At 47.1% G+C, this 231,212-nt stretch overlaps 16 protein-coding genes and 1 non-coding gene across 34 annotated transcripts; 7 read left to right on the top strand and 10 right to left on the bottom strand.

The window, feature by feature from the left end:
- Positions 1-14,066: 14,066 nt before the first annotated feature.
- On the top strand, positions 14,067-44,910 carry LOC125719010 (dolichyl-diphosphooligosaccharide--protein glycosyltransferase subunit STT3B-like). The gene is given in 19 exon segments (XM_048993407.1): positions 14,067-14,395; positions 14,398-14,474; positions 14,476-14,552; positions 30,330-30,438; positions 32,797-33,084; positions 36,799-36,864; positions 38,004-38,103; positions 38,643-38,741; positions 38,964-39,110; positions 39,468-39,516; positions 39,743-39,897; positions 40,263-40,474; positions 40,716-40,903; positions 41,179-41,350; positions 41,439-41,612; positions 41,782-41,895; positions 42,513-42,725; positions 42,932-42,968; positions 43,155-44,910. Coding segments are annotated over 19 exon segments (2,415 nt in total). The 5' UTR covers positions 14,067-14,325; the 3' UTR covers positions 43,223-44,910.
- LOC125719011 (oxysterol-binding protein-related protein 10-like) lies at positions 44,556-68,442 on the bottom strand. 6 transcript variants are annotated; one of them, XM_048993409.1, is made up of 10 exons: positions 67,860-68,442; positions 63,942-64,117; positions 61,921-62,000; positions 59,736-59,804; positions 58,865-59,044; positions 53,350-56,539; positions 48,871-48,975; positions 46,823-46,948; positions 45,258-45,668; positions 44,556-45,160 (listed from the first exon to the last, which is right to left on the bottom strand). In XM_048993409.1, the coding sequence occupies exons 1-6, from the start codon at positions 68,096-68,098 to the stop codon at positions 56,156-56,158; spliced, it is 1,128 nt and encodes a 375-aa protein (XP_048849366.1). In that variant the 5' UTR covers positions 68,099-68,442; the 3' UTR covers positions 44,556-45,160; positions 45,258-45,668; positions 46,823-46,948; positions 48,871-48,975; positions 53,350-56,155. The 6 variants fall into 6 exon arrangements, with proteins under 6 accessions (XP_048849366.1, XP_048849369.1, XP_048849371.1 ...); XM_048993412.1 differs by having other exon boundaries at positions 44,556-45,668; positions 53,350-53,452; positions 55,245-56,539; XM_048993414.1 differs by having other exon boundaries at positions 44,556-45,668; positions 53,350-53,452; positions 56,317-56,539.
- Positions 68,443-80,930: 12,488 nt separating this feature from the next.
- LOC125718711 (palmitoyltransferase ZDHHC3-like) lies at positions 80,931-93,090 on the bottom strand. The gene is made up of 7 exons (XM_048992697.1): positions 92,716-93,090; positions 90,026-90,354; positions 86,942-87,066; positions 86,196-86,292; positions 85,399-85,480; positions 85,125-85,255; positions 80,931-83,340 (listed from the first exon to the last, which is right to left on the bottom strand). The coding sequence occupies exons 2-7, from the start codon at positions 90,326-90,328 to the stop codon at positions 83,182-83,184; spliced, it is 897 nt and encodes a 298-aa protein (XP_048848654.1). The 5' UTR covers positions 90,329-90,354; positions 92,716-93,090; the 3' UTR covers positions 80,931-83,181.
- Positions 93,091-93,844: 754 nt separating this feature from the next.
- LOC125718714 (tetranectin-like) lies at positions 93,845-100,758 on the top strand. Of its 2 annotated transcripts, XM_048992700.1 has the most exons (4): positions 93,845-93,901; positions 97,780-97,927; positions 98,367-98,465; positions 100,099-100,758. In XM_048992700.1, exons 2-4 carry the CDS (start codon positions 97,831-97,833, stop codon positions 100,497-100,499), a joined length of 597 nt encoding a protein of 198 aa, XP_048848657.1. In that variant the 5' UTR covers positions 93,845-93,901; positions 97,780-97,830; the 3' UTR covers positions 100,500-100,758. The 2 variants fall into 2 exon arrangements, with proteins under 2 accessions (XP_048848657.1, XP_048848656.1); XM_048992699.1 differs by lacking the exon at positions 93,845-93,901 and having other exon boundaries at positions 97,719-97,927.
- A 212-nt stretch (positions 100,759-100,970) lies between these two features.
- Positions 100,971-113,883, bottom strand: LOC125719311 (CUB domain-containing protein 1-like). The gene is given in 10 exon segments (XM_048993969.1): positions 100,971-102,849; positions 102,942-103,029; positions 103,773-104,114; positions 106,596-106,952; positions 108,371-108,571; positions 109,228-109,269; positions 109,272-109,580; positions 109,949-110,305; positions 110,485-110,682; positions 113,633-113,883. Coding segments are annotated over 10 exon segments (2,388 nt in total). The 5' UTR covers positions 113,712-113,883; the 3' UTR covers positions 100,971-102,434.
- A 981-nt stretch (positions 113,884-114,864) lies between these two features.
- LOC125718713 (transmembrane protein 158-like) lies at positions 114,865-116,266 on the bottom strand. The gene has a single exon (XM_048992698.1). The coding sequence runs from the start codon at positions 116,119-116,121 to the stop codon at positions 115,342-115,344; it is 780 nt and encodes a 259-aa protein (XP_048848655.1). The 5' UTR covers positions 116,122-116,266; the 3' UTR covers positions 114,865-115,341.
- Positions 116,267-127,273: 11,007 nt separating this feature from the next.
- trnar-acg (transfer RNA arginine (anticodon ACG)) lies at positions 127,274-127,346 on the bottom strand. The gene has a single exon. It is a non-coding gene; the product is annotated as a tRNA-Arg (tRNA).
- A 1,520-nt stretch (positions 127,347-128,866) lies between these two features.
- LOC125719027 (phosphatidylinositol-3-phosphatase SAC1-B-like) lies at positions 128,867-139,631 on the top strand. The gene is made up of 20 exons (XM_048993436.1): positions 128,867-129,013; positions 131,455-131,552; positions 132,448-132,522; positions 132,958-133,085; positions 133,925-134,074; positions 134,502-134,561; positions 134,738-134,771; positions 135,469-135,570; positions 135,682-135,767; positions 135,858-135,944; positions 136,025-136,093; positions 136,244-136,323; positions 136,532-136,630; positions 136,954-137,092; positions 137,270-137,339; positions 137,435-137,507; positions 137,769-137,862; positions 138,092-138,184; positions 138,405-138,462; positions 138,852-139,631. Exons 1-20 carry the CDS (start codon positions 128,985-128,987, stop codon positions 138,986-138,988), a joined length of 1,761 nt encoding a protein of 586 aa, XP_048849393.1. The 5' UTR covers positions 128,867-128,984; the 3' UTR covers positions 138,989-139,631.
- A 2,280-nt stretch (positions 139,632-141,911) lies between these two features.
- On the top strand, positions 141,912-144,295 carry LOC125719025 (small nuclear ribonucleoprotein Sm D1-like). Its single transcript, XM_048993435.1, has 4 exons — positions 141,912-142,157; positions 142,724-142,800; positions 143,017-143,208; positions 144,069-144,295. The coding sequence occupies exons 1-4, from the start codon at positions 142,144-142,146 to the stop codon at positions 144,143-144,145; spliced, it is 360 nt and encodes a 119-aa protein (XP_048849392.1). The 5' UTR covers positions 141,912-142,143; the 3' UTR covers positions 144,146-144,295.
- A 130-nt stretch (positions 144,296-144,425) lies between these two features.
- On the bottom strand, positions 144,426-150,820 carry LOC125719107 (sodium- and chloride-dependent transporter XTRP3-like). Its single transcript, XM_048993609.1, has 11 exons — positions 150,697-150,820; positions 149,006-149,146; positions 148,247-148,338; positions 147,456-147,683; positions 147,079-147,189; positions 146,621-146,862; positions 146,300-146,462; positions 145,886-146,090; positions 145,623-145,782; positions 145,192-145,357; positions 144,426-145,032 (listed from the first exon to the last, which is right to left on the bottom strand). Exons 1-11 carry the CDS (start codon positions 150,818-150,820, stop codon positions 144,760-144,762), a joined length of 1,905 nt encoding a protein of 634 aa, XP_048849566.1. The 3' UTR covers positions 144,426-144,759.
- Positions 150,821-151,347: 527 nt separating this feature from the next.
- LOC125719033 (gamma-glutamylcyclotransferase-like) lies at positions 151,348-154,610 on the top strand. Of its 4 annotated transcripts, XM_048993449.1 has the most exons (6): positions 151,454-151,557; positions 151,788-151,857; positions 152,079-152,141; positions 152,272-152,417; positions 153,113-153,245; positions 153,457-154,610. In XM_048993449.1, the coding sequence occupies exons 1-6, from the start codon at positions 151,508-151,510 to the stop codon at positions 153,580-153,582; spliced, it is 588 nt and encodes a 195-aa protein (XP_048849406.1). In that variant the 5' UTR covers positions 151,454-151,507; the 3' UTR covers positions 153,583-154,610. The 4 variants fall into 4 exon arrangements, with proteins under 4 accessions (XP_048849409.1, XP_048849406.1, XP_048849407.1 ...); XM_048993452.1 differs by lacking the exon at positions 153,457-154,610 and having other exon boundaries at positions 151,348-151,557; positions 153,117-153,251; XM_048993450.1 differs by lacking the exon at positions 152,079-152,141 and having other exon boundaries at positions 151,463-151,557.
- Positions 154,611-154,612: 2 nt separating this feature from the next.
- Positions 154,613-166,754, bottom strand: LOC125719034 (E3 ubiquitin-protein ligase ZNRF2-like). Its single transcript, XM_048993453.1, has 5 exons — positions 164,041-166,754; positions 158,548-158,643; positions 157,459-157,564; positions 156,401-156,488; positions 154,613-156,283 (listed from the first exon to the last, which is right to left on the bottom strand). Exons 1-4 carry the CDS (start codon positions 164,402-164,404, stop codon positions 156,431-156,433), a joined length of 624 nt encoding a protein of 207 aa, XP_048849410.1. The 5' UTR covers positions 164,405-166,754; the 3' UTR covers positions 154,613-156,283; positions 156,401-156,430.
- A 122-nt stretch (positions 166,755-166,876) lies between these two features.
- On the bottom strand, positions 166,877-176,416 carry mturn (maturin, neural progenitor differentiation regulator homolog (Xenopus)). The gene is made up of 3 exons (XM_048993454.1): positions 175,998-176,416; positions 170,947-171,069; positions 166,877-170,159 (listed from the first exon to the last, which is right to left on the bottom strand). The coding sequence occupies exons 1-3, from the start codon at positions 176,166-176,168 to the stop codon at positions 170,052-170,054; spliced, it is 402 nt and encodes a 133-aa protein (XP_048849411.1). The 5' UTR covers positions 176,169-176,416; the 3' UTR covers positions 166,877-170,051.
- A 6,501-nt stretch (positions 176,417-182,917) lies between these two features.
- LOC125719047 (SH3 domain-binding protein 5-like) lies at positions 182,918-198,551 on the top strand. Of its 3 annotated transcripts, XM_048993482.1 has the most exons (10): positions 182,918-183,498; positions 184,135-184,197; positions 187,667-187,795; positions 191,628-191,792; positions 192,061-192,191; positions 192,314-192,356; positions 192,722-192,950; positions 194,458-194,724; positions 195,124-195,157; positions 195,658-198,551. In XM_048993482.1, the coding sequence occupies exons 1-10, from the start codon at positions 183,418-183,420 to the stop codon at positions 195,761-195,763; spliced, it is 1,248 nt and encodes a 415-aa protein (XP_048849439.1). In that variant the 5' UTR covers positions 182,918-183,417; the 3' UTR covers positions 195,764-198,551. The 3 variants fall into 3 exon arrangements, with proteins under 3 accessions (XP_048849439.1, XP_048849438.1, XP_048849440.1); XM_048993481.1 differs by lacking the exon at positions 195,124-195,157 and having other exon boundaries at positions 182,928-183,498; XM_048993483.1 differs by lacking the exons at positions 182,918-183,498; positions 184,135-184,197; positions 195,124-195,157 and adding an exon at positions 190,641-190,721 and having other exon boundaries at positions 191,277-191,792.
- A 136-nt stretch (positions 198,552-198,687) lies between these two features.
- On the bottom strand, positions 198,688-203,293 carry aste1b (asteroid homolog 1b). Of its 4 annotated transcripts, none has more exons than XM_048993477.1 (5): positions 203,202-203,293; positions 201,384-202,769; positions 200,624-200,837; positions 200,222-200,393; positions 198,688-199,441 (listed from the first exon to the last, which is right to left on the bottom strand). In XM_048993477.1, the coding sequence occupies exons 2-5, from the start codon at positions 202,752-202,754 to the stop codon at positions 199,180-199,182; spliced, it is 2,019 nt and encodes a 672-aa protein (XP_048849434.1). In that variant the 5' UTR covers positions 202,755-202,769; positions 203,202-203,293; the 3' UTR covers positions 198,688-199,179. The 4 variants fall into 4 exon arrangements, 3 of the variants coding, with proteins under 3 accessions (XP_048849434.1, XP_048849436.1, XP_048849435.1); XM_048993479.1 differs by having other exon boundaries at positions 203,206-203,290; XM_048993478.1 differs by having other exon boundaries at positions 203,189-203,289.
- Positions 203,294-205,104: 1,811 nt separating this feature from the next.
- LOC125719085 (KAT8 regulatory NSL complex subunit 1) lies at positions 205,105-213,402 on the bottom strand. Of its 2 annotated transcripts, none has more exons than XM_048993549.1 (12): positions 211,138-213,402; positions 210,146-210,287; positions 209,948-210,045; positions 209,052-209,193; positions 208,599-208,752; positions 207,956-208,144; positions 207,759-207,871; positions 207,148-207,275; positions 206,746-206,863; positions 206,278-206,381; positions 206,047-206,194; positions 205,105-205,963 (listed from the first exon to the last, which is right to left on the bottom strand). In XM_048993549.1, exons 1-12 carry the CDS (start codon positions 212,664-212,666, stop codon positions 205,694-205,696), a joined length of 3,135 nt encoding a protein of 1,044 aa, XP_048849506.1. In that variant the 5' UTR covers positions 212,667-213,402; the 3' UTR covers positions 205,105-205,693. The 2 variants fall into 2 exon arrangements, with proteins under 2 accessions (XP_048849506.1, XP_048849505.1); XM_048993548.1 differs by having other exon boundaries at positions 205,105-205,966; positions 211,138-213,401.
- A 123-nt stretch (positions 213,403-213,525) lies between these two features.
- LOC125719084 (SWI/SNF complex subunit SMARCC1-like) lies at positions 213,526-226,148 on the top strand. Of its 3 annotated transcripts, none has more exons than XM_048993547.1 (28): positions 213,526-213,802; positions 215,033-215,152; positions 215,392-215,477; positions 215,587-215,668; positions 216,155-216,247; positions 216,772-216,841; positions 217,100-217,169; positions 217,670-217,745; positions 217,987-218,112; positions 218,483-218,577; positions 218,702-218,832; positions 219,025-219,084; positions 219,207-219,244; positions 219,358-219,479; positions 219,745-219,816; positions 219,897-220,010; positions 220,088-220,241; positions 220,328-220,438; positions 220,683-220,742; positions 220,885-221,143; positions 221,272-221,433; positions 222,312-222,376; positions 223,112-223,244; positions 223,387-223,538; positions 223,759-223,893; positions 224,456-224,663; positions 224,752-224,868; positions 224,955-226,148. In XM_048993547.1, the coding sequence occupies exons 1-28, from the start codon at positions 213,623-213,625 to the stop codon at positions 225,047-225,049; spliced, it is 3,186 nt and encodes a 1,061-aa protein (XP_048849504.1). In that variant the 5' UTR covers positions 213,526-213,622; the 3' UTR covers positions 225,050-226,148. The 3 variants fall into 3 exon arrangements, with proteins under 3 accessions (XP_048849504.1, XP_048849503.1, XP_048849502.1); XM_048993546.1 differs by having other exon boundaries at positions 218,459-218,577; positions 222,312-222,367; XM_048993545.1 differs by having other exon boundaries at positions 218,459-218,577.
- Positions 226,149-231,212: the final 5,064 nt, after the last annotated feature.

Here is a 231,212-nt window from a genome sequence, read left to right as displayed (position 1 = left end):
GTGACCTTGCGCATGCACACGCCCAGCAGAGTACGGCCCTTCCTCACTGCCTCCTTTCTCTTCTCTCTGTCTGTTCATCCCTCAAACCATTTATAATGAGAGATCAGCATGGGAGCAGAACTGCACCACAGATCATCCAGTCATGCTCGTATAATCCAGTCAGGGATGCAGGTATCCCAGTAGTCAGGAATTCAGAGGTCTGACCATGCGCCCTTCGATAAGGCACTTAAACTGAACCACTGCAATAATGTATCCAGCTGTATGAATGAGCTACGGTTGTAAGGTGCTGTAGATTAAAGCACTGCATAAATTGACTAAAGGTTGCTACAAAGGCTTCACATTTGCATCCCTTACAATGTTAAGAAATAAATTACAACTCCTTATTCAGACGTACCAGGAAACATAATCAATCACAGATCAACTGATTTATGGCTGTGAGAAGCTGCTGTGTTTATGAATAGACAGTTATTGAATGTAACTAATGCCTTTTTCTGGGTGGTATTTATTTAAAGTGATCCGGTTTGTGATTCAGGAGGCATTTTGGGGATGGTGTGGGGGCTGGAATATTGAATCTGACACAAGGTTTCTTTTTGGTTTTCTTTCAGTTTGTGGCTAATTCACGGATTCAGTCTGAAATGAAAAAAAAACACACATAACTTAATAAAAATCTATAAAAAATTATTGTCATGCCCAAACCCCACTAGAAATTTGATTGGGTCAGTGTGAAAAAATAGCCAGTGTACCAACCACTACTAATCTTATTGTATAATTATTTATTTTAAAGGTTGAATGGATGGATGCTTTTTATTTTTCCAAAGCTGTGTGCACCATGCCCCTGCTGATAATGTTACGCAGCCTGTTATTATATCATGTTATTTTATGTACCATGAGGAGGCGTGGCCTTGGGACGCGTGGAGGAGGGGCTGGGGTTTGACACAACCCCTCCTCCCATCTCACGCGGAGCTGAATTGTGCCCAGCTTTCACTATAACAACAGGAGATCAGCTGTCACCCAGTAGGATGTGTGTGCATTTGTGTGCGTGTGCGTAGCCACGCATGCCGTCACAGTCAAAGCGAATTCCTTCCGTGACACATCCAGGGTCAGATGCTAACCGAAGGTAATAGGATTAGTTTAATCGCGTAAAACAAAAGCTGGCAGAATGGTATTTATTCAGGCGTTAGTCACTCGGACTGACCTTGATGCTGCTGCAGTGTAATTGAGCCAGGGGCGTGTCCATCAAATCGGCAGCCGTAAGAAATGAACAAACACTGGAATCCGTATAGATGTCCAGCCAGTGTCATAAGTACAGCGTGCAATCTGTCAACAGATCGTAGGCTCAGTCAGCCATATTAAGGTTTAAAGGAGAGATGTATATATATATATATATATATATATATATATATATATACAGATGTATAACAGATGTTGCTGAGGTATTTCGCATCCCTGTTCTTACAGACGAGCATCGTTTTCACAGCAGAGGCTTAAACCGACGTTTCTTCTCGTCTCACACCAAAGACTCACGTCTAAAACACCCTCCTGCCTCTCGCAGTTAATCTTATTGATTTACTGCTTTAAAAGTTTTGCAGTACATTTTTGCTCCCCATCCCCCGCCGAGGAAAAATGCGCATTACAGATATTTTTTATTCACTCCACGGGCTGTGACTCAGGTGTAGCACTAATACGTCACGGAGCGTCTCCAGCAGGGCGGCGCCCAATCAGACCATAACAGGATCACGTGTCGAGCATCTCCTGCCAGACAGCAGCATCCATCAGAAGTTGTGGGATCTCAGATCCGTGTTTGTACTCCTGAGTGCCTTCGGAGCGCGATGCTTCCAGGCAGCGCTGAGGCTCGCTGGCTGAGTAGCAGGACAGCCAGACGGCACAAGGAGCTTCCTGGAGGCAGAGAGTCGTGATGCTGCAGAGGCTGAGAGGCTGAGAGCCAAGCAGCACGGATCTGGCCGACAGGAACAGGTGCGCAGTCCTGCATGGGCTTTGCTCAGCTCGTCCCACACCTGCCAGAACTTCTGACTAACCGAGACCAGCCCTGAAAATAAACAAACACTTGAACAGAAGCCCGTGATTGGCTTAAAAATTGGGGGCAGAATTTGTTCTGATTGGCTTATGTTTCATCATCACCTAGAGCAACACGAGTGACCTTGAAGTGTGTATGGCTATTGGTAACCTAGGTGATCCGAAGGCCTTAGCGACCTGGGCTGACATCCCACAGAGCGGCTCAAGGTGACACCCCCATTGGGCAGAGCGGCAGACCAGCTGTGGGGAGTCCCGTAGGGTCAATGTGCACGGGGGTGGCACCTACCCATGCGTATAAGTAGAGCTCGGTTTTATTTAACGCCATTGCTACCCTGTGGTGAGTCTGCACCTGTTTGAGGCAAAATAAGGGGAAGCTTCAAAAGCCAAAATAATTAGCCAGACCAGCGTGGTCAAGCAATGGGACGAAACGAGAGGACCAGAGATAGCAGGCCGCCCAACAGCCCCTCATATTCCAGAACAGACATTTACCCCCCTGCTCTGTGAGGCCTCTGGGGTCTCAAAGGGTCAGTGATGTGGCCAGGAGGAATCTGAGCAGTCATTAAAAATCATTGCCCACCCCCCCATTCAGCAAACCACCCATGTATCTGCACACCACTATCAGGAGCTTCACAGGAAGATCTGTTCGACCCCCAACCCGGCTACACGCAGCATATGACTGCCCCCCAAGGCCAGCCGAGTCCATCCCCATCCAGCCAGATTCGCGCCTCTGGCCCGTCTCTGTTTCCTGGGAATGTTCCGGCTCGTCTGCGCGGCGGCGTCCCAAGTACAGAGGAGCCGCCGGACCACAGCTGCACTTCAAACGGCACCTGCAGGGGAGCCTTTCTCCTCACGGGGGCGCAGTTATGACTTCAAAGAGATCCTGGGTGAGCGAGCGCCCTGCTACCTGACCAACAAACAGCGCGGCCCCACACTGCGTTTGGAGCAGCTCGGATTAGAGGCAGGGCGGCCAGCGGCAGAATGCAGCCCGTCGTGAGCCAGACAGCTGCAGCACAGATGGCAGCCTCCAGCGTAAGTGTGAGAAAGTGTGTGTGGGTCTGGGTGTGTCTCACGTTCTTCTAAAAGCTGCACTGATCCCCAAACAAGTGCAGTTCCTACCTTCCCCTTGGGGGGGCACAAACTGTCAGCATGTCTCGGTATTTTCAGTTCTGGCGGGTTCGGGATGCTGACCTCATTTGCCTCGGTTGAGGCGTGAATCTCGATAGCGGAAGCAGCTGGGAGTCGGCTCGAGGCTGTCAACTTGCCACCGGGTCTGTCCGCGCCTGTGCACTTCCTGTTCCCCTCTTGGCTCGAGGCCTGAACCACATGCTCGATTTGGCTTGGTGATTAACCTGTAAACAAGCCTCCGGCCTGTTTAAGTCACAGCAGAAGAATGGAGGGCGGGCACAGTTTGAAATGTTAAAGCCCAACACAATCACAGAGGCCACACAAATAGGACACACTGGGCTCTGCTTTTATCGTCAGCCTTGTAGATAAACACACATAGATGCGAGTAGCCGGCTGCAAACTTCCATGGGCTTATATGTTTATGATCACTGCAGCAACCATAACCGCAACCAAAATAATAATAACATTGTTATTGTTGCGAAAACGTCCTGAAGTACTCAGCTTCGCTTCATGATTGAATTGCTGTGTCACTCCGCAGTTATTAAACGGCAGGTTGAGTGTGAGAAAAGTAGCTGCATGTTTAACTTAGAGGTGAACCTCAAAGGAACAATCTCCTCATTCCGATCATTTGACAGTAGGACAGCGTATAAAGCAGGAGAGGCGAGGGCTCGTCAAAGGCCAAAGGGCATCGCTGCTAAGCACAGACAGCTCGAGGGGAGGAGGTATGGAACAATGTGCTTCCATGGAGTCCTTTAGTACATGAAAACCTTTGTTTCCATGAGTATGAAATCACCTCGCCCACACATCAAGTCCTCTCACACTTCTTCTCTTTTCCACAAGCCAAAGTCAGCAAGCCTTGCCGTTCCTCAAAAAAAAACATCACCTGACCTCTGACCTTTGCGTGGACAGTCTCAACCACCCTTAACCAAGATCTGAATTCCTGTAATCCACCCAAGACCATGTCCTGACAGCTGTGAACTGCTTTAAGACCATCAGTATATCCAAGTAATTGTTACATTTTATTTGGTCGTTATACCCTCCCCAGGATTTAGTTTTGCAGCCCAGACTAAAGACTGATCAGTTGTCAGTTACCTTAATATATCCAATCATCTGCAGAATCCAGGTGCTGGATCATCTACAAACGGTTCTGCTCATCTGGGTCTAATGATGAAGAGCTTGCAGGCCCGGCGTCATCCATTCCAGATGGGCCCTGTAACAGGTCCATGACTAACTGCCCCAGAATTCCTGTGGACATATCTGGGCCACATTTTAAACCAGCAACTATGCTTTGAGTAACACACTACACACACATTTAAGGTACACACACATTTAAGGTACACACACATTTAAGGGAAACACGCATTTAAGGTACACACACATTTAACGTACACACACATTTAAGGTACACACACATTTAAGGGAAACACGCATTTAACGTACACACACATTTAAGGGAAACACGCATTTAAGGGAAACACGCATTTAACGTACACACACATTTAAGGTACACATACATTTAAGGGAAACACGCATTTAAGGTACACACACATTTAAGGGAAACACGTATTTAAGGTACACACACATTTAAGGTACACACACATTTAAGGTACACACACATTTCTCTGCTTCAGATATCCACTGGTTTAAGTTACTGATGGAACTTCCTGCAAGAGTTGTACACTAAGCAGAATGTTCTGCTAAAAAATATTTCATGATACCTACACACTTATATACAACACCCACTATCAGAGAATAATTTATGTGACTCACCCTTTTTAAACTTCAGCCTTATCTCGTCTGGCTGAGGTCCTGAATTGTTACTGAAAATCGAATGGATTCAGCACCTCGTAATCTATGCATAAATAATATTGCTAATTTGCATGTGTCATTGTTTAGTGGTTTTAAGTCCTAAAGCAGTCATGGCTGAACCCAAAACGGCAGCCTGGTGGATATTCTGTGGAGATGCAGCGAGCCAAATGTAAATCTGCGCAAACTCGTCCCTCTCCATTTAATATTTAAGTTCTTCATGTCGCTTTTTAAGATCACAGAAAATGGCTTTCTGTCACTACCATAGATTTGCTCTTGTGAAGTAATGAACTGCATACAGTTATTTTGTATGAGCAACATCCACCCATTTTCTATACATATTTGTCCAATTCAGGGTCGCTGGCGGTCATGAGCCTATTCTAGAGGCTATAGGTCCAAGGCAGAGAACAACGCAGGATGGGGCGCCAACCCATCGCAGGGCACACTCACACACCATCCACGCACACATGCACACCTATGGGCAATTTGATAACACCAGTTCTCCTTAGCATGTTTTGGACAGTGGGAGGGAACCCCGCGATGACACGGGGAGGACATGCGAACTCCACGCGTATGGAACTTGTCCCAGTGGTGGCAGGCAGCAGCACCACCCTGAGCAGCAAATATATTAAAACACATAAGAAACCTTTATGCAATAAAAATGATCAATTAAAACCAATCTTACTAAATCGTTTTAGAGAGAGTAGTTTGCAGAGGACATTTTTTAAAATCGTTTGCGCGTGTTGTGAACGGTTGAGATGTCGTCTGCTGCCACCTGCTGGTGACGTCCTCCTCCTGCAGGCCACTGAACTGAAGTCGGGGCTTCAGTCCATGCTGACATGCTCGGTTATTTAGTCTTGTTATTCAGCCGCGAAACGGATTATGGAATTTATCTATTTACTTGTATTTACTACGTCAGATTTCACGTGTTTGTCATGTGTGCCGATCTTTGTGATTTCATATTGATTTTAGGTATATGTCCGCAGAAGTTGTGCGGATTGGCGAACCGCCGAAAGGAGCTGATACAGTACGTAGAGGCACCCAGCCCCAGAAGAATAGTCACCACCAAGCCGCTTTTCGACAAGCCTTTTCAGCCCTTGCCTGTGCCTGCCTCTTACATACACATGAGGGCGCTCTTGGCACATCTGTCAGACAAGTGGTTTCCCGAACAAAAAAAGTCAGTGTTATTTTTTATCTTTTTAACTTGATGATACACACGTCTTCTGAAAGGGGGGATGTTGGAAAGAGAAATGTGGAGATTGTCTGAAAAGGTATCACATAGTGCAGTCTGTAACTCTGAGGCAATTCCATCAATTTTCAGAAATGATAAATTTAATGAGCCAATCAACAAGACAGTCCAAGCCAGTTACTTGACTGATTGGTTGATTAATTAAAATATATTAAGAATTCCACTGATCGTCCCATTTTTCATCCCCCAGATGTTTTCATCTTGACTCTAGTGGACCCTCGTAATCCCCCTCACAAGCTGCCCAACGCTCTCTTCAAACCGTCCATAAGGGGCATGCAGGTGTTGTACTTGTGTCCTCACGTCGCCCTGCTTCTCCGTGGCTGTTAGCCCAGTCCCACCGATCGACCTTCTTGGAGATGGAGGAAATTGCGGCCGTCACTGCTGTGTCTGCGGCCCTGGGGGCCCGGCCATCACGGCCACATGCTCCTGGACACGATAGCCACAAATGAGCCTCGTCAAACCAGGGGGTTGCTATGGAGATCTGCCCATTTTAGGCTCATGAAGGTTAGCCTTCGCCATTTTTAAGCAGAATATGTCTAGTTTGGGAAAAAAAGACCAAATATTTTGTTAAACAGTTACAGTGTCAGCCATTAAGAGTAAGACTGTTCTAAGTTTTATATCACTATAAAACTGTCCTGTTTTCCCCAAAATGAGTATATATAGTGAGAGCAAAGGCCCACAGTGCATTGGGACTGGAGAATGGATGAGGGAAATAAACATCTGTATCTGCTATAGAGACACAGGACCGCAGAGCTGAAAATATTGATAAGATGAAGACCAAAATGTGCACGGAACCGGAACTGAAATCCACAGACTCACCATCTGCTGGGAGATGGAACTAGTCCCCTCTCAGTCTCCCTGGTGGGGGGCAAAGTCCCCCCGAAACTCAGCTCTCTGTCACCAAACACCAGGACTCATGACCAATGCCGCAGCCCAACCCAGCGCCACACGCATGGCCTCCGTCTCGGTCTCCGGGGTGCCTGAGGCTGCACTCCTGCAAACGCGGTGCAGTGACTAGCCTGGTCCACCTGTCCTTTCCCTCCCACGCCACTCAGCCCTGCGGGGGCAGTTTTGTCACTGGTGGCCACCATCAAGGACCCGACCTGAGTGGGCAGATCTTTAGCGCCGGTGGAGGCGGATTTCAGGGGAGACTAAACCAAAGGCCTGAGCGGCGGCAGCCAATTGGCGGGGGCATAGGCTCGCGCTGGGGGCCGGACCACCGACAAGGCCTCGTGTTCTTTCTGTCAGGCACAAAAGCTGCATCAGATTTGGCTAGAAACTGCATAGCAGTGCAAGGACACATGAGCAGAACCAGAACCAGCCTGAGAGCTTGAATCAAATTAAGGAGGAACTGTATGGCAGGATACCATCTGGCTCCGCTTATGGAGACACCGACGTTTTAAGGCAAATCTTACCAACGAAGTCCCACCCAACGCAAATCCATGGCCCCTCGAAAGCAAGACCAGCCTTCGGAAATGGGGCTAAAATGTGTGCTGGTATTACAACAGGAGAGGAATCACCTCCTTTCTCTTTGGAAGACAGGACTGTTTTCATTTGGGTGGGTGGGGGGGGGGGGGGGGGGGGGTCGGTATTTGATGACTTGATCATATTTGATGTAACACACATCTGACTTGGAAACCTAACAATGTTATGACAACTATCCCTACAGAACCGGTACTGCTGGCCCAGATGTTGGCCCCCAAGTCTTTTAGTTTTTCAGTCCCAAACCATTTAAGAGTTACCTCACCTAGTAACAATAAAAGGGATAAAATATAAAGCCTGTCTTCATCCATATAATAATACTCCATAATAAGCAGCTGAAACGTTTGTCTTTTCCCGAAACAATTTTTTGATGGATACCCTTTTAAAATGTATTCTTTCAATTTATCCTTGTATATCCCCGGTAAGGCCGATTCAATCATTTTTCACGAAACCGTTTTCTGCACAGTTGATGGGATCGTGCATTCAGATGGGACCGACGGGTAATCTGAATGCTCGGTGCAGAGTTGGCCCAAGGCTTCCAAAGTTTCTAATGTGTTCATCGGCAATTCCGGCTTTTCTGGGGACCGGAGGATACTTTTGAGGCTGCAGGGGCATCGGCGTTGTTCTCAGGCGACGGCAGTACAATGGGGATAAAAAGAGAAAATGATCTTAGCGTCTCTGCAGCGATTCCTCTCAGCGTGGTGGGAGTGCAGCCCTGCCACGGGAATACTGCAGCGTCGCAGTCATCAGCGGAGACCGGCGCAGTGTAACCTCACCGGCGGAAAGGGGGCAGTGCAATGGAGAGCCTCTGGAGAGAAGGAGCATTCACTGCCTTTTTCGTTTTTCAGCTCCGATCGTGTTTTTCTCCTGTTTTCCAATTCTTCCCTTTTGACGTCAGCCTCCGAGGACCCGCTCTCACCGCCTCACACCACACTCACACCAGACTGCTCTCATTTATCCCGGATTTATTTAAACGCCAACGGCGTTTTTAATGTGGACACCACCAAACTGACACAGTAGGGTCATATTTAGTTTCCCGGAATGACTTGTTTCCATTTTACTCATTAAACCCAGAAGCTCAAGAAAGAGCCAATTAAGCTAAACAGACGTGAAAAGCATGCATGTTAAATTAGAGCTCATTAATGATTAGTGATAGAATAGGCAGATAAGTGAACATTTTCGTTTTCATTTTACAGTTTGAGAAAGGCTCGTTTTTTTAGATTATAACGAAAGGGGGGCATGTGAATCCACGGGTTTCCAGGAATGCTTTGACAGAAAAAGATTGTTTTCAGAGGTTAGATGCAGAGACAGACAGAGCTGAAAACCGCAGGCTCCCGTGGTCACACCCGCCTGCGTTCAAACCCCCAACAAGATACCAGCAAGAGCGTAACTGGAACATCGCAGTTAACAGAAGCCGGGGCTCGCTGTGTTAAAGATCGCCGCCGCGCAGATCGTCTCGCGGAACTGGGCCACTGGCATCTGCACAAGATTATGGTGCCTGCAGAGAAGCACCAGTTTGTCGACACCGTCGTCAGCCGCCCCTGGACCTCTCGCTCTCCACGCGCTTCTCCTGTGGGGGGGTCCCCGGAGATGGACCTGCAGCAGGATTGGGGCGGAGCCCCGCTGAGCAGACCAGTTATCACTCCGGTCGGAAGAAGCATACAGAGATTATAATTAGACTTTGCGTGCAGAATGGGAGGGTGTCTTAAAAGGAAAATTGAAGTACCACCATAACACAGTGAGTCACCGTTTTGAGCGAGAACAACTCTGGTCAGGAGTGTAGCTAGAAATTCGGAGCCTCCTGGCAAAATGCCATCTTGCCCCCCCCTCGCAAAGGATTTCTACTTCTGATGAAATAGTGGAAGCCACCCCTATGATAAAATTTGCTGGCCTTGGGGAGGGCTGTACCCCACAATATATTTTTCCGTTTATTGTATAACCTTCCATGACTGTTTAACTAATAATTTCCTGATTAGAAAGCCCCCAACAGTGTTACCCCCCCTCCAGATTTACTAGGGTGCCTATGCCCTTTTTCATCCCTGGGTCTGGTTTTGATAATAGACAGCAAGTAGGAAACAGGTTAGGCAGCTGGACCCAGCCCACTAGACTCATCCAGTAGGTTGCTGGGTCACGAGCCAATGGCCGATACAGTGCTCTTGTTTACCCTGACTTCTTGGGCAGGTAGACCTGGCTGTGTTAATGGGTGGGATATATCCATGTGGTGCTTTCTGATGACACCATCTGCTAAGCAATACAAATTTGTGGGTAAAGATTTGAAAAATCCTTTCCAGGTTTTAAAAATCACTCCCCTTTCGCCATCAATGCCAGCCGCGGTGTTTTCACCCGAGTTCTCATAGGACGGCACAATAGCCTGTGGATCTCCGTAGACCCAAGGTGTGTAAAGCAAGAGGCCAGACTGGCGATGGTAAATATGAAGGGCTTGGAGTTATACTTTACGGGGACAGGCATGACTGCGCATGTTTTAGCTGTGCTTCTCAATCAACAAGGGTGCATTCGCTAAGCAGGTAGAGTGGGTCTGCATATCTCTAAAGAGCCACCTCCAAACCGAGCGTGTGCGTTCTGCAGGACTGGCCCGACCACAAAATCATGAGACCCCGCAGGGGATTCTGCCTTCAGTCCTCCATCCTACTTCTGAGCATGTCACAGGAGTCCTGCCAGTAACAGGGAGTCCTCCCAGTCCTTCCATCTCCTGGTCCTGGTCCATAACCTCCAAATCTTTTCAAGTCCTGCCTTTTGAATCAATCATAATCATTCCAAAGGAACAAATTTGTGATATTATGCAAGAAAGGGTAGTTATAAGATCCTAGGGCTAATCTGTTGTACCTTTGTACCGTAGTACTAAGACTTGTGCTGTATTGGTCTCTCCCCTCTGTTACTCGTCCTCAGAGAGTTGTATGAGCTGTGGTGCCCCCCCCAGTTATTTGTTTGTCACATTCTTACATTCCCTCATACATACAGTCATGTTCGTAATTATGATACATATTGCGGGGGTCCACCCCAGAATTTGGATGTGCTCACAATGTTCCACCCAGTATATATTATAATTACAGCCTTGGTCCCCCCCCCCCCCCCCCAAAGGTGACTCCAGGACTACGACCTTGCATGCAGATAAAACAAAATAAGCGTCGTGCCATATGAAATTCTCTATTTTGTTTTACATTTTGTTTTGAATAACATCATCTCTCCTAATCGAGTGAATCGAACTGTTCATGCCAAATTAAACTGAAGGCGTGGGACTCGCTATCATTTCCCACTGCAGTTTCTGCCATTTTCGTATTGGACAATTAAGTAAAGCCTTTTTTAATCGATGCCAATTTCAAAATTAGTACTTTTTAAATAAACAATTGAATAAATTTTACCAGCTTCTATAATTTATTATTATATTTAAAAGTCTAATTTAATGGGTAACCTAAGTAAAAATCGATTGATAGAAATAATGTGCATTTCAATTATTTAGGAACCAAATACAGATGAGACTGCAGAATAAAATGTATCCAAATGTGTCTGGTCTTTTAAGGTTTTAAGGTAAGAATGCAGTTACATTTATACTGACCACCTTCTGGATGATCGGCCCTAACATCACCATAACTGACTTGAGGCCAGGCTCGTTGCTAGACATAAAGCTCTATGGGGCCCAGCCCACCCCCCATTACCCATATCGTTTCTGAAAGCTGAAAGTGAGATTTTACTGAGGCACAGCACATAAATACTGCAGCATGGGTCCCAGTAAAGGTGGTCAAGCGACGCCCGTGGTTGGAGCATTTCATACATCATCATAAATACTGATATGGGACCAGAGGCGGGAGGGTATCATACTGAAGGTACGAAAGACGATGACAACCAAGCTGTTTCTTCTGTCTGGTAGCATCATCTGAAATCATGGTAAGTTCCAGCGCCTTCTGCAGCCCAGACGACGCGGTTGGGAGGACGCTGAGCATTGATCGCTTACATTCACCTTTCCTAATCTTTGAATTTCCCTAACCTCGTTTCCAGCGACATACTGTTATGAACTGCAGGGACAGAGGGAGCGAAAGCAAATGAATTTTCAGAACGAGGGGATTTATTAGACTAATACTAATAAAAGCAGAAAACAAGCAGGATTGTGAGGAATCCAAACATGGAGGTAATAGGGAATAGTAAGGAGGGGCTCACACAGCACAACATGACAATGACAGATCTAGGGAGCATTGCCCTGGGAAGCACTTAAATACTAAACTAACAGGGTGCAAACAGGAGGCAGCTGGGAGTGATTAACCAGAGAGCAGGAAGGAGAGGTAAGATGGACATGCAAACAGGGGGATGAGGCTGACATGAAGGGCATGGCATGACACATACAGTGTTCTTTTATATAGAAAGTATAAATTTAACTGTATAATTTGACACTGCAAGCCAGTGGAGAAGCAGGACGTTGCTGTATCATAAACAGGCGGAGCCAGGAGTTGGTGGAACTTTAATTCATCTCCTGTTTCGTTGCCCATCTGGGTCTATGGTTGAGCAACTGAAGAGGGGTTTTTGAACCATAAAGCAAACCCTGTAGGAATAGCTGGTAAAAAAAACTCACATAGTGGGGTAAAATAATAATAATTAGAAAAGCCGAGAAACAGTGATGCTCTGGTGAGAGAAAAGTGTAACGTAAATGGACTGACATAGCAGCTTTTAGACCATGTTTCATTTAACACGTCTCTGGCATGTTTACTAGCTTTAATTGGATAAGTGACGCCTAAAGCACGTTTTTATCGCTCTGGCCACTAACCTCGTGCTGATCACTTGCGTGTGACAGCTTGAATCGTGTAACGCAAATGGAAATCAACTAAAAGCTCACAGAGAAAACGTTCAGCTCTCTCCCAATCCACCCACCCGGCACACATCTGCCTTCCTTCCCAATCCATCTCTCTTCTCCTTGGTCTTTCCCCTCCTCGGTTCGGCTGCTCTCACCAGCTTCCTATGAATAAATTGCTCCTTTATGACGAGTCCCTTTATTTCCACTTCCATATTACACTGATTTCACCTCCATTTCCTCTGGAGTGTGAAAAAAGAAAAAGAAAACGTAATGCTTGATTAAAGTGGTGTTTTCCATCAGCAGAAGGGAGCGGAATTGATGGCATTTTTCCCTATGGCGATGAAAGACTACAGTCGCGTGAAGCACCTTTCCATTAAAGTTAACCGGGCACCAAAGCCACGGGAGGTGAACTGTGCCAGTAGATAGAAACATTAACTAAGATTTTTTTCGAAGGTTTAGCCTCGTCTGTCTTCAACTTCAACATCAACACAGCTGTTATTCCTTGCCCTTTCAGAGAAAACAGTAAAAAGGTCATTTGTGTGATTTTCTGAGAGAAGTGTTACTATTCTGCAAACTTATACACGCCTCCTGTATGCGTTTAATGCCAGTGCAATCTCTCAGCACAGAGCTGGTCAGTATACCCCCCCCCCCCCCCCCCCACGCGAGCGTAGTGCTCACGTTTCTCCTTCCGCGGTGAAAACGCCTTAATGAATAAAGACAGTGGTCACATACAAAGACAATAGTTAAATTCAATACAAGTCATATTATCACCAGAAAATTGTGCTGTATACATGTATGTACGCAGGGTAGTATTTCATTTCACTATAAAAGTATTTATATTTACAACAGGATAAAATCCACATCAGTAGCTCAGAGAAATCTCACTGTACATAATGCATTTTCTCATGAGTGACCCAGAACCGGCTCTTGCACAGGCATTGGATTTCATTGATATTTGATATTGTGGTGTATATGTACAGTAATAATCCATATGGTTGTGCTTATATCTTTTGACGACGCTACATTTATGGTCCACACTCATACTGCCAGTTCATATAGGATGTAACTAGTTAATGAAGACGGGTGTACGGTTTAACACGGTAAACGCTGCCATCTGTATCACGGATGGCTAAGCGGTGAGTGAACAGGCCTTTAAATGGATCTCACCAAGTCTGCATGATTTCCCACTGCGACCTCATTTCTGGGGGAAAAAAACTGTAACGTTTTCAAGATTTGGAGAAAAAAAGATTTGTTCTTGGAAATATAAATCATTATTGCATCTCTCCTGAGCTTTTTATTTCTTTCACAAAATTCTCACTTGAATGTTTCACAAAAACAATCCTGTTTCAGTACCAGTAGATGAGGCGAAACCTTCTTATTCATTTGCTACAGACGTGTGAGAGCACGCTTTCTCCATTTGCGCTTTCTCCTGATTGGAAAATCGGGGCTGTCCATCAGCGCTCCTCTCAGCAAGCGGTTGGTCACCGTCGGGCCGGCGCTCGCCCGCCTCGCCGCCCTACCTGTCGCGGCCCGGATAGGTTGGCAGGTCTTCTGTTGCCCCGCCCACAGCCGCTCTTTTCCTTCCTCCTCCGGAGAGTCGGTCACATCGCACTGGGCGCCGGGGGGTCCGTGTCCGAACCGGCTCTAATGTCCCTTCACGGAAGCTCTTGCTAGTAAATACTGTTAAGGTTATAAAGAGCAGATACGAGTTTTAAAACAGGAGGGCGGTCTCGAGGCAGTCAGCGGGTCCGGGAGAGTGTGACCCCCGGCGCGCGGAGGGGAGGCTTTCTCTTTGCGAAGCCTCGCGCACCGCAGCTCGCGCAGGAACATGGCGGAGCAGCGCGCGGCCGCCGACGGCAAGCACAAAGCCCTCGCCGGCAACGGCGGCGCGGCGTGCGGGCCGCGGGGGGCCTGTCCGGAGGGCTGACGCAGCCGGCGGGCTGGCAGTCCCTTCTGTCGTTCACCGTGCTGTTCCTCGGCCTGGCTGGCCGGCTTCAGCTCTCGGCTCTTCGCCGTCATCCGCTTTGAGAGCATCATCCACGAGTTCGACCCGTGGTGAGTAGGCGCTCCGGGGGGCTGTTGACCCCTCAGTTAATCCTCCCCCAAGCTCATCACCATGCTGCTCGCTGCGAAATCGTTTAAGCTTCTTCCCCAGCCCAGTTAATACCACATTTAGCAACTTCTAAATTAATTTTATTGCATGTGGCTCTAAATACGTGGCGGTCGATGCGCATTGAGTTAATGTGTAACCGCTTATCTGGTTTTCTCTGGTAACAGTCGGGATAAGTTGCCTTGGTGTGCGATCGTGGCAGAGCGTGAACTGTGCACGTTGGTTCCGGCGGAGGGTAATCACGGGCCGGGAGAGATCAACAGCTAAATGGGTGCTTGTTTAAGCACGGACAGCGGTCCCTTTGGACGGGCTGGGACTGGCCGGCTTTCGGGTCAGCCCCTCGCCGCGATTTCCGGCCATGTGCTCTTTCTGTCGTCCGTGCCGCAGCTGTCAGCCACCTCCCTGAAACACGCACCTGTCCTGTAAAACGGACAGAGTGCCATCCCTCCGCTGGCCCGGGCGCCACAGTACTCTGGCATTCCGGTACCGTGAATGGACACCGATCTGGGACGCTGGGATACTGCATATGAAATTTCCTTTTTCAGGACTTTTCCTGCAAAACGAGTGTTTCCCCCCCCTCCTATAAATGCATTAACAGTCTTCTGAATATTTCGACGTATTACAGTACTGCCGTTGCATTATTTGCGTCCTTATCCCCCCTCCCCCCTTATTTTACCAGGAAATCTTGTTCATCCAAACTAGTTTCCTGGCACCGTGTTGCTGAGTAACTGTTAAAAGTAAATGAATTTCCGTGTTTGACCTTGCCAGCGTTTTCCTGCCATTACTCAGCTTAAACTGCAGATTAATGCTGGCCGAAGTCACCGCCTCTATGTGCCTCCAGATTATTAAAACCATAAAAAGGGGAAACGTCAGCCATGCAATTTCCCATTTCTACTGTTAAATGTCCAACAGGTGACACAGACAGTTGCATGATATTCATTTTTAAAGTGTGCCCATGCATGCTGACAGGGCTGGTATTTCAATGAGGAGGGTGTTGACTGTTTAATACAAACGAGCTCTTTAGTTTTTATACATTTCCTGTGTCACTCGCTGTGAGCCTTTTGTAACATTTTCCTACTTTAGATTCTGAGTGTCGAAAAATGAAGTCTCTCCTCCTGCAGTGTAATCAAGTTATTTTTCTTGGGTCTAATAATGAGGCGGTTTGTACTGATTGATGGTTAGGTGTTAAGTTTTATGGTGCAGGAAATAGTCGGATCTCAGGATCCTCGTTTGGGTCGCACGGTTGTAATGTGTTTTTTATTACTTTTCCTCGTGGCCGTGTGAATCCTTCCTCCACAGCCCTGCAGACCTCGTTGTACCGCGGTCCTCGCTGCTCCCCTAGATTTACCTCCCTGCCAGCGTGTGGGCCATATTACAGCTAAATTTACAGCTGGTATATGTTTATGAGCACCGGTGATATATATAATGGGGGCAGGCTCTCAGACGTGTGCTGTTTACCCTTCTCACAGCACATTTGCATATTGGAGAATTGCATGATACATTAAGGTTTAATGTACATATAAAGAAATAGATCAGAAGGTTGACGATGCATCGCTAAAGGTATTTAATAACATTGTCGTGATGCCTCCATCCTGATATTTTTGTAATGCCGCACACGTGGGGTCGTATGGGGGGGGGTGGTCTCCTTGGGCCTGCATCTGTCAGTGACCCCTGTGGTTCACTTTGGAGGTGTGGAAATAAGCTTTCCTATCAAAAGGATAATTTAGTCAGGGTTAGGTTATTCCAGCTTTTATCTTCAGCGTCAGACAGACACACATGTGGGTGGAAGGGCGTTCCTGTTCTGCCGAGGGGTGGGGGGGATGTCCTCTGAGGATTACAGGAGCCTTTAGTCTAAAATCCCTATTCCCCTTCCCCTTAAGGGATTTTCCTCGAGGCGGTGTACCGGTCAGGCTGGTTCCTTGAGGGTATGTGCTGTAGTCGGTCACTGTTGGTCCGAGCCTGAAATTTGCACTCAATTTTTCCCTCTTCAATTACTTTGTGAGTGGATCCCCCCTCCCCCCCAGAGTGTGCTCAGTCCAGATCGGCAAACCAGATCTAGCCACTCGCGCATGGTTTATCGTCTTGTGAGATTCCCACATGTCGCAGGATTTGAAGAGAAAAAAGGCATAGTTTTAGAAGGTTCTACGTTTTGGCATGTGGAGTAGCATGGTGAAGACAGGAGGAGCCCATGACCCTGCAGGTGCCAGGTCACTCGGGGCTTCCTGCGGCGACGTGAAAGTGAATTTTTGCCGTGATCATCGCTGAGATCTGAAGGCGCACTGCATTTTTGCGTTTGGGCAGCAGACAGGGGGAGGGGCTGTGCTGTGCCCCCCAGGAGGGAATGCTCAGGAGGGGTAACGTGCATCTCCTACTCGAGTCTGCGCCTGGTCTGGAGGGCTGCAGTACCTACAGATGTTTGTGGGCTTGGTGTTCTTGACCAGAGAGATCTGCGTTAGACTGACGGAAAGTCAGCCCGCTTTAGGTAAAATGGCAGCATCTTTTACGATGGTGACCCTCAATCTCTGCTGTTGCCCCCCCATCCTTTGGCTACTGGAGGCCCCCATGTTCCCATCTGCGGCAGTGGTGACCTTTGCTCGCCATGATCCTCATCTGACCTTGATAGTCCCTGTTTCCATTCTGTATTTCTGTTCTTCTTTGAGCTGTGGCTGTGCTTTCTATGGCGTGACATCTAAATGATCAATGTGTGGAATGTCTGCTACACTCCTGCCCCCCCCCCCACCATAAAATATCTTAGGCTCCTGTACTTCCTTAAACACCTTGAACATGTTCCCTGTCTAGTGAAAGTAGGGAGGAGGCAGCTTGCTGTATTTGTGCTGAATAGGCAGCTAGTCACAGGCGATTGTTTTTCCCGATTAATCACATCTGCCACTCTGAGAACTTGTTGTGAGTTTCTTTCTTCTTCATCTTCTGAATGTCTCTGTGACAAACCCAACTCACCAGGCCTCTCTGTCCCTGCTTCTGCTCTCCCTCCCCCCCCAGAATGGCAGGAGTGGCAGCACAGGAACCTGTGGTGTTGGTGGTGGGGGGGGGGGGGATCACTGCTGGGGCTCCGTCAACCCTAGGGGGAGTGGCTAACAAATATTTTGGTTGATATGAGTTTTATAGGACCATGTAAGATTTCCTTCCATTCACCTCAGCAGTAAGCTGGTCTGCAGTGACAGCCTGGCTATTTTCTCACTGCAAGCTTTGTTCCTGCCTTGTCTTAAGTCGCTCTGTTCCAGTGTCTGGCGTGATGGCTATCACACTGTCAAGCGGTGCCCTGCACTTGCTGTCTTCCTCTCACACGCTCACTACTGTCTTTGCGGCCGGTGCATGAACGTTGATGCGTCAGTCCCGTCTCCCCCCACTTTTTTCTTTCCTACTTTGGATTTGTCGTCTTTTTTTTTGATTGTGTGGTTTAATGAAAGATATGAGAACTATGACGAATTTCCTGCTGTGGCCTGACGTCCCTGTTCTGGAGATGCCAGCACTGTTAAACACAGAGACTGAAGCGCTGTGTGTCTCATTCCCTGGCTCTTGGGATTTCTGCTTGTTGAGCTTCCATCTGAGCTGGTCAGCGATCTCGCGGGGAGCGGGTGTGTGCTGTGGGATTGCCAGTGTATATGTGGCAGATGGTTTTTGTGTGTGTGTGTGTGTTCGGTAAGTTGGAGAGGCTGTGTGGTGTTTTTGTGTTCATTGTGCCCATGAAATTCGAAATGAGCCCTCGCTCTTTCCCGCGAGCTGCTAGCGAGAGATAAATGGCTCTGGCTGCAACGAGACAAACGGGTTGCGCCACCCACGGCTTCCGTATCGCCCTCCGTGTGGCCTGGAAATCACTGCCTCACACGGCGATCCTGGGAGAGGGGTCCGAGTGAGTCAGCAGGTTCCTCCAGCCCCAGGAAGAGGATGATGGGAGTCAGGACCCAATCCTCTCCACTCCCACAAGTCATTTGGAGTGGTGCTGAAAATGTCCCTGCTTTGAGATGGGTTTTCAGACCAGGATGACTCAGCAGGACTCTATGCTGCCCCGTGCTGTGGGGGGCATCAGCAGGCCTCCTGTAACCACTAAGAAATGCCACTCCTCCAGCTCTTTGCTATGTGAATGATAAAAGTTTGGTTTTTAACATGTTCCCTGGGGCGTGTTCCACAAAGCAGGATTTCCTGGTTAGCTGGGTTTAACTTGTCTAGAAGTCATGATTGTCCAATAGAAATGCTCTTTAGGTAAACTTTTATTGGACAATCATGAGTTCTAGCTAAGTTAAACCCTGCTAACTGAGAAATCCTGCTTTGTGGAAAAACAAGCCTTTTCCAAGACTGTGAGCATTATTAGTATGAAGTTCTGCATGCTGCCTGTAGCAGGTGCTGTTGTATTTGCCCTCCTATCCAGTGGATGCTCTTGCAGTGCCTGGTTTAGGTGCAGTGGTTAGCTGCAGGTTAGGAGAGCTGAGATAATGGCCCCTAAATCATACATCAGAGCTGTCAGGTGAGCGGTATGTTAGGACTGGTGCCCAGCTGGGAAGACCTCACTCTAGTGGTGGAGAAAATCTTGGGTGTTTCTGCCAGACTGAGCTGTCGAGTCTTGAATGAGCAGTGGCTCTGCATACAGGTTCTCTTGTCCGTCCTTGGTACTTCTGATGTTCAGAATATTTTACACGCCTTTCTCTCTCAAGTGTTTGCCTGTCTTGCATCCATCCTCCATTGATTCATGGTCTTAATGGTTTCCAGCTTGTTTTTTTAAATCTTTAGTAGAGAGGATGGATTCAATAATCTCGAAAGAAGTCTTTAAGAATGAGTGTTTGCTCTGCCGTGATTTGTTTCAGTGCATCTCGCGTTGTAAATTAAAAAAAACAAATCATCTGTGGGTTTTCCTCTCCTCAGTGGGCTGACTTGGCCTCCCTTTTTCACACTCTGGGAACCATTGGGATTGAATAAGCTGCATTGCTTTTCCTGGGGCCTCTGCCTGGTTTGTTGCCGACGTGCATGTTGCCAGATGAACAGTTTGTCTCCTCGCTGCTAATCGATGTCTGACTGCCTCCCCCCTTCCCTGTCACTCATATCGCATCCTCTTCTTGCGCTCAGCTGTGTTTGAAATATCACTTTTTTTTAGGTTGTGCGGAAAGGCTGTGGTGAAACAGCCTCCTACAGACGGGAGGTGATGGACGTCTTGCCAAATTGAGGCTGATTGCCTGGCCACCATCCATATTTACTCCAAGCGCCCTCTACGGTTTTCTAGCTGCATTGCGATTTCTTGGACTGACAACCCAACTGTCCCCAAAATCATTTCCGTGTCATAGCAACAACACATGTTGCCTGGCTTGTAATAACTACTCCAGTGCTTACTCCTTCATGCTTAATTTAAGAAGATGGTCACCGTCTCTCAAATGTGCCCTAACCTTTATAATGGGTTATGCTTAGACTCATCAGATGACCTGGCTCTGTCATCTAACTGGGCTTAGTTATTTAGCCATGCAGGCGACTGGAGATTTAAGTGAGGCTGTTTGGATTGGGTAACCTTGTTTTGGTGTTGTGCAGCAGCCCCCATGCTTAAACTGGAACAGACATCTTTGCGTAAGCTCTGCTTAACTAGCAGAGGGTTCAGCACCCCCTGGCATCGCCTGTGGGGGGCCGAGGTTTCAGCTTCATTCAGAGTTTTTGTTTTGTTTTAGTTCCGTGTTTTTTTTTTTTTTTATTTATTTTTTTTTATATTGCTAATTTCCCCCCCCCCCCCCCCCATAAATGGATCTGGCTGGTGCGCTTTGTGGATTTGGTGCAGGCCTCAACTTTGTGGCAGCTGAGAAACATTGTGGGTTTACACCTTCTTGCAGCCCCGCTGCCGGCAGCGTCCGTCTGCGGCAGAGGGGATTGTGGGAGTGTGGTTAGGCCGGGCTTCTTTGTGTGGGTCTGTGTGGCTCCTTTGTGATATAAAATGATTCCTTGTTTGCCATTTTGCGCAAATATGGGTCCATTTTAATGTGTCTGCTTTTAAATATACCAACTTGCCACCTTTGAAACACACACATACCTGTAATCGTTGTGGGGACCGCTCATTAATTTCTACGGGAAAAATGCTAACACGCCCTGACAACCTTAACCCCTACCCAGCCCTAACTATAACCGTAAGTAACCAAACAGAGTACAGGAAACTGGTATCCATAAGGTCGAAAAAACGGTTATTCATCCTGTTTTGTTGATATTTGGTCCTCACAAAGTATCAGGACCACACACACACACACACACACACACACACAAATACAGGTGAAAGCTTGGGGTCCAAACGAGGGGCTGGCCATTTATGTTGTTCAAGGGGCAAACTGGGATGTGACTCTTCTGACCAGGTTTAAACTGCCAACCTTCTGATCACAGGCAGGAGCCCAGCCCCCTAAGCCACCCATCAACCCCTCATGCCCAGTGGCTGCTGCAGTGAGGCAGCCAGAGTGGCTGCGTGCTGGTATGGGGATCCCTGTCTGCTCCAGTTTGAAACACTCCGGCTGATTTTTGCACTCATGGGGTCTGCTTTCTGCGGGTTTACCAGTATACACAGTTTAGGGTAATCTAAATTCTCCACATGGTCCATCATATATTTCTCTGTCGCCTGTATATTGTTAATTTTGAATTTGTTGCTATTCATTAAAGGAGTGGATGGTGTGATTGTGACTGTACGTCTGCTGACCTGTCGTGGTCCTGAGTACCTGGCTCTGGGTCTCTGTTACCGGGAGACATGTTTCTTGTTAAATTTTAAGGCCGACTGCATTATGAGTCCTGCTTCAGGTTTTATGATGGTACTGATGTTCGCAGTAATCGCTGCGGTGATTAGCCTGTCAGGCCATGCTGCATGCGCCCAATACACAGTGTGTAAGTCTGTGCGTCTGCTCTCTATACCGCCTCCTTAATCAAACTTTACAGCTTGGCTGTTTTCAAAGCCTGCTGGTCTAAACTGCGAGCGTCGGCCTGCACGTTATTGGTCTGGCTGGATATTAATGAGTGAAATGGGGTTTTATTCTCCTACAGCGTGGCATCTGTCTTTAATGTATCTTGTTTTAAGGACGTTTGGTTTATAGTTTGTCACTACTTACTGGTAGCCTTTAAATTTTTGGTCTTGTGCTCCTTTTGGGTAGAATTATCTGGCCAAGGTAGTGACAACCCTCAGATTCCTTGTGTGTGTGTGTGTGTGGTGTGTGTGTGTGTGTGTGTGTGTGTGTGTGTGTGTGTGTGTGTGTGTGTGTGTGTGTGTGTGTGTGTGTGTGTGTGAGAGAAAGTGTCCCCGTCAGTCAGCCCTGATGGAAGGTAATGGAAGAGTGTGTCAGTTTCCATCCCCGATTTTTATGTTTGAATGTTTGCTGGCCATTTGCCATATTACCAGCCTAATAAAAGGCCATTTCTGATGCCGCAGTAATGTGGAGGTGTGGTTCTCATTCTCAGCAGAGGGAGGGAGTGGGTGAGGGAGGCGCGCCGCTCAGCGGGTAGTGCTTTCGCCTGACACCTCCAGAGTTGTTTCCTGCCTCCTGAATGTCAGGTGGACATGCATGTTCTGCTGTCTGATGTAGGGTGAGCCCCTGAATTGTGCCGTTTGCTGGCTGGGTTAGACTCCAGCCCCATAACCCTGCTATGGATGGATGGATTAGTGGATGAGTGGACAGTTAAAGCTGACTGCTGACCAGCTTGTGTTCAGCCCCCGGTTTGGATCCCCCTACCCTGGCACTGGGCTTCAGGAGACGTTAAAGATCACGTAGATGTAAGCGCTTGGACAGTGCTGTTGTCGTCAGGCTCTCTCACGTGGCCATGAAGCGTAGTTATATTCCTGACGACACTGTCCTGACTGACAGCCTATGTGACTGAAAACAACTTTTATTTAAAATTTTTGTGTGTGAAGATTTTTGGGGGCAGTGTTCCATCAAGCAGCACTACACTACCTATTGCGCAAGTCTGTATATGTATACTTGCACATGTTTTTTTTTTTTTTTTTCTTTGAAAAATGTTTGAAAAAAAAAATACTGTACTGACCATCCTGGCCTCTCGCACATCTCCCAGCCTCATTCTCACACCTAAGTCAGTGTGATTATCCTTTTTTGACATACAAGCTTGCTGTCGGAACAGAGCCCAGTCGTAAGTTACGGACACTCTGTCCTGTCGCTAAGGGCTGGTGACACCAGCATAGGTAGCACTGTGCTTTGCTCAGCTTGGTGACCAAAGCGCCACTGCTTAGCGTTCCGTTGCTCGCTTAATATAAGCATGAATTGCAAGTTCACCCTGCAGTGAGACCCAAAAGATTTGCTAAAGAAATGACCGCAGAAAGATACAGATCTCTCGTGCGTGTGATCCATTGGGGGAGGGGGGAACGCGCTGTGCCATTTGGCTGCTGGGCAGCCACTTGCTCCATGCCTGATTGGGTCGCCCGTGTGCCACTTGGAGTTCATTTTTCAGCAGTGAAATCCGAGTTTGTTTATTTTTATAATGCAGGAAGCAGTGGTAGCATGAAGTGGCCAGCTGTCCCTAACATTAATCTTACTGCGTGTGACTGTCAGTCGCTCGATCGATCGATCAGCCTGCCAGCCCCAATCACTGAATACAGCCGATCTCGGCCGTGATTAATTTGGGTACCTGTGGGACTGATTGTGCGCCGGTATCGTCGGCTCGTTAATCATCTTTATCCCTCTTTAATTTTCAGCCAGTTTATTCTACTTGGTTGGCGGAGTTAAGCTAGTAAACCCAGATTTACATAAATCTAAACGCAGCAAACTGTAGGTCAAATAAATGCGTATTAGCTCTATAGGTGGATAATATTTCATTATTTTAATAGCTCATAATAAGCACTTGAGAGATTTGTCACTAGCAGCCAGTCTGGCTGCTTCTATCTTTTTCTTTTCCCTGCCTCCCTTTTATCTGTTATTGTAGGAAAATCTTGCACTAAAAGGATCATCTTTGCTTTATGTGATTTTATTATTTGCACAACATTTGAATTCCTCTGTCTGCTGTGGTATTTTCACATTTGTGCTTATAGATTTAAAGCTGTAACTGCTTCACAGGTTGGTCTCTTTTTGCATCCCACAGCATGTCGCTGTGACCTTGGGCTTTGACAAAGGTTCACGAAACAAAACGCAAGCGCTCTTGTTGACCCAGTGACAGTAATGTGGGCACAGCCATGATGTTCAGACTCCCTCCGATATCCTACTGTGAAATCCCCATTGTTTTTGGTGTGAGTTTGGTTTTTTCATTGAAATTCCAGTACTGAGTCTGCTTGTGAGCTCAGGTCACCAGGAATTGGGGTTGAGCTGGTGCTGGACAGCAGAGATTATCTGTTGGAGGCCAAATGCAGCAGAGCCCCTTTTTACAGATCAAACGTGGATCAGGGCTGAAAGTCACTTGTACGTTGCTTTATACGAATCAGCTCAAGACGCCCTGAATTCACCCAAGGTGCTACACTGGGTGTGTGCCTTTGTCACTCCTGAGTCTGCTCAGCTCACCCTTTTGCACCCAGGCAGGCTTTTCGGCATCAGCTGGGCTTTGTCGCTTGAGGTGCCTGTCCGCCCCGAGGGTGGGAAATCCTCGGCATGCAGATGAAAACTCTTTTCCCCCAGTCCCCCCCGCTGGACTGTTCGCGATATTAACGAGAAAACGATCAGCGATTTGTCCTCTTTCATTAAAATACAAAGTGCTGTGCAAGCATCTCTGACTACGCGTGAGGGAAGATGAAGCAAGTGAAATGCCGACAAGGTGGCGGTTTTTATGTCATTTAAAAAATGGCTCCTTTGTCCGTACCGGTTCATAGTCTTGGCAGTGAAACTGCTTGCTTTTGCTAACATATTCATTGTCACATCCTTCCAGGTTTAAGATGAACATGCCGGATTAACAAACTGCGATTGTGAAAGGGAGCCACAGTCCACTTAATGCACCCAGACTGCTCTGCCATGGACACTTCGCTCTGCAGCTGTCAGGCCTGGTTGATTGTCACAAAACTTCCCAAATACCATCGATTTTATATGATTTTTTTTAGCATCTTCTGGGTTTAGCAGCTTGTCTCACACCAGAACGAGGTTTTTTTAATAGACAATGTCAGAATGAGACTTAAAAAAAGATTCACAAATTTTTTTTTTTGAATCTTCTCTCTTTATAGAGTTTCGCTTTGATAAACCGCAGTGCTTTTGTATTCTGGAAATCGATTGCGAAAGGAAGCTATTTGGCTTCATTATCTTCCCTGTCGCAACAATTCTGTTTCACAGGCCTGAGAGATGCTCCATGAGCCTTTTTATCCACGAACGTGGAGTGCAGCGTAAATCTGCATGGGCTTGGTCCGGTATCCGGATTGCAGTTTGTCTTGGTAGAGAGGAGAGCAGTTCTTAGGTTTGTTTGTCTGATCAGTGCCCAGAAAATGCCCGTCCGGGTTGGCTGCTTACAGCCAAATGCTTTAAGAGGTTCCTTGGTGTGTTCGGTATATCGACTGTCATTTTTTAGTAACACTTTACGTTACCTGCACCTTCATAATGCCATTATTGTTTGGTCATACTAATTATATATATATTTTTTTATTCACTTACTTGTTTTTACTTTTGCGCCATTCATACAGCACTTTTAGAATAGGCAATAGCTCCGTTTTAATGTGCATCTATACTTTTATAGTCTTCTGGGTTTTTTATTCTTATGTTTATACCACTGTGGTGTGAAGCTACTGGAAATTAGAATTTCCCTCTGGGATTATTAAAGTTATCTATCTCTATCTATTAATATGTTATAAAGGCATTATGAAGGGGCAGCTCATGCAAAGCACTGCCGATTTGTCTTTCCAAGCTGATGTGCAGTTACGCTGTTTTTTTTGAGGGGGGGGGGGGCTGGGTCAGGCTAAGGTTCTTGCCTTTTATTTAAGCTGTAGCCTGCTGTGTCAGCATGGTAATGGGTCTTCGACAGATTTAAGTGTAAGAAGATATCAGTGGGCTAGTGTTGTCTGATAGACCAGTATTGCTATGGTACTGCAACGCTAAAAACTGAAAATGATGCGACTCTATCATGTTGCAGGCGGATTTTGCTATTTGATGAGAGTGCGCTCGTACATCTGTTGCGCAAACCGGAGAAACAAACTTAAAGGTTACATCTTGTGGCGGACATGTGGAATCCCCGCCTTGAGGAGAGACGGCCGCGCTCATTCCGCCTGTCTTTTCTGCGGGGCGATTTGCTTAGGCGGCAAATGGAAACCACTGTTGCCTGCTGCCTGCCTCTAGCTGTTGAAGTTGTGGCGTTGTTTTGGGGAATGGAACCGGAGCGACGTAGCTGCAGACCCAACAGGCCCAGTCTGCAAATGCTGTAACAAGGAGGCAACTCGTCAAACCTGGTGATGCATCACCCTGCTTTGTGTTAGGAGCATAAGAGTCATGGCATATACACACGATAATGACATAATTCAGCTGTTACCCACGTTTTGTTTGAAGTCATGTTTAGCCACCGAGTTCATTCATTCCATTTCTAAACGGCCTTTTGCTAAATGACAAACACGGCAACCGCAAATGTAAATCCAACGTGAGGTTTTGTAACGGCTGAGGCTAAATTGATATCAATTTCTGCATTGAATGGTGTTTAACTGATCTATGCATATCTCACCGATAACATTAGAATGAGATTATAGACTGTTGGTGTTGGATTAAATCATAAGTAGGCCTGTTTATTTCAAAGCAATATGAAATTTATACGGGATCAATTTAGTATTAATACTGAGGTACCTAAGCTGGTATCAATACTGAAGTCAAAATTTTGTTATTGATCCAACTCTACCCTGGGCTGGGGGTGGGGGGCTGATTGCACTTCAGATTGATCTTCTCGTTGTTCTTGACCTGTCCCTTGTCTCTCATCCTGTTCCCCAATCTTGTTCAGTGGTGATAAGTCTCCTCCCTGAAGAAAGCATAGGGGATGCTGCAGTTCTCCTGGGCCAAGAGAACCATTTCCATTGGTCCCCCGTTTGGTTTGGGTGTCTAATTGGACATCTGAGCCACTGCTGAAGTGGCAACAAACTCCACAACAGCCAAGTTTCGTCTGACCTTTTTAGAAGGTCCTGTCAATCCATGTAGTTCCCCTTAGTCGCTCACATCACTTATTAAACCGTCGTTTGAAGCCTGTACCCAGCAGCACTTGAGGGCTTATTGATGGTTTCTTTCACTAAACAGCGTTTCCTTCAAGCTCCTTGATTGCACCCCCTTCCCCCCACAAGCTGTCATACTCTGTCATTTTAGCTTCTGCCAATTGATCTCTAGCTTCCCCTAGCATCCTTTTTAGAGCCCGCTGTTCCTTTGAGAAAAGGCACGTAAGCAGTGTGGAAAAACTGCTAAAACTAAAACTGTCAGCTCAGGGACTAAATCTACACAAAATAAGAGGTTTGGGGGTGGGGTGCAGTGGCTCAGTGCCAAGTGCAGTGTCCAAAAAGCATTAAAATGTAATACACCGGGAATTAGTTATACGCAATAGTGAAATGGTTTCAGTTTTGCTGCCCTTTTCTCATAAATAGAGATGAATGAACTGGGCTGAAAATGTGAAGGATAATGATGAATGAAGCGCGTAAATGTGAGAGGGGCTCCAGACGCAAGTGACAGCTGTTATTTAAGGTACAACGGCAGGCACCTTTTGGAAATTCGAGCAAGTAACTTTTCAGTCATAAATTCATGTGTTCTTCAGCTGCAGCTCTCCGGGAATGTTAGCGACTGCCCTCCTCTTGAACCTGCTCTGTCTGTTGCACCGTGTGACTTAGGGTTTGAGTAAATCTGTCTGTCCAGATAGTACCTAGATTTATTTTGTATCTGGGCAAGGATTTAAGGCCCAGTGATGCTCAGGGGACATGACCGGGTCAGTACCAGTGCGGCAGTAATAGGACGGTGCTCGAGCCTGGAAGCTCAGAGGCTCGGTAAGACAGGGCTTTGAAGAGGCCCGTCTCTGAACCCTTTTAGCACCCCCCCCCCCCCCCCCCCCCCCCGATTGCTCTCTGTGATACTCACAGGAGACATACTCGACAGGAAGATCGTACCAGTTACCACTGGCGAAATGTCAAAACCCACGGAGATGGCGGACTGAGATTGTGCTTCTCCTTGATGCCCCCCCTCTCCTCCACAAGGTTATGAATCCTGGAGCCAATGTCCAGGATTTGAGCAAGACAAATTGAATAACAAATTGACACCCAAACTGTGTTAGAAGTAATGCGTTTAGCAGAATATAAATGTAAAACATGCATTACTCATTCAAATTAAGTGCCCGGTAAATATATTTATGTAATTATATTTATAGTTTAAATGACTACCCCCCCCGCCCGCCCATTTGCAGCTCTATATGGTGATTTTGAGAGTGGGCACCTGGCTGATCATGTCAATATTTTCAGCTGCTCTGACATAGAGTTGACCTTTACTATTAAATCTGACAGGCAGGGGGCGCTGCCTCAGGGCCATAGGAGGGGCTGACAGACAGCCTTTCTCCATCCTCCTCACTGTCTCAGGTAACATCCTCAGTCTGTGTTGATAGAGAGGGGGAGGGCCCGGTGCTGCTGGTGTGGTAGGACCCCCGCGTATCGACAGGCTCCCATCAGGACCCCGTCAGGTTGGCCTGGCATGTGCTCTGGCTTCATCGATCGCCAGCCTGCACCTCCTGCCAAATCACTCTCTTTGAGCACCTTAAGCTCCATTCGCACCCAAGGCTCAGTTTGCGCCGTGTGATGCTCCCCCCTCGGCCATTCTGACACCACTGGATGCAGCCCTCCAAAGGCTCGGCGCCTCTAAATGCGGGGGCCCCGGGCCAGGCTGGGATGATGTTCAAAATACGGTCTCATTATCCCCCATCCTGCAGACTAGCCTGCATGGGCTGTGCAGATTGATCACATAATGGGTGAATTCCCTCTCATTTGTTCTTCTGCAGAGGCTTCAGTGCTCAGCAGGGCATCTTCAGCCAAACGTGTGTGAAGTAACTGTCTCGCACAAACAACTCGGCAAAAGGGAAATGCTAGATGCTGCTGGACCAGAGTATAGAAAGAACTGGGCCAGTTAGCGTCACTGGTGTTGCTGTGCAGTGCCCTTTTGCCAGCCAGGCAAAACTATTTCCGTTAAATAATAAAACTGCATCGATCTCTTTGAGAGACGCGTCCAAACGAGCAAGCTTGGGATCACAGTGAACGGTGGCCACCTACAGGGCCCATGGAGCTGGGGGTTAAGGGCTTTGCTCAAGGGCCTACAAACGTGTAACTTCTGCCAAAGCCGGACTTGAACAGGCCACCTTCCTATCACAGGCACGGAGGTTTAGCCTGCTGAGCCACATGCCGCATTAAAGTGAAGGTGGGGGAGTGTACTAACATTATGTGATTCTTTTAAATCCATGCGCATTTGGAACTCATTGCCGTCGATTGTATTAGAGACCCATCAGTTAACATATTGGTGCCAACTGTTTATTAAAATGACCTTGGCTTTGATCTAGTTTGTCAGTCTTGACTGAAATTTGGCAGCTGAATATTTTAAACTTTAGTCAATATTCATAGCTAGCAGCAGCATAGCTAAAGACCATAAATGCTGAAATAGTGGAGACGATCGCATTGGACCATCAGCTTTTTCCATACTGGAGGAGAAGGGATTTCACCGGCTCATTTACCGCTTAAATCCTCACTACAGTTTCCCAAGTTGACGCTACTTCGCCAACGTCTCCCTGCCTACATTATGTGATGTGGTTGCTGTGTGCGTTCTAAAGACCTTAAGAAGCACCCAATATCAGTTCCACTATGGATTTGTGGAGCTTGGAGGTTAGCCCATAATCTATATCGGTAATATTAGATAGTAGTGTATCAGTTATCAGTATTGATCAAAATTTCCACATCAGTGTCCTGCTACATGGTATGAGAGACCACTTCCCTTTTCCCTGGAGGCAGAGTCACGGTGGTTTTGTAGCTGTTCAGAGATGGCCAGCACAGCAAAAAATGGCCCAGGGTGGAAATGGCAGATAGGGCTGAGTAAGTGGCTGCTCGAAGAGTGATTTGGAGTGCTTCTCCAGAGGCAGTGAGGTCGAATGAGCCACAAAGGTGAAAAGGTCCGCAAGCTGCTTCTGCGGTGGGAGACGACCACAGGAGAGCAATGCTGGCCTGTACCATCCTAATGAATGACCCTGAAAGGGCTGGGTCTGTGCCAGCTAGAGGTACTCAGAGAGGTGTCCTTTTCTGACAGGCCCGGCGTGTATCCTCTTCGGTTTTTGACTGCAAAAGGCAGGGTGAGGTGGTTGCCGTAGTTTCGAATGTGTGTTTTAGTGATTCGTTCAAAAGCAGCAGTTTTAAGACTGTTAACTCATTCAGCCAATCACTGGTCTCCCAATGGAATGGAGAAATTCTGGTTGGATGAGTGATTTGATGTATTCGATCCCTTCCTCAAGTGGTCAGTGTGCATTCTTTCCAGTAAGTGTTTTGGTTCTGATGGCCACCCATGAATGATGTCGTCTGGCAGCCCAGTCCGGTGTGCTTTGAACGTGAGCCATTCGGTCGGTTCTGATTCGCTTGTTGGACCATTGGCAAGCCAGATAGTCGGTAGTTCGTATTCAGGAGGCGTAGTGCTTTGAAGTTTAAATGGCACGCGAATGGAAAATCCCAAAGTAATTATCATCAAATTTGCAAGGCACATTTTCTATGTTTACCCAGCGGCCGGCCGCCCAGGGCCTGAACGTGTGGCTCGTCTGCCTGTTTGGTTTTGCTCTGTTGTGATCCCTTTCTTGTTTGTCTTCCCCTCCCCCAGGTTCAACTACCGGTCAACACACCACCTCACAACCAATGGCTTCTACGAGTTCCTCAACTGGTTTGATGAGCGGGCGTGGTACCCCTTGGGCAGGATCGTTGGAGGAACGGTAAGCCAGGGCCCACTCCCCCCACTCAAGGAATCTGTCCCCTCTCAGCCTCTGGTTGTTAAGCTCCATGGAGTGGAGGTTCTTGGTTTGAGGCAATAATTTTCCCAATATGTCCTTCATTTTAATCATGCAAGTTGTATTAAATCGGCTCAGAAAATGGAGCAGCAGTATCATCGTTATCAGTAATTATCCGCTTATCTGCCGGTGAGAGGGTGACCCTGTTTGGGTAGCTGGCAATCCCGTAGCATGGTGGGAGAGTTGGGGGGGCCTCACCATTCCGCTACTTCCTTACAATAACTCCCTTTCCCTGTCACCACCCCCGCCACCCAGCCTCGCTCTCCCTGCTGAAGGTCGGTCAGTGTGCCCCAGCTCTCTGTGAGCTCGGCGCCTGCCGCAGAGCTGTGATGCCCGTCGTTTGCCATGCCAGTCTATAAGGCAGCCCAGCCTCGCCCAGAAGCGGGCTTGTTCCCACATAGGCACAGTTCAGTGGAGATGGAGTCTGATGTCTCTCCCTGGCGTCTTTTGAGACTTTGCTGCTATTGATCTTCTTTTTTTTTCCCCTGTATTGTCGTGATAAATGAATTTCCCATCATGAGAGCTCATTGCTCTGTGCAGAGAGCCCAGTTTGTCAGCCAGTCTGGGGTATTGGCGGGAATGAGCGCTAACAGGATGAGACCGTAACCCCCTGTGTGTGGGGGGAGGGGGCTCGTGCTTATGGTAGCCGGGCACTGGGGGTGGACAGCGCTAGAAACACGATCGATGCCAGGGCCCCCCAGCAGGAGTGTGTGTTTTTTTTGGGTCAATTTATGCTGGCAGTCCGTACTGCTAATTTTTATATCAGGTGTCTTGTTCGATAATCAGCTGCCGTCTCCTCGTACAAACAGTGCCAGGCACGGTGCTCCTACCTCACCCGTCAGTGCGCCGAAAGGCCGAGCAACGCGATTGGTCCGCTTCTCCATCTCTGCTGCTCCCATAGTCCTGGAAACGCCGCCAGAGGAACATAATGACACCAGGAAAGGTGCCCATTAGGAGCTTTAATGTGGCTCTGAGGACTATTCCTGAGGAATGAAGCACATCCCTGTCTATTAGATTTCCAAAAAGCTGGCTGTAAATCTTTGCTGGGATGTGGTAAAATGTCACCTTTGGGTTCTGCCCATCACCCGAGCCGGGTAAGCAGTTCCTAAAGCCAGCTTTTGAGGTCTCATCCTCTTTGATATCGTGGAGGGGGATCATGAGGCTCTTGAGTCGTGCTTCCACCCCCAGGACACTAGGAGTGCTTCCGACGGCAGTCTTCCGAGGGCCCGGCGGTGTCGCTGTCTGTCTGCCAATCCCTCCCGGCTGGCTGCCTCACCCCACGTTGAGAAGTGACGCACAGACCAGGCCTCTTCGTCTGACCCGTGGCCAGCAGACTGCTCCCGCCCCCCCCCCCCCCCAGAAATCCATTGCCTTCAGAAAAGGCTGCACCGTGCCACCCCTCTAATTCCCTCAGCAGCTCTCTGCAAGGAAAGGGTGGGGGGACTTCACCCGGTGCCTGCTGCGGGCAATTAAAATAGTAATTATTTAGTAATGATACCGGCGTGTGGCATTATTAGGAACACAGCCCCCAGGCTGCAATCGGGGGAGGGGGGGGGTGAGGATGTGCATGGGGTTGGGGGGGGCTAAAGTGCTTAGTGAGGCAGACCATCCATCTCTTCTGGGACGGAAGTAATTACTAGTTTGGGACCCAGGACTCAGGCAGGGTTAGCACTACTCTGCCGCAAAGATGACCAAGATGGAGGTCATCGTCCTCCTCCAGTGCTTAATGTGCTAAATGAGCAGTGAAATCCGCCATCTCCCTTAAGAGAACATCACCTGCTTACCCTATTGATTACATTACACCCTACTGAGCATTGGGGAGAAATGGTCTTTGTGTGTATACCTTGTTCTGTGATGCGCTGCACGTTGCGATGGCTGCATTACTGAGAGGTTGTTGTCAGAGCTTCAGTCGCTCAGAACAGCCGTAAAATGGATCTCATTACATCTTAACAACCAAAAAATGTGCTGGATTCGGAGGGCTGCCGCCATTCGGCATGAGCCGATGGCGGTTAGGTGCCTGAGATTTTGTTTGAATGTGGAAATGTTGACGAGTTTGTCTTGACATACAAATAAGCTCCTAATGTCTGTGTGCTTTAGTCACTCTAGAGCTGCACTTAGGGGGAATAATCGATTTAGTGTGCACCTTCTACTACACTGCTCTATTGGGCATCTCTGGGTTTTCCATCTGTTTTCTCTTCTTGGTTAATAACTTTGTCTCCCCTCCCTTCGGGTGTTATACCTCTCAGATGATTGGTTAATGACCTTGTCCTCCCCTCCCTCCAGGTGTACCCAGGTCTGATGGTCACTGCCGGCCTCATCCACTATGTGCTGAACCTGCTCCATGTGACTGTGCACATCCGCGACGTGTGCGTGTTCTTGGCACCCGTGTTCAGCGGCCTGACGGCCATCTCCACCTTCCTGCTGACGCGGGAGCTGTGGAACCAGGGGGCGGGGCTACTGGCCGCCTGCTTCATCGCCATAGTGCCCGGCTACATCTCCCGCTCGGTGGCTGGGTCCTTCGACAACGAGGGCATCGCCATCTTTGCGCTGCAGTTCACATACTACCTCTGGGTGAGTCTCTCAGCGCCTGGGGCCCTTGCTGGCATCCAGTCCTCTGGGTGTATATATACAATATCAGTCAAACGTTTGGACACACCTACCCATAGAAGGGTCTATTTCTACTATTCTCTACATTTTCGAATAATTATAAAGACATCAATACTATACAGTAACGTATGGAATTATGCACTGAACAAAACAGTTTTATTTTTTTTATTTTGGAGGGGAGCAGCTCTTTCGATTAGGACTCAGAAGACTGCTGGTTCAAATCCCTGGGTCGGTACAGTGATCCCACCATTGGGCCCTTGACCAAGGCCCTTAACCCCAATAGCTCCAGTGACTGGCTGACCCTACTGTCTCCTCTACGCCAGTTTCATGAGGTGGCCTCCTGGGATGCATTTCCAGCTGTCCTGCAGGAGGTCCCACATATGTGCTGAGCTCTCATTGGCTGCATTTCCTTCACTCTCCAGTCAGACTCCTCCAAAATCATCTCTACTGGGTTTAGGTCTCTCTAAACGTTTGACTGGTACTTTGTGCCTCTTACAGCCTGGTCTGTTGCGTATCTGCCAGCCTAGCAGGTGAAATATACAGATGGGTTTTATTATCGAGACAGAGAAACGGCTCTTTACAGCCATCTCTGCTGTGGTAACCAAAAAATGAGAATTGGCAAAAATGGGGGGAATCAGAAAATGATTCTTTAAAAGCTTTCAGAGGAGGTGTGAATGCAGTGGGAAGTAGGACATGGGCGTTTTGTGAACCTTTCAGCTCCTCCGTGGTCCAGGAGGATAGACCGTCCTGTTTATGCTGAGCCCATCACTGTGACTGATGTAACGACGGTCAGTTTTCTAATGAGGCCATTGAACGATTTGCTTTTTTCCCTGTTCAGATTTACTGTAGTGTCTGTCTGGGATTTTTAGCATTTTTAACAATGCTGTTGCACAGCAGATCTGTAATGTGGAATATTAAATAGGCCGACCAGTAGCAGTTTTTATGAATGGTAGGGAGTTACCCGAGGCCACAGTTACCATCAGGAAAGAGCGCTGATAGCTTTTCGCCATTTTTACTTGGGGGGATTTATTTAAAATTGGCAAAATAAAAACAAACGGAGGGTGTAAAGGCAGTGCTTGTATGCCGCATGGAGCGCCATTATCCTTGGGAATGCTGGGCTTGCTGATGATGCGTCAAGATGCAGCATCAAGTCGTCGTAACATAGATCTGAATGTCGCGTGACGTTATCTGATGTTTCCATATATCAAATTTAAGGACCATGTCAGATGTTCTGCTGTCGAAGTGCATGGAATATGAGGCCTTCTAGTGTCCATTTTGTGGCCCATAATGATCCCCCTTGAATTTACTGGTGTTTCTTACAGTGGTAATTGAAATACTTGCAGATATTTGTATGCTTGTTTAAATAAGGCAGGGTACCTTTGTTTTCGGTCTGGCCCTCAGTTACTCAGATGTCATCTTTTGCCAGAATAGAGGCCCTGGTGAATTGGCGGCCCTTCAGGGTACCACTGAGCTCGTCTGCATGCAGAAATTATCGCAGGGGGTGGGGAGACTTTCTCCTGCTAGTTCATTTGGCAAACCTTGATGCAGGGTCTTCTCTTCCTTGTCAGAAAAGATGGCGGAATTGGTTACGAGCATTTTCTCCAAAAGACCATCACCGGGGCTGCCTTCATACCAGGGAAATTTGTTTTCCCTTAATTTTCAGCTGTAAATAAGAAGCAGTGTTGTTCTTCACCCCAAAGTAAGACTTCACTGATTTCCCAAGAGGAAAGTAGGACTTTGATCTTCTGCTTGTCATGTTCATAATTTTTATCTTCTTAGTATTTTTCCATGCAGAGCGACTCACTTTGCACCCTTTCGCACAGCTGGGTGTTTCTATGGAAACCCACCTGGGTTGTGTACCTGGCAGTGAGACCTTGAGGGGTCGATCCTTATTCTCCTTGCTTCCTGGCTCCCCCATCCCTGCCTGTGGGTCTGCGTGGGGGGGGGGGGGGCCTTGTCAGGAGCTGCTGGCATAGCCTTCAGACGCATTCTGACATCTCTGCAGAGGACATCAACACGATTTGGTGTCTTCCAAGATATCGGTGCACGTTTTGGTGCCCTGTCCTCCGATCCTCCCACGGAGCTCCCATTCGGCTCTGTGATGTCGCATTTACCTTCAAAGATGTCCCCTCTCCCTCCCTCCCCTGACATTCAGACAGAGGGGTGTAGTGCTGCTGTCTCGGGTCCTCTAACACCACTGGGTGTTGATTAGCCCCCGTTATCTGCCTAGTTTACAGTGCTTAGCCACGACGTCGGTGCCCAGCGCTCTCGTAAAGGTCCTCTTTATCTACTAATAGCCCCATCGGCTGCAGAGTTCTCCCCCTCTTGTCAGCACCTCTAATCTATAATTGAATCCCCTCCCCCCCTTCCTCTGAGACACCTGCCCTTTGTGCCAGGGCCACCTGCAGGGTGCCGTTTCGGCTTGTTTTGCCCTGCAGGGACCAGTGGCCGCAATTCAGTTAGTCTGTGCCCGGAAACGTCCAGCATGACCCTGGCATGACCTCTGACACCCACTGGACAGCAGTCACTGGGTCTCCAGTCTTGTTAGCCCTTGTTGGGGAAGTGCCCTGCTTATCCCCCCTCCCCAGGGGAGAACATCCAGAAACAAGTTGCAGTGGCTGGTCATGTGACCCAGTGGATGTCCCTCTGTGTTAATAGCATCCCATGAGAAACTGTTCAAAATAATTAACATTAAATAAATACAGGAACAAGACAAAAATGGGCACCATTTAGTATAAGTCTTAATGAGTAAAGATCACTTCAGAGACTTTGGCAAAAGGAGTAGTTCTTCTTGTTCGCTCAGTTCCTCAGCAGAACAGAATGAAGCTTCCACCATGTAACCAAGTTGATCTGAGGGATTTAAATACCACCCGTTAAATGAATGTCATGTTTTTTTAAAATCTGGAGTCCTATGAAAAATGCACTTCAAAATGCACTTTGTGCTTCAGTCGCCTTCTGGGCCGTAAACAGTCCGACTTCGGCAGCAAATGCCAGGGCGTGTTTTGGTGTCGTTGCTGCTGGGCTGCAGACCGATGCAGCAACGTGTGGCTCTTATCTGGGGGGGGGGCAGACAGGCAGATGCCCACTCATGCTGTTCAGCCACTTACCCATGAGGCTGAGCTGCAGGGCCTGTCCGTCCGCATCGGGAAGGGTGCAGTATGAACAGAGCTCCAGACTTTATGGCCAATTTTAAGTGGTGGTGCTTCCCCCCCCCACACACCTCCTCGAGATTTTGCTCTAATTAGAGAAGGATTTAAGCAGACTACGGCTAGACCCACTAATGGCATTCAGTTACGGCCTGCTAATTTGGCTCTTCTGTAGAGTGACACGTGGCTGTGAATTATTATTACTTTAGTGTGTGTGTGTGTGTGTGTGTGTGTGTGTGTGTGTGTAAATTAGGTTTATATTACATTGTGGGGACCTGTTGTTTTAACGTTGTGGGGGCCATTTTTCAGGTCCCCATGAAGATCTATGACAAAAAAAAAAAAACTAAAAATGTCAAGTCTCCTGTTTTTGTTTGGTTCCTCAGGGTTAGGGCTGGGAAGGGTTTAAGGTCGTCATGTTGGGATCGGAGTTTTCCCATTAGAAATGAATGGAGAGTCCCCACAAAGATATAATTGGTGATCTGTGTGTACGCGGGTATCTGTTAACCCTGCCCCCTGTCTCTCCCACCCTCAGGTGAAATCTGTGAAAACAGGCTCTGTCTTCTGGACAATTGGCTGCTGCCTGTCTTACTTCTACATGGTGAGTGTTGGCCGGGCCCTGGGGAGAGACGCTCTGTGCTGACAGAGGTCATCGTGGACGAGGGGCCCGGGTTCGTGAAGGGAGCCGGGGAACAAATGCGAGCGCCTCACGCCCCTTCTGGGCTCATCTTTTTGCTGCCCATTAGTTAGATGTCAAAGAAATAAAACAAAATACAGCCCCGTCCGTCGTGCAGACTCTGGCATCCAGGCGATAGTCCCGCTAATGACCTGAAAGGGTTTCGTGCCAGGAAGGTTTGATTAGGGAGTCCTATGATGGGATGAAGGGATAAACCAATCGGATTAATTACAGTGGCCTCAATCCTCAATCCCCCCCCAGAAGGTTTTGGGTGGCAGCATATCGCCTCATGTTTTCTGATTTTTTTATTTTTATTTTTTCCTTGCTTCTCAGCCATTACAGAAAGGCTGGCTGGTGTCGTTTGAACTGGGAGGGGGGTCCTGGCTAGTATACCTCACCTGGAGACCCCCTGCCAGGCCTGTGAAAGCAACTCCCCCCTTTTGCACTTCCTGTGTCCTTCAGTTTTCCTGCCCACCCCCCCCCCCCCCCCCCACCTGCCTGAAGAACACCCCCTGAGGTTTCTCTCGTCATGGATTTACAAGACCTCAGTGGTTGGTGGGCTGATTATGGCGCAGGATCTGACCCAGTGTGGGCCATGCTGCTGTGGGGGGGTGGTCTCTGCACTGTGATTTTCGGGACGGCTGTGAAACCACGTCGGCTATAGCTGGTTTCGCCAGGTCTCCCGTCAGCCCGTGGGCAGGCGCACACACTCCTCCCACCCCCCTTACTCTGCCTTGAAAAGCTGCTTCATTTATCTCGTCCGAGGAAACCAGAGGAAATCCGCGACTTTAATAGAGTTTTTCCATGCTTGAACTACAACCAATTAGCTGGTGGTGCCGTGGAGATCCAAACAGCAGCAGGAGAGTGACTGCATGAATCACACAGCACGGCGCTCTCTTATGTGTCCTTCCTGTCTCTCTGCCGCTTTGAGTCTGTAAACAGCTGTCGCCTTTCATTACAGCCTGTGACTGTTGACGTGTGGGTGTGTCTGCGCGGGTTCGCACCCCATGCGCGGCTGTACATGCACCGACGCATCGCTGACTTGGCCATTCGCCATCTTGCAGGTGTCTGCCTGGGGAGGCTATGTGTTCATCATCAACCTCATCCCCCTCCACGTCTTCGTGCTGCTGCTCATGCAGAGGTACAGCAGGAGAGTCTACATCGGTGAGTACTCCACCAATCAGGGCGGTTGCTGGCCTCATCTCCACCAATCAGGGCAGTGGTCAGCCTTGGTTCCGCCAATCTGAGTATCTCAGGCTGGATGGTTGGGTTATCAGGTCTTAAAACTAGACAGTGATACGATCAGTAGTCTCCTTTTTCTTTTGGTTCATGACCAGCAAGCTTTTATTGGACATGAGTCGTTACAAAAACGTGATGCTGTCTGTAGAAACAGGATCTATGCATCCAGCCTGTCAGATGCTTGAATGGTCGTGTGGGTCCAGCCCTGCTAGGTGTGTTGCCCAGTTCTTATCATTTTCCGGGCCTGGTGAAGTGTCAGATGGTACCGACGGGGTGTGGGTGTGTCAGGTGTGCTTGGTTGTGTTTTTGCGGGGGAGTTCGGAGCCGGTGTGTGTGCCTGCCATCAGTATGATGGGAGGCCCCATTGCAGCTTGAGCCGTCGTGCTCTTTAAGGAGCCCGAAATGCTCCTGTCCCCGGTGATCCGCTGTGTGCCCATGCTAAGTGCGCCATTCTCTGCCTTCAGCATATAGCACCTTCTACGTCGTGGGCCTCATCCTCTCCATGCAGATCCCGTTCGTGGGCTTCCAGCCAATCAGGACCAGCGAGCATATGGCAGCGGCAGGTACTCCTCCTGGCGCCCCTCCCCCCCCTTTCCGGTCTGCCCCCCCCCCCCCTTTCCTCAGTAGCTCCTCAGTCTGGTCTGAGCCTTCCGTGTATGTGGGGGCTGAGCTTCACTGCTTCTGGGTGCTGTGAGAGCTGCATTCTAGTTTTTCCCGTCCCTGCATAGTCTCTCCCGTCTGAGTACCCTGCTAAATTCCTCCCCCCCCCTCCTTTCCCGACGCAGGCGTGTTTGCGCTTCTCCAAGTATACGCCTTCCTGCAGTACCTGAAAGACCGGCTCACCAAGCAGGAGTTCCAGACGCTCTTCTTCCTCGGGGTGTCACTGGCGGCTGGGGTGGTCTTCCTCACCGTCATATACCTGACCTACACGGGTGAGACGTGTGTGTGTGTGTGTGTGTGTGTGTGTGTGTGTGTGTGTGTGTGTGTGTGTGTTCAGTGTTCTCCCAGCCATTTTCCGTTTACCTTAAACCATTATTATATTCTCACAGGCATGCATATATCGCAGTAACCCTTTTTAAGCAGTGTTCCACATGGCTCTGCAAGGCCTTTTCATTCATATTTACTAAACAATTTTGTGACATAGAAGTGAAGAAAGCTAGCACTCAGAGCATCGCGGGAGCAGTTGGGCTTAAGTACTTCTTGATTCTCTACTGGCCACAGGATTCGAACCCACGGCCCTGTGTTAGCTTAGCAGTGAGCATGAACCTGTGTGCTCTCTTTGCGCTTAGGGTACATCGCACCGTGGAGTGGACGTTTCTACTCTCTCTGGGACACCGGGTGAGCTGTTTCTAATTCGCCAGTTTGCCTGTCAGTCATGAGTGCATGTAGAGGCTGCTTGGCCAGCACTGTTATTTAAAGGAAATTAGTGACGTGAAATAATCTACTGGTAAAGTTTGCTAAATAAAAGGTTATCAATGCAAAAAAGTCCACCTCAAAATATATCGCTTGACGGGGTCAGGCCACAGCTGACCAGAAGGGACGCTGTCATTCTTCCTATGCCCAGGTACGCCAAGATCCACATTCCCATCATCGCGTCTGTGTCCGAGCACCAGCCCACCACCTGGGTATCCTTCTTCTTCGATCTACACATCCTAGTGTGCACCTTCCCAGCAGGGCTGTGGTTCTGCATCAAGAACATCAACGACGAGCGCGTCTTCGGTGAGGGCCGGGAGGTGGTGCCAAGTCGGCGAGTGGCTGTGAGAGTGTCAGGCTGGGTTAGGGTTAGGCATTTATAATACAAACAAAGCTCGTTTTAAAGAACTGCGGGCATGTTGAAATGAAGTCGCATGGAAAACAGGAAAATTAATAATTCAGAAAGGACCAGTATTAAGCACAGATGTCTGCTTTTTCAGCATTTGTATTCATTCAGTGTAACAAGCAAATGGAATTTATATTGCTCTTATTAATACAGATGAATAGTTTATGCTGTTTAGTTACTGGGTGTTATATGTTAACCGTGAAAGAAGCAGTGACTGCAGAGTGTAACGCTGTGGTCATCTTCCCTCTCCTCTCCTGCCCCCTAGTGGCCCTGTACGCCATCAGCGCCGTCTACTTCGCGGGCGTCATGGTGCGGCTCATGCTGACGCTGACCCCGGTGGTGTGCATGCTGTCGGCCATCGCCTTCTCCAGCGTCTTCGAGCACTACCTGGGGGACGACCAGAAGCGGGAGAGCCCGCCTGCCGAGGACAGCAGCGACGAGGACGACAAGAGAAGCTCGGGCAACCTGTACGACAAGGTCAGGGTGGCCCCCGCCGAGCCTTCCTTCTGTGCGCGGGTCGATCTGCACGTTTCCAGAAACCGTCTAGGAAATTTGCGGCTTCCGAGGCCAACGCAAGATGGCGCTTGACGAGCCCAGCCTTGCAAGTCATGAACCTCAGTTGTAGGAAGGGGAATGATGTCGGTCTCGGGTCTAAGGTGACATGTTAAGGACACGTGGAGAGTGTCAAGGAGGAAGTGACTCGCATCGCCCCCTACAGGCAGGAAAGGTGCGTAAGCACGTGTCGGAACAGGAGAAGACGGAGGGTGGCCTGGGCCCCAACGTCAAGAGCATCGTGACCATGCTGATGCTGATGCTGCTCATGATGTTTGCCGTGCACTGCACCTGGGTCACCAGCAACGCCTACTCCAGCCCCAGTGTGGTGCTGGCCTCCTACAACCACGACGGGTACGGCGGGCGTGCAGCCCTGACCTCGCGACAGAGCCTTGCACATGCACCCTTCTTCAGGGCCTCAGTGGCTGCTGTCCTCCTTGATGGCCTTTGTGATCACATGACTCAACGTACATCATAGGTTTTTTTTTTTTTTTTTTTTTTGTCAAATTGCCATGACGTCCCCCTTTTGCCTCGCCTTGAGGGACCAGTCATGCTGAATCAGGCACATTCCACATTTATAACTCTAGAACCTTAGACTCCATAGATTTTAATATGACTTGTCTCTGCAGATCGCGGAACATTCTAGACGACTTCCGAGAGGCGTACTACTGGCTGCGGCAGAACACGGACGAGCGAGCGCGGGTCATGTCCTGGTGGGATTATGGGTACCAGATCGCCGGCATGGCGAACCGCACCACGCTAGTGGACAATAACACGTGGAACAACAGCCACATCGCGCTGGTGAGCGGTGCATCACAGGGGCATTGTGGGAAATGGCTTCTGGGCATTCTGGTAGCTTCAGGTGAGTCACCTTGCGCCCATCTCCCAGGTGGGTAAGGCCATGTCCTCCAACGAGACCGCGGCCTACCAGATCATGCAGAGCCTGGACGTGGATTACGTGCTCATCATCTTTGGGGGCGTGATTGGCTACTCCGGGGACGACATCAACAAGTTCCTGTGGATGGTCAGGATCGCCGAGGGGGAACACCCCAAGGACATTCGGGTGAGAGGGACTTCCTGTCCTCTACTGCCATGTCCCGTTTTCTGACTCGTGTCCTCCAGCACTGTCCGTGACCTTCTCGGCCAACTCTCAAAGTAGCTCCATTGTGTGAGGAACAAACCTTCTCCGTGTGCATGGCAGAGTCGTCAGATTCTTCTTCATTCTCCCCCAGGAGAGTGACTACTTCACCCCCCAGGGAGAGTTCCGGGTAGACAAGGCTGGCTCTCCCACGCTGCTCAACTGCCTTATGTACAAGATGTCCTACTACCGCTTTGGAGAGATGCAGGTGAGAAACATCGGCCGCCATCAGTAGAGTCCCTCCAGGGCTTTCTGAGGTTCTCTCTTAACCCACACACACTGGATAACTGGGTATTCAGCCGCCTGTTTTATGGGGATTAATGACACCGATAAAAACCACCCAGCTGAGCCTGGCAGAACTACAGTAGATCATTGATAATCCAGCGATCGATCAGAGGTCCCAGTTTTATTTGCCGATTTCCCCAGCCAGTACGGCGACGTTAAAAGAGAGACTAAACGTCTGTAAACCGCCACAAAAAAAATTGCACAGCTGGGGCAGAAGGAACAGCACTGAGTGTCTGCCTGCCAGTGCAGGCGAGACCTGAAGACGCTTCGCTGTATGAACATCTGCTTGGTCCTATTAAGATTTGTACTGAGAAACGTTTTCCTGTAAGCAATTTTTGTATTAGTCTAATGCACATTCAGAATAGATCCAGCATTTTATATGCAAAAATAATAGGTTATTCTCCAGTCTTTGAGAATCCACTGCCTCTCATCCCAGTTCAAGCTGCTATATTTATATTGGTTTGACACATGAGACTGTCTCTCCCCACGACTAGTTCATACCACCCCACAGACCGGCAGCTCCCCCTTTTCTCCCCGCAGCTGGACTTCCGGACTCCGCCTGGCTTTGACCGGACCCGCAACGCGGAGATCGGAAACAAGGACATCCACTTCCAGCACCTGGAGGAAGCCTTCACCTCGGAGCACTGGCTCGTCCGCATCTACAAGGTGAAGAAGCCAGAGAACCGGGAGCCGCTGGGCCGGCAGCCCCGTGTCACCAACATCGTGCCCAGGCAGAAGTACACCTCAAAGAAGGTGAGAAGGGAGGCGCCCTCTAATGCCAAAATACCCAAAACGGGTTTTTGCGTGTAGATACTGCAGCGTATAAATCTTGCAGGACGGCAGCCTGCTTATTTAGTGATTCATAAACGCAAGAGCCGGTTGTGAACAAGCGGAGATGCGTGCCAGTTTAAAAAGTTCACTATGATTTAACGATTGTGCGGTTTGTGTGGTGAATGCAGATCAGCCAGCCAGCGTGGTCTCCTGTCACGCCCGACGGTGAGCTCCGTGCATCTGTGTGCCAGCGTGGGCTGGGTGGGACTGATTTAATTACCGGGCGTGGTTAATACTGAAGGCTGTGATCGCGGTAACGGAAGGCTGCAGGGTCCAGTCCCGAGGGCAGCCTTTAAGCAATGTCGAGCAGTGATGGGGGGGAGAGAAACTGACTTGTGCTTTTGTGCACAGAATGCGAAGAGGAAGCGTGGTCATGTCAGGAACAAGCTGGTTCTGAAGAAAGGCAAGAAGCTGAGTAAAAAGGCCGTGTAGTGGGCAGGACAGTGGGGGTGGAAAAGCCACCAACCAAGAAGAACAAGGGGCATGGTCTGGAACCTCTGGAAGTGTGTGTCTGCCTTTTTTTGGGCTGGAGTCCTGTGATCTGAGCATCTCAGTGACGCAGGGTCATGAGGTCATATGCCTCCCGGCCTCTAGGGGGCTCTGCTGGTTTTACTGAGGGGACTTTTTGTCTTGCTCTTTACTTTTTGTTTTGTTTTTTTTTTTTGTATTTTTTTTTGTACTTGAATGTGGTGGCGAGGCAGGGTACTGCTCAATGGGGAGGAAAGCTTGTTTTGTGGGACATTCTGATATCTCAAATTAAAAAAACTAACAAACAAACATGGTGGATCTGGGAGCAACTGCACCAAAGAGCCCTCTTGATTTTTATTTTATTTTTATTTTTTATGCTCCTTGGCACATGTACATGTGATTCCTTTTTAAAAGAAATTGATTGGTTCCTGATGCAGGTGCAGCTGTCTCTATGGAGACCTCCATATGAATACAGTTGTCTTGTACTAAGCTTTTTTTGTTTTTGATATCTTTGTCTTTATAGGCAAAATTCAGAAGGATAATTCCAATTGTATAAATGTATGTAAAGAATGTCCAAGAGGGTTATATAATATATACTGAATTTTTGTGGTAATTAAGTTTTTGTTTTAATACCCAGACATTTTTGTTACCTGACAGTGACTTTTATATTGCAGCACATTGTGGAAAGAACATGCAGATGCAATAATCTCTGTTGGGAGGAATTTAAAACTGTTTGAAGAATGTAATTCTCCCCCCCCCCCCCCCCCCCATAATTTAAATGAGATCCTGCTGCTACTCTGAAAGGCAATGCTATTTAATGTGTTCGGTCGACAAGTGCCCCCTGCTGGAGGGTACCATAACTCCTAAGTCCTTTTATGTTAGAGGTTCGCAAGCCGGCCTGCCTTCCGCCGCCGTTCAGTCCATCAGCGTCTCCGCCGTCGTTCATTCTCTTCGTTCGTTCTGCACAATTTGTGCAGATGTCTGTCACACTGATAAACGCCCTGCGCCGGGATGGGTGTGTTTCGGTGTGGCCCTGAAAGCTGTAGCTAGGTGCTCACTAGTGGCCCCTGGCTGCAAACTGGCTGTTGTACCCTTGGAGACAGACGTCATGGCAATATCAGATGCTTTTAGGTCTATTATCAGCCATTGGCCTTTGTCAACTTCGTTATTCAGTCATTTGCCCATTTGCTAATATCACGTTTTTTTTTTATTTTATTTTTTTTAAAGATTGCTCAGTCTTGGCCACACCAGAGCCACCCCCCCCACACACACACACACACACACAAAAAACATACACTTAAAGTAACATATCAAACTAAATTCGTGCAAATATCCCAGCGCCGGAGCTCTTGGGCCCGTAAGGAATCTGTGTGCATTGAGGAGCTGTGGCTGAGCAGACTGGCTGCGAAATACCTTCATATCCATCTTCATACTCCACTGACTCCTGGTTCACAGCGGAGGCTGAAGTATCTCGCCACCTTTTTTAACTATGAATGGTTGTGTGTTTGAGACCCCCACCCCCCCCACCCCCGATCCATGTTTACATTTTTATTTTTTTGCTTTGGGGTTTAGATGACCTGGTTCGGTCCTGTTCAAAATGTGTGCAAAACAATAAATGCTTCAGGTTTGTGTAAAAACACCTATTTCGTCTTCAGCTGTATTTCTGTGGCGATATCGGCGTAGTTTAAGGGTGGGGGGGGGTTGCTAATGAAATGGGTGGATCATATGATCTGTGATGTTTACGTACAGCCGCTAGCTCCTGAACGACGGACGCGGAGTCTGAGGAGGAACGCTGGGCCATGGCTCCTCTGAGTAAGGTGCTGTTTCTCGGTGTGGACCTAAGTGTCCATCAGCCTTGAGAACTCATTCAATAGTAAACTGCATCCATACTGTCCGGGCAAAAAAAAAAGAAATGAAATTAAAACGTTCCGGTTATTTTTCAGCTAGTGAGATTGCGGTGTTATATCTGTCATGAAAGTGGCTTACCAGCCCATAATAGCTCCCATTGTTTAAAAAAAAAATTCAAAAAAAAACCTTGAGTGAGCCGGATCAGCGGGGGGAAGCAGTCACACTACATCTATTCCACTCCTTTAAATGGTCTGCTCTGGGCACTGTATCCCTGACGGCAGAAGAAATTAATCACATTCTATTTTCATAAAACCCAACCACTGGAATGATTTAAGAGAAAACAAGCCATTAAAATGAAGACAAGTTAATTATCCAATTTATATTTAACGATGCCAATATCCCAAGTCATAAAAATAATGACTGACAGAAGTATTTTAAATTCATTCCCTCAGTCCTTTTCTTCTGTGACTGTCCGTCCAAGCCAGGGTCACAGTGAGCCGAGTCTGTCCAAGGAAGCGCAGGGGACGGACCCTGGACGAGATTCTGCACCTTCACAGGGTTTGCAGACAAACAAAACAATCAAGATCTTTTGAAATCCTTCTGCTGCAGGGTTTCAGGCCAAGCTGGGTGGTGTGAGAGGTTAAAGATCAGTGTTGATATATTTTTTTTTATATTATTATTTATAGCCAAATAAGGATAGAAGGTAATACAGCTAGGGCACCTGAAAGGGGCTCTGTGGGTTCAGCTGCTGCGGCTGTGATTGGAAGGTTGTTGGGTCTAACCCCATAGTCTGCAGAATTTCACCGTTGGGACGGTTATTACATTTTTACAAGAGAGATTGTTTTGCAGCAGAATTCATGAGCAGGAGGGGAGAAAAAAAAACAGCCGCTTGATTTTCGCAGCATTTCTTGGGGTCCTCGAGATTCACTTATCCTTATGTATTGGGGGCAGGGGGGTGAAGGAGTAGGCAGGGGAGGAGAGAATAAAAACGAGAGCGGAGGCTTGATTTTATACGGCTTCATCTGTATGACCTGAAACCACATACAGAGTCCCGAAGCAGCGTGGCCTGATTCCTCATCGCGCCTCATGCACTAGCCCTGCCTCTCCCATCCCCATGGGGTCCCTAGATGCCTCCTGGGGGGGCACTAGTCTTCCCATTCACCTGGATGCGTCTTCCTCGGGGGGGTTGTGGTAACCCAGCACCCACCAGGTAGCAGGAACAAGAAAACACACTTGTACACCCACCCCGCTGATGCGAAAACACAAACCATCCAATCGTGTCGCATTACAAAAGCAGCCAGTTATACTGAAAACATTCAAATTAAGCACCTGCCCAAAGATACAACAGCATACCCCTTTGGGTCCTTATGTCAGAAGTGTTTTGTTTCCACATTCAGTTCCTGCGCAACCTGCTGTCAGTTTTTGTTTCTGGAGTTGCAGACTTCATTCTAAAATTGTGAAACCAGGTGGTTGTGTACGGGATGTCAATGACCTATAGAAAAGCAGCACAGAAGGTTGTGGGTTTGAATCCCATGGCCGGCTTGCTGTTAGGGCCCTTAATCAGGCCCTGTCCTCACTGGTATGTTGAGTCGGACAAAGTGTCAGCAAAATGTGTGAAACTCCGAACAGAGATGTCGCTTATGGTGTCGTTCACATTTCTTCATCGGGTAGGCTGTTCAGGAGTGAGGATGTGTTAAACATACCTGGGCATGCAGGATACATCCAGGTATCACTAGTGCTCTGGGGCATAATCCAAGTCACCCATCCCGAGCACATGTGTCCTTTCACACACAGGGGGAACTCGTCCGTCCACCCATCCTCCATAAACTCTGCTCCAATATGAGGTCACAGCGATATCGGTCATAAAATGTAAAAAGGAAAAAAAAGATCAGGATACAGAAACTACAATCAACATATGCAAGTGCATCCAAATCGGTTTAATTTAAATCCAGAAAGAGTTGGAAACTAAAACTGATATTAAATAGGCTTCAAATACGGAAATGCAGGTTTGAGGCTCTGAACTGATCCGCCTCTGGCAATTAGACCTCATCTGTGAGGCAAATTAAAGTCGGACATCTAATCTCCGCCGTGGAACTGGATTGGCAGGCCGGCTAATTAAAAGCTTTTTATCCCTTAATGCTCCGCTTTTATCCGGAAAATGGCGGCTTCTTTGTTGCTTTGGGGAACAGCATGTGGAAAAGGCCTTAACAATGGCTGCTCTGAGAGGAAACCTAGAATGCTCTTGTTGTTAACAGCTGTCAAAGGCTAGAAGACGGGCTGCTTTTGTGGTGCGACTCAGACGCATGGAGGATTAGATTTATGCATGACCTTAGATGGGAGATATATGCGGATATATTCATGGGAAGGGAACTTGCCGGGCGGGGAGATATAATCACCAGGAGCAGACTGGTACTAAACTCCTAAAGCCAGCGTCCCATTTAAACCAGTTTGGAGGAGTAACGGGTTTCTGGGACATGATGGTTTGGGGAAAATGACACGTCTCACAGCCCATTGTCAATAAGCGAGTATTGCCATGTAAAGCAGGGTACCCAAGGAGTGGGATGTTAGTTCATGACCCAAAGCTGCAGAAGAGCATGGGAAGACAATGGAGAATCCAGCAGAAAGACATCCTGCAGGTCTCGCAGTTTTAGAACTTGATGTTTTGGTCAGTCCTAGGGCTGAAACGATTACTCGAATAATTTGATTTATAAAAATCTTCAAGGCAAATCCTCTGACTTGATTATTTGCTTTATGCTCCACTGAACTATTTCGCACCGACTGCAGCCGTCTGACTGCAGAGAGAATATTAACTGGAGCACCGAGAGGGAAAGTGAAAAGGGGGAGGGCATGAGGCATGAGGCAGGAGGAAGAGACGAGTGGCAGAAAAAAGCAGGAACTATCAAAAGTTTAGGGGCATTTCAACTTCAGATTAAAAGAAAATATTGTACAACGCAAACATCAAAAAACAACTCGCATTAGACCAGTTTAAGTCGAAATGCTCCCCAAACTTGGCAGTTTTGATAGACTGCAATATTTAAAAATATATTTTGACAATGTGATTTTTTTGCACATTCTGGGCTGTGGTGGGTTTCTGCAGTGTGGACAGGGTACATGTGCAATAAACTCCAGATTTTTCTCAGTAATATTGTATGAGCACTGACCTGATCACAGCCAGCCTTCAATATTCAATGAGACTAAATAAATGTTACACAATTTTATCTCTTCAGTAAACCACAGTCTCTTGTATCACTTTTTCTGCCAGGTCACACTTTCCATATGAAAGTGTTTGTTAAGCAGGTGTGGCTGTGGCACAAATGCCGTCTTAAGAAGAAGATGGTATATAGACACGCGACACGGCAGCTAACGCACTGAACAGGACTGCATTTCACTTATTCCACTGGTCAAATGTGTACATTTATGCAATACAATTTTGGTTTTTGTGACAAAACAATTTTTTTCTGTCGAAAGACCAGAATTGCATGTTATTTTATTTATTCCCACACTTAAAATATCGTATTCACGTAATCGATCAATTGTAAAAAAAAAATAATAATGAGAGTACTTGATTATAAAAACAACCAATCGTTGCAACCCTAGTGAATTTGCTGTGTGTTCTGCTTTCATTGCAGTAAAATGCTGTGAGAGTTGGGGTCACCTCATAAGGTTAAATTAAAGTGGTATCTTTCTGTGACAGGCAACAATAGTGTCATGGTCTTCAACACAAAACACTGAAGATGATCGGGCGTCTTACCTAGAATCTGATTGGTTGTCTTGCTCTGTTGCCACCAATCACTTTGGTCTCTTCACTGCCCTTGTTCCTTTCCCAGCATCATGCCAGGGGGCTTCAGTAATCCCCCTACAATAATAATAATAATGATACATCTTATTTATATAGCGCTTTTACATGAACTCAAAGACGCTTACAGAGGAAATACACACAAAAAAAACATGAAGCACGGGGGTGGGGGAGTCACATACCACTTCAGGGACAAGACTAAGGTAGGAAGATCTCTGAAGGAGCTTTCTAGTCTAGTATCAGCGGACCAAAGCCATCAGTACTGGTAAGGTAGTGCATCAGACAACCCTCTGCACTGCTGGACAACATCTGGATCCGCAAAGAAGATGGCAGACAACTCCAGCAGGGGGCGCCTCTCCAAGATAAACACGATCAACACCACCACAAGTGACACCAAAACATCGTCCAGCCTGACCATATCTGATCATTCGAATTCAAGCCTGAGCTTCACCAAGATCAACCACGGCAGGGTGACTGGGAAACGAAAGAATCATGTTCACAATCACGATGACAAATATGTGACAAGTCTGCAGGGTCACCGAGCCTTGAGCATCATTGCGGCCTGCAAGCCTGTCAGCCATTAGCTGCTACATCCTTGTCTGTCTCATTAGCCCTGCCTGGTAACTGAAAGGGGTGCAGATTAGAAACCACAGAGGATTTAAACATTAATGCGCATCGTAATGACGTTCAGAGATGGGTCATTAGGCTGAACTGGATTACCTCGCAGAACAAACTGGATTGTAAGGCAGCCCTAATGGAATTTGTAGGACCTGTGAGCTGAATTAGAGGTTCATCTGAATTCGAGATAAAGCATAATGTAGTAGTACATCCATCCACCGTGCTCCATATGGCATTACAGCGAGCTTGCAGCCAATCCCAGGTAGCGCAGTTCATGAGTCAAGGGACACTGCAAGGCACACAATGCTACACTATGGTGCAGGGATAGGCCAACTCTACCCACAGAGGTTCAGAGAGATAACCAATCAGATTGTAGAGGAGGTAGGGCCAACCAATCAAGTGTCTTGGTCCCACCTCCTCCAGGTCCTTGTCTTGTGCAAGTAAAACATCCATGAGCCCAACCCAGGAGCTGTGACTAGGAGATACCATGCCACCCTACGGTAATACGGAGTATGTAGGAAAATCAGCACAGATGCCATTAAATATGACACTGTGTTCAGCTTCACCTGGTCAAAGTCTTTCACCACTTCTGGTAATAATCAACTGGGTCAATAATACTCCCAACAATAAACTATTCTAAATTAAATATGAATTTGTGGAAAAAGCCGGCATCAACGCTCAATCAGGGAATCCACGGTGTTTCTGCGAGTTGCTGCAGGAGATGAGCCTCAACTCTGAGGTCACGCCCTCGCTCCCCACAAGGGGGCAGCCACCTTCCCCTGTGCCCAGCTGGCCCAGTGTTGCCCAAGCTGAGCAGTGCAGTGGAGACAGGAAACATGAAGAGTCCCCGTATGACATCCATCCTGTGGCTGATCTAGACCTCTACGTGCGTCTAGAAGATTCCGGAGCTTTAGTGTGTGCTGTGTTAGCACTTAGCATAGCTAACACGCTACCTTCCCCCTCGCCATTGAAGGGCTCGCGGACAGCCCATCCGCTGAATCTCCCAGGGGACCGCAGCTCATCAGTTCCGCCGGGAACAAAGGCAGGAGAGCGGCTCGTGCAGTCGGTGGAGCCGCGGCCAGGTCGCACTGTCCCCGTTACTGGGGGCCCATGAAGACATCCTGTGAGCAGTGGGGAGGCGGCCACACGTCTGCTACTATGACAGAAGAGAACGAGGAAGTGGGATTGACAAATAAACAGGGGTATGGGGGGTCTCCTTGGGGACAATGCCAACGGGAATGTCAGCTTGACAGGAGGTCCGTCTACTGCCCTCTCGGCTGCGATTGCCGCTGCGACGATGTTTCACGATGTTTTACTTTTTACTAAGCCCTGACCAGCGTATCGGGCCTTATAGCCTTTGTCAGCTGACTGACAGCCAATCACAACCACTTTTAATAACTCCTCATCCAATCAGGGCTGCCTGGAGCGTATGGTGGGAAAGACCAAAAAAAATGCCATGCGTGTCTGTGTGTGGTCGTCTCATAGGACCAACCTGATGGCAGCAGCTGGCTTTAAATCAGACAGCAGAAAACCAGAGAAAGGCACAGACACAGCTTTAAAACACACAGGCACAGCCCCCAGAGGGCAGAGGCTCAACTCGAACCCGAAAGCCTGCAGGCCGGGGCGACTGCATCACCTGGCAATCCGCCATGACTCCCAGAGCCAAGATCACAGCCAGCCCACAGAAGCCTTTCAGTTTCCTAGCCTGAAAATTAACTGTCACGATACTTCTAAATGTGTCCATCTCTTTTTTCAATCTTAGTTAGTAATGCTGACTTACCACGCCAGCAACTAGTGCCATATTTATGGTGAGAGCATATGGATAGCAAAACAGACTGAACCATCAAAAAGGTAAAAACCTAAGTAATTATATAATGCTGCAGACTTTCTGCAGACAGAAGTAATCGAAATAAGATGCCTGAGACTAGATTTTTATAAAATCTAAAAAAGCATCTGGCTTGACTTCACTGAAATGCTCTATTAGAGTCAGTAAAATGGTAAATCTGCAGAAGAGAGTTATATGAAGGACAAATGCAACAAAATGTGCTCAGCGTTTAATGGAGTTTGACCTGCAGGACAGAGGTGGATCTTCAACAGTATGTAAAAATATGTGGGTCAACCTGATTTGCCCAATATGATAAACTGGTCCCAACAGTTTTAAAAAACATATTTTTTACAGTCACATCTACATAAAATCTTCTCAAAACACTTCTAGTTATGGTGATGCTCTCCAGCCATGCAGAGAGTGAAAATCCACCCAAAACAAACGACCCGATCGGCCTGTTACCCATGTAGGAAACAGTCGACGCGTGGGAGTTCGGTTCCAGCCAGTCAGAAAGTCAAGCAAACACTCGGAGACACCGGAAAGGTCAAGGCAGCTACCGCAGCGATGAACACGTCACACTGACCACAGGCCGGGGAAACAGCTTTAAGTGGCAGTAAGAATGTGGAAGTCATTCATCCTGCAAGAAGAGCTTTTAAATCAGACTTAAAACACCTCTGTGACATGTGACAAGGATACCAAGGCCACTGCATTGTAAATACCAAGATGAGCTTCGGAAACTTCATATATTTTAGTAAAGTTATCCATGGCTAATATCTAACTTTTGCTTAGCTTAATGGACATTAATAACAAAGACTCAGCTGTACATACATCAAGGACTAACATTGACATAGTTCCTGTTTCAAATATTTCACTTACCACCATTGTGTCATGTGCTTCATGCCACGGTAGCATTTTCTGTTTATAGTAGCAAAATCTGACAAGGCAACAACCATGCCCCATCTTTTTTTTCTTTCTAATCAGTACATTGTGTAAATGTTATGGTCGCAGACAGCTGCAGTTATATCTGAAAAACATTTTTATATCCAGCTACTTGGATTACACTAGCTAGTAATATTATCACGCTACATGACGCAACCCAATCCGAATTTGTGTTGCACCATAACAGAAGGTCAAATGGCTTCACAGACGTTCATTCGGACAGCAAAAGATACCAAAACTGAAATATACCGACACTGAAAATAACAAAACTGTGTGGGGAGTTTGATATGGGGGGGGTATTTTGAAACGGCAACCTCAAGAAATGTTAAGAATAATAAATTACACGCCAGCGCTAATTATTCGATGCTAAAAAATTATGATTAAAATAATGATAAAAATGTGTAAGATAGACAGGCAGTGTGTGGCTGGGTTGGGGGGAGGGGGCAAGACAAATTGTGGTCTTGGGGGGGGCCCTGTAAAAAAAAATAAAAAAGTCTGAAAACCTCACTACCTTAAGAGTTAGAACCAGGTTAGGATTCTTATTTGGGTTAGGGTTAGGTTTAGACTTAAAGCTTGGGCTAGGATTGCTAGAGCTTGGGCTAGAACTGGGATTTCAGTATGTGCTAGGGTTCGGTGTGCCTCTGCTAATAGGTTACCCATAGGGTTGCTAGTTAGGTTTAAACTCGGGTTAGGTTTCCAAAAAGGGTAAACCCTAGCTCTAACTATAACCTCCACCCTAACCCTAATTTTAACCCAAATAACCTCCCAAACCCTTAGACGGATCCCAGCTGTGGAATGTTTGCAGACTTAATTCTTGCCTCCTCTCTGACAGCTGTCACTAAGGCTGTTTCATTAGCTTTACGTCTCTCTGGACAATGACGTCTGCTGCTTGTAAAGGGTGACAACGGAGCGTAAATTAAAATCGGTGCCCTTGGGAGTCTGGCTGGTAAATCACACAGGAAGGGCCGCCACGGGACGGGCCACAGAGCTTTGCTTTTATGGAGTCAAATTTAAAGGCTGACAGTGTTTCAAAACAGAAACACAGATCTCACCTTTCTACGCTGCATCAAGCTCCTCCTCCAGGGGGCAGCAGAAAGCTCAGTGGAAGTCAGGGGTGTCAATCAGGCGCTCTTCATCCAATACAATGTACACCACCTGCAGGCCGAGTACAGGGCAGCAGGTCAAATTTGATCTTCATTCAGTTGGGAGGGTTTTCCTGGAGGATGACGACCTTGACGTGCCAGACATCAAACTCGATTGCCATGTTCAGCCAGCAGGGATGGGAGCCAAAGCAGGAAGACTTCCTGAGTAGCACAAACCCCCCATGTGGCTGACATCCAGCTGCACCACGTCCCAGCAAAGCACTAAACGCTCTTGGAGAGGTCATGTGATCGAGCAACCATTCCCCAGCCTAAGGCGTCGAGGTGAAAACAGGAAGCAGTGCTAGTGAAGATGAGTTTTCATTCAGTTATTTATTCCCCCCCCCCCCCCTCCAGTGCACGGCAGATCAAAACAAGGCAACTTAAGGGAATTTCACAGACATTCATTCTTCTGAACTTTTAATACTGCAGACACTTTCAGTGCTGATAGGGGCATGAAATCTGATCAGACATAACACAGGTCTAATACTGGCAGAAGCTAATGACACCAAAGGCGTGTTTGTGAACTAGCTTCCCTTCACAGTGCAAGATGTCGTTCTAAAGACAAGCAAGACCAAACTCTGAAGTCATAACAGCAGCCTAAAAAAACAGCATTTACCTCCTCCTGACTAAAACCCAGGTGAAGCAGGCCTGATGTCCGGCAGAACTGCCGAACTCGGGAGTTAAAGTTACTTAAAGCTAATTCCGCCCCTACAACCAGTGCTGCGTGTTTCCTGTCTACCTTTGCCCCTGGGTCAGAGGTCGGGTGCCAGGTCACATGGGAAGGGCCCACAGAATACACTGTGTATCAACACATACACACAGAAATAAGCATCACTTTCGCCACCAAAAAATTAACAGGTGGATAAATGAATCTCACGTTTCTCCTCACAAACAAGCTGTATTTTCTATCCATCTTGACCACATGCACATGGGTTCATGCTCAGGTCCACTTTCACAGTCAATACAGAACACGAATATTTTTTTTGGGGGGGAGGGAGGGGGGCAGGGTAGCAGTCATTGGATGTCTATGCCTGGTTCTCAGTCGGCCTCCTGGGAGTTTTCCACATGCAGACTGTGGAGCTCAGACAGCAGGACGAGGGGATGCATGAAGACGGCAGGCAAGGGGACGGATGAGAGCACAGGCTGATTTACCCGAGCTAAAACTGAAGTGGCGTTTTGAGGGCGGAGTCCCGGAGCATGAACCTGACTGAAAAGGCTACCGTTTCTGAGCATTCCCTGCAAGCTTCTATGCCAAACAATACAGTCATTTTGCACATTTATCACACTCAAAGAAAATGCTTCAAATTTAATCTAGACTGGCTTCTCTCTGCCTTATCTGTGGAGAAAAACTACCATTTGCACTTGTGCCAAGTAAATATCGGCCAAGGCAACAGCGCAGTGAGTATTACTATCCCGACCCGGTCTATTCCCGTCACGCTACACGTCTTATATCCGCAATCAGGAAATGATGTGAAACAATTTGACTGCTTAAGATTTTGCGCTAGACCACCGCAAATAAGAACGTCAGCGTAATGATACTGTTGCTGTTTCAACAAGGCTAAATGAACACGTAATTTAACAGGACGGCCTGGACAGTAATATGAATAAGATAATGACATGCTAATAAGACAACGCAAACATGCACTCTATTATGCCGCACTTTTTATCTCTTCTCATTGGCTGTGTCAACATACCCTCCCACTCAAATTACCCAATCATATTCAGGAAAGCCCTCAGAGTGCAGTCAATTCCCACTATGCATTTATTCCAAAGGGCAAGATACATGTGATCGGGGCACCTGTTACCTGGTAGGAGATTTTGAAATCTTGAACCAAAACCAAACTCTTCACACTTGAGGACTTCTTGAAGAGCAGGCAAGCCCCAGCGGGCCGGCTGATGAGTCTGACATGTCCGTTTTGAAGGCAGAATGAAATTATGGGATGAGAAATCTGATTGGTGACTTTCACCAGTTCTTGCTGGGGCAGAACTGGGGGGGGGGACATGGATCTTTGCATAACGTTACTAGCAGGAGATGGGAAGCCACCAGAGAAGAAGTCTTTCATCCCATCAGAAATATCATCTGGAAAGAAAGTGCAGCCTTCTTCTGCGTTCATGGATTGGTCGCATCTATGGGAGAGATGCCCTGAGATACAGCAACCAATCAGCCACCTTGATCAGACAAGACAGGCAGGAGTCCATCGTGCACCTGGTTGTCCTTACTATGCCCCTAGAACCCAAGGCAAGTGGAATAACAGAAAAAGGCCTTATCCAACTGGGAAACAGGGCATGTTCCTTGAATTCCTGCAGTACAGTCCTCCAACCACAGGGTGGGGCTATAGCGGTCACGACATGCAGAACTCATGTTACATTTTTTGCTTTCAGGGGCTCTTTATTGGTTCCACTTTGGCACAGGAAGAGTGAACATGGCAGAAAGGTCAGGCCTTAGGCATCGTCTCGTCTTTTCAGTGAACACAGTCCATCTGCACATACAAGGAAATACTCACGCTGGACACCAGTTTGTTTGCATGCACTGAACAGAGCTGCACACATTACTCTTTGCTTGTAAACATTATTGAGCTGTAAAACATATCAGTCATCCCCCCCCCCACAAAAGAGGCACAGAATTTTGATCTCTTCAAAATGCAAGGCACTGAGAAAATAAAACGCAGAAGGACGACAGCAGGGACTGTAAAAATAATAGCACTGGCATTGGCTTTCAGCAGCATTTATTGCATAAACTCAGTTGCATAGGTCCAGACAGACAGGGACACGACTCACAGTTTATCTCCAGGTGCCCGTCGCTGGGGTCAGAGCTTGCGAGGCTCGTCGCCTCGAAGCTCAAGGGGCCGGACAACAGGGCATCCGAGACCGACTCACCGAAGGGTGGGGCCTGGCCCGGGGAGGGTGGGCCAAGCGGGGCGGCCTGCGCAGCCCTCTGCTGCAGAATGCTCAGACACTCGCCCAGGCAGTCCAGCGTGGCAGTAGAGGTGGCTTTCAGGAGCAGCAGGTCCTGGTCCAGGCAGGATACTGGCCCGCAGGTCGGCAGCGACTCTATGGAGTGCACCAGACTCTTCTGCTTCCCCTCAGCCTGGTTCATGACCTGGAAGGACAAAACCAGACAGTCACATGACCACAGAGTAATCAACAGATGTGGATGTATTTATTATTACTATAATACTGTTTCATAGTATGTATTAGTACATAAACACACACCAAACAATTGTAATCATTTGTTACTTATAATTAAATGCTAATCTAATTAAATTCTCACTCAAAGCAGCTGACATGAAAACATACAGTGTGACTATTTCCACAGTAACTTAAATGATGTTTGTTTTGCAGTGGCAAACGCACCATTGATATCGTTTGATAACGGAGTATTTCCAACTAATTCTCTATGCTAATGCATCTGCTGCCAGCTTAAATAAAAATGGCTGCAACAGACTAGCTATTTAATCTAAAAACAAATTTAAAATTTTCATATTCCTTTCAAGTGAAGAAAAATGAAATATGCGACAGCAATCCAGAATGAAATTAGAGACGCATCATCAAAGAACTATTAATCTTTTCTTATGCCTTCATAAGGAAGTTTGTGATGCAACTACATATGTAACGAGCAGATCAGGGTCACACCAACAAATGGGAATTAGCCTCTTATACCAGGCTGGAGTCTGGGATTCCCAGTTGGGTCTGGGGTCTTGGATTCCCAGGCGGGTCTGGGGTCTGGGATTCCCAGCAGGATCTGGGGTCTGGGATCCCCAGCCGGGTCAGTCAGTCACACATTCACAGGCCTGGCCTCTCCACCCTGGCTAACAAACATGCCTGTTCATTAATGACCCTGCAGCATTTTTCAGGGCCATGGTACCATCAGCCAATCAGGGCTGAGACATTGGATGTTAATGAATATTAATTTTATTAATTTAATTAAATTCATTAATTTAATATTAATTTAATTAATTAAGTTTGACAGTGGAAATTCCAAAAATAAAAAAAGCAGAACTAAGCTGTCTTAATATTCATTGACTGCTTTGTATTTTAAAATACTTGCTAGTGCTAATTTAGCATTTAAGGTGACTGACAGGAAGGGACAGCAAAACCACAGATCTTTCATGGCCCGGCTACCTAGACATCGCTGATACACGCAGCAGATTTTCAGCATGCGGAGCAGCTCTACACATCAGCAGCACACATAGATCTACACATGCGCATTTAGTTAGCATACAGTTCTCCACTGACTTAAGTAACCCATTGCACAAACGCTTACAGTTTGGATGGACCATCTCATACCATTCAAGACACCTTATAACCAAAAACAGACTAATAATATGTATTATAGAACAGTGGTTCTCAACCTTTTTTTGCACCCTGACCTAATTTTCACCATGCCGGCTCAGTCACGACCCTCTATCAAGTATAGGTTTAAATTGCACTCTGCAATTTACAGCAATCAATGATTATCGCACAAATCTGATTGGATGCGCCAGTGAATTTTAATTTACGTATCTGTGGCTCGGCTACTTGGATTGGTTGAGTGTTCACTAATTTTGTTCTAACCATTTGCAGACTCAAGACCCGTTTATATAGGTTAATTCTAGGATTGGGACTGGGAAATCTGATCGTGGATCAGCATAGGAGTTTGCTGGGTTTAAAAATGCCTACTTTTCCAACTCTGCCTCGCAACCCTTTCAGATTTGGGTCGCGACCCATGTGTTGAGCACGTAACCTTTTTATGTCAACACTACTGTAATCTCTGTATTTTTTGCGTCCTAATTTACATAAGTGGGTTTTCTGTAAGCCAAGAGTCACACATGTGCCCTGTTGAGACTCTCCTGGCCACGCCTCCATGCCCGCCCAGGACCAGCCACACCTCTGTGCCCGCCCACCTCCTGGCCCAGCCCGCCCAGGACCGGCCACACCTCTGTGCCCGCCCACCTCCTGGCCCAGCCTGCCCAGGACCGGCCACACCTCTGTGCCCGCCCACCTCCTGGCTCACCCCGCCCAGGACCGGCCACACCTCTGTGCCCGCCCACCTCCTGGCTCAGCCTGCCCAGGACCAGCCACGCCTCTGTGCCTCGCCTACCTCCTGGCTCAGCCTGCCCAGGACCGGCCACACCTCTGTGCCCGCCCACCTCCTGGCTCAGCCTGCCCAGGACCAGCCACGCCTCTGTGCCTCGCCTACCTCCTGGCTCAGCCTGCCCAGGACCGGCCACACTTCTGTGCCCGCCCACCTCCTGGCTCACCCCGCCCAGGACCGGCCACACCTCTGTGCCCGCCCACCTCCTGGCCCAGCCCACCCAGGACCAGCCACACCTCTGTGCCCGCCCACCTCCTGGCCCAGCCCACCCAGGACCAGCCATGCCTCTGTGCCCGCCCACCTCCTGGCCCAGCCCACCCAGAACCAGCCACACCTCTGTGCCTCGCCTACCTCCTGGACCTCCTGCAGCCTTCGGGGGTACCGGTTCCTGAAGTCGGGCGACTTGTTGTGGATGATGGTGACGATACCTCTTGACACCGCTGAGGCGGACGGCGGCCTCAAGATCCCGGGTGGGGGGGAGCCAGCCGTGAGAAGCGTGAGGCTGCCGGGCCAACCTGAGGAAGACGAGCCCTGGGGAGGGACAGCAGCCATATCTCATTTGGCATCGTCACGCCCCCCGCCCCACGAATCCATCGAGCTGCAGTGAATACTAATGCTCCACAAACCCGAAAGCTGGACTTGGCACTTAACCATCTCTCCTATTTGACTCTCCCTGCCGGCCCCTGGAGGATGGGCTCCCCCTTTGAGTCTGGTCCCTCCCAAGGTTTCTTCCTTCTTGGCAGTTTTTCCTTGCCACTGTCGCCTTTGACTTACTCACTGGGGGCTTTGGGTGCGGATGCTGTAAAGCGCTTTGAGACGATGTAATATTGTGATAACGCGCTATACAAAAATAAATTTGTCGTTGTTGTTGACTTCAAACACCGTTTTAAACACTGGTTACAGTCCAATGAACCCTAATTCCCCAGAGCAAACGAGGGTCCTCAGCCTAAATGCATCTTTATAGCTTTTAATAAAGATATGTTTATATGTTATAAGTTTTACGAAACCAGACACTTGAACAGACACCTATGTGGCTCTTGGTGACGGCAGACGGGAGACCTCAAAACCCATAGTAGGCGGAATGACTACACACCGTCAATCACTGTCTGTTCAAATAACACAGCCAATGAGAAGTGGGTTCCGACAATAGCCCCGCCCATCACCCGGAAGCTTCATCCTTTCCATCACTGGTGCTCAGGAGTACAAGATAAATGCCAGTCACCTGTCCATCCTGGCTGATGCGTGCTCCTTCTACATATGAGTGTCCGTCAGGATGCCTCCATTTTCCCACCTGTGACCAGAAACAGGTGCAGCTTATGGTTCGAGTGGGACCAGGTTAGACATTAATATACAGAGCAAAGCCAGTGACGACCGTGACAGTGATTCAGGTGTGTGATCGTCACGTCACCACCCTGCGAAGGAGCTGGTCACTCCCTCATCAAGGGAAGATGATTATAAGAAAACCCAGGGGTCACGGCATTCTACTGAAAAAATCGGGGCAGTGGGGGGGGCAAAACGCAAGAAACCTCTTCAAAGAAATGTGCACTTAACCTGAAACGAACAACCAGGGCAGACATAAATCACCCACTCAATCACACCCGTATCAGATACAATAAAAACGCATGATGTAATTAATATGAATCTAATACTACTGCAGAACCTATAATTGAAAAATGAATTATAAGCATCTGTGTAGCATCTGTTTAGAGAAGAAAAAAAAATCCTGCAGAATCAATACGAACAAATCCAGTTAAGAGCCGCTAGTAACGACAGTCACATGACCCTGTGCAGGGAAATTGATTGGAAGGTGGATGTATGGATGTTAGCAATGATATCCTGAAAAGGGGGTGGGTTCATTGCCATGTGGGGTGAATGTCACACCAAGCTGCGTTACGTAGCGAAAGACCAGCTGACACATGGCATCCAAACATGGCATAAGACGTTTTAACCTCAAATGTACAAAAAGACCATTTTTAGAGTTGTCTTATTGTGGACAGTACCCCAGTTTTGATGCATTACCAGATGCCCCCCCCCTAAGGTAGTTGGTACGTTCCATGGACTACCATAAGCATGAAGGCCCCTATATTTCATTAGAACTTCTGGTCTCCAGAGACACAGTGCCTGTTTTATTACTCGTTCAATATTTGTGTTATTTTCATATCCCCGACGGTTTTCATTACTCACCATGTGAACGTCACGGGTCGGAGGCCGACCAGAACCATTCGACACAGGAATCGGGTACAAAATGGCTGGGTTATTAAGGAAGGTTGTTTTTTATTTTCCTTTTTAGGGGGAAGAGAGGATCAGGGAAGAGTGGGGCTCAACACACCATGACAAATATGGTGCTGTTTCAGCAGGGAGGCAGTAAGTACGGTTCTCTAAAAGCGCTCTGCTGTTAAGGGTGGCTTCGGCTCGGGGGGGGGAGAAAGACATTTAGCAAATACAGAACCGTGCAAAAGTACAGCCAGAGAAGATGGTGTTTAAATGATCTTCATGTTGGCATAAAACTAATAAAAATATTATGTCTGTCAGAGTGCATCAGGCATTTCGAAACTACTCCTAAAATCACCATAGTATTTGCATCAACTGTCCAATGCAACAACGCATTTCTTGACTCAACCCCAACCTCGCTTGGCTATTCAACACCCCATTAAGCTATTTAAAATTCTTGTTTAGCTTTTAATGTGTTGCTGTCAATTTGCATATGTTCCAATGTTAAATTGTGTGTTTTTTTCTTAGCAAATATTCACTTATTACCCAGATAAACAGCCTTAAACATTATCTTTGACTTGCACAGTACTGTACATGCTATATGCCAGAAATATTTAGAACGAGAACGAAATTATCACAATCACCTCTCACTCCTGAGAGAGACATTAAAAATTTGACGTTTACTCTATTAGAATGCCTTATGATGTTTAGCTGCGCGTTACCGATTCCAATACATTGTTCCTCATTAAAATATATCACAAAACGCCTGAGTAATTGCTGTTTGAGGTCAAAGCGGTCACGTGTTCGCAGGAATATAATGAGATCTGATGCAGGGAACTCTAAGATGCAATTAACGACCGGCAGCTGACGTGAAAAACTCCATCTGGCTCTTTCAGCAAGCAATCGAGCTGCAGTCTGGGGGAAGCAGATCGTGGCAAAGCAGGGGGCACGGAATGTTCTAGCGAAGGCCGTAAAGAAACCCGTAAGGACCTAAAAGGACCGACCCAAAAGTGTTCCGAGAGCCAGCTTACAAACAGGTGTGGAATTTCCACTGAAGAACCACCCCCCACAATACCCACATAAAGGTCAAGTCTTTGAGTCTACAGAAGGTTTCAGTACCAACAATCACCTGGTTGGGCTCACTCTGGTTTGAATGGATTTATCCTCAGAGAACACCACCCCCCCCCCCCACATACCTCAGTGCTTCCATTAGAGTGCCACCTGGTGGAGGCCAGGAGATGGTTCATCCAGAAATGCTGCTCTCTGGCATTGGCCGCTGTAGACACCAAAGGACACGTCAGTAAGGAGGGGGAGTCAAGGGATGCCTGTCAAACACACACACACATACACACACACTCACACACACACACACACACACACATACACACACACTCACACTTGGGAGGAGCACATCAGCAATCACAGGCCTTCCATCTGGAGCAACACTTTCTGTGAAAGAACTTCACCTTTCAGAAGATTCTGCAGCTCCATCTACTCACAGGATTCTGAACCTAGAATCTTCTCTCCTGAATGTAGCAAAACTTCATCAATTATTGTAGCCCCCCGAGGCAGAACGAGTACACGCTCATAGCCGATTTGGTCACGATTATTACCACTGACGGTTCATTAATTGCAGTAAATTATGAGCAGTAATTAAACGGGAGTCGACTGGAACTGTTGCATGCAAAATATCGCTGTGGTGCAGGAGAACAAGGTCATCTTGAGTCATCGCGATTTTGCCTTCACAGAAATCACTGCGAGGTTCAGCTCAAGAGTTCAGATGAGATGGAAACCTGTCATGGGAGTTTCATTTACAGGGCAGAAGGAACAATGGTTGGTTCAGACTGATACCCAATCAGATTGTAAAGGAGGCGGGACCAAAACAGCTGATTGGTTACTCCCACCTTGTTTAAGTAAATCTCCCAACAGCTCTATCTGAGGGCAGATTGGCCTAGGAGGGCCCTCTTTACAAACAGCACCTCCAAGGTTAAAAGTCATTCACTCACCTGACAAGGATGTTTTTCCCCAATTTCACAATTCAGAAAACCTGATAAAGCGCAAATTTAATCATCCGTAATGAATTTTATTTTCTCCTTAGAGTTCCCTAGGCCAAAGACATCCATTCCCATCCCTCACCCTGATTGTGATCGGCCTGTCCGTGCCCTTGGCTTTATATCTGATTTAAGAACCTCTTTGGATGTTGTTAGGGGTGCATTCATCGCTATCCCAGCCTCTATCAGATCACAGGAGACTCCGCACATATCGGCTTTGCCCAGTACGACAGTCTGTTGCTGGAAGAAGACCAAGAATCTAATCCACCTAAATGCTCAAGATGCATCAAGTCTAACAGCTTATAGTGGGGCTGATGGCCATGAAATCGTAAGCAGCATTAAGCGCTATCATATAGCAGTGTCCAGCCATTGGTCAGATACTGATCAGGTGACCGACACATGACGACTAGACAATGAAATCAACCAGTTAGTGCTCAGGGATGTAAAACTTTCAATAGCCTTTTCCTTTAATGAATGACGCAGCGTTCAAAACGAAATGCTAACTGGAAAAACTTTGCAGAACAACACACAAGTCGGGAAAAGTCAACTCAATCTTTTAACAAAGATGCGGTTTCCATGACAGCCGCTTTCAGGCTCACAGTGTAGTCATCTCCCGCAGCACTCTAGCGCATTAACACTGTGCATACACTAGCCACATCCAGAGAGCCGCCCCCTCCCCCCCTCCCACGCCCCCATTCACTGGAAACAGCCCACAGGCTCAAAATCCAATTAACCAACCAGTGGCCCTGCTAACCCACAGCAAATCAAAGTTTGAAAATGTCAGATGTGGTTCAGAGGGTCAAGACGACAAGACCCCTTAGCTGCACAGTCCGCTACAGCTAAACACACAATCGCCGCCACTTAAACGATCATCAGAAATCGATCACGTGCCCAGAATCTCCAATGCCAGCCCCAAGCCTAAAGTCGCTGCTTTTCGGCTCAGAAAATGGGCTATGGAGAGTTACGGCATCTCTGAGAAACCCCTTTAGCTCCTGATCCCCCATCTGTGTTACAGAACGCCCAGAAGGAGATAAAGCCGACTTCGCACCCCTTACGGGCTTCCATGTTTTAGCAGCACTAAGGAGATTCTTATCCAAACCCATTTGCAGGGTGGGTGAGACAGAGGTCATGCCAGAGAAGCCGAGGCCTGGCGATGGGACGGGTACCTCGGAGCTTGTAGAGCTGGCCGGCAGCAGACAGCACACTGAAGGTGTAGGGACCTTCATCGCTGGGACGCACCATGGCCCCGGGCAGGGGGAGCGAACCCCGCGGCTTCTGGCCCTCCCCAGGTTCACTGATGAAGTAGCGAAGTTGCCCACAGTCTGTGTCCAGCACAAAGTACCTGGCGCAGTTTGGGGGATGGAGGAGACCTCAGTCAAACTCAGACTCACACCTAACTTACACATTTATACAGACTTTTTTTTCTATTGAGGCCAAGTACCTTTGTGAGGATTTGATAGCTAACACCCTTTTGGTATTTAAACCTGTAAAATTCTGGTTGCCAACACCGATGACGACAAATGACCACAGATGCAGTGAAACGTTTAATGCAGTTTGTAAGATGAAGGCTTACAAACCTCAATACATTCATCTACCACCAGTGTTTTTCCAGTGGTTCCATGTTTTTGCTTCCCTCCAAGCTCCTTGCCAGACAGCCCACATTCTTGCACCCTCCCCGCTGGGAGTGGACTGTCCGCGAGGACCGGACTGGGAAACATTAATCATAACCAATTAATCGCAACCAATCCAACACAGGCACACAGCAAAAGACCAATCTGGACATGGCACCAGTAAGGAGTCACGCTGGTGTGAATGGCAGCTTCACGCTGAGCAGTGGGATGAATGTGGAATGAAAAGTCGACCTCTGTACACAGAGTCGGGTTTGCTTATTGGACTCGCAGTCTCAGGAGGCGTACGGCCGCAGTGCTACCCGTTAAACAAAAGATTTGTTTCCTGCACAGTCACATGACATAAATCAACACTGTCAGTAAAGGAACAAATAAATTTGCGATTGGATTCCAATGAGCACGTCAGAAATACTATATCAGCGGTCCCCAGACAGCCGACGCCAAAGAATCACAGCCTGGAGCTCATTGTTAATTTTACAACTAGCGCTTTGACACAAATATGTGACACCATTTCAGGGAAACACATTCCAGAAAAATCCACTGATGTTGATGAAAAATAGCTGTAGGACTAAAAAGTAACAACGGGAATACATTTTAAAAAAAGATGAGGGGGGGGGAGATAAGACAGCTTGGCATGTTATGCTTTCAAAGGAGTCCAGACAAGGCCCTCAGTTCGCTGAAGACGTCCGTTCTGTACTGCTGATGTGAGAACCTCTCGATATCTCTGGTGGTTACAGTGAAGAATTACCAGGTAGGGTTTCGGGTTAAAACTCGCTAATGTTTACGCTACTGTTGTGCTTCCATCCCATCCAACTAAGCCTCTCTGACAGCATAAACACGAAGCGAAGCCCCCAGTTCCACACAAACGATTCCGCTGACAGGAAGCGTTTTGGGTTTGGAAACCGAGACGCAATCGCAGGCAATTATCCATCGAGAGCGCGACACTTTCTTAGCCAGCCGCCCTTATCACTGTTTTTCGCACATCTCACTTTCAGGGGAAACAGCTGGTTACTATGCAACTTATCGGAAACATTTCAAGAATAAACTTACACGCAGCCACTGAGCGTTTAGCTTGGGTCTTTACGCAGCTTCTACAGTCTTTCCAAACAGCAGACGATGGCCTCATTCTCTACATCCTTCTTCTCTTCCTCATGAAAGAACAATCCATTTTGACGCCATAAAAACTCCATAAAGACGGATCCCGCTGGCGGAATATCAAGCTCCGCTCAGCGAAACTCTCCATCGCTCAGGCCAATGAACTGCCACGTGCTGCCCTCATACATTTATGGCAGTGGTGTCTTTTAGATAATACTGCCCCTTTGCCAGGATGGTGTACACAGCAGGGTGCAGCCACAATACACACGTGTAAGATGAGTGCATGCTGTTGTGCATGTAGGTACACAGGCCACGCTATTAACCCAAGCTAAGGTTTTACCAATTTCGCCGCTGGACATTTTACCAGAGCAATTAAAGTTCTGCACATTACTAATAGGACATAAGCCAAGCGACGTCCAGGTTACAGGATCTCATTAACCACTACTCCCCCTGCTGGCCCGCCCTCCAGAATAAATTTGCTAGATGATGAAGGGTGATTTAGTAGACATGATTATCTGAATGATCCATACAGAATATGCATGTGGTATTTTTGGACGCTGGTTTTCGCCAGACCGGGTACCGTGTGCCAGGTGTCGTGTTCTAACGGTCCACGGGCTCCATCTCCGGCCCTCTACTTGACATATAACCAACATGTGATCATCTGTAATATGCACAAGTTTAACTCCAAGCCCGGTGGCTGAAGAAAGCTACTACACCCCCCCCCCCACACACACACACACACACACAACATAATTAAAAACTAAAGGGAATAAAAAAAATATGAAGTAATGAATCAAGCAGCTTCATTTGAGGCGAGACACTTAAGAGTTGACAGGGTGCTGGGATTAGGGCTGCAAACTGGGACACTGTCAGTCGAATCCCAGCAAGTCACAGCACTCAGTTGAGTCTTCTGGGGACACACACTTGTCCCATAACTAGAAGGCAAAGGCTGGGTTACGCCGCAAAGGGCAGGATCAGGCTCAGACAGCTAGAAGAGACGTTCTAGACACCAGAGACATTACGGGGCCTGAAAGGATCTCCCTGAGACCTGAGATGAAGGCCAGGTTATGGCAGGTCACCAGCTGGCTGGGACAGCTGTCCACCTCCAGGGCCAGGCTGCAGCTTTAGGGTACGTGCCAGCATGTTTACTACTGTGAAATGCTTACATAAGGCAGAATGTTAATTTTTAAAAAGGAACGGGAATTAAAGCACTAAAGCTTCAAGCGGGGGGGGGGGCGGGGGGGGGGGGGGGTGGCAGGGAGGTAGGACGGCCTGTCCAGTTCCACCAGGAAATGAGGATGAGGACGGGAAGGTACTAAAGCAGAGAATACTGGACAGTGGACTGGCAAGAAGATTGAGGAGGAGAGGTGAGCTTTGAGGTTTAACCAAGGCCAGGACTGGCCGGGGTACGATTGGTCAGAACACACACTGCCTGGATCTGATCAATCGATTCACATCCACATCTTCTGCAGACTTCGCATCCCATCCTGACAGCATCCTCCTGTAACGACAGATCCTCCAACGCCATGGCGACGTAGCTAGCTGGGTCATCACAATAACAACGCCACTTCACCTGCAGCCCTCGATTGGTTTCAGATAGAAAAATTATATAATCCTCAGTTGGTCTTTCAATCCATATTTTATAACGCTGAATAGACTATGCAGGAAGGGTTTAGTAGGCCTGTGCAACAATGTTAATGTTCGATAATGTGTGATCAACAAACTTTGTTGTTTTTAAGTTATAGAAAAAGCTCTTAATTTGTTTGTTATGAATGCACGGATTACGGGTTTACAAGCAACAAATCGAATGCATACATCCAGTACACTAATCTGTATCATAAACAAGATTCAGATTAAATAAGGGTTTGCGGTAAGCCCAAGAAATGCCCGCTTCTCCGAAACTGCATTTCGCATTTAGAACCACAGACCTCAGATCAGTGATCATACCGTGAAAAGAGCGCCTGTCTAATTGATTTATTTCTCCATTACCCGGTACTAAACAGAAAGTTGCGTCATGAAAACCTCCCAAAACCCCCGACATCACCGCCTCACAATACTTCCTGATACTCGCCCAATGTACTGCAGTTTAATCGGGGCGGGGGTGGGGGACACATATTTTTATTAAAATCGCATGTTTGTGATTTGATTTAAAACGAATGTTTTTCATTTTCAAATGTATGATCGTATTTGATCGTGTTCCGTTTCGGAAATTGCGCAATAATATTTATATCGGCTAGAATATAGTCTAATATTAATGTAACAATAATAAACGTGCTTTCCCAGCAAAAGCTGAAAGGATCCATAGTAATATTCACTTTCACTAAAAGCCCGGAGCAGAGAGCCGCTTTCGCTGTCCTTTACCTGTGTTGCCAGCCCTGGACCAAATTGGTGTATTTGCGAAGCAGCCCTTCCACACGCCGCGGGTCAGCCTGCTGCCCAGGAGAACCGCTCCCCGGCGCCCCTCTGACATCCGCGCCACGGCTGGCCGGGACGCCGCCTGGAGCCGACGCCGGGCTGCGGGACTCGCCTGTCACGTAGTTTCTCGCCGCCTTCCCGCGATCCGCTTTGGAAAATGTTTTATCAATCCCGTTCTTCTCCATGCCTCCCCCGACGGGACCCAGAGGGCACTTTTATTCATTCAAATCATCAGTACGAAATGCGCATTTTATCCTCTACTTAAATAAAGAACTTAATGCATATTTTGTCGCTCAGTGTTCGGACCCCCCGTTTCCTCCATATTCCTCTCCCATCCGGAGTGTGTTTTCATTTAAAGGCACCGTGCACCGGGGAGTGTTAGTCCCCCGGTCCGGTCACTCCCCCCTCCGGCATGTGCGGCGTCCCGCAGTTTGCGCACCGGCTGTCCCGTCGCTGATGCGCCCATTTAGCTTGGGAGGGAAAAAATCCATTTGAAATTCAGTAATCGTAATTATAGGTTGCTTTGAAAGTGCTGCTCTCCTGGATCTAATTAAGAGACGGCAGCCTGTTATAACGGTACAATTTCGAAATAAAAATGTTATTCACTGTTGTTTTGATCAAGTACTGAGATTTTTAATTGATGGCAAATCATGTAATGGCGGACACGCCTAATAATTAACTCACATTAAGTAATAAGAGATGGGTTTTAAAGGCTATGTCCCAGACCCCGACTCAGGAGTGAACCGGGATTAAAAACCAGCCCTGGACCTTTGCCCAGACAGGCCGATCCCGGGGGGTGGGGTCCCCCACAATAAATTTTGCTGAGCAGGGGGTGTTATTCATGATGAGTTTCACTATTCCACAAACCCAAAAGCCCACAGGGAGAATGCCCAGTATGCCAGATGGCTAGTCGAAGCCTGTCCGGCGAGAGACGGACTCGGCTCCGCGCAGTGGGACCATGCCGATCCTTCTTTAGTGATCGTACGGTTATGTTTGGTTTTGTGCACAAACAGCAGTGTTGCTGTTTGCTTTGCCTGCGCGTGTGTAGCATGGTTTTTATTGAGCGAAAAGTATCAAAGCAAAACGAGCTGCAAAGTTTTGAGACACAACCTCCATAAGACCCCAAAGCACAAGCCCCACAAATCCCAGCGTGTCAGAAGATGTGCGGAGCTCTGCAGTTATGTAATTGTTCTCAGGGGAATTATGCAATAAGATTTCCCCTCTTTTTGGGTATGGAGCCCGGCTCAGCTCGGATCCTCGACTCAGCAATATTGGTTCCTCGGGAATGTAAACTTATTTCGAAAAATTCTTTGATAAGTGCATTCCACCTGCAAAGCTAACAATGCTCCGAAGTTTGTATAACCGGAGCTCTATCGACAGATTGCGGTAAATGTAAACTATATGCTTCTATAAATGGGCTGCGTAAGGCTGTTTCCAGGCTGGGGTGCAAGCAGCGATGTGAAATGGGGGGGGGTGGGAGGCATTGATAGGGAGAGGAGTGGGGAGGAGGAGGTTTGTGCATTCTGGAGTGAAAGAAGGGGGGTTGCATTCTGGGGCTGAATCTCATATATTTGGTTATGAGGAACAAATGTAATAAGACAAGTTGAACTTCACTGATCCCAGGGAAAAATTCTGGAATGAACGCCTCCCAGTTCAACTGTAAGGGGTATTATGGCAAAGTGAAAGTAGGAACAACTGAAACTCATCCATGAAGTGTCAGACCATTAATCCCAGCATAGAAACTGCTCTAGGAGCTTCATGGAATGGGCTTCCATGGCCGAGCAGCTGCATGCAAGACTCACATCATCAAGTGCAAAGCCAAGCGCTGGATGGAGTGGTGTAAAGCACGCTGCCACTGGACTCTGGAACAGTGGAAACGTTCTATGGAATGATGAATTGCGCTTCTATGTCTAGCAGTCTGATGGATGAGTTTGGCAGATGCCATGGACAACATTACATACCTGATTGCATTGTGCCAACTGTAACGTTTGGTGGAGGAATAATGGTATTGGGTTGTCTTTAAGGGGTTGGGGTACACCCCTTAGTTCCAGTGAAAGCAACACTTAGTGCTTCAGCATACCAAGACATTTTGGACAATTCAATGCTTACAACTTTGTGGTAACAGCTTGGGAAAGGTCCTTTGCTGTTCCAGATGACTGTGCCCAAATGAACAGAACAAGGTCCATAAAGAAATGGTTGGGTGAGTTTGGTGTGGAAGAGCTTGACTGGCCTACACAGAGCCCTGACCTCAACCCCATCAAACACCTTTGGAATGAACTAGAACAGAGATTGTGAGCCAGGCCTTCATGTCCAACATCAGTGCCTGACCTCATAAATGTTCTTCTGGATGAATTGGCAAAAATTCCCACAGACACATTCCAGAACCTTCTGGAAAGCCTCCTCAGAAGAGTGGCAGCTGTTATAGCTGCAAAAGAGGGACCAGCTCCATAATGATGCCTATGGATTTAGAATTAAATATCATAAAAGTTCCTGTAGGTGTAATGGCCAGGTGCCCTGGTACTTTTGTCCATATGGTGAACCTGCATGATATCTGCATCCACTGATATTTTGACCAGGGACCATCAGTAAAAATTGACACAAAACCCGAAAGTGTTTCGGTGCTGTTGATGAGATGTGGGTCGAGGAGGAGGAGGATGAAGGCCGACTGTAGTCTTAACTCTTTGGCAAAGCCACAAAAACTCAGGGGCTGGGAAGGAGACCAGGACCCCTCGTCCCTGATGCCGCACACCTGATCCTCGTCAATCTCTTTGGAGTCTTAAACTGCTACCCCTGCAGTCTCAAAGGAGAAAGAGGCAGTGGGAAAAGAATACAAAGCATATCTTTAAGTGGTTTTGCTGAGAATTCAGTTTGTATCCTGGGCAAGCAGAGTACCTCTAAAATCCATATAAAATAAAAACATAATTTCTGAACATCACGAACATTTGCTTCTGCCATTTCCCTTGATACGATTGATCCTGCCTATTGAGCATCCTCTACTCCAGAGACTATATTATCCGACGTCAATATCTATTTTCTCCGATAATTAAGCAGATTTGAAGTTCTTGTGTTTATTGAAAACATGGTTGATATACGGAAAACATCTGCAAACGATTATTTTAAATAAGATCAGTTTAAAAAAAAAAAAACAGTTACCAAGCATGAAGTGAAGGGGTGGGTGCATCTTGTGAGCACTGACCATCAAAAAAACACAAAAAAAACATCACAGCCACAGCGACAGGATCTGAGGGCTAATCAACGCAGGCACAAACTGAATATTTTCAAATGTATCGCGTGGATTTTTCACATCTTGCTACCAATCGTCCCAGTCATGTTTCTGTCAAATGGAGATTAAATATTCAATTCCTCAGACGCGTATCTGATGCGGACACAGCTGTGCCCATCGCTGCTGTATTTCCTCAGTAACTGCTCTGACACTGCCATCTGCAAAACGTGCATTGGGTGTAATTTATACTGGTCTGCTCCTGGGTGACTGGTAAATCATGTACTCGGAGAAGGGGGGGATCCTCCCGAGTGCACCCCTGCTGTCTGTGAACATTTACAGCAGTTTATTATTAATAATAATACATCAGATTTACGCTGCACTTTTCAAAGCCCAAATAGACACATAGCAGACACAAAAATAAATAACTACAACAAGTACACAGTGATAAGTTATAGAAGATGGATGAAAGAAGATGAGCAGGTAGGGAACCAGGGATCAAAGTCAAGAAAACAGAGCGAAGGGAACTTGAAGCTTGGGAGGATAAGGAGGTTCTAAGGCGAGATCTGAAGACCGGGTGAGAGACGGAGAGAGTTACAGATATCACAGGGAAAGGAATTCCTGAGACGAGGAGGGGCCCTAGAGAAGACTGGATCACAGAAGCTGTGGAGTTTGGAAGGAGGGACAGTGAGGAGCCCAGAAGAGGAACATCTTAGAGCATGTGGGGGTCGATAAGGCAGGAGAAGATCAGACAGATGGGGGGTGGGGGGGGAGCAAAATTATTAAGGGTCTGATTGGTGAGAAGAAGAATTTTGAAAGGGATGTGAAATTTCAGGGGGAGCTAGTGCAGGTTGTGGAGAGTAGGGGGGCAGATGGGTCCAGGTGTTGGTGAGGAGGGGAGCTGCAGAATTCTGGACCATCTGAAGCCTGTGTAGGGATTTGGAGTTGGTGTTTAGTTAAGGATGAAAGTAGAAGATTACCCCCTCCGGCACCACCAAAAAACAGCAGGCTCCAGGAGAACCATAATCGGATGGCACTTCAGAATTACAGTGGCTGCAACACGTAGGGGGGGTTTCCAGCCTGAGGTAGCTGCAGCTGTTTAACCACACGTTAAAAAAAAATTAAAAACTAATTAGTACCAAGATGGTTCAAGTTGTGAGATTTCTGGGTCCTCCAGCAGACAGTTAAGGGGTTAGAGGCGGGTGAAAACAGGCAACGTCAGGGTGCAAAGGGCCTGTGGTAAAAGGTCACCTTCGAGCAAGGGAGCAGGTCCGGCTTGAGACCAGAAACAGAGAGGCTCACTAGTGCCCAGAAAAAGTCGAGGGGGAGGGGGGCACGTGAGACATGGAGGGGTGGCCATCGATCACCAAAGCATAGAGCGTTCAGCAGCAGTGAGCCTACTGGTCAGGGTGGTGGTGGGGGGGGGTTATCCATCAGCTTCCTGTTCTCCCAGCATCTGACAGAAAGCCATTAAATATTCAGGAGAGGCTGCGTTTCCGTGGGGAGCCCCCACCGGTCTGGGCACTCTGTTTCCTCCCGTGTCCTTCATAATATCTTCCGAAGCCACTTCCTCCTTGGGGGGCAGCAACGGAGAGATTTAAGCCCAGCCCTCATACAAAACCCTGCCGACAAAAATAAAGAACCATAAAACAGAAAGGGGACCGCTGACACGCGCAGACGATCGCCTTCATCCGTCTCTCGGCTGCTCCCGAGAAGGTGCTTTCGCCTGACCTTGCGCGTGATGATGCTGCGCGCTGATCTCTCCCTGTTGTCTCTCCACTGTCCGTAAACACTGCCGTGACATTGCGGGGGCAGCTGCTGCAAGCAAAAGCTGCCGGTTTTACCGAAACTCTGCACTGTTCCATGCACCGGCAGCAATATTGCACTGTGTGCATTTAGGTTTCATGTTTAACACAGTAGCAACTGTACCATGACAGAAGCTGTGGTATCTGAACTCATTGGAATCCATATGCCATTCGAGACCGTATTTAGGAAGACCTTCATGTCCATATTGAAGAAATACAGTTACTGTCCCCCCGGTCCAGATGTCAAAAGTGGCAACACTAATGGGACCAGGGCACCCATAAGGGTCAAATCCTAGAATCGCTCTGTTGTGCTTCCTGACGTTACTGCAAAGTCACTCTATAGATGGTCACCTTTTACTTTTTTCCTCTTTGCAGATTCTCTTCTTTATTACACATCTGTGTTTTTTTTTTTTTACTTTCTGTTGCAGTTTCAGGGTGTACAAAATTGTTCCCCTCCTGGGATTTAAACCTCAATCCCACCGGTGCATCTAGTCTCTCGGTGCTACACCCCCATGCTGTTCCAGAAGGATTGCTGAAAAACACAGTTATCACGAGGCACTGGTATTCGCCAGGTGCAAATTCAAATCACGACTACAAGCCTTAGAATAACATCTAAAATTAGCATCCGGGAAGCAAACATAATACGAAATCCATTCTTCCTGCAGTCATGGATCTCCGGAATCAGAGACTGGTAAGTTATGTTAACTTCGCATGGCAGTAGAGGAAATGTACCTATGATGTCATTTTAGCCCCCTTTGTCGCCCCCCCCCCCCCCCCCCCACCACACAAACATCTGAGGACTGCTCTCGATTGAACCTGCAGAGCCTCTGTTTTAATTCGCAGCTTCTGTACGTGATGTGCTTTAGGGTGCAGAGTTCAAAGGTCACAGAGGTCACCCTCGGGGACCCCCCCCCCTTTTTCATACTGTATTTCTCCTTAAGCCCAGAACGTGCCATGTAGCTTAAATTGAAGGCACGCGCACCCATGACCTACCGGTTACATTCCTAGGAGAGTCTGGCTATAGGACGCTTGAGAAAAAAAACTGTAAATTAGTAGTATTTACACGATGAGCCTCACAGCAGAATCACGGCAGGTGGTGCTGACTGTTTGCGGAGAGACACCCAGAACTGTTTGGAAATGTCCAGAAAAGTTGCATTTTACAGGTAAAAGTGACTCCAAGCTGGAGTTAAAAATAGTTGAATCATTTACCATGTGGACAGGAGTCCCATCCACGCTCTTCCCTGGACAGACTCTCCCCCAACCATTCATTAGATGGATGGGTAGAGTAGAACTACAATGCTTGCAGGAAGCCTGTGATGTAAAACCCTCCGCACACACCAGGCAGGTGTCCCGCAGTGGTCAAAAGTTCACTTTCACGTCTTAAATTAGCTTGTCTATATCGACGCATTTGCCCTGTGGGCTTGACCGTGCCTTTTCACTCTCCTGCTCAGCTCAGATAACTTAACAGTAACTTTAATGATGGCTCTCCTAACCTCTTTACCGAACACACCTGTCCTAAGACAAACCGCAGACGACGTCAAGGTGACCTTGCTACAGCTCCCATCCCTGCTGAACCCTCCTGTAAATAAGAATAATAAGCTAGTTGTACTATTTCATAAAGAATGAACAAAGAATACAGTATCTGTGGGCAATTTCAGGTCTTAACACTACCTGGTCTTTCTGTTTAAGTGGGACGTCTATAATCATCTGGATTTCTGTGAGTTAAAACTGCATTCTTCTCTTCACTGATACCACTAATTTTTTTAACTATATTACTGTATTATAAAATTGCTCCCCCATGAATCCCAGTTGCATGACACTGGCTGCAAACCACCTGCCAGTAAATGAAACAAGGCTAAAGTTCCGCATTACTTACAGAAGCTTCCTACGGTAGAATATACGGAGGACATATCGCGAGTCCCTGTAACTTCCAGCGGCTCCATAATCTCCTGGGGACTATGAACATGATGCTTCCATCGCCTGGGTTAATGTCATGGTCCTGCAAGCCTGCGAGAGACTCTTCGGACGGATTTAGTTATTGATGAGAGTAGCTATTTTAGGAAAACTATTTTTTAAAGACTCGTTCCCGAGGTGAGGAAAGGAAGGGTGGTATGAAGGGAAGCTACAATGTGCCATGTGGAGGATATGTGCAAGTGCAGCTTCAGTCGGGGTTTTTTCAGAGAAACCAGGGACCTGCACCAGTCTCCCACAATGCACTTCTCTTCTTAAGACTGCTGGTTTAGGTGGTTGGGGGGGGGGTTAGACCTGAATATGCCTTCCTGCAACCATAAAAAAATCTTTTTATATTTACATATTTAGCAGATGTACAACTGAGGCGAACAGCACATTGCAAACATACGGCTGTCAAACAGTCAACTAGGCGTAAGTGCAGCTAGGCTGAGCTTCCAGTGAATGTCCAGGTAAAAGTGTAAGCAGGACTGAACATCTTCTAACAAATCAAGAACCCGATAAGGCTATTCAATAACCAGAAGTGCAACATAAAAAAAAAACAGTCAGGGAATGTAAAGAGGCATCAGGCTAGAAGAGGAATTAGTAGAGGAACAGATGGGCCTTGAGGAGTTTGTTGAAGGTGGAGAGGGAGTCTAATGGCCGGATGTGGTTCGGCTGCTCATTCTATCATCGGGGAACCATGCAAGAGGTTCTGATTACACCATGGTCTCTTCAGCTGAGAAATGACGGCATCTCATAATACAAAAATAGATTTCTAAACATTACTCTTCTATTTGGCAGATCAGCGTCACGTTTACAGCAGACATTGTCTGGTGAAAGCAAATCGTACTTCTTCGTCTGGAACAGAAAGTCCTGTCATGTGCCACTGGATGTGCGAGATAAACCGAAAACGTATTATCGAAAATAATTGTATGCTTTGGCTCCACTTTAATGTTACTCGCTGAATTACAGTAGCGTTGTCCTCACATAACCAAAAGAAGCATCATAACAAAAAAACTAATCAATGAAAATTCGTTTTCGAAATGGTTTCTTTATAAGCAACAGAGGCGACAGAAAGAAAAGCGAAAGCGGGGAATTTCATTATACTTGCATTAAAGGGAGAGAGAAATGTATATATCGGAGCTTTTCTGCCAGTGTGCTCTGGATAAGACTGCTGCGGGATTTCGGTTACGTGGGACTTCGTTAACACTCCAGTGCGACTCTTACTTTGCCTGAGGCTCTGAGTGCGACACCTCCCTGTGTTTCCCACAATGAGCTGCCCCGTCGAACCTGTGCAAATTCGGATCAAACCAATCGGTGACCCACTGGAGGGGGGGGGGGGGTCAAGGAACGTTGCCTCTAGCTGTGATGTGACTGTGCCTACGCTCTAAATGACGAATGTCTAACATGAGTACCCCTTTTCTTTTCTTTTTGTCACTAACCTTTAAGTACCATTTGACAGTAAATGAAAAATGTGTGGAGCCTACGAAACCAACAGTGGGAGGGAGGATTATCAATGAATATCAGTCACGAGCTCAGCACACTTCTCATTGGTTACTTTACTAGCCAGTGATTGACTGTGCAAGGTAACCACACCCACTGAAATGAAGACTAAACTCATGAGTGTCCATCAATCGTGGCGTTTTCCTGCCATCTGTGGGCTAAGGTGAAAGCGGGCCACCCTTATTAAAGATTCAGAGACGACGCCCACGTTAGTTCAGGCCAGGCAGGAAGCTGTCCCCGGTGGCCTAGAAAAAAACCACACATTAGGGACATTTTGAGCACATTGAGTTTTATGTAGTCAATTATACTGTATATTGTTATCCTATAAAACCGGTTCACATTTCAGAATATTAATGTGATGTACAACAATATGAATAGTGCTGTGATTTTTAAAACAAGAATTGTCAGTGCCATTTAAATCCAACCATCCGCTAGCTCTGCTAATACGCTATGATGCAGTATGGAGCAACATCGCCCTCTGCTGGCTGAGAATGTCGTAGGCGGAAGAGTGTAAAAGATCTTAGTCATGCTCCAAACTACATTAGCTTCAGAAAGACGTGTGAGAATCCGGATTAACTGCCTTTTCAAGCAGTTACAGTTACATAAATGTCTGGAAATTAAAAGCCAAGTACAAAGAAAAATGGCCAGTCATACGCTGATTTAGAAAAGCAGCATACAATCAAAATATAAATTAAAGTTCTGATATTGAATGAAGGCTGATTTCTAAAGGCACACAACCCCCAAGGACCTCACTGGCATCCGCAAGTTGTTTTGCACAGAAAAAGAGACCCCCCCTCCCGCCCCCAGTTATAATGTGAGTATAAATAACAAGCTACACTGCTGATGTAGAGAACATGTATAGTATTTTATCTTTGAACCTAACCAAGCAAAGTGAATGTTAATACTGTCACAACGAGCATGCACTACCCATGCAATAACAAACATCTCAGAATATTTGTGGCCTTTCAAACACAGGCGGTTCTGTCAGTATCATGGGACTGAATCTGCTGAATGTGGTTGACAGTAACTGTCAGCTTCGGGGCCTGTGGGGGGGGGGGAGCGAGCTCAACAACAGCACGAGCCTTGAAAGAGCTCCCAGCCACCTGGTCACGTTTTCACACAGAGAGCCCCCCCCCCCCACACACACACACACACACCAGGATTAATAATTAATTATCAATAAATTAACCAGCAGCGGAACAAAAGTCATTTATCTGGACTCTTAGCCGTTTCTCAGGAGGAAAAACGTAAATGATTTATTATCCATTATTTATAATAAAATAGCTACTTCATCATTGGCAAAGTGAAGTTGGGCAGAAAGGTATCCACATCAGAGCAGGCAGTAATAGTGTGAGAATATAGCCTCAATAAACCACCCCTTTTGCCCCCCCGCCAACCCCCCAGCCACCCCTGCAGGGGCAATAACAGCCTCTGTCCCTTCCTCAACTGACATTTTGTAAGGTCTCTCTCTCGCACCATGCTACAGTCAAATTAAAAGTGACGGGTAATTATTACCACTTAATTTCAGAAGAATGGGTGATATTGCCTTGACTTCTAGGATCTAGTCATACGTCTGCTGTCTTGTTACACAACCAGCTTGATGGACACCAGGAATTGCCACCAGCAATAGGTTAAATTGGGTTCAATGGAAATGGTTCCCATCAGCTTTTAAAAGGCCATTTATATGATCAAGGCATTTAACTGAGGTGACTGGTGCCTATCTGTTCATGTAAAGATCTCGGGGGTGTGATGGAGAGCCGAGGAGAGATGGTAACTGGTGGCCTGCAGAAGCCCAAGGGCTCAAGCTGCCATCTGCCCTGGGGGGTTCAAGTCAGTGTCACTGCCTCAGTAGGAAGAATGACAGCCGTGAATAATTTAAACTGTTGCCTGTCATGGAGATGTGACCCCCCCCCCCCCCGGTCTGGCCTTGATACACACCCCCACTGGCCCTCACATGGGGGCTGATGACATCTTCTGGGGAGTACCGCACTCTGGCAACAAGCGCTACACTCAGACCTGCATTATCCATCTAGCATACCAGGTATTTTCCCAGTGGGCTGATGGGTTTTTGGGTCAACAAAATCAACCTCCCCACCCCTCTCAGTAAAATTCGTTGCGGGAGTCAAAAGTCCAAAGTCCAGAGCTATTTTTTAGTCCCACTGCAGGCCTGGTTACACTACGGAAGGACAGCAGAAACAGATCCACAGAAAGTTCTGTTGAGGGGCGTCAGTAAGACTTCCAGGTTGAATCAGAGCTAATTAGGAGTTCCTGAAGCACACAGACCGTCTAGTTAGAAAACACACCAAAAGCTTTAAAAATAAGTTTATTACAAAACCTGTTTGAGAGTCCTGCGAATTCCCTCTCCTTCCATCAAGATTAAACCAAACAGAGCTCAGAAACTGATTGGCAGTGGTGTAGACAGGGGAGGGACCACAGGGGCATTGGCCCCAGCTGGATGCTGATTGGCCCCAGGAGTGCACCTTCTCCTGTCAATCACCAGTTCAAAATACATCATTGGCTAATAATAAGGTTGGTTCCTCTTATGTACGCCCACTTAAAAAAGAATCATATAATTACCCCTGCTAATTGGGAGTGATCCAACAGAAAGCTCTGTTAACCGATCGATCAAGTGGCACCTTTATTTATTGCACTTTATTATCACAAGGCGCTCAACATGTATGCATGTGTGCTGGGGGGGGGAGGGGGGCGCAATACCACTGACATTAAAACAACGTAGCATTACTTAAAAAATACTGTGATTTTCCATCCGAGTGTATGTCATGGTGGGGGAGGGGGATGTTCATTTGCATTTAGGTACATGAAAGCATCATTCCGGGTGATTTGAGGACAAACGTCTTCATATGTATGGTAAACGCAAAACACCAGTACCAAGTCTTCACAGAAGCTTTCGGAAATTGTCTCTTAGTTGATGCTTTTGTTCCGACTCGCAGCTCCATGTGTCCTGCATATTGAAATATTTTGAAAATCCCTGTACTGAAACATCCTTTGTAGCATCACCAGTGTCCTCTTGAGAAATGAGATTACAAGATACAGGTGAAAAGTCCCAAATGAGCAGAGGCTCAATGGTCCCACCTCCTCCCTTTTGATGTTTTACATTAAACGATCTGTATTCTTCTATCCGTGCGCACACTTGAATTAATTTCAAGATACTCAGCTACACCAACAGGTGCAGAATGGCAAGTCACAGACTACTTACCACTGATGAAGCAGCATTGCCGACGGTTCCGGGGATTAGTGGAGCGTTGGAGAGATCGCTGAAGACCTGTATTTCAAGATGTGAATTCTTTTGGGAACCCAGCTGCAAGTCCAACATCATCATCTCGACTGGAAACAGGAGATGGTCTTTGGACCCAGGAGATGCTAGGATATTTGTACTCACTGCTGTCATCTTGCCATGTAGTTTCTATAAAAAGGTCTTACATATTAAGTCAATGTTGGTTGTGTTACTGCAAGTCCTGAGCTCTTTTTCATGGACACATCATGACATTTGACGCCCTGGTCTCATCTTACCTAGCAAGACAATTACCAGCAGGGCTTATGACAGCTGACATCGTAGACAACAACGCAGCACTACCAGACTAGACACTTAATGCTGACCAAAATGACTGGCACATCTGCCTTCATAAAATCAAGAAATATCTATGCGAGACCAACAGAACGGCAGATCTGCCAAGGCAAGCGAGTAGCAGCTACTTACAAAGCTAGTCCATGTCATTGGTGACCCAGTAGAACATTCAGTCTGAATAAAGCTCAAACGCCGATTCAAAAGTAGCCTTTTCATTCTCTGTAGATTCACTGAACTTAATTAAATCTTAGCAATGAGGTGTGATTGAATTCAGTTGCATCCTGAACAACCTTTCCAGGCAGGCTGTCCGGATAAAAAGATTTTTTTAAATAAATGAAGTCATTCAATGGCCTTCAAGGGGACCAGAACACACAGCAACGGAACCATCTACTCATACCAGCTATGATGGTGTCATGCCGAACGGCCCACAACCACCTTTTTAAACCTATTAATTAAAGGATTATGTATTCCCATTGATCCACTATTTAACAAGTACGGCACAGTCTGTCTGGCCTTCACAGCTACCTAAGCAACATCCATTCATGGACAAAGTCTGAAAACATCTCATCTAACTTTGTCTTAAGAGGAAGTTCATGAGAGGCCATGGTTTAGATGGTCAGATTATCACAAACGTCAACAGTTTTCTGCAGTGGACCACAAACTCAGTGGTAAGAGAAGAATTAACTCAAAGCCTGAGACATTCAGCGGGAATCGTCTTCCCCTCACGCATCCAGATGGTATGATTCAGTCAGACAAAGAACAGGCTTTTAACACCTTTGTAATGAGGTAGAAACAGTCATTACATTTGTGTATTAGGAGCACAGACGGCATCTATAAACGGAATCTTTAATTAAGAGAGCCATTGTCTGAATTGTTTAGTTACATTTGCACCAAAAAAGAAAGAATGGAGAAAAAAAAATGTCATATCACAACTGAAGACACTCTTGTTCACATTCCAGGTGCCAGAAGCTGAAAACAATTTTATTTCAAAATGGAGAGATAAAATAGGCAGACAGCTCGAGGAAACACGTGTAGAATTTCAACATGGAGCTTTGGTCCGCTGGCACAACTTTAATAACAAAGAACGTCGGTACAGAGCAGATCACGAAACCCAGAGGCCACGAGAGAGTGTGGAGCTGCTGCTCACGCACTGTCAGGACTCGCGCAAGTTGACGCAGTTTTACTATCTGGATCCATATAAAATTCAGCTGGCTATTAAAATTACTGGGTTTAATATAAGAGATAAAAACAAGTATTTCTTTCGCAACACCGAGAATTACAGCCCTTGACTTTAAGTGCATACAGCAGGTTCTTATTCACTGAAGAAGAAAAGATTGGTTCCAAAACACAGGAAGATGACAGGAGAGGGAGGAGAATGGGATGGTTACCTAAAGTATTTCTGCATTGATGTTGACCCCCCCGCTCCCCCCCCCATCTCATGCTTCTTTCCTATCCCTTGAACAAAGATCTTTAAACAGACAAGTCCCCATTCCTTGAGTCTTTGTGAATCTCCATTCATACATTTATCCGTCGCTTTTCTATTTAAAACCGCAGGATTGCATAGGGTCTGGCAGCAGGCAGCAAGGCAGGGGTCCATCCTGGATGGGGGGCCATGACAGGGCGCAGACACACACACCAGGGCTTTCAGAGACACCAATTAGCGTAGCTGCACGTTTCCGCACTACAGGGCTAGACAGGCGGAATCCAAACGGCACATGGAGAACAATCTCATACAGCAGGATTCAAAGCCACATCATTGGAGGTGAAGTAACAGAGCCCCCCCCCTCATTTTTACAAATGCTTTTTAACACCCATGTTAACTGGGGCTTTCAGGGTACGATCTAAAAGTCCTTTTTAATTTTACACTCTTCCCTTTTCAAAAGAATAGACTTGGCACTGTTTTAGCTCATAACACCGCTGGTTACCTTTCAGTTAGCATCCCAAACCCCCCTCCCCCCCCCAGCAGAAAGCAGTCTGACAACTCGGGAGAAGCGTTTTTTGTAGAGAGGAAAGCTACACCACACAGTAATGGGGACAGGCCACAGCCAGCATCCTTCATCCAGCTGGGTCACATGACCAGCTTTCACCTTGGATACGGCAGAATTCATCTCCCAGTCGCTGCCCAGCTAAATCCTGCCGGGGGCACCGGGGGAGCGAGGTCCGCATTCATCTCCATCTGGCACGAGCCCTCAGGCTCTGTGCTACAACTCAGCCAGGAAACAAGGGCCACTTATGAGCAGAAATGGGGGGCGGGTGGGGGGGCGGGAGGATCTGTAACTTCTGGAGACAATTGACCTACCATCCATAAAGTACATCCTACACACTTAGGAGACAAAAGATAACTCATGCATTTATGAGTCAAGTCAGCCATTGTACTCGCAGATGACAGTGTGCCATCACTACGGAACACACTGCCCCCTACAGGGCTCCAGGTAAAAAGCACGTATGGAACCACTACCCACCAGACCACTGCTGCAGGCCGACCACAGGGCTGCGCTATGGTCACATTCGGCACCGGTTTTTGGTTAAGATCTGTAGCGCGAATCCAAAAAACCAGAAGACCAAATGGCCAAAAATGTGTTTCTCAAAACAGAAATTTTACAGGAAAAACAACCAATGACACCATCACCAATTACATAACCGACGTTTTACACTTAAACAAACACACCATAACAGGTCAGGGGCCCCAAGCTAGCCTGCTGTGAGGGACATTTAGAGGGTCCTCCAAAGCTGGACGACTCAGTCCAGCCACACGCAGCAGCATTGTCATGTTCACAGATGCTCGCATATCTTAAGCCCATATGAACTCGCCCTGCTTCAATTCCAGGCAGGACCTCCTTCCCTCGTCCTGTGAACACTGACATTTCCATTCTTAAAACTATAAAAATACAATGGCAATCCGCCCTCCCCCCGTCCCAGCTGTGTTGACAGAGAACGTTTGCCTTGCCTCAGAGCACAGCACAAATCGCAGGGAAAACATTTGAAGAATCACGCTGTGAGGCACCTTGTAGTGAAGCAGAGGGAGAGTCTCTGTGGGTTTTAAGAGCATCGGGCAAAGTAAACGTGAAAAAGGCCTTTTCGGTCCTGGCAAATGTAAAAGCGACTCCAAGCCTCTGAACCTTTGTTAAAAAGGAAAGGGACGAAGTGTACAGTTTGTTTTTTTAAAGTGTGTGCTGGACGTAGCGGTCCGGGAGAGCCCACAGCTCACACGACGTACTGGTACGGCTCAGCCTTGCCGTAGTCGGGCGTAGCGAGTGGGTTGAGCCAGGCTATGGAGAAGGGGTGACCGAACACCGCCTTCATATTCATCCACTTGGTCTTCTTACCCCAACTCCTCTCTTCCTTTTTCAGCTGCTCTATGCCCTGGAAAAGAGAAACGGTCCAGATGTAACGTCGGCAGGGACTCGAACTTCTAGTCCAGCGAGGATCGGGCTGCATGAAACCAGGATCTGATGCGTCTGTACCTTCCTGGATACTTAGGGATCTGCACTCATTATGTCAGTTTGTGGGAGGGACCGTGCCAAGCACAATAGATTAAACATTTATCTTCTAACGTTTTTAGCACATAATTACTAATGTATAAATAACGTGTCATTTTTAAAACACCAGCACATGATGCAGGGCTTGACCTAAATCAGGAATGAAGATCATGACATCAGTGTTTTGAAAGCCACACCCTCTAATAAGCCCCACCCACTTACTCCAGCCTTCTTATAGGCTGTTCCTGCATGTTACAGCATCTCTCCTCCAGATCTTGTACATGCTGTCATTATCAAACAAGAGACCCCAATTAAGGGCGGCTAACAGGGTCCTTGAAAACCCATCCCATGTCTGGAGGTGATTATGCCCGTTAAGGACAAACCAAGTGCCCTGCACAGACCAATACGTTGTTTTTTCTTCCCCCCGGAATCTCGAGAGCTAATCTCTAATTAGAAAACAAACGCCTTACTCAAGCAGAGGCCTGCTTAGCAGGATAACTTCATGGATTTAGGGTAGTCTGGGCTTAATGGATTTTATCACTAACATTTAGCCCAGACTACCTTCAATTTCACAAGTTATGCCACTAAGAAATCCTGCTTCGTGATACAGGTCCCAGAGAAGCATCACCAAGCTCATTTCTGACGCTATACAAACCTGACCACCACTTCACTACTTTAATAACAGGCTTTCCAAACACGAGAATTAAAAGGAATTAAAAGTAACTAATTAAAGGAATTAAAAGTCTAAAGATAATCAGACAATCCTGAATCACTGGCAACAATTCATGTTCTGTCGGTCTAGTCCTCTCCCCTGCACAGCTGCTTCAAAGCTTTTGAAGATTAAACAGCATAATATCAATTTTTCCAGCATCATTCACCAGCTGTGTTTCTTTAATGTGCACAAAGGAAATCAGAAGTACCAGTCAATTCAAAATAAGCTCACAAGAAACTATATTTCAAGTCAACTACAACCTAAATCAACTGACCAGACACCATTTAATATCTACGCAACTGGGATAACTGTTCATCACTGCAGCGAGAAGACTTAACGGTCACCAGGAGAAACTTCTAGGAACGTGGAGACTTGGAGAGATTCCACTAAGGCCGGTAACTTTGTCCTCCGGATTTCTATGCCGAGGATGGGGCCAGGAGGGACCCCTGACCTTTCCAGCTATGCGACCTGCATTCGCCGTGCCAGAAGACGGTCTTCTCAGGCCTCAGAGGGCAGAGCCTCATCCATCACTTCCTCAAACAGAAACCGCAGGAGAACCAGCTGCTTATTACCTGCCCCAGAGCAAAGTCTAAACCTGATAAGTTACATGAGAGCCCTAAACAACACAAGGGTTAGAATGCATGCTGGGAAAGATGGATGACAAAAATAAAAAGTAATAAGTCTCCTTCAGCCAGGCAGGCAATTTCTGCCACCCTGGAGCAGGTTTTATAGCAAATTCGGTGCACAAACGCCCCCCCCCCACACAAAATAACAGGGCAAATTCACTATTTTTGAGCGTTGGTCCCAATATTTCACTCCTCGATTACCTGTTCATTCAGGACAAAGAGCCTGGATTCTCAGAAATTGTGCTGCGGACTGGAAGGTCAGGAAGTTAGGTGCTAGAATTGGCAATGGGGGGGGGGGGCGGGGAGAGGGGCAATCAGGCAGCCACTCACCGTTTCGTCGGTACAGATAGAATGCACTTGAGTCCCAAACATCACAGATGTAAAAATTAGGAAAAGTAGCCCCTCGAATGACAAAAGGATGAGCAGGATGACGGTCACAGGTGGCGAGAAGGTACTGCACTCTGAGGAATAAAAAGACAGTGATGAACACTAGAGGGCACCAGAGAGAGGCACAGTCATTTACACTACGCAACAACAGAGACACTGCTTGGCAGCTACCTTGTAGGCAGTTACTGTGACGGTGAAAGAGGATTTTGGGACTTACTGGTCCAGTCCTCTTCAAAGCAGAAAAGGAAGTGGAAGGCCACCATGATCAAGGCATGCAGGGATATCAGGGCAATGTACATCTGTAAAACAGAGAGGCTCCAGTTTCTATGCAGCTCGGTACAGGGACAGCCAATGTCCTGTGCAGAGTTGGGTAATTCAGGTCCAGAGAGTAAAAGTCCAGACCGGGATTTTGTTTCAACCAACCAGTTGAGTATTTGTGACTGTGTGTCTTTATGCTCAACTGGTCGGCTGAAACAAAATCCCGGTCTGGACTTTTACTCTCTGGATCTGAATTACCCAACTCTGGTCCTGTGTCACAGACATTCACTGGCTGTCCCACTCTTTAACACACCATAATATTATTAACTTTTCCATACAGATTAACTGTTTAACTGTTAGCATGGATTTTGAGCATGAAACAATTTCCACCAGGAAAATGAAAGTATTCTGATCTTGATAATACCTGGCTTTAAGTAGTTAATGAAAATAATTCTGCATTCAGACCTCCTGCAACCAAAGTCAGGTTGCTGAGCACATTCAGGGCTCCCAGGCTAAGATCAGAGAGAGGAAAAGGTTCTCTGTAACTCTATATGTGAAAAATTGTGCACTTGGGAGCACTAATTCTAAAATATTATCCTAAGGGGAAAAAAAACTAAACATTCTCCTAAATCAAATTAGTTACACTAAAAACCATAATTCATGCTGCTTTTAGGGCTTGATGCTAATTATTATTAGCATTAAAACGCGACACGCCAGTGCATGTGCGGGCACACGCGTGTGCAAGGGGGCGCTCACCGTGAACAGCACAAAGTACTTCTGATTGTTCTCGCCCACGCAGTTGTTGACCCACGGACAGTGGTGATCCATCTTGCGTATGCATCGCTTGCAGACGCTGCCGTGGAAACGCAAAGGACACGCGTGTAAAACCGGTGCCCCCTGTGCTCAATACGAGGACAATCAGGAGAACCATACAGGCAGGTTAACTACGGATAAAGAAGCCTGTTCACAATCATCTCTTTGGGAAAATCAAAAGTGTTTGAACTCCTAGGCTGCAATGGGCCAAATACTCTCAACACCCTATAACACGTTTAGCTCCATATCGCACCATGTTTTTGCAGGATAAATTAAAACAATAATCAAGGCGCCAAATGCCGAAATTTTTCCAGATAAAAATTCGTAACAGCCTCAGTAACAGGACAGGGGCGCACCTGCACCAACCTCAGGTCGTGAGGGGGCGGGGCATACCTGCACCGGCCTCAGGTCGTGAGGGGGCGGGGCATACCTGCACCGGCCTCAGGCCGTGAGGGGGCGGGGCATACCTGCACCGGCCTCAGGCCGTGAGGGGGCGGGGCATACCTGCACCGGCCTCAGGCCCTGAGGGGGCGGGGCATACCTGCACCGGCCTCAGGCCCTGAGGGGGCGGGGCATACCTGCACCGGCCTCAGGCCGTGAGGGGGCGGGGCATACCTGCACCGGCCTCAGGCCCTGAGGGGGCGGGGCATACCTGCACCGGCCTCAGGCCGTGAGGGGGCGGGGCATACCTGCAGTGATGTGCACGGTCCGGCTTGATGCTGCAGCATTTGGGACACTTGTAGACCACCTGGCCAGGTTTCAGCTGCAGACTCTCGATAAACTCCTTGGTGGCATTCCCCTTCGGCACGGCGCCCTGCAGCACGACACGAACACAGGGGGCGCCATCACAGGAGGCCACTGGGCAGCAGGCAGATGACAGCGAAGGCCTGGTTCAGACTTCCTGGGGACGCGGCCGTGCTATAATACCCGACTGCCCGCAGTCCTGAATGTTCATACTTCTTGCACCAAAGTGGCACTGTAGAGCAAATCTGCTCTTACATCATGTTTACAGTGTGGCATGAATGTCATATTAAGAATTTTACTAAAGAATTTTATTTTAACAATACACAAGGCATGGTTGTTACCACTGATCAAAACATTTTCATGAACAAATAAAATATAAAAATAAAACAAAGCGACTAAATGAAAGCCAAAAATACTGCCTCAACAACTAACAAATAAAATGGTCAAATACTCATTCTTCTTAAATTCTATTTATTTAAAGTAAAGAATTATGTTGGGGTCCCTTTTATGCAAAAGAACTACAGCAACAACCAATGGTACCACAAAGGGACCTTTTATAGGAGTTAGCGAAGTCAAACTTCTGGTCTATCCCTAGAAATAAAAATAGTAAATCTTAAACTGAGACTAAAATATTTAAAGAGATATCCATCCATTTTCCAAACCACTGGCACTATTGGGTCATGGGGGGATCTATCTTGGAAGCTACGGGCACGAGTCAGGGAACAACCCAGGACAGGGGGCCAGCCCATCGCAGGGCACACTCACACACCATTCACTCCGACAGGCAATTTAGTCCAATCAGCCTCAGCATGTCTTTGGACTGTGGGGGGAAACTGGAGTACCCAGAGGAAACCCCACGACGACATGGGGAGAACATGCAAACTCCACACACAATTTAACCTCAGGTGTAAAACACACAGATTCCACTATGTCATTATTTAACAAAAAGGAGGAAGCCATTTGTGAAAAAAAAATGAATAAATAAATCAAGTACACCCCATGATTCGATAGCTTGTAGAACCACCTTCAGCAGCAATAACTCATCATTTTATGCATGGCTATCAGTCTCTCACATCATTGTGGAGGAATCTTGGCCCACTCTTTGGGGACATTCATTCAGGTACAACCATCTTAAGGTCCCGCCCAAGCATTTCAGTCAGGTTGAGGTCTGGGCCACTGAAACACCTTGATTCTTTCAGTCGTTCGGTTGTAGATTTACTGGCATGCTTGGGATCATTGTCCTGTTGCATCACCCAATTTCGGGCCAAGCTTTAGCTGTAAGAGAGATCACCTCACATTTGACTCTACGATTCTTTGGTATACAGACGACTGGTATATACTTTCTTTGGTATATACGACTCAATGACTGCAAGGTGTCCAGATCAACCTTTCACCACCGTGCTTGACAGTTGGCATGAAGCGTTTGGGCTTTGCCAAGCGTCGTACTGCGCTTTATGGTCAAACATCTCCACTTTGGTCCGTCTAAAGGTCACTGTTCCAGAAGTCCCGTGGTTTGTTCACATGCAACATGCAAACCTAACTCTTGCTATCATGTTAGCTTTAGAAGGGGCTCTCTCCTGGCAATCCTTCCAAACAAGCCAGACTTGTTTCATCCTTTTTTAATCGCACTGTCAACTCTAACCGAGGCCTGTAGAGTCTGGAATGTAGCTCTTCAGTTTTTTGCAATTTCTCTGCGCGTCGCTCGGTCTGACCTTGGGGTGAACTGGGATGTTCGCTCCTGGGAAGATTGCCAACCGTCTCGAATATTTTCCATTCGTGAATAATCTTTCTCACTGTGGAATGATGGACTTCCGGTTGTCGGGAAATGGCTTTATAACCCTTCCCAGATTGATTGCTTCTCTAAGATCATCGCTGACGTCTTGTCTCCTTAACATTGTGTTAACACGCACTGGAATGTTCAAGTCCAGCAAACTGCCAAAACCTCTGCTCTTAAAGAGGTGGTCAGACTTGCAGATGATCAGTTAGTCAAGTGCATTTGACCAGCAGCACCTGATCCTCTTAATTCCTACGGAAGCAGCACTTAATTTTTCCACACACTGCTTCTGCATTTTGGCTTAATATTTGTTAAATAATCGACGACAGGCTGCAATATGTGATATGTTGTTGTTCATCTTGATCGGTCCTTAGCAGGCTTGAAAATGAGGAGAATACGGATGGTTTTTAATACGTACGGATACACATAAGCTTAGAATGGGAAGGTGCACTTTCTTTCTCACATGACTGTACTTCACCACAGTCGTGCACGGGGCGGGGGGGGCGGGGGGGCACATGTCCACGTGAAGCATGAGCCAGTTAAACGCCAGCTGATCACCGAGCAGCAAGGTCCTATTCGTGTCCCGGAGGATATATTCCACCACAAACTGAAGAATGATCCCTTATTGTACATTAAACCTCAGGCTATAAAACAGAACAATATCTACCTTATCGATTTCAACCCCACTGTGGCCACTATCGGTTACATTCTGCTAGTTAATAATTAACTGTCCGATTGTTAGTACCTCTCGCCATTCGCCACACCCGGCTGCAGTGACTGATTAGTTAAACACAGGCATGAGTTACTCTGCCAAGTGCTACAAGGACTCTGAGTGCCTGTACTAAGTGACCTTAGAAACACTCGCCATCCCTGTGCTTGGAGTTTGCAGGTTACCCCTATGTTTTTGCCTTGGGTTCCTCCAGATTCTCAGATATCCCCCCCATAAGAATAGCAGACTGCTAAACTCCTTGAAATCCCTTCAGCCGCGGGTAAATAACAGGGAGTATTTGTAGCAGTGTTCAGCTACAGGGTGGTATCCAGTCCAAAGGGCACCTTGGTTTACAGCCCGTGTTTCGAAGGAGGGAATCCAAAACATTATGAGCATCAGCAAAATACAGGCGGAAATTTAGACATTCAAAAAAGGCCGGTTCTGGATGGTCCATCACCTCGCCTACAGAACATCCCGCTGGTATGACATCATGGCGACATGGAACCGAGCACCCCCCCCCTCGCGGGGCCAACGCGGCAGACTCACCGGGTCAGTGCACATGGCCCTAAAATGGGAGGCCAGTGACAGGAACGCCAGGCTATTGAAGAGGGCGCCATTGAGCAGGCTGTAGGCCAGGTTCCTGGAGGGTAGCAGCATGACGAAGAGAACCACAAACTCGGCGAAGAAGACCAGCAGCCAGGTGATGATGCCGCAGGCGATGCCGCAGCCATCGCGGATGAACCACATGGCATCGGAGGAGGTGCGTGGTGGGGGCGGGGCACACTGCTCGGGGTGCAGGTAGCCAGCCTGACGCTCAATATCCCGGCAGCGGTGCGCTGGGCTGCCCATGTTACCACAGGCTGCCCCTCGGCATGCTGGGAAAGTAGTGGGCGGCGGTAGCAGAGAGAGAGTGAGCACTCATTAGGCATGGACTGATTCACCTCCAAGTACGCCTACACAGGCAATGTTTACCACCACCTAAACCATGCAAGTGTGTGGGTCCACTGAGGTAATGGGTGGCCACCCGCCTGTATACCTACCATAGCTGACACCAACAAGGCCCTCACACAGAACCCTCACCGGGCTTATATGCATTACCAGCTTAATGGTTCTGGCCCTTAAAGTAGGAGCAGTAAAATTCATGATACATCTGGTACGCAGTGCTTTCAGACTAATTGCTGAAAAGCAAAAACAAAAACTAATTACAGCCCGTGTTTAATTTTACCCTTTGCATGGACTTTCCAAGATTTTACCCTAACATACAGACCTTTGGATAACCACAAAAAGCACAAGGTTGGGGCACACCCTGGACAGGACGCCAGCCCATCACACAACGCTATTTAATAATAGTAATAATAATAATAATAATAATAATAATAATAGATTTTTTTAATAACCATTCAGAATCAGTTTGCCGGCTTTAATCACAATGGGAATTCCTGTCAGAAATGGAATCGATTCCGTAAATATATAGTCTTAGATCGAGGTACATCCGATCGCAGTTACGTCAGAGGTCCCTAGTAAATAATATAAACTGATCAAGAGACGGCTGAAGGCGGACGTAGTATGACGTCAGCAGGTGTATCGATCGCTTAGTGTAACCGGCGCGGGAGACTGGGCAGCACTGCCAGCCGGGTAATGACCCTCTGTCCATATCTAACTTGTAATGCATTGTGCATACAGTATTGTATATGTGATGGACAGCTATAAAATTGAGATGCAGGCAAACTGACTTTCGAACAGCGGCACCGGTCCCAAAAGCCAACGCAAGTCGACGCAGGGCTGTAACCAGTGGGCGGTGTGGTGTCACCCTTAGGCAACTTAGCAAGGGACCGAACTGGTTGATCCTGCCTGCTAAATTATTCGTTGCTTTGGATAAAAGCGTCTGCTAAAGAAATGTAATGTACCTGTTAGGGGAAATAAACTTTAAAAGTCTTTTGTACAAAAACTAGGAATACACCGATTACATAAAATGGTAACAGAAAGCAGTTCAACAAGTATATGTACCGAATTAGATGTACTAAACTATAAAATTGGGTAAAAACGGAACTAGGAACAAACACCCTGAACAAGGTGGATATTGAGGAATTCTGGGTAATCGTGGTTGTTCATAATGTTATGACAAAGACGGACTGTAGCTGGTGTGGTTCATGATCTATTGATTAACACAATGCCGTTTACATGCGTTTCTGCCCCCCTACCGCGCCCACGCCGGGTTTCGATGAGGTGAGAATAAGGAGGGAAGCCTGGACTCCCGCGTGTGTCACGTAATAGTCGGCGCAAGTTCCGCAGCACGTTCTGCGCGTGCGCAATCCGCTCTTCCTAACTTTCCTTGGACAAATTCTTGTTCGAAAATACACGTCTTATTTATAAGACAGCCAACATTACCTTTCTATTTCTCAAATACTGAGGACTATGGGACAGTGTAGTAAACAAGTAAATGCAGGATGCTGTAAATTATATTACCACCAAAATCCACGGTTGCGGTTCACTCCCAGGCCGAAGCATAAAGTAATTAGACGGCAGGTTAGACTGTAGGTTAAACTCTACATTCGTGGCTATAGATGGGCATACTGCGATTTTCAGCTTCCATCCAGCCTCGATCGTGGTACTGTGAGACAATCCCTATCGAGACAACCCATACAGTCCATCTCAATATGCCCCTCCGTCCTGCCTGACAGCGCAGACCTAAACCGATCAGTTACAGTATAAAAAATAAATGAAGATTGACGTGGTGAGTTACATTCTGTAAATCACTGCGCGTAGAAACTTCCAGGCGTGAGTACCAGCAGCAACTCTGATTAAAAGCAAGTCGTCCAAAATAAGATCATGTAATGCACACAGTATTTCAGAGACCCATGTGCGAACCGGAACACCGGGGCACTGCAGGTTTGTAACCAGTACCAAGCAGACGTTTTAAATTACATTGGTTTCGTTTTAACACCATCCAAATGCTCGCGATGTCTGTGTTGTATCTTTTTGGTAATACAAGCTGGTAATGCCTGCTGGATCTACGCTTCATATTTCAAGTACTGTAGGGCTGACATCATATAAACTTTGCAAACAATGAGTTGTAACTAACTCCATAACACCAATAAGTAAGCAAGCATTTTCAAAGATACTGAATAAGGCACGAAAGCATGTCACCCGAAGCTGGATATCACTATTGGTACTTGCCAGTAAAATTACAGTACTAGGAGGGAAGTTGAATCGCATACATTAGTTTTTCGACATACCTTTTCCCCCGATGGTGGGTCGTGCAGGGGAAATCCCCCCTCTGATCGCCTATCGGCGGCACATTAACCAGGCTGCTCCACCACCAGCAGCTGTCCTATGTGAATGGCGACCCAGGCTGCTTGGGAAAAACCGCACGCTAGATGAAGAGCTGCGAAAATGCCGAAGATGTGAGCGGACCGTTCAGCTTCCGGCGTGGCGAACAAGGCGGCACCCCGGCCGGGCTCCTGTACTGTCGGACGGAGAAGCAGGAAGTCTCCCCTGTTCCCGTACTTCCATACGCAGCACTTCCTGCGCGCTGCCGCTCCCAGCTCCTCAGCAACTTCCCCGATTTTCTTTCCTTTTTTCTTGTAGGACTGGAGTCTCTCAGGTGTCCTCGAAACCTGCAGTATTAAGTTACAAGAGGCGCACTGGCCAATCACCATATAGGCACTACCTAGTTTAGGCTACTAATTAGTCATCAAACTGGTAGTTATAGATATATAGTAAAGGTTGGACGATAAATTTCTACCAGCCCCGGTACTTCAGGAATTAATCACATGCAGAAATGCTTAATAAACTGTTGTATATGCCTCCGCTTTCATTAATGTCTCTTTTTTTTTTTTTTTTACTAAATTAACACATTAGTATTACAACGACTATTAATAGGCCTATATATGTGCGATCATACGCCACTAAACTCACACCACCAGCTTCTCCTGTAATATAACATGCACGCACACTGATAATAAAATTTAAACCATGTGGAACGGAAATTGAGAAAATGCCTGTAGCCGAATAAATAATTGTTCATGGGAACTAATTCAGTAGCTTTAAACACACAACCCTGGGGAGAAGAATCGCGCTCACAATCCAAGAGATGTAAGACCACCATTTTACTCGCAGAATCGTAGCACCACCCGGCAACCACAGGACCCTTTAAAGATAAAAAAGTGAAACTCTTTGGTAATTTATTGATGAGAATCGTCCTGCGGTGAACTTTGGGAAACTAGATCATTGAAATCAGCACCAAACGTGTGAACTCCTGTCATTTTATGTTTTTACCAGATACCACCAGGGGGCGCGGTAACCATATTTAATGCTACCACACCTTTAAAAAAATACGTCAAACATTAAGTTTCTAAAATGCATAAAATAATGGCCGTCTGCGTGAATATAAAATCGCATATAACCCTTTTTATACTTCCGGTAAGTGAACGGAGAGCCTTCAGCCCTCTTTTATTTTCCTACCCTGCCTTGTCTCTATGTGACCACAGGTGAATATTCCTGTTCCGGTTGAATGAACACGTTACGCAATTTGGGATATTTTTGTGATCTGCTTGATTCTCCATTTTCCACGAACCAGCCAAATGCAATTAGTTCTAGTGGCAGGCAAATCTACACATCAGAAACCAAATACCGAAAAGTGCTCATTTTCGGTAGCACAATCCACGGGTGCTCTTCATCATCTTTATTACATAAGAATACAGATTCGGTTTTATTTGCTTGCTGTTGATGCCACTGTAAATATGAAGAGCATACAAAATGACTGCATTGTGTCCGTACTGTGATGGACAATTATAGTGTGATTGCGTGTGGGTGTTTGGCTCGCTGCTTTCTGCCAAGTGACAAGGAATTATAGATCCCAAAAAATACGCGGTAGCACAATCCACGGGTTGCTAAAAAAACACAGAAACAGAATAAACAGCTTGAAAGTTAGTCACAGTTTTTAAAACCTTGTAAAAACAACTTTAGACTATTTATTTCATGTTTTGTTTTAGTTTTCTTAGTAAAGCGACATGGTGAAGCTTTCGCTTCAGTCCTGCGGGGTTGGAGATTTACGTCCTGCCTCTGCTTCATGTGAGTCTGGCAGTTGCATGGTCTAACTGTGTCTCATGCGTGGTGTACCCAATCCTTGTGCCTTATACCAGCCCCAGCCCCACCCCCACCCTAATTACAGAAATATGAGTTTATGTCATATGAACCTTGTTTTGTTCCAAATTCTAATGAAATTAAGACAAAGTGCTCAGATTATTCTTCACAAATCAGGAGTTCAAGCCTCAGCAGACACAGTGCTGTGTCATAACGTCCTCTTTTCCCACTTGGATTTCCAAAGTACACACAGTGCTCGGGCTTTCCACAAATGAGGCTTTCTTTGTTCTTGGCCAGACGTCTTGACTTAGGAAGCCTCATTATTTTCCACTATGAAGCATGTTAGATTGTGTCATACACTCTACGGGAAAAATTTGTACCTTTGCTTGTCACTGGGACTGTACCCTCAAGGGTCTGCCAATTGTACCCTTAGCTGTAGGTAATTGTACCTTTTCAGCTACAGAAATGGACTCCGAGGAACATCTCAAAGGTACAATTACAAGGGTGCAGTCTCAGTGAAAATAGTAGTGGAAGGTACTGGATAGAGCAAAAAATCAATATCTAACTCATCATCAACAGTAAATATTGATTTCGACATATAAGAAACGATATAATTATTTATCTGGGAGCGATCATTCATCACCTCCTTAAATGCGAAATTTCTACCGTGCACCGATCGTTTACCGATTAGAGTAATAAACGCAAATGTGCGGTTTGTGACAAGGGGCTGGGAGCGCCAGGATAAGAAATTGAGCGCCCCCTAGTGTGGGTGCAGTAGCTGGCGCGGTGCGTTTCTTTGTTAATGATAATGATATTACCGGCTTCCTGTCCCGCTCCTCCCTGCTTGAGCCTCTCTTTAAAAAATAGATTCTGCTTCCTCGCTAATGAATTTAACATGAAGCTTGATTGAATAAAAAATCCAGATCTGGCCATATCTGTACCGATATATAGCCATTGTTTCTGGCCGTCAGATGGGGGCATGTGCTGCTAAGGCACTGGGGGTGGGGTGGATTTCTACGCCCCCCTAATTCGTCGGCTGCAGTCAGGGAGAGTCAATAGACTGCAGATCTTTTCAGAGTATTGGCGTTACTCTTGGCTATATGACTCAATAAGTTGAACTTACTCACAATAAAAAAAGGTTGTGGGTTCAAATTGGAGCAGGCGCATATAATCTGTAACCCTTCCGTCTGCCGTAAGTCGCTTTGGATAAAAGCACAAGATAAATGAATTAAATGTACTTTATATTCTTGCTGTCTGCCTTGATTCATAGATTGATCCCCCTGGCAGGTAGAGTGTGATGTCGTTTGTTAAAACCTGTCAAACTGTTGAAACGTGCTTTGGGGTGTAAAATTCAGACCCTCGCCGGCTCGGAATGTAACGGTCCCCAAACATTTATGTTCCAAAGCTGTTGTGCGTATGGTGAGTGGCTCAGTGGCGTAGGACATTGGTTCAAATCCCAGGCTGGTTAGAATGACGATGATGATGATGATGATGATGTTGGACCCCTAATTAAGGTCCTCAGTGCCTTTCACAGAACTATATGTGGCCTTTTAGTCTCTGTGAAGTGAATGAAATGTACATGTTGCCATTCCTTCCCTGACCCTAATTCCAGAGGGTCCTTCTGCCCAGTACAGAGAGATGTTCTCTTGGACCCAGAGCTGACCAGATGTCACTTACACCAAAAATCTTTCACAATGACAACTTTATTCAATTAAACTGCTGCACTGATGTTAGTCGTCTGTTTTTGGTGCTTCCGAAGGAACCATATTCATTTCCTTCCTTCCATTCTGGAGCTTAAAAAAAAAATCACATTTGACTCGGATGATAATGCTTTTATTAAATATTGTATCTGCTGACGTGAAGCACAGTAAGGAAGGGGTTGCTTGAACAGGCATCCTGCAATAGCTGATACAAAAATAAATAGTTAATAAGCAAAATAGAAGTATGGGGGGGACAGTGTGCGGCTCAGGGGGGAGCATATATTATGCTTGTGATCGGAAGGTCATGGGTTCAAATCCCACAGTTGGCAGAGCGATTACACCGTTGGGCGCTGTTGAGTCAGGCTATTAACAATAATTCATCCAGGAATTGCTGACCCCTGCTTTTTCTCGAAAATAAAAGTTGATAAAAGTGTTTGCTACATAAATTCAAGTACAGTTTCAGAAAAAAAGTATGAATTCATGCCTTTGAGGGTACAATTACTTGTCAATAAGGTTGTACTCTCAAGCATCTACCAATTGTACCTCAGCTGTAGGTAAATGTACCTTTTCAGGTACAAAAATTGACTCTCAGGAACTTTTTGTCCCATTGGGGGTACATTAATGTTGCCGGTACATTGGGATACAAAACAGTACCGGGCATGAACCCTTTTTTCTGACAATGCAGAGACTGCATTGGGTTAGTTTTACCCAAAAGAGTTTTCTTTCATTCTCCCTTTCAAACCATCTTTCAATATTTCTGTCAGATCAGCTGCTTCGAAAAACAGGAAGGAGGACTTAAATGGCATTCCTCGCTCACTTCCTACGCACCCTGGACTTGGTCCTCCACGTGTTATCAGGAGATACAACAGGGCACCAGATGTGAGACTGAACCTGGACCTACCCAATCTGACAACCTCGTGACTGCAATGGAACGGCATAGGCCTAAATATCGGTTAGACATAAAAACAGGACATGCCATTCTTAAATCACGAACCCAAGGCAAAAGACTAAAAGCTGCATCTAAAAGGGCAGAAAGAAAGAATGGTCATACTGGACCAGATAATGTTAAAAGACCATAATAAATTGGAAGTTAGAGATTCCTAGTCTGCGGAGTGTCTGTAAAATATCTCCCAGCATTTTATGGTCGCCTCCGACCTTCACAAGTATTTTGACCAGAATTTTATTTTTCCATTTCATTCTGCCGTACCGGAAAATGGTGTTTACATCTCGCCTTCCATCTGTTCACCGAGAACGGCTTTTAAAAAACACAATTTTAGCTACTTCAGCGTAACTGCTAACGTTACACATTTTTGGTCGATGATTTTATGCTTCAGCTCTTGCACACCTGATGCCCTCATGTTGAAAAGCTCTTCGCCCCTGATGTGGCCAGGCAGCTGGGTGGGGGAGGGGGGGGGGCTGAGGTGGGGCGTGGATTCTAGAACTCTCGGCTACGTTCCGGACGCCTGCCGCAGGAGCCTCTGATTGTGGTGTTTTTCCACTTCGGGGGAACGGCAGCGATAAATCGCAGCACTCATCCCAGAGCTGAGCACATTCCCAGCTGTCATCATGGATTTCAGACCAGCTTGCCTCTTCCTCTGTGTCCTCATCCTCATCCATGGCTCGCTCCAGCAGAGCCCCCCTAAGAAGAAACCGCTGAAAAAAGGTAGGGGACCACCCTCTCTGCAGGAGGTCAGTAAGGACGCTGACATGATACCTGATAAGGAGATAATCAGTCTTCAATGCAGGCTTTTCAGCAGTCAGAAGACTATACAAACATCTGGCCAGTATGAAACAAGTGTTTTAACCAGTAGGTATTGATTCAGAATGACCAAACCGTAGAATTTCCTGAAACAGTTACTTAAATTGAAATTAAGTAGTGTTTGCTTTAATTCAAAAAGTCTGATTGCACTTGAGTTTTGGCGAAGACTTTCATTTGTTGCAAAAGGAGGAGTAAAGTGTCGTTAGTCAGTTTACATCAAGAGGACGTGCCACTGTGTCTGAGGAGGGAGTTCAGGAGAGAGCTGAGTGCCCACCGAGATCACGCTCAGACACGGACCACCCTCTCATGCACATCCCTTATTCTCCGTGTCCCTGATCTCCAGATGCGGTCAGCTTCAGCACCATCGAGGACCTCCAGAAGCAGATTGACGAGATCGTGCGGGATCTCACGCTGCTGAAGGAGCATCAGGCGCTCCAGACAGGTTTGCATCCCTCTCGGGAGCTTGTGGGATCGGGATCCACAACACTGAACTCACAGTGACACAGATCTGTGTCTCCAACATGCACAGGACAGGCGTGTCCTTATAAAAGAATCTGAACGTTATTTTCCACATGGTGTTTACTGTAGACCTTAAAACTCATCCACAGATGGACCTGCGCCACCTGAAGGTGTTCTTTATAGCAGTGGTAATACGAGTTCCATCTTCCACACATGGAAGCCATCTGCAGCGTTGATGTGAGAAGGTCATTGTCACAAACGTCGGGATTGTTTTGGTTTGGCGAACCTCTAGGGGGCGGTGCCCCACCGCACCAGCCCGGGAAAAATGACGTATGCTTTTACCGTCAGTTTTCCTTAAGGTCTCTGTGGTTTTGCTCCACAAAATTGTGGCTGCTGATCCACAAAAAAAAAACATCAACACCTTCAGGATGCAGACAAATTTAGTTACTACAGACAGTCGCTGGGTTATGAACGAGATCCGTTCCGAAGTCTGTCTTTAAGTAAAATTTGTAGGTAAGCCGTTAGAGTGCTAACAGCGGTGTTAGCGGCAACGTGATCCAACTAAAAATGCCGGTCGTTCTCCTTTGAGCCGACGAATCGCCGAAGCCGTGCAATATTTTCATGAGCATCACAAAATAATGCACACATTCGTTATTACAAATCATTGTATTTAACTCTAATTTTTAATATAAAAGGCTTTATGACACTCCTTTGAGGTGTCCATAAGTTGGACATTCTTAACCCAGGGACTTAGGGTAGCCAGAATCAAAAATCTTTTGGAGCTTTTATGAAAGAGGACTTCTGCATTAAAGTTTCTTCTGTTACGATCAATCAATAGAAGAGTTCAAATATCTTGGGGTCTTTTTCATATGTGAGGAAAGAACAGAGTGGGAGATCGACAGGAGGATCGGGGCGGCACATTGTACCATTCTGTCGCCGTGAGGAGAGAGCAGATCTGGAAGGCGAAGCCCTTGATTTACCGGTTGATCTACGTTCCTGCCCGGACCTAAGGTCACGAGTTCGGGGGAGCGAACAAAAAGATGAGATCGCAGATACAAGTGGCGGAAATGAGCTGCCAGCACAGACTCAGGGTGAAGAACTCAGACATCTGGGAGGAGTTCGGCTGCCGCTCCATCAAGTATAAAGGAGCCAGCTGAGGAGGTTTGGGCATCTATCTAGGATGCCATCTGGATGCCTCCCTAGGGAGGCCCTTGGGCACGTCCAACCAGGAGCAAACCCCAGGGCAGACCCAGGACATGTTATCTCTCGGCTGGCCTGGGAACACCTGGGTATCCCCCGGGAACTGGGGAGGTGGCTGGAGAGAGGGAGGTCTGGGCATCGCTGCTTACACTGCCGCCTCCGTGACCCGACCCAGGATAAGCGGCAGACAGGGGACCCATTGGGGCGCCCAACCTAGACCAGTCCAATTATGTTCCAGTTTTTTGGGGAACCCTGGAATCATCCAAACCGTTGCCCCCTTTACGGCACCCCTGAGTATAACTGCCAGATCTGCCCTACACAATGACAGATAATTAATGGCATTTCAACAATATAATTTATTATACTTTAAAAGTTGTTTGCAAATTGATGGTTTTCAAACGTTCCTTTGTTTTCAGTATGTCTGAAAGGATTTAAGATCCACGGTAAATGCTTCCTGGTGGATCCTTTAAAGAAGCGCTACCACACAGCGAACGAGGACTGCATCGACAAGGGGGGCACCCTGAGCACCCCCCTGACCCGCCAAGAGAACGAGCAGCTGTACGACTACGTGCGCTCTACCCTCGGCCCCGACGCACAGGTCTGGCTGGGCGTGAACGACATGACGACGGAGGGCATGTGGATCGACCAGACAGGCTCTGCCGTTCGCTACAAGAACTGGGAGTCCGGCCTCAACTTTCAGCCGGACGGCAACCGCGCCCAAAACTGCGCCGTGCTTTCCGCCGCTGCCACCGGAAAGTGGTTCGACGAGAACTGCCGAGATGAGAGATCCTCCGTCTGCGAGTTTAACATCGTGTGAGGGCCTCCAGCCCTATGACGTCAGACTGGATCCCCTTATCGTGGTATAGCTTATCGGGGCTGTCTGCAATCACGATTTCCCTTTCCCTCGCTTATGCTTTACGACAACAGAATCTAAAATTGGTTGAGCTTTAATGAAAACTGGCTTCAAGTGTTGCGTGTAATTTGTCACGGTATTAACTGGAAACAGAAGAAATCATTTGTTTTTGTCAATTGACACTGATGCCAAATAAATAAATACAAAAGCTGATTAGTCAAAAGTAATTCTGGCGTTAGTAATTATCGTGTAGATATAATGGATAGCCGAAACGCTTACTTATACACATCTAGGTTTCTTCACTGCCATTTATCATCCAATATAACACTAATAATACAATCATTACTTTGCACAGCTGTTCTTCATATACATTCTATATAGTAAATGTCCAACATTTGTTGGTGAAAACTGTAACTCAGTAACCCAAAAGCTCCATTTAAAAAGAAACGTATTCATTTAATACTTTTCGTATGAAAACACCCATGGCCCCGTGCACAGTCTGAAAAGACGTCTTTGTTCTAAGTCCACATCCAAATTTAGCACCAGATAGACATCAGGTTTACATATTTTACAAAATATTACAGCTCAGGGTCAGTGTTTAAGTCTGTTACATTACATTTGGTTCTATTTCCGTCAATGTATGAACGGAAATTAGTGGAAAAATCATTATAGGCTACGTAGAAACACGAGGAATGATATTCGCATCTGTTAGAAATATAAGATCCTTTCACAGATTCACGACCTTTTAATAAATACACACAAAACTGCACACCATAAAACAACCTATGCAATTAAACAATTTCCAAATTAAAAAAAAAAAAAACTTTTCAACCTTTATCAGTATTATGAGGTATCTTTTAGAATTTTTATGTGAAGGATGAAATTTATGCTGTAATTGTTTTGTAGGTATGTTGGCTGAAGGGGGCGTCTCCCCCATGTCCCAGGTACGCAAAATGAAGAATGTTTAAATCAGTGACTCCAAGCATTCACAGTAAATCTAGCCGATACTCGAAATTTAAAACACACTGGCACTGTGAAGAGTCTATTATATGATGGAGTTTTAAAACCTGAACGGCCTTCTTAAAATCACAAGCATAAACTTCTGACCAAGAGACAAAAAAAATGAAATTGCAAATGCAGCCAGCCAATCAGCAGGCTACGGCCATCATTAGGTCATTTAAGCCCCATCCTTTCATCCAAGAACTAATTATTACTGGTAGTGAAATGAAAAACACTCCTCTTGTCAGAGCCTTAGAGCAAGGAGCAGGAAGATTCTTCACCCACAAAATTAGCAGGTGACTGTAGAAAGAGCAGGGAAATGGAATGAAACATCAGTCAAAACGTAAAGAAATAAGAAAATGCAAAGACCTACTCCTCATTAAATCACATTTAACATCTAAAATAAAATTTTAATGAAATTTTAAAAAAAAAAGGCATGAGTTCCAGGTTGACGCATCTTGGCAATCCAGGGAAGTTTAACAGCCCAGACTAAATCGAAGCTACCAAAGATGTCCACAGGATAAATAATGGTGGCATCCAACCACCACTGTGAAGATAAATGCGTCGCTGGGGAACCAGGCACTGTCCCAGAGTCATCAATCTCCTGTAACAGTGGGCCGCGACGGACCCGCCGCATGTAATCCTCTGAAATCGTCGATTCGTTAAAACGTTCTGAAATTAAGATGAGCGCAAAGGAAAAGTAGCCTGAGGGTAAAACAACAGCTGCAAGCGTCACGTCTAGGCCCACTAAGTCCAGTCTCCTTGTTCCCCTAAGAGGATGGCAGCGCGCATTAGAATCTTGAAACAGCAGTATGCAGGCGTGTAAAACGCTCACTTGGCATGAAATCATGGGAATGAAACCGGCCAGCTTCGATGGGTTTGCGATGGTACCGCAATCACCTAGTCGAATTCCGCCCCAGAGTCAGGCTCCTCCTCCTCGTATACATCTGGCTCGCGTTCCAGCTCCATGAGCGAGCAGGAGAAGGGACCCATGTCACCGTCGCTCTTGAAGGTGTTTAGCTCGTTGTCCATCATGCGGGGGTCGGTGTAGGCCAAGCTGTCCTGCCGAATGATGGGTGTGCGTGGTCTGCCGGGCATGGCAGCCTGCGATGGATCCAGGAACGGCTGAAAGGTCTCCATCGCAGGCTCAGGGTTCTGCCTGGAGGTGGGCTGCGCTGGCAGATTGTGGTAAGAATCCTTCATAGAGTCGAACATATGGGAATCATTGTCATCGCGGCCGCTGTGGAACACAGTGTGTTCCGGAGTGAACATGTTCCCATTGGGGTTGTAGATGGACATGCGCTTTTTCTTCGTCCTGCCAGAAAGAACACACCTCACGTTATACCTCGTGGGCGGAGTCAGGGCTGGAGGAAGGGGGCGGAGTCAGGCGTAAATACACACGCTCACCTTTTCATCACGCAGATCGCGATCACCACCAAGGCCAACAGCAGCAGCACGGCTCCCACCACCGAAAGGATGATGGTGAGATACAGGGCTGTCAAAAAATATAGTTTAGTTCGAGTCCCACCCCACAAAAAAATAAACGGCACAATCCTGTTAGCCAGGACTGTAGTGAGAAAATGAAGAGGGTGTGTGAAACTTAACACATAGCACATGGTAACTACGGCTGCTGGTGCTGCTGTACATGCCCTTTGATCTACTACCCTTGTCCGTTAATGCGTCTATGCATGTTCTGACCATCCATGCTCTCTGCCTTCCTTCCCACATGTCCAGATGGTGCCTGGGGTGGGCAGCATCCAAGCTGGAGTCCTGGTTCAGTCCCATGGGGGGGGTGACATAGTGGATGTGACTTACGAACTGCATCATTGTGGATGCAGCCTTCAATCTGACACCCATCACAGGCTGGTATGAAGACCTGACTCAGTGATGGACTTCGGCTTTGATTTAGCAAGCAAGCAAGGGGGGGGGGGGGCGGGGCAGTCAGCTGACCTCCTTTCTCCCTACTTGGTTTTGGTTCCTCTCCTCCATCGCCATCTGGCTTTCTTTCCTTCCTTTTCTTTTCCTTCATCTACCCTTTTACCTCTTTTTGAATTATTCAGTATATATGATGTATAGCTGTATAACAGACCCGTGTAACCTGCCGTAGGGGAACCTCCGCAGTGAAAGGTGCTATATTATACTGAAATGATCTGAATCAAAAGTCAGCTTGGCGAAATGCCGAATCACGATGTTGATGGTGGAGATAGTGCTGTGGGTGAAACCTGAAAGGCTGCTCACTTTTCTTCCTCTGTATGGTGACCTTGGCCCGCATGCTGAAGTCCCCTTGCGTGGACAGGCAGTTGGTGGCGTTGAGGTAGAAGGTCTCCTTCGCCGTCAGCCTGTGTTCCCCTTGGCTCAGCACCTCCTCCTTCAAGCCCAGCACCTGCGCCGTGACCTGAGCGCTGCCCTCCCTACAGAGGGGTTGGCTGATGTTGACCAGCTCCAGCTCCACCTGGTGCTCGGGGGGCGGCGACACCAGCCAGGACATCGCGGTGTTGGGCTGCATCCCTGCGGGCCAGTCGGGGGTGGCCAGCCATGCTGGGGAGTTCATCTCAGGGACGACAGCGATCACATATGCACCTGTGGGAGGGCAGCCACGTCAGTCAGCTCGAAGGAGTTCCTCACGAATCCCAATAACTACACCAAATCCAGCCAAGCATTTCAGCAAATAAATAATAATAATAATAATTTAAAAAATTTAAAAAAAAAAAAAAAAAAAAAAAAAAACTTACAATGCAGATGTTCATTAGGATCTGAACACTGTCATAAAGACACATTTTTCTGTCGATTATGTTCATGAATAACAAATTGGCACAACAGTGGCCTCACGCCTTTAGGACTGGGTTTATTTTCCCTACCCCTGCTTTGTGTATGTGGAGAGTCAGAAAGAGCAGGACGTCACACGGGTACGACAGCGCCACCATATGGACAGTAGCGGTGTGCACAGAAAGCTCTTACACTTGAATTTTATTTAACAGATGCCTTTTGCCCAAGTGACGCACCAGCTAGGAATCGTAGAGCAGACAGCTTCCCTGGAGAAGCTGGGCTGTGATTTAACATTCCACAAGGGATTCGAACCCACTACCTCCTGGACACAAGTACAGATCCAGGGAGTCACACAAGGCCTTCAGTAAAAATTTTTATATTGTTCAGACTAAAACACCTAAGCATGGTGCTCTCATAGGATGCCACCTTTGCAATAAGTCAGGTCAAGAAATGTCTTCCCTGCTAGACATTCTCTGGTCAACTAAGTGGTATTATTGCAAATTGGATGTGCTTAGGAACAACAGCAACTCAGCGTGGAAGTGGCAGATCACATAAAGAGAGTGGGGTCACTGAGTGCTGAAGCCAAACGTCCTCTGGCATCAACCCCAACACAGACTGTGCACCGGCAGCTTCATGGAATGGGCTTCCATTAATGGTATGGGGTTGGGCTAGACCCCGTAGTTCTGATGAAGACAACGCTTACTGCTTCACCATACCAAGACTTTTTGGACAACTCTATGCTTCGAACTTTGTAGTAACAGTTTGGGGAAGGTCCTTTTCTGTTCTAGCATGACTGTGCCCCAGTGCACAGAACAAGGTCCATAAAGAAATTGTTGGGTGAGTTTTGTGTGGAAAAACTTGCCCGGCCCACACAGAGCCCTGACCTCAACCCCATCAAACACCTGCATGTCCAACATCAGTGCCTGACCTTAGAAATGCTCTTCTGAGCGAATGGGCAAAAATTCCCACAGACACACTCCAAAATTTTGTTATAATCCTTCCCAGAAGAGTGGCAGTTGTTATAGTTCAAAGAGGGCGGGGGGCAACTTCATACTGTTGCCTATGGTTTTAGAATGGGATGTCGAAAGTTCATGTGGGTGTAATGGCCAGGTGTCTCAATACTGTACATTGAACTGGCATAACTGGGGTGATTATATATGGAGATGTAGCAATATAATGCTCAGAGTTACCCCACTAGTTCAACGTACAGCTTTACTATATAAAAATTATTTGGTTTCGAACATGGTGAGGTTACAACCATAGTACTGGAAAGTGTAGTTTTAGCAATCCTACTGCCCAACACGCACTACAGTACACGGCTGTACCTCGTCTGTTAGCTTTAGCGCTTACTTAAACTTTGTGTATGTTGCGCAATTCTGGGACTAATTAAGTCGGTTTTAAGTCAAGAACTGACTGAATGAAAGAATTAAGGTTCACTAGGCGATTCATCGCAGTTCCTGACAAAGGTACCCATGAGATTCACACAGGCTTTGGCAATCATTGATCATCCACCCATTTTCTACACTCAATTGTCCTATGCAGGGGTGCGGCAGCCCTGGAGCCAATCGCGAATAAACCCAGGATAAGAGGCCAGCCAATCACAGGGCAACGCACACCATTCACACCTACCAACAATCTGGTAACCCCAAAACAGGGGGGGGGAGCATGCAAACTCCACACACGGAGCTGGAGACTGAATCCTGTGGTAAATATAGCACAGTGTTTCTTGCACGAGTGCGTCCATGTTCTCTTGAAAAACATTTTAGAAATTGTACATTCGCAGGATTCATTTTTTTTTTTTAGCTTCGAAATGCTGGCTCACAAAAGAAATCAAAATAAAACGAAACTAAAAGTCTGTGTGACTGGTTTTATTAGTAATGGGGGGGGCCCTCGCACAGAATTTCTGTGAGGGATTTAAATAACGGTGAAGGCCAAATCACTGCGACCCTATATGGGGCACGCAGTTACGGTGGACACACAGTAAGTGTCAGGCTCGCTGCCGTTTAATATAGATGATTAATCCCTCCCACCCCGCAGTCTCTGGAGTGATGTTAAAGTCTCATGTTCTCACTTGCTGGACTGTCTGCCATTTTTATTTTTTGCATTGACAAATCGTGAAACCCACTCTGCACTGCGCCCTCTTGTGGCCTGGACCCTTATAACAATTCCCTCCCATTGGTTTCTGTTCATTTATAAAAAACACATTCTCAATGCGATCCTGCACCTCTTGGAAACCTCGCCATGTGGGGATCCCCGGCTTACCTGTGATCTCTTGGGCTGAAGGGACACGTTAAGGAGGCTCTCCGTCGTGCTGGTCAGCCCCATACTCCCCGGCCCGCGTGGCCACGATGGAGGCATTGGCCGGCATCTTGACGCCTCGCAGGGGTCCACTGGGGGCAGAAGGTGCCGAGCGGGACGTCGGCTGCCATCTCTGACTGTCAGGAAGAGCCCCGTCGCCACACTCCTGTCCGGCCAGAGACTGCTTGAAGCCACCAGCAGGGGGCCGCAGCTCAATGGTGCCCCCTTGCAAGGAACGCAAGTTCCAGGTGATTGTCTGCAGCGGTATGGGGAGGGCACTGGCCCAGGGGTAGGAACAGTGCAGCGGGATCTCATCCGCCGTGCACGACTTCTGCCCCGAACACGCCCTCAGGTCTATGTGGGGAAAAGATCACGGAGAAGCTTACTGGGGAGGAACCATACGAAGAAACAACTGGGCAGCTAGCAGGATGACCTTGGCATGCGAACAAGTTACAGCCTTTTACCACATACCTGCAGAACTAATTAAAGATGGAGTGCAGAGCGATGATCTCAACTCAGAACACAAACACTCAGCTCTGCATTTTACAGTACGGTGCTCATATGAAAGACCTGCCCTTCATTAATCTGCATTTCATACTCAGAAGTGCTTAATTCTTTCGTTATGAGTCCCACAGTCATTCAGCATGTCTGCATTATATAGATAATCCCTTCTGCTTTTTTTCACAGGTCACAGTGATTAAAACCACTTTACAGTCAGGAAACAGTATGACCCCCCCCCCCCCCCCGCTGAATCGCAGTTAAGTCATCATTCCATTTACTCATAACCCTGACTTGGGGATTAACAAATATTTCACTTATTTGTACTAAGGTTCACCAATCCTCTCTCTGTCTTTGACATTTTACCATTTATATAACACATAATTCTCATTTGCAGGGATACAATTCCTGTCGCCTTCGTCATTCCATAAAAACTTTACCTGCAATTGCTACATTTCAAGTCGCTTTTTAAATAATTGGAAGCAGGAGAGAGATTGTACACTTAATTTTCAAGATTATGGTTCTGTGACTAATAAAACAATAAATTTACAACATTCACATGATCCTTATATTAGGACCATCGGGCAGAATGTATTTTAAAAATGAAATGATTTAGTGGGAGAATCACTGGTGCTCATTTACACCTCAAACAAATTCACTAAAAAAATGTTCCGCATCTGACATCATTTAACCACTTCAACCCCTTAACACAGCAGCTCACACAGATTTCCCTATTCAGGCAATTTCTCCAAATCAGTGCCTATTCAAAGCTGCCTCTTAAATGGGGGGGGGGGGGGGGGGGGGGGGGGAAATCACTATTACGAGGCTGTAGCCAACATAGAAATTATTTTTTGTGCCCTGTTAAGATATGCAACACTCTCAAAACACCCATTTCTTACTGACTAATGCAGCAGCTGAAAATTTCACCCACCAGCGAAGCTTTTAGACAAAATAATTATGGCATGCATTAAGTGTCTGGGAGTCATCCCTTATCTTAATTACAGGTTGCCGCGGTGCCCGGCAGACTTTACAACCAAGACACACAAGGGGAAAAAAATAATAATAATCAAAGCAGAAGAGTAAAACATTTCTGCATATGGCAAGGATTAAGACTTGTGTAGGAAATGATCAGAAATCGTATCCAAACAATGGCTGGAGTCTGTTAGGATTGACTAGCACATAGTGGACTGAGCGCAAGCAGGTTACCTTCACCATCAATTTAACTAGATGAAGACATCGCTGGTTACCGGTAATCTTTGGGTTTGACTGGTTACCTATGCTTTTGTTGGCAGTGAGCATGATATCCTCACTCCCGCAATCTTGAAAAGACAGATTGAATTGCGTCCCGGACAGCATGGTGATCTCCTCCCGGATGACGGAGTCCACTTTCATCTCACAAGGTGAGTATGTGGAGTCTTTCTTCTTAATGTAAAGAGTGAGATCCTTCTCTTGCTGCAGATCCACCAAGCACGGCACTGGTGAATGAAGCAGGTAAGGTAAGGTCTCATTAACTGCATATAGGGTGCAATGCTGCATCCTATTTCCCACTGATCCTTGGTGATGTAGGGACTTCCAAAGGACAGCTGGTCAGACCCACACACCAAATATGGGAATTACATTCTGGGTCTTCATGCAGAAGAGGATTTGTGGGAGGTGTTCATGGCACCTTATCATTCCTCCCCATCAGCTTTACCCCAAGATTATGCACTTGATGTTCAAGATGCAATAACTAATCAAAATCTATAGTAAGAGCCTCACACGCTGAGGTGGATAATTCAGGTTCAGAAAACTGAAACTCCAGACCAAGATTTTTGTTTCAACCAACCGCCTGAGTACTTTGTAACTGTAATTCTTCATACTCAACTGGTTGGTTGAAACAAAATCTTGGTCTGGATTTTCAGTTTCTGAACCTGAATTATCCACCTCTGCTCACACGCAACTACAGTTCCCACCACTTCTCCCTACAAATGAATCTCTATTGTTTGAAGGTACGATTGTTCAGTGGAAAGCAAAGATAAAGGAAATGAAACTAAAACACAGTCAGAACATGAAATTACTCCAAATAAGCCCATCAACCTGAAGGTTCAAAATTTTAAAATGAACCACAGTTGCTCCACTGCCAGTCCCATACCTGGGCTGCTTCTCCTGGACACAGACACTTGGAAACTGAGGACAGTCCTGAGCCCACAGTGACGTCACAGTTAACGAGGGACATCCTGAAGTCGCCTTGCCTCTGGGCAGGCTGTGGGTCGGAGAGTCCGGCGGTGAGCTTCAGATTCTGCCCCATGTACTGCACCTCCACGCTCTTTGTCTGACACTGCGGAGCTGTGCTTTCCAGGAAGACAACAGTGAAGTTGTGCTTCGGTGGGACAGAGAAGCTCCACGTCACCAGATCGCTGCTCGGGAAACCCCGAGGAGAGTTTGGTGAAAAGAGCGTAACGTTAGATGACCCAAGGGGAAACTGTACGGAGACTTCAGCAAGACCTAAGGAATGCGAGAGAGAGAGAGAAATAACCAATAATAAGTAAAAAACAGAACCAGTGTTACTATGGATACCATAATGAACTACTGAAATGTATCACTTTAATCTGAGGCTGTGATTTCAGCCACAACCAGGGCTAGACCAGCCATCTAGCATCCTGGGCATTTTCCCAGATGGGCCAATGGGTATGTGGGTCAGCAAAAATTCTCGCGATACCCAACCCCCAGTTGGCAAAATTTGTTCGGCATAAGTTATCAACTGACCGTGGGTGATCCTAAGCTCCTGGGTCAATTTTTTACCTCAGCGCAACCCTAGCCACAATACAAGACAGAGCAAGACCCACAATGGTAGCGGAAACTTCTCCACCCACCTTTGACATCTGGTCCAACAGTAATATCGAAGGCTGATGGATCCAGTGCTGTTGGTCCAGGCAATTTCAAGGACACGCGGCCCTTGTACAGCAAATGCACTCTACGGATCAGGCCATCCTTGCAAAAGGTGCCAATGGTAACTGGCCCAGATCGCTGGTAGATAACGATGGCGTAAGTTTGCTGGTCCGGACACGTTTCAGAGGACAGGATTTGTCGCATTCCTGACCCCAAGAAATCCACCTGGAACCCTTTGCCAGACTGGGCTTTCACGTCCCAGTTAAATGTCCTGTTGAATTCTGGGAAGATGGAGGAGTCTGACTGCACGATGCCCCCCTGGCAGGACTGATCTGTGCAAACTAGTAAAAAGATATGAATTAAAAGACGATAAATGTACACAAGATATCTGCTCTATTCAAATCTATTATCCGACTCTAGAGTTCCACTAAACTATACCCAAATTGTACAGTAACATCATGCCACACTGGTGCTTCTCCAACCAATACTACCAGACCAGAAGATAGAAGGTTCCTCTCACCTATCTCTCTGTTGATCTCCACGATGAAAACCATTTGCGGCTGAAGGCAGGTGAAGTCCACCGAGATGCTGGCTGGTGGCTTCAAAGTGGCCTGAGAGCTGCATTCACTAATGTTAGTGCACACAGTACAGTTGGAGGTTTGATCCACTCTCTTGATACTGATGACAGTGTTTGGACTGACTGTCATCACAACATTTCCTGCACAAGGTAACAGAGGATGCCACTTATTTTCAGGAAGTTCGAAGTTTCTTACATAGCAATAGCTCATCGTAGCTTCACTTACACATTCTTAGGAGTCTTAAAAAGTGGTAAATCTGAGTCATTTCCACAACTTGGACTTGCAGTGCACAGTGCACTTCCTTAACTCCCAGAAAAACCACGGAACACTGCAGTGAGGCTGCTTTATTCTGTAAATGATCAACTGATCTTATCTTGTTCATCGGTCAAAAGACAAACCGTTTTCCTTCACCTGAATGTCTGCTTAAGTTTTATAATAAAACATGGAATCACTGTTTCTTCGGCCATGAAACTGTTACAAAATCAAAGTGAAATGCTTCATCGGTTTCTTATCAATATTGAAGAAAAGGTTTAATCTCTTAATTGTAATCAGAACAGACATTAGCCTGGCAAGGGCACTGGATCTGACTGGCAAGAATCTACGAGTTTGGTTCGATTTAAGTTTTACCCCAAACTATAGGCAACATACAGAAATACAAAATCAAGATCTACGATTAGGTATCCCCATACCAGAGCATGTCCTGGTACACACCTAAATTCAGGTAGGCCCTCATAAAGAAAAAATCATTCACTTGTCTAAACAAGTATCGGGGGTGCAGAGACATCCTGACGTAACATCAGTTTCTTTGACAAAGCTCTTTAAGATTGCTTAATGTTAACAAAATGGACTTCAGCGTACAGAGCGGGTTGGAATAAGCTCTTCTGCTCAGTAATACCAGAAGTCACAGGGGGAACTTACAAAAAAACTCACTGACAATCCCACTTGTTGTGTCCAACGTCATTTCAGCGTTTCAGTACAGTCCACTATAAACCAAAGTACACCAAGAAGGATGAAAAATCATTCGGTTTTTTGTTCGTCTATTTAGTTGTTCGTCTATTTAGTTGTTCGTCTATTTAGTTGTTCGTCTATTTAGTTGTTCGTCTATTCAAAGACAGACAGTGGTTTGATTGAAGAAACAAAAAAAAACAATTGCCAGACAAAAAGTCAAACAGCAGTAGTTCTACACCTCCTAGACATCAAAAAGGTTCAGACTCAAAGGAGGCGCCTGTCAGAAACGCAAACCAGTCCATGCCTGGATCCAGGATCCAGCCCAGGTCTTCGGCAGGACCAGTCCCGCTTCCGAGATCCTCCTCTAAAGTGTATTAGATCTGTGTAGCATTTCCTGTTTGGTTAGTTAAGTGTTTTTGGTTTTTTTTGGACTGTGATCAGACTTTGGTAAATAAAAGCTCATGCAACACATGAGGCTCCACCCACTTCATTAGAACACCCAAGTAACTACAGAAGTCATTTTGTTTAGTCAGACACCTGTAGGCTCACTAATTAAACAAAGGAATGTTATGCAGTGTCCATCATTATCTCTAAAAGAAATATATCGGATGACCTGTGTATTACATGCTTATTAAACCGAATGGGCCTATTTAGCAGACATGTAAAATAATGTGTCACATGCTGGTAAATTAACTGCAGAATGACAGTGTTGTTTTCTATTTTTGATGTTGAATATGGAGTGTTTCTGCTAGGAAACACAATCTAAACCAGGGGTAGAGGGCTGGGCCTGGTTTTTGGGATGACTTCTCAATCAGCCAGTGACAGCGGGTCCCCAGGAGGGGGGCCGAGAACTGCTGTTTTATCATTGGCTGATTGAGAGGTCATCCACAAAAACCTGCACCCACACCAGCCCTCCGCGTAACAGGTCCCCCACTCTGCTGTAAACTTTGTGATCTCATGTATGAACTGTTTCCCGTTATATATATATATATATATATATATATATATATATATATATATATATATATATATATATATATATATATATATATATATATATATATATATATATATATATATATATATATATATATATATATATCGTTTAAGCATTTGGTGCAACTGATCAAAAACCAATGAAGAGATTAATTCAATTCATAATATTGGTTCGAAACCATGAGTTTCACAAAAAATGTATGAAATGCTTTGAAGAAACTTCAGAGAGGGAAACTCGTGCATTCAAATGTTGGCGCGGTACAGCCTGGTGGTTAATTGCACATAATTAATGAATTCTTACATTTTCCCACCAAGGATGCGTTTCGGCCAGTTTCGGCAACTTTTACCGTATTTGCGGTAACGCATTCTCTAAAGACTGCATGAAACTGTCAGAAAAAAAAACAAAACTGGAACCCCCCCCCGCCGTAACCATTTCCATCGGCGTAGCTAGAAATTCCCCCCTGACAAAAAGAAAATACCTTGGTCTCCCTCCACAGAAGAATTTACCAAACGAGGGGGTCCCCATGGTAGACTGTAGGACGTGGATGTATATTTCCGAGCGTATACATTTATTATTTGCTGTATGCAGGGGTCCCTATGAAGTGCTGTCCCTGCAGCCGCCCCCAACCCTAACCCTGTTTCAAAATATATAAGGCATTGTACCCTCCGTTTTTAAGGAATGGCCGCTTTATCAGAGCGATTGCAAAGAAATGAACCAGGACTGCCTAATTTGAGATGCAGACGACTATATACTTTCCATATACTATATCATATAGTATATGCTATAGTTTGTGAATAATGCCCTAAAGCTGAACGCATCACCCCGGGCAAAACTCATACCTAGAGATCCCTTGTTCCACATGGATGTTCAGCAGGCAGTCTATTCCCCAGTACGATTCGGGAATTTAACTTTAACACAACGACAGGTACTTAAAATGTTTGCCTGACTCGCATTAACTAAACAGTGTTACGCAAATCGATTGCCCCCCCCCCCAAACTCCATAAAACATAAATCAGTATCCCTTCAATCAAAAAATTATTTGTACATCTTCTACATGCACGTTAAACAGGTAGCGTGTCTTTGTTATTTCCCCAAATTCGCATGAGTGAAGTTTCATGACGGACAGCTGCCATTATTCGCCTTACCTGCTGCATACGAAACCAGTAACAAAAGACCGGCCACAAGCGCTGGAAAACAGGCGGAGAGTTTAGCGTTTGGTGTCATTTCTGCGAAATCCTGGCGGTCTCTTTCACCGTCACCATCGGCTGCAGAGACTTACATTGCGTAGGTAGCAAAAAGATCAGAAAGTTATGCTTCTTTCCTGTAACACGCTGCGGGAGCTCCCTCTTCCTGGTTTATGACACCCTTTCGGGCGAACATAAGGAGAAGGGCGTTGCCCTATACCTGCCAGAACCTGAAACGGATTGCGGTTTTATGCTGGAGCTGGTAAAACCGGTTATCGGGTGGTTTTCTCCATTTCTTCGATGACTGGCAGCCTAAGTGATTCATTATTTATTTTATTTTATTGTGCACGTAGTTATGAGTCTAATCGGAGTGTTCCGGGTGTGAATTTGGCACCCAACTGAATGTCCGGCTGTCTTCAGCTTTCAGATCTGCTGAGGCGCAAATGAGGCGGATTACAGCGGGAGACGCCAAAAAGTCGGCAATGAAGTTTAACACCTTCAGACTTATTCTTGGACCCTGGATGCTGAGCTTAAGATCTTATTTTGATGCCTTATTAGAATGGGTTCATTTAAAGAGGAAATTATTTTGTTATAAGCGTTGAACAACTGAACAAGTGTCAACGACTGGATCTATACACCATTATTCTATAATGTTAGCCAAACAATTAGGAAATTCATTATGGTGGATTCGAAGCTGCCTTTGCTTCTGCAAATCTACATTCTCCAACCAGCACAAAGTCGTATTTTGACCCGTTTATATGACTAATGAGGAAACAGAGGAACAAATAAGACGAATTATGATTTCGATTTCGGAAATGAGGGCTCATCAAATATGATTAACCACACATACTAATGGAATCTTTCTGACGCAAAATCCTGGAACTCGATGGACATATTACATTTTTTACTATTATAACCTGGTTTCTCCACACTGATATATCTATCCATCTATCATTTATTTTAAAAAATCGTTTATTCAGCTATACCCATACATTTGCTCGTTATACAGTATATTGTAAAAGTCGAAAAGGATGAATGTCCTTAAATGTTATTGCATCAACCTGACAATGCACGAGATGAATCCAGAAGAAACTGTATTGGCCGTAAAACTGAATGAGTATCCAAACTAGAAAACAGTCACAACTATTCTACGTAAAATAAGAAAATAAACACAAGGCGACTCAAACGTTTCTAAAAATCTGCGTGAGATTTATTCAGTTAATGGTTACACATGAGAGAAACATAAATTTAAAAAAAATGTTTTGAATTAGGCTAACGTGGCTTTTTGTTGATCAGCAGAAATACCGAAGCTGTTGTTGCTGAATAAACATATATACCTATTGTTGCGTTTTCTTACCTATTACTTTGATTTTCAGATTTTCAGCAAGGCTACACGTGACCTTATAAATAAAACAGTGGAACAACGAACGGTGTAAAACATTTCGAATATATATGTGTTTTTAAATCAAAATGTTCTTAAACCGACAAACTAAGCAACATACTGGCAACAAGTAAGAGAACTGAAAGACTGGAATTTGCGCTGTTTTAGGAGTATCGCACATAAAACACTGTAGGTTTTAACTACATGTCTATAAGTCGACAATTACTTGTCTATATATAGTAATATTTACTACATATAGCAATAGTATTGATTGAAATGAAATGAAATCTTATCTCGGTCTCCGCTGCTCCATCCCATTAGGCAGGAATCCTGCAATGATGGGCACCGGCCATATGAGGGCAGCAACGCTCCACACAATAATCACCAGTGTCATGAAACAGGCCACCAGTGTAGACTCGATGGGTTTGCGGTTCAGCCTCCAGCTGTTATCCCTATTGAGCTCGTCCAAGGCAAAGTCAACGCAGCAAAAGCCCAGCGGGTCCCCCGTATGCGATCTGCCTTGCCCAAGCCTCCTGTTACGGGAGAGGCCGCATCCGACGCACAGGCGGAACTCCTGCTGTCCGCCTGAAATGGCCAGGTGCTCGATAACGACAGGTGAGGCGACCCAGCTGAAAGCGGCGCAGAAGAAAGCCCTGCCGCGGTTCGTGGTATGGATGTGCACGTCGCATTGGAAGCCGACGCGCCTGTCCCAGCGTGCAATGAGGGACGTGGGCCGGAGCCTTTGCACGCTAACATTGCACGGAGGCTGGGGCGAAGCCCCGGTGGACGGTGCGCTTTCGTGCACGGACCTCTTAGAGAATCTCACGTCCACCTGGAGGCTCTCCAGGAGGCTTTCGGTGGAGTTGATCGGAGTCAATAAGGTGTCCTCGTCGTTCCAGGCGTAAGAGCGCTGGGAGATCAGGGCAGTGGCTGTCAGGGTCAGCAGCAGCAGCAGCAGCCTCGGGGCGCCGGTCAGCATGGCACAGGGTGCGAGGCTTGCGGCGGCATGACGTGCGAGATGCGCCCCCGGCGATACCATCAGCCCCCGGCGCCTCGCTCCCCCGCTCATGGGAGTTCAGGATTTGCGTGCCCAGTCTCGTTCAACTAAAATGCAAACGTCAGACGTACAACTCTCAGACATGCCTTTCGATAATTTTCCAGATCTCGCCCGGATTTTAACTGCCTCCCTGCCGGAGCTCTGCGCTCAGCCAAATGTTATGAGACTGACGCCAGCCACCTGGTGGTGTGTATCTCGGGCAAATATCCAAGCTGATGCCCATGTGTCTGTCTTTGCAGAAATGAATCCCTCCATGTCCGGCTCTTCCTAACTCGAGACATCTAAATAATCATCTAGTCCTCTGTGTTTGAAACAAATACACTCTCAGAAAAAAAGGTAAAAATGTGTACCTCTGCTCGTCACTGGGGCTGTACCCTTTTAATTGTACCTTTCAAGGTACAGAAATGGAACATCCCAAAGGTACAAACAGCATTAATGTACCATCAATGGTACAGAAACGTTCCTTTTCCGTTTGTGTACCTTAAAAGGTACAACTGCCTACAGCTAAGGGTACAATTGGGCAGACTCTTCAGGGTGCAGCCGCAGTGACAAGCAACGGTACAATTTTTACCCTTTTTTGTAAGAGTGTAGAGATCTGCTTTCTTGTGAATGCTCTCAATGAAAAATATAAGTAAAAATAATCAACTTTAACTGCACATTTGACCCACATAACAATTACGTGTTATGTTGATTGCTTATGTTGTTACGGTGATGATGACTCTAGTATCTCTGAATATGGTACAGAATTTAGTTGATATACAGTACCAGCCAAGCGTTTGGACACGCCAAGCCTCCTACAAAGGAGAGTGGTTGTATCGTATCACATGCCCTGGCCCTCCAGACGTAAACCCTGTAGAAATGGTTTTGCAGGAGTCTGACCAGAAAGTGAAGGAAAAGCAGCCAATGAGAGCTCAGCATATTTGTGGGACCTCCTGCAGGACAAATGGAAATGCATTCCAGGAGGCCACCTCATGGAACTGGCGTAGAGGAGACAGTAGGGTCAGCCAGTCACTGGAGCTATTGGGGTCAAGGGCCCAGTGGTGGGATCACTGTACCGACCCAGTCACTCTCCTGTGTCCCGACACACTGAGCTACTGGCCCGACAATTTTTTTTTGTTTAATATTTTTTTTGTCAGTGTTTAATTATATATATATATATATGCCACTTTATAGTATTTATGTCTTTATAGTTATTGTAAAATGTATAGAATAGTACAAACAAACCTTTCTATGGCGAAGTGTGTCCAAACTTTTGTCTGGTACTATATATAGAGTGCCAGTCAAAAATCTAGGCACACCTGCCTTTAATGTATTTTCTCTATTTTAGATCCATGTTATTCACCAGCTAATAAGCCTTCTGCCAATGCAGTAACACATAATGAATATTGCAATGACCAAAAAGTGTTCAACACCTCAAAGTTTTGTCTAGTCTCTTATAAATCACCCCCTTTTACTTCAATGACAGCATTGCAGATTCTTTGCATTCTTTTAATCAGCTTCCAGATGTACCCACCTAGAATGTTTCTCCAACAGTCCTGAAGGAGTTTCCACAAGTTCTGGGCACCGTTTGGCTTCCTTGGCCTTACTCTTCAGTCCAACTCATCCCAAGCAGTAATCGTTTTCCTGTACATGACCTTCTATGCATCTATTAGCTTTGTCCGTGTTGATTCAACTTAGCTGTTGGTCCGTGAATGAAATGCATAACACTATTAAAATATTCGATTGTAAAATATTAGGTTTATTTCTATAATTGCTTAAATTGCGTAACTAAATACAAAATGAACGTTATAGATCATTTCTGAAAGAGAACAAATAGTTCTCTTTTAAATAATGAAGGAATTATAAAAAATAGCCTGGGCCGACATCAAGATAAAAGACGAACAGGGAACACTTGCTTTTCAAACGCCAGGGGGCACGTTAAATAGTGGCTGAATAACACCTGTTGTTACCGGAACAAATCAGTGTTTTGAGATCCTCCTCTTCCTCGTTGAATTGCCGTCACCCCTTCACTTTCGCGAGGGGTAGGGGCGGCAGATCCCCGCGAATGTGAAAATTTGCGAATAATCGAGTCCCTTTATAACCCCAATTCATAACCTCAATCTGCTAGGCTGGATTAGAGGCGGACTTTTCCATTAGACAAAATAGGTAACACGAAATCTCATCAACACGGATTTTCTGAAAATTACATTTAAGGATCTAACATAGAGTGGCAATTTGCGAACAGACGTGAAGGAATTAAACAAGTGTATACAAAAAATCTAAAATACACTTAGCAAAATAGGGAACAGTTAAACTTGTGGCTGATCGATCCGCTGGCGCGATTTCCTCCCCCCCGCCTCGGGAAAGCATTCCCGTCCCCACCATCATCAGTAAAGTTTACTGCTGGCACCCCGCTGTTAGATTGACATATTGTTGATGTCTCATCGTTTGTAATTCCCTCTCTTTTTCTCTTTCGGCTCCAAAAATAAGCCCAAATGGCCCATTTAGGGGGCCCCCTACCCACGTCAGCCTGTAGGACTCCCAGAGAAGTTAGTCCGCCCCTGGCCTGAACTATAACGTAAAAAGTCTATTTTCTAAACAAACAGTAGCCTACTGTACTACTTTGCATGTGAAATTCCATTGATTTGCTATTTACTATCTGTAACTTCTCATATAGGTCTAAGATACAAGCAATCTAATATATATCTGTACGTACAAAAGTTACTGTATTGTATGCAGTTGGAGTGCTGCATTTTCGAACCATTAAAACATCCTACGGTATTTTTTAAACCAAAATAACTTAATATTAAATATATAGTATGCATTTCGATTAGCACTTATTATATAACACTAATGATTATGTGCTAACCAAATATGATTTTATGTGATCCAGATCAGTTTCAGTATTGGTTAGGCCCATATATTTTTGTTTTACGCGTTGCATTCGAGTTTCTGCGATTTTTCGGCGCTAAAACTATTCCCAGTTAATTGTTCACTCGCAAATAGCCGAAACGGCGAGTGTCAAATGAAAAGGAATGATAACACGGAGACTCGCGTTTGTAATGGCTAGAACACGATCGCTGTGATGACAGCGAACTGCAAGGTGGTGAAAATGGTTTCAGATGAAGAAGAAAAAATTGCCTTTGCTTTTCACACGTATGTTAAAGTTGCTGTTCTTCTCCATTATTTATATATGAAAAATAAACAGAAAAACAGAACCGTTGCAGGTGACTTTCCAAACTGGTAAACTGCCTCATTTTCCGCGTTCGCTGTCTCTAATTACAAGCTGGGGATTTGATTGCCCCCCATTTGCAGCTAAAAGCCTCGTGTTCCTTATATTTTATTCCAGCCTTACCCTTGCTCCTTCCACGATGAATTTGCTAATGTTCTGGACGCTCTAGACAATGCGCCGGGCAACCAGAAAAAAAATGCAAATTAATTATTTGTTAATTAATTATGCTGCAGAAATTCAAATAAATTCTTGCCGACATACATGCAGATTAAACATGGATGTAGATCTTTTGTGCCAAGGACCCTGTTATTCCGCCTTCTTTACTTTGAACATGTAGCAGACGCTCACAGTGATACAGGTGCCCAGTGACACCTGCTGACCGCTTATCGTTACCAGGGACAGAGTGACAGCCTCTAGTCTCTTTTGAAGGCTTTCTGATCTGTGGGCCAGTGTGACAGTCCAATGAATGACTTAATGTTTGCTTCCATATTCCCCGTGATGTTAATTTTAGTTCAGCCCAAAGACATCCGAAACTATACTCAGAAAGTTCAGGGGTGTCAGTCATGGTTATTAAAGTAATTAGGAAAGGCTGCTGTAAACCCCCATTCCTATGGGAACAATCTCACTGCGTCATTTCAAGCGATACGCATTAGTTACTGACGTCTCGCTGCAGGTGGCTGGATTCGGAGCGAAAGACAAACCAAAAACCTGCCTTTTTCCACGCAGAAATGAATGCCTCTCTTCTTCTATCCAAGCTGTCACAATGTAAAATTATAGTGGGTTTTCTGTGTATATGTTTGACCGTAGTTTGTGATATTTGCTTTTAAAACTCTAACTCTGAAACGACACTGTTAAATGATGTTCTTCACGAGCGAAAGAAAAAATACTAAGAGCGACATTATTGGAAAGGCTGGTTTCCTGAACGAGATGGACGTTATGCGGAGCCTGTAAGAGTTCAAGAAACGAAGGAGAAAGTGAAAGAAATCTGTGGAGAATAGAAATAGTTTTCCATGCTGGGATCAGTTGTCATTATTGGACATGGCCAATGACGATCCTATGAGCAGCTTACTAACGAGGGGGAATTGTGCTATAGACGGAAGCAAGAAAAAAATATAAAATAGAGGGACGACAAGGATTGTAAATGCAAACAGGAAAGCAAACAAGAACTAAACCTGCAAGGCTGAACCAAATACAAGGAAACGGAGAAGAAACATTAAGCTGAAATCAGCGGGTAAGAATTAACAGCAAACACTCTTACCTTAAACATATACAATGACTGACAGAGTAACTGGGTAAGAGCAGGCACATATAAACACAGAGCTCTGGCTCTGAGCAAAGCACAGGTCTGAGCCGTAACCAATTAGGGACAATAAGGAACAGGTGAGGATCATTCATAATCACAAAGCACTAAATAATCAAACACTGGGAAATAGTAATATAGAAGAAATGGAGATAATCTGGACCTCAAACACAAAACTAGGACCAATACCGAACTACATGAACACAATTAACAAGGGAAAATGTGGTAGCTGAACCCACGATGGTTCTCAGCAGCCCGCTTAGCTCATCCAGCAGCCTGAGAAGTGGGGGAACGCACTAGGGATGTAGAAGAGTGGTAAAACTAAGGAAAGATGGAGAAAAGGATGGGATGGTCAGCGACACCTGCTGGCCAAGCAGGGACAGATCCTGACATCAGTAGGATTTAGAGGGAGCTTCTGATCTGAATGACCGTCCGGCGTGTCCATAAAGCCAGTCACTGTCCGTGGTCCTGAAGTAGCCCCCCCCCCCCATCCATCATTCTGTTTCTCCTCTGCTGGCCCAAGAGGCTGTCAAGCATGTTTCTGACTGTAGATGTGAGGGCAGCCTCAGTTCTGACAGAACTCCTGTGATCGATCAGGTACTATAAGTCAGCCACCATAACTGAACATTTTTCTCATTAAAATTTTATACTACATGAACAATGACATAATAAATATTATATCATATTCTTGTATATCAGATAGTCATTTAGATAATAGCTAATCATCTTTTGCATAATAAGCATAGTGTTCTATGCATTATTTTATAGTAATGCGAATTTCATTTTGTAATGCATTACTTTTAATATGCTTCAATCCACTGCAGCGTGGAGAGCAAGGGACCGTGAGTGTATTATAATAAAAAAAAAAAAGGCTGGAGGGTCAGGTGATTTTTATTGTGTCTATGTGAAATTTCAGGATGAGAATTTTTAGACCTCCCCTTGGCTACACATATAAAACTTTGCTAAACCTGTTGTATAAAGAAGCATAAACATGTGCTTTATCACCCAGGTTTCGTCGTTTATTTTCGATCCCATTCCCCCCACCTGTGAGAGTTTAATGGGAGATCAGCTGCCTTCCCATTGGCTGTTTTTGAGAAATATATTATTACACCTTCTCCACAGCACAGGATGCAGAAACTTCGTATTACTCAAATACATACATATTAGAAGTACATAATCTACAGAAAATATTATACATTTCGTTCAGCCCTCTCTGACTAATGCAAACAGACACCCACGTACATGTGGTCATGTTATCTGTGTTGACATTGCATTTAAAATCTTTCCATGGTTGCCATGGTGATGCTTTAAGTTGTTCTTTAAATGTTCTTGAATGCTCGTCAGTCTTTTCCCAAACATTGTGGGGCAACCTTTTGTAAGCAAATATATTGATATATTAGGAAGGCAGCTTTACTTCAACACCGATCCACCACATATTCCCTGTCTTGGACTCTCTCTCATTTTCTCGCCCTTTGATCGATGTCTGAAAAATGTGTGTTTTTGCTGCACATGCTGAAAAGGCTTTTATTTCCATAAGTGAGAGTGTCTGCATCACATTTCCCCTGAAAGGCTGAGGCGAACGTCGAAAGCTAAGCGGACACCAGTGGAAAGACTTTTGATATTATAGTAGGCTAGGGCAGCGATTCCCAGTCCGGTCCTCGGCGACCCGCAGCTGGTCCATGTTTTTGCTCCCTCCGAGGTCCCTGCCAGACAGCATAAATGTTGACTGTCTATGGTTGCCCGAGGACCGGATGCTTAAACGCTAAACTAGGGCTTCTGAACTGTTGTGGATCAGGGTATGGGGCTGTGCAACGTACTCAGATTCCTACTTGTGAAGCTGTGCATGTAGAGAGGATGCGATTAAGGATGGAGTACGAGCGCCCAAGTAATTGCTGATCACAGATGGATGTGGCGGAAACTGGCGCTACGTTGCAAAATGTGACGGCTGTGTTCTCATCGTTCTCTGCACGCACTGCCGATGTATCTTGGAGTCAGAAGGCCTTTTATTGAAACGGTGACGCTGATTTCCCCTTAGGGTCTGACTCTGTGAAGTGGCTGAGGTGCAAGGGCTGTAACCTCTGCTGACGTCCCGTTTTACATCAGACTCGGACAAGATGGCCACCGGCGACACCCCCTTAGACGACGGCCTACGCCTAATCTGTAAACCCAGCACCCCCCCCTAACCCGCCCCAGTTTTCCTTCACTTTCAAGAATCCTGAGAAACACCACCAAACATGCAAAATGTGCAATTTATAAAGCAGACAAAAGTAGAACTGGAATTAGAATGTATGACAATGACTGTGTGCTTGAAGACAAGCTATTTGTGTAAATGGAGTGCCCGATTAGTCAAATGATTTATTTGGCGATCTTCGCTGAATTACTCAGAGAGATTCCTCCGTCGATGGACGAACGAGCTGCCTGTCTGCTTTTTATCTTTCAGACATGGTTTTTTCCAGGCCTAAATTTGGCACCATTCTCTCATTAGGCTTTTTTTTTTTGTTTAAATGCAATTGCATTCAGTTTTCACCTGGCACGTTGCTAAGCAACCACTCACACCAGTCTCTCTCCCTTTTGTTGCATTGGCAAGTGGCACCAAAATAGGTGTGATGGAGTACATTGTAGTTGCTACGCAGACACGATTTGTGACATTTCACCTTTGACCTTTTGATTCACAGTTGCCAGATGTTATACAGCTTATCCTGTTTGTCATTTTAAAGCCCCAATTTATATACAAGTCCTGTATATATTAAATCCATCCATCCATCCATCTTCCAAGCCGCTTATCCTAATGGGTCGCAGGGAATCCGGAGCCTATCCCGGAAGCAATGGGCACGAGGCAGGGAACAACCCAGGATGGGGGGCCAGCCCATCGCAGGGCACACTCACACACCATTCACTCACACATGCACACCTATGGGCAATTTAGCAACTCCAATTAGCCTCGGCATGTTTTTGGACTGTGGGGGGAAACCGGAGTGCCCGGCGAAAACCCCAGGACGACATGGGGAGAACATGCAAACTCCACACACATGTGACCCAGGCAGAGACTCAAACCCGGGTCCCAGAGGTGTGAGGCAACAGTGCTAACCACTGCACCACCATGCCGCCCCATATTAATATAATTATACTAACAACCACACGTTGTGCTGCCAAAATCGGTTTATGTGAGAGTTCTATAGATATATCAGAACTTTTTTCCCCAGTAACAGTGGAGTAGTTCGGACGTAATGTTACCATTGTGGTTCCCTGTGAAAACACCACTAAACCCAGCAAACTACCATCCGGAATTTTCTGTGCACATGTCAGAGTAGTAACGGAGGTGAGCTGAACAACAGGAATATAGTGTTCTAGTTTTGGGCTAAAACACCAATCCTAGTCTGTATCATGAGATTACTTTTCAATAATTTAGTAATTCCTATTATTTAATGTGTGCTGACAAGATAGGGCAATTTTAATGCTTTGAGGGACAGCCCAATGTCATTTGGTACCCGTGAATTATGTCTTCCAGACACTGTGCCCACTCCGGTTGGCAGAGTTTAACCTTGCTGCTTTGGACGTAATAATACACGTTCATGGTACAGCACTGCCCCCTAGTGGATATTTCCCCACACCCACTTAATACCGAAGGTCCTTTTCATTAACCTGGAGTAAGATTGGATTCGCTTACAAATGGCTGGGACATTGGTGTCGCTATAGATTATTTTGAAGCCCAATAACTGTGTTACGTCCCAGTGTTCAATTAGACTGACTATGGTCAGATAGCAGCATGTTCTTCAGTTAGTTGAGGTATGGAGACCTGGAGTGGTGTTTCTTAGAGCCTCACATTGGGGCCGTGTGATTCTAGATTATTCATTGTCATCTCACCATATAAGGATATACGTGTTCAAATATTTGTGTACCATGTCCCACATGATTACCATGACATGTCATTTCTCTGGGGCCACCATGGAATTTAGGATGAAGTTAAGATTATTTAAAATAAAAAACTCAATCAATCATCCATCCATTTTCCAAACCGCTTATCCTACTGGGTCGCGGGGCCACGAGGCAAGCAAGGAGCACGAGGAAGCAAGGGGCACGAGGCAGGGAACAGCCCAGGTTGGGGGGCCAGCCCATCGCAGGGCACACTCACACACCATTGAGATACACATGCACACCTACGGGCAATTTAGTAACTCCAATTAGCCTCAGCATGTTTTTGGACTGTGGGGGGTAACCGGAGTACCCGGAGGAAACCCCACGACGACATGGGGAGAACATGCAAACTCAGCACACATGTGACCCAGGCGGAGACTCGAACCTGGGACCCAGAGGTTTGAGGCAACAGTGCTAAGCACTGCACTACCATGCGGCCCCTCAATCAATCATACATCCTTCAAATTAACAATAAAAATATTTAGAATAAAAAATAATATATACACCTGTATGTAAGCATGCATACCACAGCCGTATATAAGCACATGAATACGTATTGCATAGGACCAGAACATCAACTGCTGTGAGCAGCATCAACAATGATGACGAATAGATGCACACAGATATCTACATCTACACACATACCAATCTGAGAGAGGAGGAGAGGTGGTGTCATTCCGCTGTACTGGTTGTGGATGCAATGTAAGGGGCAGGCGCTTCTCTGCATTTGTACCTGCTGTGTGTTTGGCCGCAGCAGGATGATGAAGGGCTGAAGAGGTCATTGCATTCCTCATGGAGACGTGGGTCCATGTCTTGCCATGTCCGCCCTCTTGCAAAAGCGCCACGCTGATGTCAGAAGTGGGATGTAAAACCCTGAGTGGAAACTAAGGATGGAAAACAAATCCGGGTCTGTTTCCTCTTTGAAGGGGTTGGGGGCCAGATGCTGTAGATCAGCATTTCTCAATCCAGTCCTCGGAGACCCAGTCCATGTTTTTGCTCCCTCCGAGCTCCCGCCACACAGCCCACATTTTTGGGAGCTGGGAGGGAACAAAAACCTAGACTGCTGTGGGTCCCCAGGAACCCAATTGGGAAACACTGCTTTAGACATTCCCTCAGTAAAGGTTCAGGAACTCAGAACTACTGCTCAGTGAAATGCCAAGTCTAAAATCAAGGTAGGGGGGAGAGTGTCAGGTGTTAGTATTTGTGTCTCTGATTTAAACACCTTCAGCTCTACAGGGACACCCTCCTGCTGCTTAGTGAGTCTCTCTCTCTCGCTCTCCTTCCCATTGCAGTTGGTCACACTGTTTCAACCTCCAGTTCTCACTGTCTGGCACATCAGTTCCACTTGTCAGACTGTCTGATAAAGTGCCACCCTATCTATTCCTCAAAATAGGCAGAAGAGAGGAGTAAAACAGAGGTTACTGTAGGTCTATTCTGTCTTAATCAGGGCACCAGCTGCACGATCCTCGGCCGTCTTGGGGAGGCCCTTCCTTGCTTCTCGTAGGTGACCTCACACAGTGTGCTATGGCCAGACCAGCAGAGCTGCTGCCCACACACCAGATTTCTCTGCCCTTCCCTATCTGCCCAGCTTCCCTCTTCAGGCCAGATTCAGCTTCAGAAACACTGAAGTCACATGATCATTTGCTAGTTATAATAAAAACTCACCTAATGAATACAGGGATGTTATTATGTAATAATACTACTTTCTCTTGCCAGGTCAGATATTTCTCTTCCAAAGGAACGTAGGAACGTTGTAATAGTTGCTTAGATACATTACTCAGAGCCAGAACAGAACTTTCCTCCAAAGATTATTTGAACCAATAACCTTCTGTGTTGGTCAGTCAGTACACCTACCACGACTGCCTGCCCACATGCTCCTATTTTCTTAGTGGGTTGTGTCTTGATACAATACATACTTCACAGTTACAAACAATATCTGCACACCTCTGTGGTAGGAAGTAGCCCAAAACACCCCCGTAGCAAGGACATATTTAAGGTTAGGCATAATTATCATGTTGGATTACAGTATATTTATAGTATACTTAATTATTATAATTGGTGTTTCATAAGGATTTAATTTGTACTTGATATATCACTTATAGATCTCAATGACGCTTGTATTGAAGTTAGTATGGAAAGTTTACAGTAATAGTTAATAGTAACACAACTATTAAATAAAACAGTATTTAAAATGTTATTGGCTTATTAAAATATCACAATAGACACCCCAAATAACAGTTTAAGTTAGGTTGATCGTTAGCGCTTCGTTGTCCCTTCGTTGTCTAGTGGAGAATAGCGGTATCATTAAATATAAATAAATGAAACGCTGTATTAAAAATTAAGTAATCTAAGAAAGGGGCAAGAGAAAAAAAGCTCTTAGTGGGGGGTACTGATTTTACTAATGACTGGTAAAAATCTGGTCTGTCTCTTGGGCAGGCAGAAAAAAGTTTCATCTAAAATTTCACATAAAGGGTAACTGAGGTTTTTTGTAATTCTTTCAAAAATTTTAAACGCATCACGTTTTAAAAATGGCAATATGTAATTCGCATTTTAGGCTAAAAAGCAAATAATCAAGTGAATTGAAAAATCGAAAATGGTGTAATTAGAGGAAAGGTCATATTTTCTTGACTTTCTTTAAAATATTTTAAACTAATAAAAATAATTTTTACACGCGAACAGAATTTGTTTAAAATCTGTAATATTATGAACCAAAACATAACGTCCAAGATGAAAAGGAACGAGCCAGCCAGGAGTCGAACCTAGAATCTTCTGATCCGTAGTCAGACGCGTTATCCATTGCGCCACTGGCCCGTTGACGGAGGTTCAGTCAAATACAGGAAGTAATATACATTAAATATCAGAAGCTAGTGCTGATACTACGTAGTCCATAAATTATTGCACTATAATTTACTGTACTTGAACACCAGGTATGAAATTCACCAGTATAATAATGTGATTTTAAAAATGCATGAGAACGAGTCTCGGTCTGACGAGCAGAAGCAACCGCCTCAGCCCACGAGGTTGAAGTTGGCTCCATATTTTCAGGTCCACCTTAAATGCTGCGCAGTCGGATGCAATGACTCAATTCCGCCTGTAGGAGGGGTTTTTTACCAAGGCTTACCTGCAGAATTTAATTTGGCTTTCGATTCTTATTAAATAATGTCTATTAATGTGTGTGTGAGCAAAGTTCTCAGGTGTATTTGAAGGGGAAGAATACATTGAGTCAGGCAAGTAACATAGTTTTTCATATTCAACAGTGTTTTCAACAGGTGCTGACTGAAAGTTGTTAAATAATGCCAAATAACGTCTATCAATGTGCATGGGAGCAGAGTTCCCTGGTGATGTTATTGGTAGACATCATAATCTGTCAATCTATAGTGAGTTTTCACTGGCTCCAAGCGTTTAACCCCTTGGACTCCTGCCTGGAAATCATCACATGGTGACAACCAATGTGTATGTTAGCCAAGTTCTCAGCTGGATCTGAAGGTGAAATTTGTCAAAAATGTCACAAGATGTGAAAATGAGTGATGATGTAAAAGTAAAAACAACTTTGGAGCAGTTTGTTTACAAGGGAAATTACTTTCAGACATCATACTGAAGTGAATTTTCAGTGGCCCAAATCCTGTATATTCCTGGGTTCCTGTCTGGAATTCATCACATATATTAACCTTATAAGAAGAGAGATTTTTGTTTAGATGTAATATTCTGTCGTGGAAAAAGTTTAGAACCGTCATACATTTCAATGGTTAAACATAAATAGCACTAAGTCGTTTTATTTTCAGATCTAATTTTTTACTATGCTTTAGTGATTTTCCATTTGATCACAGTGTTTTATTCGTGCTGGCTTCCACTTGGAAGTTTTTACATTACAGCATTTAAGCCTTTTGTTCCATGGATTTTGGGCCATTCATCAAAAGAAGTCACATGAATTATATATGTTATATATAAATTACCATAATTAAATGTAAATAAAAAGCAAAACATTTCTATGCAATGGTTTATGGTGTCTGTAAAGTTAAAGCATGTTTTTGTTCACTACAGAATCACAAGCTATGGCGATGGATGAATTAGAGATAATTCAGAATTGGGAGTGGGAAAACGTTTGCATTTGTCTCTTTTTATAAAGAAGCGCATCCATACTATTACACTAAACTGTCCAGATATGTACTTTCCTCAACATGTTAACAAGTTAACTGGATCTGAGTAATTCGGCCAGTTAATTCGATTTGAAATCTAAAAGAAGTTCTGAACGTGCACCAAAGTAAATGAGGCCCCCCCCTACAGGCGCAATCTCGTCATTGCAACCGGCTGCGCAGCATTTAAGGTGGACCGGAAAATCCGAATAAGGAGCTGCGAATAAGGAGCCAACTTCAGCCTCGTCCTCAGCCCCCGCCTCCGCCGGCGTTATTACCGACACGTCACGGGGGTCAGGAGCACACTGAAGTAAAGATGGCTACCGCCTACGAGAGCTACAATTTGTGAGTATGATCGTTCGGCCTTAACTTTAAATCCCCTGTGTATTTTCAAGAACCCCAGATGGCAGTGACAGGTCCTCAGACAAAGGAGTGTCGTGGTTAAAGGCCGTTATCATTGATGCTCGTGTCTCATAGTTGAGCCTAAGTTTGCTGGCCGAGGTCCGCCGTTGACACGGCCGGCTACTTCATTAGCTTTGTGGCTTTGTCAGGCTAAGCTAAGAGTTTATTTTAGCTTAAGTGACAATAGGTGATGCTACGCTACACTATGCTAATCTGTGGTAGACGGAGAGGCTATGCTAAAACAGGAAGATAAGCTAAGCACGGCTAGCCGGCTAACACGTTTAGCCACAGGAGGAAATACCGCTGATTGGCTGCCGACTGTACGAATTCCTGACCTATTAATCCGGCTCTTTCCGCAAAGATGGAAAAAGTAGATCTATAAATAATTTGTTCTACACAAAGAATTACTTCTGAACCTGTGTGTATTTTAATCTGTAGTTAGATGCCATACTGATGGTAGCAAGATACTGACATTGGAGGAGAGGGTGGATCGCTCATCTGCCCCCTTTTTGACAGTTTGCATTTAGTGACAGTTCTGTACAAAACTCGATTGATTTTTACCCGAACAGACATCAGGTTTGACATCGAATTCTGTAATAGAAAAGACGTTGTAAATGCCTGGGATTGATGCGCAGGTTATTCTTTTGAAACTGATATATACGTTTGGGCATGGAAACATGGGATGGTCTGTTTTCCTCCTCTGACTGCAGCAAGGGCGATCTGCTGCAGCGAGGTATTGATCCACACACAGAAATGCACACTGTTCCGAAACTCCCCTGTAAACCCCATAGCAAAGCCTTAGCCTCGGTCAGCCTTTGAATTAATGGCCCTTAAGGTAATTTGATGAGGGTTTCTAAAAATTTTAACATGACCAAGCCGTGCTGAGCAGTTGATCTTTGATATGTCGTTATTTATTCACGAAGATGATACGCTTGCTTCCTGTTTCATTCTAAAATTCCTTGTGGCTTATGTTTTTGGTACATGGGGCGCTTTACTGTTCCTGTTTACCTTCACACCTCTGGTCTCCCAGAGCCTCTGACGCGTCACCTTCGCAGATGAATTACCTGATGTCTGACATGGCTACGGATGATACAGATAGCTGATGTCTCATGTTGACTTGGCATTTCTCTTAAGCTTTCTTATGAAAACCCTAACTGTTCATCTTCTGCTACCGCTGTGGTACCTCCCCCAAATAGGCGCCCCGACTTTCACGTTTTAGCCGCACGTCTTTGTTTTTCCCCACAAAAGGATGACTTAAGCTGGCTCCTCGGGCTACACTATAAAAGTGTTGCTGCCCTCCTATGGCTGACAGTTCGGTTTCATGAAATCGTCTGGTGGAGCCTGTGGAAAGCAGGTTCTTCTGGATGAGCGAGTGCAGCAGCTGTTTTCTGAGGCGTTCATGTTCCCTACGCAATTTCGACGTGGTTCACTTGGGTTCGGCCCATTGCCCTAAGTGCCTTGAAAGCTGGGAACATAAAGGGTTTAGTGGGTGGCGGTGGTTCTCCAGACCGCTGTGCGCTGCCTACCCAAGAGACTGAGTAATTATCCAGATTGCGAAATGTATTTAAGTTCTCCCAGTGTTTACGAGGAAGAAGTGTGCCACATTACTAACGATGAAGTTGGTCTTCTTGTAGTGTTGCCCCATAAAATCCTGCCAGCTGGTTACTGACTTGTAGCTGTATGGAGCACACCTCAGGTCGCTTCCATGTTGTTGGCAACAGGGACTGATGGTGTAGAACACAGGAGTCTGGTGCAGGCGATGTTTATGACGGCTGCAGTGTGAACCTGAAGGCTTGTCCCTGCCGTAGCATGTTTGTGCAGGACAGTTGGAGGTGGGCACATGTGTGCGGAATGACTGAACTTTCCTATTCGCCTCTGTACATATACAGGGAAACGGTTCGGCGGTCTGATCCAGCCTCCTGTCATCCGTACCATCTTTGCTTCTTCTTAAGCATTGTGAAAATAGGGATAATTAAAACGTTAGTTACGGTGCTCTAATTTAGCTAATCACAGTGAACCAACGGACTGCTGCAAACACTGAATGAATCTCGCTCTGTTGTAAAGCAATGGAACCAGATGAGGTCACGGTCTGTCTAGTTAGTAAGAGACCTGGAGGGATGGGGAACTGCTATTTGTAGCCTCTGTGTGCCAGTTACAAACGTCTGACTGAACGTTATTATTGGATCGCTATAACAGGTATTTGGATTAAGTGACTTTTACTCTGTGGGACTTGAATCCGAAAACTTTGAGGTCAGATCCTTAGTCACTCGAGGTCCTCCAGCGTTCTGAGGGTCATGCTTGCAGTAAGGGGAGGTTCTCCAGCGTTCTGAGGGTCATGCTTGCAGTAAGAGGAGGTTCCCCCTGTGTCGCATGTTCCTGCACAGGCACACGACCCCTGAGAAGTTCTACATCGAGGCCTGTGACGATGGAGCCACCGAAGTGCTGGCCATCGATAGGGTTTCGACAGAGATGATCCTCTCAGGTAAGAGAGTACGGTGACTGAACTGCACATGGTCCTTCGTCGGCCCAATGGGGGAGGGGGGCGGATATTCTAAGGCCAACGAGGCAGAAGGAAGATCTTAAGTATTGTAAAGTCACTGTTGGAATTGTGGGCGTCTGCGTAGCTGTCTTGCGTGTAAAAGTGATGGTCATAAATGCAGTTGTGTTCCATTCTCACTGTGTGTAATCATTAAATGGCATAGTTTTAAATACTGGCTCAGTAGAACCAGAACTCGGGAACTAATGTTTTGCAGCTTCTTCTGAGACATTTCTTCTTTATCCAGCGTTTCTCACTCTACCATAAAATTAATTTTTCGAACTCTACTGGGTTGTGAGCTGTGCACGCCTCAGGAAGGATGCCTCCTCGTTTCTCAATCATTTCAGCAGTGTGATTTCATTGCTTGTCCAGCGCTGGGGTATATGCGGTTCTAAGTATCCTGAAATGACAGCAGCCTTTGACGAAACTGGTTATGCGCAGTGTGGTTCTGATGGACCCGCACGTGTTACCTCTGCTCCTATGACTGCATGTAGCTTGCCAGCCCTTTCTGGGTTACCAGCTCCTCTGTGTTGGGTTTAGGACACGTAGTGAATAATTCGGCACTTTGTTAGTCAAAGTCATCCATCGTTTGAGGTGGATATAGGGTTTGATTGGCTTAATGTGCCTCTTAAGCTGTTGCCCGCTGTAATCACAGAGATTCTGTCACACTCGATGGCACTGTGATGGTTTTCTCAAGAGGAAGTCGCGGTTTCCAGCACCACTTTTGATTATGTGAAATACAGGGTCGTTCAAACTTGGCGCTGCTTCTAGAAGAACATTTGTTGCCGTGATTGGGGAAAGTCTTTAGCGTCGACTTGGCTGTGTCCTTGCCTTTCCTCAGGAAAGAAGGACATCCCTCCATCGGCGGTGACCAGGCCCATCTGTGGAATCATGGGGACCATCCGCCTGGTAGCGGGTAGGTGCTGCCTTGGAGTCATTTCTCTGTGTTCACGCTGAGCTTCCTGATGTATCAATGCACCTCACACCGACTAGCTGGGTAATGCCTAAAAACACTGCGTATATCTGGCATCGTCTCGTGAAGCTGTTACTTCGGCGAAAGATCAGACTGCTACAAAACAGTCCAGGGCGAAATATCTCCAAGAATGGAAATCAGAGCATGAGGCTAAGTTTAGTCAAGTCCCTGGGCTAACGTTGGCCTTATTGCGGAAGATGTTGAAACTCAACGGTGCTCGTTAACTTTGGTGTCTTTGTGAGATCTGATGTTCAGTTTGTCATGGGTCCAGGAGTCATAGCTGCCCGGAAACATCAGGTCAATGTGTTGGTTATGTGTTGGGCTGATGTATGAGCTTCCAAGCTTCCTCGGATCACCAACCTTGGCGTCCTTCCACAGGGATGTACCTCATTGTCATTACCAAGAAGAAGAAGGTGGGCTCCCTCTTTGGGCACAATGTGTGGAAGGTGGTGGACTTTGACGTGATCTCCTACAAAAAGACCATTCTGCACCTGACTGATAACCAGGTGATGCCTGTCACCATCCTGCAACCAAACTCACGAGTCGCCCTGCACTGCATCCCAACGTCCCTCTGCTCTTCTGCGTTTGCCTTCAGTTGGAAAACAATGACGTTTCGTCTTGGGAACTTCTGAGAAACGTGATCTCCACTTACCATTACACAGTTTGCATTATTAATCAAAGGGGCAATGCTTGTTGGAAGAGCAACCTTTATTGTGCTGGGCAGAGGGTAATGTCAGTCAGGAGGGGGGAGGGGGCTTTGTCCCTGAGGATGCGGAACGTCTCTTTTTGACACACTAAATTTAAGCGTAAGAACTGTATGATAACCTAGAACCGGATGCTAAATACAGCCCTTAAAGCATTTAAATAAAATAGGTTGACTGTTTCATAGTAATATATTCATAATTGCCTTGAAATATCACTCCTTTTACATCTGCAGATTAGCTACATCATTAGATTCAGTACTGAATGATTAACACCCAGGTTTGTAGAGTAGTAAGGGTCACGTTTTGGTAGATAAGTCCCTCATACTATCTGTAGGAAGGGAACATCAGAGGGTTAGACACTGCTGCTGACGGACCCTCACAGGCCCGTCTTGGTCAGCCTTGAGCTCAAGACCTGGCTGTGAGGGGGAGGGGCTTAGCTCGTCCAATGATCTTGCATTCGGTATCTCCCTGGCTCCTTGCAGACCCTAAGGATATGTGGCATCATCCCCCATAGTAAACGGTCTTGTTGATGTTAAAATAGCTTCGGAAAGGGCCGTGTGATTATGCTGTGAGGGGTATTTCCACGGGACGGATCCAGCCTCCGCCATTGTCTCTCTCACCTCTTAACTTTTCCCCTTCAGATGCAGGATAATAAGACATTCCTGGCCATGATCAACAATGTTCTGACCACGGACGGCTTCTACTACGCCACCAACTATGACCTGACACACTCCCTGCAGCGCCTGTCCAACACCAGCCCTGACTTCCACGACATGAGTCTGCTGGAGCGGGTGAGTGGGGGAGGGGCTTGTCCGCGATGGGAGTGGGACACGTCATGGACACGTCTACATAGCCCCCGTCAGGAGGATGAGCTCTGAGGCTTTGCAGGCTGGTTCAGACTTTCCCTTATGCGTAATGCAGACAGGAATGGTCACGGTGTCGGGTTAGGGTTAGGATTAGGGTTACCACAGTCAAGTGGATACATTACACACAGCCTCTGCATAGCCTGACCTTCAGCGTAGGCACAGGTATCATTACAGGCACATTCTGTAAACACGTAAACCTGGAAACACCTAGTAAATATTACCTAAGCTGGGCAGGGTCCTGTCTCCCTGTCGGGGTGGGGGGGGGTAAGCGTATTGGATGTCCTGACAGCCTCGTGGAAGATGCTGTTGCTGAATTTGCCAACCCTACCCCCCCCGGTTTTCTGTTTTGTAGGCGGACCAGAGGTTTGTCTGGAATGGACACCTGCTTAGAGAAATAATCGCACAGCCGGAGGTGAGGGTGCCTGCGGGGGGGGCCGGCGGGGGTGCCGCTGGGGGGGGCCGGCGGGGGTGCCGGTGGGGGGGGCCGGCGGGTATCCCCCGTGCTGCCTTTGGTCCTGACAGTCCTAATGCCGCTTCCCTGTTTATTCCCCCTTCCTGCATCCTGGCTTCTCACTCTCTCTTCTGCAGCTTCACAGATTCGCCTTTCCGGTGATCCACGGATGTATCCTTTCTGTCTGTGTTTTGGTGAGCGATTCCGTTACTGATGAAGATTTGTTGGCTCGTTTTCAGCCGTCTTGTATAGCATACGAAGAGAAGGATTATTTTAAGTTGTAATTCCACCCAGAGTCAAATTGCCTACTGATTCTGACCTGATTGAAACCAGGCTGGGCTAGAATCGATCCCATCTCTAGGGGAAATATTTAAATAGGCTTAGTGGAGTCTGCTGGATCTTCTAAGCGTGCCACCTATAGGTCAGCCTGGTCACTGCAGACCAGTGCATGGTGTTAAGTGAGAAGCCACCACAGGGGGCGCCCTCGGCTGTAGTGCAAACCGCAACATGTAGCATGGAAAAGTTACACCAGGTTGTTTATGTAGTCTGACTTAGACCTACAATGATCTGGACTGAGTGTGAAGTTGAGGCGTTTCCAGGAACCGACACTAGATGGCAGCATACCTCAACATATATCTAGTAGGACAAACATACACTCATTGGTCAATTTATTCATTACACTTGCTTGTCAGTACGAAGAGCCTGCATCTCCAGACAGCAAAGGATATGGCTGCAGCCGCAGTGCAGGCAGCTTGCAGACAGGGTTAGGAGGTGCAGTTAGTGTTTGGCTGCGCATTAAAACAGCTAAGCTGCGTAATGTTGGACATGGCACGATGCCGGCTGGAATCCTCAATCGCCAGTCATGCAGTCATCGTGATGACGTCCGGCTGCATCAACGGCAAGGTCTTCGACTGGATTCTCATCTCTAGGAGAAGCTGTTTCCGTGCTGGGGTGCGCTATTATGTGCGAGGTGAGCCAGGACCCCTCGTGCATCCGAGCCAATTCCTGATTGTAACTTATTGGGTGGGGTTGGGGTGGCTGTCCGTCCCACCGCTGCCTCTGTAACACATCCATTTTTCAGGCATTGACTCGGACGGACATGCCGCCAACTTTGTGGAGACTGAGCAGATCGTCCAGTATAACAGTGGAAAGGCCTCCTTCTTGCAAGTCAGTCTATCGAGACTCGTACTGGTCTGCATCCGTGAGGATCCCCACATACTGAGTGTCAATGGAGTCTCCCCCTCTCTCTCTCCATAGACCCGCGGTTCCATTCCCTTCTTTTGGTCCCAGAGGCCCAATCTGAAGTACAAGCCGAGGCCGCAGATCAGCAAAACCAGCAATCACGTGAGCTTTTACTGTTTAGCCCTGCAGCCAATCAGACCAGCTGTTGTTCCCATGCTTAGATCTCTTTCCGTCCTTCCTAGATGGATGGCTTCCAGAGGCATTTCGATTCCCAGAACATTCTTTACGGAAAGCAGGTCATCTTAAACTTGGTATGCCTCCATTCTTATGCTTTTATTGCATCTGAGGAGTTTCACTTTGACCTTTATTGGTATTTTATAGATGTGGGGGGGGGGTTTTGAATTCGTGTGCTGCTTGTTGGCATTGTGCTAATTTTCATTTTTACGTTCTGCCTTCCCCAGGTCAACCAGAAGGGGTCAGAGAAGCCCTTAGAAGAGGCCTTTGCTAAGATGGCGACCAGCTTTGGCAACAACATGCTCAAGTAAGGGTTACTGCTCTCCTACCATTCTCACTTACCTTGTGCCGTCCCGAACAGCCGAAATGATTACCTTACAGCAGGGCCTAGCATGAACCATGTAGCATCATAACCTCCTGTGTTTTGGGAGCTTCGTGGACCGCGAGCCTCCTGTTGATTTGCCGCTGGTGATGCACACCAGCCTCAGCCTGTGCTCTCCTCCACCTCCCCACAGATACATAGCCTTTGACTTCCACAAGGAGTGCAGCCACATGAGGTGGGACCGCCTGCAGATCCTGGTGGACGCAGTGGCGGAGATGCAGGATGACTATGGGTAAATGAGTGTGGGCGTGTCTATGCCTGTGAAAGCCAGTGGCCGATTCCTGGGGAAGTACAAGAATTACAAGAATTATTGTTGTTAGTAACTGGATTGGGCGCCAGACTTAGTGGTTTTAATAGTAGTTACCGGTCTTGTTTTGTTAACGCTGGGTAAGATAAGACGTGACCACTCATTGGATTTGTTCAGATCCACCTCCAGAACCCCTTTCACTGTAGGCTTCTGGGCAATGCTCTACCCAGACTCCAGTGCCCCTGATTGGTGGTGGTACACCAGGTGGGCTTATACTACTTCCTGTCACATGACAATATTCTCTCTAGCTACTTCCTGGTGGACTCGGATGGGAAGGTCATGCTGCAGCAAGATGGCACATTCCGCAGTAACTGCATGGACTGCCTGGACCGGACCAACGTCATCCAGAGTCTGCTGGCTCGCCGTTCCCTGCAGGCCCAGTTGCAGGTGTCGTGTCTTATGCATAAATTCACTCTCCTGATACTGGTTGTTTGTTCTAGCAAAGCGCTGGTTAGTTTCTCAGTCTGGAGGTCTGTGGCGTAGAAGATTCTCAGGCCATCTGGCAGTAAGAGATGGTCATCTGATTGTAACATCCCTCCAACTGTGGTTTATGTCATGCAACAGAGGCTGGGCGTCCTGCACGTAGGTCAGAAGATTGAACAGCAAGCTGATTTTGAAAAGATGTACAAGAATGGTGAGCCCACCCCCCTGCTGATGAGATCATCAGTCCCCCCCCCCCCCCATTAACCCTACAGCCCTTCTGAATTGCATCGTGTCCCTGGGTTCCAGGGTGGGCTGACAACGCCAACGCGTGTGCCAAGCAGTATGCCGGCACTGGGGCCCTGAAGACTGACTTTACCAGGTGAGGGACCTGTCTGATCTTAGCTTATGGATGTGGAGACTGGAAGTAGCATTACAGGGATACCAGAGGTGAGATGAGCCTGTGCTTCAAGGTGCTCCTCAACTCTACTAGTTCTCTCTTGGAGTACAGACTCAGTCCTGTGTTGGGCTAGATATTGATTAAAGTTCATTGAGACCGATAGTCTCCTAAACCTTAATATTAGCTCTTCCCCAAAGCAAAATCTGCTAAGAACATGACACTGGATGACATCTCTACACCCAGGACGGGAAAGAGGACCCACTGGGGTCTGCTGATGGATGGCTGGAACTCCATGATACGCTACTACAAGAACAACTTCTCTGATGGCTTCAGACAGGTACGGCACACTCTCGCACCAGGGGCTGCGTAATAACAGGCGTGCTAGAAACTCAAGTTCAAGCAGCAAATGTTACATGGGAGCTCTAGCGGAACCTGTAAGATATTGTTAACAGTCCTAACTATGGTGGAGCTAGCTGGGGGTGTACAGTGACTGCCCAGGTTTGATTTTGGGGGGGGGGGGGCTTTGCGGATCTCAGCTGCCTTCATGATGTACTGGCCCCTCCCAGGATTCTATTGATCTCTTCCTTGGAAACTTCGCCGTGGATGAGATGGAGGTGTCGACACCCCTACATGTGCAGAAGGACTGGAAGTTCCTCACTGTGAGTTTTATCCCTTGGGGGGTGCGGGGGTTGGGGGCGGAGTCGTAGAGCCTAAGGGGTGGCGTGGTCCGAGGCAGGAAGCAGCCAATGTTTTTTTTTTTTCTTATGGGGAGGGATTAACTTGGTCAGTCTTCCTGCTGGAAGTGTTTTTCTGAGATATTGGTTGTACATGTGCTGGGTTTAATTCCCCACAACGTTCTTTGTCCCCCTTCTCTCCCAGCTGCCCATCATCATGTTGGTTGCTTTCGCAATGTGCATCATCTGCCTCCTAATGGCGGGTAAGAAGCTCCTTTTTCAACTTATTGGTCATTATTAGTAACAGAAGATCTTAAGCTTCAGAAAGCAGCTTTTGTGGGCTTGGTGTCAGTCACATGGGTAGTTTCCCCAATTCCCAATGGCTTTTTTTTTTTAATAACTTTTATTGCTCAGATTTGTACTTTTGGTCTGCAGTGAAGAACATGCAGCTGTCCTCATTTCTCCATTCACTATGGGAATATTCAGAATGTCTGACCTTTCAAAAATGCCTTTAGAATAATTGAAAGATCTTGATGGTTTTCTAACTCGATAATAACTTGCTGATCCAGAGCTCATGGGACCCTGATGCCCAAGCTGTAGGGCGGTTCAGAGTGACCCTTTGAGACTGGTGACGTCCCGCCATGTTCTCCAGGTGACACCTGGACGGAGACCCTGGCCTACGTGCTCTTCTGGGGCTCCGCGAGCGCTGGCACAGCCGCCGTCATCCTCTTCAATGGCCCCGACTTCGTTGACGCCCCCAAGCTGGTGCAGAAGGAGAAGATGGACTGAATGTGTGTGTGTGGAAAGCAGCTCAGCTCCGCGGGCCCTGCGTGTAACCCCTCCCAGCTCCCCCACACCGGGAGCCTGTACTGACCTGCTCTCCACACTGTCCACGCGCAAGTCAACCTCTTTCAGTCCACTTGTCTCCGAGGTCACACTTTCCCAATGATTCCCAGCTCAGCCTTTTGCAGGTTTCGGGTGTGCGTACTAACTCGCGCACCAAGCACCGGTCCAGTCCGTTCCCCGGTATCACCCGACCTGAAACCGGCGTCAAGACTGAGCGCCGTAATCTCCACCATTCACTCTGCCTACCTGTCTGAACAGTTTCAGTACCTCTCTTCCCTTGATAGTTTTTGAACTTGTTTTTTTATTATTATTGTTATTGTTATTTTTGTGGGGTGTGGCACTTTCATAAGGTGTAGGGTAATCGTCTTCTTTAAAGCAGATGGGAGAAGCCGTCCTCGTGTCTTCGGACGTGATGGGAAAGTCGTATAAGAATCTCACGAGCTGCTCGATTACGTCTCGGATACGGTTTCTGTGATTCACGCCGGATGGTCCAGCTGCTGCTTCTCACGATTCGGTGTTGATGTTACTGCTTGTTTAATGTTCTTGTGTGTGGGTGTTTGTTTCTGCTTGAAGACCTCTTGGGGGGGGTGGGGGTGGGGATGGGGATGGGGGTGGGGGGAGGTACAGAAGGTGCTTGCGAAGATCCAAAATAATAACTACTACATGCATGTGTGAATGTCTGTCTGTCTGTGGACAGCAGGGTTCCAGGGTGGCAGGTGAGACCTTTCTGTGGACCCAAACACAGCTGGATCTGTGGACACTATACTGGTCTCTCAGTAGGAGCGGCATGCCCCCCCCCCCCTCTCTCACACACACACACACACACACACACACACAGTCTCTCTATCCCAGTTGATTTTAGCACTGTCTGCTTTAGATTCTGCCTCGATTTGTTGCCTTACATCTTCATCGCTAATACTCGGGGTATTTCTCAGTTTATCACTGAATCTCAAATCACTAATCATGCCTTTTGTCGTCACTGTTAAATCTTATAGGGCCAAAGTACAAATGTATGGTGGATCATACACACCCAACACCACGCTATTAAACCGTGCAACGTTTGTGTGCTCCGTAGCCTTGAGTACTGAACTGATAGTGCCCGATTCTGGGGGCATTATGCTGTTCTGGCCTCTAGTTAAACATTTGCCCTTAGGAAGGCAATGGGGGAATCTTCCTTTGGCGTTCGTATCACATAGGATCATGCTGAAGGTTATATAAGAAACGGTTTCTGACCATCTTCAGCCTGCCTCATTTGGTCCTCTGTATAAATTACCTGTACAATGTATATTTTAGGTGATCTATGTATTGTATATCTATATATTATATAATATTATATATAACTAGTACTTGTAATTAGCCACTGTACATCTTACATTGGAGATTTGTATTTAGAATGCAAATTTTAGGGACATGATGTCAGCAATGAGGGTTCCTTGTCCACCATATTTTTATAGTTTATGGTACAAACACGTTAAAAGGTTACGGGATTAACGTCGACCAATGGAGTTGAATCATTATGATGACGCTGTTTTGGACTTTTACTGCAGGTCTTAATATTTCTTTCATGACGGGGGAGGGAGTCTGTCGCTTATATAAGCGACAATGTTCCGTTTTTTATGATATTTTGAAGTTCATAGGCTTATTTCAACTGTAGAGATTACATTATATTTTCTTTTCTTTCAGTTAAATTTTTTTTCTTTCTCGAAAAACCTCAATAAAATCCATTATGTCAGATGAAAAGTGTTCTCAACCTATTTAAATCGTTAAACTTCTGCATGTGGTTGCAATGACGGTATTTCATTCGTTACTTTTTAACGGACATATGAAGCAGGCATAGGCTGTTGTAGGATTCTAAGAAAGGTAGTTTCTTTTGTATGCAGCAAGAGGAACAACTTTTATGCATCCATCTTCCCTGCAGATAGTATTTTAAAACGTCATCAGGCAACCGTGGAGGGTTTTTTTTTTTTTTTGGGGGGGGGTTAACATTACTGAGATCTGGCTTTGCCAAGCACTGCACCTAATACTCCATTGAAAAGGCTGGAATATGCTCAAAATGGCACTGCGAATTAGTGCAGCCAAATTGAAGGAAAAGTCTGATGACCCAGAAGTCAAGACGGACTTTTTTCATGAATTAATACATGCTCGTGTGATCTTAACAGCCACTGATAAAACTCAGTAGTTATCTATAAGTGTCTGCATTAATTAAATCGCTTACATATATGACAAAATATCGCAAGTGGACCAGATTTCGGATTTCAAGGAAAAATGTACGATCAGACCGAATCACACTTGTAACGCACTGCTCGTTTTTTTATTCGAAACAGATCAACATAGGAGGAAACAATGTAATTACCGTGCAGTATGGACTCTAAATAACGTACACTACTATGTTTGCTGAAACCGGCCAAAAAACAAGCCAAAAATTAAATATGACGTAACATATCTTGCTCTGGGTTTCACTGTTAATGTGCTAGGAGTTGAGGAGAGACTTGCCTGTACTTTATGTCTGAAAACATTGGCAGCTGACAGTATGAAACCCAGCAAATTAAACTTTCACTAAAATGCCTCGTTCACCTCTCTTCACACGCTTCTGCATTTGTTCTTGTTTATACGGACTGAATTTTATTATTTTCCCGGAAAACTGTAAATTCTGCTTAATTTGCCATTTAAAAAAACTGCAGACTTCTGAAACAGTGTAGTGACAAATGTCACAGAAAGTTGTTTTGTTTTTTTGCTTAACAAAAGCTACTGAAAATAATGTTGTTTGATTTTATCTTAAAAAAAGTTACACTTAGGTTTTTTTTGTCATTGTTTTGTTGAGGTGGGGCGTGAAAATATTTCTTCATGCCAAAGTGGAGAATGATAGAAAAAGTTTGAGAACCACTGTTAAACAGAAATACTGTCAAGCGTTCAAGTGGCCGTTTATTTCCGGTCCTCCACCTGAAGGTGGCGATGTTTTGTCGCGTAACCATTTTCACTCTCCGTGTTTCCGGTACACGATGGAGTCGCTTCCTCTTTCCACAACTCCAACGACAGATCCTTCGTAGAAGTCATCTGTACTTTTTTTTCTCGTTTTGGTCGAAGAGTCATCTGCAAACATGAAACTTGTGCGGTATGTTTGTTTATTTCATTCTGTTTTAGACACATATTGTTGATGAGGCTTCAAAAAACTATTGCCTGCTGGTGGATGGATTTAGATTGGCGTTGATGAACTGATGTTTGGGGCGGGAAGTATGAATGAATGAACGACGGAATGAATGGATTATTTTGTATTGTACGCGTATTTTTCGCTGGCTGTTAAACAGCCTGGTACGATACATGTTGCTGTATGAAAACTTGTTTTTTGATGCGTTTCTATTGCAAAACATTTACCTGCTCTATCGTGTGAAAGGGGAAGATAGTTACACGTCTGAAAAATGTTGTATCCTTACCACTTTGAAGCTGCTTATCTCGGATGTGTGCAAATCATAAAAATCCAGGAATTAAGTTTGATTATTTTCGTTGTTATTTGGAAATCGGAATCTCGGTTGTGTTTGACTTGAAAGTGCAGATCGGGATCATTGTGTGTCGCCGTTGGTGGTTTGCATCGGCCGTCTGCTCATGTCTGCTCTGTGGTTCTCTATGTCGGAGCTGCTCTTCACTGTAGCCCCTCGAATCTGCGTTGTTCCCTCTGGGCAGATTTCTGATGAAGCTGAGCCACGAAACGGTCACTATTGAGCTGAAGAACGGCACCCAAGTCCACGGCACCATTACAGGTGAGGTTTACCGTCGGATACCGCAACATTCGAGTATAGGGTGCAGGGAGTTATTGTAATACGCACAGAGAACAAGCAGTTACGCTATACAATGAAATTCTGACTTTGGACATCCTCCTTTCACCACAGGACATAGAATAAGAAAATTACGTAGCAAATAACTTGGTACAGTGCCTCTGTGCAGTGCTGCGTGTGTTTACGGTGTGTTGGCTGCAGGCGTGGATGTCAGTATGAACACGCACCTCAAAGCTGTGAAGATGACGCTGAAGAACCGGGAACCCACGCAGCTCGAATCCCTGAGTATTCGCGGCAACAACATCCGCTACTTCATCCTGCCTGACAGCCTGCCGTTGGACACGCTGCTAGTGGACATTGAGCCAAAAATCAAGTCGAAGAAAAGGGAAGCAGGTGAGAATCTGAGTCTGTGCAGCAGAGACCTGTTGTACTTGGAATTGGGTGGTTAAGATTAAAGAGGCTGTGAGATCAGACTTCGTGGAAGCTGCTGCCTACTAGTAGGTTATGAAATCGCTCATAAGAACACAAGAACCTTACAAACAAGAGGAGGCCATTCGGCCCATCAAGCTCGCTTGGGGAGAACTAAACTAATAGCTCAGAGTCGTTAAAATCTTATCTAGCTCTGATTTAAAGGAACCCAAGGATTCAGCTTGCACTACATTATCAGGAAGGCTATTCCATACTCTGACTACACGCTGTGTAAAGAAGTGCATCCTTAAATCCAGCTTGAAATGTTCTCCCGCTAATTTCCACCTATGGCCACGAGTTCGTGTATTTAAACTAATGCTGAAGTAACTATTTGGTTGAACAGCATCCAAACCTGTTAGAATCTTATATACCTGGATCATGTCCCCCCTCAGTCTCCTTTGATTGAGGCTGATCAGATTTAGCTCAAGTAACCGTTGCTGGAGCCAGGTGTAATCTTGTGTTCTCTCTTGGAACAAAGTTGAGGCCTTTGGTTTTATCCATGTGATTCTCTCAGATTGACCAAGATTTACTGAGTGTAATGTTTAAATGTAATGGAAGATGTGAAACAAATGTCATGATCCCATTCAGCCAGCAAGGATTAGGTTGCCCTCTGATTTAGTCTGTCAGCAGTACTTATGTGTTTGGCATTGGCTGTTTAAAAAAAATATTAGTCTAGAAATTCAGTCAGGCCTGATAAATACTAAAAGGGGCTCTGGGATCTGGGGACGTTTGGCGGTTGGTATAAAACCTAATGATTGTTTCCCCTCTCTGTCTCTCACCTCCAGTGGCTGGCCGAGGGCGGGGCAGGGGCAGAGGGCGAGGCAGGGGCAGAGGGCGGGGGCGCGGGGGACCACGGCGATGAGGTCCAGTTCACTTTGCTGTCCACACCAGCTTTGTCTCACTGTACAGTTATTGTTTTTTTTTTTGTAATTTTGCCATGAAACCTTTGCTGATTTTAAAGTCCCTCCCCCATCCTGTTTTTATATAATAAACAATTTTCTTCACAAAATGATACTGTTTCATTGGGTATATCTGTATATTTTTAAGGTGGTTTGTATAATTCCGTGTAGATTTAGATGATCTTTATTGATTTAGTTTTATGAAGGGGGGGCAGACTCATGTCCCTTATTTTCATGTCAGAGTCCACTTGTACACGTACAACTGGATGTATAACCGAAGCTCAGAGTACATAACATGGAAAACAATCATGACGAGTTCACACCAAAAAAAAAAGGTGAAAGTAAAAAACATCAGACACAAGAAATGTTTAGGCAACTTCCATGCGGCTAATTGGGGTCCATGACCCAAATATGAATTATTTCATTTCATGTAGGTATTTGACCTAAATATCAAATTTAAAATGATCACACTACATTTATGATTCTCAAATCAGTCAGTAGCATTGGACTGCAATATGTAGTAACGGCACTTAAAGTTATAGGTGTTTTTCACCTAATGTGGCGCTTGTGATTCTTTTTATTTATTTATTTGTAAGGGTGGTATTTCGCTTGTTGCACTGACGACGCTGCAGGTTCCTGTAGAAGCAGGTGCTGTTACCGGGCCGGACCTTCGGCAGGCCTCTCTGGGTGTTAAGGGGCAACTAACTACTCTTTCCTCAGGCCCCCGGTTCTTCTTTCTCTGGATGTATTCGTAAAAAGCGCAGAAGGGGATGCAGAGGATCGAGGAGAGTGGCAGTAGAGCGATGCAGACCTGTGCGTACAGAGGGTGTTCCTTGGGGAGGGACTTGCCCTGCAGGGAAATGCGTAAAAGAGGGGAAATAACCTCAGGATCTGAGTGGAAAAGAACAGGATCAACCTGAACACACCACATGGCTTTTTAAATTGTAAGGGCCATCAGAATGACACTTAGGGGGCACATGTCACAAACATGAACACTGGGCGTTTTTACCAAGTCTTTGTCCCAAGCCTGGTAGGTGGGTGTTCCCCCTGTAATGTATGCAATCATGTAGAAAAGGAACAGGCCAATAAGAATGACGGGTCCCACCCCTGCCCACACAATCTTCCAGTACCAGTTGGGCCGATGGCCAATCATATCCTCTATGTCTTTTTCAAACCTATCAAAAAAGAGCAAGACAGTGGAGATAATCCTTCAGCAGGACATTGTTGAAAAAATGGCTCATGGCATGAAACTAAGTGTGAGGACAATCTCTATACTAAATACTAAATAATACACTGCACCAAAAGTTAGTTCAACGTGTGAATCTTTATATTAAAAGTAACATTCTTTTTTTTTTTAACTACCAAACTGTCTGAGCTCTTATCTTGTGACTGATCTGGCGCCCCCTACTGTACAGAAAGGCACATGCCCACTGTGCATGCCTCTTCAGGCCGTAGATGCAGCAGATGCCAACCATCTCCACGAAAACGATGAAGAGCAGGGAGAAGGTGCAGGCGTAGTCATTAAAGATGGTGAACCAGTAGTTGCCCGAGCGAGTAGTGAAGCCCAGGCCAGCAAGCAGGCAGAAGATGCAGATCAGCCCTGAAGGAAGAGCAAAGAACAAGCGGTGGAGACATGCGATGCCCTGATGCGGGCGGATGCCAATCAAAGAGCCCCACTCCGGCATGCAGGGGGACGACCTCACCATTGAGGGCCTCGCTGCTAAGTCGCCGCGACAAGAACTTAGAGTCATGCAGTGGGGTGCTGATGGCCATCACATTCCCCAGCATGCTGCCTACGCCCAGCATCAGCAGCATGGAGAAGTAGAGCACAGACCACAGCTGTGAAACCGGCATGTTCTTGATGGCCTCACTGTACACTATGAAGGCCAAACCAGCACCTTCTGCGGCCTGTGGAACATCCATAAGAACATTCATTCGTCAGCTAAAGGGCCTTAACTTGTATATCATGTGATTAATATGGCAGCTGTCGTCCTGAAAGAAAAGAGTTCAAGTCTGTTGTTAGGGTGATATTTTAATTAGTTTAGCGTGAGTTTAAGGTTCTGCTGCGTTTGGCAATGGACCTCAAAACATGGTTTGCAATGAACTGTCAGATTTACCGTGTCTAATTCAGATTCCAAGTTGCAGCTCTCAAATTGCTGGGACAAGCTTGCAAACTGGTCAGGGTAGGTGCTGTTCAGCTCTGTCACCCAGCTGCTGATGTTTTCTTTGGTGATGGCGTCCTCTGCGATATCGAAGGAGTTTAGGAGGTTTACCTTCACCCTGTGGTGGTGAAAAGCTAGTCACTGAACACAATCATCCTGGGTGTGATAGATGGATTTTGGGACTGAATTCACTCTTGACATTCTGGACACGAGAGGATTCGCTAACATTCCTAGTCGTGGTGCACAGCGGATGTTCGCAGGTAAGAAAGACCTCACCTGTCCAGGCAGCTCTCATAGTTAAATGTGGCCTTAAAGCCGTAGATGGAGAAGGTGACGACGCTGGCAAAGATGGAGGTGCCGCTGTTGATGAGGGAAACGGCGACTGCCTGCCGCTGCACATCGTTGTGCGGCTGGTTGTAGCTGGCGAAGGCGACGAGAGAGCCGAAACCCAGACCCAGGGAGAAGAAGATCTGGGTGGCAGCATTGATCCACGTGGTAGGGCTGGCCAACTCCTTCATCTGACCGGCCCCAAACGCAGCACAAGAGCACCATCCATCCATCAGAAATCAACACACAACAGTGCAAATGATAATAGGGAGACAGTGTGACACACTTTCTGTTGAAATAGGTATTATTTAGTGTAGCTGGATTTGCCCATGAAGGGGAAATATCACCAATCAGAATGGAAACAGAGGAACATGAATATGTGTGTAACGGTGACTAGGTCTCCTTACCTTCGGCATGAACATGTACTTGATGCCATTGGCCGCCCCGTGAAGAGTGACTCCCCGGATCAAGTAGATTAGCAGAACCACATAGGGGAAGGCAGTGGTGAAGTACACCACCTGTACCAAGGGACGGATTATTTCTGAAATCAGTTAACGTGAATTATAAACACGTAATGAGCAATCAGCTATTCCAAACCTGAACCGGATATGCAAATTAGCTACAGCTGGGGGGGTGGGGGGCAGACATCAAATGATGAATTCGTGAAAATAACGGCAAAATAACTGAAATAATTACAGTTTTTGGAACACATGAAATTTATGTTGCCGTTTGCTAGAGATTACTCAGATTAAGTCTGTCTTTGTATAATTTCTAAAGGAAGTACCTTCCCCGTGGATTTAATTCCCTTGACGATGCAGAGGTAGACGACCATCCAAGCCATCAGCAGACAGAGAGTCTGACCCCTGTGCAGGCCACCACCCTCCTCGATGGAGGAGGTGATGTTTAGAGTTTCCCGGTACCAGAAATACTGTGTGGGTGAGCTCACCCCACACTCCTCTTCTTGTTCTGTTAAGTTGTCGTTAGCAGGACACTCCGCCCAGGGCAGCTCGGCCTGGGAGACAGTGAACGCGATGGGAGTCCTACTGTGGCAGGCTATACTAACAGGAGCAACACGAATAGTAATACTGCAAGCTATATTGTATTCTGCGTCAGCACTGGGCAGGTTAAAATTACAGGTACCGGCAACACAGGACACACTGCAGTAGGCGTCATAGCATACGATAGGTTAGTATCGGCCATTTTATCTAAGTACACAAACATAGGCTACATTAGCGTAATAGTACTGGCATACCCAGGCTAACACAGGCTGAACCAGCTCAGCCTAGCCACATTTATATAAAAACATTAGCGCAAACCTCATTGGTTTAGCCTATGCTAATGTAGCTGCTCTGGAAAAGATAGACATTGACAACTGGAATTGCAGAATGTGTTACATTTAATGTTAATTACAGTGCAAAGGACCACTTTAAAAGAATAGTTCTGGCGCACATCAATTGATAGTAATGAAGCAAGATAGTGAAGCATCGCTTCAATAGTGAACCACTGCTTGAATAGTGAACCACTGCTTGAATAGTGAACCACTGCTTGAACAAAGGCGAAAGGTAATGAGCTCACCTGAAAAGAATGGAAAAGATACCAGAAGGCCCAGGCGATGACCACGTTGTAGTAAATACACAGGTACAGGGATGTCACCACACTCGCTATGCCTACAAAGTGGTCCGATTCAGAGGCACCAGCGTCACACAGACAGCAACATCGGTGCTAGAAATTCTTAGTTACGCCCTCAGTCACTATATAAACAGTAGCTGTTTCGCATCCTAATATCTCTAAACGTATTTGTACCGACACAATTTATTCTCTCAGCATCTGACAGCTTCGCATTTTGTGTAGCAGATTCAAAGCGACACATATAGACGCTCCCCGGGTTACGATGAGGTTACGTTCCTATAAACCTATCGTAAGCCGAAAATAACGTAAAGCAAAAATGCATTTTAATGAAGTACATCTAGCCTAACAAACATCATAGCCTAGCCTAGCCTACCTTAAACATGCTTAGAACACGTACATTAACCTACAGCTTGGCAAAATCATTAACACAAAGCCTATTTTATAATAAAATACTAATCATAAAGCTGGAATATTGTAACCTGGGGAGTGTCTGTATTTTGGGAAAGCAGGAGTAACTGTGGGGTTAAGGTCCTTGCTCAGGGTCCCAACGGTAAAATCACTCACTCGGCCACAGGATTTAAATCAGTAACCAAGCTTCTGATCCAAACATGCCAACACCCCAAATAACATGCCACCCCCCCCCGACATCAGTTTGTATGTGTATCACTGTATGGTCACCCCCCTCCTGCACCCTGCCTTCCTCACCCAGTCCCCCCAGGTAGGGGCTGATTGCACTCCAGGCCCCGATGCTGCCCAGTCGCATCTTCTGCCCCACGGCCAGTTCCATGTAGAACAGGGGAATTCCCTCCAAGACCAGCATGATCAAGTAGGGAATCAGAAACCCACCTTGGAGAGAGGAGCAGATAACAGGATTGTGTCTGACTCTTTCAAGCGCTGCTCCAGTGATATGACTTTTTCTGATGCACCAGCCCTTCAACGCCTAACCAAAGCTGACCAGTAGGAGGTGCTATGTCACAATCCTTTATCTTTGTTCTGTATGTATGTAATACTACGAGTGATGTGACAATCTTTTGTCGGGGAAATCAGCCAGGGGCAGTGCTAGTCTGGTTCAGTTACAGAATACACCCCCAATAAGCTGTTTGGCAGATATAAATCAAGCTCGGCTAGTTACCTGACTAATGCTGGATGGGACTTATCCCATACTGGATAACTGCTTGGAAAATGGATGAATCATCTGTATTTTACAGTAGTTCCACATTTTGGTCACTAATCTCTTGATCACAAGTTCCTTAACTGCTGTTAAACACTATCAGAAAAATAGGATAAAAAAAAGTTATATCTTTGCTTGTCACTGGGACTGTACCCTTGTACAGGTGCAAACAGCATTAATGTACAATGGATGGCTGAGAAATGTTCCTCAGAGTACATTTTTGTAGATTTAAAGTTACAATTCCCTAGAGCTAAGGGTAGAATAGGCAGGATACAGGCCTAGTGACAAGCAAAGGTACAAATTTTTACCATTTTTCTGAGTGCATCTACTGCTCTACATATGCACAACAAAGGCACAAAGTCTGTTCTTAAACCACCCAGCAGTGAATCAAAGTTCCAGAGATCTATAGAAGCCCGCCACGCGTATGTCGCTGTCTTAAAACTGCGTCCATGTGGCACCGCAGGTGGCTTATGCCATGTCATCTTGGATTTTTCCAGAAGTTTAGCGGTCTCAGATGATAATCAAGGCGCTACCCTGAGGGCCGCTGTGGGTCTGAGAGAGACTATTGCCACCCCCATGTCTGGACAAGAGTCCCTCAGTACTGGGAGCTTTTGCCTTTCTGTCAGTAGGAGATTCAGGGCCGTAACTGTCGTCAATTATACTCGAGGACTTCAGTGGCTAAAACTTTTCTGACTTTAACGACCTGAGCCAAACAACCTGAATAGAAATAGCTGATTAAGTCGGATCAGGATTACAGTGAATACGTCGCATTCAGAAATTTCCCTACTGTGAAGAATTAAACGGTGTTAAAATTCCTTAGGAGAGAACGTGTGAGTTTCTTGGTAAAGCTGTTTTTATTAAAAGATATTGTTTTTATTTTCATACATCCAACCATTCCAAACCAGTTCTGGTCTCTGCTTAATCCTTAATGTAACCCACTGCTTTTAGGCGAAATGCTGTTTGTTTTATGTGCTATTTATTTATCTATCCCATCACACAAATTCTGTAAACATTCTATAAACGTTTAGACCCCAATCATTTTTAATTTACTCTGAAAAATATAGTAAATTACATATTTAACCTGAAATTCTACTGCCATTTACGTTTCTGTGTGCTTTATGATAAATATTTTCTCAGAAAGAAATTGTGCAACTACCTGTTATTGGTAAGAAAGGGTAATGCCTGGGAGGGGGTTCGGTAGCGCTACCGGTGAGGAACCACTTACCCCCTCCATGCATTTGGCAGAGGTATGGGAAGCGCCACATGTTTCCCAGCCCCACGGCGTAAGACACGCACGCCAGGATGAATTGCGCAGGGTTGTCCCACGACGGTCTGCCGTCCGCCTCCATCGGGCCGCTCGCGCTGCTCTCTGCGCTCGGTGAGCGCTCCGGCTCTGCAGCCTGCGGCCGCATCCCTGTAAAGCAGAGTGCAGTTCAGAGAAGGAGGCGGGCCCCTCCTTTTATTGGAGGGGCTCCCTGTGGGGGGCAGCTGCTTCTTATGTGAGGTTGTCGGGATGAGCAGGGGGTCAAGTCCAGTTCTTGTTTTCTTTCTATCTATCTATCTATCTATCTATCTATCTATCTATCTATCTATCTATCTATCTAATTTTTTTTGCAGTTTTGTGACTTCTGTTTTGCGTGACTGTATATTTTTATTTATGACATTTGATAATTAACAGAGAGAGATAATGGCAGGTATGTTTTAATTAATTTAATATATTTATGTTAATGTTAAAAGGTGTGTGTGTCTGTGTCTGTGTGGTGTGTTAAAAAAATGTACAGTTTGTACTCTTTCATGTAATACGTAACCTGCGCACCAACTGGGCCTGCTGTCAGAAGTAAATTTCGAAGGTAAATTTTGCTTTGGGATGAAGTATATGACAGCGAGGTTCACACTCGTAATTTTAGTACATGCCTGATGCGCACCTGTTTAGTACCAGCGTCTAACTAATGTGTTATTGTTGGAATACGTTAAGATGGAGAAACGCCGTTTGCATAATAAGTTTGAACCTCCTGGCTGCCCGTACAGTAGAGGGCATGCAGAATGTCGATGACCCTGAACGTTGTTTCTCATCATTGCCAGCGAGGTACTACCGTTTTTTAGATAATTTCACACTATTCAGTGATCTAATGAGGTCCACTACCACTATATTTTGCGTCCCTTTAAGATAGTTTTTGTTAGATTTTTGCATTGTAAACCCAGCTGTCCAGTAATAGTGCATCGTTGTTGTTAATTTTTTTGACACGACATTTCTGTGAAAGTGCCTTTTCTCAGGATGTCAAATGTGGGTCACTTCATGTACTTTGCTTTTGGAAGTAATTTGCTGAAGGAGAGACTGCAGCTGAAGAATCCGTCGGCGGTATTTCACTGCTTAGGCAGACTGAAGGTAACGGGGAACACGATGCAGCAACGGTAATGTTATTAGGATAAATGAGAAAGGGATTAATATTTAAATATTAAAAGATTATAGTAAACGGCATCTGATGTAAGGACGATGATATGACTCCATGTTAATTAACCGTTTCTCATACTTGGTTCTATTGATCATGGTTTTTTTCGGTTTTCGAAAAATTTTGTTTTAAAGCCATATATCTATTATTGATGTAGAGATACCCATCAGCCACACTGCTCTACCATACACAGGTGGGATTCAAACCCATAACCCAGGAGGTGAGAGCGGACTGGGCTACCCACCGAGTCACTGTCATTCGAAACCGTTCGTGTTGCTGTAGTCATGTCATACCACTAGGTGGCAGGATGTGCCCATAGACTGTAATAGCTCTGGACCCTCTTGTTGCAGGATTACTGCCTTACCTTCGGCTTTACAGAAGAGCAGTTTGACAACAGGTGGCATGGGGGCGTAGCCACTATTGAAGAGAGCAGAGGGACTGACGTGTGGGGGGTGATATGGAAGATGAGCAAAGACAACCTCGACAGTTTAGATAAGTAAGTTATAATAATTATTTCTTAGGTGTCCACTTTAGGGCAACAGTGTTAGCAAGTGCACAATAAGCTTCATCAGAATTAAAAATAAGCCCATCACTTGGGGTTATAGCCCCGATTAGTCTTAGCCGAGCCCTGAGTATTTCAGTCCTGATGCCAATCTTCCTTCAAACATAAAAAAGTGAAGCCCTTGATCTTTGCAATAGCTAGAAAGTCCCCTGGTGAAAATGTGTCATTAGAGCAAGAATTATTACAGCGCCTTATGTAATAATTGGACAAAATGTAACAAATTTTTATTACGTAGTATGATGTTATTACATAATGCATTGTCACACACTGTGTAACAGCACATTATGTAATAACTCGACAAAATGATACAAATATATAGACTACATTATTATTATTTATCATCATCATAATCATCTTTATCATCGTTATCATTCAGTTTGTTATATTGTGTCAAGTTATTGCACAGTGCAGCATTATTACATAATGTGAATGGGAACTTAATTGTCTCATCCCTCGACAAGCATTGAAACTGTGTATATTGTGTAAACAATCTAAAATGTCAGTGTAGAGGCTGAACGCCTGAAATCCAGTTCTAATGTAAGTGTTGCACCTGCCTAGAAATGGACACGCATGTCCATGTACAGTTGCGGACTGTTTTGGCTCATGAGGTCTTGCACCCCCTTGTGGAGGCAGGAGGCTGTTGACACCGGCATGTACAGCCCATTGGAGGTGATGGTGGAAACGGACATGGGGGAGATCCTCTGTCGAACGTACAGGATGAACAGGTTCCGAACTTCTCCTCCATCTCCACAGTACAAGGAGGTGAGGAGCAGCACCCTCCTCAGAAAGGGGCTCAGAGGCAAGACCTGACCAGTTACTGAAACAGTGCAGTGTGGAGTTTCACTGTAGTCTGGGAGCAACATTCAAGAGTAGAAACTTTGGCCTGTAGACAAGTGACCATAAGACTCCTCTTTAGCGGAGGAGTGTGTCAGTCTTGTCACGTGTGTGATGATGTCCTGTATTTTCGTGTTAGGTGGTGTGCCTGGGGGCCCAACAGAATGGACTCCCCCCTGACTACATCAAGAGATTGGAGGCAATGCAGACCAACAACTATGCTGGGCCCTCCATCTTGGATGAAATCAAAAAGGCAATGAAGTGAAAACAAGAAGGAAATGTGTCGCCTTGATTGGTTAGAATGGGTCTGAGCCAGCCAATGGGGTGAGGGCATCTGAGAATCCAATCGTCCGTTTGCTTTTCAACTTCTTGTGATTGGACTGTAAAAGCCACAGAGACACTAGAATCATATAGTACAATCATTAATTCAGAAGATACTTGCATCACATTTTTTTTCAGAAAGCTTTGTTTGCATACATCAGTGCTATGATTGATTCATCGTTCCACTGCTTGTCTTTGTCAGGGTCACAGTGGGCCAGAAGCCAGTTTTATGGTTATCTGTAAATCCCTTTTACACGAGTAATTTTTATTGAAACATGTAAATATGCTGTCCTAATTTTTATTTTTTTTTAATCACAAAGAAGCTGGTAAATTATAGACGCTTCTCACTTTAGGACGAGTATTTCACCTTCACGATGGCGTGATAGCAATGCACGTTTAGTAGTTGTCAATCTCTGAATTTTGATCCGCTCTTGGGTGCGTGACATGCAATCTCTAGCGATCACAAGCACTAACATTTCATTTAACAATATATTGTACTGTGTATTTTCTGCATTTAACCAAATTTAACAACCCATTATGTCTACTAAACAGCCTAGTGTGTCGTCATATTCATACTCGACGGATATTGTCAGCTTACAAGCAGTTCATCGGAATGTCGAGGAGCGCCTGTATATCAAAAAACAATTTAATACTTACAAACAATACCTATGGTTAGATACTTCATTGTTTCGCAGAGCTGTTATCTGAAACTAAAGACATTGACAACGCTTTAAAAAGTCAGATTTGGTTCTGTTATTCCTCGTCCACGTAACAGTGATGTGATCTGTATTTCAAAGTAGACACATTAAAATCATAACCTGTATCAATCATAGAATAGGGAGAAGCGTTCCGGATCTGATTCTCTGCAGTGGGCTCTGAGTCCAAGGCATTTCATTACAGGTAGTGATGTTCCATTGTTATCTCTATACGAGAATAAACTTGAAACTATTATTAAAATCTTCCCAACAACAAGAGGTGGTAAAAATTATTTTTAATCATTTCTTTAATGTACACAATTTTTTATGAAATCTCCCGGTCATACTTCTTACATTTACCTTACACATCTAGGTAAACTGAAATGTTTAATCACGAGTAGAATATTCTATGTGTTTGTAACGTTCCTGATTGACTAATTATGTGCTACAGGTCAAAGAGAGTTGGATACTTTCTGCTGGGGGGAGTGGGTGGGGAGGGGAATTGCATGCTGCTCCGGATTCATGCTAACAGCAGACGTCTCAGCTCCAAGACGCCGAATACAGCGGGAAATAAAGGCGGAAGGGGCTGGTTCTGATGCAAATTGTACAAACAAACAAATAACAGTCACTAATTTTAGCACAGCTTTTCATATATTTGGATACAGATCAATGGGTCTCCGTCTGACCTTGATGGTATGAAAAAGCATTAATGAATCAGGGGGAGTATCTGAACAGGACCGCCCATCACATGACCTCCGCCACGTTACATAACACTGAGGTGATGGCACTTCTTAATGTGCTATGTCTCACAGGGATTGAAGTAACGCGCAAACCTCTACTACAGGGACGTCACGGTGAAACGGGAAGTTCTATCTAGCATCCAACATTTCTACAGCACTCATCTTATTTTCTTTGGTATCAGAATTCGAAACCCAAGAATATCTAAAGCATCGTTTCAAGTATTCAAGAGAGAGCAGAACTTGAAATGTTACAATTTTAATTAATTAAAATTCAACAAATCCCTTCCCACTACCACTGTAACATCACTCCGTGAATCACACAGTTTCGTTAAAGCAGGATTTTGAAATAACCAGTCCGCAGTATTGCACATGAACAATAACAGTTTCCCAGAACTCTCTGGGATTTGTTAAGGCTTTGATGTGCTGCTGTAAGTCTGCTACATTTTTGCAAGGATGTGACTCTGAAGGCCTCTGCTTGTCCTAGACTGCTGGTGGCACTTCTGATATGAGGTGAAATTCTGGGCCATATGTCCATCCAAAGATCTCCTCAAGATTCCCACAGGCAGATGCGATGCCTTACATCTGCCACTTGGGGGGAGCTCTTTCCCACCAGACCTCCCCAGATATAATAATTCACGCCACAAAGCACCATAGTGCTGTCTGTCTGAGCCTTGCTAACATGCAGGCTTCTTGCAGATTGCACTGGGAAGGCACTTGTGAAGCTGCATTGTGACCAGCCCGGCCACAGGAACTACACAACAGTGAGAAGTCAGGCAGCAAGACACTTCCTGGAGAGGCGGTGCTGAAGCACACTCAGATGAGTGCTCATTGGAGGAGCCTGTGTCCGTCATCCAGGGGTAGAAGCAGCTGAGCTCCAAAGAGGCTTCCTTGATTGGTCAACGCTGTAGTTGAAGGGGAGTCTTAGCGAACCATAAACAGTGAAATGACTGAACGCCTGACGTTGCCATGGCCCCCTCAGCCCGCTGACGTTGAGGGAGAACTTGTATGTGAACTCATGCAAAGGTGATTCCCTGACGACTGCTTTTAATAAGCTTTGGCACATCCAAGCAACAAAGGTCTCACCAGAATTTCTCTTCCTCCTTGGCAACATAATAAAAACAAACAAAATAAAACACAAAAAAGGAGAGAGACACTGTTTCTCTCTAGGTACTGAAGGGCGATTTAATGCCTCAGAGGAAAAATCAGGAACCTGCGGTGAAAACAGAACGAATGAAATCCTTCATTGTTTGGGAGCTTCCATGTAAATGATTCTGGAAAATAAAACCTAGGTATTTGAATTCCATTTCGGGGTTTGGACTCAGGTTACCTGCACGTGGCCAAGACCTCAGGGCGGCCCTTAATCAGAGGGGTGTTCTGGGCATGAACGGTTTACTTCAAACCACTCATCTATACACCTGCAGGAGAAGAGAATGATCAGAACCAGTGCAGATCTTTGGCTGGTTCAGTATGAAAATGCATCTGTGTGTGTGTCTGTGTGTGTGTGTGTGTGTGTGTGTGTCTGTGTGTTTTTCAGGTACCCATAAATATCTGTGAATGCAATCAAAAAAGTCAAAATATCAAAGCTCCTCTGCTTACGAACTTTCAACTTACGAAGTGGACTGTAAATTCAAATTGTGTTCGTTGGGCTCCCATTTCCTGTCCGGCAACATCAATTTTTTTTTCTTTTGATGTTGAATAACGTCTTACGAACATTTCAAGTTACGAACGGCCATTCGGAGCGCAACTCATTCGTAAGTAGAGGAGCGTCTGTATTCTGTTTGGTTATTTATGGTTCAGGTTAGGGCTCGGTAGGGTTTAAGGTCGTCATGTTGGGATTAGAGTTTTCCCAATAGAAATGAATGGAGAGTCCCCACAAAGATATAATTACCAACATGTGTGTGTGTGTTTGTGAGTGCGAGAGAGAGAGCTAGCTTACCGTGTGCAGATGGACCTCATTGTGCTCCCATACTTAGGCTGACCAGATAATCCATGTCAGGGAGGACGCTTCAAGCTACTCCAGGTTTTACAAACTTTTTAAAAACTTTGCTTTTAAACTGAACGGCACCTGTGCTTGGCTAAATACCTCATTTCTTCTTGTGCTTTGACTGCTTTGATTGAAAAACTCATCCAGCTGTTACACATTAATAGTGGCACATGCATGATTATAGGTGACTGACCAATCAGCACGCAGCAAGAACTCGGTGCTTAAGTGACATCCAGGTCCTTTCAATTAAAATGGTATTTTAAAAATCCTGTCCTAGCTCAATGTGTCCTCCCTGACATGGGTTATCTGGTCACCCTACCCATAGTAAATTCTGAGCATTTAGCGTGAACGCCATCCAGGAAATGCATTCGTGTATGTATGTGCTACGAAGGTTATTTCACCCCTTGTGGTAGATGCAGAGGCAGGGCAGGCGAGCGATAGTGTCTCCCTGTTCCAAGTCTTCCAGGCATATCGCGCACTCCCCGGCATCCTTCACCAGAACATCCTCTGCGGAGAGAATTAGCACTAAACAATTAGCTCACAACAGGCTGCCACATCCACTGGGACACAGCTGACATTTTCCAAGAAAGCGCATGTTTTTGACAAACTATGTTACAGTTAAGGGACATGAAGCAGGGTTAGCGTTAGGGTAAAAACCTGAAATGTTGATAGACGGTCTAGCACATGCGATCTTAGACTTTCTTCCTTCCTTTCAAACAGTTCAAGCTAAAGGAGTTAGCAGTTGGCAGCATTAGTTCACACAGAAATCAGAACTGCACGTAGTCTTTAATAAAAGTCCAAAGGTGGTTCATGCTGCCACGAGACTAAATCCAGGACAGAGATGCTATCCAGCCCACACTTCCCCCTACTGTTTGGAATCCTTTTCTCTTCCTGTCGTCATTTAATAATTGGCTTCCGCTGTGCTTAAACCAGGGATGGGAATTTGTTTTGATAGCATATTTTATTAGTCCATTACTTGTAAACCAAAGCAGACTGGGTCCATTTCCTGAGCTGACTGTCCTGGGCCGACATCATGAGGGTACTGGAAATGCATTAAGACTAATTCATTATCAGCGTTTCTCATTTGGGACTAAATGACAAAATTTGAATCTGTGACGGAGACCATTCTCCTGATCACAGGCCTCTTTAACTGCAGTCCTGTAATCCAAAGCAGCAAGCAGTCCTCTCTAAACACGCGACTTTGACCTTGTCAGCTCACCGCTCGCACTGAGCATGCTCAGACTTGATAAATGCGTGCAAAACGTGAGGCGATAGAATAGGTCAACCCCGGTTCAAATTTCTGGTCAGGTGAGCATCGAGATTGTATTACAAAAATACAGTAATTCCCTACGACAGGTAAATCAACACAAACATGACATCACTTAATGTGCTCGCTACTTCAGCAAAACACCAAGATTCATTTCCTGTATTTCTGCCAGTCCTGTTGTCCTGTTATTCCCCGTGGTGCCGGTAGGGCGGCGCTGGCTCACCATTATAGGTGACCCCTAGCTTCGTAAAACACATGACGAGGTGGAAGTCCGTCTCGTCAGCAGGGACAAACTTGGAACAGACGGGACACCTGAAACCTGTAAAACGTGGAGTGGGAAACACTGTTTAAAATTATGAGAACATCACACACACACACATTTGTGTCAAGCTCGACATGTCCACTTTGCATCAAACGTGCAGCACTGCTCTGGAAGTCCGATTCAGGACCAAAAATCCTGTCCCTTACTGGCCATAACTGAACCTAAATCACCCAAATTATTTCCAAATACCACATGTCCTTGTACATTATTACAGGTCATAACCTGGCCGGCAACTAGGGACTCGGTGAGCTACAACTTTCCCTGTAGTCACCAGAGAAGCTCTCACACGGTTCACAGTATCTGTGGCAGACTAACCCATGTGTTTCTTTTTCCCAGTAACGAAGGGCCCAGTAAAAGATCTAGCCTTTCCAGATTCTTTGACTATGAACACACATCCACACATCTTTGTGGGAACTTTCCGTTGAGTCTTATCTTAATGCAAATAATAATTCCTTCCCATACATGAAACACAGCCAACAATAACAATGTGGGGGACATTCAGGAGGGCGTTTCCAAAGATAAGACCAAACGTGAACATGGTGAAAGTTCTTACAGGTGCAGCTCTGATTACCTAGTCAAAACCCAGAGTATTGTTTGGACCAGGGATAGGCAACCCTGTTCCTGGGGTGTCGGTATCCAGCAGGTTCTGTCCTACCTGGGCTCTAAGTGAACCACACCTGATGTCAGGCAGATAAACTTGTCGGGTAGGATAGAAAACCTGCTAGATACCGGGCCTTCCAGGATCAGAAGTGCCTACCCCTGGTCTAGTTCGTTGTTAGGTGGCATCAAAACTTTGCCCCCCACAGCAAACGTCCTATGTTTGATGCATGAGATGGAGCATGATAGCACCCCATCATCTGCTCTTCCCTTCCCCCCGAGACCCCCTAAGTGTGACCAGAATTAACCTCTTTCTTCCGAATCCATCCTTGAAGGAGAAATCATGGAGGTGATACAGGATCAACACCAAATTCGCCCCACGTGTTCCCCAGCTCAGCATGTCCGATTCGGTCGACCCGAAACCACCAGAACTGCCAGACACATTAAAGGCAGCGTGACCCAACACCACCAGCCAGCGCCGTGGCTCATAACTGTACTTAACGCTATGCGTTCAGCGGCGTAACCCAAGCCTGGGTGCCTCACATTTACCGTAACCCGAGCGCCAACCTCAGCGGCTTCTGTAAACGACTCTAGAGGATGGACGTCTGTAGAGCAAACTGACACCATCTAATGAGAACGCAGGACTCCGTCAGGGACGTCTGTTTGCCCGTGAAAATGCTGCTTCGCAACACAGGGGGGAGGTAACCGATAGCATTGGCCTTGTTAGACAGGACACAGAAATGTTAATGCTCTGAAAGACCTCCTGCTTTGTGCCATGTGGGACATGGACACAAGCATGTATGGTCATACGGTCCTGAACTCCTGAGGAGACACAGGGACACCGGATAGGTTCTCAGGTACAAATCAGTCCCACACCCTGATTACTGGTGTCTGAAGACTTAACATGAGGACAGTGGGGTTTACTGGTATTATTGGGATAGTGCTGTGCAGTTCCGGCAAGTTAAAAGCCTTTGACCAGCCAAAACACAAAACATTAGCAACGACTGGTAGGGCTATTCGATTATGGCAAAAATCATAATCACAATTATCTAGTTCAATATAAAGATCACAATTACACGATTTCTCACTGGACTTCAGAAAATAATGCATTTATTGACCATTAAAAAAACAAACAAAAACATCTGTTTTCCTTGAACTCTAAATGTAATTCAACTGAGAAAATATCTGGAATTAGCAGACTGGACAAAATGAGAGCATCGTTGCAAAATGAATTGCAGCACAATAATAATTTTATCTAAATTATTTTGCCTTGATAATTGTTGGAAGCCAAAATTGCAGCCGAAATAATAATTCGATGAATTGCCTGGCTTGAGCTATACTGGGAATTCATGGGCAATAACTAACAATCAGATGACACACAGCAGATCATTCTGTTTAAGGTTTCGCCACTACAACCGATAACCTATTTCAAAAAGATCATAGGACTTTGTGTTCTGACCAAACATCTGCCTCCAGCTTCATCTAAATAAGTATCTTAAATGGTAACCAGTTTATAGGGAACCCCCACAACACACTGGGATTAACTCATCGAGGCTGATTGGATGAAACCATGGCAACAAATGCAGTGATGTTCATCCGATGTCATCCTGGGAGAGACATGAGTCGTGACCAGAGGTGGAAAATTCAGGTCCAGAAAGTACAAATCCAGACCATGATTTAGCTTCAACCAATCAGTTGAACATGAACAGTCACAGTTACAGAGGACTCAGCTGATTGGTTGAAACAAAATCCTGGTCTGGATTTCTACTTTCTGGACCTGAAATTTCCACCTCTGGTCGTGACTAAAGAAAAGTGACAAAGCTTGGAAATTTAGTTAAGGTGAGGATGGAAGGTCCTTTTAAGAGCTTTGCTACATGCCCGTGAAGGTACCTGTTCTAGAAGAAGAATTCCACAAAATCCCTTGGCAATCAATTACTACCAAAAAAATACTAAACATCTCACGAAGAGCTGAGTGGCTTTGGGATCCATCCACTGATTTCAGCTTGTCTAGATTCATGGAAGCCTTTTGACCGGCAAACAAGAACATCTACAAGAATCTTGGCTTCTGCAAAGGATAGTTTCTCACACAGAAAGAGTCAGAAAGTAGCCTATTATGCAGTCTGTAACTGTTAAGAGGCATCATCTTTGTGAAGGTTGAGAGTGTGTGGCTTCCTTTATCGTGCACACACTACTGTCCACTGGCACTGACGTTCATTAATCAGATGCTGTAGACCATGGAGACCCACAGGTTCAGAGCATAATAGAGTAGAGCTGAGTTACACCATCAATACAGCCCATAGTCCTTCACAGACTGGTGGTCATGGTATGTGTCATGTCGCTTCCAGCACAGCACACTCCTTATCACACAAAAAAAAAGCCAAGTTTATCTCACAAAACACACCACGACTGAAGCCGTCAGCTTAGCGCATGAACCGCGGTCAACATGTCAGATTTCTGTGCGGTCACTATAACCTCGTTTCACCGGTCATAGCTGACGTGCACAGCAAATACGGGGAAACCTTGGTGAAAACCATAAACGCACAGCTGCAAAGTCACGCCGTTACGGACCACAGGAGCATAAAAACCAGATGGTACATTACGAAAAGGCAGACACTTATTAACCAGAACAGCCTGCAAAGCGAACGAACAGAGTAGGAAGAAAATTAGGGGGTTTCTCTAAAATTAGGGGGTTTCTCTAAAATTAGGGGGTTTCTCTAAAATTAGGGGGTTTCTCTAAAATTAGGGGGTTTCTCTAAGAAAAGGCTAGAAAACCACTAAGGTTCTCTGAATAACTATGAATATCTCCTCAAATGCAACACAGAATCTGACACCAGTGGGTGTCTAATAACACACCCCCCCCAAAAAAAGCTGTAGAGGAGTAATTATTAACAGAAATTATCATTATAACTGAAGAATGCTAGGATAAAGAATCATGGGAAGATGGTGGTCCCACGACACTGGATTCATCTTCTAGCTGTGGGATCGTTTCAGTGTAGGATCAGGGTGTCACCTTGTTCAATGCTCTTGCAGTGCTGTCCTTAACGTTAGAAGCCGGTTTGGGGCATGTAACACGCTCTGGGGGCCTTTGACTGGCCCCGAATCGTGCTGCGGTGACAGGAGCCCCCGTCAGCAATGTTTACAGCAGATGCAAAGCGCTCATTTTCGCACAATGCCCGAGTTTTGTTTTTTTGGGGGAGGAGGGAGGGGGGGCAGATCTGGTCACTGAACCTGCTGATGACTTTAATCTGGGTGAAAAGTGAAGCTGAACTAGTGCAGCTCTCCAATGAAAGCCATGTGACAGACAGACAGACAAAGAGAAAACATGGGGATACAATGGAGGAGATCAAAGCGAGGCACTGTGGTGCACCTGACGGATGAATAGATGGGGTGTGGTCCAGCATCTGGCAGGCCTGACTACACGATACACCGATCAGGTCTCACCCCAGCCTGGGAGGCTGGGCTCCTCCCTCAGCACGATCCTCACCAGCCTCCCTGGACCTCCCATGTCAGGCCCAGTGCACCTGGCCTGGTTCTTCACCTCTTGGTTGACCCTACTCTGCCCTGCCCCCTATGGGTGGTTAAGCCACCCAAAATGCACTGTTCCACCTCCCACCAGAGGGAGGCCCCACAAACAGCACGAAACATAAGAAGAGGCCGGTGGAGCACATGCCGGTTATCAGAAGGACAACAGGCGAACGAGGGAAAACTCCAACCCTCTACCCACCCCTTGGTCTAATGGCATAGATCTAAAGCTGTGCGAGGTTCATCCTCGACGTTAATAAAATAAAAATCATAAACCATCATGCAGCCTGTGTCGCTGCCCTCCTGCTCCCATCGCCACCGCGATGTGCGCCATCACGACTGCGGGGGCTACATTGCGGCCTGCATTTCCACGGCAACAACTTCTGCCGCAAGCTGTACCGTTAGAATACCCAGATTGCGAAAACAAGCCCCAAGTATCGGGAAAATGAGCAGACCGTGCAGTCGGGCCCGCCAGACTGGAGACAGGGTTTGGCCCTAAAGGCGAAATGTATAGACAAGGTGGGTATTATAATGACCCAGCATCAATAAAGCTTAACACACTCTAATAATCAGTTAAGTCTAGTTCCCCAATTGCAGTCACAGATCTGAGCTCAGCACATTAATAAAATTACCAAACGTGGCTCAATCACTGTTACAATGAGTTTAATAATTTACCATTCTGACTATCAAAAGCAAGGTAGACATTCCAAGTACAGACAAAGTCAACAACACAACCATTTAAGGGATGGATTCTGGGTGTCTCTGCATAAACAGTGGTCCTCTGTGTTGCCTAAAGGTGAAAAGCTGTCCTTTGTTTGGTCAGGGAATCAAGTCAAATTAATTTGCAGGCTACACATCCCAGAAGGGCTGTATTTAACAAGAATGGAAAGACTGTGTACTTGAACGTTTTGGCAGGCCTGCTGATACATAAAACACAAAACTTGCTACTGGAAAACTTTCACAGCCGTGGCTATTAATTACAACGTAAACACTCTGCAGCGGACTCAGCCAAAGTCCTTCTGCACAGTTTCTCAATTCGCTGTTTCTCGGTTCTGGGGTCTGAACCAAGAATGGGTTCGAATCAAACAGAACATCCAGGTAAAATTAAGAAATGCTACAACCAGTTGAAGACATTTAACACAGCATATATACAGTCACTCTGTCTTGCGACCACAGCTTGTTAACGTGCAAAACTGCATATCTCATAAGTTTCATTTGAAGTAAGGGGGTAACCCCATCAATACTGACGTCACCGTGTCTGACGTCATTTCTTACCTTCGAAGACGTGAGGCGAAAGGTGCGCAGGCAGCGACCCAATCAGGAAACGCGGCGCTCGGGGGGCGTCGCTCTCCTCGGAGGCACCGGTGCTGTCGGACTCCCGACGCCTGGCGATATTCAGGCCGCCTGGATGCACTGACTGGGGTCGAAACCCAGATCCCCCTCCGGCGTTGCCCACGGATCCAGGTGCAGAGGCGATCCTCGAGGTGCCGTGCGCTGCGGCGCTGTACGCCTGGTACCTCATAGCCAGAGCCCTGCCACTGCTGTTACTGGAAGCACTGGGGGCGCTTGAAGGCATATCCGAACTAGAGTATGCTCGGGTCCTGCCATCCGCAGCTGGAATACTCTGCTTTGTCCCCATCTTTGTTACACCTGATACCAGCTTTAGCGAATCGGCGGCTAATCACTCATACGAAATAATTTGCGTTTAAGGCACAAGGTGCATAATGGACAGAACAACAACACGTTACAAAACGATAGCCTACAATAATTAATCGCACATAATTAACCGACTGATATAAGACAATCGCAGTGACGGAATAGACAACAAATGAAAAAAATAAGTTTGAAGCGACGATGACGGGCAACCAAAAAAAAAATCTTAAAAGCGCTCAAAACTCAAAACAAGACGGCGATCTCCCGGTGGCACTTGTTGAACTCCGGCTCTTAATGTCTAAATGGTTTCCAGGTGAAATCTGCGATCCCAGAAGCCCGTCCACCACCACAAAGCCGCTTCCTGAAAGCGACAAAGTGAAAGGAGGCCTCCTCATGGGTCTTTTCTAAGCGACTACAGACCTCTAGCAAGGTGGAAGCATTGCAGCGCCAGGGAGGGCGGAGGGGAAAGGGGAGGAGGAGGAGGAGGAGGAGGAGAGGAGGGCAAACGGACAAAAACCGGTCGGACCGCCGAGTGAAAATGCGGCCATCCTAAGCTGCTGGCCGGGTTACAGTGACACGGTGCCTCCCACTCACGGCGCGTCAGGCGACGTCAGTGTCACAGCAAGCTGTCAGTAACGACAGTGCGAGCCATACCGACTGGACAGGGCGATCCTGGGGCAAATATCAGCTGGCAGGTTTTCGGGGAACGACGTCCTCTTCCTCAAAACACACGGCAGTTTCTCCGGCGTAAACAGACCAGATATTGTATTGCTATAGAAGTGCCGTCAGATGATATGGAGGTTTTCCACTTTTATTTTACGTTATTTTGCGTCATTGTTTACTTAGAGACTTATTTGTAGCGTAAAACGATCATAAGCGGCTGAAATTAAAGTATATTGCGAACAGGATCTTGATGCGAATCATCATTGGCTTCTTATCGTCATATCGCGGATTTAAACTACATTTAAAATTAAATAAATTTCGCACTTTTAAAATACCACATATATGAATAACAATTTGTGCTTGATGTGTGGACGTGTGATTTGGTGCATCCAAAAAGCATTCTTCGGGGTCTCCCATATCACATTCTCAAAACGACTAGTCTATTTATGAATGTACGGCCTACATTAAAAAAGTTAAAAGGTGCCACCCAGTGCTTCCTGTTACAGGTTTGGAAAGGGGGAACACAATGGTTTTCCCATTTACAAATAAGACCTATTACAGCGCCGACTGAGCCTTAACGCAACAAAGGATCGAGTGTCGCATTTCAATTGAACGTTTTTATTATTCTCAGTAGTGGTTTATAAAGGAATAGAAAATGAAAGCCTTATCCCCTAATTAGGAACGTTAATTAGAATACACATAACCTTAAAATATATGCTGATTTAGCCAGTGGAGTGACTTACATTATTACTTTAATGTTTAACCCAAATGTGCGCTTTGTTTTATTGCATCAGCGTTTCCTTAATTATCTGTCAGCTATCTACTTTGTAAATATAGCCGCATATACGGCCGTTCTTGTCCATTGGCACGGAGTTATAGGTTAGGTTCTCTTCCCACACTGTAACAAATACATACCACATCCTGTTTGCTTCACCAAGGTTGTAAAATATATATTATAAAGTAGAGTACGTATAGTTTCAAATAGCAAGAAATAGGCATATGTATGATATGCGTCATCATTTGTATTTCGGGTAGCCGCTTTCCGCCAACTTTTTTTTTGTTTTGTTTACGTTGGCAGAGCAAACGCCAATAAGAACGTCAACTCCAAGTTAAACGTCAGCATCGATTACTTAGTATGTATAGTTGTGAATACTTTAGTGAGCCACGTGGTTTTTAAGGATTACAGTTATTATACATCAAGACTCAGCCTTGCATTTATATTCAGTTTCTAATATTTGAATACTTCCAAGGTTTCAGTAGATTTTCCGAACTGCACTGCATTCGTCAGACGAAATGCCGACCCCTGCTGTTTTTAGTAGGAACTGCAGATTGCTCTAAGGTAAAAGGTGGTAGTTTGTCCACGTTCCATCGGCCGGCAAATCTGCCTACCACAGGGTCAGAGCTTAATTTCCCCCATTCCCATCCAGTAAAATATTATATTGTACCTGAAAGTGGAAAGAATCTGATATATGTATTTAAAACATGGTACATATTTACTGAATCCCCTACAAAGAGGAATTTGTGCATTTATGTGCATAGCAATCCTGATGCTTTTGTATAACTGATGCCGTTTTTGTAAAAACACTGAAAGGATGAGGCCAGGGGAGACTGCTGGGGTCCAGGGTAATTAGTTTTTCATGGCACTGACCCAATCAGCTGCCTGTGTCATCAGGCCAGAAAGGGACGTGGAGTTAGCAAAAGGCCAGTCCTGGTGAAGGAACATGGAGAAATTATTTGGCCAAATAATGAGAAAAGTAAAAGGAGCACCTGTAGCAAGAATAAGGCACAAGTCATGCGGATTGCAGTGCTGATTTAATTCAAGCTTCAGCCTAATCAAAGCAAGGAAGTCCTCCTCAAAACACACACACACACACACACACACAGAAACTGAACATTTTTTTCCAACATGTATTTTAAACTTGAGATTCACACTGTCGTAGAAAACAAAATGCACAAGGAAAAACAAACAAACGAAGAAACAGAAACGTCCGAGGAAGCGAACGCAGGTGGAATCGCACAGATGAGCCCTAGTGCTGTTCAGGTTCTCAAAAGCCGCGGGGAGACGCCTCACTCAAGAGCGGCGGCGTCTCCCGAGAAGTCCGACGGCAAAAGTCGGAAACCAAAGGAGAAATAAAAAAGGGTAGCAGCGGCAGCAGCTCGGAGAGAAATCGTGGCAGATTTCAGCGGATCTGGTGCGCCTCTGGTGTGCAGTGCAGCGGGCGTGACAGGGAAGACGATCTGAGCTGAGGGAAATGGGGCGGGGTTAGGGTTAGGACCCTAGGACTTAAGCGATAACAAGTGACGAGGTCAGGTAGGTGACACGGAGTCCCAGATAACAAGTGACAGTCTAGTGGCATCGCCCTGCCATCACTGCGACATTCCCGGGAACTTTTCTCAGCAGCTGAAGTGTATTTATTGTATGGAAGATTGACTGATGTATGGTGTGAGTACCTAGCGACCTCCAGGAAGAGGAATCTGTCTGCCTCCACAGTGCGCGTCTGTGTACAGTGGCATTCAAGTCGATAAGTGAAGAAAAAATACTCTGACAACGAAGCCTTGCTTCTTTTTTTAAACTGGTTTATCTGTTAAGGCTGAACTCGCACGTGTTATCCTCTCGCAGCAGTTCTTCTGTGGCACATCAAAAAGAAAAACTGACATCGTGTGAATGCTGGAAATCGTGTTTTTCTTTGTTAACGACTATTGCAAAGCGACTCAGTCCTTCACCCCTGGGTATATTCAGAGGAACAATGAAGGCACAGCTCTTCGGTGCTCGAGTGTCAGTGTCCTGACCTTGGAGGAGCTTTTGAAAATGCAGGGAGGGGTGTGGCCTAATTTCCAGCCAAAACAAAAATATAGAAGCCCGGGGTATTTCATCGATTGACGAAACAATGAACCGTGGCTTAACCTATAAATGGAATAACAGAGTAATGCAGTGGCAGGGCACAGCCCCCGTGAACCGGAATGTTCTGCCAAATCACAGACAGATGGACCGACCACCAGACCCAGCTTGCATATGTGCAGCAGTTATTCTTGTTTCCTTACAGTTTTATTGCAGCCAGCTGGATATTCTACTGATTTCTACCGGTAGCCTTTTGGTTACATCTGCATCCTTAACCTCAATGCCATCTGCTGTTGTTCCTGGTCATTCCCACAACTCACTAACTCACTAACATGTGAGATCTACTCCGCACGTACCCCCAGTGCCGAGTGCTAGGCTCTCAGCCTGCAGATGGGGTCAAAGGTCAGATTTCAGGTCCACTCATGTAGCTGCCGGACTCCAAGGGCTGGTTTCCACCTGCTGAGGACGTGCCACAGAGCAAGCGGCAGTTGTGGTATAATTTTCATTAGAAAAGCCAAGCACATTCGAAATAATGTGGATGGTCCGTTCTGTGATGTCAGTGTAATAATTAATATAATCAATAATTAGCCGGGGGAGAAGGTTAAGCAGAAAGTCAGAAAGGAGATCAGACTAAAGGTTGCATGTGAACATCTTTTCTACCCTCTTTGGACAGACTGAAAACAACCGTGGCTACTGGATCTGAAGAAGGGCTCAATGAGGGACTCAAGAATTCCTCGTTACGGGATTAAGACTCCTAAGACTGCACAAAAAAATAGTAACTCCAACGCCATATACCTGTCCATGTCCTTGCATAATCTAAGCATAAAATGCATGATTAATTTTGGCAAAATAGTAATTCTCAATAAAACAGCCATGTCACACATCATAAACCTAAGACACTTTGCTCTACAGCGCCACCTCAGGCCTGGCATCAAAGTACAAGGTGGCCAGGCGCAAGAAGTATGAGTGTCCAGGAATGCAGACAGGCTTGTACCGAGGCGTGCTGCGGCACGTCAGCATCCGCAGGGGGTGGGGACCAGCCCTAGGGGTTTATTGCAGTGAAGTTGTGCAGAAGCATGACACTGATCCACGTAACCAGGACCCCCCCCCAACCCCCGGCGGGTCTCTCATTACAAAGTCAAATGACAGTAACCTCTACAGATCGTTTTCTGCTCTCACACTGATTAAAATTCTGATAGCAAGTGCTCTGAATCTGGAGTTTTTGATCATGAGTCAAAAGAACGGCGGAATGAGATGAAAGCGGAGCGAGAAGCGCAGCTGGATAATTCCTGAATCTTCCTGAAGGGGGCCACGGAGCTCACCTCCGGGCTCCACGAGCATCCGCCGGTACAGATACGCTGGGGCCCTGGCGGAATCCCAGGCGTGGGCTCCTGAAAGTGACGAGTCACTAACTGAATGACCAAATAAATACCTTCTTCCCTCCACCTGCCCCAAAGGGTGGGTGCCCAAGATGGACACCTGAATCTAGGCGGGAGGTCCGCTGATGACACGGCATCAGAAAAGCCATGGCACTGTGGAGAAGAACTCCAGAGCACTACATCTACAAAGCAGAACAGGAAGTGATGTACAGGGAGAACTGGAAGGATGCCATTCATCTCATGCATCTCTCTCTGCAGGTAACAAAAGGCCAGCAGCCACCAAATAATATCTTAGTTATTCAGTTTCTCGACATATTATTTAATTCGATACAACTCAAAGTGTTTTTCAGCTGTTCGGTTCGACAAGCCCAGCCAGACAAACTGAATGCCGCAAAATCATATTCCAGCACTCGGCTGTTCACACCCAAACAGCTGAATGTTCTAGAACCAGAACAAGCAGCTGAATGGATCTGTGAGTCACATGCAGGACAAGCATCCAATCAGCCGTCAGCCTCTGCCAACACCACGACATGTGACCAGTTGATGGGAATAATGGGAGCTGCATCCATTGTTCCTCCGAAATCCCAGCAAAGGACAGAGTGAATTATAAATGGAGTGAAGAACTCAAGGAACTGAAGCATATTAGGGCCTTTGGGTCTGTTCTATGTCTGTATGGGTGAGAATGTGAGTGGGGGGGAGATGGGGGCGGGGCCTGAGGCATTCTGCCTCCACCCAGCCCTGCACGGATATGGTTACTGCTGGCTAACACCCATCTGCGGGTGATCAGCTTCTGGCTCCTCCTCCACGTCGGCGTGATACTCCTCAAAGGCGTCGTCTTCCATGTCCGGTAAGCCCAGGAGCTGCAGGAACACACCCAACATATGGGGGGGGGGAGGGGGGTGGTGGAGAAGGGGTGAGATGCCGCAGGTGTAGGAGGATAGCACCCTGCTGCCAGCGCTGTGTCACAATCACCTCCTCTCTCACCAAGTTCTGGAGCCTAACCTCTGTATGTAACATCTCTAAAAGCTTCATCCTAGAAACTTGAGATGAACCTCAGACTGACAAGAAGAAAAGAAGGACATCGTTTCAGAGGTGCTGAAAATAACATCAGAACATCAAGAGCGAGCCTGTATGACTTGCTTGTTCACCCCAGGCAGTGCTCTGGGAAAAAAGAAAATCCCTCATACACAAGAAGCCGGCAATGTACTGCAACATTTTTATTGTACTTTTTACAATTAGTGGACACTTTTGCCCAAAGCAACAACAAAAGCCAAACTTAAAGGGCCAACAGTCAGACGACAACCCTGCCAGCCATGGGATTTGACCCCATAACCTTCTGCAGCAGACCCAGATCCTTAATCCATGACATTTATACTAAATTAAAGCAGTAACGCATTCTGATCTGCATGCGAGCTGTAGAATCTGCCTTAGTCACTCGATTCTATTTCTCCTTCTTTACAGACATATGTGACCTGCATTGTTTTAACTGTGGCGTTTGTTTCTGGACCGATGGCTAGAAGCGCAGATGCTAAAAAACTGCATTTTCGCCATGATCCAGGCAACGTGTCCTTGTCTGCATGCGTCATGAATCTGATGAAGGAAGTTGGGCTGGATGGGTGATGGGTGATGGGTGGCCACATCACTCACCGGCCTGAAGGATCTGAGGACCTTGTCCAGGATCTCCAACAGGGTTTTCTTCCCACAGGAGGAAATGTAATCCTGGGCCAGTTGCAGGAAGGGCAGGCAATCCTCGCTCTCACTCCACACGTGCTAGGGAGGAGCAAGAGCACCAATCAGCATGCGCACGACACTGACTGATACTGGCAGCTGACCAATGAAAATGCAGTGTTAGTAAACCCCACACACACACACACAATATCTACCCCAGTGAAGGCATCTGGTCTAAGCCCAGCCATGGCAGGACCGTCACAAATCCTGACTTAAGGCCATAATAACATGCCAAAATACAACAGTTCTGAGGGTTTATGGAAACTTCCAAAAAGCCTAACACAGCTCAGATGCCAGTGCAATTCATTCTTATCAGTGCTCAACTAATCATGTTACAGACTCATGAACAAATAAGCTCATTCATTCATGCCATTAATAGACCCTTCAGAAGCAGATAAAGTGAGCGTCGGACTGGGGCTGTTAGACTTTTGCCTGAAAGCAACACCATTCCTGTCTGTGTGCCACAATGCTCACACCTCTCCGCCCCCACCACCTCCCCCCTTTGTACCACATTTCCTGACCTACTAAACGAAAATACAGAATTTTCGATCTTACGAAGCAGGAAAATCTCCAGTGGTTTTGATGCCGGATCCGTGTGATTTTCCTGACTGATCTAAATCTGACTAGCTGTTCAATGAGATGCTGCACTCCTGCTGACAGAGATCATTATAAAAATAGTACATTCGTTTTATTTAGCAACTTTTTAAAAAATTCACAACGCCTTGCCTCACCAAAGAGACTTCATGCAGTGGCACGAGTCAAATAAACAAAATTGTATACATGCTCCGAATTTACCAGAGGTGGACATTTCAGGTCCAGAAAGTAAAAATCCAGACCAGGATTTTGTTTCACCCAACCAGTTGAGCATAAAGAGTTACAGTCAGAGAGTACTGAACTGCTGGTTGAAACAAAATCCAGGTTTGGATTTTTACTTTCTGGACCTGAAATGTCCGCCTCAGTAATTAGCAAGTAAGTATAACCGTCTGAAAACAAAAAGATTTTTTGTTTATATAAACATTGTGTCACTGCGGTCACTAAAACTCGTACTGAAGTTCACTCCGTGCCTGGCAGCACTGGGGTAAGGTGGACCTCATCCAGCAATGGCTAGTCTCAAGTTTTGCTTCTCGAGCCACTGGTTTTGATGGTTTGTGTTTCATTCCAGTACCACAGCACATTTCAGGGCGGGTTTCCTGTCTCCAGCAGAGAAACATAATTCCATTGAGCTGCTGCACAGATTCGGATTTCTGAGCCACACAGACACAAAACAAATCCCTTGGGGTGTTTAAAATCTGACAGATATCCCTGCTGGCCACTATAGGCCCCCCCATGGGCCTCTCGGGTGGCTGCAGGTTGCCTGCCATGAAAGATCCTCCAATCAGCATGCCCCCTGCACTGTACCATGTAACCTTCTCTGTGCCCCATGTCAGCATGCAGCCTGCACTCCTGCACTGTACCATGTAACCTATTACTGTGTTCCATGTCAGCTTGCACCCTACACTCCTGCACTGCACCATGTAACCTATTACTGTGTTCCATGTCAGCTTGCACCCTACACTCCTGCACTGCACCATGTAACCTGCACCGTGTCCCATGTCTGAATGCACCCTGCACTCCTGCACTGTACCATGTAACCTGCACTGTGTCCCATGTCTGAATGCACCCTGCACTCCTGCACTGTACCATGTAACCTGCACTGGGTCCCATGTCTGTGTGCACCCTGCACTCTTGCACTGTACCGTGTAACCTGCACTGTGTCCCATGTCAGCATGCACCCTACACTCTTGCACTGTACCATGTAACCTGCACTGTGTCCCATGTCAGCTTGCCCCCTGCATTCCTGCACTGTACCATGTAACCTGCAATGTGTCCCATGTCTGTATGCACCCTACACTCCTGCACTGTACCATGTAACCTGCACTGTGTCCCATGTCTGTGTGCACCCTGCACTCCTGCACTCTACCATGTAACCTGCACTGTGTCCCATGTCTGTGTGCACCCTACACTCCTGCACTGTACCATGTAACCTGCACTGTGTCCCATGTCAGCATGCACCCTACACTCCTGCACTGTACCATGTAACCTGCACTGTGTCCCATGTCTGTATGCACCCTGCAGTCCTGCACTGTACCATGTAACGTGCACTGTGTCCCATGTCAGCATGCACCCTACACTCCTGCACTGTACCATGTAACCTGCACTGTGTCCCATGTCTGTGTGAACCCTACACTCCTGCACTGCACCATGTAACCTGCACTGTGTCCCATGTCTGTGTGCACCCTGCACTCCTGCACTGTACCATGTAACGTGCACTGTGTCCCATGTCAGCATGCACCCTACACTCCTGCACTGTATCATGTAACCTGCACTGTGTCCCATGTCAGCGTACATCCTACACTCCTGCACTGTACCATGTAACCTGCACTGTGTCCCATGTCTGTATGCACCCTACACTCCTGCACTGTACCATGTAACCTGCACTGTGTCCCACGTCTGTATGCCCCCTGCACTTCTGCACTGTACCATGTAGCCTGCACTGTGTCCCATGTGTGTATGCACCCTACACTCCTGCACTGTACCATGTAACCTGCACTGTGTCCCATGTCTGTGTGCACCCTGCACTCCTGCACTGTACCATGTAACCTGCACTGTGTCCCATGTCAGCGTACACCCTACACTCCTGCACTGTACCGTGTAACCTGCACTGTGTCCCATGTCAGCATGCACCCTACACTCCTGCACTGCACCATGTAACCTGCACTGTGTCCCACGTCTGTATGCCCCCTGCACTACTGCACTGTACCATGTAACCTGCACTGTGTCCCACGTCTGTATGCCCCCTGCACTACTGCACTGTACCGTGTAACCTGCACTGTGTCCCATGTCAGCATGCACCCTACACTCCTGCACTGCACCATGTAACCTGCACTGTGTCCCACGTCTGTATGCCCCCTGCACTACTGCACTGTACCATGTAACCTGCACTGTGTCCCACGTCTGTATGCCCCCTGCACTACTGCACTGTACCATGTAACCTGCACTGTGTCCCACGTCTGTATGCCCCCTGCACTACTGCACTGTACCGTGTAACCTGCACTGTGTCCCACGTCTGTATGCACCCTACACTCCTGCACTGTACCGTGTAAACTGCACTGTGTCCCATAAATGTACAGTTAAGATTACCCTGGTCCTCCTGACCCAACAGGCACAGTTTTTCAGATCGTGGACTGCGGAAGAAGGGGCCCCTTTGCCTCCAGTGACCTGCTCTCCAGACACTGTCTGACGGATGAAGAGCTCAGGCGTTTAGGATATTCTGGAGCTGACGTCCATTTCCATCTGCAGAGCTTTAACAATGATGCCAATCTGCAGACCTAGTGGTATAATACTTACTATAAAGGTATAATACTTACTATAAAGGTATAATACTTTTTCTGCTGGACACCCCCCCCCCAACCCTACTTTCAAACTACCCTGTAATAATTTACTATCGATCCAGGGCCGTAACTAGAGCTCGTGCTGTGAGTTATTTCTGGACGTAGCAGTGGGCTAGGGTGATGGAAGTGGAGTGTGCGAATCAGCGTGCAGGGACATTGTGGGGGGGGGGGGGGGGGGGGGCATTTCACAAGACCAGGTAATCTCTCTGCTCCTGGCTTTCCAGAGCCCCCAGATCGAGCAGCATTCCCTGTGCACCTACCTGGCTCACGGTTCTAATCAGGACCGCCACTTCTCGGGAGTCCCCAGCAGTGGAAATAATTCGGCATTGCTCCACTGGGGTGGGGGGGTGAGGGGGGGTTGGGGCTGGGAATTATTCCCAGACTGTCAGCAGATCACAGCTTCATCCAGGCTGTTGGTGCCAGTGAGCTATGCCTGCCTCTGGTGCCGGTGGGGGATAGCAGGCTAGTGTGAACAGGGTGGGGTCATTAGGAGAGAGGGGGGAGTATGTGCACATGTCACTATAACTAAGGAAGGCCATATTGTGTGTGTGTGTGTGTGGGGGGGGGGGATAGAAGGTAAATTTCTTAGTGAAGTGTGTGTCCTGTGTGGCAGAGCACGCATGGGTCTGAGGGTCCCTTACGATTGGCCACTGCACTGAGAAAAGGCTCCCATGGAACTGATATGTTTTCACTCACTGGGGTAAATCCAGAGTATACATTTCAGCCAAAGGTACAACAGAATGCCCCTTCCTGAGACTGGATCCAACAACTTTCAGGTCCATGTTTTTAGCTATTACAGTGCATGCAGGCTTCTACATGCAGATGCACTCACTGTATATTTATATCTAACAGTTACCGTAAATTTAAATGACTCCATTGCACAGACAGAACAGAGATGCCGGCATCTTGCTACACACAGGGTCAGTACGCCATGCCGATTAGCAGAGGGGGCTGCTAAACGTGCAGCCGTCATAGACTTCATGACTTAAACCGGGACTGTGAGTGATAATGACCTGCGACGGCCACTGGAATTCAGCAGAAGCGCCCCAGCGTGTCACAGGCTGAAACACCTATTAACTGCATTGCCGTTGGGACTCTAGTGCCGATATAATAGATTTTCTTCGTCTAGGCCAGATAGTCAGAAAATGGATCCCACAGCAAGCATCGGTCTCCCACGCCCTCCCGTTTCATCCTGTGGCGTTGGACGAAAAGATAACAAACGTCCGAAAAGAGCGCAATCGAGGTAAATATTACCGTTTATCCTTACATATACTGCTTCCCTCCACCTAGTTTTTAATCCTGATTTAACGCGGAATACGGGATTACATGGAGCAACCTTAAAGAAATTGCAACCTAGTCTGGGTGCACCAAACTGCGGTTACTCAGCGCATGACATCATTGCATTCGCCGCACACCAATGCATCTGATCGCGAACCATATCGGACCCATCTGAGTGGGATCCTAACCCAGGGGATATCAACCGAGCCCTTAGAACGACGCACAAGCAGTGCCTCTCGCATTACGTTGTGTCATACTCACAAAATTGTCGGCGCCGCCATTCACATTATCCGGGCAAAGGACATAGAAGGAGATTCCCGGTTCGGCATAGAAATCCAGGCGTCTCTCGTCGAACTCTTCCGCGAATATGAGATCGAAGGGGTTGCCCGCGCACCACTTCTCCGCCGTGTCAACCAGCTGCTTGAACTCCATCCTTGGCCAGCTGTTTCGCTCACCTGGGTGGCCGCACCGGGACTTATCCTCCTCGCTCAGTGATGATCGATACACGAACGGCTGACGGCGCTCCCCCGGGCTCCTAGCAATCCGTCAGCATCATGCATGAGAAAAAAAAGAACAGCGAGCGGCCGTCAATGTCTCACGTTCATCTGTATACGGCGTGTTGCTCCCGTCCAGCTCCGTCCGCAAGGAAGAGGAAAGGATGCGCCGCGCCGGGGATCGGGTTGTCACACACAGGGGCACGGCCAGCGCTGACGTCAGGTCCCTCTGCCGGTACGATGACGACATGCAGAAAGCGCCGACCAATGGGAAGCGGCGGAGCGTGCGGATCGGCCGGTGGCGGCCGTCGCGCTCGCTCGCAATGGACACCGGCAAACGCGAAGGGAGAGCTTTCATAAGCGGTAAAAGACCCAACCTTCCGGGAAATATGGATAGAAATGCGTTAGAAATTTTAAGGGAATTACACTTCTATTAAATATTCGAATTTGTACATTTTTGATGCAACCTGAAACCCACACGTTTTAAACCCTCACCCTTGTAAATATTACACATTTGCATCCACTGGACCAACGTTGCGTCCCAATAAAATCTGACAATACAATAAAAAAATACTGTATGCATTTAGGCTATATTACACGCCTATAGGCCCACATAGGATAATTCATTTTAAATTGAATTTGTTACTAGTTTAAAGAAATCAACATAGACATAGCATGCGGGATGGTGCTACAAAAATACAATGTGATTTAATATACTTCCAAAATACGTGTGAAATTTCCCATACAAATGCGGCTCCCACATATTTCTGCTTTGCCTTTGTTTAATTACAGCAGAGCGAAGGTTTTCTTCTGATGCATGCAGACAGGACCCGTTATTTAAACATCTCTGAAGCTGTTATGTCATGTCTACGGCTGGATAGAAAACCAGAACAAATATCGTCATTCCAGCTGAGGAAAAAAAATTCAAATGGCAAATGGATCAAGGCAGCATTTTTCTGCGGTGAGAGTCGCCCCTTGTGTCATTTTTATTGAGCAATAACGACGCTGCTTTGGACATCCGGAATAAAGCAGGATGCGAGCAGCACCATCTGCTCTCCCACAACCAATTACTGCGCCGAATAGGAGCCTGCAAGTGTGGAGATACTGGACAGTAGGAACAGATGTTTGAAAATCAATAATAATAACAATAAAAGACTTTCAACCTTTGATGACCATAAACATAGGTTAAATTCGGTTCAATTCAATTTTATTTGTATGGTGCGTTTTCACGTTCGCTTTACATTATCCCCGCCCAATCCCCCCAGGTTAAACTCCATATAAGTCAGCAAAAACACGCACTAAGCTGCTTGTGATAGGGGGGCTTGCTTTTAGCAGTGGAAGCTCATGCATGCTCCTCGTTGGGTAGGGTTAGGGTTACCCCCAGAAACCTGACAGAGGGTGTTATTCGGGTAATATCATCACCTCGCGCAGGGCTTCACGTCAACGTCTGATACATGTTTGCGGGCAGGTATCTTCAGTACCCTCAAAGATCATGCGTGAACATCTGGTAATGTTCATTCCACTCCGAACTGAACTTTTTCCCGATCTATCACAAGAATGCAGCAGGGGAGGGGTCTCCTTACTTCACAAAGGAACTGATGTTACTCAAATAAACTAGCAAAGCAGTCAAAATAGCGAAAACCTTCTCATTTTTAACACGAGTTGTTGAAAGAACGTGTTCTTCAAACTTCTCTTTCAGCTGAGTTACGTCAGATTCCTATGTACGACAATGTTTTTCAGAACAGAGTACATTTGTCATGGATGCAATAAAAATCTGTAATTGCTATGAACTTATATGTATTATATGAATTTATACGCTTTTAAATAAAGGATCATAGTAATCAGAGATTCTTAGACCTCATCGGGGAGGATTCGTTCATCATTCCTGAATAGTCACATTTTTTATTGCATTTAAATAAAAACAAAAACTTGCTTTATTTATGTTTGTTTTCTGGTTTTTAAAGGACGTGCATTAATTTCAAAAGAATTGCTTCTCCTCTAGCCTGTCGGTAATGGTCTAGCTGGATCGTTACGTTTTCTACTCTACACCACAAGGGGCAGCATTGACCTTTTCGTGAGAGTTTCCTGTAATCTTATTTATTACTATCCTGTCAGGGCCTCGGAGCTCTGAGGGTCGTCCCGGGAAGTTAAAGGAAAGAGGTTTCCAGTAAAGAGGCTTTTTTTTTACATCTGTGGTATGGCAGTGCTCCCTAGCAACCATCCACAGCCCTGGCCGCTGCTATAGACAGCACCGCTGCTGAGCAACCATACCACCCTCGGGGAGAGCAAACGAAACAATCAGGACAGGCACTCCATGGTGCAATGTAACATGCTTTCCTCCGCAGGCATCTAAAGATAACACAGGCCGCCAAGCCACTCAGCACTCCCCCTTCCGTCAGATTCACAAAAACAAACTAGCTGTCCGTTTCCTCCTACTGTACTTCTTGTAACAGACATCTTCCTGGTCAGATGATGCCCAATGCTGGGTCACAGCCCATAGTGACCTGGCATCCTGGAGGTTCCTTCTCGCCTTTCCACTTCTTCCTGTCTATCTCTCTCTCCCTTTTGCTTGTTCCCTCGATGCCAGACTTCCAGTCGATGGTGTGGACTTGCCCATCCGATGGTAGGGAAGTGGACAGTCCTTCACTGACGACCTGTTCTCAGCCCTCACTCCGTGCTCTGTGCTCACGTATGTTTTTTAAATCTACATCCTATTATAATGATGAAGAACAACAAAAAAAAGTTACAGGGAAAAATCCTATAATTCCAAATAAGAAGTGTATTTTTCATTAACTGGTGCTCATGCAAAGCTTTGAATGAATTATGGAGGAAAAACATCTATTTGGGATTTTTTTTCCAGCATCCTCAGTTAAGCCTACAGTGTCCTGCACTGCGTTACGCTTTCAAGAAATATACGTAAAATCGTACAGGACGTCATTTTAAAATACGTGTTTGCTATTTAGAATCGTGGTCCACTCGAGCCCTATTAATTTCCGCCCGCACCGGTACCCGCAAATTAGATTTTATGATATTTTTCACTTGGGCGTTACCCGTCGGGTGCCCGAACCCGTTTAGGACTCTTGGCTTTCGCCATGGGGAATTTAACCAAAAATCTACAGGAATAAATTCTGGTCCTGACTTCTGTGGTTTGGCCTAGCAGGGTGGGGTCCACTCCCAAAGAAGGGGTGGGGGCACTGGTGACAGTCACAGAGAGGAGAATTAACTTCATTTCCTGTGGTATGGTCTGACAAACAGCTGCATGCACTTTCCGCTATACATACGCAGTCCAACTGAGACTTCTGTGAACATTAGGGAAGCGCACTTCGTAATTGAAAGATTGTAGGTTCGAATCCCCGACCAAGAAGGCTCCCCGGGTGTTGAATTAGTTGTCCCCTGCTATGTAACATAGGGGTTAAATGCAGATAACACACAATGACAACTAATCACAAAATTCTAAATGTAAATCGCACGCATGCTTTTTATTTGTCATATTTATTATGCTAAATTATTACTTCCATTTCAGCAGGTCTTAAACTGTTAATTTGCTGAACCACACCCATCACCACCGAACCGGAGAATTCTTATGATCTTGCAGTCTGACTCAGAAGTAATCTTCTGTAAAATTTCTATCTGGAAATAAAGCGTGATTCATTACGGTGCCACACCACGTTGCCGCTGTTCCCCACTGTCCCTCGCTGTTTGACCGCGAATGAACCTTCGTGAGTCGCAGCTCTCCCCAGACCACGGCGTTACATAATCGCCGTTATTCGCTTGACTTGAGAGTAGAATATTTTTAATCTCTCTGCTCGTGAAAACAAAGGAGTTCTCGTATCTCGCTGACAGCCCCTGAGTCAGACTTGTGCATCACCCCGCATTTCTGCTTGAGTGACTCGTATCGCCCATATCACACGTGAACGTCTGAATTAGCAAGACAGTCGACAAGTCAAGTGGAACTAAACAGCGTCCGTGCAGCTAAAGTTACGACAACATTAAATCCTTGATTATGGGGCACGATTTGACGACCGGGACATTTAGCAAGGCTGAAGGTCCACAAACACGCTGGGTCCCCGATCTAAGGATTACTGAAATTCTCGTAAACTTGGGTTTAGTGATAGTCACGTTGCCGATTTAATGTGCCCTCCAGTGTTGCGTCCTTGGGTTTTTATAACACTATTGAAAGCTAAGTGAGCTTAATTAATATACACCGTATATGGATCTGAAGAGTCTGTGTCGAAAGACTAAATTGTAACTTTTGAATATTACTAAATAGTAGAAATAAAAGACCTCGTGACTGGTGTGGTTGGGTCTTTGGTGGTTTTAGGGTCATTGAGAGCTTGGAACCCATGCACACCAAGAAGCACAGGGGACTTAATACCCGTGATAGTCCGTTACAAGGCATGCACACACACACACACACACACACACACACACTACAGGCATTACAGAGATGCCAATTCACTCAACTGCATGTGTTTGGACTTAGCCAGAGAATTTCTGCATGACACAGGGAACCTGCAAACTTCACAAACAGCAGGGGTGGGATTCGAACCCTCAGCGCATAAATGTTATCCTGCGTGCTGTTCTTTTTGGTTATTATAATTTTTTTTGTTGTTACCAACAATAACTAATGATGGGGCTCCACCGGAACAAACCAGTCATTTTGACCAGGGATGGATTATGGGTTGTGTGGGCCCCTGGGCAAAACGTTCGCGAGCCCCCCACCACCAGCACCACCACCACAACCACCACAATTCAAGGGCCCTTGGCAGCCAAATGCCCTCCCTATAGGGTCAGGGGCCCTTGTAGGCAGAGGATCAAAGAATGTAGGCCCTCTAAAATAGACAAACGAAAATACATTGTTGATAAGCGTTGCAAATTGTTTTGGGCTAGGGGCTCCACAGGCCCCCTGCACCCCAAGGGCCCCTGGGCAGCGGCCCCGCTGGCCCGGTCCGTAATCCGTCCCTGATTTTGACTCACTGGTGTAGCTGGTGTTTGTTCCATTTTGAGTCTTCATTGTTTGACAAAGATCACTTTTTTAACAGCACAATAAATTACGTCATAGGGCATTTCAGATTTAGCTCTGGAGCTCTGACAGCTGAAATGAGTCCCCAGACCTTCAGGGTGTGTGTGTGTGTGTGTGTGTGGGCATGTATATGTCACACTGTGGGGACCGATTGGGCTGGGTAGGGGTTAAGGTTTGTCATAGCTGGGATTAGAGTTATGCCCATAGAAATGAATGGAGCGTCCTCGCAAACATTTAGCTATCTAATACGTGTGTGTGTTTGTGTGTGCAGCATGAGTGACGGCGTGTGGCTGGGTTACCAGGGCGACCGATCACTTGGTCCTCTGCCGACACCTCTAGCTGACCCTGACAGCACTAAAAGAGGTTTAATGGGAGTCAGCTGGTTGCGTTCGGGAATTTGAGCACAGAAGTTATTTAGTTTAGGACCTTCTTTCGGGTTTCTAGGACAAAAAATACACGTAAATAAAAGCCAACGCCGCTGGATCGCGTAAAGCTCTTCGGGAACTTTTAAAGGGCACAGTCACGTGACACAGTACGAAAAGCGATGTGCTGAGTAGCAAGAGAGGACCTCAGAGAACCAGAACCTTCCTCAGAACTTTTTCCCTTTGAGTAAATATGTAAAAATCTGATTTCAATGTCTCAGTTGAAATGTGTACATAAAGCCACATAACACACTAAAGGAAAGGGGGGAACCAGAAAAAGTGTAATGGCCCCCCTTATATCTGACCCACAGCTTTTCCACTTCATAATTTTCATTAAGTGATCAGCATAGACCTGGTTTTCTTGCAGATATAGCTGAATATAGACCTTGTATTGTTTTCCCCTCCCTCTTCTTTCTCTTTCAGTTTATAAAAGATAGCCCAAGCGCCCCCCCCCCCTCTTTGGAAGAAACACCCAGTCACGTTATTGCTATGCAGCCGGAACTGCGATGTCCCGCAAAATTCTACATATGATTACACAGCAAACCAAAAGTCTCCTAAATACTACACGAGCAAGGGCGTAATTTCGGTTTCAGCAAACCCCCAGCCCAACAACCACAGTACTCTTACAATATTGGTACGGACATCGCCATCATTTCACAGTAGCACTGTCTATTTACCAGCATGACCAATAACAAGAACGACAAACAAATATCTAAGCATTATTTAAAAAACAACTAACATCATATAATAAAAACTAAAGCACAGTGCTGTAAAGGTAGTGTTCTAAAAATCTTTTTGGTCAGTGATATCCGGAGGTTTATTAACCACTTTATCATGTCTCATACCTTTGTACAGAAGGAACAATACATGCATGGGGAGTCTACGACTTCTAGACTATCGCTTTAGGCCAATTATCTAAAGGGCAGTAGGCTTAGGTGATGCAATACTATTATACTATTATGAGAATCCTGGGTGTAGATGAATGGGGACAGGCGGGCTTTTTAGACGCACTCGTGGGTTTTGTGGGTTTGACCAAACGGACGGTCATTACTTGTCCTGTTGCGATACCGAGGAGCTGTTATTGGCGGCTGTACGTATGCAGGACTTCTGTCAACGATACAAAATTAACCAAATGGGGAAGTGAGGACGTTTAAACCAATGCTTCACCGACTCTAGAGATCTTGTATTTCTTGAGGAAAAGTAGGTCAAGTGATCCACCCCCAAAATTTCATTCTTCAGAAGTCATGTAAAGCTTTCCCCTTTTCAATACTGTACGCCTGCAATGCATAGAAGTAATCGGACAACTTGCGCAGACGTGGTTTTAAAGTCTTCAAAGAGGAGAAAACACGAAGTGTAGGCTACAAGATATAATAATACATCACTGTATAGTTGAGAGCGATGATATCATGCAAATATATAAAGTTGCCGTAATGTCTTTATTCAGAAGGGGGCGGGCGAGCCGAAAATCTGCGACTCCGACTCAATTTCTGTAACAGCCTGATAGTTAGACTGACTGCGTGTCATCGGAATTTCGGTCTGGGTTTTACTGCTAGTTAAGTTGCCTCTTCGGTCGGGTACCGATAGTTTCTCCATTTAAAGTGCCGTGGTTTCCAGTGTTTTACCATTGGCACGGCGATGGTCTGATCCGCGGACGCATAAATTTGCCTTCAGCGTCGCTGCTGCTGCGGTCGGATTGTCCGAAAAAACAAACCAGCAAAGACCCGAGAGCGCGATTTTACAAAATGGACAGTTCGCAAAAAGGGAATAAATCCGAAGGTGATTCCGAATCACAAGAGGAGGAGGAAGTCGATCCCAGAATTCAGGTAAAGGGGAAAAGTGATCAATGTAAAAATGAAAGATGAAATCCTGAATGCACTGCGCGTTCATTTTTACTTTGGAAAACGGCGTGAAATAGATCCGTTTCTTACAGTCTGTTTTCTTAAAGTTGAGCATTTATAGCCTATTTGTTTGACAACGTGAAAGTTGTAGACTAAGGTTGTTATGCCAGCTGACTGGGGCTGCGTGCCCGGCAGGGTCGATCTGCTATGACACATATCTGTAGGTCATTTTGCACAAGTGTCATACAGGAATATCTTTTTAACTGAATAACACAAAGTAACCCTCCGGTCACACATCCCACCGTCAACCACACCCCTTTTCATGGTTTTATTGATTAATAATTACTAGTTTTATATCCCATTTTAATGAGCATCTCTTAATGCGTTGCGGAAATAAAACTTACATTTCCTATCGGTTTTAATTGCACACGCTGCGCGCAGGCGTATTGCTAATCGGCAGCGCATTTTGACGGCTTTGGGTGTGGGAAGCGTTTAAAGATGGCTCTCATTTTACCTCAAACTTTGGACTAATGTGCTATGTAACAAGCCCCAGCTGTGCCTCCGTACCCGTATGTAACATTCTCCTCCTCCTTTTCCCCATCCCCCACTTCCACGTTTTAGGGGGAGCTAGAGAAATTAAATCAGTCCACGGATGAAATCAACAGATGGGAAACTGAACTTGAGGTAGGCGCGCCTCTTCTCAAGGGTATAGTTTTTCCTGTAGCAGAGCACTTTTTAATGGTCAAGTGACATCATTGCACTAAAGGAGAAGGTCGATGCCTCCAGTTTCACTGTCCAGAAACATTCTAAGAAAAATGTTTTTTGGCACTGCTGACGGCATCTGAGTTTTATGTATGTGAGACACATCTGTTAGAGGTGGACTGCATTGGTCCATGAGTTGCATGCTCTATTTCCGCACCTTCCCAAGCATGCTTTAGGATGCTTCAGTCTGAATGACATCCATCGGCAATCCTGAACAGAGTTCTGTGACGTATGTCAAATGACATGATGCTCATCCTGCAAGACCACTTTGTATGGATTATATACTTATACGTACCTGGCAAATATTTCTTATTTAACGGCAACCTTTACAGAGCTATGATCTAATTTTTAACCAGAACTTGAATGTTACCAGAATAAAAATGTTTGGACCAGAAGTGAGTAATCTCATGTTGCTTTTGCAAACCTTGGATTCTGCCTGTGTGAACCTAACATGGTCAAATAGCAGCGGTGGGTTAATCTAATCAGCAAGGCAAGACACACTTCCCAAGCATCAAGTTAAATGTCACCAAACTAAGGAAATTAAAATAAGTTGTGCGTTGAGCATAAGTTTTATGTGGGACTACAATTTGCAGTTCAGAGGAATCCATATTTTTCAAGGTTTTGCAATTTCCAGCCAAGATATAAACCCCCCCCCCCTTCCCCCCACTTGATAAAACACTTGCAAACCCACAGAATGGTTTTCTGTGGTGAATTATGAGCCCACAATTGACCTTTCCTCGGCCCTCACCTTTGGAGTTCTATGCAAAATGAGAGCCCCCACTTGTATTGCTGTGAGCTAGGAGGTAGTCGCTGTGCTGTGGGCACCGTTCTGCAGGAGCTGCTTCTTGGAGACCTGGCTTGTTCTGGGGCCATATGCTGAGCTGTAGCCTGCGGTGTTGCCAACTGTAGACCACAGAGCAGATCACCACCAATACCGCAGGAGGTACAAGGGAAGGTCAGAATTACTATCCCATGAAAAAAGGCAAAATAGTCCAACTTAATGTGCTCTGTTGGCCGGAGGGGCCTCCGACCTGCATTGAGGAGGTGATCCAGCTGGATTTAATCATTATAAGATTTTGGGGTGTATGAAGGTCAGCTAGGCGGAGGGCGAGGTGCAGGACGGGCTGGCAGTGAGTGGAAGTTAATATTTTAAGACTGGGTGGCTTTTTGGACCGTAGTTTAATTTCCATGTCGTCGGTTCATTCCCTATTCTGCGCTGCAGCTGTTTATCGAAGAGCTGTTCTTGGGTGTACAGATGTGCGTCACACAGTGGCGAGTGACGCTCATCACAAGCACAGTTGCCCTGGAAGCGCAGCGGTCAGCCTGCCAGTAAGGCCTTGTTTATCGCTCGTAACTGGCAGTCTGCTCCCATGAAGTTTGGTTTAACAGGAAAAAAAGAGCCGGCTGGGTATAACTGGGAGAATTTCTCAGTCTGCAGGTCATGGGAGTGGCAGTGCTGTGCGGTTTGTTTAGGGTTAGCTGTGGCTCATTGGGAGTGACTTTCGCTTAGGATTGATTTAGCCTGGAGGCCTGCCCTCTCTGCCTCAGCCGCTGGCGAGACTAAAACTCTTCTTCCTCCCACCATTTCTTACCTTTCAAATTTATGCGAATATGAACATCACAAATAAAATGGTGACCTTTTCACCTGACTTCTAAACATTTTCGGGGTAAAGAAGTATCAGCTTTTGTGTGTCTTCTTGAGTTTGGGTTATAACAGCAGTCAGGGGTGAGCGATATGACAATGCGCATCGTTTCATGTCATGCTCCATCTTATTTTGTGGTGTCTCAAAGAACATTGGTTGCAGCAACATTTCTTCATCGTTTGGATGACGGTTTGCAGTGTTACACGCCACCACATGGGATGTGGCACTTGTATGGAAATTTTTATGCAGCATTGAGAAGAACATTCTGGAAGTATCGAGAAGAAACTTAATTTTATTTATTTTGTGTATTGTGGGATACATACACCGGCTTCCAAATGCCCCAGTGGCTGTGCATGATTTTGTCGATCATACGTTGCAGTTGTGATTTGTGATTTTACTCTTGTGATTAATAATGACAGATTGGCATTGTGATGAAGCTGACTGAAGACCTGCTTGTGGTTAATTTCACTCCTCTGGATCTATGGCTACAGCTCTTGGGGAAAAAATTAAGAGACCACTTTTAAAAAAACCTGGATTTTTAAATTCTGGTTTAACCCTGGTTCTGCTGGCAGAAGGCTACGCTGAGCGGTAAACAAGATTAAGGTGAAGCAGGAGACACTGAGGATGACCAGAAACCAGCCAGGTAGAGGGTGGAAGTGACTTCATAATGCCAGAGATGGCTGTTAACTTATCCGACAGTTTCTCATGAATCGTTGGATGACATCAAGTGACCTGCAAAAGGAATGGGACACATTAAGTGTGGGTAGGAAGTGCACTGCTAGGTTAGTTTGTACCAGGCTCCGAGAAGAGGACTGAAGTCACATAACGCAAGGAAGAAGCGCTTCATTAATGAGAAACAAGGAAGAACCAGGTTGCAGTTTGCAAAATATGTGTTTTTTCCACACATGCGCACCCATAAATTGAGAGATGAGTGAACAGAATAACTATGCTGTGGTCTCTTAATTTTTTCCAGAGCTGTATGGCAGAGACACGCACTGTGATTCTCCCTTCCTGAAACTTGAGTAGACACAACTCCCTTTTAATAAATCCATCAACAGTCATCTTCGGGCAGGTACTAAGGTCATAAGGCAGTGATTCACTGTAAAACTGGTCTCTAAATAGACGTGGCAGCTGGATCTTCAAAGAGGCTCTGAGGTTTCGGCTGATCAGTAGGTCTTTACCTCACTGTATTTCGTTCGCTGTGAGAATACGCTCCTTATTTACACCGGAACGGAGCAAGATGTCAGACTCCTGGGGTTGTGCAGGAAGTAGGAATTCCCCATCTGTTTGTTCCTGTTTCCTTTGGCCGTGGCACGTTTCCATAGCAGGATACCGATCTCGCTGCTCCTCGAGGTCTGTAGCCTAATGCGCTGTTGCAGAATGAACAGGTGAGAGAGACGAGGCTCTAAATTTAGCTGTGAGAACTTGGCAGACAGAGGGAGTTTCCAGTGGTCCCTGCAGAACTCCTAGTGCAGTTCCTAAGAACGGGCTGACCCAGGTGCTCACCCAGGCCCAGGCCCTTGTCCAGTGCGTGGGTCTAAGGGTTTCTCCAACATTCTCTGGCCCTATTTTGATTGCACCTATTGCTTTCTGAAGACCTGCATGTACAGTTGGATAGTGTGTTGACTTTTTTGGGGGGGGGGGAACGATGCAGCATTCAGCAGTGGTGGGGATGTGGTGTGGAAGAGGGAGTCTGCACCAAGAAGGAGCTTCTGAGCTATATGTGCTTGTCACTATTTTGCCCGTAGGAGGGAAGGCAGAAATTCCGCGCGGTGCTTGTGGAGGCCACCGTGAAGCTGGATGACCAGGTGAATAAGATCGGGAAGGCGGTGGAGGAGTCAAAGCCGTACTGGGAAGCTCGACGGGCCGCCCGGCAGGTGAGGCAGTGCGAGCTGGGCCGTCGCTTTGGCCTTCTGGGTGGGTGTGTTTCCATAACGACAGTCCAGCCTGTTACCCGAATGTGAGTCATCGATGTGCTGCGTGATAAGCTAAACCAGCCTACTTAAAGGCTTTAGCAGCAGGGCGTTCCATATTGATCCTGCGTCTGTGTCCATAACCATGCTACTTACAAACCTTTGTCAGACCAGATGCATCAGAATGTGGCTTGAGGGTGACTCGGTCGTTTTTGTAATTTTTCATGCTGCATCCAGGTTGAGAATTTTCACTTGCAGAAATTTTCGGGGCTTCCCTAGCTATGACTGGAAAAATATGAAAATACTGCTAAATGTCACAAGACCAGCAGCAGTTCCAGCCTTCCTCATTAACCCACTGTAGATAATTTTGGTGCACTAATCCATTTGAGTCACACCTTGTTGTAAATTAAGAGAATAACTCGCAGAAATAGCTTCAAAATGTTCCTTCAACTCTTGTGAGTAATAGATGGTTCACTTTCGTTTCTGATTTCCATCTTGAACTGGTCGGTCTGGTTGTACACCATCACATGTCTTGTGAGATATTTATTTTGCTTCTGCAGTTCTAAGTTTACTTTAAGAGTGGCAAAGGGACACGTAAACTCTAAGGCAGAGTTGCCTGTTGACGCATAAGCTTGCCCCTGTCTCACGGGCACATGTACACATGGCTAATAATAGAATCCTTTATTCTTTTTATAACCCGCACGGGGCATAGCAAACACGATTTAGTTGATATGGATTCTAGGGATGGCATGAAACCACTTTTCTGTGCCTGACGCGGATTCCGATTATTGCCTTTAATCCGATACAGTCTCTCTCTCTCTTTTTTTTTAACAGCAAAACAGAAAATAATGTCTGGATGCATTTTGCATACATGAACACTGAAATACAGAAATCACAGTTCTAAAACTGGGAATCATACTGGAATCTGACAGACTGGGAAAGGTTGGTTATGGAAAAATTGTTTTGTAATGGGAGGGTTGATCCCATTAAAACTCGGCTCTGTTCTTTATTGAATTACATTTTTTTCCCAGCAGGTTATACTTTAAACTGCTGGATACATTTATTTAAAAAGAATTTCAACAGCGCCACTTGCTGGCCCGGATGACACAGCTGTTTATGAACGCAGTCTCCTCATTCCTGTTTGGATTAACTCTGGAATTCCGCTGTGTGTTTATCTCCAGGGCAGATGTAGGACCACGGGGGCCCTCTCTGACTATGTCACGCCCTCAGCTCTAGTCTGACAGACATTAAACCAAATTAGTCTGTATACTGGGACCTCATTAGCTACTGAGAGCTGAATGAGTCACTCTTGGAAGTTTGATGCAGAAAGAGGAAGTGTGTTTTGCAGATGCAGCCAAGTTGTATCTTGACAAACTTGTTATTCAGCAGGCATATCTACATGGAGCCGTGCATCCTTAAGCTGCACTGTGAAATACTATTGGCTAATCATTTTCAGATTTTACATAGCAGTCTTGTGCGCGGGGGGAGGGGGGCTCATAAAGAGTCACAGCTAGCATGTAACCGCTTGCAGTTTTACAGGACAGAGTCCAGCTCATTCTGAAACCGGCTTCCTTTGTTGTCGTACTGTTTAACCTTTGCGGAGGTTATCAAGGACACGTCAACAGCATCCTGCTGTACTCTCTGGTGGAGATTAATGAGGGCCCCATTTTTTATTTAATTTTTTTTTATTTAACAATAAAACAAATGGAAGTTATAAAGGTCACATGGCGGTACTGCTAACCGGGGACACAGCCAGGAAGTGGGGGGGGCGGGAGTGCACTGACTTCCTGTCCCCATGGGCGCTGTGAGTGTCTGAGGGGAAGTGGGTAGGGATCGTGGCTCAGGAAGAGGTTGGGGCTCTCTGCCAGTCTTGTGCTGCCTCCAGGGTGATAACTGCATTTCCCCTCTGTTAAAGCCTCAGAGTCTGTCCTCGTTAAGACGTTGTTTCCCAGCTGGGTCTGATCCTACCTCACTGGTGGGTCGAGACCCATTCTGGCCTGGTCAGCCTGTCTTAAAAATGGAAGGAGATTCCAGTTGGTTAGCCTGCAGACAGACAGGTTAGCTTTAGTTAGCACTCTGTCCTGACAACATCTACTCGCTGACTTCTTCTCTTCTTCTAGCCCCTAACCCCCATAATTCCCCGTTTTCCTACAGAATTTGTCCAGTTTACCAAGGGATCCACGGTCATGCAGAAAACCATGCGGTGCGACACTTTTATCTTAACTTGTACTATTTAGTAAAATTTAATTGGTTGGATCTGGCTCCACATTCCAGGAATAATTCACAGAACTGCATCCGGGCATGGGCTCACTGTAAATGTAATTGGATTATGATGGGGAATATACTGCTTTTTATCACGCACATAAGCATGGCCACGTTGCGTTTCTCCTGCCGCAGCAGGGAAATGATTTGCCATGAACAGGCGTATAATGATGGGGGTGGGGTGGAATGCCAGCGCATTGGCCGCTTGGGTTAGCGAGGTCCTGAGGGTTGAAGAAACCCCACACAGCTCAACACAATAACCAGCCGTCAAGGGTCACGTGACGCGAATAAGGGGGGTAGGGTGATTAGGAAAGAGCCCAAGTTGGAGATGTTGTATGTCAGAGGGGAATTATGCATGTCCAGCGTGACCCTCACTCTCCGTGTCTCACGTTACGGGTGTTGATATCTGTGGCGCTTCCTGTGAGTTCTCTGCTCATCACCTCGCTTTGGGGGTTGGGGAGGGATGTGGGGGGGTGCGAGAGGGGGACAGTGTCCATGAGTATTCGACTGAATCTCATCTTCATTACTTATTGTGATGTCTTGGCAGGCCTCGAACCCTCAACCTTCAGGGCCACATTCTTATCCATTGTGCTGCCTACACATGGCAGAGTAATGTGGCTGTACTGAGGTATGCTCTGGGTCTTGTGACTGTATTAATTATCATAATCAAATTTTCACTGTAACAGAGCGTCTACTGTATTGTTGAGGGCTAACTTTGGGGGTGGGGGCCTCAACAAGCCTCTTTCAGCTTGTCCTGGGGGAGAGGGCTTGAGTGCCAAGCATTATCTAGGCCTCTTATTAAAGATGCATCTTCACAGAGATGCTGTGTTTTACAGGCAGCAGGGAGGGCGTCGTCAGTGGGGCGTCGTCAGTGGGGCGTCGTCAGTGGGGCGTCGTCAGTGGGGAAAGCAGACGCTTAGAGAAGCGCTCATGTGCCCCCTGATGGCTCTGGATCTGTGATGCACCGTCATGTCGGGGTGGGATGGGGGGGATTTTGGAACAGACCCTGAGTATGAGCGTAGGGTTTCAGTATCTCAGTATAACAACGTTTATCTGTGTTTTTGTGATGCTCCATATTATAGTTAGTACCACTTAATACAATAAGGTACTTGCTTGTTTTATTGCTGAAGATTCACTTCAGTGTTTTTAATTTGCTGGATATTTTGCTTTTTTTTCTGTATAGCAGATGCTTTGACCCAAAGTGAGAAACATGTTTTGTGAGGGGAGATGCGCCTGAAATCACTCTGCCTGCGACTTTCTGACTGGAGGTCTAGCCTCCGAACCCGCTGAGCCACACGACGCCCCTCCAGGCTGCTGGGTCTGGCTTCCGGGGGCTTTTAATGGCAGCCATAACCATGGCCCGAGGGACGCTCCTTAACAGGCGCTGTGCGGACGCCTATCTGTGTCTTAGCAGGACCCCGCGTTACACGCCTCAGCCTCAAGTGGGATTGGCTGGAAGAGGTCAGGTGGGAATCGGCAGCGAATCAGAACGCACAGTCTGTCAATGTCACATTATCCATCCAACTCCCCCCAGGCCCAGCTAGAAGCCCAACGGGCGACACAGGACTACCAGGGGGCCACTGAGGTGCTACGGGCGGCCAAGGAGACCATCGCGCTGGCGGAGCAGAGGCTGCTGGAGGAGGACAGCCGGCAGTTTGACTCCGCCTGGCAGGAGATGCTCAACCATGCCACCCAGAGGGTGAGAGAGCATATGCTTGTCAAACTAAAAAAAAAAAACCACTGTGCATAGTGTACTGTACTCAGAAACCTGTTCTATATATTAATATTTGTGTGGTATCAGTGCATTAAATGATTCTTTAAACTGGTACGTATTTCTGTAAAATACAAATTATGTATACAAATAATGCAAAATCCATCAAAAATAGTTTACTTGATGTCAGTTTCTGAGACAGTTAGAACCCCAGGATGAAAGTTCACTTAGTCCGGCTCCCGATTGGTCATTGCAGGTGATGGAGGCGGAGCAGACAAAGACCAATAGCGAGAAGGTTCACAAGGAGACGGCGGCCAAGTACAACGCCGCCATCGGCCACATGAAGGCGCTGGAGAAGAGGCTGAAACGCACCATCAGCAAGTCCAAGTGAGCTGACCTCGCGCACTGAGCCATGAACATCTCGTAGCCTAGTCCCCCAAGGTCCTTGGTCACCATGGTGAAATAGCTGCTTTACTGATGCCTGTCCCTCTCTCTCTTCCTTGCTCCAGGCCATACTTTGAACTGAAAGCTAAATACTACTTCCAGCTCGAGGTAAGGGGTTGATGGCTTCCTTTGATTTCTGAGGTTCTAAAACTGTCAGGAATGTTCCATCCTTCCATCCTTATCTAGCTTACCCTAGTCAGACCCCAGTGGAGGAACGTAATACAGAGAAAATGTGTCCTCTGGCCAAGAACACAAGTCAGGATGGTTTCCAAGTCACGCAGTTCAAAGGCATCTTTCTGTCTGTTGTCATTCAGTTTCAGACCCTCTGCAGATTCACCTTGCTGGTCCGAGATCATCTAATCAGTCATAGAACGAGTCCAAAATAAAGCAGGAAAAGAGCAGTGAAGAGGTCTCACTTTGGGTCCAACTCTTCAGACCTTTGGTCTCAAGCGTCTCGGTGTCTGTCTCCATAGCAACTGAAAACGAAGGTGGACGAACGGCAGGCCAAGCTGAACCTGGCCAAGGGAGAGTACAGGGCAGCGCTGCGCAGCCTGGAGATGATCTCCAATGAGATCCACGCCCGCCGGCGCTCCATGCTCACGGAGTGCCGAGGTTGTGGGGTGGGCGCCGAGGGTGACAACGGCTGCGGGGACGGCGACGACGAGATCGCCAACTTCAGGATGGAGTCGGATGGCATCTCCGGTGAGTACATCTCCGGTGACTTCAGACCAACTAAGAAAGACAGACTGTCAATCTGCGTGCTGGAAGCTGTTGTCGTGAGTTTGACGATGGTCCTGGTGATGGTTATGGAGGTTGACCAGAGGTTAGTGTTAGTTTTAGGATGCAGTGAAGGCAGGATGCTTTGATCGGCTGGGACCAGTGAGACTTTACGATGGTCAGAGTTGGAGATGATGGTGACCACAGAGAAAAGGAGCCTGGGGATGGTAGATAAAGGAAGGATGAACTTCAGCTGCAGACCTGTGATTACACTTTGTGTCCATTATGTCGCACTTCCACTGCGATGCGTTTTGAGGAAATCCTGAACAATGGAAATCGTTTGGCCCCTGGCTGGGGGCCGGTGTAGGATGTGATGTGCTTCTATGTGGCCCCAGAATCTGTCAGCGGCTGAGAAACTCTCAGGGTGTCTCGCAGATTAGCCTTGGCTTCTTGCCATGTGAGTGTTGTACCTGATTGGAGCGTTTTCTCGCAAGCCAGTCGCTTTGACGTTTCCTGCCTGCATTAGACCCCCCCCCCCCCCCCCCCCCCAAAACCATCAAGCTGTACCTGTCAGAACAGAAAGTCCAGCGGGTTCAAATGTCCTGCTCTTTTTGTGAGCTGTTGGCTGTAGCGGTAAACACTGTGACCCTACACTGGTCTCATGTGTCCTGGGTACCGTGCTGGAATGGGCTCGGAGGCCTCTGCCTTTGGCCAGCGTGCTTCAGCTCATTCCTCAGTCCACTCAGGTTCTCCAGTGGCTCCGGGTCGCGCTCCAGTTTCGCTCAGCTGAACTGTGACGCCGGCATATGTAACAGTGGACCCCCACAGTCTGAAATCTGCTCCTGGGTCTCACTGATTTTGGAGGGGGACATCTGTCCAGAGAAGTGTCAGCCAAAAACAACACGATCATCGAAAGTGATAGAAGCCTCTGGAACCATGTTCCTTCCACATTAACGGAACAGTGATCACTGAATAGGTCCAAAAGACCTCGGTGGCGCCCCCTGTTGGATGTTTATCGGACAATTATGAGTCACTTCGATAATATTACCTTCCCCTACATGGTGTTGTTCTGTTTTCATTTATAACTTTTGGTGAAATGATCAATCGGGTACACAAATTCTGTTAGTGTTCATATGCATAGGTGATTCTAGGGACTGGGGCCCTCCAACTGACCCTCCCCAGGCTTGGTAAATTTTATTACTTGTATTTCATTGTGAGGTGTAGATGAATATTATCAGCAAAGAGAATTTACTAAACACAATTCTTTTATTTTCACTTTACGGTGAAAAACAGAATACACAAATACAGCAGATTTGTCGTTGCAAAGTACTACGTAACCGGCCGCCCTCGTGGGGGCCCCCCCTCCCAGCTCAGGCCCCCAGGCCACTGCCTGCCCTGGCTGTCCTGTCACTGCACCTCTGTTCATATCACGCTTCTCCATCTTCATGGACATAGCAGTGAAAGTGAGCCCGAGGTCTCCTGTGTTTTGCAGTGACATCCGTCACCTTTGAGGACGAGAGTGGCAGCGATGGCGTGTCCAGTCCAAACATGGACACCCCCTTCCTGTGCAGCTTCAGCCTGCTGCCCGCCAGCGACACAGAGCACACGCTGCCCAGCTCCTCTCCTTCATCGTCCTCCTCGTCCTCGTGCTCCCAGCCCAGCACTCTGGGGGACCTCACTGCGGGTGTCACTCAACCAGCCCTCGGCCCGCGGGGCCAGTGCAGTGGGGCGTCTTCGCCAGAGTGCGACTCAGAACCAGGTGCGTGTTTGTGTAAATCCTGATGGAAATAATCGCCTTTCTTCTTTTCTTTTCCTACAGGTTCCCCACAAACATCACCACATCTGATATATTTTCATTTTAGTACCATTTTTGAAAAATTATATTTTAATACTTTTTTTTTTTAAATTTGGTTTAGGTTTAGGTTCACTTTAGTTTTATGACTTTTTGATATTTTGATTATTTCAGTTTGTATTTTTTACTGAGCTTCATAGTTAAGTTTTAATTTCTTTCTCTTAAGCTGTGCATCACAAACATGACCCCTTACATCCACACAGGGCCGGGCCTAGAAGCGTAACATGTTTATATAATAAAACAAATCACTTACAATTACTGTAGTAATATTTCTTTTTTTTCTCTCACTAACTTTAACTGCGTTAGTATTGATACCCCAGCGGGAGAAGAGTATGAGCAGGTTGGCAGTTGACTGTTTCCACATCGTGTTGCTGTTCTGTGTCAGCACCATAGAGGGCGCCCTACATTATGTTGCTGTTCTGTGTCAGCACCATAGAGGGCGCCCTACATTATGTTGCTGTTCTGTGTCAGCACCATAGAGGGCGCCCTGCAGAGGGTGACACTCTCTTATGTCGCCTATAGGATTGACCGGCCCTGCACCCACGACTCGCTTGCTCTTATGTGAGCTTGCGTCATACTCAAAATGGTTGCACGCTGTGCTTTCACATTTGCATGTGGTTTGCTGCAAGTCCACATTTAATCTTAACAAAACACGGTTTAATCTTGAGAAGGCGTACGTTTTGTGAGTTTGATACGCTTATCATTGACCGTTTATTTAGAAGAGGAATGTCTGGTAGGCCGGATTAAACACTCAAAAAGAAGTAAAAAAAAATATATAAACCTCAGAGTTTCGTTTCCTTAGCAGTGTGTAATTCTCTGTGTGTCGGGGTCTCTCCGCAGGGAGCCAGCTGGAGCAAACAGAGGGAGAACAGGACGAAGCCAGCAGCAGAACCGAGTGTCCATCTCTGGAGGGTCAGATGGAAAACCTCTCCGTGCAGCACGATGAAGACGCCGAGCCGCACCTCTTCTCCACGGCCCGGCACATGGCTCCCACTGCCTTACTGGTCGACGGGATGTGATGGATTCCTTTAGCCGTCACTGAGAAGCAGGCGAAACTGGGAGCTGGGTTGAACGAGATCCTATCCAGATCCTGGGGGTGTTGTCAGGGACTCCTGCCCCCGGCTAGCAAGGCTAGGAGCCAGTGGGAAGCTGCTGGTTGTGTTTTGAAGCCCCCCCCCCCTCTTGCCAGAAACCTTGGTTAAGTCCTTCAGCCAACATGAACCCGACCCCCCCCCCCCTTCTCCTCCACAGCACAGGCAAACAGAAGCAAGAACCAAGCAGAACCAGGTGCCCACCCCTCAATCCTAGGCACCATGCGAGCCCCAATGATGTATAGATGGCCCATCCTGTGCTGCAAAATCCAGACAGCGATAACAGGCACACCTATGTGGGGGTGACATGTTGACTCAGAGTGTAACACTGTAGTCTTGCACCTCCAGGCTTGGGGTTTGGATTCCGCTGTGTGTGTATGGAGTTTGCATCTTAGTTTCCTCATGCTGTCCTAAGACATACTGGTAGGCTAACTTGTGTCTCAGTATCCACAGAGTGTGTGTGTGTGTGTGTGTGTGTGTGTGTGTGTGTGTGTGTGTGTGTGTGTGTGTGTGTGTGTGTGTGTGTGTGTGTGTGTGTGTGTGCCCTGTGATGGACTGGCAACCCATCCAAGGCGTGCCCCAGCCCTGTACTCTGTGCTGCCTGGGATAGACCCAGAGTGATTGGATGAATGGATGGATGGATGGATGGATGGGTTGCCATATGGCCTTTAAGAATAGACACTAATTACAGTCTTGTAGTATGTGAAACAAGATGAGCTTACAGCAGTTTCAGTCTCACCTCGGTGTTAAAAACATGACACAGACCAGTGGCTCGTGTCTGCTCTTCATGTTTTGGTTTCTGAATGATTTGAAAGGATTCCTCCCCAGTGTTCAGCTCCGAGAAGTGAAAAACTAATAAGACTGTGAGTGAAGGGCGTGACCTGTAGGGTATTTTGGTACACGGACAATAAAACCATAAGACGGACGTCTTCTGCACTTCAGTGGATCCACCTTAATGTTTAAAGGTGATGAAGCAGCTCTGAAATGGCAAACTCTGGCATTACGGAGAGACCTTTGAAGGCCTTTAGATGGAGGATAGCCCAGGCAGCATCAAAGAGCAGTGGGATGGGGCCCTCTCAGGGTGTTGCTGCTACACAGGCTCAGAGCCAGTCTGCTATCCCATCCTGGGGTATGTGCAAGTTGGAGATAAGCCCACATGACCCACCATGCCCTGGACCAGTGCCTCGTTTGAACAGATACTCTTGGCAGGAGAAGGAACGTGGAATGCATGTTCAACTGACTAGCAGAACACAAACACAAGGGGTAAAACCGTTGTATTACAACTGATTATTTGCCATTTTTTGTAGACTATTGATGTTATTGAAAGATTTTGGTAGAAGAATCCATTTTAGTCTCTCCACCTCTGTGTATAATATTGTATACTATACAAATGTGTATTTACCTATTCTGTTCTTTGTAACCTGAAGACAACATGGCTTATGTCCATGTCTGCTTTGCCATGGCTAATAAGTATTGCTCCTCTTTTCATAATAATAAACCAGCCTTCTCTGTAAGGCTGCTGGTTCTTCTTTACTCTTCATTGGAAAACCTTTGTTAATGGTATTATGGAACTTGAATAGCACCGTCCAGGAGGTTCTCAAGGTGAACAGTCGAAGAGCACTCTGTTGGCGTCTGGCTTGGCTTGGTGATAACGTGGCGAGACGAAGGACGCTTCTCCACCGCACCAAGTACGGTACTTTTGGGACGGTACTTCGGGTTCTTCCTCTTTTCCATTGACTTCTAGTCGAGTACCAGTACCAAAGGTTCCAGTACCAAAATCCCAAACCTGCTGTGGTATGTATTTGGTACTTTGAATTGATTTTTAAACATATTAGATAATCTATAAACAGAATAATAATTAAAATTGCAAAGCTAGCTAAGGTTTTAGCAAAACTTAAACTCCCTGCACTGTAATGCCTGTATACAGAACTGAATGAAAAAGCCTGGTCTTATTCGAGTTATCGATGTAAGAACCGCAGGTGCATAACAATGGGATGCGAGTATTAATATCGCACGTCGGCCAGCCCTATAATGTACTACAGCCATTTTTCGAATTCAGTACAAAATACCAAACCTCACGTCGTGATGTCATTCAGCACCGGTACTAGTTTTTACGCCAGTGGAAAACCAACACCTTCAAGTACTGTACTTGTGGTACTTTACCGAAGTACCAAAAGCACGTTACCTGGTGCGATGCAAAAGCGTTCAATGTTTGTGAATCTTTTCGATATGGTGTGAATCTGCCTTTGTCTAAAGCGCTCAGTAGAGATGATTTTGGGATTTTGAGTCTGACTGGAGAGTGAAGGAAAAGCAGCCAATGAGAGCTCAGCACATATGTGGGACCTCCTACAGGACGGCTGGAAATGCATCCCAGGAGGCACCTCATGGAACTGGCGTAGAGGAGAACGTAGGGTCAGCCAGTTCCTGGAGCTATTGGGGTTAAGGGCCTTGGTCAAAGATCCAAGGATTTGAACTGGCAACCTACTGAGTCCCAACCCACAAAGCTGCCTCTCCCCTGAATTTTTTTGTTTAATACTTTTTTGGTTAGTGCATATTCTATATGTATGTTATTTTAAAGTACTGATGTCTTCAGAATTATTTTAAAATGTAGAGAACTATACAAATAAACCTTTTTAAGGGTAACTTTTGATTGGTATCATATATGTCAAGCATGCAGTCTACTGCCTAACACAGCGACACACCACTTACAGTAAATCGCTACCAATCCAGGCATGTTAAGAAGTTCCATGTGTAGCAGCCCTAGTGACACCAAGAAATCTGACAGTTTAATGGTATTTTAATGACTTCATTTACATTTCTGCATGGCACTGGGTTAAGAGCAATATCAGATTTTACATTTTAAAAAGCCTTCCACGGTAATCCTGGTATTTTATGCATTTAAAGTTAAGGACATTTTGCAAAAAATATGAAGATCAATGTTGCTGCTATTAAAATCTGTGCAGTACACAGAGATGGGAAGTTCACAAACTTTCTGTAGAAAAATATGTCTGTTCCATAAAAGCACACATTCATAATTAATTTCATAAATCTTACATTAATAGTGTTCTAGAAACAATGACACGGTCTTACAAAATGTAATAAAAGTTAATATAATATAGTTATAATGGTTGTATGTTGAGGTGAGACCTTTCATTGGCTGCAAGTAAAAAAAGAGTAAAAGCCTTTTATCTGGAGAAGTGTTTTCATGATTGTGTGTGAAGCTGTGATGCGGGGAAGCCTTTCTGGAGCTGGAGCGAAAGCTGACGGCCCCTCAGCCGTCATCGAGCTGCAGCAGACTAAACCTGTTGGCGCAGCCTCCGGCCCCCGGCCGCCGCCCCCCTCCCCGCCGCCTCCTCCTCTTCTTGGAGGAGTCGGAGGCGGGAGCAAAGGAGACCGGGCTCCCGGCGCCCTGGATGGCGCTGGAGAGGCTGCTATAGAGCTGCTCTGGAAGAGCCCCCTCCAACATGCGCTCGGCCGAGACGCACCCCCTCAGCTCCCTGACAAGGCGGTGCACCAAGGTCCCGGTGTACAACCTGCAGGGGGGGGACGGGGGGGGGGGGGGGGGGGGGACACCACACATGAGCACCAGTCCCGGTGACATCATGCGTACAGTTCGACTTTATGGTGGCGCTATAGTGATGCACATTCATTAGTCATCAGACTCTGGAATCTGATCTGTTCCCTGATGCCGGGTGATGGCAGCGTCCATCCAGCCACGTCTCCAGTCTCTGTAACAGTCGCGAGCTGGAACATCTCATACGGCGTGTCATACGGGGGGGGTTTCGTTTTTCTGTTAAATCACATTTTCCGTAACCCATGTCTACTAAACACCCAAATGTGCCATACATATCATATTAGACATATTAGATATTTTCAAGTTGATTTGACATCATACATTAAAATAAATCATAGTTCTTGGCTACATCCATCCGCTTGTCCTATTCAGGGTCATGGGGGGCCCAGAGCTTATCCCGGAGGCTACGGGAGATAGGGGAGGGGAACAACCCATTGCAGGGCGCACACACACACACACACACAACTCTCATTAACCTCAGCATGTTTCTTAGAGTGTGGGGGGGACTGGAGAAACCCGCAAACTCCGCACACACGAAACCCTGCCAGAGACTCGAACCCTGGTCCCAGAGCTGTGGGGCGACAGTGCTAACCACTCCGCCACCATGCCACACTGTGCTGCTAATGCAATGGACTCCAGCTAATTAACTCGGCCAAAAGCTGGGAACTACTCGTTCGGTTGAACACCCGCACAGGAAACCTGCGAATGCGACCCGTCCGGGATTCTGGCGGTACAGTACCGAGCACAGTCGGGCTCAGGCAACGGGCTGCCAAGCAGGCGGTTCAGGTGCAGGCTGACCCACATGCAGGACTGCCACTGGCTAAAGACGTGAGCCGAGTCCAGATCCAGCCTGGTCCTGTCGCCGCATGCCGCCCGTATGCGGTCCAGTCTCACGCACGACAGCGCTGGTCCTGCAACGGTGAGACAGGGAGCAAAAGGTCAACAATGTCGGCAAAAACGGGGATAGACCCTGGTGCTACTTTGGAGCTTAATCTGAATGATGAAGAAGTCTTTGTGTTTGACCTGTTTGGGCTTTTAGAAATAAATTTCCCAATAGCAATCTCCACGGCGATCTCCACGGCGACCTCCATGGCTATGGCGATCTCCATGGAGATCCCCACGGCGATGATGGCTGCATCACCTCTCTGGCTGACCTTGAGCTTGCAGACCTCCCCGTACACCATTCCCAGCATCAGGGCCTGCAGATGCTGCAGCCTGACTCTTGGCCCGCAGCTCCTGAGCCAATAGACGGTGACACACGCGGCGAGAGCGAAGGCAGGGGGGGAAATTTCAACGACACTCACAGGAACCTGCAGCATGTTCAGGAGGAGCTGCTGCCTCGTTGCCAAAGGTGCCTGCAAGCGCAGACATTACATCAGCATATGACAGGCCGCAAAAACATTATACAGCTCATTCACTTTAAGTTTTCGCTTTGACTTTATTAACTGCGTCCTTTTTGCTGACTATAGATACGCTTAATAACGGTTCATTAATCATTCTCACGGGAGTTTAACTTACACCAAAATGTTCTTCTGGGAGGGCAGAACAAAAAAAATTAAGGAAAGTGAAGATATCTGATTGGTTGGTCTTGCCTCCTCTAGTTGCTTGGACCCACCTCCTCTACAATCTGATTTGTCATATCCCTCTGAGTCTAGATTAACTAACACAGCCATTTGTGGGACAAAACTATTTATCCAAAGCTGCTAACAGCTTTTTTAAAAAACATTTGTGCCACTGGACACTCCACTGGAATGCCTACTAAACGGTAGAAGAGCAGGGCACCTCCTGGGACTGGAACCAGCAACCGTCAGGTTGCATGTTCATGTTTTTAATATTCATTCAATATTTAACAAACCACCCCTAATCCAGAATAAAGACAGTCACTGATACATTATTTTTACCTCATTCATTTTCTCTAAAGGGTTCGCTCTGATGAGTTGGGACACAGGACTTGGAACTGCTGATCTCCTCAGATCCAAGTTGTGCCGGTCGTACTCCTCCACAGTGTGCATCAGGCCCTGCCCATACGTGGCCTGTTCCTGGGCCAATCCACAAGCCCCCTGCACCTGGCCCCGCCCACGAGTGGAATGTGCCCGCCCCCGACCCAGGTCACAAGCCCCCTGCCCCTGGCCCCGCCTTTGCTTCCAGTCCAGCAGCAAGCCGTAGAGCTCTTGGCGAAGCAACACGGAGCCAGCGTGACTGCTGGCCAGCTGGCAGTTCTCTACCTGCACGTTCAACAGCGCCCTCTGCAGAACCAGCACGTTGATGACCAGCGGCATCAGCCTGGCCTCGAACAGCGCCTGCAGGACCCATGGGGGAAGTGAGGCGAGCGGATAGGGGAGGATGAACGTCGGAGAGCCGCCTGCGAAGAATGAGGCCACGTGACTCTCAGAGAGGCGGTATTCCTGCATCCTGGAGGAGAGCTGTGCACAGACGGCCTGTCTGCCCACCTGCCCTTCGATCTCAGCCAAGGTCTGCTCCGGCCCCTTGAACCTAGCCAGCCAGCGGAGCAGGTTCTCGATCCGGCAGGAAGTCTTCCCTCCCTGAGGGAGTCGGAAGGCATTGAAAAGCCTTTCTAAAGACGGCACGCCCACATAGTCATTCCCGGCTAAGATGGCAAACAGAGGCAGCAGTTCCTTGTTCATGTGGTTGAACTGCGCACAGAACTTGTTCACAGAGAAGAGGCTGGCGGGGATGTGGCTGACAGACGTCCTCTCGCACGTGACCACGTCGCTCCACTGGAAGTAGCTCATGGGCAGGTAGCCGCCCTTCAGGTCAAAGATGTAGAAATCGCTGTCACTGGACAGCACAGGGCAGCCCCACTGATTGGCCAGCGCGGCGATCTCCCAGTCCGCCTCCGACACGCACTGGACGACTGGCACATGCAGACTGACGAGCACCTGCAGGAAGACTTCCCGGGCGAGCAGCGGCAAGATGGACCCATTCTTATCCCGGGACAGGGAGCTTGCCTCCCTGATCTTGTTTTGGAGTCGCTCTTTTATTGTTTGGAACTTTTTGTCGCTGGCGTCGATCCCACCATCCAGGACTACAAACGGCTGTATGTGGCACGTGAAGAGGGCCTCGAAGAACTGCAACACCACGCTAGCGAAGGAGTCGTAGTCTCCGCCATGCTGCTGGTCCAAGCCTGAAGTGAAGTAGAGTCTGTAGTATAAACTGCAGCCATCCACCACCAGCCTGGTGTTCCTCACTCTCTGCCTGTGCAGGAAGTGTCCGTGTCTTTCCACGAAGCTCGTGAGCCCCTGCACTCCCATGCTGGTGCCGACAACCTGCAAATATCCCCACAGTGACGTTATTACAACTTGTACTTTTATCCCCTTCCCCGGGTCGTATTGACACTTCGTACATGACCAGATACCCATTAAATATTTCAGTGTTCGCTGTATTTGTTCTTAGAAGTATTTATGATTGGCATTTAACGCTAGCCAGACCTGTCAAGTTTAGGAGCGCCTGTCTACCTTATTTCTGCCGAAATGTCAGTGTATGTTAACTACAACGATTACGATACAAAATGAAAGTTCGTGCTCATTATTGGTAATCTACCTATCTACATCAAACTGAAAGTAAGTTAAAAACTGAAATAAGGACTGAGTAACACGTGCAGTTTTGCATAACTGCAAAAATGAGAATTTATAAGAGAACACGTGAGGTACGCAAATATCTATATATTCAATAAGAATTTAAAGACCTTTTACACTTACGTACACAGACCCGTCTAAAGACCAATCCCCATTCTTTTCTCCTCCTCAACTACAGTTTCCACCGTAGATAAACTCATTTAAAAAAAAAAAAAAAAGAAAGAAAGAGAAGTTACCCTATTCATTTCCGGTTTATCGGTAGCAAAGGATTCTGGTAAACTGAGTCCGGTAGCATAAAAGATACCTGCGGTGTGAATTAGGTTTTCGGTAAGGCAAACCTCCTTGCAGTGTCGGAGTCACAGTAAGTATTTATTGCGACAAAGGTGCAACCAAGTCGGGACACCCTGCAGCTTACTATGATTATTCTAGGCTTTTCTTACATGACTTATCAGTTATTTCTCACAAGGGATGTTCTCAGCAGTCCTCGATCAGTCGCCAGCCTTATTTTCTTCCTGGGCTTTAGGGTAGTCGATTGCAATAAACCGCTCCCTCGCTTTATGAGACTATAATATAATCCACTATGTGTAAATTAGGGGGAAATGTAGTAAAATCAAATGTGAAACTCGAGTTTGAACATTATGGAAACAACAGTTCAGGTCTCTACCGCAAAACATATTTCTGTCTTCAGTTAAGAAACCCGCGTGTTCAGCTATTTTGGTTATCTCCATATGGAGGACCGTGGGCCAGTAATCTTTGGTCCCTTTTATGGTGAGAAGTCCTCCGCCTTTTTTCCTAGGCTAACATCTGCTATAAACGAACCCGCTGTCTGTGGTTTACGAGATTTTATAAGCAAATGAATGACAAACCCTGCAGGGTGTATGCAGAGCGTTGAAGGTCAGACTACATTTCGCAAGAATCGCAAACCGTCCCAAAAAACCATGGGCGGAGGGTGAAATGGTAAACAGACCGAGTGCTGCTTTATTTTTCAGTTACTAAGCTAACATTAGTTATCATTCAGTACTGTAGCCTGCACCGGGTCTCCAACTCCGGTCCTGGAGGGCTACCGTCCAGTAGGTTTTCTATCCTACGTGGCTTCTGATGAATCGCACCTGCTCTCAGGTAAATACCAGGAACAGGTGTGGCTCATCAGTAGCGAAGTGGGACAGAATACCTACTGGATAGTAGCTCTGCAGGACCGGAGTTGGAGACCCCTGGTTTAAAGAGTCACAGCCCCAGAGTACTGAACTGGCTGGCTGAAACAAGATTGACACTGGTCATTACCGTAGAAGACACCTGCGTTCTCACGGTTCTCTCCTGCAATGTCCTTGGCCAGTTATGGGCCAAGAATATAGACCATGGGTGGAGGCCATCTTGCTATGATTGTGCTTTCTGGAAACTTTAACCGAAAACAGAAATGATCGACAGCTTCATCATATCGGGGTGGGGAAGTAACTGGACCCCAAAAGACTGGGACTGGTCGGAGAGAGACTGAGGGGCAGAATACCTGAGGCCCAGTAAAGGAGCACAATGATTGCAATTGGACCAGAAAGATGATGCTTGGGACACCTTGTGACGAACATCTTGATAAGACATATGAAAAGTGGATAAAAATCACCTTGATATGGGAGGCACTCTGCAGGGTGTCCAGTCTTGGTTGTAACTTTGAAGTTGTAATAAAGACTGACCTTAGAAAACTACACAAGTAGCCCCCGACTCCTAATTTGGCTCATAATAACCACCACAACACATCCGCTGGCATGTATAGTTCCCACCGTTTTTAACCACAACAGCACTGCCCCCCCCCCCCCCAACACATTGGGTATCCAAATCTTTGTGGGTGTAACCCTAATCCCAACATGACAACCTAAACACCTATCCAGCCCTCACCTTAACCATAAGTAGCGAAATAGAATACCAGACCAAATAATGTCCCCACGAGGTCAGCGTAACGGGTTTTTGTCTGACTGAATAAAAATTCCCCATCCATTCGTCTGCCCGGTTCCCAATAAGAAGAAATACGAAATACTTCCACTGAAATCCTTTTATTGTATATGCTTTGCTTCTCTGCAAGTGAAGCTTCCATTTAAATTTTATTTTGTTTTAATAGTGCATTTTTTCCCCAGCAAAAATTCTGTGAGTTTATTCAAATGACCCTCTCTTCACATACACATACATGGGGTCACAGGTCACCCCACAGAACAATCCCCCCCCACCCCCCAAAAAAAATAAAATAATCAAATCACAACACAGTCACACTTTCCCATGCAAAGTAATCCACAAATTCAAAATATTGCATTATTGTACGGTGACTGCAGGTTCAGCGACAGGGGCTTAGGGGTGAGGCGACACTAATGTAGTGAAACAAACACATTTCAGACAGGCTTAGAATCGGAGTAACAAAAGCCACAGGAAAGAAAATGAAGTCATCCGCACCTGAGGGGGACACTTCCTGCCAGCCTGTGACACACTTCCTGCAGAGCTGTGGAATAAGAAGGGGGCTGGGGGGGGGGGCTGAGAATTGTCCCTGTGTATCTGCTTGCACCATAGAGCTGAAAGCCTCAAGTATGTGTGTATGGGGAGGGGGGGGGGCTTTGAATAGCAGGCAGGTGCAGTCGCTATCTCCCTCTACCTGACCATTGTGTGGAGTGGAGAGGGGAGGGGTACCCTGAGTTACTGGGGGGGTGAGGGGGCCACGGGGTAACGGGAGAGAACTCCAGGCTGCCCACAGAAATGCCCGAGTCGGTGCTGTGACTGCGGGCGCCGGCGGTGACGAGGTCCTCGAGGGCCTCGGAGGGCCCTTCCCCTGCATCCTCCTCTTCCTCCCGCATCCGCCACAGCTCCGACTCCGACAAAGGGAATGACCGGCGTTCCCATGGCGACACCGCCTGCTGCGGATACACAGGGGATACGGTTACGCTCATCTAGCGGACCTGCCTGTGCATGGATGTGCCCCCCCCACCCACCCTACCGCATCACACATCCACTCGTCCTCCTCCAGCATGGGAATATTCTGTGCTCCTCTGGGGGGCTCCCACCGCTGGGACCCCCACTCAGGAGGGTGACCGAGTCTAAGCTGTGTCATGGGGGGCAGCTTCCCGCCTCGGCGACAGAGAGACCTGTGGGAGGGGGTTCATTCCAATAATAAATGTTCAGATCCTGTAAGACGGACACCTGAGACTCCCCCCATCCCCAAACTCACCGGCCCCTGCGACGGCGGTGGGCCCCACGACCCCAGCGTCCTTTCTCCCGACATTCCCACTGGGCGTGCCGGCTCCGGAACGCCGCATCGGAGACGTCTTCCTCCTGTGAGATCCGGACGGCACAGCCTGAAGCCTGCGGTGATGTCTGACAGTCTGAGGCCCACTGGAGTCTCAAATATCAAACTGCGTATCCCAGCTCAGAATTTGTTGTAATGTTCAGTTTTTTTGTCAATTTATAAAAACAACACAAGCTGACATGTTAGATTCAGATCCCGACATCCCTCGAATCTTAAAGTCCTTTCAAAAGCATTTCTGTCTTGTTTAAAACGTCATACATCCTGATATTCACACATGCAGCAGCCTTACCGGCAACTCGGAAAGAAGGGAAACGCAGACACGCTTACATATGGACAGTCGGTATCCCTGGAAAGAACAGACTGCGCCCCTGCTGAGAGACAGCGGCTCACCTCCTCCTGCTCCTGCTCATTCGCGGAGGTCGATCCGCAGGCCGTGTCATCAGGCACAGGGTGGAGGCCGGAGTCGGCCGACGACGACAGCAAACCCTGAGAAGCCAGCTCCCTCCAGCTAAGGCCGAAAGCAGAGGCAGGGTGTGAGGCTGGAGGTTGGGGCTTCCATATCGCTGTAGTGAGTCATGCGACTAATAACCTGAACTGGAATTCTGACACAGCCCCCATTATGTGTTGGTGGGTGTCCACTCTTCATGTGTGTATTAACTACTCATATGCGGACTTTCGGGGATTGTTGTATTATTATTATCCAATTGCTCTATCCTGGCACTGACTGCTGAGGTCTTTGGAATCTGCATTCATTTAACAAAAACACCCCCTTAGCGTGTGTGAGACAGCGACCTGGGAGTGAGGATCTCCTTGTACTGCAGTCTCTGCACCCTGACTCCGCCCCCCAGGCCTGTCAATCCCAGGGGCATCACCAGGTTGTCGATGTCGAAGGAGCTCTGACCCCCCCGCCGGCGCAGGGGCTGAGTGAGAGAGAGAGGGGGGGGGGGGGGAGGAGGGAATGTCCACCCCCCAAACTGTGACACGGCTGTACTTTGGAGCACTTGGACTGAATTGCTCCTGTGAAAACAATGAGCTGTCAAACTGAAATGTTTTTGGAAGAAAAGGACATCAGAAGCCCCCCCCACCATGACCCCGAGCAAGATAAGCAGTCAGAAGATGGATGGATGGATTTTAGCCAAATGAAAGACTGCTGCCGACAGGGGAGGAGAAATGGGGGCCCTAAAACCAGCACCTTTCAACATGCACATCACAAGGATTCCCGCGCTTCCTCCAAATCCCACAGATTCACATACTCTGTCCCCACATGTACTTAAAGCAGTGGCCACTGCCCTGTATAGGGATTATGCCGATACCAGTGTGATAGGGAAACACTGCCATCTACTGGATATTTAAAGAAACTACAGTGGAAGCCAGGGAAGCGTGTTCTGCTGCTCGTGGCTCACCTGTGAAGGGGTGTCGGGGGCCGGAGGGGTGGGGGGATGAAAGTGGAGGTCTGTGGGAGGCAGCCGATGGGAGGACCAGACCAAGCCTCTCACTGTCCTGTCACTGGCACCGTCTACGGAGGGACGAGAGACACACACACTCTCATAGCTCTCTGCGTGTGGCGGACAGAGGAGATGGGGCAGCAGCAGGATCTCACCGGTGCTATGCAGCAGGGGGCGTGGCTGGGGACACAGACCCCCTCTCTTGGGGTGATTCAGCCTATAGGAGCCCTTGCCCTGCCCGGCCAGCCGGGAAGGAGGAGGCTGCCTGCTGATTGGCCGAATGGCTCCACGGGAAGTTCTGACAAAACGTAGAAGAGCTGCAGACTGCAGGCCCAGATGGACATCTGCGTGACACACACACACACGGTCTGAATTAATCAGATTGTTTCAAATTATTGGGCGTGCACACATACTCATTACAAAAACCTAATCAATGCACCCCTATATCGTCTGTATGATGCCTGTTTAAACTTAAAGAAATTTAAGTCCTATTAACAAATGACAAATTCCACGTTAAACGGTCTACATCGAATCATTTTCACGGTAAACAAACACAAACGTTCATTTACTCTGCCGGAATTAATGGTTTAAGACATCGGGGGGAAAAAAACAAAGCACTATTTTAAGATTCGGGCACCGGGGGTCACGACGGACCACTAACTAGGCCACCCTGATGAAGAATCGCTCCGGAACGTCGAGACATGGCTGTCCGTCACCAGTCGCCACTTAAGTGCCCCTGTGCGCTCCCAGCCTATAAGGACGCAGAACGGAACCATGGGGGAGGGCTGGCACTCTCACCGGAGGGCAGAGACAGGACGGGGTGCAGGCTGAGGTCCAGCTGGGCGGCGCGGCCCCGTGGAGGGGCATCCTTCATGAAGGGGGAGGGGGTCAGGCCTCTGGTGCACAGAATGCAGACCAAAGGGGGAGCACACCAGCACTGCACACTCACCGCCTTGGGATGGGGAGGAGAGAGACACCTACTATTATGATGGGGTGCATGGTTCCTCAGCAGGTTGACTCACACTTCAAGGGTTGTGGGTTCGAATCCCGCCTCCTATCTCTGGAGTTAGGGTGCTCTCCCTGCATTGTACGGATTTCCCCAGGACACTCCTGTTTCCTCCAGCACTCCGAAGGCTCTAAACTGCCCACAGTGTGAGAGTATGTGCACTCTGGTAATTATTTAATATATTTACTATTTATTTAAGGCTGGAAGGGAATTTTTCGAACGTTTCCTCTGAGCCACTCCGTCACCTTGGTTGCAAGCGCAGAGATGTTCCCCGGGAAAACCAGCCGGCAGCGACGCCGGCTGGGCAAGGCTCGAACGCGGGCTGCTGACGTCAGCTGGGGGGCAGCGGGCTCCTCTGTCCCAGAGTTCAGGCATGGTGCCACAGCACTACAGGAAAGAGAGAGACCTTTACATACCAAAACAGGAAGGATGTCCTCCAGCATCCACACACTGTCACCAGGTGACATTCACCATCCATTTTGTAATGTGAACCCAAAAAAATGGCCAAGGACATTTCTGAAGAATGACTGGATCAAAACAGACAGGAATACAGAATGAGAGAGACATCCATTGGTCAATCCCAATAAGCTGGGATCTCACTGGAGGAGGTGCTAACGATGGGAGGCACTACACTGAGCGGAGCCATTAAACACGAGTGTCTGCAATTTCTCACAGCACCCATAAGACGGCGATCGTTCTCAAACCATCACGAACCAAAAAGACAAGTCATCAGTAATTTATTCATGTCTGCCAAACCAACACTGTGACCTGGCAGTCACTCCTTCCGGTCTCAGGACAGGCTTCCATTTTGGACCGAGGCAGACATATCATGCAGCAGCTTAATGAAATTAATCAAAAGCAGTTAAACGCTAACTGAGAGCAAAGTCTATTTGGATGTATAATGTACAGAAAAATAATCAGAAGCCAATTTACATAGATTGTGATCTTTTCGCAGATATCGAGCACAGCAGAGAGGCAAAGTGGAAGAGACAAACTACACATGCTAAATTTGTTAAAGAATCTGACGTTAATCTAGTGCATGATGACTGTTCCTCAAAGTGACAGCACTCAGACAGCACCAGCTACTCCCTGGTGGCACCCTCTAGTGGCCATTTGTTAGAGAGCACTGCTTTTCACTGACCTGTTGCGGCCACTGCTTGTAGAAAGGAGGAACTGGGCTTCCTCTTGGGGGGCCTCCACGGGAGGCAGGCAGTCTGTGGGCTGGTGGACTCCCCTACCCTGGGAGACAAACAGGTCAAGCACTGCAGTGCCAGTGATTTAACACCCTGATGTACCACACTAGACTGACAAGCAAATAGCCCTCGGTGGGACATTGTACCTTGCCCTGCCTCAAGTGGGCGTAGAGGTCCGACAAGCCACGAATCCGGTACTCTAGTTCCGACACCTGCGCCTGTAGCCACGCCCACCGGCTGCCAAGCCACGCCCTCTCCTGAACCCATCCCCATTCAGGGGTATCCTGCCTGCATTCAGCAACAGCACATTTGACAGATTAGCCACACGATGTCTCGGGGCCCCTAGGCAACCTGCTGCCTGTAGCTCCTCCCCCACATCCCATAATTCCGTGGAAAGACAAATTGAGGCATCGATTAGCTGGGTTTCATCCACTCTGAACTGGGCAGCTGTGATTTAACAGGCCAGACTGTCAGTGATGAGTCTAAAATGTGAACCATGACAGTTAAAAGTTCTTTTTTTAAATTGCAAAGAGATTTAAACAATGTGACCACATAAAATACTCATGATCATAAGAATATCCCCCACCCCGCAAATTAAATGAAATTAAACACGTACCACAGCTGCAATCATAAATAAATTTGCATTAGTTTCCATCAGGGGAATCAGACACACAAAACAAAATCAAACGCAACCTCTAGCCGAACATGTGGGCATTAGGTTGCAGCTCTCCCCCTGTCCAACAGGGGCAGACCTGAGGCTGTCACAGATGCTTGCTGGACACCTGCAGCGAGTAAGAACTTCCCCTGGTTTTACGGGGAGCAGCTCATAACACCTCCCTGGGAATAAGCCTGGAAGCATCACCAAGTCCAGCCAGGGAATTCACATTAACTACATCAGTGTACATTATATATGCAAGCTAGACTTGATTAATTCACATTTTGCCCAGTTTTAAAGCTACATTTTAACTGAAGCTAATTTGAACTAATTCCTCGCGGAAAGCTGCTCGGATCTGGTTAATGTGCTTCTATATACAGTATGAAGACAAGCAGATCCCTTCTTGGACCTTTTTGTCAAAAGCAGCTGCTTTATATCCTGTTGCTCCTGGGGTGCAGACAGCAGGTCGTTGAGGGGACTCACAAGTGCTCCGGCCTCTCATCTGCCTCGCTCTCCCCGCCGGAGCTGCTGGCCGTGTGGTCGGAGTCCAGGCCGCCCTCGGCTGTGCGTAGGGCTTGGTTGCAGCTCCGGGCCAATCTGCTCAGCTCGCCGGAGCTGCCTGGCGACGAGCCCGTCCAGCTCCATTCTCCTTGCTGGCTGGCGACCCCCAGCAGCCCCTGCAGCTGCTGCACTACGTGCCTCTCCACCTGCTTCACCTGCACCACACGTAGACGGCGCTGCAGTCTCTCCGTGCGCTCCTCCAGTCGGACAAGGCGGCGTCGCGCTTCGCCGGCCCCCGCTTCCACCACCGCCCTGTAGCGTGCGGTCCGTCCGCACTCGATCTTCCCCGTAGGAGTCGCGCAGCCAGACCTCTTGCATTTTCCGTTGCACAGTAACGCCGCCTCGTCTGCTTCTAACGCTTGCTCTCTTGGCAGATGAATGCTCTGCTGGGCTACACCTTGGGCAGGTCTGCATTGCACACCGGCATCCTGCAGCTCCGGGTCCCCTGCTGGGCGATGCACCCAGGAGAGGGCATGATGAACGCCGCCTGGCGCCCAATGCGTGACGCCGTTCGCACCCGCGGCAGCAACAAAGGAGGGCATCGTGTATAGTCTCACCCGGCCTTTGGCAGTGCCGACCGTCCGCCCATCTGTCCCGCTAATGTCATCAGCGGAGCCGGACCCTGTCGCAGCAGGTCGATACAGCAAAGTCCTCTTTACTGGGTCACCCAACTGGACGCGGCCGGACAAACGCGGACGGCCGCCCCCACCGTGCCGCACATGTGACTGGCGCTGATTTTTAACGGGCTTGCAGTCATGGTCATCGCCGGGGGCGAGCCTGAGCGAAGCGCAGGTCCATGCGGCCCCGGCGTCCTTAGAGCCCGCGGTGCCGCAGTGCACGCTCTCCTCCGCCCGTCCCAAGCACACCCTCTTAGCCGCCCTCTTCAAACTGCTCGCCCGGCGCTTATCCAACCGATCGTCCTCGGGGGACAGACGCTCCCCGCCGCTCCTCCGATCGCACAGTTGTAGCTCGCCTCTGGTGTACCCAGCCCTCCGCAAGGCAGCATCCATAAAACCTCTCCGCCCGCCCCCGAGTTGGGAGCGGCTGGGTCTGTAATCAATATTAATGCCGCCGGCGTTCTTCAGACGATCGCCTTCCCCGTTGCCAGCACCCTCTATCATGTATTTTCCCGGACGCCCGCGGTCCCATCCGCTGCCGGTCGCTTCGTCCACCAGCCTGCCGTCGTTTCCCCGGGTTGATGAGGCAGATTCAGCGTGGGACGCGTCGATCCAGTCGCCGCGCATGCGAGCCGCTCCATTGGAGTGCAGCCCCGGAGCCGCTGTAGTGGCGGACGCCAGCGTAGCAAAGGCGCCGTCATAACCGAGCACGGCGCCGCAGCCTCCTCCCCCGCTGCAGAGCTGGGCGCCGTGCAAAGCGCCCGCCGCCCCGCCTCCCACACCTGACTCACCGCTGCTCATTTCAAGCCAGTTAAAATGATCTGGATAACGCATCGCCGCGGCGCTTCTTTCGCATTTTCAAGCAGGGAAGACGCTGGGGCTTCATCGCCACCACCTTGCTTTACAGACTGCAGCGTCTTCCTCCATTCTCTCTCCCCTTTAAGCTACCCTTCAATTTCTTTATCTCCCAGCGAGCGTTGCGCAGGCGCTTCGCAATAGCCGGTTCTCAAATGTGATTCGTCGTATTTTTAGATTGCATTAATAGTTCATCTTTTTATCTCAGTCTTATCAATAGTTTATCAAACTCCATTCAGTGCATCAAGAATGCATTGCTGTATTATTACTGAGCTGCGCTGTTAATTGACGAGCTACGACTCTCATGTTTTCACTTTGGTTCTGGTCTTAACACGTACACAATATATAACAAATGCTGTTCAAATTAGAACTTCAACTGCAATTAATTGTACCATATTTAGTATACAAGATAGTGCACGTCTATTACACGACATATGTCTGTAACGTTGCCTAAAATAAAGTTGTGTAAGTATTGTCTGTATATTATTCTGGCAGATGTATAATCAATAAATAATGTGAAGCCCAATAAATTTTTTCTTATGTGAACGAGAAGCTCCGAGCCCAAGTATGTACAGTACATCCATCCATCCATCCATCCATCTGCTTAACCGGGTCATGCAGGGTCGCGGGGGTGGAGCCTTTATCCAACTGGGGGTGGAAAAAAAGGCACCTTATTCCATTGCCTATTATTATAATATAAATATTGCGAATTGTTGAATAATTGCATTAATTTAAAGGAATGCTTATACGTACTTAGGTATTTTAATGTCTAATGCGGATTAGTAAACTCTGTTGCGAAAACCTACATTTCCCATCAGCACAGCGCCATATCGCGAGATTTCCAAAGCCGCGCAGGGTGATGCTTCGGGCGGCGTAAGTAAGGATCTGTCCACCGCTTTATCCGGTAAGAAAGACCGTGACGACTGTTGGATACGATGGCGGCAGCGGCTACTGGAGGAACGGTTACCGGCGGTCCGACGACTGGCCAGGCGGGCGGGGGCGCGTCGATCGGCAAGAAGAAAGACGGCGGCCCGTCGGCGAAGTTTTGGGAGAGTTCAGACACGGTGTTTCAGATGGACGCGGTGCGCCAGTGGATTATGAAGCATTACAAAAAGGTTAGTGCTAGTGGCTAACCAGCTACAGGGCTAAGGGTCCTCTTCTCCGTTATTTTGTAACCTGGTAACTAGCTGGATATCAGTCGGTTTATCCGTTAAATCGCTGCGTGATCGTCTCTCCAGTAGACGCACCGCTCAGCCGTTTAACAACCGCTGTAGTATAGGTTAGCTTTAGCCTTCGGGGCCGTCTGCAGACAATACGGAGCCAGGCCGTAAACAAGAGGCGACTTTTTAAATGGGAACCTTAACGAATGGGCGGTTCGGCCCGAAACCTCCCCAGCTTGTCGCAGCAGAACCCGGACGTGCAGTTTTTCCCGGCGGAATACGGACAGAAGCTGCAGGCGGCTCCTGATCTCTTATTTGTTCCGGTGCTGAGAACAAAGGGATCTGGCCGCTGTGGGCGCTGCGCCGCCGCTCCGGTGTTTGTTGTTGGATGGAGATTTTTCCCTGACGGCGGATGAGGGGAGCAAGACATGGGATGAGATTTAGTGGGTGATTTGAGCTCCTAGTCTGGGCGGATCGGTGAGTGTGACACGGACTCCAATTCTGAAGGCCCCTGGGTTTCAGTCATTTCGGTCGGCGTTAGCCCTGCCGGAATGGGGGCTTAATACGAATCCCTAAAAAGGGAAAACATTTTGTGTTTCAACAGATACAACACGTAAATAGATCTAGATGCCATTTAGTTAAATTGATTTTAAAGATACAAGTAAAGGCATAAGAGGATTTTAAGTGTTTACCCGCCAGTCCTTTCATCATGACAGCGAGTGGGCGGGGCTCCGACACGCAGATGTTCTTCATCACTGTCTGGGGGAGTCCGACCTGACTCTTCTTCATCACTGTCTGGGGGAGTCCGACCTGACTCTTCTTCATCACTGTCTGGGGGAGTCCGACCTGACTCTTCTTCATCACTGTCTGATTTTTTTGTTTTTTAAACTCGCGTAAAACACGAAATATGCCGGGACGTTTTTTGTTAACTTCCTTATATAGGAAATATACAAAACTGCTCGTGCTTTGGTAGTTTTTTGTGTCGGATTGATTGGGGGGGGGGAAATCAGTGATTCCCATTAAAACTTAAAAAAAAAAAAAAAAAAAAAAAAAAACATGGATTCTTCCGCATTTCGCACAAATCTGGACCAGAGAGCAATTAACCTGTATTTAATGGTTCTGTTCAGATAGTGTATAGTTGTGTACCATGTTTTTACCGATGTGTTCCTATGTCCCTGTCCTCAGTATGTCCAGACGGACTCCCCCTCCAACAAGTCACTGGCTGGCTTGGTCATGCAGTTGCTGCAGTTTCAGGAGGATGCGTTTGGGAGGAAGATGAACAACCCCGCCCTCACCAAACTGCCCGTGAGTAATTAGTCTACCTCCTTTTCCCTGGCCTCTCTCTCTCTCTCTCTCTCTCTCTCACACACACACACACACACACACACCATTTTCCAGGAAAGGCAGAAGTATTTAGAACATAATTGGATTGATTTGGATTGGAGACCCAATATGATGTGTACCATGTGTGTATTATGCTGGTGTATGTTGGCTAAGAGTGTTATACTGTGTGTCACACATTTCCTGCCTTGTTCTGTCATCAGAATAAGTGTTTCCTGGACTTCAAACCTGGAGGTGCACTGTGTCACATCCTGGGCTCCGTTTACAAGTTCAAGAGTGAGCAAGGCTGGTAAGTGGTGTCGGGGGCGGGGGGCCGGGGGGGGGGGACTGTGGAATGGCTCTGGGGGTGGGGCGCGGTGGCGAGTGTCCGTAACCGACTGCACCCCCACTCCGTCTAGGCGCAGGTTTGACTTTCAGAACCCTTCCAGGATGGACAGGAACGTGGAGATGTTCATGACCGTGGAGAAAGCCCTCGTGCAGGTTTGATCTTCTTCCTGTTAAACAGCCTGCTGACTTGTACCATGATGTGGGGTAATATTCAGAGCTGTGACAGACTACCTTTTAAATATAGGACAATATCGCTCTGTAGTTCTGTAATCCACCTCACATAGTCTTACTAAAGTCAGGGCATCTCAGTGGGTTTGCCTCACATCTCTATAGTTGTGGGTTTGAATCCCACTCCACATGCAGTTATGTTCACTGCAGTTGATAGATTGCTCTGTCATTGTGAGTGCGTGTGCCCTGCAATGGGCTGACATCATGCGCGGGTTGTTTCCCTGCCATGTCTGCTTGGAACAGGTTCCCGGCTGCCTGTGATCCTGTAATGGATAAGGGGCTGGAAGATGGATGTGTGTGCTGTATGTTTCCATATTCATCGAGGATAAGTGCTCAGAAGAAACAGTTAGAATGTCCCAGAAACACATTAAAACACTAGGTCGTAAACCCCCACCCCAAATGTGCTTTCAGAACAACTGTCTGACACGGCCTGTTGTGTTCCTGACCCCGGACATCGAGCAGAAGCAGGCGGCTAAGCTCAGAGACATCATCAAGAGACACCAGGTTGGTGGTCCCAGCGGATCAGGGGGCATCCGGGCGGATTCCGGCACAGCGGGTGCCTGTCACAAGCTGTCAGCCATTTTCCGCCCTACTGGAATATCAGTGTTCTGTGTCGAAGAGCTCTGCCCCAAATTTAGGATGAAGGTCTTTAACATCATAATAATCTAATTGGCTAGAAAGCGTAAGCCATCTGTCCTTTTCACTATTTCATAGATCTGCGGATAATTAGATAGACTAAATATAGTTGTGACTCAGGCTTTGAGATGTCTGGAAACGCTTCTTTAAGGTTTTGTGAAAATTTCCCTTGAATTCTTTTGACTTCCGGCGAAATCCTTGCTGTTAAACCTCCTCTGGTTGAAGAATTGAACTCTGCTGTGAGCAGGAGACCTTTCTGTCCCACTAGATTTCCCTCCCAAATTGTTTTTGTTGTAATAATAATAATAATAATAATAATAATAATAATAATAATAATAATAATAATAGGTTTCTACCTGTCTTTGGTTAATCATCCTGCCTTTGTGTCCCAGGGCTCAATCACAGAGGAAAAGGCCAAATCCACGCATGTCATTTATCCCTCTCCTGCTTCCCTCGACGAAGGTCAGTGCTGCTGAACTGAGGGGGGGGTCCAGGGAAGGGGTGCCCCTACCTAGAGGGATGCCCCTTGCCTGTTTGAAGCGTTTACGGGAGAGGCCAGGATGGCTGGGGTCACCGTGTGCCGTCAGCCTGACGTAAGCCGTGTCGCTCTTGGTTGTCAGTACGCGGTAACCCTGCGCCGCGACGCCTCGTCAGCCTATACGCTGTGGCCCCCCGCCACGTTGTCAGCTGACGCTGATCAAGTTCCTCTCTCCCTTCCAGAGGAGTGGCTGCGTCCTGTCATGCGTAAAGACAAGCAGGTGCTGGTGCACTGGGGGATGTTCCCTGACAGGTGAGAGAGAGGGAGAAAGAGAATCTCACACACCGGCGGGAGGGGGGGGATGTTCACTGACAGGTGGGGGGGGGGGGGGGGTGTGTCACACACCTGGGGAAGGGGGGTTGGTGACAGGTGAGAGGGAGACACACACACACACACACACACACACACACACACACACACACACACACACACACACACACACACACACACACACACACACACACACACACACACACACACACACGACAGGTGACATACAAAATCTATGGCAGAGGTGGGGATTTCTCTGTTCAGGGTTCAGGGCTTTGATACCATGCTGCCGGCCATGGTATACAGACCGGTGATCCTCTGGGTACAGGCACAGACCTGGAGATCCCCCCCCCACTGCGGGTAAGGGCAGGTGGCTTGGGGCTTTAGTGAAAGTATGTAAATGAAGCCCATGCCGTATGAATGGCAGAGTCGGCTGCCCCATGAGTGTGACTTCCCTGCCCCATTTTGTGTTCTGCACGTAGCTATGACACGTGGGTGTCCTCCAGCGACGTGGAGGCCGATGTGGAAGACCCACCGAGCGCCGAGAAGCCCTGGAAGGTCAGAGCGCTTTGCCTGCTAGCCCCTGCACTTTAGAAAGCGGCTTGACATCCCGACAAAACTTGCGTCTTGTTCAAACACCTGGCAGACAGTGATGATGACTAAAGCCCCGTAATTGGTCAGAGTCATGGATCAGAGGCGTATCCACGGGCTGTGGTCTCTGTGTCCCGCTGAGCGTGACAGCAGGTCCCATGTCTCCCCCCACATCCTGATTGGCTACTCGATCTCTGACCTTTTCCAGGTTCATGCCAGGTGGGTCCTTGACACTGATGCCTTCAATGAGTGGATGAACGAGGAAGATTATGAGCTGGATGACAGCAAGAAGCCTGTGAGCTCACGCCAACGCATCTTCCCACGTGAGGAAGAGGTACGTCCCATTTCTGGCCTGGGGATCCCAGACCCCATCTGTGCTGGGCGAAGTGGTTCCCTGTTGAGCCCTCTCACGCCACCAGGGGGCGTGCTTCTGCATCTGCTCTCCGTTTCATCCCTCCTTGTCTTCACGGCGCCGATGTCCGTCCCATCGCTGTCAGCCATTTCAGTCCAGGCTCCTCCTCACCTCCCACCGCCTCCGCTGTGCTCGTCCTCGCCCGCCCGCTCGCTCGCTCGCTCCTCCCCCGCCCCCCCCCCCCCCCCCCCCCCGCCCAGCTCCACCCCATCGCTCATCGCCGCGCTTTTCTCTCATCCTCCACCCCACACCCCCGGCATCTGATCAGTCTTCCCGTACACCTGATCGCAAGGACCGCAAGGCGGCCGGCAGCAGCAAGAAGAGGAGGCGGTCTCCGTCGCCCCAGGCCACGCCTGCTGAATCCCGCAAGAAGGGGAACAAGAAGGGGTATGTCCCACTACTGCCCTCTGCTGGCAGATACAGGCAGAGGCTACGTGTACGTTGTAGGTTCTAGTCTCAGATTTTGCGGCTTAAAAATATGACCGAAACAGTGGTGTGTGTTGATATACAGGACCCCTGGGCAGTACTACAAGCGCAGAGGCCACCGAGGGGAGGAGGAGGAGCCAGAGGAGGACCTGACTAAAGACATGGAGGACCCCACCCCCGTCCCTAACATGGAGGAGGTCATCCTGCCCAAGAACGGTGAGCCTCCTGCTCACAACGTGGGTACTGTGCGACATGGTTGTCAAGCTGGGTTCGGGTTCGATACTCAGAGTTATTTCAGTCTAGCTGTGTGTTCCTGCCCTTACCCTCATCTTCCTGCTTAGTGCCCACTGTAGTCCTCACTAGCGTGACGAAACGTAATGAGCCCCTCATTTTGCTTGGTCTCTGCAGTGAATCTGAAGAAGGACAGCGAGAACACGCCAGTGAAGGGCGGCACCATGACAGACCTGGGTAAGTGCGGCGCCCCCTACTGGCCATCTAGCCCCATTGGCGGAGAAGGCATTTGCGGTCATGCAGCTCGCTTGATACCCATTGTATTACGCGTAATGATGGAAACCGCCCACATTTTTCAGACGAACAGGAGGATGACTCCTTGCTCACTGGGGGGAAGGTAAGCTGGCTCCTTATTCCTAATGCAGACTGTATCAAACGTGTGAGGATAGGTGGGGGGGGGGGTGATGTAGGCTTACTGTGACCTGTCATTCCTACCGTCCTCCGCTGTAGGACGACGAGGAGCCTGGGAAGATGGAGATGAACCGGCTGCTGGACTCGGGCGAGGACAATGTGACGGAACAGACCCACCACATCATCATTCCCAGCTACGCGGCATGGTTCGACTACAACTGGTGAGGGCCGTTTCCCAGTTGCCAAAGAGGGCACCCTGCGCCCCGCTGCTGTATTCTCTTAGACCCGATGGTCTGCATTCTGCAGCCTCCCCCCGTTGTCTGTGCTTTGTGGACTAAGCTCATTGTCTGACCTGGAGGTGGGGGTGTCCTGTTTTGACTTCATGAGGAGGCCTCCTGGTGTTCAGGAGGCTCTGTGGAGAGGCAGCACTGATGACACAAGCAGGTGCATTGTGGGACACAAACTACATTTCTCTCTGTCCTCCAGCATCCATGAAATCGAGAGGCGTGCCCTCCCCGAGTTCTTCAACGGCAAGAACAAGTCCAAGACTCCAGAGATGTGAGTGCGAGGTTCAGTTCGGTTTCCGTCTGTCTGTCCCCTGCCAGCCGCACACTGATGCCTCCTGTTTCCCGCTTCAGATACCTGGCTTATCGTAACTTCATGATTGACACCTACCGCCTGAACCCTCAGGAGTACCTCACCTCCACCTCCTGCCGCAGGAACTTGACCGGAGACGTGTGCGCTATCATGAGGTGAGGGCCCAGAGCAGTGCATGATGGGTATCAGGCATTTCCTTCTCGCATGACCACCATGTGATTCCTCCACCCAGAGTACATGCATTTCTGGAGCAGTGGGGGCTGGTGAACTACCAGGTGGACGCAGAGAGCCGACCCCTCCCCATGGGCCCTCCGCCCACCCCCCACTTCAACGTGCTGGCGGACACCCCCTCGGGTTTGGTGCCCCTCCTCCATCGGCCTTCCCAGGTACACACTGGACACGGAGGCACACGGAACAGTCGCTAACTGTCTGAATTTCCGCCCTGATGCGTGTGCCCTCCTACCCTCCCCAGATCCCGGCCTCGCAGCAGATGCTCAGCTTCCCAGAGAAGACCAAGGAGAAGCCAACGGACCTGCAGAACTTTGGACTGCGTACTGACATCTACGCCCGGAAAAACCCCAAGGTGCGTTTCCCCTCAACAGACAGCAGGGGGTGCATCATTAGTGTCCTTTTGTTTGAATAGGGAAACCCAGGTTTTCTATAGTAAATCAACTCGATAGCTGTCAGTCAACTGTTGAAATAAACAAAGAGAGTCGTGATAGACTTGGGCTCAGCCAAACTCACTCTAAATTCAGAATAGATTTGACAGAGGGCCAAATGTTTCACAACATAGTCCTGCTGAACCTCGTCTCTCTTCCCCCCTGCAGAGCAAAGGTGCCAGTGCTGGGCGGGAGTGGACAGAGCAGGAGACCCTCCTGCTGCTGGAGGTGAGCAGCACAGTTGCACTACCATCCCTGACTGGGGAGCCATTTTCACGTTATTCGTAGTTTTCCTGCTGTTTAGAGCTGTTCCCTGCCATTAGCTGTTTTGATGGAACTCCATTTCCCATCATGCCCCACCCTTCCACAGGCCCTGGAGATGTACAAGGATGACTGGAACAAGGTGTCGGAGCACGTGGGGAGCCGCACGCAGGACGAGTGCATCCTGCATTTCCTGCGGCTGCCCATCGAGGACCCGTACCTGGAGAACTCGGACGCCTCGCTGGGCCCGCTGGCCTACCAGCCCGTGCCCTTCAGCCAGTCGGGGAACCCCGTCATGAGCACCGTGGCCTTCCTGGCGTCCGTGGTGGACCCCCGGGTCGCCGCGGCGGCGGCAAAGGCTGCCCTGGGTGGGTGTCGGTGTCGGTGTGTGTGTGGTGTCTGGTGCCACCTGCTGGCGAGCTCTGGTGTTACGGCCCTTGTGGTCCTATCGCGGGTGTGTGGGTGCCGGCTGACCCGGTGCTTGTTCCCTTCGCAGAGGAGTTCTCCCGGGTCAGGGAGGAGGTCCCCTCCGAACTGGTGGAGGCCCACGTGAAGAAAGTGCAGGAGTCGGTGCGGAGCACGGGCAAGCTGGAGCCCGCCTTCGGGCTGGAGAGCAGCGGCATCGCTGGCACGGCCCCCGACGAGCCTGAAAAGCCGGGTACGCTCAGCGCGCAGCTTCCGGGGGCTACGCTTTTCGGGGGATGTGAGTGTGCTGTGCTGTTCGGTGCATGTCCAGCAGGGGGCAGCAGCAGCCCAGCCACGGAGACCATAATGGTAGGGATGAAGCCTAATGACTGACCGCTCCCCATGGTAACACATCAAAGGCTACTGTGTGTGTGTATGGGGGGGGGTCAGGCTGCCTTAACAAGGTTGGATTAGAGCGCCTGTGGCAGACTAATGGCGCAAGACGTGCAGAACCCGAGCCTCCGTGAGCCTGTCTGCTGTAGGACCACAGCGCCGGCAAAGTGCCGCAGAACAGGACAGACACTTGTGCAGTTACTGAGACCCCCAGTACAGCCTTAGGGCCTCACGCACCGTGGGAACCTCTCTGACGGTGCCTCATCCTCGGTGAAACATCCCGTCAGCTGTTTGTGCCGTCAGGAAATGGGGACCATTGTGTGAGCTGTGTGAGAGGGGCGATTCTCAGGGCACTGGGTCCAGGGTGTGCATCTTCCTTCTGGTCTTCCACCCATCATTATGGCCATTCATCTTTCACCCAACCTTTTGCTGCCTCCAGCCAGCCTACTGTATAATGGATGCATGTAATCCCTGTAGGCCTGTCTACAGGGCTACTTGTAGGTTGAATCGGTTTGGTTATGTTCCTTCGTGTGTAGATTATTTGTGACCAGGGACTTGCTCCTTTTTGTGGATTTAAGTCATAATTTAATTAACAAAGAGAATCCTATTCATTAAACTTGCAAACCATATTAGTGTATGACCTAGGATGGTTGCTCTCCCTGGTTACTAGGATGACGCTGGTGGATTAAAGATTAAAGGTCTAGCACTCACTCTGTTAACCTCACGCTGCCTTTTCAGAAGGAGCAGATGCTGAGAAGATGGAGACAGATGCTGAAGCCCAGCAGACTGAAAAGGTAACACAGGTCAGAGGCTGTTCCGTATCTCTGTGTCCATGGGGCCGTCCTCGCTAGGGCTGTCCTGTATCTCTGTGTCTGTGGGCCCCTCCTCGCTAGGGCTGTCCCGTATCTCTGTGTCCGTGGGGCCCTCCTCGCTAGGGCTGTCCCGTATCTCTGTGTCCGTGGGGCCCTCCTCGCTAGGGCTGTCCCGTATCTCTGTGTCCGTGGGGCCCTCCTCGCTAGGGCTGTCCCGTATCTCTGTGTCCGTGGGGCCCTCCTCGCTAGGGCTGTCCCGTATCTCTGTGTCCGTGGGGCCCTCCTCCCTAGGGCTGTCCCGTATCTCTGTGTCCGTGGGGCCCTCCTCGATAGGGCTGTCCCGTATCTCTGTGTCCGTGGGGCCCTCCTCGATAGGGCTGTCCTGTATCTCTGTGTCCGTGGGGCCCTCCTCGCTAGGGCTGTCCCGTATCTCTGTGTCCGTGGGGCCCTCCTCGATAGGGCTGTCCCGTATCTCTGTGTCCGTGGGGCCCTCCTCGCTAGGGCTGTCCCGTATCTCTGTGTCCGTGGGGCCCTCCTCGCTAGGGCTGTCCCGTATCTCTGTGTCCGTGGGGCCCTCCTCGATAGGGCTGTCCCGTATCTCTGTGTCCGTGGGGCCCTCCTCGCTAGGGCTGTCCCGTATCTCTGTGTTCGTGGGGCCCTCCTCGCTAGGGCTGTCCCGTATCTCTGTGTCCGTGGGGCCCTCCTCACTTGTGTAACTTCCTTCAGGGCGAGGACAAGGACAAAGAGGAGGCTGACAAGCCAGGCGAATCTGCAGAGCGCCCCCCTGAGGGCGAGAAGATGAAGAGCGAGGCGGCAGACAAACAGGAGGATGGCGAGGGGACGGAGGAAAGCAAGACAGGTTTGTATAGTGCACAGTATATATACCCTGTGTCTGGCTTTTACATCTGATTGGACAGATTTTCTAAATGGGTGTGGCCGGGATTCTGCTAGCAGCTGTAAAGGTTCTGTGGGCCCTGATGTGGCCTTGCCGCTATTCCCAGACAAGGACAAGGAGGAGAGTATGGAGGTTGGAGACGCTTCCAAGGAGCCGGAGGGCGAGGATGGTGTGAGGAAGGCGGACCCTGAAGTAAGCGAGAGGAACATCGCCACCGCAGCCGCCGCCGCCCTGGCCTCTGCAGCCACCAAGGCCAAGGTGAGACCTCCAGCTGGGCCGGGTCAGAACCAGCAAAGTACTTTTTTTATTGCCTTTTAGGTGTCTTTGTGGTAACCAAGTTACTTGTATGTGCTGCTTTTATTACTGGTTCTATTGTGCTGTGGTTGGTCCGGGTGGTTTATGGGTTCAGTGAGTTGCCCAGTTCGGCAGGTCGCTGGTCTCGTCTGATCCGCTCCCCCCCCCCCCTCCCCTCCCCCAGCACCTGGCTGCCGTGGAAGAGCGGAAGATCAAATCTCTGGTGGCCCTGCTGGTGGAAACTCAGATGAAGAAGCTGGAGATCAAGCTGAGGCACTTTGAGGAGCTTGAGACCATCATGGACCGTGAGAAGGAAGCGGTGGGTGTGGGGGGCCGGGGCAGCCTGCGGGGGGGCGGGGCAGCCTGGGGGGGGATGGGGGGCGGGGCAGCCTGTGGGGGGGGGGGGGGCAGCCTGCGGGGGGGGGGGGGGGGGCGGGGCAGCCTGCGGGGGGGGGGGGCAAGCGGCCTTGATCCAGAGACGAATCAAACCACTACACAGAGTAAGCTGTGCTTCAGAGGCTCAGTACAGTGAGGGCCTCTCTGCAGGCTCCTGGTATCTCCTGTTCAACAGACAGCTTGCTATGGTCCTTGTTGCTTGTGAGTTTGTATCAGTAACTTGCCTGTAAACCAGTGGTCAGTCCAGCATCACATCCTTGGGCTTGCATTCCAGGGCCCAGGAGCACACAGGTGCTCGTGCAGGTCTTCCTCTGACGGGCAGATTATTAATCACTGATCGAATCCACAGAGCTCAGTGATTATGGATTTGAGTCGGTCCATGAGTACCTAGTTGTCCCTGACCCCTCCTTTTCCATAACCACGCCTCTTTCTTCATAACCCCACCCCCTTCACACTCTTGACTCCACCCTCCTCCCGGAACACAGCTGGAGCAGCAGAGGCAGCAGCTGCTGTCAGAGCGACAGGCCTTCCACATGGAGCAGCTGAAGTATGCGGAGATGAAGGCACGTCAGCAGATTGACCAGCAGAAGGCTGCTGGCCACCACGGCCCCCCTGCTGGTATGCATGGGGCCCCACCCCAGGGCTACAACCCCATGCATCACCCCATGGGGTCCCACCACCCTCCACAGACAGGTGAGGGCCGGGCCGAAGTAGGTCGGCCACGTTTAGCGAGCGTATCGTCTCCGCTCTCTTCCGAATGACTTCCCCCACTCTCTTGTAGGTGCCATGGGGGGGCCCGGTCAGCCTTTGCCAGGCCGCATGATGCCTGGAGCCCCTCCACCATCCAACATGCCCCCCATGATGGGTGCCATGCACCCAGGAGCCCCCAATGGCATGTGTGAGTAGCCCACCTTCTCCACGTGAAAGGTGCAGTACTGGGCGAAATAAGACATTGACCTTTGACCTGCTCACTTGCCCCCACAGACCCAGCCCCTCCCCCTGCACAGCCTGATGGGATGTCCTCTGGCCCCGTGGGACCACCAGTAACTGGGGCAGCTCGTGTGCAAGCAGAAAATTGAGCCTTGGACCTCATGAAAAGAATAATAATAATAATAATAATACACCGAACCACACTTCCCCTAAACACACACACACACACACACACACACACACAAGCTCCAAAGGACATTAATTGGCGCATTCCCACCACTAGGGGCAGCCGCGAGGCCACATGGCAGGTCCTCTGTCCTGTCCTCACCAGACACCTGTGCTTTACTCGGTACACCTGTATTTTGGGTACCTGGGAAACGGGCATGAGCTCTCTCCCCTTGCTAGCCAGCCTTCGTGGCTGTGGCCTCTCGCTTATTCTCTGTATTCTTTTCTCACCACATTTTCCCGAGTTTTTCCATGTGTGTGCTTGCACGTTGTCCTCCCCCCAGTCCTCGTGGCCTTCCTCACTGAGCATCTACCTCTGAATCCCACCGTTGGCTACTCGAGGGCGCCCTCTGCTGGTGAGGGCCTTTTGGTGCCTTCAGGTGGCGAGGTCACTCTGCTGTCCCTGCAGCTGTTAGTGTCTGAGGGGCCCCCGCTCCTGCTGTTGGGATGTGTGGACCACAAACCCGTCCTGCCCCCTGCAGGATGCCGTGTCACTGAAGCATTTGGACCAAACGCGTGTCTTCAGGGCTGTGGGCCTCTTAGCCTCTGAATCCCAAATTGATTTATGTGTTGGACTGTCTCTTAGCCTACCTCTAAACTGGAGTAGTTGCCATTGCCCTTAAAGCACAGGCAATAGTGAGAATTTTTCCTCTGTAATCCCACCATTAATCCCACAATTCCATTGGATTACAGTGTGTTTCCTAAGTGAGATTGTAGTGGGTGGCATTGTGTGTAGTGGGGTGGCCACCATCGTGATTTTCTCACTGCCATGTGAGCTGATTTACACCCCCCCCCCCCTCACAACGAAGAGCTACCAATGTCCTGCCCTTTAGAGGTTACTGTCATGGGATCCTGACCTGCATAGGCCAAGTGCTTTTTATTTCCATGTGCTGTATTTTATTATTATGGTTATTGTTGTTTTTTTAAGCAATGTCTCATTTGTTGGTTCGTTCAGTGTTTGTAGTTCGATGTTAAATTGGTACCGAGACTGGCACTGTTGAATAAACGTTTTATATTAACTGACCTATGTGCATGTCTTTACTTAAACTGATACTGAGACTACAAGTCTGCGTTACATCGATAATGTGTTGGACAATGTTCGCTAAAAATCACCATATTAGCATCTGTCTCATGTGTCAATCTTGGTCAAAATTGCTGCCCGATATTTAGGTTTTAGTCAAAAAGTTGGCGGCATCAGAACTAAAGATGTAACTGCTAGCAGATCTCTGCCTGATCCCCTCACAGCTGGCTGGAATCCGCTCGCTGCCAGGGTTCATGGGCCTACTGTCATCTTGCTCTTTTCCCTGATATAAAACAAGCTGACTGGGCTTTTTAGCTTGGGGGTCTAGTCCCCAGTTTGAGGTGAAACTTTTCCCTTCGGAGCTCAGAAGTCCCAGGTTATTGGACGTCCGTATGGAGGACGTCCATCTCCTCAGCACGAGAACCTGTGAACTTGGACTTTGACAAACACCATTTATACGTCGACGTTTTTCGCTTCTTGCATTATTTTCCTTAATTTTATCTAAGCATTTTCTGCCAGACTTCATGTTTAAATGACTTATTGTCAATTGCATTTTGCAGATAAAGCCATGACCGTGCACTTGGGCCCACCCAGTGCTCAAACGGGTTCACCTTCAGTGCAGCTTACATCCAACCCGCTGACAGGCGAGATTACAGTCAGCTGACAATCTGACCCACTTTCCTGTCATTACTCTCGTTCCCATTGAGAGTGACATAGAACGCACCATAATAGAAATCATTTTAAGTATCTAAGCCTCACTTGTTCCCACTTTTGGTTTATCTGTTCAGCACAATGCAATCTGTTTGCTTTTGACAATATATCTAATATATCTTTGGTCCAGTGCCAAAACAGGGCTTATTTCCCAGCAGCACAATCAGGTGTGAAATAAAGGGGGGAAAGTTATGACAGGGTTAAGGCCTGCAAGGCCAGCACTGAGGTGCAGTGGTTACCTCACACCTCTGGGACCTGCATTCAAGTCTCTGTCGTGGCTCCAGGTGTGTGGAGTTTGAATGTCCTCCCCGGGTCGCGGCTTCCTCTGGGTACTCTGGTTTCCCACCACAGTCCGAGGCCAACAGAAATGGTCAAATTTCCCATTATTGCGAATGGTGTGTGAACATGTCCTGCAATGGGTTGGTGCCCCACCCTGGGTTGTTCCCTGCCCTGCGCCCATAGCCTCCAGGACAGACTCTGGATCCCCTGCATCCCTGAATAAAACAAACAGTTTCAGAAAATGGGTTGGGGGCCCAATATGATACGAGGGGCTGGACTCTCCAGCAGCATCCCTGACTACAATGAAAGTCAGGTAAGAAAATCGAGAAACACGTATCATACATTCTTTTCTATTCTGGTTTCAAGGAAAGCAGCAAAGGGTTATTTCTCGCTTTGATAAGCGTTAAAGCGTCATCAAACGCTGAAAACCAAAATCAAATCTTAAAAACATAAATATTACCTTTAACGGAGCTAGATAAGGACTATCACCCTTTTGTCCTGTGCACATGAAATGCTGACTGTTTCTTTACTCGTGTACAATTTTGGATCTATGGAACTCCAGAACTAACCAGTCTCTACTTGTGCATTTTATAAATATCCTCTCTTCATCCGGTCAGTGTGGGACAGGTGTTAAGAAAATTTTGGGAATACAACAGGATGTTAAAATGATATGAGTCCCAGAATCCCCTTGGCCCAAAATACTGGGATTAATGTCACCTCATGTACTGACATTGGGAACAGGAAGTAGCCCCCTGAATGGTCACAACTGAAAACGAGATAAATAAAAAATCAACAAATGCTGAGATAATTTTGACACAATAGTAATGTAAACTCAAAGGGTAAGATTATGGTGCGGGGGCGTCCAAATGTATCTGATTAGCCCAGGAATATAAGAAATCGCCACGACTCCTCCAGTCAGTCCGCAGTAAACTGACATTGCGTATAACCCCGACCTTTTTAAAGCTTTTATTTCATTTAAAAGGCAGAATACCATTATCTTTACAGGTCGTTCTGCACGCCGGCAGGGAGTCACAATGACACGACAGCCGCTGGTTTCTCTGGGGATTATACTTTGTCTGACCTTTGCGTTCACAGGTAAGAAGTCATTTCTGTCAAACTGAGACCTACTAAGGTCTGAGGGCTCCGCGGACTGTTTGTTTGCTGCTCAAACATATGCGCGTGTATCTCTGCTTGAGTGACAGATATATCCTTATATGGAACCTGAGGACTGAGGTAAGGAGGTGAAGTAAACTGATGATGACTGCAGATATGCAGTAAAACGCAGGTAGTTACTCCGCAGAAGGACATTAGGTGCTTCTTCGCATCCATCCGTTATTTCTGTCCCAGCCATACACCTTCTAACCACTTACCCTTGTCAGGGTCTCCTGGAGCCAGTGTCCGGCAGCCGGTGCCAGTTAAAGAAAACGCATTTCTGTGAACTGTGAGAATCCCCAGGCAACACGGGGAGAGAAATGCAAAAGCCACACAGAAGGCAGCAGTCAGACCCTACATAGATTCCAGTCCATTATTATACAGTATTTTAATATATTTTATTAATATAAACACAACAATATGAATGGCAGGTTTGAAGATGTTACACCACCAAGATGGTATTTTTGGAATCAAGGTTTCAACTGCAAAAGAAGTGCGACCAGGTCAAGAACCTATTTATGAAATGAATATGAGTGAAATAGAGCATGACAGACGTCAAAGTCAGAGCTGCAGTGACGTAGGTCTATGTACTGTGACACCTTTCCATTAACCCATAATCTACCTTCTGTCAGCAGAGGGCCTCCCAGAACGTCGTCTTCAACCTGCAAGCTCCAGAATTCCCATCCAGACTCAAGAAAATGGAGGATCTTTGGCTTTTGTGCTCTCTATGAAGATCACCAACCGCATCTACAGCCCATCACTTGACGACCACAACTCAGATGATTACGTGAAGCTCTCAGAAGACGTTATAAATTTGGTAAGAATCTAATTTAGTCCTTGAGATCAGTTACAGACATAGAGAAATTACAAAATAACACATTCAATCAAATTGTTTTGTGAATAAATACAGCTAGTCTTCTTCAATAGCTTACATATGAGTACAGTTTTGTATTGAAAGTGCCAGTAGTCTGATCCAAACCAGTAAATGAAAACCAGTCTCTTTGTTATGTTTCAGTTGCAACAGATCTTTGGCTGTTCGGGATGCTCCACCTTTACTACTTACGAAGGTGTTTCAGATATAGCCTTCAGGTATGTCTCACTTAATTATGTCACTATGTCTGCTGCGCATTGCGGGACGAAGGATGCGGGAGCAAGAGGCGGAGCAAACAAATGGGTTTTATTACGAAAAAGGGAACAGGGACGAATGCGGTTGGATTGCAGGGGAATCACAAACCAGGAAGAACACACAGGCAAACAAGAGAGGCAACATTAGAGTACAACTTGAAAAACAGCACTGGGGAACACAGGACTGGGAAGCACTTTTATACCAAGACTAACGAGAGAGCAAACGAGAGGCAGCTGGAGTGGGTAACGCAAGGGTAGGAATGAGAGTGAAGATAAACGCTGAACAGGTGTGGCTCGTTAGTGGCACACTAGGGAAAAAACAGGAGGGGCAGGTAGGCGTGACGATGTCACTATACTCTTTATTTTCATAGTGTCATAGTAGATACATTTTATTCACTATAGCCTACATGAACATTTTAGTAAACCCCTGCTATAATTACTTCACTGAATTTTGCTTTTGTTCTTATTTTCTATATGCATCAATTTTATATCCGCTTACCCTGACCATGGTCTCTAATTATTAATTATTGCTGTAAATGGAAGAAAGCCCAGTATAGCATTAGGGACAAGAACATCCACACTCTACCCATTGTCCTGCTATATGGACTGATCTGCTAGGTCGGAAATGTATATATTTTTACTAGTAGAAAGTGGGCACCAGCCTGAGTGATCGGAACTGGATACGGACAAGAAAAAAAACGTGACAAAGTATAAATATCCAACAAAATGTAATTTCTTCTCTTTGTTCTATTTCCAGCAATGGATCAGTGATCACAAATTCCATGCTGGTGTTCAGCACCAACATGATCAATGGTGACATTATCAAGTATACGTTTTGTAACGCATTAATCTCTGGTCCTGAACTTCAAACCAGTCTCGATGTGGACCCGACATATACAATGAGTAAGACTTCATTTGTATTCTGCCCATTTAATATGAATTTATATCTCCATCCATCCATCCATCCATCCATTTTCCAAACCGCTTATCCTATTGGGTCGCGGGGGGTCCGGAGCCTATCCCGGAATCAATGGGCACGAGGCAGGGAACAACCCAGGATGGGGGGCCAGCCCATCGCAGGGCACACTCACACACCATTCACTCACACATGCACACCTACGGGCAATTCAGCAACTCCAATTAGCCTCAGCATGTTTTTGGACTGCGGGGGGAAACCGGAGTACCCGGAGGAAACCCCACGAGGAGAACATGCAAACTCCGCACACATGGGACCCAGGCGGAGACTCGAACCCGGGTCCCAGAGGTGTGAGGCGACAGTGCTAACCACTGCACCACCATGCCGCCCCCGAATTTATATCTCTCATACTGAAATTGCTGGATTAATAGCAGTGAATGACTGAGATGCTATTTGTCTGTATTTTTGTTTCTAACCCTGAACTTTCTTTGCTCTGTATAGATCTGCCAGCTCCAGACCCAGTTCCTGTACCAGTGACAACAACTACTACACAGCCCACTACCACCTCCCATCCTTCTACTACTACTACTACTACTACTCCTACACAGCCCACTACCACCTCCCATCCTTCTATTACTACTACTACTACTCCTACACAGCCCACTACCACCTCCCATCCTTCTACTACTACACGACCCATTACCACCCCCTGTGGTCATCTTCTTTCTACTACTACACAGCCCACTATCACCTCCCATCCTTCTACTACTACTACTACTACTACACGACCCACTACCACCTCCTTTCCTCCTTTCCTTACAACTGTAATTGATACCACCCAGGATTACTCGAGTTTTTTCACCAGTACAAGCATCATAGTTAG

The sequence above is a fragment of the Brienomyrus brachyistius genome, chromosome 23, assembly GCF_023856365.1.
Source record: "Brienomyrus brachyistius isolate T26 chromosome 23, BBRACH_0.4, whole genome shotgun sequence".
Lineage (NCBI taxonomy): Eukaryota > Metazoa > Chordata > Actinopteri > Osteoglossiformes > Mormyridae > Brienomyrus > Brienomyrus brachyistius.
Note: the sequence above shows the minus strand (reverse complement) of the source record. Positions and strands in the feature narration are given on the sequence as shown.

Coding starts and splice junctions, on each gene's coding strand:
- LOC125719011 (XM_048993411.1), bottom strand. CDS start 68,098: ATGGAGAAGAACGGGATTGATAAAACATTTTCCAAAGCGGATCGCGGG. Junction 64,118..67,859: donor GTCCAGGGCTGGCAACACAG/GTAAAGGACAGC, acceptor AAACTGCGCCAG/GTACTTTGTGCTGGACACAG. Junction 59,805..61,920: donor ACTCTAATGGAAGCACTGAG/GTATGTGGGGGG, acceptor TTCTGGTCACAG/GTGGGAAAATGGAGGCATCC.
- LOC125718711 (XM_048992697.1), bottom strand. CDS start 90,328: ATGGGCAGCCCAGCGCACCGCTGCCGGGATATTGAGCGTCAGGCTGGC. Junction 87,067..90,025: donor GGGCCATGTGCACTGACCCG/GTGAGTCTGCCG, acceptor GTCGTGCTGCAG/GGCGCCGTGCCGAAGGGGAA. Junction 85,481..86,195: donor AGTACTTTGTGCTGTTCACG/GTGAGCGCCCCC, acceptor TCTGTTTTACAG/ATGTACATTGCCCTGATATC.
- LOC125718714 (XM_048992700.1), top strand. CDS start 97,831: ATGGATTTCAGACCAGCTTGCCTCTTCCTCTGTGTCCTCATCCTCATC. Junction 97,928..98,366: donor GAAGAAACCGCTGAAAAAAG/GTAGGGGACCAC, acceptor CCTGATCTCCAG/ATGCGGTCAGCTTCAGCACC. Junction 98,466..100,098: donor GCATCAGGCGCTCCAGACAG/GTTTGCATCCCT, acceptor CTTTGTTTTCAG/TATGTCTGAAAGGATTTAAG.
- LOC125718713 (XM_048992698.1), bottom strand. CDS start 116,121: ATGAGCGGGGGAGCGAGGCGCCGGGGGCTGATGGTATCGCCGGGGGCG.
- LOC125719027 (XM_048993436.1), top strand. CDS start 128,985: ATGGCTACCGCCTACGAGAGCTACAATTT. Junction 135,768..135,857: donor GAAAGGCCTCCTTCTTGCAA/GTCAGTCTATCG, acceptor CTCTCTCCATAG/ACCCGCGGTTCCATTCCCTT. Junction 137,508..137,768: donor CTGAAGACTGACTTTACCAG/GTGAGGGACCTG, acceptor CTCTACACCCAG/GACGGGAAAGAGGACCCACT.
- LOC125719025 (XM_048993435.1), top strand. Junction 142,801..143,016: donor AGTCCACGGCACCATTACAG/GTGAGGTTTACC, acceptor TGTTGGCTGCAG/GCGTGGATGTCAGTATGAAC. Junction 143,209..144,068: donor GTCGAAGAAAAGGGAAGCAG/GTGAGAATCTGA, acceptor TCTCACCTCCAG/TGGCTGGCCGAGGGCGGGGC.
- LOC125719107 (XM_048993609.1), bottom strand. CDS start 150,820: ATGGAGGCGGACGGCAGACCGTCGTGGGACAACCCTGCGCAATTCATC. Junction 148,339..149,005: donor CCCCTACCTGGGGGGACTGG/GTGAGGAAGGCA, acceptor ACCACTTTGTAG/GCATAGCGAGTGTGGTGACA. Junction 146,863..147,078: donor AGTACATGTTCATGCCGAAG/GTAAGGAGACCT, acceptor GGGGCCGGTCAG/ATGAAGGAGTTGGCCAGCCC.
- LOC125719033 (XM_048993449.1), top strand. CDS start 151,508: ATGCAGAATGTCGATGACCCTGAACGTTGTTTCTCATCATTGCCAGCG. Junction 151,558..151,787: donor TTCTCATCATTGCCAGCGAG/GTACTACCGTTT, acceptor TGCTTTTGGAAG/TAATTTGCTGAAGGAGAGAC. Junction 152,142..152,271: donor TCAAACCCATAACCCAGGAG/GTGAGAGCGGAC, acceptor CTCTTGTTGCAG/GATTACTGCCTTACCTTCGG.
- LOC125719034 (XM_048993453.1), bottom strand. CDS start 164,404: ATGGGGACAAAGCAGAGTATTCCAGCTGCGGATGGCAGGACCCGAGCA. Junction 158,644..164,040: donor TTCGCCTCACGTCTTCGAAG/GTAAGAAATGAC, acceptor CACGTTTTACAG/GTTTCAGGTGTCCCGTCTGT. Junction 157,565..158,547: donor GCTAGGGGTCACCTATAATG/GTGAGCCAGCGC, acceptor TTCTCTCCGCAG/AGGATGTTCTGGTGAAGGAT.
- mturn (XM_048993454.1), bottom strand. CDS start 176,168: ATGGAGTTCAAGCAGCTGGTTGACACGGCGGAGAAGTGGTGCGCGGGC. Junction 171,070..175,997: donor ATGGCGGCGCCGACAATTTT/GTGAGTATGACA, acceptor GCTCCTCCCTAG/CACGTGTGGAGTGAGAGCGA. Junction 170,160..170,946: donor TCCTCAGATCCTTCAGGCCG/GTGAGTGATGTG, acceptor GTGTTCCTGCAG/CTCCTGGGCTTACCGGACAT.
- LOC125719047 (XM_048993481.1), top strand. CDS start 183,418: ATGGACAGTTCGCAAAAAGGGAATAAATCCGAAGGTGATTCCGAATCA. Junction 192,192..192,313: donor CGCACCATCAGCAAGTCCAA/GTGAGCTGACCT, acceptor TCCTTGCTCCAG/GCCATACTTTGAACTGAAAG. Junction 194,725..195,657: donor AGAGTGCGACTCAGAACCAG/GTGCGTGTTTGT, acceptor GTCTCTCCGCAG/GGAGCCAGCTGGAGCAAACA.
- aste1b (XM_048993477.1), bottom strand. CDS start 202,754: ATGGGAGTGCAGGGGCTCACGAGCTTCGTGGAAAGACACGGACACTTC. Junction 200,394..200,623: donor GCTCAAGGTCAGCCAGAGAG/GTGATGCAGCCA, acceptor TCACCGTTGCAG/GACCAGCGCTGTCGTGCGTG. Junction 199,442..200,221: donor CCTGAGCCCGACTGTGCTCG/GTACTGTACCGC, acceptor CCCCCCCTGCAG/GTTGTACACCGGGACCTTGG.
- LOC125719085 (XM_048993548.1), bottom strand. CDS start 212,666: ATGCGTTATCCAGATCATTTTAACTGGCTTGAAATGAGCAGCGGTGAG. Junction 210,046..210,145: donor CCCACTTGAGGCAGGGCAAG/GTACAATGTCCC, acceptor TTTGTCTCCCAG/GGTAGGGGAGTCCACCAGCC. Junction 206,382..206,745: donor ATGAGCAGGAGCAGGAGGAG/GTGAGCCGCTGT, acceptor CGGATCTCACAG/GAGGAAGACGTCTCCGATGC.
- LOC125719084 (XM_048993545.1), top strand. CDS start 213,623: ATGGCGGCAGCGGCTACTGGAGGAACGGTTACCGGCGGTCCGACGACT. Junction 213,803..215,032: donor TTATGAAGCATTACAAAAAG/GTTAGTGCTAGT, acceptor CCCTGTCCTCAG/TATGTCCAGACGGACTCCCC. Junction 223,539..223,758: donor CTGCAGCCACCAAGGCCAAG/GTGAGACCTCCA, acceptor CCCCTCCCCCAG/CACCTGGCTGCCGTGGAAGA.